The 211945-nt window shown below is 40.4% G+C and overlaps 8 protein-coding genes across 21 annotated transcripts; 3 read left to right on the top strand and 5 right to left on the bottom strand.

The window, feature by feature from the left end:
- Window positions 1–3709: 3709 nt before the first annotated feature.
- Window positions 3710–13118, bottom strand: si:dkey-74k8.3 (transmembrane protein 109). Of its 2 annotated transcripts, XM_017692133.2 has the most exons (4): window positions 12220–13118; window positions 10879–10938; window positions 6955–7057; window positions 3710–4172 (listed from the first exon to the last, which is right to left on the bottom strand). In XM_017692133.2, exons 1-4 carry the CDS (start codon window positions 12436–12438, stop codon window positions 3811–3813), a joined length of 744 nt encoding a protein of 247 aa, XP_017547622.1. In that variant the 5' UTR covers window positions 12439–13118; the 3' UTR covers window positions 3710–3810. The 2 variants fall into 2 exon arrangements, with proteins under 2 accessions (XP_017547622.1, XP_017547624.1); XM_017692135.2 differs by lacking the exon at window positions 10879–10938.
- Window positions 13119–13249: 131 nt separating this feature from the next.
- Window positions 13250–26078, bottom strand: rnf20 (ring finger protein 20, E3 ubiquitin protein ligase). Of its 5 annotated transcripts, none has more exons than XM_017692132.2 (22): window positions 25951–26078; window positions 25064–25226; window positions 23257–23325; window positions 23033–23131; window positions 22725–22872; window positions 22234–22419; window positions 22020–22141; window positions 21783–21929; window positions 21242–21316; window positions 21023–21142; window positions 20457–20636; window positions 18885–19020; window positions 18658–18779; window positions 18448–18547; window positions 17924–18206; window positions 17679–17796; window positions 16758–16907; window positions 15464–15676; window positions 15218–15343; window positions 14856–14996; window positions 14539–14643; window positions 13250–13991 (listed from the first exon to the last, which is right to left on the bottom strand). In XM_017692132.2, the coding sequence occupies exons 2-22, from the start codon at window positions 25220–25222 to the stop codon at window positions 13815–13817; spliced, it is 2976 nt and encodes a 991-aa protein (XP_017547621.1). In that variant the 5' UTR covers window positions 25223–25226; window positions 25951–26078; the 3' UTR covers window positions 13250–13814. The 5 variants fall into 5 exon arrangements, with proteins under 5 accessions (XP_017547621.1, XP_037396622.1, XP_017547618.1 ...); XM_017692129.2 differs by having other exon boundaries at window positions 13815–13991; window positions 18391–18547; XM_017692130.2 differs by having other exon boundaries at window positions 13815–13991; window positions 18391–18547; window positions 25909–26065.
- Window positions 26079–28987: 2909 nt separating this feature from the next.
- On the top strand, window positions 28988–33911 carry aldob (aldolase b, fructose-bisphosphate). The gene is made up of 9 exons (XM_017692128.2): window positions 28988–29127; window positions 29723–29835; window positions 30220–30431; window positions 31213–31267; window positions 31847–32007; window positions 32592–32675; window positions 32793–32967; window positions 33061–33260; window positions 33588–33911. The coding sequence occupies exons 2-9, from the start codon at window positions 29724–29726 to the stop codon at window positions 33681–33683; spliced, it is 1095 nt and encodes a 364-aa protein (XP_017547617.1). The 5' UTR covers window positions 28988–29127; window position 29723; the 3' UTR covers window positions 33684–33911.
- Window positions 33912–40342: 6431 nt separating this feature from the next.
- maea (macrophage erythroblast attacher, E3 ubiquitin ligase) lies at window positions 40343–50684 on the bottom strand. 3 transcript variants are annotated; one of them, XM_017692124.2, is made up of 9 exons: window positions 50538–50684; window positions 46320–46505; window positions 45926–46129; window positions 45635–45757; window positions 45000–45076; window positions 44685–44793; window positions 44421–44554; window positions 42085–42280; window positions 40343–41973 (listed from the first exon to the last, which is right to left on the bottom strand). In XM_017692124.2, the coding sequence occupies exons 1-9, from the start codon at window positions 50604–50606 to the stop codon at window positions 41878–41880; spliced, it is 1194 nt and encodes a 397-aa protein (XP_017547613.1). In that variant the 5' UTR covers window positions 50607–50684; the 3' UTR covers window positions 40343–41877. The 3 variants fall into 3 exon arrangements, with proteins under 3 accessions (XP_017547613.1, XP_017547616.1, XP_017547615.1); XM_017692127.2 differs by lacking the exon at window positions 50538–50684 and adding an exon at window positions 50213–50490; XM_017692126.2 differs by lacking the exon at window positions 50538–50684 and adding an exon at window positions 49184–49675.
- A 4398-nt stretch (window positions 50685–55082) lies between these two features.
- On the top strand, window positions 55083–93113 carry LOC108424227 (C-terminal binding protein 1). Of its 2 annotated transcripts, none has more exons than XM_017692123.2 (9): window positions 55083–55217; window positions 79261–79415; window positions 84627–84771; window positions 85819–86025; window positions 87166–87380; window positions 88916–89046; window positions 89234–89361; window positions 90496–90607; window positions 92467–93113. In XM_017692123.2, exons 1-9 carry the CDS (start codon window positions 55211–55213, stop codon window positions 92651–92653), a joined length of 1287 nt encoding a protein of 428 aa, XP_017547612.1. In that variant the 5' UTR covers window positions 55083–55210; the 3' UTR covers window positions 92654–93113. The 2 variants fall into 2 exon arrangements, with proteins under 2 accessions (XP_017547612.1, XP_017547611.1); XM_017692122.2 differs by lacking the exon at window positions 55083–55217 and adding an exon at window positions 65725–65983.
- A 6062-nt stretch (window positions 93114–99175) lies between these two features.
- Window positions 99176–120828, bottom strand: ppp2r2cb (protein phosphatase 2, regulatory subunit B, gamma b). The gene is made up of 11 exons (XM_017692120.2): window positions 120674–120828; window positions 120420–120584; window positions 119129–119226; window positions 113041–113138; window positions 112727–112868; window positions 109212–109324; window positions 108208–108385; window positions 103101–103265; window positions 101032–101201; window positions 100812–100903; window positions 99176–100069 (listed from the first exon to the last, which is right to left on the bottom strand). Exons 3-11 carry the CDS (start codon window positions 119184–119186, stop codon window positions 99718–99720), a joined length of 1368 nt encoding a protein of 455 aa, XP_017547609.1. The 5' UTR covers window positions 119187–119226; window positions 120420–120584; window positions 120674–120828; the 3' UTR covers window positions 99176–99717.
- A 2282-nt stretch (window positions 120829–123110) lies between these two features.
- Window positions 123111–131547, bottom strand: si:ch211-175m2.5 (uncharacterized protein LOC568697 homolog). Of its 2 annotated transcripts, XM_017692119.2 has the most exons (6): window positions 131424–131501; window positions 130114–130209; window positions 129369–129533; window positions 128323–128422; window positions 128003–128133; window positions 123111–125812 (listed from the first exon to the last, which is right to left on the bottom strand). In XM_017692119.2, the coding sequence occupies exons 2-6, from the start codon at window positions 130117–130119 to the stop codon at window positions 125519–125521; spliced, it is 696 nt and encodes a 231-aa protein (XP_017547608.1). In that variant the 5' UTR covers window positions 130120–130209; window positions 131424–131501; the 3' UTR covers window positions 123111–125518. The 2 variants fall into 2 exon arrangements, with proteins under 2 accessions (XP_017547608.1, XP_017547607.1); XM_017692118.2 differs by lacking the exon at window positions 130114–130209 and having other exon boundaries at window positions 131424–131547.
- Window positions 131548–132271: 724 nt separating this feature from the next.
- On the top strand, window positions 132272–153617 carry smim19 (small integral membrane protein 19). 5 transcript variants are annotated; one of them, XM_017692115.2, is made up of 5 exons: window positions 132272–132554; window positions 134615–134739; window positions 134862–134925; window positions 153096–153176; window positions 153378–153610. In XM_017692115.2, the coding sequence occupies exons 1-4, from the start codon at window positions 132424–132426 to the stop codon at window positions 153127–153129; spliced, it is 354 nt and encodes a 117-aa protein (XP_017547604.1). In that variant the 5' UTR covers window positions 132272–132423; the 3' UTR covers window positions 153130–153176; window positions 153378–153610. The 5 variants fall into 5 exon arrangements, with proteins under 5 accessions (XP_017547604.1, XP_037396193.1, XP_017547603.1 ...); XM_037540296.1 differs by having other exon boundaries at window positions 153096–153617; XM_017692114.2 differs by lacking the exons at window positions 153096–153176; window positions 153378–153610 and adding an exon at window positions 152368–152468.
- The last annotated feature ends 58328 nt before the right edge of the window (window positions 153618–211945 follow it).

The raw sequence follows: 211945 nt of genomic DNA, 5'->3' as shown, positions 1-211945 counted from the left end.
CACTATGTAAACGAAAGTATTGGGACACACCTCCTAATTATTGTAGTCTAGATTAACAAACACTGGCAGTGGAATGGGCCATACTAATGAGCTCAGTGACTTTAAACATGGCACTGTCATATGATGCCACCTCTACCACAGATCACTTTGTGAAATTTCTGTCCTGCTAGATCTGCCCCAGACAACTGTAAGTGCTATTATTGTGGACTGGACACAACAACAGCTGAGCCATGACGCAGAGTGGGGCCGGTGAGTGTTGAGGTGCACATTACTGACCCTCTGTTGAATCACTCACCAAAGAGTTCCAAATTGCCTGTGGAAGCAACATCAGCAAAAGAACTGTGCATTAGTAGCTTCACAGAAAGGGTCTCCATGGCCAAGCAGCTGCACACAAGCCTAAGATCAAAATGCACAATGCCAAGTGTCAGATGGAGGGGTGTAAAGCGCCACCATAGGACTCTGGAGCAGTGGAATCATATTCTGTGATGAATCGCATTTCTCCATTTGGCAGTCTGATAGCCAAGTCTGGGTTTGGTGAATGCCAGGAGAACATTACCTGTCTGACTGTATTGTGTCAACTGTAAAGTTTGGTGGAGGAGGGATGATGATATGAGGTTTTTCAGGGGTTGTCTGGAACCCTTAGTTACAGTGAAGGGAAATCAATACTTCAGCATAACAAGATATCTGGGACAATTGTATCCTCCTAACTTGGGAACAGTTTGGGGAAGAACCTTTACTGTTCCAGCATGACTGAGCCCCAGTGCACAAAGCATAATCCATAAAGGCTTGGCTCGGTGAGTTCGGTGTGGAAGAACTTGACTGGACCTCACAGAGTCCTGACCTCAACCCCGTCAAACACCTCCTGTGTCTGACAAACTCCATACTAATGCCTATGGATTTAGAATAGGATGTCCTGGGCGTGTAATGTGTAGTTGTCCCAATTCTCTCATTTTTGTTTTTCTCATTTTTATTTGGATGATAGAGCCTCACAAGCTGCACTTCAGGGACATTAAAGTTAATACCAACCTAATTAAGGTAAACAAATCTACAGTAAAATCACTATTTTTATTGTGCATAATGTTACACTAAACTGAAATTCTTCTTGACTGCATTTTTAAATTAGCGTTTTATAGTGTGTTTAATACACTGCCCAGCTACTTTATTAAAACCATGTCTTTGTATCTACTCTTTTGGTCCATTTTGCACTTTGTAGTTCTACAGTTACAGACTGTAGTCCATCTGTTTCTCTCATACTTTGTTAGTCCCCTTTCATCCTGTTCTTCAGTGATCAGGACCCCCACAGGACCCTCACAGAGCAGGTATTATTTGGGCGGTGGGTCATTCTCAGCACTGCAGTAACAATGATGTGGTGTGCTAGTGTGTGGTACTGGTACGAGTGGATCAGATACGGCAGTGCTGCTGGAGTTTTTTAACACTGTGCCCACTTATCGCCCACTCTATTAGACACTCCTACCTTGTTGGTCCACCTTGTAGCTGTAAAGTCAGAGATGACAGCTCATCTGTTATAGATTGTGTTGGTCAGTCTCTAGTCCTTCATCAGTGAGCACATGACATGAATGGCTATTTTTGATTGGTGGACTATTCTCAGTCCAGCAGTGACACTGAGGTGTTGAAACACTTCTGATCCACCAACGGTTTTAAGAGACTGATGGTAGTGGTGATACAGTTTACTGTAATGCTCAGGCTCCTGCGCCCCCTAGTGGCAAGGCTTTTGAAAGCTTTTCACTTTTTCCCCACGTATAAGCCGCCATGACCACTAAACCATTACACACTTGCAACTGCAATGTATAATTGTGCAATTACAATGACTAGACTTCATTAATGTATATATTTTAGTGTCAAATTCATCCATCCATCAATTTTCTAAGCCGCTTCTCCATCAGGGTCGCGGGGGGGTGCTGGAGCCTATCCCAGCAGTCTTCGGGCGAAAGGCAGGATACGCCCTGGACAGGTCGCCAGTCCATCGCAGGGCAGACAGACAGACACAGACAGTCACTCACACACTCACACCTAGGGGCAATTTAGCATGTCCAATTGGCCTGACTGCATGTCTTTGGACTGTGGGAGGAAACCGGAGAACCCGGAGGAAACCCACGCAGATACGGGGAGAACATGCAAACTCCACACAGAGGGGACCCCAGTCACCCGGCAGGGGAATCGAACCCAGGCCCTCCTTGCTGTGAGGTGACAGCGCTACCCACCGCGTCACCATGCCACTGTGCCGCCCGTGTCATAATTTCATCATTTATAAATAATTTTTAGGATCAAAGCTGCATGTTTGAATGTTTAATAAAAGAGGCTCCAGGTGTGTTAGGTCAGGAAAATAACAGGAAATGTGCAGGGCAGTGATTTCCAATAGCTCCGTTCACCACTGCTTATAGAAACTGACCCCTGATGATGCCTTGTTTTTAAAGTCATGAAATAATCTTTACAGATGATCAAATATGCACAATTTTCCCCTTTTCCCAAAAATAGCTGATCAGCCAAGATGTCCGAAACCACATAAGCAAATATGTTTGACATTACTCAACAACTGCATGATTACTTAGTCATGCATTTGCCACAGGTGGCCAAATCAAACTTTCTGAAGTAGTGAAGTTTTCTACGGAGTACAAATAAAAATAAGGTGTGGGCGACTTAATAAGGTGTGTGAATGAGATGATTAAGTTGTGGCCATGAGTTAGGCGTGGGAACAAGATCACAGCTTACTAAGTCATGGCCACTCATTATTATTATTTATACAGGTTATCACCAGCGGGGCTCCATAGTTTTCCTTTACACTGTATCAGAAAACGGTTTATTAGTTAAAGCAGCACTATGTCATATTTTTGTTAAAACCTGAAAGTAGCATTACTGAGTATGAACACCTTAAAATATGATGTGTGCACCACTGTGAGTCACCCAGTAAAGCCTGAAACCATCTTTTAGAACTCACAGGACTCGGGACGAATTAGGCTCAAGTTTTTAGGATTGCGACAAACATATTTACATATTTACGCCACATGCACAAACTCAAAAAGAAGGTTTGGTTTGATGTTTAGATCCTTCACCAAGTTTTGACTTTTTTGAGTTTTCTTCGAATTCTCTTTCAACACGCTCGCAAAAGTCTGATTCACATACTTGTCGGGGGCAAAAGCACAAGCAACATTACAAAAAGTTTGCATGCAATTGCATATCGCCACCATAGAGGGCTCCAAATCCCCAAATCCTACATAGTGTTACTTTAAAGCTGTTTAACTCTTTTGTCCACCTGGTGGACAAAAGTACAAACTGCAGCTATAAGCGTACCCTGATGCTGCAGCAGGGTTTTAGGATAAACTTTCCTAATCGGTCACTTCCAGTGATTTGAAAACATGTTTCTAAAGTAGTAAAGGTGATTAGTAATATATTATATATTATAATATATTATGAATTATGAGCTTGTTAGCTGCATGATCCTCAAAGCTCCAGCACAAAACTAAACAAGAACTTCAGACACCAAACATGCTCAAAATTGACAGGCTAATCGTCAATCGGTGCAAATTCACAAAACTATTTCTTTAATAACAGTAAATTTTTTTTTTTTTACTAAAGTGAGGCTTTCTCTGTTTCTCTGCTAACTTAAAGAGCTAAACTGAACATAAAATATTTATGTGGACGCTAAAGTAAACAAGTTCAGGGATCCACAATAAATAGTTTTCCACTCAGCAACACACCAAAATACTGTTTTATTCCAGTACATGAAGTCCCATTGTTTACATGGCCACCCTCTGCTCTTTTCCTCTATCTCTTGTTTTATTTAGTCGCACATCACTCCGTTTTCCTCTTCTCCATCACTTTGACTTTTCCTTCCAAGGTGCTCAGCCGATTCTCCAGACAGGCCGAGTTTGTCCCACTAACGCTCCCAGAGGCCACACTCACCACAGCACAGAAAATGACCAGTAACGACACCCGCACTGCTGTGATGTCGGGCGCTGCAGTCGGGTCACTGATGATCCGGATGAAGAGCCAGACGACGACGATGCTTTTCACGAGCCAGAAGACTCGCCTTAGCAACGATACTCCAACACGCAGCACAGCACACAGCAGCCAGTAAGCAATCACTCCCAGCAATGCGCACTTGACCACCGAGGACACGCCCTCAGCAGTGAAGTGTGGGATGGACACTGGATCTGGAACATCAGAACAGAGAAAGATAAGAAAAAGAAAACGTTGAGGAGTCCAGGATGTCACGCTGCTCTATAAGCTCTAGATATCAGTTGTTTGTGATTCATAGACTTTACTATTCAAAAAGTCAGTCTGCGATAAATGTAAAGCAGACGAAGGATCTCTGGTCACTTGCTCTGGTCTTGCTGGCCTTATTGCAGAACTTCTGGTTAAGTATTTTTCAGAGGCTCTCTGAAATGCTTAGCACACACATCCTGTCCCTCTCATTGCGATCTGTAGATTCTCCAATTCAACGTCTACCTTCCCATATGTTCAACAAGCTTTAATGGATGGCATGTTTGCGGCTAAAAGGGTTGAAAGGTCTTTTAAATTGGAAATCAGCTTCTCCACCATGTTTTAAACACTGCTCATCAGTGAAGCTTGATATTTTTACAATGGAGAGGTCGCACAGCCGTGACTCGGGAACTCTAAAATGACCCTAAATGCACTTTTTGTTTCCTTCTTTATTCTCTCTCCCCTCCTTTTTTTGGAAACAATTAATGGGTTTTTGGGCTGCATCAGGTTTGTGTGTTCTTAGTTTGATGTTTTTATTTAAGTGATTTCAAATTTGAAAATAAAACATTAACAAAAGAATAAAAAACGTTTAAAGAGCGCTCCCTCCTACAGTGGAGCTGCAGTAGTCTTCAGTTTAAAGACTAGGAAAACCTCCTTCTGGTGGTGTATTTTGAAGGTGGCAAGCCCTTTAAAAAAACTACAGCTAGTTTTGGGTGGATTTCTGAGAGTAATTTAAAATGACAAAACGGTTATTTCAGTTTTTTTTTTTCATTAGCTGGTGAATGCAGGAAGAAGCTATTAACGTTGAAGCTGTAAAACCTGGCTATCTAAACATCATAACTCAGTTTGACTCCTTTTCTTTGGCTGAAAAGGTAAAAACCTGTCTTTACATTAAATAAAGATAGCATTTCTGTTTTCCTTTATGATTTTGAGTAGCTAGGCTAGCAGTCAGGGTTGCTTGACACCACAGTGATTCCCAGTGCTTGTATGACGTATTTGCATAATGCATGCTGGGTAATGTAGTGTGAGAATATTAATGCATTAAAACAAACAACAGATACGTGTGAATTCTAACAAGTGAGGCTGAGGCATGCGATGACGCGCTACTGTAAAACAACACATTAAAATGAACTAAACATGTATTTGGCTTCTTGCATACAACTTTCTATAATTATTTTGGATTATTTATTTTTTAATTCATTTAATTAATTCATTTTTTGAAATAATAGAGGCTGATCTCGTCAAAAAGATTCATCTGATTTCAAAGCTCCATGCTTTTATAACCATGAGGTGTCTAGGAACCACTCACAATCCAGTTGAAACAGGGGGTCATAGAGTTTCTGACTGTCAGTGGAAGATTCCTCCCTTCAGTCTGAGAGGAGATGAGACCCCTGAGCAGAAAGCGTTCTGCGTTCTCCACTTCAATAAGAGTGAATCCGTCAGAACTGTACAGCCTGATTTTCATGGGCAGTGAATCTCCAGCAGCTCAGAGCGTTCGCCGTTTGCTCCACAGCACTGGATGATCTCCGAAATCACACTGAAAGAGCCATGAGTGCAGCGACGCCTGACACGCTCAATCCAGTACGGGATGAGTTTGACTGGTGCTGATGATGTCCGTACAGGAGGAGGAGGAGGAGGAGGTTCAGACTGAGCACTTGTAAAGTTACATAATAAACGTGTTAACATGCTCCTTATATATTCTACAACTTACTGCATTGTTCTAATGCATCATTTACAAGTGAAATAAATCATTTTGAAAGCAGATGAATCTTTTTGAATCACCTGTAATACAATTTCTGGGACAGTTTGATGGTTATATTTCAAGGTAAAGTGTACAGGGTGAGTCAAAAGTCACAGGACAAGGTTTTATTTTATTTTTTATTTTATTATCAGCTTTTATCTCTGGGGTCATCTCAAACAAATTGTGTTTGCTGAGAAAATCTGCAACAAACACCACCTTCAGCACTGCATCGTGGAGGCTTGTGACAGCATAAAAAAATTAAATAAAACAGTGTCCTGTTACTTTTGACTCACCCTGTAGTTATTGTGGGCTGGGCCATGCAGAAATACGAGGTGCTGTAGATTTGCAGGTTTGATTTATCTGAAACATGCATACATGTTGTTGTGAAGGACATTTTACCTCTGTCTAAAAATATCTTTTACCTTTAATTTACATGCATGTTGCATATTGTATAATGGAATACTAGTGGGAAACAAATGGCTCACCCAATCACCAAAAATAGGCTAGAAACATCATTATTATAAGTAGTAGTAGTAATAGCAATAGTGGTAAATATAATAAACGTTTGTGATATGAAGAGTACTTTTGTTTGATATCTAACACCAAATAAACACTTACAAAAATAGACCAAACTAATACCGGGCGACTGAAAAAGGGTGTTCCTTTCTTTGTCTCTGAGAGTGCGTGCCTGAAGGACAGGAATTTGTTTTTCAGTGCAGTTTCTAATTATGAGGCTGAGCTGGTGACAAAGTCAGTGGTTTGTGTGGTTTGGACAGTCCCCTGAGGCGCTAGCAAAATAAGTTCACTCCTTTCTTGCGCAACCCTGGACCCTGAACCTGTATGGGCTTGAGAACAACTTGTTCAACAGATCACTGTCAAACCATCCCACTGTTGTATCGTTTGTGTTAACTGACTTGTTTCTCACAAAAATGAAGCCTCAGATCCAGCGTGCTAAACCACCTTGTTAAAGAAGAAAAGTTAGGGCTACTCACCTCCCAGTCCGGTTGCACGAAGAATCTCGGACACATAAACAGCGATGACATTCAGTCCGCTGGCAGCTCCTTCTGCCACAAACCGGAGCACCATCTCCACAAACTACACACGGAAGGACAGAAACAGAAAGAGGGGTCCAATCAGTGACGTGTCCACTTTAAGAGCATGGCAGAGTGGATGGTTGTGAATGGGGTGGGCTTTAACTACAACGAGATAACAGTAGTGCTTCAGCGATCATTAACCAGACGCTGCTGGAGTCACTTAGACACACAATGAGATTCAATAAGCACCGACATGATAAAACCATCAGTTCAACTAGATTTGGGTTTGTGAAGAATAAATAATTGTTACTAGTTTATTAAGTACATCTATTTCATACCTACATTCACTGGCCATTTTATCAGAAACACGTACCACACTGGTGCACTTTATAGGTTTACAATCACAGACTGTAGCACAATTTCTCAGCCTCACTTTACACCATCCACCAATACAAAGGAACTACCATGGGACTACCAGTGATTATTTGGGTGGTGGACCATCCTTAAGAGAGCAGTGACACCAACCAATGGTAGTGGGTATTGCAGTAGCACAATTGGAGATGGTTTTAAAACATCAGAGTCACTGATGTTTGAGGACAGTCAATCAACCAAAAATATCCAGCCAACAGAATCCTGTAGTCAGAAAACACTGACGACTGATGAACTATGGGATCACTGACACAGACTACAAATCACTGCCAACTTTATTAGGTACACCTTGCTAGTAAAAGGTCGGACCCCTTTTTGCCTTCAGAACTGCCTTAATTCTTCGTGGCACACTTTCAACAAGGTGTTGGAAACGTTCCTCAGAAATTTTGGTTGGTTATTTGAGTTCCTGTTGTCTTTCTATCATCTGGAACCAGTCTGCCCATTCTCCTCTGACCTCTCACATCAACAAGGCATTTTCGTCCACACACCTGCCGCTCACTGGACATTTTTTCTTTCTCTGACCGTTCTCTGTAAACCCTAGAGATGGTTGTGCATGAAAATCCCAGTAGATCAGCAGTTTCTGAAATACTCAGACCAGCACATCTGACACCAACAACCACGCCACGTTCAAAGTCCCTTAAATCACCTTTCTTCCCCATTCTGATGCTCGGTCTGCACTTCAGCAAGTTGTCTTGACCACCTCTACATGCCTAAATGCATTGAGTTGCGGCCATGTGATCGGCTGATTAGCTGTTTGTATTAAAAAGTAACTGAACCGTACCTAATGAAGTGGCCGGTGAGTGTACATAGGAACAGGTGTCTGTAACTACACCTGTGTAACCAAGTAATCTGTCACAGTGGATAGTTAATGCACATGGCTGCACTTGATACCCTAATACCAGCGTAACATACACACAACACCGTCAGAGTCAGAAGGTCCCGTCAGAGCACCTGCTGTCAACACACACATATTAGTATCCCAAAGTACAAAACCGTTCTTAGAGACAATTTGTGTTCCTTTAATGAGTTTAAGGAAAGGTTTAGTACTCTTTTTCTACAGTGGTGGGTCTTATAAGCAACACCGGTGAGTGAGCATAAAGGGCGGAGGTGCAGAGACAATTTATCTTATAATGTTGATAAAAGAAAAGAGATGGTAGTTGAATTCCGGACTCGCGGTAATCACTCTCCACCGCACATCAATGGTTCAACTACGAAGAGAGACAAAAGCAAGAACTTCCTTGGTGTGCACATCAGCAACAACCTCACCTGGACCCTCAACACCACCAGCCACTTCACTTCCTCCAAAAGATGAACAGAGCAAACCTGCCCCTTCCATCCTCACTGCATTCGTCATGGGGACAGTGAAGAGTGTCCTGTCCAGCTGTCTCACTGCCTGATATGGGAACTGCACTGAGAATATTGCTGGGGTGTCTTCCCCAAAACACTTTCAACACCTCCTTCCACATGCATACATATATATGAAGCCCATATGTATGTAGTTTTGTCCTGTGTAGTTTTTAATGGCTTGTGTATTTGTGTATGTCCTGTGTGATGTGCTGCTGTTGTGTGTTTGGGTCCCTGAAGAATGGCATTTCATTCCAAAGCATGCAAGTTATATTGAGGAATGACAATAAAGACCACTTGACTTAACTTCACTCCTACCATGCTGCAGTAGTCAAGATGGCAAAATATATTACATGATATATATTTTATAATATATAAAAAAGACATACTGCATTTTACATACTGCGCCCAGGGTTATTACAGTTTATTAAAGTTTCGGTTTGGAGATACAAAGTTTCATTCCAACAATAGCTATATATATATATATAGTTTAACTTAACGCATCCCTGACCCACTGACTAAATAAAATAGAAGTGCTTTATTTTTTTCAGTGTATGAAAATAGTGTTTACGTGGATCCTTTCTGTTTGTCCATCTTTAAGGAAAGTTGGAGCCAAGCTCAGTCTGTTGTGCTGTTAATTTATTCTACCCTTATCAAATGTCTACTGTTAACTAAAAACTAAAACTAACATTAAAATTAAATAAAAACTAAACATAAAATAAAAATTTCTACTACACCTTTAATAAACTGTAATAACCCTGAGCGCATGTAAAACTCAGGTTTTTTATATATTATAATATATATATCATGTAATATATTTTGCCATCTTGCCTACTGCAGCATGGTAGGAGGGAAGTTAAGTCAAGTGGTCTTTATTGTCAAGGAAAAAACATACTTTATTTTTAATGTAAGTCAGTGGAACCAGGCGTCTTTCCAAATCTTTTTGGGATGTTTCGTTTGGTCCAGTCATCATGAAATTTACACACAAAGTAAAGGCCCACATGCATTTTCAAATTATGTCAAAAACTGAAAAATGACAAAAATGGAGATACGTGTTCAAATTTGATGATGGATGAAACAACACACACGAAATTTCATCCAAAGTGACTTGGGGTGGGGGTGGGGGGGCATTTCTCCATTTAATTCTATTTAAAGTTAAGAATGATTTTCCTTGTCCTGTAAAGTTACCTCTTTGGACATACAAGGTTTTGTTCAATATATATGCTCAATATAAAACTGAAATTTGCAGAAAAATTCTGTATTTAAGTGTGTTCTCCGTAAAGGATTGCTTAACTCATTTTCAGGTTATAAATCTACAAACCACCTCATTGGACTGGAGGTATACAAATTTTTGCATACAACTCTAACCGTGCTCTCTTTATAACGAAACATGCAGCTGGTCGACGCTCTTTAAGGATGCGTCCACGACCTTCTCAAAGCACAATGTGATGCAATTTATTATGGATAAATGAAATATCATCATATTGTGCACCGTTACTACCATTTCAATGTGGTCAGGGTTGGTCCAACATAGTCCCTTTCAACAGACAGACAGGGCAGAGGCAAACCAGTGCAACAGAGGAGCTACAGTCAGTAACGGTAAACTTACAAAGTGCAGGTGTTTCCGATACAATGGCCAAATAATGCATGTACAAGCTGGGTGTACCAGAATGTGCAAATGTATATTTCTCTCGTGTTGTGCATGTGTTTTGTGTAGCGTGAGCACAATGAGGAGTCTGTAAAGGACATTTGTTCAAGATTGTCAGAGTGACAGCTGAACACCCGCCGCCCTCCCTTTACACACAAAACACGTACAGATGACCACCATGCACTTGACACTGCACACACTTACAAATATACTACCCTCTCTGATACAAGGTCAGCTGCTCGTTTGCTGAACACTATGGTATTTAACACCTGCTACATGCGCACACACATTCGTCTGTGTTTCAATATGACAGATGGCCAGCTGGACTAAATAAAATCACAGTGCACAGGAGGTTCTGCACAATACACTTCCACACCTGTTGCTTTCATTTCACACATGCTGAAACGGAGCATGTACACAAGCTAAGCAGTCAATCCACATGATCGCTCTGCAGCTCTTACCATGGCAATAGCACTGACGTTGTCTGGCCCAAACACTGATTCAAGGTACCCTACTGCTTTCTGGGTCAAAAAGAGAAGCAGGGAGTTGGGTGAGGAGATGGAGGGGGTGGGGAAGCACAAGAGAGGATGAAATTAGGGCAAAGGAGAGGAGGGGCGTGAAAGGGGGTTAAATGAGGATTAGTGGGTATGCAGGGCGAGATGAGAGGGGCATAGAGAGGGAAGGAGAGAGCAATGAACAAATTTATACAACCCAGATGGATTCAGCAGAATAAAATAAGAATAAGACGTTAATCTGAATCAGTACTTGTTAAGAAATGGGAAGGATTTAACTGAGGAAACAGGCCACCTTACACAAACTCCACCTTACACAAAAATTCACTTGTTGAGACGTAAACAAAATAGTTCAAAATGGTCTGCAGTCAGAAGTTGTGTGGAAACTTGCATTGTAGGGAAACTTACTTGTCTTTACAGTGGTGGTGACAGGATCCAGGGGTGCAATGTCTACAACACTAAATTTAGCCATTTTATCTATTATACAAAATGACCACTGAACTTGGACGTCTTCAGAGTTTTTGTATGTATCGCTGATTAAGGCAAATCAGCAATAAATTCAGAAAAAAATATGTTTTCTGTGGGTAAGATTTTGCCTTAGAACACCCTTCACATTATCCTGTAATATCAGCATAAAGCTGTCTTGAGATAACAAGATAACTATCTTGCGATATCAAGATAAAGTTGTCTTGAGATAATGAGTTAACTATCTTGTGATCTCAAGATTACCCAGTTGTTATCTTGAGATCACAAGATAGTTAACTCATCACATCATATCATAACTACCTCATTGCCTCTCCTGACCTCCTTACACACTTCTTCGCAAGGAATTGATTTATTAATAAATATTGTTTTTTAAATTTTTTAATTATATCTCAAAACTATTGTTTTCAGACAGGCTGTTTATCTGTAAATATTTCACTGAAAAAACTTTCTGTGGAGTAGCTTACAGATATTAAACGCTTCAGACGTCTGGTTCCCATCATCACCACTGTGAACAACTCTACATCTCTCTAGAAACATTTCCCATGAAAACCACTCTGGATTACTGCACGAGTTAATTTAATTCTGCAGAAAATCGTCTTAAAACGTCCTAAACATACACCTCCGCCATGAATACATTAGAATGCATTTTAAGCCAAAACTTAAGAATATATATATATAATTTTTTTTACATACACACATATATATATATATATACACACACACACATGGATTTGTTTACAACACAACAATTTAATTATGTCCCATTTAAGCGATTAAACCAAGGTTCGTTTGGTTAAAGCTCACCTCACTACACGCCTTCATGACCTGCGTCCCAACCACGGACTCCACGTAGCCGAGAACCGGGACCATGTATTCAGTGAAGGAGGAGGCGAAGCTGGGCGAAGCCGCGCTGGGGGGCTCCTGAGGCTGTGAGGCGTCCTCACGGCACCCCGCGGTCACAGCCAGGAGGAGCAGGCCCAGCCAGGTCTTCCAACACGTTAAGGCACCGGTGTGGTAAGACATGCCGTTTTTTTACCACACCAAAACTGACTTTTGTGAATCGGTTAACGTATAAATGTGAAATAGTTCAAATTATCCTGCACACGAATATCAGCCAGCACAAACAGCTTTCTAAATACGGCAATTACATAAATAAGTGCTGCAATTATAGCCACAAAAGACAGGTGACGGTCTAGATCAGTGCTACAATCAGTAAACACGCAGTAACCGCCAGAAATATAGTCCAATTATGAATTATTGAGCTTCACAAATCATGCAGTCCAGTGAGGCGCTGGGTTTCCTCACTCTGTATTGGGCAGAGCTTAATAAAGCGCATCGGATTCACGCCAAGACCACTCCAAAATAATCCCCCGTTGACTATATTTGGTATTGAAGGAGTTAAAATTAGCTCGAAGTAAAAATAATAATCCTTACATTTGGACTTTGTCAGTTTAAAGAAGAAAATCTTGTTCTTATCTGGTTATAAAATGTCAAATAAACGCTCCACGTTGCAGAAAAGCGTCTAAACCTGCCCGGATTGTTGCAAACGCAGGAGATAAAAGCTGCTCATATAAAGTCTACTAGTTCTGTTCTCAGAAAGTGTTTAAAAAAAGGGAAAAAACTCCTGGTCCTCCTTACTGGCCGCTTCTGTCCTCTTTTGACAAGTGTGCAGGTGCTGAACTCGAAGCCTTCCTACTGCAGAGTGTGGCTGTATGGAGAACAGCGGGAGGGAGGGAGGCATATGGAGGATTAAACCCCAAACAAGGAGGAGTGTTCACTCGGGGAAGGAGACCATACAGGGAGCTCACCAAGTTTTAGAAGAAGACAAACGAAGCACAGTTTGACAGCACTTTTAATGAATTGCGATACAGCAATTACTTAACCATCATAACTAGGCAGGTTTGAAAATAAAAAAAAGTAAAAGTACAAAAAAAACAAGTTTAAGACACTTCAAATGATTCACTCAGCAGTCTATCAGGCAGTACTTCAGGACTATCACTAATAACGTTAATGCCAAGCCCCTGGTCCACTGAGGGCTATGAAGCAAAACCAGTTACGAATGGGTTGGAATGGAGAGCAAAAGCAAGTCGGAGCAGTTCCTGCACGAAGGAATCCAACTGATACGCTCCCTCTAACACAAGCAGCAGTTTCTGGCAGACGGACAGCTGAGACAGGCCTGAGCGGCCAGGCCAAATCCCCTCCCTGAACCCTAAATGGCTAACTTGCTTCACAACCTGGAAACGTGATGGAATGTAGAGTTTCAGCTGATGGTGTTTGTGGCTGGTCAAGAACCACGCTGCACTGCAAATCCATCTACATCTAAGTAACACCACTCCAGTCAGGCAGAAACGAGGGTGGCGCAGCGGACCAGTAAGCTGTGGATGTGGTGGATCGTCGGCTTATCCGATGTAGATCCGGTGGAAGTCGTTGGCGCCGAAGGCCGCATTGCACTTGGGACATTTCCTCTGGCGAGTGTCATACCGCGTCTTCACACATTCAAAGCAGAAGACGTGGAAGCACTTCGTTAATACGGCATCCTTCATGCGCGAGTTGCAGCAAGGACACGTCAAACGAGCCTGCAAAGAACAAGAGGCATTCCGTTTCCGCAGCAATTAACAATGCTGATGCAAGTGAACAGCGTGAAGAATACAAGTTGTATGCAAACACACTTGGGCCCAAATTACATATTTTATGGATTTTTTTTTAATCGAAAGATCAAACAACCTCGGCTGCAATTCCTCAGCCAGCTGCTTATGGCTGCTGAGTGTTAGCGCAAGGCTTGACAAGTCAGAGAAGTGACTATTCTTGGCTTGCCTCACTAGTCCAACCAAGCCATTCAAAGCCTTTAGGTTTAGTAAGTTTTGAGACCTTAAAACCAGAAGTTTGTCCAAACTTGCAAATGCTACAATAACATTTTTTCCTATTCAAGGTAATTAAATGTGAAGTAACTGTGCAATAACATTTGCGGAAAATGTTATTGTTTAAATATAGTTGGTTACAAAGACTGTGTTTACTTCTTTTCACTCTACAAATGAACAAAACATGTAATTTGTCAAGTGGTGCCCAAACAGTTGAAAACATCTGTGACTTCGGGAGCAAGACAAAACAAGCTGCTTTTTGTACCTTGTATTCAATTATTTCCTGATTAAGTATCTCATCTCCATTGCGAATGTTCTCAGCAGGTTTCTTGGCCTTCTCAATTTTCCGGCGCAGTTTGGAGATGTCCTCCTAATTAACAAAAAAAAAAAAAATAATAATAATATAAACATAGGCTTATATTATTAATTTCAACCAAAAAAAAATGTTGTACTTGAATGTACTGTTGTAGTAGTTCAGTAACTGTAATTTTAAATATTCTAGTCCTTTATACCCAAGGTAGGAACTACTATAGTTCTTAAAAAAGCTGCCACCACCGTCTACGTCTGCATTCTTGTGTGTACCTGTGCACGACGGGCATTGAAGGACTCTTTTTCTCTGGAGATGCTGTTTTCAATGACCTCCTCTCTGACTGCAGTGAGCCTCTGTTGCACGGACTCCAGCTGAGATCGTACATCTTCCGACAGCAAAGCAGACTCCTGAGCCTGGCAAAGAGAGAACCAGATACTTTTCAGGGTAGTACATGGGGTGCTTTCTTAAGCTACCCTTAAATGATGAGAGTTGTATGCCATTATTTTTTTATACCATGGTTTGAAACAAGCCAAAGAAAATAAACTTTTTTTTTTAAACATTTGCAGGCTTGAAAATGTAAATCTAACTGAACACGTGCCTACATATTTTCAGTATGATTGTGGAGGGTGTGTACCTTGCGTTTGTTCATGTCAAGCGCCTGCGTGCGCAGAGCCAGCTCTCTCTCTGCAGCACTTATCGTGCCCTGCAGGAGGCGCTCTTTCTCCTCCAGCTTCCTCACAACCTGAAGCTGAGCATCCACCTGAAATACAAAGAGCAAAACTTGCTATCTTTATTCAAATATTTACTAGTCACACACTGCTAATGACATGCCATCAGGTAATCAATCTTGGGGACCCCTGTTGTTTCCAGGCACACCCACCTGGGTTTTGAGCGTGAGAAGTTGGTCCGCCAGTTCCTCTTTCTCTTCTTTCAGTAGCTTGTGAATCTGGTTGGATTTGATGCGTTCGCTCATCAGCTTGAAGTTGGCATCATCCTTCTCTCTGAGCTGCTGCATCAGGCGAATGTTCTGCTCCTGCATGTCCTCAAAGGCCTGCCCGGTGACATCCATCTCACTCAGCAGGGCGTCCTCCTCCTGAAGAACATACATCACACCAGCCATAACTATCAGCACTGCTGTACCATTATTAGGAATGTTGCTGGAAAGGAGAAAAAGAAAACAGTCTCTTTTTCTCCTTTCCTCTCAGTTTTAACAAAAAGCATGTTAACTGATGAATCGCAGCTCTTGCCTTCTGAATATTCAGATGTTATTAGTCAACAATTAAGTGAATCATCCCTTCACTTCACAACAAATGTAAATTAAGTAAATCTAAAATGTTTTGGGAGAGAATGAGGAGAATGAACATGTAGACAGATATTGCTCAATATTTTTTTCTAAACCTAACAAGATGAGGGAATGAGCGTATGTACAGTCCACAGAGGCCTCTCAAAGTCAGCCAAAATGGTGTTAAATTATATCTTATGTATGAAAGTAATTTGTCTCATATGCGCTTCTCTTGCACTCGAACTGCAATATAAATATTATAAGCCATTCATACTGTCTGTTTTGGCCAAGACACCTCGGCTTGTAGGCTAAGACTGTGGCATCACCTGAAGCAGTTGGCCGAGTGAGGAGCGCCGAAAGCCGGCTAGTCTCCATTCTAGGTTAACAGCTAACCCTAACAGACTGGCTTTTCCTTCCACTCCATTTTCTTCCATTAACTCATTACAATCTGATGTCTGTTCCTTTGACAATACACTGAACTAAGATACCTCAGCAAGCCACTACACAAGATGTGAGGGAATCAGCGTGTTTTTAAGTATTTGTACATCATGTTAGTTGCACTTATTTGCAGACCAGTATAATGATAATGACAAAATAACTTAAAAATAATTCCAAATGGTAAATTGAATTAACCAGTATAATCGACCTCTACTAATTCACCAAGATATTAAAAAAAATTCCTCGTATGGACTGTGGAACATGGTACTGACAGGTTCTGACTAAATACAGTGCTGGAAGCATGTTATTTGGCTTCTATTGTGTCGTTAATACCAGTGTTACCCAAATTAAAAAAAAAAAGTTAAAAATCTGCCTATGACGAAACAACACTGACATACACATACAGCCTCACTGCTATGCCACTAGCCTCACTTGGTCCTTCATGCACACACACCTGCTTGGCGAGGGAAAGCTTCTTGTTGAGGATGTCAATCTGTTCCTCTACTGAGCGGATCTTCCTCAAAGCCTCCTCATCTGCCATCTTCTTCCCTTCTCTCCTTTCTCTCTCCTCCAAATCACGTAATCGCTGGCGCAGCTCCTCTGCCTAACAAACAAAAAAAAAAAAAAAACACGTATTTAATACAAACACACATCAATTTTATGCATCCCCAAAGTAACTCTTGACAACATTAAACTAGCAAGTTTTGCTTCTATACGTTTCTGTGTTTATCAGGATATGTTCACATTACCAGGCTGAAGTGGCACAAACCTTTTTTTTTTTTTTGCTTTAGCATGGACAGAGGTCTGATTTTTTCAAAAGTGAGACATGTAGAGAGGTAGACCTGATTTTTATTTCCACAAATCAAGAGGGTATGAAAACCCTCTTTACCCATGATCAGGTGTTTTTGATTAGGTTTGGAGCTAAACTGTGTAGGTAGTAAAAACCCAGGAACAGGTCCAGCAAACCCTGCCTTATACCATTCCCTAAAAGCGTTTAAGTGTACTAGTGCAGCCCATCGCAAAGCCTTCAAAAAGGTCTACACTGGAAACATCAAGTAAATATCAAGTCATAATGTAAAGAAACAGACCTATCAGAAAACAGCTGCTTTACTGACAGAACTTGCCAGCTGTGCTTTGGGACATTTGTTTTATAGCATGTATGACAGATTATAGTTTATTTCAACATTAACTTTCAGCAGTCTAAATACCATAAGTAAAATAGAATTATCCCTGCCTAAACACACTACAGCTGGTGTAGACAGCTTTGTTGACTATAAGAGCGGTTTGGCTCAGCCTTTGTTGCTCACTTGTTTCGCTTGTTGTTTAGGACCAAGTGTTTGATTGGAAGAGTGGCATTTTGTTTGTGCGTTTGTACCTCAGCCTTGGCCTTTTTCTCCGCAGCCATGAGTTGCACTTTGTCCCTCTGCTCTTTTGGCGCAGAGCGATACATGTCCAACAAGAGCTTCATCTCTCTCTGTGACTCCTGGGCTTTCCTGCATAGTCATCACCATTAACAATGTCAGAAAATTGATTATTATCCTCCTCGTTTTAGTACCTCATCAATTCTTATACTGATCCCTCTAAGTATCAAGCATCATTAAAATCATCTGCAAAACTTACTTCAGCTCCGCCCTGACAATCTTCAGTTGCTCCACTTCCTTCCGCTTGGGTCCTCCAATGACTGTGCAGCGTTCGGCTGGAGAGTCTTCTGACTGACTACTGCTAGTGCCTGGCTTCTCCTTCTCCTCTTTGACTGCTCCACTCGCACTACTCCCACGAGGTGCCCTCTCTCTTTCTTTCTGTTCTTTTTCTTTCTTCTCCTCCTTTTCCTTCTCCTTCTCTTTCTCCTCCTCTTTTACTGTTGCTTCTAGTTCAGTTCCGGGTTCCGTCTTCACCGACACTGCTGAAGAAAGGCAAACAATGGACAACCAATCAATAATGGTCTATAATCTGCTAGTCTATTCACTACACTCCTCATTCTTCACCAGTACATTAAGCACACAGATGTTTTGGTTTTTTAATCAGATGAAAACATAAGATTTATTAGTTCAAGGCAACAAAAAACTAGATTTTTACTCAGGTCTTACCAGTACCTGTGGGCGTGGCCGAACCATTATCTGGCTCTGCTTTCACTATGACATTACCAGAGACAGCAGGTGGTAAAGGGGAGGCGGTCTCTTCTTTTATATCCATCTCCGTGCTCGACTGTGACTGGACAGCAGGATTGCCCTTAGCAGCACGGAGCTATGTCAGACAAAAAATCTATTAATATTAAAAATTTTACCTGCTTTATTCTAGTAACTTATAGCCAGTGTCCTCTTACAAACACATCTCTCCTCTTTATTCTTTCTCACCTGGTTGAGTTCTTGCTGGGCCTCTCTTAATCTGAGTTTGTATTTGACCACCTCTCCTTTCATCTGCTGGTTGTGGGTCTGCAGTGTGCTGATAAGGTGACGCATCTCCCGATTTATTGGACCTTATACACAGAACAATAGAAATGTTCAGAGAGAAAGTAGTCTCTTTGTTTTGGAGAGATAAGAGAAGGACAGCATATCAGACTAAAACACAAAGTGCAAAATACCTGCTTGCTCATTGGCGGCGAGTGTTTGCTCAAACTCGATCCTCAGCATCTCATACTCTTTCCGCACCTGAGCCAGTGTGTCTTCCAGTTGAATGACCTCAGTACGAACCTTACGCTGCAGCGACACCTCGTCATTCTGACATAGAGCACATAGAGCAAATGTGATTTTACTCTTTACTATTCGCAATACTGTTCACTCAATACCAAGTTATTCACATATCTACTTCCATGGCAATGTTTTACATATAATTACAGTACATTAGGGGTGGGAATCTTTAGGCACCTCACGATTCGATTATGATTGAAAGGGCTATGATGCGATTATAAACCAATTATCGATGCATTTTTTTTTCACCTTCTTGGTAGTTTTAAAGCAAAGTATTTGTAATGATCCATAATGCATTTGCTTCCAATATCTTATATTAATATATCAAATGGGAGTGATGTGGCAAGTGAACTGAAAGACTCTCATTCACTGCTGTTGTTTGGAGCACATCAAACACTGCTACCACTCATCTGCAATAAAATACGCTGTTACAGTGAAAGAAGATCCTGTGGTAATGGATGTTCACGCAACACATGTTAGAACCGTCCTGCCTGTTTTCTTTAGTGATTTTATAACCTCGGTTTTGGTCTCATTGTAGAAAGTGGGGGATGGGGGGGGTGGCTGTGTAAGTAAAATATCTTCGAGACTGGACGTTGAATCTCTCCTCCAAGGTGTGCAGCATAGCGCGAAAGCCCTGGTTCTCAACGACTGAGATGCAGATCACATAACAATGAAGCCTCGCCTGGTTAGTAGCGAATGGAATAACAGAGATGCAACACGAACGTTTAGAGATGAATGGACTTATTCACATTTATAAGCACCGCAGTTGGTTTTCTGGTACGTTAAATCTGTAACGAGAGACTGCCTCTCTCTAAAAAAAAGTTACGAAGATGAAATCGCTTCTCTTTCGAATTTCCCCATTCCACCTTAAATGGTGCAGCACTTCATTCCGCGCCTTATGCAGCCTATAAGGTGGAACTGGAAAATTCGAACAAGAAGGAAGCTGGAAAGAAAGAAGTGACTTCAGCCTCGTAAAACAGCCGAATGAAAGAAACTGCTCTAGTTTTGAGGAAAAGTTTTCTGGCAGAGATGGGAGGAAAACGGCTACAGCTAAAGCTTAAAGCAGAACAAAGTAAATCTGCATTTTCGTTTATATTTTTAGGCTATACTAACCTAGGACATTAACACACACCGAGACATGCTGGGCATTAAATGTTGTGGCTCCCAAGGAGGTCTGATTTTGTTGAAAGGACAAAATGTCTCTTGTGAACATTTGGGTTGTGACTCCTGACCTAACCTGGATTTTAATGCACAATGTGCTGGTTGGATTTCTCCCTCATCCATGTGTGTTGAAGTTCCACCTTTTACGTTCCATTAACGTTACATTATAAATTAAAAATTTAGAAAATCGACTGACATTTATGAATCAATTCAGAATCGTTCCTGTCCACATCGTAATGCATCTAAGAATCGAGTTTTTCCGCACCCCTACAACACAATCAGACACAGACATAAACAGCATGTACCTCCATGTGGTCAAGCTGGCGGAGGCGGGCTGCTCTGGTGGTGTTGAGGCGAGCTCTGGTCTCGTCTAGCTGGGCCTTCAGCACCAAAGATTCATTATAAAGTACAGAGAACTGTGACTGCAAACATCGATATTCTGCAGTTTCCCTCACAAGTCCCTCAGCCCTGCACAGGAGCTCCATCTGAGTGGTAAACAAATACAGAGGGGGGGATACTATGTTAAAGTCTCCATAGACAAAAAGAGAGCAGTAATGTCAACAAATTGGTAATATTTAGAAATTACTGTTGTTCACCTCAATATTAAAAACAACAAATGTATCTTTTTTATTTTAATTTTTCTACATCATTTGAGCAAAGCTGCCATTTAGATTGTGAAAAGTTCAGCCCTAACAAACCAATAGAAATGTTCTAAAATTATTTGAAATAATTACATTACTACACACAAATTATTTGGAACTCATTACATTAAAAACTAATTACATTAACATTTAAAGATACTTGGCTGTCGCTGCAGGAACTAAACTGAAAAGCTAGACTGGATTATGTCAAGGTAGACAGATGTGTGTACCTTCATATTATTGTTCTCCTGGACAACTGTCTGGAGGTCCTGCTGCAGTTTCTGCAGCTCACTGAGTCGGTTCTCCGCTAGCTCCCTGTTCTCCTCCAACTCGCTGTTCATCTCCTCAAACTGAAAAATGTGAGTGACAGAAATTTTTTATAAGGCAGTTCAAATCAAGTTATAAACACATAGAAATTGGATGCTCAACACTCATTGCATTTCTATTACCTTTCTCTTGTTAATAGTGATGGTCCCACACACACTGCTAGCTTCACCACACACCTTATAGCCTTTACTGTTTACCTGGAAAAAGAGGATACACACATCTCAGGGAAACTTACGAACTATTATTGCACGGAAACAAAAGTTTTCAATTCAGTCAAGATAAGACTTAAGGTATGGCTGTTTGATAAAGCCTATTTAGAGAAATATGGATTCAAGCTCATAGTAAGCAAACCAAGCGCAACAGAGGAGAAACCAAGACTCAAAACGAGAACCCATCCTACACTGGTTGACACCACATAGCAAAACACAATGGCAACAGTTGTTAAGAATAAAGAACAGAGACACAAAGTGAACCTAATCATTAGACAGACTTCAGATTAACCAAAAGAGCCCAAAAGCCCAGAAGCCTATCAGAGACTGCTAATGAAAATTAAATCCATGATTGGATTCAATTCAGTTCACTAAAGTCTCCATGATATATAGCCAAGGCTTTTACGCACATTTGGAGAAACTGCCAGGTGAAAGCTGATACAAACACACTTACCCTCTCCAGCACTTCTCCCAGGTGTGTGTTGAGACGGTTTTCCCGACGGCGGACCTTTTCTGTGTCCCACTGAAGCTCCTCTATTAGCACTTGTAGCTCACTGATTCTATTATCGGCACGAGTAGCGGCACGGCCCAGGGAACGGGACTGAAACGTTAAATGAACAGAATCACACACTGAGCACTATACCTCATACACACAGACACACAGCAATGTAACTAATCCTTGCTTACTGACCTCGTTGGTCATGTGAGTATATTTTTGCATGAGGTCATCAGTCAGCTGACGAAGATGTTCATTTTCATTAGCCAGCAGAGTGTTGAGGTGGGCAGCAGCTTCCCAGAGAGCTGTGTTTCCATCTATGTGTTACATAAAGAGTTGTTTTCAGTCAACACTGAGATGAATTTCATCCACCAGACTAGTCTGTATTGTCCCATGCTGCACATCTCACCTGTTCCAGACTCCAAGTCCTTTTTCAGTTGATCTACAGTGCTCTTCAAGCTCTCGTAAATTTCCACCACACGACTGGCTTGCTTACGACTGGACTCCACCCTTTCCTGCAGCTCCGCCTCCATTTCTTCACTGCTGCTACTGGCCAAAATGGCAAGGAATGAGCTTGCCGCTTCCCCCTGTTGACCTGAAAGAAAACATACACATTCACAAGACAGTTCTAGTCATAATTGTTCTGCATTAATCTGCTTAAATTTTGCACCAACATTTTCTCATCTGGTGGTTTGTGGTTTCAAAATGTTGCCCGTGCACATGCTAAGTCTATTGCTAACCTCAAAATACCGAGAGATGCAGTACGTTTCTACTAACTTGGTGCACTTCAATATGCCCAATTACGAATAAAGCACACCTCAGAATCTTGATACCACTTTTTTCACAACTTTCAAGGCAACTGTCCTCATAACTGGTCATCCCCTCATTGTGCTCCCTCACCTCGGTCCTTCGCTCTCTCCTGATTGGAATCTCCATCTGGCTCTGGTGTTCCAGGCTTCAGGCTGCGCCCCTCCGCAGGCTGGCTGTCGACAGGCTCACTCCCCGATTGGTCATAGCGGCGAGCCATCAACTGCATATTCTCATCAAACTGTACACAGCATGGAGAAGAACTGGTGTTAGAAAATAAACTGCAACTACATCAAGCTACATATGCTTAGGGTTACAACAAAGAAAAAGTTGATCTGTTCTATACAGTTATATGTAATACAAACACATGAATTATATTAGCCATCTCCTCAGTTGTTTACCTGGTTCCAGTATCTGTTAAGGATAAGCAGACTAGCATCATCTGTAGCCTGGCGAGTCTCAAGCCTCTCCACTCTTTCTCTCAACTCGTCCTCAATAACCTTAAAACAGGAGGAGTATACATGAGTATGTGAGAGTACATGCATGATTCCACTGTTTGGTCATTTTAGTATTCATGTATGTACATTCATGCATGTGTGTGTGTACACAGCTAATTCATATGTACCTGTCTTTGGTCCAGGGCCTCTCCCAGCTTTCTGTTTTTAACCTGTAGTGCTTTAATATCCTGCTCTTCCTGTAAGAAACACAGTCACAGACATGATTGTCAAGGCATCGCTGAAGTGATTTGATAATAAAAAAGATCTGAGGCTCTAAACGAGAATACAGAGCAAACAATTTTAAGAACATGGCAAATATCGCGCAAATTTGACACACTCTGCCTTAAAATGTGTATGCTCTTTTAAAGTGGGTCATTTTTTTTGTAAGATTAAGATTAATTAACTAACCATTATTAGTCCCACAATGGGGAAATTTCACCTCTGCAGGCTAACCCATCCAATGCACATACACACTAGTGAAGGTGGAGCGGTGGGCAGCCCTTTCCACAGCGTCCAGGAAGCAGTTAGGGGGTTAGGCTTTTCCAAATAATAAACATGCAATGCAATTTCCCTCTGGGATCAATAAAGTATTCTGATTCCGATATCATGATACTAGATGGAAAATGGACATAAGATACCTCTGGCCAACATTTCCTGAGCTTCTGCCAGTACATTTAGTCCATGTGCTCTTATGATGTAAAACATAGCCAGAAAACAAAAACAAGGAGCAAGAATCTGCAGAACAGCAAAGCTTTGTCCGCAAACTCACTGCATACTTCAGATGTGTTCTGTTGTACAGAGCTAATGGACGTTCAGTCTCATTCACAATTCTGTTGTGACACCTTATACACACTTATTCACTGTATTTAATCTGACAGCTACATGGGAACCTGTCTGCAAATGTGTGTACCACACACTACCATGTCATTACCAAGTTAGGGTCACTGCTACAAAAGTAATATATGCTCAACAGCCTTGCTGTCATAATAAACTGACCAATAGACCCCTTAAAGTTGTGTTGTGTCGTTCTGTAGTCAGCGTTATGCCCATATTTGGAACCAGAAGTTTCCTCTATGAGGAAAATGGAAGGCGTTTTGTGGTCATGCCGTATGGTTACTAAATGTTCCAAAGCCAATAGGCTTTTCCTTTGACAGTAACACGTACATAGGACAAAATGTATCTCCTCTTGGGCACTTTAGTTTACCACAGGACACCACAGCTGCAGTTTTCCAAAACACCATTCATTTTTGTCATATTAGAAAACAGCTTACACTTAATACGAGCATGACACGACTACAGGACGACGCCCAACTCCAGTGGTCAATGAATTTTGAATTTCTGTCACATGTATGACAACAGATGGGATACAATCTGTAATTGGAATTTATAATTGACCATAAAGTAGCTGAAAAATTATAAACCAGACAGTGACCAGAGCTCAAGGGTTTCTAAAAAAAAAGCAAATCTTGAAAATAGGCGACAAGAATTTCACAAACATGAACGATGTCTGTCTTTTCATCTCTCTCAACCCCATGTCCAAAAGGTCTGTAGACACCTGCTCTTCAAATATTTCTTTAGAGGCCGTGCTAAAAGGGAGTTTGTCCCCCCTTTGCTGCAGTGACAGCATCTACTCTTCTGGGCTTCACACTACACATGACTTTATTTAGGCACAAGAGCATAAGTTGGGTCAGGTGCTGATGCTGGCTGATTTGTTGTGGATCACAAATGTCACTCCAGCTCATCCCAAAGACACTAGATTGAGTTCCACGGCCCTGCTGAGGGGCTTTTTACCCCACTGGCTGACAACATTGGACATTAGGCATGGTGACACGTATGGCTGCTCCAAAATGGACGCACCTTAAATAAGCTGAATTCCCAAACTAAAAGGAAAACTATGTGTGGCACAGCTGTCACATACAGGAAACCAGGTCTTACCGAGTTAGCGATGCCTCCCAGTTTGATGACAGTCTCCACAGCAGTGCTGGCTGCTGCCCCGGTGCTCTGCCCCTCTCCCTCCTCTCCTCCATCCCTCTCACGGCGCTTCTCCGCTGGCCCTGAACCGCCGGACTCACTGGGGCGCTTCTGAGCCGACATGACTCTGAAATATAAGAACATGAAAATGGTAAGAAAGACGTGGAAATGGTTCGTGGCTCGCAGTGCTGCAGTGTACAGTGCCTGAAACTGATGCTGGGCATAAACAAACACAAGAGAGGCGACTGAAATCTCTACGCGATTTCCTTATCTAAAAACAGCCTAAATCGTGCTTTAGTACAAAATGATTGAATTAACGTGAACTAGATGCCCATCAGCGATTCATTCGTGTCTGTTTTATCCCCTTTAATAGGTTATATGTTATTCGGATTATCCCGCTCCACCTTAAATGCTGCAGCGGTTACCTTCTGGCGCCTGTGGCTTTAATACACAGGCTAAACTAGAAGCGATCTCTGAAACATGAGGCGTGAGAATGGAACTGCTGCACCATTTAAGGTGGAACGGGAAGATCAGAACAAGTAGCTGGCGAACACGAAAGCAGAGTCCTGTCTTTAATACGCAGTCACAGTTAGAAGTGAGTTTTGAAAGCGTAACCACATCTTTAGCACACGTTGTACTGCACATTACTGACAAAATGCCACAATTATTCCATATTATAGCGAATTTAAACCTCTTCCCAATCGGCTAGCCATCGTGCTAACACTGGCTAGTATGATAGTTAACAGCGAACGAAACGAGTCGCACCGCTATAAAACCAGCTCCAGCCCAAACCGCCCTCTAGCACACACCTAACGGAGGAGTGTAGGAGGTCTTCTGCTATGTGTACCAACCTCGCCTGCGTGTGTTTAACGGGTGAATTTCTAAATGTTGATGTTGAGAATCATTTATGCGGAGCCAGGCTAAAGCTACCGCTCGGAAATGGAACCGACCCGCAGCGGCGAGCTCGAGCTCATCAGCGCCACCCAGTGCTGGTAGGACCACCTTTCAACGAGAATAAGAGAACAGGGCTGCGTCCCAAACCACGCACTACAACACTACACGCACTGCACCGATGAACGGACTTCTAATGGTGCTCCACTATGTCTGACACACTATTTAGTGGTGTAGTATGTGGTTTTAGACGGAGCAGAAACGTTTCAGAGATGTGATTCAGACTCAACTCTCCCAGGGGCGTCTTTAAAATGACTTAAAATTACTTAAATGAAATAAATAAACGTTTTTACGTTTGTGTATTTATATTTGGTTGTATTTAGGTTAGCAAATAAGCACGGACTTTAATTAGCTTAAAGTCTGTAGAATTACAACTATTTAAAGTGGAGCAAAGTCTTCAAAACTACTTAAAATGTATACAAAATGATTATCATTTTAAGTCATTCAAATATTGTGTATTTAGAATGACTTACATTGCAATAAAAAGGTCACAGCTTACATGTATATATTTTAAGTGGTAGTTAAAAATAATAAAAAGTGGCTTATATTCCTATACAGTTAAAAGTAGTTACAGTAGCTCTTCTAAGCCGCTTCTTGTTATGAGTCACGGGGGGGGGCGGGGGGTGGGTTGGTGGTTGCTGGAGCCTATCCCAGTGGTCATCAGGCAGAAGGCAGGATATAGCCTGGACAGGTCGCCAGTCTTTCGCTGGGCAGACATACAGACAGACAAATAAACATTGTAATAGCTTCAGGGTCTTTAAAACTACTTAAAACCAATACAAGAATAAAGCATTGAGTAATTTAATTTATGTATAGTTAAAACTACTCAGAATGCATTAAAAATAGTTATGACCAGTTCAAGTATTTTAAACCTAAAATGTAAAATAATTATAATAATAGTAAATGTAAGTAGCTAAAATTCTCAATACTATGACTACTGCTACTACTACTACTACTAATAATAATAATTATTATAATAATGATAATAATAATAATAATAATTCCTTAAAACTGCATTTAAAAAACTAGCTTAAGTTATGCTGAGTCAAAGTACTTACAATAAAACTTAATACAATGTAATATATATATATATATATATATATATATATATATATATATATATATATATGTGTGTGTGTGTGTGTGTGTGTGTGTGTGTGTGTGTGTGTGTGTGTGTCTTACAAAACTGCTTCAAACTTACTACCAATTGTTTTTGGCGTGACATTAAAGCATTCCCAATGCTTTCCGTATAGGATACATGCTGAAGTTCAAAACTGCACTGCATATGTACGAGTGCTGTGTCGGTGCTGCACTGTCCTGTCTGTTTACTGTGTCTAATGTCTGTTGAATTTATCGTATTTATTATTTGTTTTTAGCTTAATTTTTTGTTTGCACATTGCACATTCCCACTTTTTGTTCTCTTGAATTGACTTGATCACTGCCCAGAGTTTAGTGGTCAGCCTGTCTGCAGCATTACACTATGTGCTCTAGGCATGAACAAGCGTGTTTTGAACTCTGTCCCTGAGTGTTTTTCAGACCATTGGCCCCAGGTCCACAATCCACATTGTGAAAGATCTCATCTTCCTTTTACCTTTGGGGTAACTGCCTGCACGTAAGCAGTCTGCTCTTTTTACATCACTGTCGAGCATTTCTTTGTTTGCTCATCGCCCAGCCCCCCAGGCCCATTCAGTTCCACTGATCTCTTTTCTGCTGATATGATCACATAGGCTACTATGCAATCCTCCTCCACCCACCACTCCAACCTAATCTATACATACTTGACTCCTTTCATGGACTGACACTCTGCTAAACTGCTGAGCTGAACGGCAGGCGGCCTGAACCTTAAGTTAACCCTTAGAGCTCATCCAGATGACTTGTAGCACACAGGGCACGAATCAAAAATTATAACAATCAGCCTTTTATCACACCATATCCTTATGAGACGGATCTGTTTACGGCAAGCTTGACCTTGTCAAGAGAATAGCTCTCGTGCTGCTTGGTCATTATTAAAACATTAATTTATCACGTCTATTGCATAACATGGTTGTATATGACACCACAGCTCACTGCAGAGAGCACAGCAATGCAGAAACCAAGAAAACTTGATCAGCAAGTCTATCGTACTTCTCACTTCCTGCTGTTAAATGCTTTACAGAAAACAAATGTAGTTTCCCTTTCACCCCAAAAGTAACTGATAAGCCAAGACATGTTCAGTGGCTTTTTTTTAGCACTGAAGCTACAAGACTATAATAATATAATCTATGTCAGTGAAAAGATTTTGGGTGACACAGACTTCGTTTACACTTTAAACCTTCATAGGCCACACTGCAAACTACAGAAGAAACCTCTGAGTAGCAGACATGACTGCATTTAGGGCGAGGAGAAAGTCGTGCAAACGATTTTTCAGTCAACCATTTCTTAGAAATGAATTTTCTACGTGTCTTCTGCTGCATCACATTCAATACAAGAGCCCTCTGGTTGTTTTGGACATAGGCCTACATTTGGGCTCCTGTACCATGACTGGAAACAGCAAAAAGGGCCAAGTTGAAGCTGCTTTCTTATATACTAGCTTCGAATTTTCCGTTCCACCTTAAATGGCGCGGCAATTACATACGCCTGTACACGTGTCAGGATGTTAGCGATGCACTGTTTAAGGTGGAACAGATAATATGAACAAGAAGCTGGCAAAATATGGAAATTAGGGGAAATGTAGCAGTAGCATGCTTAGCCACACATTTAACTCACACTTTTCAGCTCTGGCAGTAAGGCGGCCAAAAAGGCCTTTGCAAAGTTGCAAACATGGAAAAATGCTTTAAACCTTTTACAGGAGCGTGCTTAGCCACACGTTTAGAGTTTTGCAGCTTTGGCCTAGCTTAGTCAAACGCCCCTGTGCCACTCAGCTAGCCAATGGTCATAGTGCTCACAGCCCACGCCCGTTTCGGCCAGCCTCCACCTCTGGGACGGATAAATAGCAGTTTGTTCCAGCAGCTCGGTGCAGCCTGAACTGGGGCTTTAGCAAGAAAGTAACTACCTGCTTCACTCCTCCTCGCCTGCGGTGCAGACCTACCAACGAGCAAGTAAGAGTGCTTAACGACTTCCATAAGGCTTGAATAGGGCGCTATTGCAGAAGGAGTGCGAGTAACTGGTATGCATGGACGAATGTCTGGATCAACGGTTATACACGCCTGTTCTGGAATACTTTACCTTTTTATTTGATGATTTTTAGAGTAAAATAAGTAATCGGCTACTGTTTTGCACCATACATTCATGCTAAATGGTCGTGGGCCTCTCTTGGATAAGAAAAGGTGGTCGGCTGACTTCTGCACTCTTCGCACAGTGGCGTGTTCAAACTCTCATGAGGAAACGCGTTGTTAGGGCACAGCCAACGTAGCACACGTAGCCTGCTGAAATCTGTCTCCACCTCTGGTTTAGAGGCGAATTGAAACTGATCACTGATCAGCCCGCCTTCCTCTTAAAGAGAGGGTCTCTGGAAGAGGGAGGAGCAAGTTTATCTGCCTCCTTGACTGAAGTTCAACTGCCTGGTCAGGCCAAATATTTGCTAGACCCGCAAGAGCGCACAGCTTTAACTAATAGCACTGCTGATAAACAGGAGACCATAAATTGGTTCTTATTTCAGTTCATCTGACGAGTCTCTTTTCTCTGTCTTCTCAGGATGACCCACCAGTACCCATCACTTTCTCCAGACCAGAAGAAGGAGCTGGCCACTATCGCCCAGCGGATTGTGGCCCCTGGAAAGGGTATCCTGGCTGCAGATGAGTCCACAGGTGTGTACGTGTGGTATCTGCGTTGAACCTTGGTTAATCATTCTTTCTCATTGGTTTGATGTGCTGCTCTAAGTGCTAAAAGTCACAGGGGCAGATGGGTATAGCACAGTCTGGATTTCAGTTTGGAAAAATGCCACTTTGGGGGAATAGATGGCTTTATACACAACGTCCCTTTCCAATCAGATTTGCTCCTCATTTAGACTGGAATTACAGTGTATCTAGGCAGTATGGCAAACCTCATGAATGCTGGTATTGTGACTGCATGTTTAAGGGGGTATGGATGACCACAGCTCATGAAAGAATAGCTTTTAGTTGTTAGGAGTGTATGACTGCTCACTTCATCAGTTTTATTTGTAATAATCAAGCACACAATTCATACTCTAGGCACCATGGCAAAGCGTCTGCAGAAGATCAATGTGGAGAACACGGAGGAGAACCGCCGCTACTTCCGTGACCTCTTGTTCTCCGTCGATCCCTCCATTTCTGAGAATGTGGGAGGAGTCATTTTCTTCCATGAGACACTGTATCAGAAATCGGACAAGGGTGTCCCCTTCCCCCAGGTCATCAAGGAGAAGGGCATTGTTGTGGGCATAAAGGTAATGTTGCACACATGTGTGCAAGATCAGTTGCTGTTCAGTCATTTATGCAGTTATTAAGGGGCAGTCGTGGGCTGGAGGTTGGGGAACCAGCCTCGTGAACGAAAGGTTGCTGGTTCGATCCCCAGAGCCGACAGCACATGACGTGAGGTGTCCTTGAGCAAGACACCTGACCCCCAACTGCTCCCCGGGCACTGCGGATTGGGCTGCCCACCGCTCTGGGCAAGTGTGCTCACTGCCCCCTAGTGTGTGTGTGCTCACTAGAGTGTATGTGGTGTTTCATTTCACAGATGGGTTAAAAGCAGAGGTGAAATTTCCTTGTTGTGGGACTAATAAGGGTCTCTTAATCTTAATTCCCCCTGAAGGCAGTCATTTGCAACATACACTGTCATAGAACTGCTTGTGAAAGACTGTGACCATTCTGTTAATAAGCAGCTGCTTTTTTCATTATTCATACTTGCATGATCACCCTTGCAAGTATGCTTGGTCAGTGGGCCAAAGTGCGCATGGAGTAATTGCACAATAGCGTTGTTATTCACTCTCTTTCTGCCTTCACTTCACTATAAGGCTGTTTATGTACATATGGAACAGGTTGGTCCTGTTTTCAAGACACAGAACAGTGCTAAATTTACAAGGCCAGTGTTCCACACAAAGGTTTAGCATGTTCTTGGCAGTGTTACTAGAGACAGTGAATTGAAACTCGTCCCAATGTGTAGTATTTGTTGTGAAATGTCCTGCTGTCTATCATGTATCATATGGCTGTGTGCTCTTGTGTTACTAGGTGGACAAAGGCACAGCAGGACTGAATGGAACAGATGGAGAGACAACAACACAGGGTAAATCTAAAATGATGTGATGCATAGATGCATGCTGAACACTATCACAACTTTCTGTACCTTAGGACTTTGTGCCATAACGTGTACTCCTGTAAAGAAACTTGACTGAGAGACGATAAGTAAAACAAATCAATCCTTTATTCAGGGTTTTGGAAAAGTGTGGTTCTTATTTAAGGGCTTATTTAAGTATGCAAACAGCAAAGTGCTGAATCTGGGACTAGATCCCTTACAATTGTTTTTTTTTTTTTTGGCTCAAAACCATTGTAAAACATGTTTTTAAACTAAATAATATATTATATGATCAAATAGTGGACATCACTCCACAGGGAAGTGAAAGGACTTAAAAGAACTATGGATGGGTTTTTGAAAAATATCAGCAGTATTGTTTGACCAAGATGTGCAAACTTCCTACATTCCAGTCCTTGAGATAAGCGAACCTCTCATATTCCTATCCTTGAGTTCTGTCTTTCTCTACTTTCATATGCATGATGCACACTGGTGTCTGTGGTCCAATGTAAACTTTTTACTAGATTGAAGCAATCTGTTTTTAGTCAACATCTTAATATCTGTGTCCCTCAGGACTGGATGGTCTGTCTGAACGTTGTGCTCAGTACAAGAAGGACGGCTGTGACTTTGCTAAGTGGCGTTGCGTGTTGAAGATCTCTGACAGCTGCCCCTCTGCACTTGCCATTGCTGAAAACGCCAATGTACTCGCCAGATATGCCAGTATCTGCCAACAGGTACTTCCCACAGCACAAAGTGGGCTTGTTCTTCTGGCATAATTTCTTTTGACTCTACCCCAAGTTGTTAAAAGCGCTGCTTGTCTGGCATCTACTCACCTTATTTACACAACAGCCATTTGCTTATAACATTTGAACACTAAATGGGGTAATTAGTCAGCAGCCATGGGAAAGTGCAGCGAAAATGTGACGCATATCCTCCATCTACCAAGGACAAATGGGTCTGCAAAGATACTTTCTCAAAGCTGCTGACTAATGACACAGATCCAACCATGTGTATCATAATAAGCACAATGTCCACTGTCTGAAAGGGGATTAAGGGGACATGATGGACTTGAGCAATGTGTGTAATCAGGTGTTCATCAATATTGCTACAAGAATGTGAGATGGGAGATGAAAGGGGAAAAATTATATTGAGAGAAACTTTCTAAAGTGGTTTCACTTCATAGACCGGAGCTCCTCTCAGCTGAGTCTGAAACTGGAACATCTATTTCAGAGTGCATTTTGGTGCGCTCTGCCCTATAAAATGCTTCCTTTCAATGTTCAATATCTTCCTTTCCGTATCTTTCTCTTCTTTCTCTTAGAATGGCTTGGTGCCTATTGTTGAGCCTGAGATTCTTCCAGATGGAGATCACGACCTGCAGCGCTGCCAGTACGCTACAGAGAAGGTGAGCTTGCTCCAAGTTGACTCTCTAAAAGGTTTACCAAAAAGATGATGGGATTATATAATGCACTTTACAGGCCTGGAACCTGACACTGTCTTGACTTCCCTTTTGTTTCTTCAGGTTCTTGCTGCTGTGTACAAGGCGTTGTCTGACCACCACGTGTATTTGGAGGGCACTCTGCTCAAGCCAAACATGGTCACAGCTGGACACTCCTGCCCTAAGAAGTATACCCCACAAGAGGTTGCCATGGCAACAGTCAGTGCCCTCAGACGTACCGTACCTGCTGCCGTACCAGGTAAAAGAAGGCTTTAGCCTTTTGGAAGATTTCTTGGCAAACAGCTGATTTGTTTTCATCGTTACTTATTGAACACCTTTTTGTCTGGCTTAGGCATCTGCTTCCTGTCGGGAGGTCAGAGTGAGGAGGAAGCTTCACTCAACCTGAACGCCATCAATCAAACTCCACTGCACAGACCTTGGAAGCTGTCCTTTTCCTATGGCCGTGCTCTCCAGGCTTCAGCCCTTGCAGCATGGAAGGGAAAGCCGGAAAACAGGAAAGCTGCGCAGGAGGCCTTCGTCACTCGTGCTAAGGTGAGCGATGACTCTAGACCATCTAGTTTATAGTCCGATCAGGGCCCAGAGGGGACTAGAAGGGTTGTACACAACGCCATGCTGATAGTTATATTGCTTTTGAAGCAGTTCCTGCTGTGGCCTGTCCTTTTTTTCAATTTTTTTTATTTTTTTAAATTCAGTATATTCTCAATAAAACAGCTACATTATAAGGTACTATATCAGTCTTCAGTCACATTTAGGACCGCACAGTCTGGGTGGGAGGGAACAATGAGAAACTAATGCTGCATGAAGCAGCAGATGCAGACCTGGCATGTTGATAACACTTTTGTTTCTCCCCCCCTACAGATTAACAGTCTGGCATCTAAAGGCGAGTACAAGCCCACAGGCCAGGCTGACAAGGCTGCCACACAGTCCCTCTACACTGCCAGCTATGTCTACTAGACCAGACATTGTACCAAATAATGCCATCTTTTACTGGAACACACTCAATTAAAACTGTGAAAGCAAAGTGACCAAAATCTGTTCAAGGTAGCATGAACATGTTAACTTGATGATGTATGAACCTAAAAATTCTGCATGGACAGAATTCTAGTCTACATTGTCTTGGACTAATGACCAAATCACTAAATGTATAAAATGCATTTCCAGATTAAACTGGACTTTACCGACTTCAGACTGGTCCTGGTCTTTGTCCACGTTTACTAGCCTTTGGGTGTTTAGAAGTTTGGAACAAATGAGAGGAAAATGCACTTACTAATTTATTTATTTATTTTTCATCTTTTAATGATGTTGTTCCAGCATGTGTAAATCTGAAACATCATTCATGGATTTTTATCTAAAGTTGACAACACTTGAGTCCAGACCTGTCAGGTTAAACACCTGAATGACAGAAGTGTGGATAAATTGGTGCCGGTGTGTCTGAATGTGTAACTGTCTTCTGTCACAACCAGGCGGAGGTACCAATCTTTCTGGGTGTTGAATATCAGTGAAATCTGGATTAATCAGTGTTAAGATGCTGGACAGGTTGTTCATTATAGCCTCATCCATGGCTGCCTGTCTCCGTTTATCCTTTGCCTAAAAGAGAGATGACAAAGAAGACCAAAGGTTGGCAATTATGACCAGATAAACAGATTTCAGAAAACAGTTAAAATTTTGATTTCAGTACCAAACATGTCACTGATACATAGCAAACTCACATCTATGATCTGTATTTGTGTCCTGTATACCATAGAGATAGTATCATGCTGCAGCAGTTTGGCCACCATTTGCGGTTCTTTGTTCCTCACTGCGGTGTGCAAAGCAGTCCTGCCATTATAATCCACCTGGTCCATATACGCACCAGCCAAATACCAGGCATGCAAAAGCTGACAGTCTGCTGTACTGACTGCCCTGAAAAAAGACAACAAACCACTAGTTTTACAGAAGCACTTCAATAAGTATGTGAACAAAAAAAGAGGTAGAAACTGACTTGATAAGGTCCATGGCAGTTAGCTGTGGCCACAGGGTAGTAGATGCTCCCTTTGACTTTTCTTCTTAGGCCCCTTATTAGTCCCATAATGGTGAAATTTCACCTCTGCAGTCTAACCCATCTGTGATAAACCACATACACACTAGTGAAGAGCAGTGGGCAGCCCTATCCGCAGCGCCCAGGGAGCAGTTGGGGGTTAGGCGCCTTGCTCAAAGGCACCTCAGTCACGTACTGTCAGCTCAGGGGATTGAACTGGCAACCTTATGCCAGGTTGGGTCCGTAACCTCCATCCAACGACTACCCGCAGACCAAAATCAATGGTATTTGGGCAAACCCACATACACAAAGCCCTTATTTACAGACTTTACATTTTAGTATGGTAAAGCTAGTGTCTGATTGAAACACCCTAGTGTAGCTAAAAGAATATGGCTTACATATAGTACAGAAAAGTGGCAAGGTGCAGCGGGGTGCACCAATGTCGGCTTGCAAGCTCGATTGTTCCTTTTGTAGACATCAGATACTTAACCATGGCAAATTTCCCTTTCTGATAGGCTTGGTGTGCATGGGCTTAAAACCATCATAATCTGCAGCATTTTTAACCATCTGGGCATAAATATTCTAAAATGAGTTACACATTCAAATATTCTCACTTTTCTTTCATTTGTATGTTAATGACAGTGATGTGTGATATTGATAAAATTCATTACCATAATCTCCTGGTATCAGGAGATATTTAAATTCGCAGCAGCAATCAGCCCCAAACTCAGGCCTTACAAACATGTTAAACCGGACCTTACACAGTACTTGTTAACTAGACAGAACCCATATTTTAAGAAAAGGAAATGTACTCTTTTAGTTTTCATGTATGTTGAACTGTTCTTTCAAAAGAATATGAAGCTAACAATACTGCAGTTAACTGGCAGGTCTTGGATATGTATGATAATGAACACCATTTCCAAAAAAGTTGGGCGCCGTGCAAAATGTAAATTAAAACAAAATGCAATGATATACAAATCATTTAAACCCTTGAAAATAGTATAGACAACATATTAAAGTGAGAAATTGTATTGTTTTGAAAAATACTTGCCAATTTTGAATTTGATGCCAACAACACATTCCAAAAAAGTTGGCACAGGGCAACAAAAGGCTGGTAAACTTGTGTAATGCTAAAAAAAAAAAAACACCTGGTGGTTAATTGGCAACAGGTCAGTAAAGTGATTGAGTACAGAAAGAGCATTTCGGAGAGGCTGAGTCTTTCAGAAGTTCATTAGCTAGCTAATGTTTTTGTACACAATGGTGTACAGAGCAGCAATGTGGCTTCACTCCAACAACAGAAGTGGTCAAACCACCAAAATCAAATAAAATCCGTCTGGACACGCCACAGACCCTATTAGAGCTCAAGTTGCTGTACCGTGCTTTGCCTCAGTGGCACTGTGTCCTTGTTTTTCTACTTTGTATTTTTAGTACTTAGTACAGTATTTTAAATTCCTCATAACTGATTATCCTCATGTAAGTAGTCACAATGTATTATTCTGTCACTCCCTAATTACGTTGTTAATGCAGGCCGCCTTCTGTCCAGCTCCTGAAGTCCTAAGTAAACGAGTGAGCTACAATGTATCGACTGGATGTACATGTGAGCTAAACTTAATGAGATTAATAAATGAATCTTTGTTTCCTTTTTATTTTGTCTATTAGCAGCCATTTATACAATATGCAGTTCTTATTAGGATCAAATTTTAAGCTTGATAAAATATTGCTCTACACATCATGCATTGTATCCACTGGTTATAAACAAATGAGAACAAGTAAAGTCAACATAAACTGATTTATTATTATTATTATTATTATTATTATTATTATCAGGTGCTTTGCTGCTTTTGGGTCTTCCGGCTACACATCTTTCCTCTCTGGCTCCTATCTGTATTTTGATAGCTGTGTCTCTGAATCTCCTGCTGGAAACAGCATCTTTTCTGGAAAGCCTTTCTGGTACTTCCCAAGCTCCTGATGACTGTAGAAAGACGGTTGGCCAGAATCTTCCTCTGGATGAATGTCCACCTCCATTGGCATCACTGAGTACTCTCCTTCCTCTTGGTCCTCCATAGGCTCAACCTCATAGTCTCCTTGATCTTCAACCTCCTTGGGTTGTACATCATTTCCAGATATTGTGAACTGTCCATGCTTCAGTCCATCAAGATAGATGGTGATGTTGATCTGGTTCACTATGATGTTGGTGAAAATTTTGAAAAGGAGTTTCTCCGCTTATCAAACACCATGTCCTGGGCTAAAGACTGGCAGTTTCAAGAAATTAACCTTATACTCCTAAAGCCGTTGTGATGGAATATTGTTTTCCTGTGATGTCGTTAGGGACACACCACTTTACCTCTGCATAGTGTAGACTAACTCTACATAAATTATTAGTTACATGACTCAGTAGGTAAAATTGAACTTCATGAGGAGCACAAAGCAAAAAAAAGCAAAAAATATTTGTATCACCATTTTTTCAAAAATAAATTTTAAAGTGTAAACAAAGTCATTCAGAGTGGTAAAAATCTCTGTATGCAAGGGACAAGGCAAAAAACTAGTATTTGCTGGCAATGATTTCTGGGTCCACAGGCAGCACTGCATTAAAAACAAACACGATTCTGTAGAGGAAATCTCTGCATGGGCTCAGACAAAACCTCTGAAAACCACTGTCTGTGAAACAATTAGTCACTGCATCCACAAATGCAAGTTACAACTCTAAAATGCAAAAAATATCGTTTTATAGCACCGAAATCCCTCCTCCACCAAACTTTACACTTGGCACAATGCAGTCAGACAAGTACTGTTCTCCTGGCAACTACCAAACCCAGACTCATCCATCGGATTGCTAGACAGATTGATACATCACTCCAGAGAACACGTCTCCACTGCTCTAGAGTCCAGTGGCGGTTCTTTACACCACTGCATTCCACGCTTTGCATTGCGCTTGGTGATGTAATGCTTGGATGCAGCTGCTTGGCCATGGAAACCCATTCCATGAAGCTCTCTACGGTGTTCCTGAGCTAAGGCCACATGAAATGTGGTCGTTGACTTTGCAGAAAGTGTGTGTGTGTGTATATATATATATATATATATATATATATATATATATATATATATATATATATATATATTTACAGGGTGGGCTATTTATATGGATAAATGGCCCACGACGACCAATCCACTTTGGAAGCTGGCACATTCTCTGAGTAGTGATGGTGCATCACTACATTATGGGTGTCAGGTCTGAGCATTCCTAGATGAACAATTTCCTGGAAAGTGGATTGGTCGTCGTGGGCCAGTTGAATGGCCCCCAAGGTCTCCCGATCTGACCCCCTTAGACTTTTACCTTAGGGTTCATCTGAAGGCAATTGTCTATGCAGTGAAGATATGAGACGTGCAGCACCTGAAACAACGGATACTGGAAGCCTGTGCTAGCATTTCTTCTGCTGTGTTGCTATCAGTGTGTGAAGAGTGGGAGAAGAGGGTTGCATTGACAATCCAACACAATGGGCAGCACTTTGAACACATTTTATAAGTGGTCAGAAACTTAAAATCAAGCACACCATTGTTTCTCGTGAAATTCTCAATAAGTTTGATGTGTCACACGACCCTCTTCCCATTGAAAAAACTAAAGTTGGATCCAAAATGGCCAACTTCAAAATGGCCACCATGGTCACCACCCATCTTGAAAAGTTTTCCCCCTTCCATAAACTAATGTGCCACAAACGGGAAGTTAATATCACCAACCATTCCCATTTTATTTGGGTGTATCCATATAAATGGCCCACCCTGTGTGTGTGTGTGTGTAAGGTTGTATGAATGCATCACATCTCAAACTTTAATTTATATCATCGAGAATCTAGTTTACCAATTCTAAATAGGAGCTTTATAACTTGCCTGTGCCACGTTGGGCCTCTTATTCGCTGCACCTCAGTTTTGATGGCTAACTCTTAAGCTAGCAAACTAGCTAGCTAAGCAAGATTGGGTAAAATTTCAGTCGTTAGTGAGAACTACTAAAAGTGAAAGTTAAAACTACTTTTCAAATCTAGACAAAAATGAACAGAAACTGCCTTGTGTTATCACTTACTTGCCATATATTAAGATGAAACTCAAGTGTGTTAGCTGCAACATCAGCTAAGCTAGCTAGTTAACTAGCTAATGGTCAAACCTGTGTTCTCAGCCAGGGGCTGGAAGCGATACGGTCATATTTTTCATAAATGCAGGGGGTTGATGAATGGTGTAAAACACGCCAGCACTGGACTTTGGAGCAGTGAAAATGAAATCTGTGGAGTGATGAATCACGCTTATTTGTCAGAGTCTGAGGGACGAGTCTGTTTGGCGAATGTCAATAGAACGGTACTTGTCTGACTGCATTACGGTGGCTGTAAAGTTTGGTGGAGGGGGGATTATGGCATTGGGTTGTTTTTCAGGGGTTGTCTAGAACCCTTAGTTTCAGTAAAAGGAACTCAATGCTTCAGCAGACCAAGACATTTTAGACAATTGTAGCCTCCAACTTTGTGGGAACAGTTTGGGGAAGAACCTTTTCTGTTCCAGCATGACTGAGCCCCAGTGCACAAAGCAAGGTCCATTAAGTCATGGCTGGGTGAATTTGGTGTGGAAGAACTTGAATGGCCAGCACAGAGCCTGGACCTCAACCCTATCGAACACCTTTGGAATGAACTAGGACAGAGACTGTGAGCCAGGCCGTCTCGTCCAACATCAGTGTCTCACCTCACAACTGCTCTTCTGATCGAATGGGCTACAATTCCCACAGACACATTCCAAAATCTTGTAGAAAACCTTTCCAGAAGAGTAGAAGCTGTTATAGCTGCAAAGGGGAACCAACTCAATATTAATGCCAGGGGATTTTGAATGGGATGTCATAAAAGCTCTTGTACGTGTAATTTGTAGTTATCCCAGTAGTTCTTTCCATACAGTGTATTACATTTAAGGACGAGCGGATTGATACTGGAGTATCGATAATTCTAATCCTGATGTTTCTTTTTGAGAACAGATACTCACACCAACATTTTAGAGTGTTTTCTTTAAGCAGTAAACTAAATATATATTTATAAATGAAAATGAACATGTAATTAAGGCTAAAAAGGTGACTATGTTTGGAAAATTACTAGAAAAAACACATAATAGGAACTACTTTTCCTTCCGTTCTCTCTCTGCGGTAATGTGATAAAAAAAAAAAAAAAAACACCAAATGGAACAGGAAGGTTAGTTTCAGTTTCCCAAAAGAAATTAGTTTTTTTACATTGTAAGTAGGCAAAATTGAAAAGAAATTCATTTGGCAACATGCCGTGCAAAGGGTTAATATTGAAGGCAGATACCCAAACATAATCTTTCCTTTTTTTTTGTCTGCAACCACTGGTTGTATCGCCCATCCCTAGCACTACTCACTTTCACCCATTCTAATTCAGGACATATCAAAAGTGAGACCCGTCCTTCAACTCAAATGAAACCATATACCAGAATGATATCGTAGAGTTGATCAGTCAGTGCAACTTACAGCCATCATCATGATTCAGTTAAGTTTTCCAAATGTTTGTAACTTTTATGAAATGGACTGTATTTCTACAGGCATGACCAGACACATGGCCAGTGTTTACTCAAATAAATTTTTATTAGTGACTAAACATTAACAACCCAACTACCCTAAGAATATACACATGCAGGAGCAGTATCTAAGTAGCCTTTCCACACTTACAATAAAATAGCACATTTGGAAGCAACTTGCTAATACAAAGGAAAAAAAATGGCGGTGTGCTTTAAAAAAATAGGGTCTGGGTGCTCATAGAATACCCATCAGTTACCTGCAGTTGCTCCTGTGAAATCTGAGAAACTGTGAGCTTTGAAATAGAAAATGTGTGCTTGAAGAGCAATACAAAAAAATAATTATTTTGCTGGAAATGATCACGAAATGATTATCTGAAGCACACTTTTAAAAAGGTAATCGAATGAATTAAGACTATGTAAGAGAACTATATCAATATCAAACCCATGTACGGCTTATCGTTAAGACCTAACACAAAATAGGAAGACAGCCTATGTAGGGAAATGGGAAGTAACCTAGAATGGTCTCCTGCCAAGTATGAAGACATACTGAGTCAGACCATATTAATGCACTGTGTATGATGTGATCTAACCTGAGATCCAGACAACACAGACTGCTTTGGTAAATGAATGCATTCATTTTAATCTCAAAAAACACCACTAAATTTGGCATGAAGTCACGAATAGTGCCACAAAAGACGATGACCATGTTTTGTATGGTAACATACAGAATCCCTTACAAAGCAACCTTAAGACTTATCGGTCACGATGCAATCCTGCTACACTTGACCTAACAAGTTTGACTTTGGTCATGATCGTGAGATGCTGCTTTCCTAGATACATGTACGGCATATGATGATGATGATAATGATGGTACCAGTCACTGATAGAGCTAACACAGCATGTAATGTAAAACGTAGGCTAATATCAAACCCTTCACTACAGCTACCTACAGATTGTGATGTCTTTCTACACCTAGTTACATCAACCAAGAATTAGTGAGAAGTATTGCAAATTATGCTACTGTACTTTCTAACAGGTAACTGCATTGACAATGAACTCATTTGTCAAAATGTGCCAGTATCAAGTAATTTTAAGTGGTAACAGATTTCACAGGTGCTTACGCAAGGCATTGGAAATGTATCCCTATTAATGACCCCATCAGAATCTGCCTAAAAAGAGGGGTGCCCTTGATCAAACCAACGAGTAGTCAGGTTTTTAAATACACTAAAAAGGCAGAAGCTCTCAGATGTAATATGATATTGAGCCATGTCCTTCTGTCCTTGTCACACCATTGTAAAGAACCAAGTAAAGGAAATGCCAAAATATCGACCTTTTCAAATGACATTGTCTTCCCTATTCTTCACCATTCAGTTGCGCTGTAAAACCTCCAAATTGATTCTAAACCTTTCGCTCGGTGAAGGTTTGGCAGGCCAGTAGAGGGCATGTCGACAACTGAATTCAGTCTTGTGGAGTACGGGCTGGGGAACTGAGGCCCTTGGACTAGAGGAGTCACGCTGGGATTTGGTCCAGCCCAGGGCAGTGTCATAAAGAACCAAGAACTACCCCCTAGAGGTCTCATCACATGATGTAGACCTTCTCAGCCTGGGAGAAGTTGAAGACTTCTTTGGTTCTGGGGCACACCACCTTGTCATCTTGGCGAATAGACAAGAGAGACTACAGAGAGAAGGAAAACAAAACAGGTCAATGGGCTGCGCTTTTTAAGAGCACTCATAAAACAAGAGAAGAAAAGAGAAACAGATGCTCATCCAACAGTTCTCTACTCACATTGTAGCCATAAACGTAGCCATTAGGCAGCATCATGGGTGGGTTGTTCTCGTTCATGACCTCACCGGAGATTTTACACACCAGACGAGAGTTCGCACAGTGTGCCATGGGGAGTGGCTGAGCCAGCTTGTTCAGGGACTTGCTGCATACAGGGCAATCTGGGTTTTTGGAGGTTCCATCCTCTTTGTAACACTGCCTGTGAACTGGGAGTTAAGAGCAACAACTAACACTGATTTTAATGTACAAAAGGAACCATGCGCAGCAGCAGCACTAACGAGAGCTCCACCGCAATCACATTGTTGCTCTGAATGACTCATTTCAAGACAATTGTTACTGTATAGAGAATAATAGGTGCAAAAACTTTCATTCCGCAATGCATCTTTTGCAATACAGCCCCAAGCGACTGCATTGACTGTGAAAAGAATTTATAAACTTACTCATGTACTGAATCCTTTGCATCACTCAAAAATACATTTTAACTACTACAAACTGTAATTTATCAACAAAAACCTGTTTCAACAAATGTGTTATTCAAAACAATAAAAAGAATATTCTACCCTGGGTAGTGTGTGGCTTTAGGAATGTCCAAAGGCAAACATTTAAACCAAACCAATACTACATATTTTTGTCAGAAGTTGACAAGCCAATGTTGCATATGTGACTGCTCTGTAGTGTAGTCAGTTAGTAATAACATAATGCCGATACACATACGATTAGCTGCTTAGCTGAAAGCGGCTCAACTGCACAACATGGACAGTTGTTTCATACAACTCACTGTACTTCCACATTATCTGCCTGTCACTCTGTTTTTGCTTATAAGGTATGACAGAGAGGCAATGTGAAGAATTAAGGAGGAGATGCTGCAGTGAGCTCTTTACTGGGGAATACACACAGTACACTAGCTGTTCTGAATGCAAAGTCACAAAGCAACTTCACTGTCACAATGTCCTCTCCTTATACTGAGAGCAGCAAAAAAGGTGTTGCTGCAATATAACTTCAGTGATGCACTGGGAAAATTTGATGGGAAGAAAAAAAAGAAAAGAAAAAAAAAAAAAAAGATATTCACCCACTGGCCACTTTATTAAGTACACCTGTTCAGTAGCTAATCAGCCAACCGCATGGCAGCAACTCAATGCATTTAGGCATGTAGAGGTGGTCAAGACAACTTGCTGAAGTGCAGACCGAGCATCAGAACGGGGAAGAAAGGGGATTTAAGTGACTTTGAGCGTGGCGTGGTTGTTGGTGCCAGACGGGCTGGTCTGAGTATTTCAGAAACTGCTGATCTACTGGGATTTTCACACACAACCATCTCTAGGGTTCACAGAGAACGGTCTGAAAAAGAGGACATATCCAGTGAGCAGCAGTTGTGTGGACAAAATTGATGTGAGAGATCAGAGGAGAATGGGCAGACTGGTTTGAGATGATAGAAAGGCAACAGTAACTCAAATAAACAACCAAAATCTCTGAGGAATGATTCCAACACCTTGTTGAAAGTCTGCCATGAAGAATTAAGGCAGTTGTGAAGGCAAAAGGGGTTCCAACCTTTTACTAGCAATGTACCTAATAAAGTGGCCAGCGAGTGTAGCTTCTACTTTTTATTTTATTTTTTTTTTAAATAAACAACCACCCTATGAACCCCTAGAATTATTTTGCAGCTCCTACATTCAATCCCCAGAGCTGACAGTATGTGACCGAGACGTTCTTGAGCAAGGCACTTAACCCCAACTGCTCCTCGGGGACAACGGATAGGGCTGCCCACCCCTCCAGGCAAGTGTGCTCACTGCCCCCTAGTGTCTGTGTGCTCACTAGTGTGTATGTTTTACTTCACGGATGGGTTAAATGCGGAGGTGAAACTTCCCCGTTGACTAATAAGGGTCACTTAATCTTAAAAGGACCACTGGCTTTGTCTCATTGTGCAGACATAGCAGATGTTACCTTTAAAAATAATCTGGCTACATCACTTTAATCAGCCAATATTAAAGCCAATTTTGTCCATGCTATCTCTGGCTTGTGTGCACATCAGTTAATTAGCACTGTTTCTGCCTAAGAAACATGAGAGGAATTTTTTTTAGTCCATTAACTTATCAATATTTACTGAACAGAATTTTTAAAGGTGCTTTAACTGCTGAATGAAATCACCAAACGCTGTTCAACTTACTGAATCTAATAGAATCATTCTTCATTTACAAAAATCACTTTGAATCAAGTCGAGAACCTGTGAATCAAAAATGATTTGCTATCAGCTCAAGATTCACACCCCTAATATTTACTCATGACAAATAATGTCCTGTACACACATGAAACAGTAATGAAGGTTATTAAGACTGGAAGGATACGGTGTTTTGATGGCAGACAGTCCTGCTTGTAGAGTGATGGTGAACACAGAGTTGTTCCCCAGCTGGTGTAATCTGTAGTTGTCGTATCTGAACTGCTGGATTAGCATTTTCCAGCGACCTGGATCCAGAAGGTCCTACGAGACACAACAAGCTTAATCAAAATGGATCACTTTTTCCTCCATACCTAAAACCATTTATATCTTTTGACAGCTAAACCATAGCTCAATACATCAGCCTGTTAAGAGAAAAGGACAGAAACCTTACCTTGTATGGGGAAATGTGAGTGTCAGAAGGGAAGGCCAGCATGCCCATCACCTGTCGTACCTCATCAAGCTGCCCACCTTCCGCTTGGCTAAAGTGCTTCCGCGCATGTCTAGGGCAAACAGAGGTTATTTTATCTCAGATCGCCTCTTTTCAGTCATTTGACAACAAACAGTATCTGGATACAATTAGAACATAGATATTAATGCTCCAGTGGACGATTACTTCTTGCAAAAGGACATGGGTTCATTTGTGATAAAAACGCAGTTTTTAGACCACATGATTACAGAGCCATTTGTATTCTCATTGTTGCTGTACCGTACTGCATCCATGCGTTTGTTCTGTCGAATGAGCTCAATAAATTCCTGGATCCTCAAACTGAATTCCAAACAGCTCTGAAAAGAGAAAATTGACACATTTTAGAACAATATGTTTCTTAAACTTCCTTTCAGTTTCAGACAGGCATAATATGGATTAAAATGAAGCCCAATAAATGTTTATTACACTAAAATGTAAATAACCACAATAGAACCAGGCAGTAAAAAAAGTGGGTATATAAATCATGAAGGAAACACATATTCCCTTAAAGGGCCCATATTGGACACATTTTATTTTTCCTTCCTTAAATCATGTTCATATGTTAATATTTCCACCTCTCTTTACCCTTGAATATTAAACAAGCAGTTGTTGTCACTGTGCCTTTAACTGTGCTATATGTAAAGGAGTGCTGTCCTGAAAATGTGCTCCGCTCAGAAAGCAGTCTGGGCTGAAACACTCATAACTTCGGCATTAAATGTTCTGGGCTAAACTGTATGCTGATTAAATGAACCTGTAAATATGTTGGTCACAAAAATAGGAGAGAGGACCATTTCGATTTTCACTTCCATTTTTAAAAAGTTTTCCATGATAGGGGCCTTTTAATTCTAAATTAAGGCTCACTAAGCCAGCCTTACCTTCATTTTCCGCAGACGAGACTTGTTGTCATGGCACCAGGCCAAACAGGTAGCTGTTTCTTGTCTCTCTAGCGATTCTTCCACTTCTTTTGCAGTGAGGAACATCTCAATGTTCACCAAATCCTGGTAGAATAATGCATAAACAATGTTAAGATAAATGCAGTAGCAATGTTAAGATAAAAATAATGGCAACTTTTTATTACCCTTAAAGGCACCAATTATTCATTCTCTGCCCTTATTCTTCATCCATTCCCCTTTTACAGATACCAGCAGAGCATAGAGCAGACCCACCTCAATCCCACTTTGCCTGGCGAGCTTGACTGCGGTGTTGTAGTAGCCGCAGCGCAGCAAATGTTCCACCATCATACGGTCCATGCGTTTCCTCTTCCACACACTGACATTGGCTGGCTGGTCACTGCTGTGCTCCTTCAGATGTTCAATGCGCCGCTTACAGAGCTTAGCGCTCTCATCCTCTGCCTGGATGGACTCTGCCGCCTTCAAAAGATCAAAATCTTTTAGAACTCCTCCCTAGTCAACAGTGCATGAGATGGAAAAGATGACAAGTCTTCTTGGTTACGAAGATAAAAGTGTGTGACTGCTTTTAAAAGCTTTGTTGGCTGCTAACAATTTGTTTAACCTGTCAGGGAATATTCCATAGTAATGAATTGCTCCCATAGCATCCTACCTTCCGTTTAAGTGCGCTTAGCTTTTCAACCACACCATCCAGAAGGGAGACCACAGAATCCACCACAGGGAAGGAGCTGCTGAGGGTTTTCTCCAACTCGGCAACCACCATGGTCACGTGACTGGTCTCACGGTCGATGTTCTTCTGAGCCGCTCGGAAGCGCTTATTTAAGGTCTCATAAGGAACCTAAATTGTGCATAAACAATATTATCAAGGTACATGAGCAGCCATATCAGTCGACAATAAATTATTTTATGGTTAAAAAAAAGCAATGGAAGGTCACAGCACAATCATGTGTGCTGTTTAGTTGTTCTCAGAGAGGAATTTAATCTATCTCTGTAAATGTCTACATATTCTAAAGTGTAAACAGTGTCATTCAGAGCAGTTTGATGTGAAAGGATCTGTTCTAGAGAAACTTGCTAAGGCAGAACTGTTCACAGTAGTGGTGGTATAGTTTACTCCCTCTAAAAGTTCCCTCACAGAAAGCTATTACATTAAATAGTTACAAATACACTGCCTAATGCTCAAATTACTGATTTATGACAGTTCTGAGAGAGGTCTTTGGCTTAAAATGTACATGCAGATGTTCTGAGGCAAAATAATCCCCAAAGCTTTCTTTCCTCCCTGATTTAACACTCAGAAGACATGTGTAAGTTCACTGGTCATTGTGGAAACTAAATAAAACAACTATATTCCTATCTATCCATCTATCTATAAAAATCCTTATTCACTTATATTCACATATATACATATTTGTATTATGCTATGGTTACATGAAAAGAGGCTCTAGGACCATGTATTGACAGAATATTATGAATCAGAGGCTTTGGATTCTGACACACTAAGGCCTTGTTCATATCACTAGCCTAAATAGGATTTCTGGCACATCCAGACAGTATCCAGATTGGTTTTTGATAGCCTGGACAGCAAAACACCACATAAAATCCCATTTCTGATTCACATTTGCAGGTGGTTTGACATGTGAATCCATTCAGAATTGTTTAAACTCGTCTCAGTCTGGACGCTCTGGCTGCTCAAATCAGATTTTAAAGTATCCTTGCATCGCTCGCAACGCGACAAACAGGGACAATGTCAAATCCAGAGTGATGGTAGTGCTGGAATTCAAAAAGAGTGCCCAACATTAACGCTCATGGCATAGAATTTTTCAAGAGTCTGAAGGGCAAAATAATACACATGCATCTCACCTGCATCCACATTTAAAATCTGCATCACAAGTGTAGCCATGTAGTTACTGATGGCCATGTCGTTAACACAGCAACCCATGCAGATAGACTAGTGATGTCTGGAAACACAAATCCCACCTGATCACTTGCAAATGACCGTGTGGAGAGATCTGATTTGAGGCACAAATCCTATTTGCCAGGAATGTAAACATGGCCTATGTTCTGAGGCTTTTATGGCACAAATAAGCTTTTTTTAAATTATTTTTTAAAACACAGGAAAAACCCTACTGTAGCTAATGTTAACAGTTTGCTATACAGAAACCTAGAATAGAAGGTAAGACTATAGAAATCAAATTTGATATTACTGTTATACACAATAAGATCTATGACACTGTAGTACACACGGTGACACACTGCAGGTTTTACAACGTCTCTGCTACAAAAAACAGCTAGCCTAACCTTTAACAATAATGCATAAAAATTGGTCAGCCTACATTTTTGCTCGATCCCTATGTATTGTGAGTTTGGCTGGAGCAAAAACGAACGTCTGGGTGGCCCTGAGAGCTGGTTTGAGAACCACTGAGCTAGAGAGGATTATTTACAGCTTTAAACAGCTTATATGTGAATATAATTGTCAGGCAATCTACATTAAGCACTCTTCTCTCTTTAAAGTGTTATATGCATTAAAACCACTGCATCAAGACACAATTACAGCAAGTCATTCAAGTATGTTAGCTAACCTTAAACATTAGTTAACTAACAGACGATTTTAACAACCTAAATATACAGCTCATTCCTATGGAGCTGTTTTACGCAACTATACACTGTTACCTGAAGCCTAATGGAACTGCTTTATCTAACATTTTCAAGTTTGGCCAAACAAAGTAATACAGATCAGGACTTAGCGTAATATACTAAGGCTTCTATTTCTTGATACAGACATTTTCAGCTCAGCCCAACATGCACATTGAAAATAAAGGCTTTGCCCTCCATATAAACGTAATTATTGGTTCTAAGGCTGTAGTTTAAATTTAGGCCTGCACTTTATGCACTGCTACAGTAAATTTAACCAAGAAAGCTGATTTTCTGTCATTCAGAGTAGCAATGAGTCAAAATACTGTCCAGTAAACCTGGACAATAAGTCCACATCCACCACACCTACACAGTTGTGATGCAAAGGCTAGGCTAACCCTATCAGTCAGTTGGTTAGGTAATGCTGTCAGCAGCATCAGTATTATCATCAATATAGCCAACGAGGCTACAAGAAACCGCACATCTTTAACAAGGCACACAAAAAATCTTTGGCTTCTTGCTCTTGAACCCACATCATTTATATTCTGTACGCGCGCTCTGTGCCGGTACTAGAAAAGGACAGCGAAACAAATGTTCCCTAATTTAGCCCAGATAACACACAAAACCCAGCAGCTCATCAGATACGGCGGAGAAGCATCCCGATCGGTGTTATCCTCAAGACTACACGCTTGATTCTTCCAGTATGAAAGAAAAATATCTGTGACGCAGAGAACAAAGGTGGCATGCCAGCCATCAAACGTTAGGCTCCCATCACGCCCAGACACGGAGAGGTTTACATGTGTGCCTTCATCCCGTCCGATCTGAGCACTTTCTGCTATTCGGAGAAAGACTGCTAACTATTCAACCCGATGTCCTTAACACACATACCCCCGTCCGTCTGAGCTGTGGCTCCCTGGCATGTGCATTCCTCCAGCATGGGTGACCAGGAGCTGCCAGCTCCTCTGGCTACAACACAGCCTGGCTGGCTGGCTGACTTGGTGACTAACGCCAGCCAGAGGTCACTTACTACCCTGTTGTGTAGACGATGACAGTTACGAACACCTGGGGACTTTCTTTAAATAAAATCGCCCGTGTACTTAACCACTACGCGGCTTTCGTTAAGTCTACATGACAACCTGGCGTTTGTTTGAACAGGGACAATCTGCTAAGCTAACTGCTCGCATCTCAGGTTACGTCATGTTAGCCAAGTAGCCAGCTACGTTAACGCTAGCCAAATGGCTACTTACTTGACAGCAGGAGCGACCACAAAGCGAGCGAGACGTTGGTTTATTCCAGCAGCTAGATAATTACCAACGAATTCAGCTTGTTGTTCGAATTTTCCCGTTCCACCTTAAATGGGGCACCACTTAACGTACACATTCTGGCCCCAGGCACCAGAATGCAACGTTAACTGCTGCGCTAGTTAAGGTGGAACGGGGAAATTCGAACGAGAGGCTGGCGAATAGGCAGCCAAGTTCAGCCTCGTGATTTTATTATGCATTTCAGCAGCTGAACTAGCGACTCGTTTGCGTATTTCGGTTGACAAACTATCCGCGTTGTGTATTCCAGCACATGTCCTTGCTAACTAGCTAGCTATATCGGCATCTAGCTATAATGCGGACAATTAATATCCATCCGCTTCGCCACGCCGAACGTCGTGTTGTTATTTAGCCAGATTGACATGAATTCATCCGAATATACTGGAATTTACTCCACTTGGACGTTCACTAATTTGAGTTAACGTTAGCTAGGATAGCCGCTTACTTCAGTTTATTTCAGTGGGCGCTGAGGCCCGTTCGCCCGCAGCAGGGTCGTGTCTAATGGCAGTCAGTAACGTTATTTGTGGCTCAGCCTCTGAAGACCCGCTTACTGAACAAAACCAGCCGCAGTACAGCAGCGCTACTGTTAAAGCCGTACCAGCACAACCGCTAGCGTGATGACTCCTTGCGGCTACTTCTCGAGAGACAGACAGACCCGTCTAGCTTTTCGCCTTACAGTGTCAAAAGCCTTCGACATCCATTCGCCTAGGTTTCTCTCCGTCTCTCTTCCCTTTCTCCCCCTCTCTGACTTGTTTTGCTAACTTGTTTTAGCATCCGCTAGCTCGCAGACTTCTCGACTGGCTCTCGCTGCGCTGACATCTCCGTTCCCTCGACAGATCACCGCGACGCTGGCCTGGATCAGCCAGGCCGACCCCCGCGCTCCAGCCCGTGGGCTCTAAAGAGGCGAAAAAGCGTCCACAGACCTTGAGAGTCGGATATTCCTGCACCTTCAGAGCCATGGAGAGTTGAGCAGCTGTTTCTTGCACCGCCATCTTCGTTTGGGGAGAGCAGTCTGCGCTCTTGCTCAGCGGCTGCCCTCACGGTAGTCTTAACCGCGGCCCGTTTCGTTACTGACCCCTATTGACTCACAGCGCGGCCGTGGCTTCAGACTGACGTGTGATGAAGTGGCCCCTCTATTTAAGAAGTAGGTGAGAAGCCTAAACGCCATACTTCTGTGAATTAATGACTCAAGTGGAAGTAAAAATCCTCCCCACCCCTAAAAAAGTTTTGAGTGGAAGGGCAAGAGCAGCAGGTAAACCTAGCAGTAACTTATGGAACGGCAGCAGGGCATCCAGCTTCTGTCAGCAGGTCATCTTTTTGGTCTAAAATGTGAAGGAAATACAAAGAAAAATAAAAAATGTGACTGAAAATAAAGCCTCCACGAGTGTGTTTTAGCATCATGTTTACTTCTCATCATGTTTACTTCGTTTTGTTTGTACACAACAACATAAGCGTGGTAGGTGTGGGCCCCTCCAAGTCCCTCAAGTGTTCCAAAATTCGGAATAATTCAGTCCTGGAGATGTTAACAAAGTCATTCAGAGTGGTTTGACGCAAAGTGTTCGATTGCAGAGAACTTTACAGGCTTACAGTGTTTACAACACAAATACAGCCATTTGATTTATTATCCAAAAGCACCAGCGAGTGTTTTCTGAGTTTTATATGATGCTAAAATAGTCATAAAAATGAAAATAATAAGTTTTCTTTGGGAATTATGCATTAAAACACCCTGTATATACCTGTACACCATGGCTGGATTAAAATAAACAGATTCAAATACATGTTAAGACGAAAAATGATCACAAACTATCATAAAACAATGTTTCAGACATCTGGACAATAGCTTTCAGAGGCATTGAAGTCTGTTTACTATCACCACCATTGTGAACAATTCTGACCCAGCAAGTTTCCCCAGAATGAAGCATTTCACACACATTGTTTACATCTCAGTCATTTCATTCTGAAGACTCTTTGTAAAATCTGTGAAGTTTCCCTTTAAGAAACAACGGTAACTGAGTAAATATCAATATTTCGTTGCTGATTCCTTTTTTGTGTTTAGGTTCATTACGTCACACATTTGACTTTTGAGGTTTATCACTTATTTGAGATGAATGGCACATTAAGAGGAGAAAAGCGCACAAAAGGCCTAGGTACTCATGCTAATGCTGAATATTGCCTATTGCTGAATATTGCTTAACAGGTGTTAGACCTGAAAGCTTTTTAACACATACCTCAGTGGGTGGTCCACCTTGGGCCAGTACAGTTATAACATTCTATGTCTTGGTACGTTAGTACTGTAGCAGTACTTGCTATATTACAGCTAAATTCATTCTGTATTCTATTAAATTAACTAGTACACTCTGGTGAGGATACCAGAGTAGGTTTAGTACAGTTCTACATACTTGGAGTAGGTAGTACATTGTAATAATAAGAACCCTGGGTGGTATAAATCCATCAGTGTGCATTATGGAAAGGAGCAAAAGGGTGCACAACTGTGTTCACTGACGGAATTTATATGTAACTGATGATCACTGACACTCCCTCCACAGTTGCTTTCACGACTGTTATGACTGAGAGGGGTGTATGTCTGCATTGGGGTGGGGCATTTCTGGTCCTGGAGGGTCAGAGACAGGCACAGTTGTGTGATTTTCCAGCTCTTAATACACCAACTAGACTAACTGATGACTTCACTTTGAACTGAAAATCACCAAACTGTGCAGAACTGTGTAGAAACATGGAAAAAAGCTGAAAAGGGGAGCACATATACATCTGAAAGGCTCATATCAGGCTATAGCTTATCAGTTTGCTTAGCAGGGAAATCCACATCGCTGCCCTGAATATAATTTAAAAGGCTACCCAGCAGGGCAAAACAGGATCTCAGAACTGAGGGGGGCACAGCATTCCAACTGAGGGGGCATCTGGGAATATGGGTCCTGCCAGGTGTACTGTCTGTACTCCAAGGACAGACAGTACACTGTCCTCCAAGGGTGCGATTTGAATTCTGGTGTACTTGGCTGGAAAGCAGGTTCGGAGCACTCTAGCAACAGTGGCCAGTGTTATACACACTAAGCTTAGACCACAAGTAGCCCACGCATATTGGCACGCAGCCTGCACATAAAGGGCTTCACTGTAAAACACTGAGTTTGTAAAATGGGTGTGTCCTCATATTTCTGCCAGATCAGGAACATTTCAGGTCTTCAAATGAGGATTTGTCTCTCTTTGGCTGATTTGCTCAAAGGCTTCCAGATCCCTGGAACACGGATCATAACTAAAGTCATAGTGTTTTATTAAATTATTGAAACATATTTGCATTACGGCCATTTTTACAGATGGCTTTACGTCAGTCTCGCTCTTTTTCAGGAAGGACGAAGGAAAAATCTTTCTAAACAACCTAAGCCAATGATCTTAGAGGAGAAACTCACTATCAAAATTTCTGCATAATTAAATCATTAACATGTAAGCCATTCAGAGTGGTTGTGATTTGAAATGCTCCATCATAGAGAAACGTACTGAGTCAGAATTGTTCGCAGTGGTGGTGATAGGAACCAGACGTCTGAAGAGTTGAATGCCTCTGAAAGCTATAGTACAGAAAAATATTACACAAAGTGATACAGAGTTTTGTGATTTAATTTTAGCCTAAAATGTATTCAAATCATTTAGTTTTAATCTGTTCATGATAAAGGGCATTCTAAAGCTAAATAATCACTAAAGTAAACATTTTTGTTTTCAGATTTATACATAAAATTTAGACATAAAAACTCAGAAGACATGTTAAGCTTCACTGCTGATTTTGGATGGTAAATAAAATGGCCATATTTGTGTTGTACACATCTGGATCCCTGGTTCCTATCACCACCACTGTGAAGAAATCAGAGTCTGTATGCTTCTTTACTGCAAACCATTTCACATCAAACCACTGTGAATGACTCTGTTTACATCTCAAATTATTCTGAAATTTTGAAAATTTGGTGAAATTCACCAACATCTGGGGGCTCAAGGCAACATCCTACTCTGAGGCACCCAGATCCACCACACTCATATTATTGCGTACACAAAAATAGGTTGATAAACAAATGAATACTAAATTCATTTTGAGCAGGAAAGAAGTAAATCATGCTAAACACATACCTGTGGAGACTGCATTCAGTTACATTTGATTTATTTTCATCAGAGGTGAACAAAGTACACAAATCATGTACTTGAGTTAAAGTAGATACCCAAGGTAAAATATTACTCCAGTAAAAGTAGAAGTTCCTCCCTTTAGACCTCCACTTTAGTAAAAGTACAAAAGTATTTGCCTTCAAATGTACTTAAGTATCAAAAGTAAAAGTACTAAAAGAGTAATTATGGCTCTGATGTCCTGTTATCATTTTTATAACAAGACTGGCTTCATTCACTCATTTCAGGTGAAAGTCCTCCAGCGGCTCTCTTGGTAAACCAGTCTTTTAATAGAACGTCATTAATTAGTGACGCTGACGTCTATTAAAATGATCATAAGCACAAAACACTGAAGGTAAACAGTTTCCATCAGGGAGAACCGAGTGGCTCTGAAATCACTTTTTACACACAAGCAAAGTTTCAGTTTAAGATTACTTTGTAACTTAGATACAAGTTGAATATAAACTTGCTTTAAACTCAGGATCACAAATAAATTTTCCTTTACTGAATTGATCCGTAGGTCCTGTTCATAAAAATAAACTAACCGAAACTAATTTACTGTAAAATGAAATGGTGTTTATATAAATTCAGAAAAAAGCCGCGTCAGTCTCGACTGCATATGTGGACATGTTTCTATATTGTGCTCTATTTACACAAAGTTAGGTTAGTTCATCATTTATGTTGAACAGACTCTCCCAAAATTTTACGCTGCTGCACTGACGTTGAACCGCGTGCTGCACTGGGTCGGTATGACCAACAGGTCAAAACCAGCTCTAAACAAAGTGACCGCTGGGCCCTGATTTGTGTTCTTGCCTTTTACTTCTTTCATTTTGACATGTTACGTGTTTATACACACAGAAACCAAAAGGAATGACAGATTTCTCAAAATGTAGTGGAGGAAAAAGTAAAATATTAGACTCTGAAATGTAGTGGAGTGAAAGTAAAAAGTGGGCCAATAATGGAAAAACATCAGTACAGATACACAAAAAACTACGTACGTACAGAAACGAATGACATTTACTGAGTTACTGTCCACCACTTTTCATTTAGTTACTAAAAGCATTTGTAAATATAAAATAATACATATACATAAACTCATATTATCTCTGCTGACAGAAGCTAGACTTCTACTGAAGCTGAAGACATTAAATTATGGAGATATTTTGAAAAACTGGTGGCGTTCCCCTTTAAACCCCCCCCTCCCCACTCCCCCCCCGTTCGCCCCTACCACCTCGTTCCCCACAGCGTGCTCAGATTTCGGTTTCCTGCTCTAAACCCTCCCCCAGTCCGTTCGAGCAATGAGCCACGATGCGATTGGCTCTTTTCCAAAGGCAACCCACGGTTGAGCTCTCTGATTGGGCCCTTTTTGTTTTTTCCCTCTGGCCCTCATGTTTTACCCAAATCCCAGGCACGCTGAGGGACTGCGCCTCCAAAGCGGGAGATGCAAGGTTTGTCATTGTTTTTCCCCCCTTTCCCCCTTTTCCCCCCTCCTGCTTCCATCCTGAGCTGCATGTGCTTGTCAGTGCCGGGCCTTCATGTGCACTGACCCACTGACACGCGGGGCTGAAGGCAACTTCTTCTTCGAAGTTTCCCGTTCCACCTTAAATGGTGCAGCAGTTCCGTTCTGGCACTTCAGGCTACAACAGAACCGAGCCGCTAGAATGGAGCCGCTGCGCCATTTAAGGTGGAACGGGAAAATTCAAATAAGAAGCTGCCTTAAGCTTTGTTTACGGACTGATACAGACTCTCTTTTTCTTTTTTCCCCCCAGAGGCAGGGAGAGGCAGTTAGGGACTGGTTTGGTGGGGCCGGCTTTCTAGCTGACACGCTGCGTTTGAGGGAAGTGGTAGTTGTAGGAAAAAAGAAACAGAGTGGCGGAATTGGAGGTGGGTGTGATGGACCAGACTTGTTTTTAGGGGTTACTTTACCAGCCCACTTCGCTCTGGCACCGTTGCTTACCATGGAACCTGAATGAGACACCCACCGTGTTACAACTGTAGTTTTGTGCCACTTTATTGGCACAAAATCCATCAGTGCCAGTCGTTATAAATCCATTCAGCCAAGTCAGATAAGTAAAGAGCATGGAATCGTTTATTTAATCAGCCTTTTGGTGTTTCATCTCCTCAGAAATCACAAGTCAGGAGATGCCACATCCTGGAGAGTGTGAAGATACAATCTCTAAAAAGTAATATTCATTGTTAAAACTACACCTCTACAGAAATATCAGTTGTGTCTCTAGCGTTTACAGATATATCACACTTAAAAACATGTTAGGGTCAAATAAGTTATTTGAACAGTTACACCTTCTTGAGCCTCAATTTCGTAATACTGCTTTTCAGTTTTTCAGTAAATGAATTATATAGAATTCCAAGTACCGCAGAAGAGCTCGTCCTCACAGTCGTGTGTAAAGGCTGAGGCTTTTTAAAGAAAAAACATTTTTTTGCCATTTTAACCACATTAATCTATGCACTATGACTATGAAACATGATATAAGTGGTATAAAAAAGCCTAATAAATATAAAATATATAAGTTGTGGTCCCCAGGAGTCATGTCATTTGTTACTGTGTAATAACAAATCTCTTATTTTGAGATAAGTCATACTGATGACATCACTTGGGTTCCTTTTAACTATTTTCTGAGGATCTATGAAAAAAGCACATGGTCCACAGTGCCTTTCAGAAATTCTCATTTAGCTCATGATTTCATATGAAGCTTTTAGTTGATGTCAGTCGTGTGACCGACTTTATTCTTGGGTAATTGTGAAAAAATAGAGTACAAATGGATTAAACTACATATTTTAGTGGATGTTCCATGATTCAGAGCATGTGGTTTGATGTTCTGTAGCAGCTGTTTTGTAAAATGCATTTTTCATTAAAAAATGTCTCTGGTGTTACTTTTCTAATGTGTAACACCAGTGACGGCTTTGGAGAGAGAGAAAGTGGACGTTTCTGTAGAATGACCCATCTGTGCTCGAGAGTTGAACCTTAAAGAGGAATTTCACTGACTTTACAACGTATCGATTGCGCTTACATGCACTCGATAATCCCATCAATGCGTTTACATGCTCCTGAGTAATCGGATAATGGGGACACTGCAGGTCGACATGAGTCAGACAGTAGTCAGATTTCTACTTTGCAGCCAGCCAATAAACTCACAGAAGAAGACGTGATGTAAAACGTCATGCTGGGTTTGTTTTTTAAACATCGCACAACTTTACCTGAAAATATGAACATGCATCCTCTGGAAGATGAAAAATATTTAAATCTTTTATTTCATGTTTGGTTTCAACGCCAACCCAAAAATATTATGCGTCTCAACCGCCTGTTCTCGCACATGCGCCGACTGAGGAATCCGAAAGAAATCAGAGTAAGAGTTCACATGCAGTGATTACTGAGCTATAATCCAAATCTCTTTATTGGATTTCTTAATCGGATTTCTAGATCGGAGAATGGTGTTTACATGACCGTTAGAATAATCGGATAACTGCAGGAATCTGATTATGATTGGATTATTGACTGCGTGTATACGCCCTCATTCAGAGTTGGAGATTAAATTCTAGATAGAACTGTTCACAGCGGCGGTGATGGGAACCAGGGGCCGAATTCACGAAAGCAGTCTTAGGAAACACTAGCGAAGGTTCTTGATACAAACATCAAGGAGTTCATAAGAATGTTTTTAAATGCAGTTCTCTCTATTTTCTTGAGGTATTCTTAATTATTTCTCAAAGTCTTCATTGTTTTCTACTTCTGCTATTTAGTTTAATCCACACAGAAAACAGGAAAATATACCAACCAAGCATGAAAATATGCTAAAATTTAAGAACTAGAAGTAAGGGTGTAGGAAATAGCCAACAGGAAAAAATATATGATATATATATATGATAATTGTTCACCTTGTTAACTCTTACAGTCAAAGACGAGTGTAAGGCGATCATAAGGTTAAGACGACATTCAAGGAAATAATATTTTAAAGAATGGTGGATGAGAACTTACTTTATTTTATTTTTTTAAGCAATAGTTTTAAAATAAGACTTTGGCTTAAACGTTTATGTATTCATGCCAGAGATGTATGGTGCAAGGCAAAATGATACCCACAATTTCACCATCAACAAAAAGAAAGCACCTGTAGGCTCGCTGGTTATTTTGGAACATGTCACTATTCTGGCACGGACAAAATGTGCTAGTAGTGTCAATTAAAAACATACCAAGTGGCTCCTGAGTGGCCGTGTAAGCGTTGGCCGTGTCATCAGGAGATCGCGAGTTCGATCCCTGGTGATGCTGCAGCCGTTCGTAGCTGGGAGTCCAAGACAGCACGATTGGCCTCGCTCTCTCTGGGTGGTTAGGATGGCCCCCCTTTTCCCCCCATAACTCAACGCAAAGCTAGTCAGCGCAGGTGTGTGTTAGCTGACGTAACTTGTTTGGGGGAGTACTTACTATCGGGTGGAATTGGAAATGATTAAATTGGGGAGAAAAATTGGTTACCACCCCCCCCCCCCAAAAAAACTACGAATATGGTTATTATTCATTTTGCATATTGTGCTGCAATAAATCCAATTCAGCAGGACTAATTATACTTTCTTTGTAATGCAACATGTAGTTGGGCTCTGAAAGCTGTAGTACAGAAAAATATTGTGGTGCATAGTTTTGTGATAAAATTGTGGCCTAAATGTACTTTAATAATGAAGTAAACATATTTTTTTCAGATTTATGGTTAGAAGACATGTGAAGGTTCACTGCTGATTTTGGATCGTAAATAAAATGCCCATATTTGTGTTACAGACATCAGGACCCCTGGTTCCTATTCTTTATTTTTTTTTTAAATTTCGTGAAAAACATTTGGGGATTCTAGGCGACATCCTACTTGGAGGGTCCCCCCATCCAGAACACTCATTATTGTGTATCAAGAAATAGGTAGACAAATGAATACTAAATTCATTTTGAACAGGAAAGACGTAAATCACAGTGCTTATTTAAATGCCACAACATGCTCATAAATGCATATTGTGTATTATGATAAGAAAAAAATGGTCATATAGTCCAACCTTACATAAAGCCATAGAGAATTTCCACATTTGATCATAAACTACTGGTGTTTTTGAAACTCGGCTTTCCTCTGTGAAAGCTCCTCTCTCATTTCATCTCACATCTTTGTCTGATCGAAAGCTGTAACCTTTCAGAAGCCGATATATTAAACTTGTAAATCAGGCCATCTTTGGAGACACAACGGAAAGGATGGCGCGCCTCCCCCGGAGAAATTCCACCGCAGGTCATGAAGATTTCCACACACAGCTCGGTTGCTGGATGTGTTAAGTCTAATCGCAGCTGTGCCGTTGCAGTATGATAAATGGAGCATTTCTCAGCTTGCACAAGGCAAAAAGGCACACGAGCCTAAACCTGAGTGATTTAGTATGATGGATAAATATTTCTTTCGAGAGCTGGTGAAGACCTCCTGCCCTGTTTTCTTCAATGCTTCTTTTTGTGGTTTCACATTCAGTCATCATTTTTGCTTATGTCTCTTGTTTACTTGGGGGACCCTGTCCAAAAGTCACGCTGAATCATAACGAAGATGAAATTTTAACCGATAATAAATAGCCATGTAAAATATGATTAATAATAAAATTGTCTTATTTTATTTATCATGATCTGCTAAACGGCCAAATTAGCTGTCGATACTTGGGAGCTGCCACCTCAAGCTCAGATAAACAAACATTATTCACAGCTGCCCTCTAAACATGTTATAGCACCAGGCACAAATTATAGTTGTGCTGTTTTTGTAAGACATGCAGTCAGGCCAATTGGACATGCTAAATTGCCCCTAGGTGTGAGTGCGTGAGTGACTGTCTGTGTCTGTCTGTTTGCCCTGCGATGGACTGGCGACCTGTCCAGGGTGTATCCTGCCTTCCGCCCGAAGACTGCTAGGATAGGCTCCAGCACCCCCCCGCCCCCCCCCCCCCCCCCCCCCCCGCGACCCTGACGGAGAAGCGGCTTAGAAAAAGGATGTTTTTGTAAGACCCCTGATGTGTCACAGTTAGGATTAGCCAGTTGTTTGTGTTTGTTTTTGTTTGTTAGTCAATTCACACTATCTATCTAACAACAGCTAAATGTTAAACACTGCAGCTAACTGAAAGAGAAGGGGGTTAGCTTTAGCCTAGTATTAGCTTAGCTAGCAAAATAACAGCTCTGTGTATTTCGATTCAGGCGACCTAACGTACCGATACGATTTAAGATGATAATGATTCAAACCTGAAGGAATGAAGACAGCAAGGTGAAATTAAACCTTTTCGGTGATGATGGATCTGTAGCCTGGTCGGCTATCTTAACATTAGCAGGCAGGCCACAGACACATCACTGTCGCACACAACACAGCCCAGGATTGGTTCCAGCCAAGTGCTGTTAAAACGGCACGCTTTGGAGGGTTTTTTAGAGCAAGAAGTCGAGTCACCATTGTGAAAGCTTATGTTCTGGTTTATGTTCTGTGGTGTTTGTAGCCACCGCTGAGCAGCTGTCTTGCTTAGTTTTTCTGAGGTTTTTCCTGGCTTTGATGTTTCTCCTCTATTGGTGAGCTCACACAACATGAGCCAGTGAGCTCCTGTAAAATTCCACACTTAGTTGTGGAAAAGAAATTGGATGTCATAATTCTGAAATTGTGTGTATGTATATATATATATATATATATATATATATATATATATATATGTGTGTGTGTGTGTGTGTGTGTGTGTGTGTGTGTGTGTGTGTGTGTGTGTCTGTATATATGTATCTATATATGTGTGTGTGTATGTATGTATGTGTGTATATATATATATATATATATATATATAAATCTACACACACACACTTGCAAAATTATGACATCCAATTTCTTTATAATATATACAATTTTTATATATATATATATATTTAATATAATATATAAAATATGGTTTTGAAAACAGGTGTGAAGTGTGAAAATAGTGTCATTAGCTTAATTGATTGCTGTTGAGGAATTATGTAATAATTGTGACAGATCTACATGTATATTATTATGTAACAGTAGGGGTTAAAATCATGACACATGCATCCCTGATATAACATGGGGGCTAATTTGGGTGGTAAATGCAACTGTTTTTAGAATACGCTCCAGTGTCTCTTTCTGCTGGGTTAATTTAAATGAAAATTGGCTTTACAATAGTAAAATAATGTAAAGGGAGGTAATATGGTATTTTATAGTTATCATATGCTTTTGTGAGCATATTATGGATATTGTCTGTGCTCAAAAAGCACTTATGAACTGCATCATTACAAAGGGAGCACAATCTGAAAAACAATGAAAATAATTTTAATGCTTGTTTTTAAATGTTGCACTACTACTGCACTTTATCTGTCGATAGACAGACAGACAGAAAGACAAATAGATGAAAAGAACTTTGATCCTGAAAGGAAATTGCAGGTTTACAATAGCAAGACATGTAATTCCACATAAACAGAAATAAAAATATGAGTAAGAAACACATAAATTAGGCAGAAATAGAAAAATAGAAGTAAATTAGAGTGAACTATGAGGGAGACGGAATAAAGTATATCTATTGCATATTTACATGGCAAATAATGTCGGTTATTGTGACATTTTTGTTTTTACACTAATTTTTGCTACACATTTTACACTATTAACATGGTATTGTGACATAATTGCATGCCTCTAGTATAATGACCACTATGTAATTTTAGTATTGTTTGATAACAGCACTCATTTTCACTGGGGCCCAAGTTTAGTAAGATGCTTTCAGTCAGAAATAAATTTCAGGATGTATTTATGGAAATATTATCCCTGTGCTCGTCTGCCTATGACGAGAGGCAGTGTGAGTTTAACCATTTGCCACGCTGCAGTGTGTGCGCGTATGTGTGTGTGCGTGTCATCGAGGCAGTAGCAGAGTGTGCCTCAGACAGCATAATCTTTCTCAGGGGCATCTTTCTTCTCCTCTCCTCCTTTCTCTGCTTTTCCCTTTCTCTTGTTCCACTTAACAATGGCATATTGTTTTCACTGGTGTTGGCTGTTAAAACCCCGTCCAGCCGTTGGATCGCCTCCGACAGCTCCCTTCCTCTGCCGTCTTCCCTTGGTGTCATGTCTCTGGATTGATCTGACCGGTGTGGGTGTGCGCTTCATTGCCAAACCATTTTCACCTTGTCGTGTCCTTGTGCCATTTTCTATGGTTCCTCAAGGATAGTACTGCTTTTAAGCAAAAGCACCAGTGTTTCTATTAAATGAACAGCTCTTTGCTATGTTAGGATTTGGGTGATTTAAAGACTTAAGCTTGGCATGAATTCAATGACTGTGCCATTTTTTTGGAAAAATAGTTACTAAGACTGACACAGTTGTATAAACATTTAGAAAAAAGTGAATCACAATTCTTTTTTAAATCCTAATATTTGAGCTAATAGAGCAAATGTTGGAAAGCTGTTTTTAAGTTGGTTTTCTGCACAATTATTCTATCGCGTCTTGGGCTAAATTGCACTGCCAGTGGTGGATTGTCACTGAAAGATTATTTTAGTCTAAACGTGGACTTATTATCTGGGTCTGGTAAAATGGTCCCTATGCTTCTTACCCCACACCTTGCAGTGATGGCACAGATGACTAACTTTTAGTTCCCTAAAGAAACATTTTTGTAAATGAGATGTAGAAACAGGAAGGGCCTTTTTAAAGGCACTTAACCAGTGCTACACCCACTTATTTAAGTTGGCTTGAAAAAGCCAGCTAATTATGTTAAAACTTATGTGAAAAAATGTTAAGTTGGTGGAAGAGTCTGCCGAAGGTTGTTAGTGTTGTTTAGATGTGCTACATTGTCCAAAGTGGAAGGTAAGGTGCTGCTATGCGCTATCTTAAATGCAGTTTCACCTAAAATTCAGTGCTACCTTAAATGCAATTTCACCTTAAATGCAGTTCCACTTAAATTTACTGATCTGTAAAATTCACTGCCACTTCAAATTCAGTGCTGCATTAAATGCATTTCCACCTTAATTTCAGTGCCACCTTAAATTTAGTTCCACCTTCAATGCAGTCCACATTAAATTCATTGCCGCTTTAAATGAAGTGCAAACTCAAATGCAGTTCCGCCTTAAACTCATACAAAAACATTGTAGGTGTGATGTGCATTGTGACATCATTTGTGGCAGTCCTGAACATTCTGCCATTCATTTCCTATGGGGAAAATATAACATCTTTGAATGATAATTTTACAAAAACCGTACATCGGCATATAGAACCAAATCAGGTATAGGTACTGGTAAAGTTTTGTGGCTCCAGCTCAAACTATGGAATGAGAAATATTTTTTAAGCGTAGAATAATAAGATGACTACGAAGAACAGTACATTTTTTTTTCCCAAGCCAGCTTAATTCTACTTTTGAGCAAGAAGGCCCCTTTAAAGAACCTCCTCATCGCGTAACGGCTTCACACAGAACCACACATCCAAGTCAAGCCTGGTCACCATCATGGAGTCAGGTTGGCATGGAACCAAATTTGACACGTCTAAGGACTTTTTTGGAAAAAGCTATACTTTAAAAAAAATCTTTTGAATCGTGATAATAACTCGTTAAGTAGAATTAACCTGCTTACCCACTATGCTAAGCCCCACTCACAGACACGTGATCAACGCTGGCGTTCTTGCTGGCTAAACCATCAGCCCCTGAGGCCTCAAGTGGCCCTAATGAAGTCACAGAAAAAGGCATCTTCTGCTTCAGTACAAATCGGCCTGACTTCTGCACTGGGGCACGCGTGCCTCGTCTGTTTGTGCTCACACGCTGGCTTGTTAGCCAGACAGTATAGCAGCTAGCCGTCTTCCTCAGTATAAATAGCTCTCTGTTCACAGCCATACAAAAGACCTCAGCTTTTAGAACTGAGAGTAATGTGGAGATGAGGAGTCACTTTGGAAAGGACTAGAAATTATTTGAGGGGAAAAAAATGCTCTAGGACATGGAGGGGGGGTTGGTGTTAAAGGGGAAATGCAGTCAATCCTGAGGATACAGGGCAGTTATTATTAAAATGACTAATATTACTGGGGAAAAACACATTTTCCTCACTTTTTTTGAAATAACACTTTAATATATTATGAAACATTGTTTATCTTTTAAAAGATACCATTTACTGCACAGTTCATACAGTCCATAATTGGAAGCTGCAAAATAAAATAAAGTTTGAAACTCATTATTTTTGTGATGTCACAAAATCCACCACACTCAAAACAATATATCCACCTATTCAGCCTACAGCACCACCCATTCACACTGAAGTTAGGCCTAACCCTAAAGCATAAAGAGAGACTGACAAGAATTGGGGCCTTTAAAACACAGTCATCACCATCATCATCACTGTAATTCAGAAGTACAGCAAATTCATTTTCTTGTGTGATTTATTTGATAAACTGCACTGCTTGACTATCCATCCTGTGATTAATGCCTTATTGCCACTTTTTCTTCGTCAGTTTTTATGAGGTATGCGCTGACAGAAGCTCAGCACGATCATAACTCATTTACCGGATCATCACTGGAATAAATGTTGCGCCAGTATGACACCATTACGGCCAGGTTGTCGTCGCCATACACCTAAAGGAAGCATTTAGCTTGTAGATGGTCCAGAAGCATGACTCACAAGTAAGAATGCCAAAGTGTCTGATTTCCTTTCCGGATACTTTTCCTAAATGAGGATATTGGGACCTTTTTAAAATGAATGGTTGAGGGAGGAAAAAATACATCTTGCACTAATTTCCACCGACCCCAGTTGTCCGTTAGACGTGTTTGCCGTTTGCTTCTTTAGTGTAGGACTGGAGCCGCACTGCTAAGATTGCTAACAAAGACTAGAAGCTGAATCTTCCCCCCCCCCCAACAGTCTTTATTTTTCACAGTAAGTCTCACCATCTCCTAAACCACGTTGACCAGCCTACACAACCTGGATGCAGTTTCAGCGGGTTGAAAAGTTTTTGGGATGTGTTCACAGAAACGATTTGTGCTTTGATGTCTTTGTTAGCAATGTTAAACTAAAACCTGGACACCAGACATGTCTAGGCTGACCTGGGGAGAGTGGGAACTGATGTAAATATGATGTTTTTTGCCAAACTGTTAATTTAAGTGTCAAATGCGTGTAGGTCTGATCCTGACTCTGAACGCTCACGATCAGTTGCCCAGTTTATCTGCAGCTTTCTGTAATTGGTTTGGCTTGTGTTGGCTGTCAGAGCCAGCTGTGTAATTAACTTCTAGACAGCGTCGTTCTTAATCTGCTACGCAGAAAGAGAAGGACTAGCCATATTTTTACAGCATTTACAAGTGTATTTCAGGATCCTAGATAGCAAGCGTATATTAGCCCGCTGGCTTGCTAAGGTCAGCGCCATGCGGACTGTTTGCCACAGCTGGTCCACCCACAGACCACCTTTACTCTCTTCTGCATAGGAGATTTTTGATAAATGCTGTAGCTAGATTGGCTGCAGCTGTAGAGCCAGCTTTATGGCATTGCTGTTTATTAAACTATTTACCCATTTATAAAGGTTAAACAGAGAAAGAAGGGGGGGGGGGTAGATTGGGCTCTGAGTGGATAAAAGTGGCTTTTTGTCTACGACTGCTTGACCACCAGTGGGCTGAGCAAGAAGCCATCAGATCCTCTTGCTCTCATACTTTTTGAATTAAATTATTAATACTGTTTACATTTTCAGTTCTTGTTCAGCAAGTTCTCTTTTCCGTGTCCCAGGGTTCTTCCACAGCATTTCCATATAATTTTTTTTTTCCCCCTCTCAGGAAACAAAAGATCAATTTTGCGCGAGCTAAAGCTCCACCCCATTCCTCTTCTCTTTTTCTTGCAGCCACCTCTCTCTCTCTCTCTCTCTCTCTCTCTCTCCCACTCCCACTCCCACAAATGCAGTGACACTTGCATTCTGTGTGCATGCGTGTTTGTCAGACGAGAGTGTCGAAATAGAAAGTGAGGGAGAGAGAAAGAGGGAGGGAGGGAACGTTGGAGAGAAAAGGAGACGGGGGAGCGCGTGAGAGAGAGCGAGTGCGCGCGCGCGTGGGTAAGCTCGCTCTGCTGTAGAGCAGGGAAGGGGAGCGAGGGGGAAAAAGGAATAAGAAAATTGAAGGTGGGCGCCATATGCTGAGGATTTGGTGAATGTCTCGTTGAGGGGAGCCGCTCGTGCTTCTGTCGGTGGACCGTGAAAGATGGGGAGCTCGCACTTGCTGAACAAAGGCTTGCCTTTAGGTAAAACCATTAATCTCTCATTTCTGCATGCGGGACGCACGTGAGGCGGCTGTGGCGGCGATATTTGTGCGTCGAGGCCAACGGAACCCTACAGCACACTGCCGTGCCTTCCCCTCCCCCTCTTCCTTCCCTCCCTCCCTCCTCTTCTCTCTCCTCTCCTCTCCTCTCTCCCTTTCCTATTATCTTTCATCTCAGCCATTCATCGGCGTACAATGCCGCATTCGCTCGCCTTTTTTTCTGCTTCCTCTCGCGAGGCTGAGGTTGGAGGCTCCTGATTTGCCAGCTTATCGTTCGAATTTTCCCGTGCCACCTTAAATGGTGCAGCGCCAGAGTGTGACTGCTGCACCATTTAAGGTGGGACGGGAAAATTAGGATAGGAAGCCTAACTTCAGCCTCGCCTCTCTTCTCCCTCTCTCTCTTACACTCTCTCTCTCTCACACACACACACTCACTCTCTCTCTCACTCTCTCTCTCTCTCTCTCTCTCAGCCTGAGAGAAGAAGTGCTAGAGACCATTTTGTGCAGCAGGCTGGGAGCAGCTGCTTTATTATCAGGGCAAGGCAGGCTGGAGTGAAGGAGGACGGGAGAGGCAACGTGCTGTCTGTCTGTCTTTCTGTTCCCCTGGTGGAAAATCCGAGGGGGCTGGCAAGGACATGGACATGGCTGGCTCTCTTATGGCCCACCATTGTACAGTGGAAATGTGGCTTCCAGTTCCGGCCCTCACTCGCTTCCTAATTTCTCTTTCTCTCTCTCTCTCTCTCTCTCTCTCTCTCTCTCTCTCTCTCTCTCTGCCTTCGAAGGAGGAAATTTTCATTCTAGAACAGTCGAACAGAGCAACAGGAAGAGCATAACAAAGATTTTATTTATGGAGCCTAGAGCTGCAGCCTCGGCTCTGTGGTAGCCCAACATCGTGTGTAAAAGCCTGCATATCTTGGTTGGGTGACCCTGTTTGGAATAGTGATATCACAAGGGGTGAATGGTAGTGCACATTGGAAGGCCATGGTGAATAGAGTACTTAAGAGTTTGATCACAGTTCCTCATGTTTTATACATCACTTACAAAACCGCTGTATTAATAAGATCACCAAGAGGGGTATAACACGTCTATAATAGTCTATATTTTTTCCTAGAATATCCCAATAGTATTGTCTTATGGTAATCTGTGATGCTTGTACTTTCTGTACTATAGTAATTGTCCCAGTTTATATGATAACATTTTTATGGAAATGTGGCAGAAGTGCACTATTAAAATAGTAATGAATAACCCTTGTGTAGGATTCTGTAGTATGCTGTAATAGTTCTCCCAGCTTGCTATGCGATTCTTATAGGAATATGGCAGAAATACAGTATTTACATTGTAATATATAATTCTTGTATTGGATTCTGTCATAAGCTTTAGTAATTGTCACAGTTTACCATAAAATTATTTCATCAATATGGTAAGAATACACTATAAATATAGTAATCAATAATCCCCCTGTAGGATTCTGTAATAATAGTAATTGTCCCAGTTTATGATAAAATTTTTATGGAAATGTGGCAGAAGTGCACTATTAACAAAGTAATCAATAATCCTCCTGTAGGATTCTGTAATATACTGTAATAATTCTCACAGCTTGATATAAGATTCTTATAGGAAACCTGGGGAAATACACTAATAACATAGGAGTCTTTAAGGCTTGTGTAGTATTCTTTATGAATTATCCTGATTCATTATAAGATGCTTATAGATTCTTAAATGCAAAGTTAGTTGGCTGTTTAAATAACATGAATCGTAAATATTTCTTGTCCAATGTAATGGTGCATCCCTAGTATCCTGTAGCATAAAGTAAATTACTGTAAGGTTCTTACAGCAGTACTGTAGAAATTCCTGTCCAATTCCTGGAGATTTTTTTTGTTGTTTGGTGTTACACAGTCAGTGCCATCCACTGGGTTTCCATGTATCGTATCCATCCGGAGTGAACCCTAAACGTCAACCATAGCAGAAGATCCTAGCGTCTTTAAACAAGACTTGCGCTTTGACAGCAGCTCTTACTTTGCGCCTTGTGCAATACAGAGCAACGTCAGTTTGAATTATTGCCTGTGGGTAGTGGAGGTAGACGCGGCGTGAGGTTGACCCTGTTGTTTCTTGTTGCTATGAACTAGCTAATTCAAACAGATACCACTCGACCCCCCCAGGGCAGAGCAGTGTGAACACTGCAGCATTCTGGTAGAACCATGTAGTGAGAGCGAGATACCAGCTTTTTTTTTTTTTTTTCTTTCTTTCTTATTTCAGGGCAGGGTTTGTTTTGAATTCAGAAAACGTGAGCATTTATGCATAGAGAGTGCCGATTTTACTCATCCTTGGTTCTGCTTAGCTCATATTTGCTACGATTTCATGTACAACATGGATTAGTGAGGCTTATGTTATGTTGACATTTTGTTTTCTTGTCAGACAAATGAACATCAGAAAGGGGAAAAAAGGCTGTTTGTCTGGAAAACTAGACACTGTTAGTCTTCACACGGTGTGAGCGTCTAGGGGTTTGTGGATGAATATATTCACCTGAGGTGGAAAAAGAAAGGCCTGTGTATGTGTGTGACTAAGAAAGAGAAAGAGAGACAGAGAGAGATGAAGCAAGTGAGGGGGGTAAACCATTCCCCTAATCACCAAAATGAACTGTTTTTGCATAAATGAAACTGCTTTACATCTTTGTGTGTGCGTGTGCATGGAGGCGCAGAGGGAGGTGGCTGGTGTCGGGGCTTGTGTGGAAGAGATCTCGAGGAAAACGGTCGCGCCGTGTCTGTACATGCCAGATTGAATATGATAGATATGCATCAGTCCCATCTAATTCACAGATGCACATATTTCACCTCGTAGCATAATACATGTGACAACACAACACTGCATCAGCCTGGGAATATTTCCCCCCCCCCACAGAGGATTTCATGTACTTCCTGCTTTTGAACAGAATTTTGGGTTGCAGTGAGAAAATGTATGCGAATAGTCAATTTCACTGTTGTCGGAATCGCCAAAATGGTAATTTCACAGGAGAAGTAAAAAAAAACCTACTTTATTTTTAATGTAAGTCAATGGAACCAGACGTTTTTCCAAGTCATATTAGGTCACTTCTGGTCCATTTATCATGAAATTTACACACATGTAAAGGAAAACGACAGTTTCAGATTGTGTCAAAAACTGAACAACGACACAAATGGAGATACAAGGTTTTCTTCTGACAGCAGCGATTTGCTTTACTTTTTTTGAGCATCCAGTATCCCTCTTCAGTGTAGAGAGAAGCCTTGCAAACCTGGCAGATGTGATATTTGTTTTTATTGTCTGAAGAATATTAATTCCATATCATCCAGCTTGTAAACAGCCAGTTTAGGAAGTTATTTACGTGAAATCAAATATAAGCTGATTACATGATGAGTTTTGTTTAATTAAATCTGTATGAGCAGAGTGTCAAATGAGCTTGAACTTGCTGCACATCACTGCTTTTTGGTGCTAATTGTGTCTGCTACGTGATCCCAGAGACCATCTGCTGGCATGGCACTTCTTGTCCAGCGTGCGGTAGCCTTTGGCCGGCTTTAGTAGTCTTTGTCTGCTTCCTTCTTTGCATAAGGCGCTCTGACCAACAGATAAGACGCAGGCTCTTCACTTCCCTCTGGTGGAATAAAGAGTTCAGACAGCTTATGGCTCTTAGGAGACTGTTTAAGACCAGCTCTTTGCATACCAAAAAACATATTGTACTGTTCGATTTTTAGTCATTTGTATTTGAAAATACTGTTTCGTTCTTACTTCATTTGTTATGGAATATTATGTCTGTCTCTGCATCACATGATGAAAGAACAAGGCTGGATATCAGAGTAGAGCAATCACAGCACTGGTTGGTGATCACTTAAGACTCTGTCATTTTTTAGCTGTGTGTTTGCTAGTGCTGCGTGATGCTGATAACATTCTGTTACATGGAAAAATGATTGTGTTCTGCGTTCAAACAACAGTACAAAGACAAGATTGTTGTTGTTTTTTTAATAAATTTACCCTAATTCTGGAAATGGTGCCAGTATCATGTTCCAAAAAAGTTGGGACAAGAGCAATTTAAGACTTAAGACTTTAAGCAGAGGGCAGCACGGTGGCATGGTGGGTAGCGCTGTCGCCTCACAGCAAGGAGGGCCTGGGTTCGATTCCCCGGCCGGGTGACCGGGGTCCTCTCTGTGTGGAGTTTGCATGTTCTCCCCGTGTCTGCGTGGGTTTCCTCCGGGTTCTCCGGTTTCCTCCCACAGTCCAAAGACATGCAGTCAGGCCAATTGGTTGTGCTAAATTGTCCCTAGGTGTGAGTGTGTGAGTGACTGTCTGTGTCTGTGTGTCTGCCCTGCGATGGACTGGCGACCTGTCCAGGGTGTATCCTGCCTTCCGCCTGAAGACTGCTGGGATAGGCTCCAGCTCCCCCCCGCAACCCTGACGGAGAAGCGGCTTAGAAAATGGATGGATGGATGGATGGACTTTAAGCAGGTGAAGCAACCATGCTTGGATATAAAAGGAGCATCCAGGAAAGGCCAAGTCTGTAATGAGCGAGGATGGGTTGAGGCTCACCACTTTGCCAAAAACACATCAGCAAAAAATCCATCAGTTTTAAGATAACGTTCATGTGAGGGATTGAAAGGATGTCCCCTCTGCAGTCCATAGCATCATCAAAAGATTCAGGGACTCTGGAGGATTCTTTGTGCTTAAAGGGCAAGGCCGAAAACCATAATTGAATGTCCTTGACCTTTAAACCCTCAGATGGCACTGCAATAAAAACTGGCCTGCCACTCTGATGGATATCACCGCAGGGGCTCAGGCAACTTTGACAAACTGATGTCAATAAACACTGCTGCATCTACAAGTGTAAGTTAACGCTGTATTATGCACAGTGACTTTCCTGGACTTGAACTCATCTGAAATGGACTGATGTACACTGATCTGACAAGTGAGCCTTTCAGATAGTTTATGGAAATAATGGATGGACCAAAGAAGGATCATCCAGATTGTTACCAATGTAAAGTTCAAAATCTAGAGTCTCTCATGCTATGGGGGGTATTTGTGGGTAACCTAGACATTTGTGAAGGCGCTGTTAATGCTGAACACATTTGTTGCATTTTAGGTGCCCTTCTTTAAAGGGTCACCCATGCTTATTTCAACATAACTGCAAGCCACACTGCGTATTACAACAGCACGGCAGCGTAATCGGAGAATGTGGGTGCTAAACTGGCCTGTCTGCAGACCAGAACTGTCTCCTATTGAAAACATGTGACTTATTAAGCTCAAAATCCAACAATGAAGCCCTTGCACAGTTAAAGATTTATATAACAGAAGAATAGCAGGAAATGCCCCCTTCAAAACTGGATCAGTTTGTCTTCATTTGTTACATGTTTATAGGGGTTGTTAAAGGAAAAGTGCTGTAATCTGCTGGTGAACATGCTCCTGTCCCAGCTTTTTTGGACTGTATTGTGGGCATCAAATTTGGAATGAGCATGCATTTACAGAAATAAAGTGAAGTCAAATAGTTTATTAGTGACTGCTTTTTACTCTTAGCATATCACTTACAATCCCAGTGAGATTTCATTTTGTGTTCATCATTTGAAGTTGGAGGTGTTAAAATTTTAAGCCACATATCGCTGCTGTTGGAAGAAAACGTTGTCTCCTTTTTTTCGTTTTTTCTTTTTTTTTTTTTTTTAACATAAAGTGAAAATGCCTGTTGCCCTTTACCTTGTGTGTAAATTTAATAAAAAATGGACTAAAAGAAATGACCCAAAATGGTTTGGAAAAAACATCTGGTTCCATTGACTTACACCGAAAGTAAAGTAGGTTTTTACCTTCTCCTGTAAAGTTACCATTTTGGAGATACAAAGTTTTCTTCCGACAACAGTGATGAATATATTGTGAAAAACTTGTATGCCATTTTTTAGGTAATTCAGATCAATCAGAACGTTTCATAAAATTATACAATGATCTGAGCGACGACAGTGTTCATGTGTAACTGGAGCCATTGATGCACAACCTGCGCCACGCTCTCTGCTTTTGGGTAGACTTTATGCAAATGAGCTGACCATCAGCCAATCAGATTGTTGATGTGTGCTGTAACAGATTGTGTCACACCTGTAGTCAAGCCACAAGTTGAGATTCAACACACAGCACAGATGGTTGTTGAACATACCTCTAAAACACACAGGCACAGGTCTTTAATCAGTTCAGTTCTTTTATACATTTGTTTTAAATATTTCTAGCATTTGCATCTAAACAACCTTGTAATCTTCCTGTGTCTGTGCTTCGTGAGCACTGCTGCTCTGTGCTTATGAACCTGAAATAGCTTTGATTTGACTGTTAGCCAGACAGCACATTTACAGAAAAAAACCTGTGTATGTAGTTTTTATAAATGTTAAACTGTTAGTTCAAAACAGTCTTAAGCACCCAGACGATGACAGTTTACAGTTAGTTTGGCATGACATTGAGCATTATAATGAGGATGATAGTCAATATCTATCGAATATATCACTAAAATATCATTAAACCCAAAAGCCACATTCAGTATCATGTTATGTTGGTACATTGCCCAGCCCTAGTTTATAGAGTCTTTAAAAATCATTGTGAATCAGAAATCACAATGCATTTTTCTTCCATACAGTGATGTATTTCCAAGTGAAACAGTATCAGGGAGGGTGACCAGGCTTAGTGTTTCCTCTGGTGATGTGTGGGAGCGGTGGGAGAGATGAAACATATAATTTCAGTATGTATAATTTTCAGTATATAATTGTGACTAAATGGCTGTAATTCATCTTTCTAATTACGGTCTAAAACATCATTGCATTACGTTTATGTGCACGGCCTACTTCTTTATACACTTGCAGTCTAATTAAGCCAGGTACTGTAACCATTTTAAGCTGACTTAATGTGATTTGCCATTAAGTGATCAATTCCGCAATAATGCCAGTCGGGCTAAGGATCGTCTAATGAGATGATAATCTTAATAATGAACAGTAGATGCAAATTATGTATCTGATTTTTATGAAGGTGACATCTCTCCTCATTATTCTGTGGTTACCATGAATTATGTATTATTGAAGTAAAATAATGTTCTGTTTACACCAAAGTAATTTGTTTCAAAGTGTGAAGCAGGGCGCCTGAGGGCCCATCTGCATGGCAGGAATTCGGATTTTGATTGCTGTCATATCAAAACCTCAAAAAAAAAAAAAAAAAAAAAGGATCTATATATTTATTTATTTCACCTTATTTAAAAAGGCCAGCAATTCTTTATACTTTATATATTTAATGGCAAGAAGAATAATAGCTATGATTAGTAAAAATATAAAATATAAGTTAGTAATACAGTTAGTAAAATTAGTAAAATATTCAATTAATGCATGTAAGTGAGCCAAAATAAAGTGCTTCATCGTTCATCAGTTGTGGACATTCTTTCTCGCTCTTGTTTCTTTCACTTCTTTATGTCTTTCTTTGTTTCACTATATTAAATATAATTATTTTATATAAATATTTTATATACTATAAAAATATAGGGGGGGGGGTGCACACACATATATTCTCACACACATGTATTAGTATGTGTGTTATGGGGGGTGTGGTGTGTGTGTGTGTATATATACAAAAAACCCAAGCATACAAAAACATGAATTCTAGGGATGAGGGATGGAAGTGCTGTGGTACAGAATATTATAACATAACAAATAACATTTAAATGCCTTTTTAGAATTTGAACTTTTTCTTCCTGTGACACTTTCATTTAGGAGATGCAAGATTTGTTTACGACAGCAGTGGAGTACTGTTATGTGCTTTGAGGTCGTTAGGAATGTGTTTGTGCTGTAAACATTAAAGACAAATGCGCCTCAGCTTCGTCCCTGGCGTAGCATATGGGACTCTCTGAGTGGTGCTGAAATACAGAGCCTGTTCTTCAGGGCAAGCTTTTTTTTTTTTTTTTTTTGGGAAACTTCCCTGTGTGACTAACCTTGAATTTGAATGTTTGTGGCTGCTCTTGAAGCTGGGATGCTTTAGGTTCTTGTTGTGTGTAGGTAGGGGAGCTGCCGCAGCCAGGGTGTTTTAAAGGCCCTTTTTCAAATGACTCATTCGTTCTTGCATTTATTACCTTCTCCTTTCATAATGGCCAGATAGCTGTGACTATGGAGGCTCAGCAGGTGCTTAATTCTCAGCCAACTCTTCAGTGTAGAATTCGGGAACGGGCAGCAGATGATGGAAGTTGGTCATTTCCTTTGAGAGATTGAAGTGATTGTGGAAGTGTGATAAAGTGTGCTCTGTCAACCTTCTTCTTTCACATGTGGAATTGAGTAGAGGAATCCTGAATTGTGTCTTAAGGGCCTAGTGAGCATCACCAATTCAGACTTGCTCCAGTGAATTCCTTTGTAAAACTGTGAGTCCAGATGTTGTAGAAAGAATACAGTGGAGTTCATGGAGTTCACAGAGTTCATTGTGGAGATTTAGGTCATTTCAAAGCTCATTTGGACTCTGGTATTTATTTAAATGAAGACATTGATCAGTCTTGCTGTTTTTAATGCTGTACTGTTAGTCTTTGGTTTAAGTGGGCAGTAGCCTCGGTTTCCTGGAAACAGCTGGTATTGCAGTAATTCATGTGAGAAAATAGGTTTGAGGTCTTTAGCAGTCCCGGGACTTTAACTGAAGTAGTGAAATGCGGATTCATCTCCGCTGTGAATTTTGACTCTTGTCTTGTCTTCTGCTAGTTAGTCAGAGATGAATGTTTGAAGGAGGCATCTGTCTGAGCGGTGCTGCACATGAGACAGCAAGCTTTTAGCACTGGCAGACAGTCGCAAATTGTTGGACTGAATGACGGTTGCAGTCAGGAACAATCCAGCTCTCACACTCCACCTCATGCATCACTTTTAGAAAACATGATATCTGGAATAAGGATACAGTATCCCTTCAGCAGTTCGTGCTGAGGTGTCTTACTCAAAGAGACTCTACGGTGGGTGTAGAAGTCAGCATCTCTTGTGACCTGCCTGGAATTCAAACCGGTGACTGAGGATGGTGTACTTACTGGTTTTAATGATATACTATGGTAAACAAACTAGTGCTGCAATAATCGATAATCAATAATAGGGCTCATAATCGATTAGTTGACTTTAATAAGTTGAGAACCTGCAGATATTAGTGTGACAAGATTTCAGCAGATGAAAAATGAGTTGTATTTTTGGCTGCACTTTACAGAAAATCATGGTAACAATTATTTACCAAAACATGCTAATTTTCAAGTTGTTACTGAATAATAAGTTAGTAATTGTAACAGGAATAAATCGGTAACAATGTGTCTTAATAAAATATTAATAAAAAGTTGTACTAACCTAAAAATTGTTTTAATTTTCGGTCACATTTTATTTGGATGGTTCCCTATAGATGCTCTACAGACACTAAAATCGTTAAACTTTTTGGGGATTTTCAGTTGATTATCAACAATATTACGGTCAAGTTTAGGGTTAGGAGTAGCTGTAGGTTTTGCCTTGAGGCTAAGTTTAGGATTAGGAGTAGATTTAATCAAATCTTTTGCACTGAACTTGAAGTTCAATCGAATCTAATGGCTATTTAGTTGAATGTTATTTGAAGATATACTGAGCATTACAAAGCATCTACAGTGGACCATCCAAATAGTGTTTTTTAGATATTTTTTTTTAGATGCTTAGATGCTGTGCTTTATAATAGAGTAGCAATCTTTTGTTTACAGGTAACGGAACATGCCACTGTTGGAAGAAAATTTTTGTTGCTTTTCAGTTTTTGACATAATTTGAAAATACCTGTTACCCTTAATATTGGGTCAAATTTTTATGAAGAATGGACCAAAGGAAACGGCCCAAAATGAGTTGGTATGAATGTCTGGTTCCATTGACTTACATTGAAAGTAAAGTAGGTTTTTGTCTTCTCCTGTAAAATGATCATTTTGGAGATATTTGGAGATCCGATAACAGTGATATGATGGTGTGTTTTCCAGCCCTGATTCTGTGTAATCTCAGTATGTTGCCCTTATCTATTCCAAGTATCTACACTACGTGTATAAAGGCCTGCATGTAAAAGTAATGGACCAACCATGAGTGTTTACAACAAAATCATTCTCATAGTCTAACTGCAGTCATAATTTCAGTCCAGCTATTCATGTTATTTTGAAGAACTGATGTTTTCACTTGATGTGAGATGCAGTAACTGAGAAACAGACTGGAAAGACTTTTCATTTTACAGCTCTGTTGCCATTTAATTTCACAGTCTGACAATCATTTGTAGACATAATAGGTTAGAAACAAAGTAGAAACAGGTGATTTTATTGTTTCACAGCTCTAATACAAGAAATACTGCATTGTTTTTGAGGTAATAACCCAGTATTATGAAACGCTACAGTGAATAAAAAAGAAAGGTGGTGATAATTTGATTAAGCAGATATTGTGTTGACCACCTTATTCCTGTAAATGTGGAATAAAATCAGTTTTGCATCAACTAGAAAAATGTTTGTTAGAGATCAACCGAATTTCTTACTGTTATTTTCAAGTTTAAAACAAACTAGTTATTGTTACAATTAGTATTACTAAAATTCAATTCTTATAAAAAGGTGCAGAAGCAATAAAGGAGCAGCACAAACAGATCTTGCATGTGGCAAAAACCAGGATGTGTATGGTGAAATGGTTCTTCAGATTGATTGAGAATGTGTTGTTTGGTTCTACATAGAAATGGTTCTGGGGTTCTTCTGTTATCACAAGTTTGACCTCATAACAACAGCCCCATTTCACTGCTTTGTAGAACCATATACAAAACATTCTCTATCAGTCTGAAGAACCGTTTCACCTGCCAGTGATCCAGCATTAATGGTTCTGTTATAAAACTCATGGTACTAAATAGAGCCATTCCCTTTCCTAAAGAACTCTAGAAGAACCATCTTTAAGTGTAGGTAACCTTAATAGCAGTTAGAGTTGCTGTTAGAGACACTGGTCTGTGCTGCTGCTGTGCTCTGCTGTTAGCTGTTTCGTAACGTGAACATACCTTTATAGTCTGGAGATTCTGAAATAAAATTAAATTACCAGAGAAAGTGCAGAGTTTGGATATTTGCTGTTTTGCCAGTTAGTTAAATATGTGCTGCTTTTTTTCTGCTTCAGCTGTTTGTTTTTTTTCTGGTATAAATGATGGAAGTTGCTGTCAGCAAAGCTGATTTGTCATGAACCAAGCCCTCTTTGGCAAGCCAAGTTAAATCTTTAAGATCTATTAGTTAAGTTGTTTATGATGGGCTAATGTCTGAGAAATTACACTACATACCATTTTTAGTTATTTGACCTTTTAAAAAGAACAGTATACGTGCATGTAGCAGTCTTTTCCACAGTATTTTGTTTTGGTCATGGAAGTAGTAGTAGTAGTAAGAAAACAGAATTTTCCAAGACACTGGCACAGTGCAGTAAATCAACCCTGCCAGTCACACAATCATCTGCTTTAACCTGTTTCGAGAAACGTTATTTTTTGCATTAGACACATACCTTTGTTTAAAAAATATAATATTATAATTAAAGTGGAAGACAACTTACTATATTACAGTCTGTCAACAAAACAGCAGTTGGTTCATGGTACTCAGGTATTTCCTCTAGTCACTCCAATTCATCCATATAGAGCCTCTGGTCTCACTGCTTATTAGGCTCTTTAGACCAGGGATTGCCTTCTATCCCTGGGGGAGGGTCTGTGGTAAGAATATAGCAGCAACAACAATAATAACCATAATGGTGAAATGACTTGTGTTTTTATGCCTTTTAAAGTCAACTTGAATTGGTTTCCATGTGAAACACTGGTTTCTGAGCTAGCTGAGCGCTTTGCTCTGTCATAGGTGGGGGTAAAAATCGATATTATTGATTAATATGAGAAATGCAACAAAATAAGCAAAATATCACTTTCAGCTTTCTTACATAACAATGTTTTGCACATTTTTAAAGAAATGTTAAAATAATTGTGTAATACTCTGTGTGTAATAGTTAGGTCTACTCTGACCTGCAGAGCTACAGGTAATCATACATCTCTTTAGCTCTTTACTGTACCTTGTTATACGTGTGTGCACTCGCCAAAGACAAATTCTTTAGGTGTGTAATAAACTTGGCAACATGAAGTGATTCTGATTGTGAAAGAGAAAAATGTGTAACTGAGAATAACAAAGGTTAAATAGGCCAACAACAAAGTGTCAAAATCCAAGACTTTATTAATAATTTACAGTTGCGTCTTTTTTTTTTGTGAGGCAAAAGGTCTTCAAAGTGAAACTAACACAATAATTCTGTTCCAAAGGTTCATGTTGTTGAGAACACTGGATTTCATGTCACATACTGTAGCCTAAATACTGTAATATATTTAGTATGTTTATGTAAACAGTTTTTTAAGCTGGTTTTTTAAAACCAGCCTTTATTGGTTTTTCGGTTTGTCAGCTTAATGTGTCCTGAGTTTCAGCCAAAGATTTGTGCTTCAATGCATCATAGTTGCCCCCCCCCCAACTCTGCTGCATGGTGATGTAATCTTAGAAGATGGTTTTGAGGCAGGCAGAAGTCATTACATTTTGATTTGATTGTTTGATTACCACTTATTCCCCAGACCATATATCACAACAAACCTGCAGTAACATTATTTTGAATGAATTGTTTCTGTGATGTCATGAGAGCAAACTCATTTATACATTTTAATTTATTCAGCCAATTAATATTTATCCTCGCCCTACACAATAATAATAAAATTATAAGGAGTGTTTCAGCTCTGACTGCTTTTTTGGTGAGGTGCAATGCAGACCAGCCAATCAGAACAGTGCTCATTTACATAAATCAGTCTTAAAAGGCAGAGTAGACATTACATGACATTCTGGTCATGTAAAAAGAGTTGACAGTTTTTGGTACGTAAAAGCACTCAAATGTTAAATGTGGACAGAGAAAAGACAACAAAAAATAAGATTGTCTTTTAAATGGTATCACATGATGATGAGTCATGCTTAATGTGACAACCTGAAATCAGAATTTTTGATTTTGCAACTAAGAGTTTTTCAGGGTATTTTAAGAATACCACAATAATACAGAAGACCATGATAATTTTGGGCACAGATGTGATATGAACATTTCACACCATCCTGTCATTATAAACTGTATATACTGAGGCAACACCTCTAGTGAAATGCCTGGAATTCAGAACAGCCACCCTATGATGTCTCTACCTGCTGGGTTAGTGTTATACCAGAGTGATCAATGACCAAATCAAATAACACGCCTGCCATTTCTTGCTGTGCAGGCATCAGGCCTCCCATAATGAATGGGCCCATGCACCCTCGTCCTCTGGTGGCACTGCTGGACGGCCGGGACTGCACAGTGGAGATGCCCATCCTGAAGGACGTGGCCACTGTGGCCTTCTGCGATGCCCAGTCCACCCAGGAGATCCACGAGAAGGTAGAGGAGCTTTTTGTTGTGTTAACAGCTGAGCTGGTTAGACCAATTTGACAGCTTTAACTGATGAATTGCATGTTTGTGGTTGCAGAGCATAAAATGTAGTCCATATGCATGTAATTTAATATGACATTTTCTTCCATAGCTTTATGGAACACTGCTTTCTGAACATGTCCTAGTCATCATTTGCCCTTTCAAATGGGGGAGGGAAAAAGACTTTTCACAAAAACTACTACAGGTTGATTGCACAATCAAAAACAATCACTTTTGTTAAGGGGTTGGGCAATATGACAATATAAGTATTATGATTGTGATAAAAGACGTTACAGTGCACTATTCTGGGTATATTATGGATTTCATCAGTACTTCAAGAACTTTAAAGATCTAAATATGAGTGGTCTTCAGTTGCATGCATTTAATTAAATAATTACTGAATAGAATTACTGAATTTAACATATTGGGGGATCATAAAAAAATCATAAAATGAGGCCTGTGCAAAACTTGTGGTGCACTTTGTTTTATAATTGAATTTTCAGTAAATTAAACTCTGAAATTTGTATTGCAATTTGCAGAATGTTTTTCAGTCTAGGATAAACATCACAACCATAACTAACAGGGCATTTGGCACACTATGTTCAGCGTTAAAGGCTCATAGCAAATTTATATGCTGGTCTTCTTGGCCAAAATAACAGGCCTGGACCTTAATTTGTAGAAAATAATCACATCTTAATTTAGAATCACAGTATTGTTCAGAAAAAAGCAGTTGTTGGATGTTTTGCCCAAATTATTAATCCCAAAGACTAATTAGTTGTTGTTGGAAGAAAACCATCAAAAAAGTTACTTTATGTTTAATGTAAGTCAATGGAATGAGAATTTTTTACCAAGTAATTTTGAGCCGTTTCTTTTGGTCCGTTATTTATGAAATTTACACACAACGTGAAGGCCAGCAGGCATTTTCAAATCATGTCAAAAACTGAAAAACGACGAAAATGGAGACACAAGGTTTTCTTCTGACTTCAGAGATCTGTAACTGTCATTAGAAAAGTCTAATAATTTGAAGCAAACATGATTAACACAATATAAGTTTGATGTTGTTTTAACCAACTAAATATACAAAAATATGTACATCAAAGATGGCAAAATTTTTATTCGAAGTAGAACAGCAAAAATCTGTATGATAAAATTTAAATATATTTTATTTCTTGACATCTGATGTGTGGTAATTTTTTGATGGTCTGTGAGTAAAGAATTCCCAAAAAATGAAATGTTTTGAATTTGTATAGGGAAACACTTGTTGCCTGCACTTATTGTTGGTTTGCGGAGGCTTAGTTGTAACACTGCATTTAAAATGATCCCTGTGTTGTACTTCAACCTGGCTAGCTCACGCAGTAATCGTTAATTGTTTTGTGTCCTTTAAATTGGTTTTAGGCTTATACACCGGGTTCAGTAATGAAAAAAACATCCGATTGCTGCCAGAATTCATGGATCACGTTGTTATGGAACTACTAGAAAATGACCAAAAGCATGTTTGACTTGATTCTATTGAACTACAAGAAAAAACCATTGAATGTTAATTTATATGAGGGTCTAATGTATCCTCTGTTGTGTTTTTGTAACCAGAAACGTGAATGTTCAAATATGCTACATGCATTATGCAGAACAAATTAGTTTATTGTAAATGCTTAATTAAAAAAAAAAAGTATTAATTAATTAACTAAATAACTAACTAACTGGACTGGGGCTACCTGGTTTCTCTACTTGTTGCAACTCCCCGAGGACAAAGTAGCAACTGGTTCTTTGATAGAAGTTATAGTTTACTGCCATAATTATGTCAGTACAACAGTATCAAGAACTCTTAAATCAAATTATCTGTTCTGTTCTTCTTTTATTCATTTTATTATGCAGGAAGAGAAGGAAGGCATCCAGCATGTTCAGAGACTCATAAATCATTCTTTCAAGTTTTATATTCTCCCACATGTGAATATTTATGCTTCCTAAGTGAAAAAAAAAAAAAACCGTCAGACCTTAAATAAGGCTGTGGCTTTCCGTTTTTGTGCTGACTTGCAGATTGCTTTTGGCACGTGTTTGTGTAGTTCTGGAGGACCGCCAGGTCGAGTCTCAAAACTGCCCTCCCAGGGCTTGCGGAGACAGATGGCTCTCCGGTTTTCCTCTCCATCCTCTTTCACAAGCCTGCAAGAACACGACTGTTTTACCAGTTTTAACTTCCCTCGCTGAACCAACAGGGATATTACATGGTTCCCTCAAGCATGAAAAGAAGCTTTATAGACTGAAGGGTTATTTTTCTGCCTGGGATCAAAATCATTGGTACATGACGAAATGACAAGTACACATTGTCTACTCCATTTCAGCTGTCAGTTAAACATAAACAGCAGTGGAAAAGCATAGAACATCAATCTATATTAACTTAGAATTTCAGTGATGTTACTTCGCATTGAGTGGTTCAAAGTCTTTTAATATGCGATGACTGAGTTGAATTTTCTCGACCGTCTCTGCAGCAGTTTTGAATGTCTGTTGAATAGACAGCAGTTTCCTGGACTTCTTTTTATTCAGTTGCTATAAATTACCCATATTTATTCATTCATTCATTCATTCATTGTTGTAGTGTCTTTAGTCCCCTTCTTCTATCAGCAGTGACAAGAACCGCAATGCTGAGCAAAAGCCCAGAAACCAAGCTTTTGTTTGTTCTGTCTCCAATCAAATAGCCCTTAAGTACAAGTCATTCATTTTTCAGCATCAGGTATAAAGCAGGAAACATATATTTAACTGAAAATTACACGGAAGCCTCCAACACCAATAATATCAAATCTGTCAATATTTAATTTGTCCACTCTTTAACATTGTGTTACCCTTCTTGGTCGTAAAACCAACCAGTTACAGCTGCATCTCCTCCAATAAAAGCTGTACCCACTGATGTTTTTACCCTTTAAATAGAGACTAACATCCTCACGAGCAACTACTCAAACACACCCAAACTGCAAGAACAACAAAGCTATCCCTATCAGATAAACAGTGCTTACAGCTTTCATCTTTAAAAGAAAATCAAGCTGCACTGTTTCTTCAGATCTGAAAAAAAATCCACTGGTATTTGTGTCCATCCTTCCACTGCGAGAAGACAACGCAACACTATGGGTCTGAAAGGATGTGTAGTTGCCAAGGGGCTGTTACTGAGGAAAGGAAACGGATAACAAAAGAAGAACATGTAAAATGAAACCAAAATTTCAACAAAATGCTGGTGTTCTCAGAGTAACAGGCTGGCCATCCCAGAGTCCAGACCTCAACATGACAATGTGTTTGGCATGTTTTGGATCATGAGCAAAATATCCCTGCATTTCTTTGAGAAAGTGAAAGCGAATCTCCTGAAAAGAATGGAAGCTGTAATAAAGGGAGTGAGTGATCACACTAAAATACTGAAAAAAGTGATATTGTATTTAGTTGTTAAAGCTTCTGTGTAATTCTCTCTGAAAAACTTGTTTACTGCTTGCTGAAAAATGAATAACGTGTATTTAATAGCTGGTTTGCCTGGAAATTAAATAAACAAAAGGTGGTCTCTGATTTTTGCTCAGTACTGTAAAAAAAGCTCACAATAAAACACAATTGCCAAAATGTAACTTTGCATGGAGTCATTGGGATCTATATTAAAAGCTAAATCCATATTAAGTCATTGTTTTCTAAGTGTTGATAGTTTAACTGCAACCTCTGAGTAAAACTTGTTAATAAATACTGAAATTGCAGCTGATGTGCCCAGGGAGGAAGATGCACACCCATAGTAATCTTAAACGCAACAGAGTGAGTGCTGTTGTTGAGCTGGCTCAGAGTACACACGGAAACATTTGTGTAAGTTCGTAAAAGGTAAACCAATAGGTGTGATGTCCAAATATTTTTTGTGATAAATTGAAGGGATTCTCATTTTACAGTATAGGTGGACCAGGAGCTAAAGTCATTGTGGTGTGACTGTGGGAAGCATGAAAGACGAGCTGAAGGCTTCCTCCAAGTAATTCACAGCTCATTGAGATAGTTGACATACCAGCACTGTGACTCAATAACTTGTTCATCAGAAGTGAATCGAGTACATTTTCTGAGGTCAGCAATCAAAGTAGCAGCAGACCTCATAAATCGGATGACTAAGTGCTTGTGCCCAGACGGATGCTAAAAATGTCCTGTTAAGTGGCCTCATTTGAAACTGTTGGTATTCAAGCATAGAGAAGCACAAAAATAAAACTGGGGTGGAGTGGTCATACTTTGGGTTCAGAGAGTAGATCATTAAAAATGTCAGCATGCTGCCCAGCTGGGGTGGAAAAATTACAGATAAACTTAAGTGACCGTATGGGTGCTGGGTCAAAGTCTTAATTCAATGTAGGAGAATGGACACAAAAGTATATTCAAGTACATAAAAGGCGAAAAATGTAAGAGATAATTTTAAGAGTCAGGAAGGTGGTGTGTGATAGTGATGATTCTGGAGCTGTAATGAAAGACTAGTCTTATGTTTACATTGATATGAATTTAATTGGATGTTTTAATAAAATGAAATGTGGCAGATGGCAAAAATCAGAGAAAGAGAAATCTCAGGTCATTTGAGATTTGTAACAAGTACTTGACACTCAACTAATGTAGAATTTTCATTTTTTTTTTTTGCTTTTCCTGTAAAGTTACTTTTTGTTCCCACAGCAACAAAATGCACTGTTAGAGTTAAACAATTGTCTGAAGGTCCAATTGTGTACCTTTTAATTTAAAAGCTGCACTGCATTTAATTTCCTACAGCAGACGTGTATATTTGAACATTTCTATAACCCTTTAAACCTTTTATATTAGGAAAAAAGGCCTGGAGTCAAGACAAAGTTTATGGGGCCAGTGTAATTTAACAAATATTATTGTATACAAATATAATACAGTTCTGTTCTTTAACTTAAGGCGCTGAAGACGGACCCTTAAGGGTACCACTCTAGTGACATGAGGGTTACCTCCCCAGTGACGGTTTGGTACCTTTTTTTTCCTGGAGACTGTTAGTGCAAGTGTTCAGTTTCAACAGCACTAGAGTGAAGTACAAATCTTCCAAAATGTTACTGTACTGTACAATGTTACTGTAATAAGGTGTGATTTATGGGGATTTTTTCCATCCTTGCTTCCTGAAGTGTAAAAGCAGCGGAATGTATTGATTTCCTCATGTGACCTCGCTGTGTGCTGTGTTAAATGCAGGTACTGAATGAAGCTGTGGGGGCCCTCATGTACCACACTATCACACTCATGCGAGAGGACCTGGAGAAATTCAAAGCACTTCGAATCATTGTCCGCATCGGGAGCGGCTTTGACAATATCGACATTAAATCTGCCGGAGAATTAGGTAATCCTCTGTTCTCAGATATAGTGTTTTGCATTAGGGCTGCACAATATAGGCAAAGTGCTAACATTGTTGCATATTGCGAATATAGTCCACTTTGAGATATATTAAAAATGCATCAGTGAATCACTGATGTTTTTGGCCTGGTTAATTATTATTATTATTGTTTTTATAGTATTTTTATTTAGGTATTTATTTCCACCCAGTTTAGGGAATACCAATTCAAGCTGCAGTTAGGTCTCCCTCTGTCAAACAGTGCAGGGAGGGTGAAGTATTGTGCATGCTTTCTTCATCAAGTAGAGTGCCACCATGTATTTTCAAACTGCTGCAGTGTCATTGGACAGCTCAACATGCTTAGAGGAGAGCACTAACTACCTATTCTGTAAAGGCAGTTAATAGACGTCCACGTGGGCTAGCATTGCACTGAGTGATGGGGAAATGGAGGGACGTCCTATCCACCCAGACAGATTGATGCCTGTTAGGTCCAACGTTTCCAGAGGTTGTCATCCATATTTTTAATCTAGTTTCCAGTCCTGGAATTTGTAGTTACTGGAAGATGACAGAACTGTTGCTGTAACTAAATGGACACCTACTGTCATACCTACCAGTGGAAACACAATCCAGGACCAGAATCTGGATTACAGGTCTGTATTTGAAGACCTCTGGAAGTGTCTGCCCCATCATTGGGAGGTTGTGAGTTTGACAGTTGCGCCACTGTGGAGCCTTTGGCCCTCGTTATCTTTGACCAAAATATTTTACTGGAACTGTGATTGGAGAACATTAAAAAAAAAAAAAAGTATTTTCTCATTTGCATATTGCAGCTGCAAAGGCCAGTGACACAATACCAGTTAACAAAAGATATATTGTGCAGCCGTGTTGTTCTGTGACCTGAATAGCCCAAAGTAATGTCTACTCATCTTACGCTAAAGAAAGATCATTTTTTGCTGGAATTTATTTGGGTTTACAAGTAAAATTCTGAAATGGGGTTGAAAGAAGCGAATCAGAAGCCATACATCGGTGATGGTGTTGATTTTCTCTTCTGAACTGTAGGAATAGCGGTGTGTAACATGCCTTCAGCCTCGGTGGAGGAAACGGCAGACTCCACACTATGTCACATCCTCAACCTGTACAGACGCACTACCTGGCTGCACCAGGCTCTCCGTGAGGGCACGAGGGTCCAGAGTGTGGAGCAGATTCGGGAGGTGGCGTCAGGAGCTGCCCGCATCAGAGGGGAGACCCTGGGCATCATCGGCCTTGGTGAGCAATAACACGTTAAAACAAGAACAAATACTTTATCATTAAGTCTGCGTAGAGCTGCCTGTTTATAATAATATTATTTTTTTAGTTCACTATAATTGTTATAGTCTCTTGGTTTATTGCATTTATATTTGATGTTTATATTGCCAGTGTAAATGTAATGTCGGTATAGTTTTATTATATATTTATATGTTGAAAAAAAAAAATATATATATATATATATATATATATATATATTACACCCACACACCTTTTTTCTTATGAAATTTATTTTTATTTTCAAAATGCTGTATTTACATACAGGTATACAAATGTATTTCATATTAACCTATAAATACATTCTTAATCTGTTATTTTAACTGAGTTACATACTATTTTAACTATATTTGGGTATTTTAACTTTCAGACTAGTTTGGTTAGTTGTAATGATTAACTAATTATTATGATGTTTTTTGTGCTTTTTCTTTTGGTTTTTAGTAAATAATAGAACATCACTTCATGTTTAGTACAGTAACTCTATAGGTACCTTAACCGTTAAGTAAAATACATAAACACAGCTAATGTTAATGTTAGTCATTGGACATATAAATACATTTCAAAGGATTAATCTCACTATGTGCTCTTAGTTTTTGCATATGGAGCGGTCATGTTGAATTAGAATAGTCAAACAGGAGATTCACTAATTTGCTGATTGTCACAGGTCACCCTTGGTGGAAATTTAGTTCTAAAGTTTGGGTGCTCTTGGTCTCCTGTTTTGTTGCTTTTCTAAGTGAAAATAAGTTAACACATCCTCTAGAGAGAGAACACACGTGCACATTTAATGCACAATTGCTATGTATTTGTTGAATGTAACAATTTTGTGGGGCAGGGGTGGTCTTTAGAGGATGTCTTACCTTATTTTCGCTTAGAAAAACAACAAAACATGTAATTTGACCAGGGTATGTTCAAGGTTTTGCATTCGACTTTGTGCTGAAGGTAGCATTCTTAGTATAACCAACATGCTCTGGCCACTTATTTTATTTGTCAGAAGATGAGTGAATTAATAGCAAATGGAAAGAGTTTAGAAGAGGAGGTAAGAGCACTTAGTAATGGAGTCAGAAAAGTCTTTAGTGTTTTGACCTGTGTTGTCTATGGTTTTAGGGCGAGTGGGCCAGGCTGTGGCTCTGAGGGCCAAAGCGTTTGGCTTTAACGTGATTTTCTATGACCCATATCTGTCTGACGGGATGGAGCGTGCGTTGGGTCTGCAGCGGGTCAATACCCTGCAGGACCTGCTCTTCCACTCCGACTGCGTCACGCTCCACTGCAGTCTGAACGAACACAACCACCACCTCATCAACGACTTCACCATCAAACAGGTAACATAGTTGTGTTCTCTGTAGTCAAAGGGCTTTAAATCCATCCAAACGCAAAACTGTGACTGATGTTAGAAAGAAACCCACCTTTTCACCAGTCTGGTCAACAGATTCTATAATTCACTTGTTACATTCGCCCTGCGCTAGAATGCCTGCCAGCATAGTATGGAAATTTGACACAGGCTCTGTTGAACCAGATCAAGAGTCTTCAGTGTTTGTGTGGTTTTATAGTGTTTGCTATTATGCTGTATTATTCAAAAGTCTTCATTGATTATTTACTTTACAGGCAACACACTAGCATTACATATAGTTTATATTTTTTTATTCAGAAGATATTTTTAGAACAGCACTTAAAGCTTTCATCTTTAAGAGATAAGAGAAAGTCGAGCTTCAGATCTGAAAACATCCACAGGTGTTTCTGTCCATCCTTCCACTGTGAGAAGACAACTCCGCGCTATGGGTCTGAAAGGATGTGTAGCTGTCAGAAAACAGACATAAAAGAAGAAAATTTTCAAATCAAGCAAAGAAGGTGCTGTTGTGCTCTGAATAATGGACCACACCGGAGTCCAGATCTCTGCATCATTAAATGTGTTTAGTCTTGAGAAGAAGAATGGGTAGGAGGTGGATGACTTCAAATATCTTGGGTCAACCATCCAGAGCAATGGACAGTGTAGAAAAGGGGTGAAGAAGAGGGTGCAGGCAGGATGGAGTAGGTGGAGACGGGTGTCAGGGCTGATGTGTTACAGAAGGATAGCAGCAAGAGTGAAAGGGAAGGTTTACAAGACAGTAGTGCGTCCTGCTATGATGTATGGTTTGGAGACTGTGGCTCTGTCTAAAAGACAGGAGGCTGAGCTGGAGGTGGCAGAGATGAAGATGCTGAGATTTTCGTTGGGAGTGACAAGGATGGACAAGATTAGAAATGAGCAGATCAGAGGGACAGTGAAGGTGGAGCAGTTTGGAGATAAAGCCAGAGAGGCCAGGTTGAGATGGTTTGGACATGTGTTGAGGAGGAATAGTGGATATATTGGGCAAAGAATGTTGGAGATGGAGCTGCCAGGTAGAAGGAGAAGAGGTAGACCTCAGAGAAGGTTTATGGATGTAGTTAGGGTGGACATGGAGATGGTTGGTGTGAAAGTAGAGGAGGCAATGGATAGGGCAAGATGGAGGCAGATGATCCGCTGTGGTGACCCCTAAAGGGAGCAGCCGAAAGAAGAAGAAGAAGTCATGAGAAGAAGAAAATGCAGCCAACTTCTAAGACTGAACTTTGGAAATATGGAAAAATATCCTTGCAGATTCTTTTGGAACTAAAAGCAAGACTACTGAAAAGCATCAAAGCTTTACTAAAGGCAAAAACACCTCACCATATGTTTGTGCAGAGACTTGCACGAAAAACAGCTAATCAAACAGGAAGCACACTTACACATGCTTCAACACGCTTCAGTATCACAATGATGGGTGCATGTAGGTACATGCTGTCAGCAACTTCATGATTTGTCCTGCATTTGTGTTTAGTGTGAACCGTTTGACCTGTGTTGTAGATGCGTCAGGGTGCATTCCTGGTCAACACTGCGCGAGGAGGGCTGGTAGATGAGAAAGCTCTGGCTCAGGCACTGAAAGAGGGAAGAATACGTGGAGCAGCTCTCGACGTCCATGAGACAGAGCCCTTTAGGTGAGTGTGTTTTGTCTGAGACAGGGACAGACGCTTTAGGTGAGCTCTGCAGAATTACATACCTTTTGTGAAGCTTCTGTTTTTTACAGTCTAATCTTTGAGTATTTGGGGTAGTTGTGTAAATTTTGATTCACAAATATTCCATTTTCAGACAGTGAAGTATTAAACATACGGCTGCCTGTTTTAGTTTCAGCCAGGGTCCACTTAAAGATGCCCCCAATCTGATCTGCACCCCCCACGCTGCCTGGTACAGTGAGCAAGCTTCCATCGAGATGAGAGAGGAAGCGGCTCGGGAGATCCGCAGAGCCATTACCGGTAAAGTAGAGACCTGCTGCCTGCCAGTAGGGGTGCACCATTGTGGGATAGGAGTGGGCGATATGGGGGTGGATATCACGTTGCTTTCACGATACATGAAACCCATCACAATATTCTGACACAAAGACAAAATGTGCTAGTAGTGTCACATTTCAAAACTATCAAAAACACTAAATACAATGATAATTATTATTTCACATACTCAGCTGCACTAAATATAGTTAAACAAGGCTAATTATGCTCTCTTTATAATAATACATGCACCTTGTCAGTGTTCTTTAATTACTGACCATATCTGTGATATGCTCAAACAAGCATTTTGTGCATCACAGTAAAAAAAAATTAGTGCCCACCACTAAATATTTTAATGTACATATCTGCCAAGGCTGATACAGACATTTATAAAATGTATGTATGTAGAAAACTGGGACTACCTGGATTACTTTTTATTTAAATAATTATTTGTACTGGGTTGTAAATGCAGTAATGGCAGTGAAATATGAAATGAAATGTAAATATTTTAGCTTAATAATTTAGCCTCAACCAAATATTCAGTTTTTTCATAGTACAGTCAATATGACTTCAGTGCTATTGTGCATTCCAGAGTCTGGAATTCTTTTCATCTGAATAATAGTGTTGTAATTGATTACAGTGTCATTGATAATAATGTAATATGATTTCTTTAGGAAACTCTTCACCACAATTTGACTATTTTGATTCTGTTATTTAAAAAAAAATACATTGAATACACAAATGTAACTGGAATAACTGTTTACACAATATTGGACAATACCCCGTTGTTTGAAAATAACCTGAGAATTTTAGTCCAGATACTTTATATGATTGTGTAAATAAAGAATATACTACTACTAATGATAATATAATAATACCACTAATACTACTACTATTACTACTACTACTACTACTACTACTAATAATAATAATAGATTTTTGAACCTTAGAAAGTCATGAATATACAGTAGATTCATTACAAATTATCAAGTCATTTTATTACAGAATAATGAATGATAATTTTATCACTTTCAAGCTATCAATTTCTGCAGAAAATACTGGGCTTGGATAAATCATGGTGTGCTGGACAGTTAAAGTAACAGGGCCATTTTCTGCCTGCAGGTCGTATTCCTGACAGCCTAAAGAATTGTGTGAATAAAGAATACCTCACACAGACCACCCACTGGGCCGGTATGGACCCTGCTATTCACCCCGAGCTCAACGGAGCATACAGGTGCGCACAATTTAACATTAACTCAAAAAACAGTCCTGTCCTTTTTTTCTTGAGGCAGTTCAATTGGTAATGAGTGATTTGGTGATATTTTTTTTTTTATATATATAAATCTAAAGAGCCCATAAAACAGAAAAACTTATTTTTTCTTTATTAGAGTGCTCTCTCATACTTCTTCTTATTCTTCTTCCACAATATTCTGTGATTAATACAGCCAGAATCGCTTAACGTACAGACTCCGCTCAAACTGCGTTTCGAAGGTCTCAGCGCTGTGACTTGTGCTATGTATTTTTGGAGTCGATCGGATTGGTAGTTATTCATAAAATTAAGTTTAAAAATTAAAAACCTCCCATAAGAATGAACGGCAGAATGTTCAGAACTTCAGATTCTGATATCGATGATGTCACAGCAGGCCACTCAGTCTCACAGACACAGCTGATCACGCAGGGAATCTGCTTTAAAATCCTTAAACTTTCACCTAGAAACTCCATTGCAGTTTTAAATGGTAGAGAAACTTTCTGAAACCTCAAAATATCTCATCGTTTTATCAATTTATCAATCAAGCTTTAGAGTTATGAGCATTTGTTTGGCACTAGGCACAGAAAACGCCCATATAAATTTCTCAAAATCAGAATCTGCTTATTTCAAGATTTTCTCTGTGTTTAACTCGTCATAACTCAGACATTTTCTTCTCAATACACACAACATTACACCAACATTATCCTCAAGGGGTCTTATCTCATACCATCTTTCCGATAAGCGATAGAGTAAACATTTCCCAAGTTGTGATTGTTTGTTCATAGGGTGCAAATCAGACTCAAACAAGGCTTCTCCACTAAGAGCTGCATAATAACAGAGTGACAGTTCATTTGAATGACTCTCTCCCAACACATACATCTCTCCCTCTCACACACACAGACACACACACACAGACACACAAACACAGACACACACCTAAGGAGGTGTTGTTCACCTACACAGAAACACACACACACACACTTGCAGCTCTTTTCAAGCACCCTTGCAGTTCCATCAGGAAATGCACATCTATTTATTTGTTATAACAGATTTTTTTTTTGACATTTCACACTCATTTTGAAATGATCATGGCTGTGAAATCACATCAAAGAATACGTTTGCATATGACCAGTTTTATTCCACAGGAAATTATTAGAGTGAAAGATTTGAGGGGAAAATGAGTAAATGTGCTGTTTCTTCTGTATCAGAAGCAACTTCATTTACATACAGTTGAATGCACAAGGTTGGGCACCCCGGCCAGATTGCACGTTTTTTGTTAAAAATCAGGTTGTCGTCTAGAGAACACACTGCTGCACAATTACTGCTTATTTGCTAAATTTTACTTATTGGACAATAAATAAAATTCTGAAAAAAGTCTGGGTTGTGCAAAAGTTATGGAACATTCTTGTTTTATGTTTTTCTCAATATCTTAAACACATCAAATAAATGGAAAATGTGCACTAAAATTAGCAGAAAATGCTGTATTTAGCTTTACATCCTGTAGAGGATGTGACTTATTTTTACTTGGAACATCAAGAGCAAGTAATTTGACCAGGGTGTGGAAACATCCTTTACAGGGAATGCATCTCTGCACATTCAATGCACCATTAACTTTTTTTGTTAATATTAACATACTGCAGGGGGCGTATAATATGGCCTGTGGGGTATTTTATGTGTTAATTTGATGTTTAAGCTTTAGCTTATTTTTACTTAAGTAAGTCTTAGGTTGATGTGCTACATTTGTAATGAAAACAGCCTGTTTAAAAAACGGAAGTTGGAAAATAGAAAATTGAATGTAAAAGTAAGTGTGCTCCCATCCCCACCCCTGCTGTCTTTGTTTGCAGGTACCCCCCAGGTGTAGTGAGCCTGCCCTCTGGGGGTCTTCCACCTCCAGTGGAGGGAATCGTGCCAAGCGCCGTGCCCATAACTCACAGCCTGCCCCCCGTAGCACACCCGCCCCACGCCCCGTCCCCGGGCCAGACGGGCAAAGCTGAGCCCGACAGGGAGCAGCACCCCAACGAGCAGTTGTAGCCGCGCTGTGTCGGCGCTCTCTGCACCACTAGAGAACTCTCCTGGTCCTTCTTTACCCCAAAGAAGAGGAGCGGAACAGGCTCCCCGGCTCAGAACCAGCCACGAAAAAACACAACCACGACTTTCTGTCTGAAGTAGCCGACCGCTTGAACTGAAGGTGGTGGATTGTGCTCGCTCACTCTCTCTTTCACTCCTCTCTCTGATTTTTCCTTTTGCTCTTTTTCTTTTTGGGAAATATCTTACGTGGAAACAACAAAAAGGAGAGAATCTTGTGAATTTGAAACAAAGCAACCTTTAACCTTCTCCCTGCTGGTTTAGATCGTAGTCTGTCCAAGTGCAGTGGGCGATTTTATCTGTTTTTCTGTGTCCAATGGGTTTCATTGTTTAAAAAAAAAAACAACAAAAAATACAACTGTAGTTATGAATGTAACCTGTTTGTGTACAGTTTTTAGAATATGATCAATGGTTTGTAGAAAAGAAAAAAAGAAAAACAGCATAAAGGGAGGTACCCAGCCAACTAATAGATATTACAAAATTATATTAGTTTTTATTTCCTGTTTTAGTTTGTTGTTTTTGATTTTAAAAGCCCCGAAAGAGGCCAATTTTGCACACCCTCTCAGGAAAATTATTTTCCCCCCTCCTTCCCTTTTGAATTAAACCACATAGTGCATTGTTTTTTGTACCCATGTGTCTTTTTGTAGTCTAATTTAGTACAGTACTTTCAAAAAGTATATTCAATGTTTTTATTTTGTATTATTTTCTGTTCTTGTTTGTTAACTTAGCATGTACTACCTTATGTGTTTGAAGGAAAAAAAAAAGTTCCGTTTGTTATTGAACGGAAACAAAAAAAAGTTGTCTTGTGAAAAGCTGGCGTCATGCTTGCCTGTTTCTGTGTGACTTGATTGTACCGTGTTTTATGAGGCAGCTCTAAGCTGCTGGGATAGTTGCAGCGCTCCATCGCCTACATAGTTTCCTTCCTGGTAAAGTGGTAGGCTAGCAATATACATACTATATATACTATGAGATCATTATTTTTTGTTAAACAGAATCCAAAAAGAAATGTTTGTGACTGTATGCATTTGTATGAATTATTTTAAATGAAATAAAAAGTCCAAATTAAATGATGGAATCTTTTCTTGGATGTCTTTGGAGGAGTGTGCAATAACACGTACAGTGTATGAAACAAAAGTGCTTTATATCTCACAATATCACAATCCAATTGACAGAGGGGGCATGGAGTTTCTGGCTGTCAGTGGAAGATTCCTCCCTTCAGTCTGAGAGGAGATGAGACCCCTGAGCAGAAAGCGTTCTGCGTTCTCCACTTCAATAGCAGTGAATCCGTCATAATTGTGCAGCCTGATTTTCATGGGCAGTGAACCTCCAACAGCTCAGTGTTCAATGTTTGTTCCACAGCACTGGATGATCTCTGAAATCGCACTGAAAGAGCCATTAGTACAGTGACACGCTCAATCGAGTACGGGATGAGTTTGACTGGTGCTGATGATGTCCGTACAGCTGGAGGACGTTCACACTGAGCACTTGTAAATTTACATAATAAGATTAATGCTCATTTAAACCACTTACAGTTTACTGCATTGATCTGTAATGATTTACAAGTGAAATAAATCATTTTGATGTGGGATGAATGTTTTTGAATCACCTTGTTTTAGCCCTAAGCTAACATGCAAATAACAATACAAATATACATGTGCGTTTTTTTATTTGTTACCATTCCGATCATAATTAAAAAAAACGCTTCCAAGTTACTTGCATAAAACTGATTCCTGTAGGCCTCGTGTCAAACACAAGGCATGCAGACCAAGTCAGGCCCATGGCACAATCCTATTCCCCTGCAAAAACATTTAACTTTCTTTTAAAGTTAGCCCGTTTCATCATGTGCTGCACTACAGTTCCCAGTATGCACTATAACGTAATGTGTACTCCCACCTCTCCCCAACAAAGATCTATGAGACAGCACCACAAAAAAAGAGGTGTCTAGTTCCAGCGGATAGACCGTACATTGGGGACATTTAAAGAGGTCTTAATAGAGGTTTTAATATATATATATATATATATATATATATATATATATATATATATATATATATATATATATATATATATATATATATATATATATATATATACACAGTGGGTTGCAAAAGTATTCATACCCCTTGAACTTTTCCATATTTTGTCACATTACAACCACAAACATAAATATATTTCACTGGAATTTAATGTGAAAGACCAACACAAAGTGGTATACAATTGTGAAGTGGAAAGAAAATTATACATGAATCAAAACATTTTTTACAAATAAAAAACTAATAAGTGCGACGTGCAAAAGTATTCAGCCCCCCTGAGTCAATACTTTGTGGAGCCACCTTTTGCTGCAATTACAGCTGCAAGTCTTTTAGGGTATGTCTCCACCAGCTTTGCACATCTAGTGACTGAAATTCTTGCCCATTCCTCCTTGCAAAACAGCTCAAGCTCAGTCAGATTGGATGGAGAGCGTTTGTGAACAGCAGTTTTGAGATCTTGCCACAAATTCTCAATTGGGTTTAGGTCTGGACTCTGACTGGGCCATTCTAACACATGAATATTCTTTTTTTTAAACCACTCCATTGTAGCTCTGGCTTTATGTTTAGGGTCGTTGTCCTGCTGGAAGGTGAACCTCCGCCCCAGTCTCAAATCTTTTGCTGACTCCAACAGGTTTTCTTCCAAGATTGCCCTGTATTTGGCTCCATCCATCTTCCCATCAACTTTGACCAACTTCCCGGTCCCTGCTGAAGAGAAGCACCCCCAGAGCATGATGCTGCCACCACCATATTTGACAGTGGGGATGGTGTTTTCAGAGTGATGTGCAGTGTTATTTCTCCGCCACGCATAGCGTTTTGCATTGTGGCCAAAAAGTTCTATTTTGGTCTCGTCTGACCAAAGCACCTTCTTCCACATGTTTGCTGTGTCCTCAACATGGCTTCTGGCAAACTGCAAACGGGACTTCTTATGGTTTTCTTTTAACAATGGCTTTCTCCTTGCCACTCTTCCATAAAGACCACATTTGTGTAGTGCACGACTAATTGTTGTCCTGTGGACAGTTTCCCCCACCTGAGCTGTGGCTCTCTGCATTTCATCCAGAGTCACCATGGGCCTCTTGGCTGCCTCTCTGATCAGTGATCTCCTTGTTCGGCCTGTAAGTTTAGGTGGACGGCCTTGTCTTGGCAGGTTTACTGTGGTGCCATACTCTTTCCATTTCCGGATGATGGATTGAACAGTGCTCCATGAGATGTTCAAAGCTTGGGAAATCTTTTTATAACCTAAGCCTGCTTTAAACTTCTCCAAAACCATATTCCTAACCTGTCTGGTGTGTTCTTTGGACTTCATGATGCTGTTTGCTCCCCAATATTCTCTTAACCAACATCTGAGGCCGTCACGGAGCAGCTGTATTTGTACTGAGATTAGATTACACACAGGTGGACCCTTTTGAGTCATTAGCAGTCATCAGGCAACTTCTGAATGCAATTGGTTGCACTCAGGGAAAAGGGGGCTGAATACTTTTGCACGTCGCACTTATTAGTTTTTTATTTGTAAAAAATGTTTTGATTCATGTATAATTTTCTTTCCACTTCACAATTGTATACCACTTTGTGTTGGTCTTTCACATTAAATTCCAGTGAAATATATTTATGTTTGTGGTTGTAATGTGACAAAATATGGAAAAGTTCAAGGGGTATGAATACTTTTGCAACCCACTGTATATATATATATATATATATATATATATATATATATATATATATATATATGTTTAATTTTATTACAAGTTTTTATTTAAACCTGTCAGCTCCTTGAGACCACTGGTGATTCCAAAACGTCATGTTCTTCAGAACTTTCATATTTCATCAGCTCCATTCAGAAGCTGGGCGTCGTGTGAGGCTGTAGCTCTTCTCTCCAGTCTAATAGACGGTGATGTCATTTTAAACCCTTATAATAAAAGAAGCTGAACTCTAAACTATAAACAGACGGCGTCTCTTCAGTGATCTGCTCTGGAAACATTACTTTTATAGAATAACACAAAGAGCGTCGGAGATTTTTGGCTTTCAGCAGAAATTGTAAGCATATAGTGATATGTGTGATGATAAAACACATTTTCTGTTCAGCTTAGTTGAGCTTCTAAAAAATTAAATAATGTACATTTATTTCATGCAGTCACTGAATAATTTGCCTTACAATTTGGAATTAGAAATTAGTAATTGTTGTAATTTTGGTGTATTGTTAATGAACAACGGCCATTTAGGGTCATGGCAAAGTGTTAAGCAGCAATAACACTTTTAGTAGCTGAGCTTGACACACCTGAAGTAGGTGGTACATAACACGATTTCTTGAAGATGTTCAGCCTCATGTTTAATATGATCTAATATAACACCTCTGGTTAATTTGTTATGTGTAAATAAGTTAGCAACTCCTCTACTGAGAACACACATAAATATGGCATTTGTATGGAGCCCTGATGATGACATCCTGTATAAATAAAACAAGAAAACATCAAACAGAACATTTTATGTTTGATTGTTGTCCCAAAACAGTCAGTTCAGTAAACAGTTACTGTGCATCAAAATGTTCAGACGTGTTCCCTGTAGGACGTGTTAGCCTGTCACATAGAAAACCAACACAACATATCAATTGACCTGGAGCACCCAAACTTATGACCTGCCTCTCACATCTAAGTCTTTGCCAGCATGAAAATAGACATTTGTTTACTTTTCTCAAGAAATATGACGAAACATCGTTAAGCCTGCAGCTTAATGAGTAGCTGTGATGTTTAGTAAATTACTGTCTTTATTGACATTTCCATCAGTTTACAGTACATACCAGAGTTAACACTTAAAGAAATCACCACAGAGACCCTCTTGTGGACACTTTCATATAACATCAAATCAGCAGGCCGAAGCACTGTCATGCTGAAAAAGCGTCCTTGAAAATAGAGATTCAGGATCTCCCTTTAAAACAGCGATCCTCGTTCAGCTTTCTGTCCAGATGATTGTATTACTTGAGTTTTTGATATCATATCTGATATCAGGAAGATGTCTCCTGAGCGCACCTGCCCAGGCCCATCGAGACGCAAAACCTGAGTAGAGCCAACAGACAGTGGAAACTGTTCCGACGAAATAAAGGGTCCGACTCATTTACATTCATCTTCGCCAGTATGAATCAATTACCACTATCAGTTAATGAGCCCCTTTGATGAAGAATAGTAGTGTAAACATGCAATAGTGATTTAGACACTGACAGGCAGCCAGTGAGTTTTCTTCTTTCCTGGGTAACTAGAGTCTCCTTGTATTACATCACATGCGAGAGAGCTGAAGCAAGGAGATACATTCCCAATCATAATCATAGTTATTATATCCAGCATTACATTATTAGGGCATTAGGCTCATGTGTATTTATAATGAAGTAATTGTATTTGAACATTCACTGGCCACTTTATTAGAAACCCCAACCTTGTAGGTTCACCTGTTGCATCTGTTGAGGCACAGTTTGTGTTAGCCATCCTACATCAATGGCCAGTTTCTGACCACAGAGTCCCTCTGGATTGGATATTTTAGGATGGTGGACTGCTGTGCCCATCACCAGTGCCACACACTGCCACTACCATGTCACTGCTGTACTGAGAGTGGTCCAACACCCAATAATATCTGGTCAACAGGAGTCCTGTGGAGCAGGAACTGCCCTGTGATGAACAGGGTGGCTGATAAACTGTGCAGGACAACACTGCAAAAGTGCCAAAAGACCACCCTTTTGATCAGTATTTAAGTATTTAAGTCTTCTCAACTAAAGGTTTCCAAAGCAGACCCCCTTCAGTTTTCTTTTTCATTTGCATCTAAAATGGCTAAAAGGGTAAATTTCATAAGAGATTAGATAAGATAATCCACTTGAATAAGGAAGGTCAAGAGCAAATGGAGGTTAAAAAGTGATTAAAAGACAGAAAATGGGGCTGCTAATCATCACCTCAACACCTGACGGACTACCAAAACTGCTTTCATCTTTAAGAGAAATTTGTGATCGCTTGGATGGTGAGAAGCACACACACACACACACACATTATCTAAGCTGCTTATCCTTCTGGGTCACAGGAGGTGCTGGAGCCTGTCTCAGCGGTCATTGAGCAGAAGGCAGAAAACACCCTGGACCGGTTGCCAGTCCATCGCGGGACTGGTGAGAAGCAGAAAATGCAAAAACAACTTCTAAGACTGAATTTTGGAGGTGTGGGAAAATGTCCCTGCAGATTTCTTTGATAAACTGAAAGCAAACCTCCCAAAAAGAACATAATCATTTTCTGTTAAATATTTCTCTGCTCTCAGAAGAAAACCTCACATCTCTGTTTTTGTTGTTTTTCAGTTTTTGGCATAATTTGAAAATGCCTGTTGCACTTTATATTGTATATAAATTTAATGAGGAATGGACCAAAAAAACAGCCCAAAATGTCTTGGAAAAAACTCTATTGACTTACATTAAAAGTAAAGTAGGTTTTTTTCTTCTCATGTGAAGTTACCATTGTGGAGATACAAGGTTTTCTTCAGACAACAGCAACAACATGTTTTCTGTCTTTTTCCTGACACTAAAAAAATAAATACCTTGTACTTAATAGTCATCTTGACTGTAAGTTAAACAAACGAAGGGTTGGTCTCTAATTTTTGCACAGTACAGTATATAATGGACCTACAAAGTAAGAGCATCTCATAAAGTGGCCAGTGAGTGAAAGTCAAAGTATTTCCTAAGTGGATGACGTGTGTACTAATAATGTATTTATACTCAACACTTGCACAAAATATTACAAAGTAAAAGCACAAATCATAGTAACTTGATAACGTACATGGGGTCTAACAAAATAAACAGAAAAGAAAAAAAAAAGACAAAACAAAAACCCCTCTCACATTGGTTGGCATGCCCCATCTCAAATGAAGAGCCCCATGTCATAAAGACAAAGTCGGCATGTTTGTTCATGGATAAGGCGTGTCCTGTAGGTACAGGGGCGTCTTCTCATTAAGTGGCAGGTCGTTTCACTGAGGAGGAACGTCCTGTAATTGCGGAGGCCTGTCTTGTTCTAGCCGGTGTCCTGCATGGTGTCCATGGTGGCTGTGCCTGTCCTGAAAAATGTAGAGGTTGTTGCTGGCCGCGATGGCGATGATGTTGTCCGTAGGGTGCCAGGCTGTGTGAAGGATTTTCTTTCGGAAGTCCAGACTGTCCACGCTGACATCACTCTCCCTCTTCTTCCTCCCCACACACACACGACGAGGCCGGAGTACAGCCCGGCGCTTGCATACCTCCCGACTGGCCTCCAGAGTCACATCCCGCCTGCTGGCCCGGTCAAACATCCGGAAGAAATTATTGTACGCACCTGTCATGATTACGCTGAGAGAGACGGAGAGAGAGAGAGAGAGAGAGAGAGAGAGAGATGAGTAGAAGGAAACATCTGGACCAATGCTGTCCTTGGGAGTTATCGTACATGTGTGCAAGTTCTGACCTAAAAGTTGCACATGAGCTCTGAGTTATGATACATAAATTAATATTCAGTGTGAATGAAGTAAAAAAAAATGCAATATTAAATCAAATACATGTTCTGTTGATTTTGAAAAAATATTTGAAAAATACATCACAGCACACATCTTCTAGAGCGCACTTTTTACTGCACCATTACTGGTTACTTGCTGAATTCAGCATATTGGAAAAAAATAAAACATAAAATATAAAATGTAGCCTGTGCAAAAGTTATGGCACATTTTATACTCATCACTGTCTGAACAACACACACACATACACATACATATATATATATATATATATATATATATATATATATATATATATATATATATATATATATATATATCAATTAGATTTAAAGAATCTGAACCAATGCAGTTCAATCTCCATTGTCGAATTGATGCATCACAAGTGCATCAACACAGGTAAATAATAGTGTTAATAGTGTTAAATATATGAGGTTATAATATAAAATTAATAACGCATATTAAATAGATTAGAAAATATAGGATTTATAGGGTTAGGATTAGGTTTTGGGTAGGGATTAAGGTTGGGGTTTGGATTAAGGCCAGGCTGAGGGTTTTTTAGGAATTAATCATCAAGTTCTCACCTGTCTGTTCCATTCCAGGCACATTCAAACTTATCAAAGATGCAGTCGCTTTCGTAAAGGGTGCACAGTTTGGAGCGCAAGTAATCATGGACCTGTAAACACACACACACACACACACACACACACACACACACACACACACACACACACACACAATTACTTTACTTCAAGTCACTTCAAAACACAAACGTATAAGTGTTAGTGTGTGAGTAAGTGAGACCTGGTATGTCTCGATTGGTTTGTTCTCCATGTTGAGGTCCCACACTTTAGCACTGAGGTAGTCTCTGGTCAGCAGGTAGCGTCCACTGTGACTGAACTTCACATCCGACACAGATGAAATTATCTCAGAGAAGAACGATCGATTGGCAGGATCCACAGCCTCCTCAAACACTGAGATACACACACACACACACACACACACACACACACACACACAAATAGCAGTCCCCCCCACAAACAGATAGATTTAAAGTCACACAAAATTATTTAAAACAAACCAGCCTGAAGAAAGATTAGCGCTGAGGCAGCTGAACTGAAGATGGACTGTGTCTTGGAAAACCATATTTTCCTTGCTTTGTTGAAATAAAAGTGTTTGATGCCGCATGTAAACACATGCACAACTTATCGTTAAGAAAAAAAAAACAGCCTTTGAAATTCATCTATTCAGTCTACAGCCCCTCTTATTCATGCTGTTATAAGGAGAATTTCACCCTGAGTGACTTTTGAACAAAACACAATATAATAAAGTGAAGAGCAGTATGCCTCTCCAGGCTGTGTGTATATTATTTTTCCAGTCTAACTGAGCACCTCGCCAAGGATCCTTTCCAAGAAGAGGACAAGATGTCCCCTTAAACTCATTTAAATCTCTTTAACTTAAACTTTATTAGTCCCACAAACTGGGAAATTCCACCTCCGCATTTAACCCATCCATGAAGTGAAACACAACATACACACTAGTGAATAGACACACACACACTAGGGGGCAGTGAACACACTTGCCCGGAGCGGTGGGCAGCCCTATCCACGGCACCCGGGGAGTGATTGGGGATTAGGTGTCTTGCTCAAGGACACCTCAGTCATGTGCTGTTGGCCCTGGGGATTGAACCAGCAACCTTCCAGTCACAGGGCCAGTTCTCTAACCTCCAGCCCACGACTGCCCAAACAAATACAACAGCTTTGAGATACCACACAAATAACAGAGATGGTGATAGAAACCAGACATCCAAAATATTTAATGCCTCTAAGCTCCCACACAGAAAGCTATTACATGAAATGGTTATGAATATACTGCCTGGTGCCTGAGACACTGTTTTATAATAGACCTAAAACATATTTACTAAAAGCCAATGATGGTGGGCGTTGTAAGAGAAAAAGGAGAAAACCCTATTTTTTCAGATCAGCATTACCTATAAAACTCAGAAGACTCACGTAGGGTAACTGGTGTTTTTGGACAGTAAATAAAATGTCTATGGTTGTTTTTAAGACCACTGGTTCCTATCACCTTCACTGTAAACAAATCCAATCAGGCAAGTTTTTATGAATTTCACCACTCTGAATGACTTTGATGCCTTCGTTTACATCTGAACAATTAAATTATACAGAAAATTTGAAAAATCAGTGGAATTTAGCTTTTAATCTCAGCAAACCTCTAGCAAGCTTAATATAAAACCCAATTAAAGCTGAGATACAGTGACATCAAGTGGCGGATTTCAAAATAACACAGCAGGTTTGGTTTGAAACACAAGCATGCTTTAAACCTGCAGCTTCCAAGGACAAAGTAACTGAGTTTAAGAAACCATGTGACTTATTTAGGTTTGGACTTGGCTTAAACTCCAAAAGATAATATGAGTGCAAGTGCCCTGTCTGATTACTGGTGTTTACTAGGCCTTGCAGAACCCACTGCATCTTTTGGCAAACCCAGTGTTGTTGCTTCTATAGTTGTTGTTTTAAACCTCACATGATGCTTACAGGATTTGCTGACTGGGCAGTTTGCAGTTCTGAAAGTACTCATCACTAAATCTAAGGTCAACATATTCACCTGTACTAGACCACATGACTGTCAAATGCTCCCTCTGCTTGGTTCTCAAACAATTTCCAGTAAACTGTTAAATAATTTGCACCTACTCTCACTGGCCATTTTATTAGAAACACCCACCATAGTTTACAATTTCTGACTGTAGCTTATCTGCTGATCAGTGACTCTCTATCTCCACTCTATCGATGGGCCACTGGACCGGATATTTTCATCCCTGCAGTGATGGAAGTTGGATGTCAGTGTGTGACACTCACATTTGGCATGCTGGTCACACAGTGCACGGGACCTCATGTCACAGAGGCGTGTGGTGCCTGTGCTGCTGCTGAAGGCCATCAGGTGGCAGTGGTGAGGGTGGAATTCTGCCACAGTGATCACCTCACTGAGCTCCTCCATGTTCTCCGGCTTCAGATCCACTATATCTGAGAGATGTGTTAAAGGAAACCCAGAGACACACACATACGCACCACACAATACTGCGCAAAAGTCAGAGACCACCCACCCATTTCATTTCCAGTGAAAACGACCACTGAGTACAAGTATTTAGTACATATATTTAACAGAACAAGGCGGCACGGTGGCGTGGTGGGTAGCGCTGTCGCCTCACAGCAAGGAGGGCCTGGGTTCGATTCCCCTGCCAGGTGACTGGGGTCTTCTCTGTGTGGAGTTTGCATGTTCTCCCTGTGTCTGTGTGGGTTTCCTCTGGGTTCTCCGGTTTCCTCCCACGGTCCAAAGACATGCAGTCAGGCCAATTGGACATGCTACATTGCCCCTAGGTGTGAGTGAGTCTGTCTGCCCTGTGATGGGCTGGCGACCTGTCCAGGGTGTATCCTGCCTTCCGCCCGATGACTGCTGGGATAGGCTCCAGCAACCCCCTGAGACCCCATGCGGAGGGCCTCGAGAAAGGTCTGACTGCACAGCGGCAAAGCCACAAATTTACACCCGACAGTGTGAGCGTTACAAGCGCTCCCATTCATATTTCAATGAGGCCAGCTGAACATCTCAGCGGCGACTGTTTGTGCTGGTTGTCTGTGTTTCTATGCATTACCGTTCAGAAAGGGATACCGTTACTAATATACGAATCAACCACTGGTAACTGGTTAAACCAAAAGCTAAAACACTTTATGGTTTTTATGTTTTTCGGCAGATAAGTTCAAAAACTAAAGATTGTTTTAGCCTAAAGCTTAACATTATACTCAGTTTAAGTCTGCTTAAGGTAAATTTTTATTCCTTCACATGTGTATACAGCCCCCGTATTATCTTACCCAGGCTACATAGGCTGTATTTGGTGTAATATATGCCCTGTGAATCTCTATATGCGTTCAAACCACAGTTTGTCTTAAAATATGATGTTAGCCTAATGGAAATTTATCACAAAGTTATTGGATACCCACATAAAACGACTGAACTGTTGATTAGACTAAGAAAAACCAAGTGTCGGCGCATGCGCTGAACGCCACTGGCTTGATGCTACTGGCGTGAAACTGTGGCTCTGAAGACAGATATCATTAAGGGGCCTCTGACCAGCAGAATCCTGACTGGTGTAACTGGGGGACGAGCCTAAGGCTTAAAATCTGCATTCAAGCTGGCTGGAGAGAGAACTACTACTACTACACATGTGCTGTGTTTCAGTTTGTGGTTTTAATCTCTTCCGTTAGCCGTATGCTTTTGTTTTAGCTATTTTACCAGTATGCTCTTCAACGTAGTTGACATAAGCTTTGAAAGGAGTTTGGTATTTTACCTGAAAGCTTTTAACTCTGTTTCACAAGAGATTGGGCTTCTTGTGTTGAGGGTTGGGTGTACAGGGGCTGCTTGACTATGTGCACCACCTGGGGTTTCAAACAGGTTTCAAACAAGAGTGGCCTGCCTGTACATCTGCGCCAAATAGATTTCTACTCTGTCTAGCTCCCTGGGTCAGAGGGCGGTCACCGTCCCACATACTTTTGCTTACTGGCCAGGGAAGTTTAGTGCAGTGAGCTTTTGTTTCATTTGGTAGTGTAGATAAGTACTTTTGTTTCAGAGGAGGGAAGTGTGGTTATGTTTTGTTATTTTCTTCAGGGCTGTCCACTGTATAATTCATCCAGTGTGGTAGTGAGTATCATAGCACAGTGTTTTTATTGTGGCTGGTTTTAAGAAAGTGGCTTTAAAAACATTTATCTGTTCCTTATGGCTTTTAGCATCAGTTCAGTGTCACAATGCCGCATGTTGCTAATCCCACAGTGCCCTAGACAGCATGTGGTGTAACATTTAAAATTCTTTTACATTTTATACTTTGCACATTTTTTTGTAGATTAAATAGAACAAATGTCAAGGACACGTCTGGAACAAAACTGTTCTTCGGATGAAATCTACTACTAATTACTTTCCTGAAAACTGTTACTTTGTTGTATTTATTTATTTGTATTTATTCTAATATATGGTGTTTTACAAGCATAAACACATTTATTTTCAAGATAAATTCTTTTAAATAATGTGCTTAGGTGTCCAAGACTTGTGCACGGTACTGAGTTCTGCAAGATGGTCTGAAGGGAAATTTTACCTTTTTAAATTGAGTTGGCTGGTATCTGATTGGGTCTGATGGCTTACTTTAAGATTCTCATCAAAACATTCTGCTTATACCACCAATCAAAGACCCTCATACAAGCCCCCCACACTAAGCATTGTTACATTTAGCTGCGAGATATATTTTAATGCATATGATAGTGTTATATGTGTTACATTATTTATAATAATATGATTATAGAGTTATATATTATATGACAGAGCAGCACGGTAGTGCAGTGGGTAGCTGTGGCCTCACGGAAAGAAGGGCCTGGGTTCGATTCTATGTGGAGTTTGCATGTTCTCCCCATGTCTGCGTGGGTACCCTCCGGGTACTCTGGTTTCCTCCCACAGTCCAAAGACATGCAGTCAGGCCAATTGGACATGCTACATTGCCCCTAGGTGTGAGTGAGTCTGTCTGCCCTGTGATGGGCTGGCGACCTGTCCAGGGTGTATCCTGCCTTCCGCCCGATGACTGCTGGGATAGGCTCCAGCAACCCCCTGAGACCCCATGCGGAGGGCCTCGAGAAAGGTCTGACTGCACAGCGGCAAAGCCACAAATTTACACCCGACAGTGTGAGCGTTACAAGCGCTCCCATTCATATTTCAATGAGGCCAGCTGAACATCTCAGCGGCGACTGTTTGTGCTGGTTGTCTGTGTTTCTATGCATTACCGTTCAGAAAGGGATACCGTTACTAATATACGAATCAACCACTGGTAACTGGTTAAACCAAAAGCTAAAACACTTTATGGTTTTTATGTTTTTCGGCAGATAAGTTCAAAAACTAAAGATTGTTTTAGCCTAAAGCTTAACATTATACTCAGTTTAAGTCTGCTTAAGGTAAATTTTTATTCCTTCACATGTGTATACAGCCCCCGTATTATCTTACCCAGGCTACATAGGCTGTATTTGGTGTAATATATGCCCTGTGAATCTCTATATGCGTTCAAACCACAGTTTGTCTTAAAATATGATGTTAGCCTAATGGAAATTTATCACAAAGTTATTGGATACCCACATAAAACGACTGAACTGTTGATTAGACTAAGAAAAACCAAGTGTCGGCGCATGCGCTGAACGCCACTGGCTTGATGCTACTGGCGTGAAACTGTGGCTCTGAAGACAGATATCATTAAGGGGCCTCTGACCAGCAGAATCCTGACTGGTGTAACTGGGGGACGAGCCTAAGGCTTAAAATCTGCATTCAAGCTGGCTGGAGAGAGAACTACTACTACTACACATGTGCTGTGTTTCAGTTTGTGGTTTTAATCTCTTCCGTTAGCCGTATGCTATTGTTTTAGCTATTTTACCAGTATGCTCTTCAACGTAGTTGACATAAGCTTTGAAAGGAGTTTGGTATTTTACCTGAAAGCTTTTAACTCTGTTTCACAAGAGATTGGGCTTCTTGTGTTGAGGGTTGGGTGTACAGGGGCTGCTTGACTATGTGCACCACCTGGGGTTTCAAACAGGTTTCAAACAAGAGTGGCCTGCCTGTACATCTGCGCCAAATAGATTTCTACTCTGTCTAGCTCCCTGGGTCAGAGGGCGGTCACCGTCCCACATACTTTTGCTTACTGGCCAGGGAAGTTTAGTGCAGTGAGCTTTTGTTTCATTTGGTAGTGTAGATAAGTACTTTTGTTTCAGAGGAGGGAAGTGTGGTTATGTTTTGTTATTTTCTTCAGGGCTGTCCACAGTATAATTCATCCAGTGTGGTAGTGAGTATCATAGCACAGTGTTTTTATTGTGGCTGGTTTTAAGAAAGTGGCTTTAAAAACATTTGTCTGTTCCTTATGGCTTTTAGCATCAGTTCAGTGTCACAATGCCGCATGTTGCTAATCCCACAGTGCCCTAGACAGCATGTGGTGTAACATTTAAAATTCTTTTACATTTTATACTTTGCACATTTTTTTGTAGATTAAATAGAACAAATGTCAAGGACACGTCTGGAACAAAACTGTTCTTCGGATGAAATCTACTACTAATTACTTTCCTGAAAACTGTTACTTTGTTGTATTTATTTATTTGTATTTATTCTAATATATGGTGTTTTACAAGCATAAACACATTTATTTTCAAGATAAATTCTTTTAAATAATGTGCTTAGGTGTCCAAGACTTGTGCACGGTACTGAGTTCTGCAAGATGGTCTGAAGGGAAATTTTACCTTTTTAAATTGAGTTGGCTGGTATCTGATTGGGTCTGATGGCTTACTTTAAGATTCTCATCAAAACATTCTGCTTATACCACCAATCAAAGACCCTCATACAAGCCCCCCACACTAAGCATTGTTACATTTAGCTGCGAGATATATTTTAATGCATATGATAGTGTTATATGTGTTACATTATTTATAATAATATGATTATAGAGTTATATATTATATGACAGAGCAGCACGGTAGTGCAGTGGGTAGCTGTGGCCTCACGGAAAGAAGGGCCTGGGTTCGATTCTATGTGGAGTTTGCATGTTCTCCCCATGTCTGCGTGGGTACCCTCCGGGTACTCTGGTTTCCTCCCACAGTCCAAAGACATGCAGTCAGGCTGATTGGACATACTACATTGCCCCTAGGTGTGAGTGAATGTGTGTGTCTGTCTGTCTGCCCTGCGATGGACTGGCGACCTGCCCAGGGTGTATCCTGCCTTCCACCCGATGACTGCTGTGATAGGCTCCAGCGGCCCCAAAACCCAGAAGGAGAAGCAGCTTAGAAGATGTGTGTGTGTGTGTGTCTGTGTGGGTTCCTGTAGGTTAGCTTTTATAAAGTCAGGACAGTTTGGTCCTGAAAAACCAACACACACTCACTCACACTGGACTGTGTAGGATACTGAAGCTGCGGTCTGTGATGTCGAGATTCCACAGGTTGATCCTCAGGTCATCAGCTGACAGGTACGTCTCACAGTCACTGTTTATGCTGATGGAGTTGATGTGATAGGCATGAGCGTTCGCAAACACGCGCCGCAGAGACGCCTCCACCAGCAGATCCATCGGCCGCAGCACTGGGACCTACAGCAGCACACAGAAACATACACTTAACAACTACTATTCAAACTACTGTTCAAGTGTTTGCAATAATAGAAAACCTGTTGTGTTGTAGATGCATGTATAAAATGAATCTCTATATGAATATGAAGCTAATATTAAAAAAAATAAATAAATAAACAAACGATCAAATATCCACTCACAGTAATTGTATGACAAATACAAAAAATGAACAATTACAGTTTATTTTGTAATATGTACTCTGTTTTTGATGCCACATCTTTTTATAATTCCCCAAATACTTTAAATTGTCAATAAACCCCATTTTCATTTTGGTGTCTAGCTCACATTTCGACACAAACTTAATGAGCTATTATTGAATAGTTGAAGCGCTCATATCCTACAGGTCAACCTATGTTACTTGTGTGGTTTTATGTACCAAAACCAGATGTAATTTATTTTTTCATGAGCATTTTCCAACCTCTCTTTATCCCATAGAATCAGAGTGTTTTTGTTACTGTGCCTTTAAGACTGATATATGTAAATGACCTCGCTTGATTGGCTGCCCTGCATTGTGCTCTATTCAACAAGCAGTCTGGGCTGAAAAACTCCTTATAGCTTCAATATGAATGGGCGTGGCTAAACTGCTGTAGGCAGATATGTATATATGCATTAGTCTTTGCTAAAAAATAGTCATTTAACAGTTGAGTTTCCCATGTATGGACTGGGGAGTGAACGACACACTTTAACAATATTAATAATATGACAAGTGATTCCAAACGTCTGAACGGCAATGTACAGTGTAGAGCAGTGTGATTATCTGTATACCTGTTACTGTGATCACACACACCTGAAGAGAAGTGATTTTAGAAATGTCCTTCATTCGGCCCTCTTCATCTTTCAGGTTGTAGCCTTCAGGCCGCTTGTCTCTCTCGCTCACTTTCCACAGCTTGATGGTCTTGTCTAAAAGCACACACATACACTTACACATTAGGTAGAACTTAACTGTGAAGACACAGTTCTGTCAAGAGTTTGGACATGAGGCATGGACTTCACTACTTCATAGTATCTTAGAAACGATTTCAATCATTTAAAGGGGCTATGTCAGGTGTCAGCAACATGTGGATCCAGAGCCGCTTCTTTTACTGCCCTGTTGTGGCTCCAGAGCAGAATTAGATTTGTAGGTAATAATAAAATAATCCTCCTTTGCAGTAAAATAAAGCTCTGTTGATCATTCAACACAGTTTAACAATACACGGTCTTAAACGCTGGAGTTAATGTAGAACTGCTTATTCACCCTTTAACCCTGAAGACTGATACACAGACTGCTGGTAGCCATAGCAACAACAACAGTCTCACCCAGCTAGTAGCTAATGAAAAGGCAAACAGAAGGATTTAAGGCGAGCATTGATAATCTAGAGAGGAATGAATCGCATTTGTTATCACTCCAGCTGGTTTCCTGAAACGTTTAATCTGCAGCAAGAAACTGTCAAACACTAAAAAGTCATAGAGTTAAAGTCAGCTTCTAGCTCGCCAGCTACCTGTTTGAATTTTCTTATTCCACCTTAAATGGTGCAACCGTTAGCTACATTCTGGTGCCTCAGGCACCATTTAAGGTGGAACAGGATAATTAGAATGAGAAGCAACTTCAGCCTCGTAAAAGTCAAATGTTGAGAGACATTTTACAAGAAACTAATTCTACTTACAGAAAGTAAATAGAATAACTATTCTACATACAACAAGTTGGACCTTCTGAGACTGAGGATGTATGTTTCCAGAGAGATGAAGAACTGTTCTGTACTTTGTCTTACAGAAACATGGTTAAACAACAGCATGCCGGGCTCAGCCTTTCAGATTGCCGGCTGGCTGCTCTTCCATGCGGACCGCAACCAGCTATTGGGGAAAGCCTGTGGGGGTGGCTTATGCATGCATATAAACAGGATGGTGCACAAACTGTGTCATGATTAACAGCTACTGCTCCAAGGCAATAGAATACATGACTGTAAAGTGTTGGCCGCATTATTTAATTCGTCAGTTCATGGCGGTGTTTGTCATTACGGTTTACATCCTGCCTGGTCCTAGAGCTAATGACGCGCTGAAGGAGCTACATGATCACATTAGTTCGCTTCAGAACAAGCACCCGGAGTCATTTTATGTGGTGGCTGGGGATTTTAACCATGTAGCCCTGACAAACTGCTGAAGTTTTATCAGCATGTCACCATACCAACACGGGGAAATAACACACTGGACCGTGTGTATACAAACATACGAAACGCATACAGAGCCGTGTCCCGCCCCCACCTTGGCTTCTCTGATCACATCTCCATCATGCTGGTCCCTGCCTACCATCCACCACTGAGACACTCCAGACCCACACCGAAGACCATTACTGTGTGGCCCAGTGATGGTGCCTCTGCTGCAGGACTGCTTCGAGTGCACAGACTGGAAGGTGTTCAGGGATGCTGCTGTGCATGATGCGGAGCTGCTGGATCTAGAGGATTATGCATCTGCTGTCCTCGGGTACATCAACAAATGTGTTGAGGATGTCACCACCACCAGGACTGTGACGTGCTACCCGAACCAGAAACCCTGGCTGAACGCAGAGGTCCGATCTCTGCTGAAAGCCAGGGATGCTGCCTTCAGGGCTGGCAATTCACAGAAACTCAGGAGAGCTAGACGTGAGCTCACAGCAGGCGTAAAGAGGGCCAAAGCTGCATACACTTGGAAGATCCAGGGTCATTTTTCTTCCCAGGATCCACGGAGCATGTGGAAGGGCATCAAGTGCATCACAGACTACAACCCCAGAGATGCACAAGGCACTAGGGACGCCTCACTGCCCAATGCGCTCAATAAGTTCTATGTCTGCTTTGAGGACCCAAACACGCCCCCCAGCACCAGACTCACTCCACCACCTGGAGAAGAGCCCCTCAGTGTGACCCAAATTGAGGTGAGGAGGATCCTTAAGAAGATTAATCCCTGCAAAGCTGCTGGCCCAGATAACATTCCGGGGCGTGTGCTGAAGTGCTGTGCAGACCAACTTTCCAAGGTGCTCCCCTCTTGTAGGAAGTTGCGGAGCATTACGAGTAAAACAACCAGACTGAGAAACAGCTTCTTCCCTGAAGCCGTAAGACTCTTAAATTCTAGTTAGACAATCAATGCAATGACACTTCATGTCCACTAATTTATCTCTGCTGCTGTACTGAATCAGTGCCTCTACTATATCACCCTTATACATTCACTTTATACATGTCACTTTACACATTATCAGTATTAAGATGTACACTTTCTACCTTGTACTCATGCTGCTGTTATTTGCACCTTACTATTTATTGTTCTGTTACTTTTGGGAGTTAACTGGGACCTGGAGTACACTATTTTGTTCCACCTCATGTACCACATGTGATGCGAATGACAATAAAGCCTTATCTTATCTTATCTTATCTATTTTTGTGGAAAGGTTTCCTGCCAGAGAGGCGAGAAAAGCGGCTATAGCTGGGCTAAAGCTTAAAGCAGAGCAGAGCAAACCTGCATTTTCCTTACATATTTTTAGGCTATACTAGGACCTTAATACATAAAGAGACACATTAAAAGCCAATATGGAGATACGTGGCTTCAAAAAAATAGACATTAAATGTTGTGGCTCCCAAGTTGGTTAGATTTTTGTTGAAACTTGACAAAATGGCTCTTGTCTTAATATGTGGGTTAACTCCTGGCCTATATGGCCTATATCCTATACCTGTGGTCCTCTTATAGCAATTGTGTTGTTTTATGTATGTAAACTACTCATAATTTATTAATTTATTTTTACATTTGTATCATTTTTACCTCATACAGTTAAACAGGCTGATTTTGTTACTGTGCCTTTAAGATTGATATACGTAAATAACCTCTCTTCTGATTGCCCTGCACTGTATCTCATTCAAAAAGCAGTCCAGGCTGAAAAACTCCTTATAACTTGAGCATAAACAGATGGGGCTAAATTGTTGCAGGCTGAATCAGCAGATATATGTAAATACATTGGCTTTTGTGATGTCACAAAAACACTGGATTCAAAATGGGTTGTTACAGTTGAGTTTCCATATATGCACTGGGGACTGAACAGTACACTTTGATACTTTAACAGTGTTTACATTCTACATCAATGTCTTATGCAAAAAAGCCATTAAAGTGGGATCTCGATGATTATAGCCCCTATAATGATGGGTTTTTAGATCAAAATGTCTTTGACGCAGTGACAAACACATTCAATCAGGTGTGTCCAAACTTTTGACTGGCACTGCACATCCAGTTAAATGTGTAATAATTCATATGTATTTGCAGTTTGCGAAGCATAGGTGGCTCTAATATGTCAAAACAAAGCATCACCATTGGTGGTGAGGAGGAAGTGGGCGGAATTAAGCTGAGGTAACCAACGGATCTTATTGATCTTCTCCTCAATCTCCAAACTCTTCAGATAGTCAAACTCTGGTTCATGGCTCTGAAATGTACTGTACACATTATACTCCCCCTGAAAAAGAGAGAGAGAGAGAGAGAGAGAGAGAGAGAGAGAGAGAGAGAGAGAGAGAGAGAGACTGAAAACATATGTAACTTCATCACAGGTTTCCGAGAAGGATGTGCTGTTTAGTACAGTAACAAACTGACAATGTACAGCGACCCACTTTGCACCACTGTTGTCATACCTGAGGTTCTCTCTGGAAGATGACCACTCTCCCGCCCTTGTCACCTGTGGCCAGGAACTCTCCTGATTGGCTGAACTCCACCGCAGAGATGACATCAGCTGAATCAGGGATAAGATGAACATCCAAAAACAATTTACAGTGCAACGGTAGCTCCATAGCAGTGTTTACAGCATGACATGCCTATGAATGTAGCTTGGCTCCCACTAAACACATCCCACCTCTTCCTTCCACAGACTGTTCTACATTAGTCCTTAGTAATGCTTTTCTCCCTAAAACCAATTCATTTTAAGTAATAAAATCATGCTTGCTGTATGTAACTCTACAAGTATTATGTTAAGTGCATTAAGTTTTGGCTGGAAAAAAGAATAAATTCTTAAAAGGGCCCAATGGAAAACTGCCCAATCAGGAGTTTTTCTCTGTGGTATCTAGGTAGAAGTAAGCTCTCCTATTGGTTAGGATTTCAGGAGCTGCACAGAAGGCCTTATGTTACATTAACTAGCAACATAATTATGGATTGACAATGGTTGATTTCTGCAGGCTAGGAACAATTTTGTGAGGAAGAGGGCTTTAAATATCTGGGTTAACTCGAAAGAGGCCTTGAATATTCTGTAATAACTCTAGCTAGGACGAATCAATCTGAACAAAACAACGTGCAAAGTGCTCCTCAGTATCTGGAGTATCTGAAGCCGGAATGCCCCTGCGTCTGAGCGATGAGGTAGGCGCCGGACAGCCGTCTCGCTGTTTAACCTCCGTTTGCAACTTCTGGGTGCAGACCCCCGTACCCCTTCACGTATCAGAAGCAGAAAACAGAGATCACTTCCAGCATCACTTGTAATGCAATTGATTACAACATAATGCAACAGTTACAAGAGGAAATTCAGGGCCTCTTTCGAGGGAATCTCCCTGGGTTAGAACACTGTATTGCTGCTGGAAGAATGTATCATTACTGTAGAAAGGTTTTTTATTTGTTTTGGACCTTGTTTTGACATTTATGGCCCAAAGTGAAGGCCTAGCTCTAATAGAGACCATTGATTTTTCAAGGTGCTGCAACAAGCACCAACTGTACCAAAGTATACAGAATGCAGGTTTACCAACCTCTCATTACTAGCAGAAACAAAACTAAGCCCGTCAGCAGCAACGCAACTAGGCAGACAACTCCAGATTGGAAATTTAAACACCAGCCCAAAACAAGAAATCTTCATATCTTGTCAGTGCAATAGCTAGTGTGGGTCATGAAACATATCAATGCAAATCAAACAGCTTCACTGGATTCAAAATGCAGCTGCCAGAGTCTCACTAGGAGTAAAAGAACACATCACCCCCAATTCTTAAATCCCTGCACTACCAGTCTGTTCCAGAACAGACTTTGATGCTCTACTACCGATCTATAAATGGCTTAATGGTGTAGGACCAGCATATTTATCTGCTATTGATGTGAGCTAAGCAGAACTCTCAGATCATTAGGAACTAGTCAGTAAGTCCTGCTTAAGCTGAGGACTAAACATGAGTAGCAGCGTTTAACTACTACGCTGCTTTAAATGGAACCAGTTGACAGAGAGCATTAAAAGAGCCCTGACTCTGGACACCATTAAATCTGGGTTGAACACGTTCCTATCAGAGCAGCTTTCAGCTCAGTTTAAAACACTGTTAGCTGTACTGCATTTCTCTCCTGTAACGGCACTTTACCATTTTAAGATTTTCGATTTAATGCTTTATTTTTTCTTTTTTTAAATCTGTTTTAATTATGTATTGATCATGTGTTTAATTTAGATTCTCCTGTATAAATTGTCCTCCTTCATCTGTTTTAATTTGAATTGTCTTTGCATTTTCTCATTTGCAAAGCACATTGAATGACTGCAAAAAACACTTCATCACTCAAAAAAACTCTGAAGTAATTTTGAACCACCTCTTTTCGTCCATTCATCATGAAATGCTGATCACTGTGAGAGAAAGTGCAGCTGGTGCATTTTAACATAAGGTTTTCATTATTTTTACTGTTTTACACATTTTAGAATAATAATGGTCGTTCTCTAAGTCCTCTGGACACTGCTGTGTCTAATCCACTCGTACAAGCACAACACACACTAACACACAACCATGTCAGTGTCACTGCAGTGCTGAGATGACCATCACCAAATAATACCTGCTCTGTGGTGGTCCTGACCACTGAAGAACAGTGTAAGAGTGCTCCTATATGTTATATGGATAAGGTCCTTTATAGTATTTGATAATTTGATAACTATGTAAGTATACACTATACTTCCAAAAATATTTGCTTGTCTGGCTTCACACGCACACAAACTTCAGTGACATCCCATTCTTGATCCATAGGGTTTAATATGATGTCGGCTCATCCTTTGCAGCTATAACAGCTTCAACTCCAGGAAGGCTTTTAACAACGGTTATGAGTGTGTTTATGGGAATTTTTGACCATTCTTCAAGAAGCGCAGTTGTGAGGTCAGAAAGTGATGTTGGACGAGAAGGTCTGGCTCACAGTCTAATTTTTCCCAAAGATGTTCTATCGGGTTGAGGTCATGACTCTTCTACACCAAACTCGCTCATCCATGTCTTTAAGGACCTTGCTTTGTGCACTGGTGCACAGTCATATTGGAACAGGAAGGGGCCGTCCCCAAACTGTTCCCACAAAGTTGGGAACATGAAATTGTCCAAAATCTCTTGGTGCTGAAGCATTAAGAGCTCCTTCCACTGACACTAAGGGGCCGAGTCCACCTCCAGAAAAACAACCCCGCACCATAATCCCCCCTGCACCAATCTTTACACTTGGCACAATGCAGTCAGACAAGTTCAGTTCTCCTGGCAACCGTCAAACCCAGACTCGTCCATCAAATTGCCAGATGGAGAAGCATGATTCACTCCAGAGAACACGTCTCCACTGCTCTAGAGTCCAGTGGATTACACCTGTAATCTGTAGGTCTGTAGCGATTGACTCTGCAGAAAGTTGGTGACCCTCTGCGCACTATGCCCCTCAGCATCCGCTGACCCCGTCTGTCATTTTACGTGGACGCTCACTTTGTGGCTGAGTTATTCTCAATCACTTCCACTTTGTTATAATCCCACTGACAGTTGACTGTGGAATATTTAGTAGTGAGGACATTTCACGACTGGACTTGCACAGGTGGCTTCCTATCATGGTACCACTCTGGAATTCACTGAGCTCCTGAAAGCCACCCATCGTTTCACTAATGTCTGTAGAAGCAGTCTGCAGGCCTAGGGGCTTGGTTTTATACACCTGTGGCCATGGAAGTGAATGTAACACCTGAATTCAATGATTTAGATATTTGGATGAGCGAGTGAATATTTTTGGAAATATAGTGTATATATATATATATATATACATAATTAATAACATGACAGCAACAATATACTTCAGATGGCATGTACAGTAACCTCACATATGCAGTATAACAACCACATACAGAAACCTGCTGTAAGTCACATACAATATTACTCACTCCTTCTTGCACATCATTTTGGTGCAAACAAAAAAATGTCCTGTCAACATCATTCAGATCCTGCTGAAACCTGCAGAGACGACTGAGGGTGTGCATGCGTGTGTGCGTGTGCTCTTTGGACAGTGTCATGGTTACTGTAATTAAGAGAAAACCAGAACAAGCATCCAGATGTGCTTTCTGCTAAACTCGAGCTAATCAAATCTAGGCAGTCACGTTGGCTTAGTGGGATGATTATTCATCTTCTGAGTAACTACTAATGTGTCACCACAAATACGAGACAATATATGCAAGGCAACTTGATGAATGGTCTTCTGCCACTGTGAAACAGACCTCAGTAGTGACCATGAGATCAGACACACCTGAGTGGGTCTGGGTGAGACTGTAGAATGTGGGTAGCTGAAGTAAATGTAACCCACTGACTGTATGGCTGCAGTAAATGTAAAAAAGGATATTGAGCACAGGAAAAAACAATGTCTTTTTTGCTTGTTTTAAGCTGGAATCAAGCACTGCTGTAGTTGTATGTTCCATTTTTATTATAGCAACACAAACTGCTTCCCTTAGCAACCACTAGACAATCTGGGCATGGTGGGTGTCACTGAATATGCAAGCAGTTCAGCTGTCCAGAGTAAAAGTGAATGCAGAGTTGTGATTTAGTTCTGTATCCAGGTAATATTTAAATGCTGATTCACCCTTGATTGCCTTGCAGACTGCTGGTCACACAGCAACACAGACAACAATCTCGTAAAGGTAGTGGCTAACAACATGGCAAAGAAGAGAAAGATTTAAGACAAACATTGATAATTAGAGACGAATGGACAGACCGATTTGCCTTTATAATCACTTCAGCTGGTTTCTTGATACATTTAGGCCCAATCCCATTTCTTCTTTTTACCCCTACCCCATGTTCGAATTTTCCCATTCCACCTTAAATGGTGCAGCAGTTATATTCTGGAGCTTCAGGCATCAACACTTCTGGACTATTTAAGGTGGAACGCGAAAGGTATCTAGCTAACTACCGAGAGCATGCTATTAGACATTTTTATCCATGTTATGAAGAAAAAAACATAATACATTGAAATAACATCAAACTGAGATGATATAATGGTTGTTTTCATTTTTAACTGAGAAAATTCTCACATTCGTGGGTTTCTTTGGTCGCTTGCGGAGCCATCTTGGCGATGTTTCTTTTTTTCTCATACCACTTCTTTTGGAGTGTGTTTCTGAAAAACCTCCGGTTGGAGGGCTATTTAGCCCTAACACTTCACCCTACCCCTCTATCTCAACAAGAATTGGGACAGCCTACCCCTAGACATGAAAGCGCAAAATGGAGGGCTAAGGGCTAAGTGGTAGGGACAAAGGTTGAAATGGGATTGGGGCTTAATCTTCAATGAGAAACTATCAAACACTAAAAAGTAGGCGATGCTGAAGTCAGTGTTTTATTCTAATTTTCCTGTTCCACCTTAAATTGTGCAGCAGTTAAATTCTGGCACCGCAGGCACCATTCAAGGTGGAACAGGAAAATCTGAACAAGAAACTGGCCAATGAGAAGCGACTTCAGCCTCGTAAAAACTTGAATGTTAAAATACATTTAACAAGCAACTATTCTACTTTTGAGAAAAGTTTCCTGCCGGAGATGCGAGACAAGCAGCTATAGCTGATCTAAAGCTTAAAGTACAGAAAATTAAGTCTGTTTTTTATTTATATTTTTTGGTCTATGCCTGGATATCAGCACATACTGAGACATATTTACAGCCAAGATGGAACAGCGTTACTTCAATAGTGGCTTCCAAGGTGGACTAATTATTGTTGAAAGGACAAAAAAGTCTCTTCTTAACTATGTAAACATGATAAGGAATGACTGAGCCAGTTTATTCGTTATTCCTTTTGGAACAGGAAGGGGCCGTCCCCAAACTGTTCCCACAAAGTTGGGAACATGAAATTGTCCAAAATCTCTTGGTGCTGAAGCATTAAGAGCTCCTTCCACTGACACTAAGGGGCCGAGCCCACCTCCAGAAAAACAACCCCGCACCATAATCCCCCCTCCACCAATCTTTACACTTGGCACAATGCAGTCAGACAAGTTCGGTTCTCCTGGCAACCGTCAAACCCAGACTCGTCCATCAAATTGCCAGATGGAGAAGCGTGATTCACTCCAGAGAACAGGTCTCCACTGCTCTAGAGTCCAGTGGCGGCGCTTTACACCACTGCATTCCACACTTTGCATTGCGCTTGAAGTTTGGAGGTCTGTAGCGATTGACTCTGCAGAACGTTGGTGACCTCTGCGCACTATGCCCCTCAGCATCCGCTGACCCTGCTCTGCCAACCCATGGCCTTGAGTGATGTTTTTCCCACAATACTGGTCTCACCTTTCATAAATTAAACATGATTGGTTAGATCCTGTGTCGTTTGCTAATTACGCTGGTAGATAACCTAACATTGAAAAGCCTTCAGTCTGGCTCCTGAAAGCCTAACCAATGGGAGCACTCGCTTGCATACAGCAGAAAAAATCCTAACTGGACAATTTTCCTTTGGAAGTTTTAAGATTTTAACCCTGTTGAGTGCAATATTTAAACACAACAAGCACGATGATACTATAAAACAAACATGAACGTTACCCTCTGTATACTCCGGCTCCAGTGCCGAGAGCTCGGAACAGAGAACAGGGCTCAACATTCTGGAGTGGGATGGGGGCGGGTCTACAGCTTAACCAATCCTGTGAAAGTGAAGGTGCGTCAGTGAAAAAACTATGGTTTAATTGACAGCAACAGAGATTAGATATGCGTGCGGATCTACTAACAGCATATAGCAAGTTATTTAAACATGTGGGTCAGTGTCACAGCATGATCACAGATCAACCCTCCCTACACACACACTCACATATACACACACAGTGGGAGGGTCACAGGATTGAGATTAGCTAATCTAATCCTTATCAGACATCCAACATAAACAGAAGATTATGAGCCAAAATCCCAGATCAGACTCGCACATGCACGATTGTCGTCTGGTCCAGTGGCCATCAACTATCCCGGAGAGTGTGTCGGGAGTGTTAAAAGGGGATTACACTGCTTTGCTGAAGCCAACAGACACACTCACAGAAAAGAGAGAGTTACAGCCATAGACTCCAAACCACTGGACCCTTTTGGAAAACACCGACAATTATACAGCAGGAATTTCTACAGAATTGAAAATACATTACCAGTCAAAAGTTTGGAGACGCCACAAGGATTTCCTCATTTTTACTAATTTACACTTTTTAAAATAGTGATATAACCATCTTGTAGACATAAAGTCAGAGACAACCGCGCATATGTCACTGCCGTGTCTGATCCACTCGTAACAGCAACACACAACCATGTCGGTGTTACTGCAGTGCTGGGAATGACCCACCACCAAATAATTCCTGCTCTGTGGTGGTCCTGTGGGGCTCCTGACCATTGAAGAACAGGGTGAAAGGGGGCTAACAAAGCACACAAACAGATGGACTACAGTCTGTAATTGTAGAACTAAAACTGCTGCTATGTGGTGTATGGATAATGTACTTCACGCATATTCAAATTTTGATGGGTAGAGTATGTATTACAGAGTATTGCTGTACAATATAAGGCTATAGATATCTTACAGTTTTGTGTAGTATCACTACAGAACATTTTCTAAGAGGGAAAAGTAAAGTAAAACCATATTATTATGGCAGCCTATGAAGGACAGTAGCAATACTGTGCAATAACAAAGCAAAAGTGGTTAAACCATGACCTCAATACAGCTAGTAGTGTCAAGAGACCCCACAATACCCACGTTTAGCCCCCCACATGGTCACCATACTATGACAACCCATGATGAAATCAGGCGAATCAGACAAATGCCCATCTGCACATGCGTTCATACATACACATGTTCCTTCCTCACCTCCTTCAGTCAGTCACATCGTTGCTGTGGCAGCAATGCTCAGATCTCTGGCTGCTGGCTTCATTCAGTCCCATCGCCGAGCTCTGACGCTGTGATGGTGTGAGTGAACAGATAGCAACGAAGCATCCATTCTTCCTCCATCAGCATCTCCGTCCACCGCAAAGCCTTATGGGGCAGAAGGAATTCCAAGCTAAGAACAGCGTGTCATGTACACACTGACGTATACAGGAATATGTTCTCCTGAACATACACACCCTCTGCGGACGACCACACACACAGAAGCTGCGTGACACGAGGATCCCTCTGATCAGACCATCCGTCGGCCTGCGCGCTGGATTATCGCAGGTGATGGTAGATTAGCTGATGGGAGTGAGGGAAGAGTGAAGCTCAGCCTGTCCGTTCTGCTGCATAGACTCCTCCCCCACCGTACAGCGAGAGAGAAACAAAGGCTCTGACTGACTCAGGATCATCCAATCCCGTAGCAGCTCAGGGAACCGCAGCCAATCAGAGAGCAGCACTAAAGTCTACGGCAACACGGCTCGGTCGCTTAGCAACCGCATCATTCTGTACGGCTGAGCGACCGTTACATAAACACGGGGAAAGCCTTCGGAGCGCTGGAGCGGTGGCTGGACGTTTCAGTGGATTTCGCCGTCAAAAACTGGTTATATTTCATCGTCTATCAGAAAATAGTCCTCGTCTCCGCGCTACAGGTCCAAACGTGTCCAGACAGCCCTTTCCAGCGAGTGAACTCCTTTAAAGCTACTTTAAAGGGGAACTCCATCGAATTTTCTGAATTTCAAAAAGAATCTTAGGTATTCAGACCCTTTGGCTATGTGGTCCCAGTCACCACTGCTGAAACAGTTCTGTTTTAAACCAGAGCACTTCACACCAAACCACTCTAAATGACTATGTTTACGTCTATATTTCACTATGCAGAAATATCTTTAAGGAAAATGCTGTATGATGTAATCCTGTTTGAGAAATACAATTTCATAAAAGGTGCTATTAGCTTTTCTAGTAAAATAAAAAAAAATTATTATTATTATTATTTGTAACACACACACACCTTTTCCGCTTCTCCTTCTGGGTCACGGCGGTGCTGGAGCCTATCCCAGCGATCATTAGACAGAAGACAGGATACACCCTGGACAGGTCACGAGTCCATCACAGGGCAGACAGACACATTCACTCACCCACTCATACCTTGGGGCAATTTACCATGAACAGCCTGACTGCATGTCTTTGGACTGTGGGGGGGAACCAGAGTACCAGGAGGAAACCCACACAGACACGAGGAGAACATGCAAACTCCACACAGAGAGGACTCTGGTCGCCCGGCCAGGGAATCAAACCCAGGTCCTACTTGCTGTGAGGCGACAGCGCTACCCACCATGCAATCATGCCACCTATTCCTAATTCCCTAGCAGGAAGTACATCTTCTGCTGGGCTCTCTTAATGAAGGAGCTGATGTTTCTGTCCCACTTCAGGTCCCTGGTAATTGTTGTGCCCAGGAACTTGCAGGACTCCACTGCCATCACAGTTCTGTCCAGGATGGTGAGTGCTGGCAGGGCTGGAGGGCTCTTCCTGAAGTCCACAGTCATCTCCACCAGGTTATTGTGGCTGCTCCGAAGGACCACCTGATCAACCACCAAGTCTGTAAGCAGACTTATCACCATCTCGGATGAGACCGATGACTATAGTGTCGTCTGCATACTTCAAGATTTTGACTGAGGGGTCCGTGGAGGTACAGTCGTTCGTGTACAGAGAGAAGAGCAATGGTGAGAGGACACAGCCCTGTGGAGCACCTGTACTGATGGTCTGCGTGTTTGAGGTGAACTTTCCCAACCTCACCTGCTGCTCTCTGCCAGTGAGGAAGTTGATGATGCACTGGCAGGTGGGGCTTGGCATGCTGAGTTGGAGTAGTTTGTTGTGTAGCTGTCCTGGGGTGATTGTATTAAAGGCTGAGCTAAAGTCTAAGAAGTCTAAGATTCTTGCATATGTTCCTGAGTGTTCAAGCTGTTGAACAATAAACTGGAGTCCCATGTTCACTGCGTCATCCACTGACCTGTTTGCCCTGTATGCAAATTGCAGGGGGTCTAGCAGAGACCCCTGATGTTCTTCAGGTGGGAGAGCACCAGTCTCTCAAAGGATTTCATGACTACAGTGGTCAATACAACTGGTCTATAGTCATTCAGTCCTGTGATGGTTGCTTTCTTGGGAACTGGTACTATGGTGGAACATTTGAAGGTATGACACACAGCTCCAGTGATTTATTAAAGAGTGCTGTGAACACTGGCATGAGCTGGTCAGTGCAGACCCCAAACCCTGCAGAAAAGCCTTTTATTTCACAGCTTGTGAGTAGATTGCATGCACACACACACAGAGGGTAACCTGGGGGCTCGGCAGCTCAGAGTTATGCAGATAAAGCGTCTCAGAGTAGTTGCTGTCCTGCAGCCCAGGCAGTTACACCTTTAACTTATTGTAATTTTAAAACAGGCTGGGCTGAACTGTTCTAAGCTGAATAATCCCATATATGTGAACAAAAATACTTTTTGGTAGTGGACAGATTTTAGACTCCTACTGTGTACAATACAGAATGAGGGGACACGTTAATGTATGCAATTAAGTAAAAGTGACTTATAATCAAAAATACATTTATTAAATTATCATATCAAATCCACAAAATTTTCACAAGTTTTAATTGTATTTTTATTTATATTTCTTACATATGCCACCACAATCACACACACACACACCGCACTGTTATTTTGCTCTGTCACAACTTTATTTTCTACAGACAGTGAAAAGCTCTTCATTACAGTATGTCTCCCTCTCCTGACATTGTTCCCAAACTACTCCTTACATTTATTGGTAAAACTTTAGGAAATCTTAGCTTATGGCTTTGTTTTAATGAGCTCTGTCTGGCTGAATAAATCCAGATTAAGATTCTTTCCATGTCAACAATCACATCAAGTGAGATCATTTCCACTTTGGAAAACATATTTATACACAGCCATTTTGACACACCACTTAGCTTTAAGTGGCCATTTGCTGTTTAGACAAGGTTTCAATACATGCTGCCGGAAAAATGGAACGCTCCGTCAAACGAAGCATCACCATCTCTGAACCCACAATTCTGCTCAAGCAGAAAAACAAATCTGGTTTGAGAATTTTACTCGAAGAAAAATAAGGCAGCAAAAGTGAAACCACTAAATCCTTTAAAACCAACCAGGATTATAAAGACTGCAACAATATATTGCACATATATTGCAATACTGCAGGCTGAAAATGCAGATTTTGTGGATCTGTGATTACTCAGCAGGACCCTGAGAATCCCACATGTGGCATTTTATATTTTCCCTGCTCAAACTGTCTAATTATTTTTAACAAACTTTGAATATGACAACAGTTAAGTGTCACATTAAGTGACAATGTCATTATGAAGTATGGACCAACAGAAAAGGTCAGTAGTTACTTCTAATTTCAGCAGAACAAGGTTTTCGTATGACAGTGATCTTAAACTCAAATCATTTTTAAGCAAAAAACCCCAAAAACTGTTTGAAACATTGCCTTCCGCCCGAAGACTGCTGGGATAGGCCCCAGCACCCCCCGCGACCCTGAGGGAGAAGCGGCTTAGAAGATGGATGGATGGAGGGATGGATGTTTGAAACATGGTCCTCAGATTGGAGCCATAAAATATTACATTATATCTAGGATTTGAATAAAGACAGCTGGTCCTAGATCAGCGTAAAAAAGCTTAGTGCATCTTTATTTGAACCATGATTTTAGGCCCTCCTTCCCCCACAACCACTACTGATGCTCATTTCACAGTCCAATTCACCCAGTAAGGGGCTGCAGATTCACAGCTCTTCCTTTATCAAGTAAGAGGAGAGATAAAAGGAAAAAAAACTTATTTAACATGCTTTTTTCTTAGCTTCAGAAATTTAAGAGCTAGAAGTTATTAGCTCTCTTCCACGTTTTTGTCATGTTTCTGCTTGTGAATCTATGGTTTTGTTTGTCTTCATGTCTCAATCGTTTTGTGTTTTGGAAATTTGTAAGTGTCTTTGGTTACACTTACACAGAAGGTAAAAGTGATCGATTTTTTCCTCATATGTGACACAGATGTGTGTCTGTGTCAGTGTGAACAGCAAAAACACACTGAATGTGACACCTTCAATTTAAGGTGCTTTCATAAGTGGTACTGAAATCCAATCCGTATCTGATAATGTGGCAATGCGATTCAGCCAGATCGGAATTCATGTGAGTTTTACGTCAATCCAGCTCCACATTCATCATTATTTTGGGTGGCTGAGACCTCAAACATTTAGGCTGATGTTTCTGTACTAAAAAAATTGAAAAGACTTATCCAAACACCTCCTCATTTTAAAAGACATGGCCGAACAGTTAACGTCTGAAAGCAAAGTTTAAAGAATCTGAAGACTCAAACCAAAGAAGGGACTTTTTACAGCAAACTCAAACACATTCTGGGTGATGAGCCCTGCTGTCAGTCAATAAAGCTTCATGAATGCTCCTGTGATGCTGGCGAAGATGAAGCTAAACCCTGTGGGAGCGACTGGCGTTCGTTGGCAGTTATGATTGTTTACCTCTGGATAAGCCATATTAAGCAACCTGATGCGCTGCTTTTGCACATGTGGAGCTGATCTACTCGGACTGATGTCACATACAGATTTCACATTTAAAAGATAATGTGAATAGCCAAACAAAAAAAAAAAAAAAAAAAAAAAAAAATCGGATTTGGTGAGAAAATCAGATTTCATAGCCGATACCTCTACCTGGGGCGCCCCCCCTGGCAGAGTAAGAGATAGCAGGTAGGTCAACAAGCTAGTGTTTTCCTCCTTTTCAGTGTCACCTTCAGGTGCTGAGACGATTAAACTGAAAAGCCTGAAAGTTAAAGCCTATTTAAAACATATCTGGCAACTACTGTAATCAACGTACTGCATGATAAGTATCTTTTTTGTTGATAATTACAATTAAGCCCATTTTATTTGCTTCTCAGTTTATTTTTCTTTGAAAACTCTAAAAAAACTGTTGACACTGTGGAAAATCACTTTCACCAACTGTTCAAAGGCATGTGGTACCTATGGCCCACTGTCCTGCTCGTCTGGTTTTGGCCGTTTCTCTCGGGGCACTCTGCCCATGTTATAGAACTCTGTGTTTGGTCGCATGTCTGTGAGGTTGGCCAGGCGGTTGGACATGGCGAAGAATGCAGCGATAGCACCGATGTCCCATATATCCTCTCGGTCAAAGCCGTGAGCCCCCAGCGAGCTGAAGAGTTCGTCTGTCACTGTTTCACTGCGACACACGGTCAGAGCAAAGTCCAGCATGGCTCGCTCTCGCGCAGAAAGATCCGCAACCTGGTAGTTTACAGCCACCTGCAAGACAAGAATAAACCAGATTCAGATAAATCATCTACAAGACAATCAACACCACCACACCAGGAATCTCTCACAGTTACTGTTTGTCAGAAAACCTGATTTACAGAACTTCCCCCTCTTCCCAAATGTAGAAACATATTTACTGTCTGGAATGCTTCTGTAGTTTTCCACCGGAACTGCAAGGCTAGGGGTCAGCAACATGTGGGTCTTTTACTGCCCTGTTTTTGGCGCCACAGCAGAACTATATTTACAGGTAAAAAATAAATAATCATCCTCTGGAGTACAACTGCTGATCATTCAACAGTTTTAACAATAAATGCTGGAGTTAATGTAGACCTGCAAAATCATCCTTTAACCCTGAAGATCAGCGCAGCCTGACATAGCTCCTAGTTAGTAGGTAAAAGGCAAAGAGAAGGATTTGCATTTATAAATCACTCCAGCTGGTGTCCTGATATGTTTAATCTGTAACTAGAAACTGTCAAACACTAAAAAGAAACAAAGCTGAAATCAGTTTCACCAGCTTCTCATTTTTCTCCCCGTTCCACTTTAAATGGTGGAGCAGTTACATTCCTGCACCTCAGAAATTTAAGGTTTTTAAAGGTAGAAAGGTAGAAATGAAAAACAAGAAGCTGGAGAATGACAGGCTGATTCAGCCTTGTAAAAAGTCAAATGTTGTGTGACATTTTACAAGAAACTATTCTACTTTTGAGGAGAAGTTTCCTGCTGGAGATGTGAGAAAAGTGGCTATAGCTGAGCTAAAGCTGAAAGAGCAAAGTGAGCCTGCATTTGACTTTATATTATATTCTATTTGAGGACATTAACACATACTGAGGCATATTTACAGCCAAGATGGTAAAACATTACTTTAATAAACTGGACATAAGACGTTGTGGCTCCCAAGATGGTTTGAGGACAAAATGCCTCTTCTTAATATTTGGGTTACTGACCCATGTACAAGTCTAATGTAGATAACAAATTGTGGAAGAGCGCAGAGACCACCATTCACTTATTTAATTTCCACTCAAAATGGTGATTATGTACAAGTTAGACATTTTTATTGTCAGGAAAAAAGCTGAAAACATTCAACAGAAAACGACAAACAGGTAAATAAAACATCAACCGTTTCATTATTTAGTGTGCGCACACTTTTATTACAGTTTTTGTTCTTTTTGGGACACCTGCTTTCTTTTCAAAGAAATCTGCAGGGATATTATGCTGCACCGCTAAAGTTCAGTCTCAGAATACAACCAACTTTTTTGCTTCTTACCATTCAAGTAATCCCAAACACATTCAGTGATGTTAAGGTCTGGACACTGGGGTGAGTCCATTGTTCTAAGAACACCAGCAGCTTCTTTGTTTGATTTGCAAATGTTCTTCTGTCTATTTCCTTTTTTCAGTAATGGCTTATTGACAGCTACACATCCTTTCAGACCCAGTTCCTCTTCTGGACTGAGAATAGTCCACCAAACAAAAACAGCCAAAGGCATCATTTGGGCAGCATCCTGTAACGACTGATGAAGGACTAAAGGATGACCAAAACAAACTGTGCAGCAACGCGCGAACTAATGTCTCTGACTTTACATCTACAAGGTGGACCAACAAGGTAGGAGTATCTAATAAAGTGGACAGTGAGTGGACACAGTGTTTAAAAACTCCAGCAATGCTTATGGACACTGCTGTGTCTGAACCATTTGTACCAGCGCAACACACACTAACACACTACCACCACGTCAGTGTCACTGCAGTGCTGAGAATGATGGACCACCCATATAATACCTCCTCTGTGGTGGTCCTGTGGGGGTCTGGACTATAGTCTGTAATTGAAGAACTACAAAGTGCACCTATATGGTAAGAGCTGAGAAAATTGACAGTGAGTGTAGATACAAGGTAGGTGTATCTAATGAAGTATTCAAAGAGTGTATATTTGAGATTACTTAACAACTTGACTGGGTTAACGCAAGTGTGTAAAGACACACTGTGTTAGTAAGGAGGGTATAAGCTTCCATGCCTTGTTAGTTTTGTAGCTCCAGTTCTAAGCTAATGAGCAAACTTCAGACACCAAATGTTTCTTTGTGGACTGACTACATTTGGGGTTCAGAGGAAATACTTTAATACGGTAAAGCAGATTCTTAATCGAGTAAGAGCCCTCACTAATGTAATACACCAAATACTAAAGTAAGAACTCACCTGATCAGCTAGTGTGGGTTTCTTAGAGTAGATACGGTGCAGTGCACTGTGGGATACCACACAGTACAGACAGTGATTATGGGCGCTGGTTGCAACGACAATTAACTCTCGATCTGCCTTTGACAAACCACCTGCGAGAAACACTTGAAATGAGATGTGTTCTTCAACAAATCACTATCTAATGACAGAATTATACTCCATAATTTCTTAATATTAAAAACAAACTCCTTAAGCTCTACAAAGACTTATGGTTCAACACTCAGGCGAGTGAAAAAAAGGCATTTCGTGTTCTCAGTTTTCAATAATACAGTGTCTCTTACCCGTCTCCTTGTTCATGAGGGCGTCATAATAAGCGAAGAAGGCTCGGAACTCTGCAGGCCGATGGGCAAGGACCTTGAAGACGTTAGGCAAGAAGCCACCCTGTAAAAGCCACAGTATATTGTCTGCTAGATGATACTGGAGCACTGGCATTTGCAATACTGATACACTGATAATACATACAAAATGCTATTTAAAATGGAACACATACAGAAATGCATACATAGATAAACAAACATATGATTAGATGCAAAGGCAAATTTGATGCCATACAGTTATGTGCAATTGTTTGGTCACCTTAAACACAAATGACATTTTGTTCATTTCTGACATGAAAGGAATAAAACAAAAAAATTTTCTATAAATTTTGAAGCAAAACTACTTAATATTAAATGCAATTTTTAAAAAAATGAAGTAAAATTAGTAATTGTGGCATGTGCAAAAGTTTGGATGTACCTAACCAGTCCAAGCAAGTCCTCGAGGTTCGCTTATAACATTTTTGTGTTTATATGAACCAAAAACTGAAACCAAAAACCCAGTGTTTAAACTCTTATCTTTCATCATCTTAAACTGAAACACTTCTTAGACCTTCAACATTAATGCGCAGAGCTAAACTGCTATAGGCCGAAAAGGTGGATGTATGTAAATGAGTTGGTCCTCGTGACTTCAAGCAAACAGTGAGTTCAATATGGGCTGTTTTTGCAGCACAGTTGCCATATATGGACTGTATGGACTGGGGAGTCATATGTTTGGGAATTCTAACAATATTTACATGCTCAAACTCCTTCATTTAAAAAAATAAAGTTCTAAAACAACTAGAAGGGTCTCCACACTTTGTACATGATACAATTACTGTTATCTGCAAGTACTGACTTGCACTGCCACAATTACAATTTCATTAGTTTTTTTAAATTAATCAAATGCATAATTATGCATTAATGTTAGCAGAAATAAAAAAATTGAATAGTCTGTTGTGTTTACTTCTTTTTACTTAAAAGAATCATCAAAAATATCTCATTTGATCTACAAGTTTTGCATAAAAGTGTACCTTTGCTTCGACCTCCTCCATCAGCTCCACAATATCATACGGCAGGTTTTTCCTGTAAGGCACTGGATATCGGCTGATTCTCTCCTCTTCACTGCTGTAGAGTCGGACGCTGGTTGGCATCCCGTGACACACTCTACCTTTCGTTAACAGAACAGAGGACTGCACCTGCTCAAACATACATGGACTGTTAGCCATCAGCATCAGTGAATCCTTCATGATCCAACATACAGGCCATAAATAGTAGTAATCATGTGCCATTAGTGTTTACATCACAATAAGAAGACACATTCATTCAACAATGCCTTGATTTCTCAGATTAACTGAAAGTAAAGCTGAGGGCCCTGCCGACTGCTAAAATAGCTGAGTAGTGTTGGGGGGTTTTGAAGGAATGTGTCTTTGAACCATAATTAATAGAAGTTTTGTAACAATCAGAATCTTCAAGAAGAGTGAAGTGGGCTGGTGAGAAAAGCCAGGTCTGAAGATAAATTAATAAAGCAAGTTTCAAAATTATGGTCTTGGCCTGGTACCTAGAAAAAATAGATCCCAGGGACGGTTGGAGATTTAATTCAAATTAAATCAATTAAGTAATGAGAACCAAAAAGGTGACTCAGGAACATCCACATCGTCTGGGACTTGATGCTCTGAGTCCCGATAGTAGCTTTGTATCTTCACAGAATTCAGAATTTGCTGCAGCATACAGCTCATTACAATAACTGCGCAGTAGACACACTTAAAAATTACTCACGATCATATAGAAACATGAGGCACAAGGTGGGCCAACACTGAGTGGGGGCAGTGGCCTGCAGGGGGCTGGTGATGGTACTTCGCCATGAAAAATTCACTTAACAACGAAAAAGAAATATTTTTTCCAAACGGAAATAAACATTAAAGAACGACTGTGTTAGATTTAGTGGCATCTAGCAGTGCGATTGCAAACTGCAACCAACTGAATACGCCTCCCTTTCCAAGTGTGTCAGAGAACCTGTGGCTGTGAGGATTTCGATTTTTTTTTGCTTCACCCTTCCTTGCTTTTTCTTGTGCCAAATACTACCCATGATCCTCCATTTGTCAAAATCTAGGTTCTCAAATGTCTCAACAGAAAATGGTTGGCCAGCACATGCAGCAACCACTGATTCTTCTTCTTTCTACATCTTCCAACTGGTGCTACAGCACCATCAAATGCAAGCTGCCGGTTAACGTTAAAACACAACAGGCACTCTAGAGCCAGAGTTTGGTTAGTCCGTTCTGGACTATTGTAGAAACGTGGCAGTGCAACATGGTGACCTTACGTAAATAAGAAGGGCTAATTCTAAAGTAACACAAACACAAAAATTCATAGATACAAGTGATCATACAATAATATATATATATTCCATTTCCTATATTCCATTTCTCCTAATAAAGCCGCCTAAATCTTACACACTGCACCTTTAATTCAAGTTCACTGACACACGTCACGTATTGTGGGGGTAGGCACCCAAACACCCCTGCAAGGTGTAGGAATGAGATGAAGTAAGGCTTTACTAAGTCATGGCCACTACTTAATCATCTCATTCCCATGCCTTATTTTTATTTACACAGGATGTCACGAGCAGGGCTCCGTACAACAGCTAGCGCTACTTTGGGCTCTTCATATCTACACCCAGAAGCTATATGTGCATTAGTGAAGTAATAAGTGAGGGAATACGACTGAAAAAACGATTGAGAGGGTTACACGTGGGCATCATGAAATGCACTGACTTTTCTGACCATTCGTGAAACTTAAATTGCGATTATGTGCTATCATGTCTACAGTGCAAAGTAATCTAAGGCTTAGGTTAATAAACTCAAGTCCAAGTCAACTACGTAGCTTAATACACTGCAGAACAAGATGGTACAAAATCACAACAGTGAAGCTTATTCGGCTTATTCGAAGTTTTCCGTTCCACCTTAAACTACCACCTCATAACAAACAAGACGCAGGTGAACAGGGAGCCAAAATTAGCCTCGTACAAAACTCGTACAAACACTGACAGCTAGTCGTGCTCGAAATAAAAAACCTGACACATTCCTTACCAAAAGGCCCACGACAGGAGGACGAAGGGCCCTCACGACAACTTGAACGGACATTTTGGACTTAAAACTAACAAACTACAACTGTGTTTACTAAACCGTATCCACTGTCTTTAGCACCATTACGCGCCTGCGGTGACAACACAGCCAATCAGCAACTAGAATTCTGCCACGCCCTCCTCAGTTTAACCAATGAACTTCTTCATTTTTCTCTTCTGTTTTTAACAAAATGTACCAGCGTATTAATAATCCATATATTTTAATTAAATTAAATTAGGTTGTCATCCACTGAGAGAACCACATGTTTATAATACTGGATAATTTTCTTAATTTATTCTTCATGTCTGAATTATTTTAATTATATAATTGTATATAATTATATAATTTGCGCTTTCCTTTTGACCACATTAATAAAAATTCAATTAGATTAAAAAAGAGAACATATTCTGTTTTTTTGCTAATCAAAACATACAATGTTGTAAATAAATGACCACGTTCAAATATCATCTTTAAAAAAATAAGCTAGAAGTATACAATCACTGACAACAAAACACGTCACATTTAGAAAGAAGAAAGATAGACTAAGCACGTTCGTTTAAGGAGGACCTCAATTTTAATAAAAATAAAATAAACACATGACAGTAAGGAAAAAAGACAGGGTCGTTGTGGAAAAACATTTTTCAAAATAGCTCGTATGTTCTGAATGCCCGAAAGAAGCTTACATATATTTTTTTACAATGTCATAATAAAAAGCTCTCTTTTGAAAAGCGAAAATAGACAAGGGGTTTTAAACGTTCGTACAGTAAGTGCGAACAAACGTTAGACTTTTATTTTGACAGAAATCGACGCGGTGCGTCAGCAGGACGCAAGCTCTGTGTTGTTGAGCTGACTGTGGGAGAGGGCTGCGGGGTCTGTTGGGTTTGGAGCTGGTGGTCGTTGAACTTTCGCCCCAGTCCTTTATTTTAGTTTTCAGTTCGTATAAAGGAGCCCGTGTTCCGTTGTGATGGGCGGCTACGGGGTGATGGCGAATGAAGAATCCGTAGATTATTCCGTGCATGAGGCGTGGAACGAAGCGACCAACGTGTATCTCCTCGTTATCTTGGTCAGTTTCGCGCTGCTGATGTACGCTAGAAAGTAAGAACCCACATTTTATCATTTTAACGCTTATACAAACCCTCATGAGCGCTCTAACTGATAATGACATGCACTTCTATGCTATACACACCCTTCAGCCATAACATCAAACCCACCTCCCTGTTTCTACACTCATTGTTCATATAAGTACATAAGTAGTCCATCTGTTTCTCTGCATTCTTCCCCCCCAACACACACTCCTTTTACCATGTTCTTCAGTTGTCAGGACCACCACATCACAGAACAGGGTTTATTTGGGTGGTGGATCATTCTTGGTGGTTGTGTTAGTGTGTGTCTTGTGCTGGTATGAGTGGATCAGACACAGCAGTGCTGCTGGGAGTTTTTCAAAAACCTCGTTGTTCCTGCTGGACTGAGAATAGTCCACCAACCAGAAATATCTTGCCAAAGGCGCCCTATGATTGCTGAGGAAGGACCAACACCACGTCAGTGTTACTGCAGTGCTGTGAATTATCCACCACCCAAATAATACCTCATATGAGGGGGGAGGGGGAGGGGGAGGGGGGATCCATACCATTGAAGAGCAGTATGCAGCTACAGTCTGCTGTAATTGTAGACCTACAGAGTGCTCCTAAAATGTATGATGAATGAAGAAAGGAGGTGGTTTTAATGAAGTCAAGAATGATGTCAACATAAAGCATATAAATACTTTACAAAAAAAAAAGGTGTGGATATGTGTTAACTTTGCATCGAAAATCTGTGAGTAGGCCTACAATCATTAGAGAGCTTGAAAAAGTCTGTTGTCTGTTGTTTTCTCTCATACTTCTTCTTCTTCTTCTTCCACAATATTCTGTGATTAATACAGCCTGAACCGCTTAACGTACAGACTCCGCTCAAACTGCGTTTCGAAGGTCTCAGCGCTGTGACTTGTGCTATGTATTTTTGGAGTCGATCGGTTTGGTAGTTTTTCATAAAATTAAGTTTAAAAATTAAAAACCTGCCATAAGAACGAACAGCAGAATGTTCAGAACTTCAGATTCTGATATGGATGATGTCACAGCAGGTCTCTCAGTCTCACAGACCCAGCCGTCACGCAGCGAATCTGCTTTAAAATCCTTAAACTTTCACCTAGAAACTCCATTGCAGTTTTAAATGGTAGAGAAACTTGTCCTTCCTGAAACCTCAAAATATCTCATCATTTTATCAATTGGCTTTAGAATTATGAGCATTTGTTTGCTGCTAGGTACAGAAAACTGCCCCATTCACTCCCATGTAAATATCTCAAAATCAGAATCGGCTTATTTCAAGATTTTCTCTGTGTTTAACTCGTCATAACTCAGACATTTTCTTCTCAATACACACAACATTACACCAAAATTATCCTCAAGGGGTCTTATCTCACACCGTCTATCCGATAAGCGATAGAGTAAATATTTTCCGAGTTATCCATTTTGGGGGTGCTGCAGCCTTTCCTAGCAGTCTTCGGGCGGAAGGCAGGATACACCCTGGACAGGTCGCCAGTCCATCGCAGGGCAGATAGACTCACACACTCACACCCAGGGGCAATTTAGCATGTCCAGTTGGCCTGCTTGCATGTCTTTGGACTGTGGGAGGAAACCGGAGAACCCAGAGGAAACCCACGCAGACACGGGGAGAACATGCAAACTCCACACTGAGAGGACCGATGCACAGAATCCACATAAACAAATTATGCTTCCTTTGTAATGCAATATGCAGTTGGTTTGCATCCTTTAAGTACTGACAGTACTAATGTGCTCAGAACAAAACGTGTCATAATTTAAAATACCTTATTATAATAATAAATAAATAATGCCCAGCCCTACTGTAATGACAGTTATAATTAAAAATGGCATGTAATTTGTAATCTGTAATGTCAAATAAATAATATATATTTAGAATGTAATGTCAGTTGTAATCTATAATGGCTTGAAACCCTTAGGGGTATATAACCTGTATAATCTGTCATGCTGTGTAGTGGCTGCCATCCAAGCAGGAGGTATTACTTGGCGTTCGTGATGTGGCGCTGGCCAGCACATACATGATAGTAAAACATATAACTCATTTCTTTCATTTCTGTGCAGGAATAAGAGGAAGATCATGCGCATCTTCACAATGCCGCCCACGGTTGCAGCCACACCAGAGCCAAACTTCTACGACAGTTTGCAGAAAGTTCGGCTAAGGCAACAGCTGGAAATGTATTCTCTTGGTGAGTCACTGCACCACCCTAATGCACGGAGGGAAAAATCAATGTACGGATGTGCTGAAACCTTTCGCTTTCTTAAAGGTTTTATTCAGTGTACTAAAACTTTCTGCTCCTTCCTTTTTTAGCGAGAAAGTTTGATCAGCAACACCAACAGGCTCAGGCCCAGGAGAGCGTGCAGCTTTCGATGGAGTGAGTGAGACCCCAGATGTGAAAAAGCTACATGCTTGATATTGTGTTATTTCTGCCTCAAACACACTTCAGCTTGGATCTGTAAGTTAGTTTAAGCTGCAACGCTCGTTTTTTTTTCTTCTACCTACACTGAAACCCAAGTACGGTAACAGCACAGTGAAGAGCAGCTACACTGTGGTAAAATAACTGGGACATATTAATGTTTTTCTTTTTACTTGAAGGACGTTTGTACCTCTTTAATCATTCCCACATTTCCAAAATTCCAGTCCATTATTGTACTTTCAGATTGTGAAACTGAATTATGGTGTACTGCTGCCATCTAGTGGTTGTTTTGGATAGTGCTGGAACTGGTTAATGGAATGGAAAATATATATTTTTTCTCTTTCTAATTGGTTAAATGACACAATTTAATACGTCAAATGATTATAAACACAGTCAACAAGTATATTTTAAAGAGAGAAGTTTCGCCTGCCTTTAAAAGTGCTAAAAAAATACATTTATATTATTATATTGTATTATTACAGCACAATATATACTTTTGGTAACATATCGCCCTCTGGTGGTGCTTTTGGTTTACTTCATTGTATGTAATGCAAATGGTCAGTTTTGTCATTTGTATCTCTGCTCAATCTAAATGGGCATTTCAAAGCGTTTTTGTACTAGCAAATCAAATCAAGTCATTTCTACTTCTATTTTTCGCCAGGATGAAGCAGAGCGTTCTGTAAACGTTTCCCCTCTGTGTTTTTAAGGAACCGCCTTTTGGGAGAGTGCGTGTTTGGGCTGCTTAAGTCCTGGTCGTTTTTATGGTTCTGTTGCTTGTTGTAGCAGCTTTGATTTAACTTGTAACATCTCAAACCTTTGATCACTTCTGTTTTCCAGTAAACACAATCAGTTTACATAGTTACACCCAGTAGAATTGTGCAAATCATTGTCTTACACATAAATCTACAGAAAAGTACAATGTAAATCTAAATGTAAATAAAGTAATGCAAAATAAGAAAATGTAATGTCATTTTTCTTTCAAATAGTTGGGGTTAATACACTTACACTAAGAGCATCTGTTGTCTTAGTATGTCATGATAGTGTCATTAAACTTGAGCAAGCTGTGTTGAGCTGGGAAACCAGCACGGACACTAAATTTGTGGTCATGCCATAGATTTTCATTGGGATTGAGTCTGGATTGACTGAACCACTCAAGGAAGTCTGTTTTCCTCAGTTGAAGCCAGTTGAAGTACTTTGGCTCAACCTAAATAGGCCTTATTGTGCAGTGCCTGGAGGATTGTTGGCCCGCAAACACCATCATCATTGCAACCTTTGCACTTTTTTGTGCTCGTTGCTTCTTCTTTGGAAGCATATGTAATACACTGGGCCCGTTTAGAGGCCAACGATCCACAAATGTTCTACACAAGTGGGCTCCATGATCAAATAGACCTCTTGCGGTGTTATAATGTGTCTGAACCAATTTAAGCTCAGTTGGGAAGGACGAATTAGGGCTGCGCGATTGCTGATGGATATCGCGACTGCCATATGCCTTGCAATACGTTAAAAGTGCCATTCAAGTCACAAACTAGACTTTAATATGTTACTTGTTGTGTTGTGCAGTATTTTGTAGTGAAGCATTTTCTCCCTCTGCCTTATTGGCTTGACAGAATCTGTTTTATACTGTTTTCAGGTTTTCTTTTGTCAGTGTTCTCTCACTACAATACCCAGCGTGCATCAAATGAAATCAAATTTATTTTGTCACAAAGCAGCTTCACCGAATTCCAGTAAAGACAAAGTTTTAATATGAATGTAAAACCCCCCAGGTGAGCAAGCCAGGGGCAACAGCGGCAAGGAATAACTCTCATAGCCGAGGAAGAAACTTGGGAGGAACCAAGGCTCACATGGGGGGACCCATCCTCCTCTGGTCAAACAACCTACAAATTACTGACAAAAAAAAGAGGACCCTATACATCACATAGGACTGCTGTTATGCTCATGTGTACTGATATAATTATAACATATACAGTATAATATAAGCAATGATGATATTATTGGCAGTAGTATAAGTAGTAGTAATAGCTAGGAGTCCATGAAAATTTCAGTGTAGGGTGGGCAGCTAGTCCAAGGCAGGTGGTGGTAGCTGGGGCATGGGCAGTTGGTCTGAAGTGGGTAGCAGAAGAGATCAACAGTCAGCCATCCATCAGTGTCCAGCCAAACAGGTGGGCAGTTGTTTACTTGAAAAAAGGTAGGGAGATTGAATTAGTTTTGTTCTGTTTGGGTGTGTGTGAAACAGAGAACATGGACGTTTCCAGAGTGTGGCTAACGACTCCGGCAGATCTGACTATGACAGCTTAACTAAAAGCAGAGAACCAGAAGGACACACAGACACGAGAGCACTCTGAAACTGTTTGGCATCCCTCCGCTCCACCGTCCACAAACCTGAGTGACCGCGTGTGAGCAGCAGGACGACAGCACCAGCGTCTCAGTTTACTATAATTCCCTGTGTCCATGGACCCCTGGATCTGCTGCCTTTATCTAAGGGGGAACATTACCTACCAAACGCTAAACTGAACAAGTGAGTTTTCAGCCTAGATTTGAAGATTGAGACTGAGTCTAAGTCTTGAACATTTTCTGGAAGATCATTCCAGAGTTTAGGGGCTTTATAAGAAAAAGCTCTTCCCCCAGCTGCAGCCTTATGAATTCTATGAACTATTAATAAGGCAGCACTCTGGGATCTGAGTAGTCGTGATGGCTCGTAATAGGAAATAAGGTCTTGCAGGTACTCAGGAGTGAGGCCATGTAGGGCTTTATACGTCAATAAAAGAATTTCATAATCAATACAAAATTTAACAGGCAGCCAATGAAGAGATGATAGCACTGGACTGATATGATCAAATTTTCTAGTTTTAGTGAGGACCCTGGCTGCAGCGTTTTGGACTAGTTGAAGTTGGCATAGTCTAGCCTTGAAGTAATAAAGGCATGTACTAATGTTTCTACGTCACGCAGGGATAGGGCATTTCTGCATTCTTTATCTTGGCAATGTTGCGAAGATGTAAGAAAGCTGTCCTACTGATGCTGCCTATGTGTTGTTCGAATGATAAATCTCAGTCAGTTATGATGCCACTGTTACTGCTGAGCCAGGTGTAACTGGAAAGTCAGCAAGATTTAAAATTAAATCTGATCATTTATTTCTTGCCACTTTTGGACCCACCTGTTTTGTTACTGTTTAGAAGGAGGAAGTTACGCCACATCCAGCATTTCACATCTTTTACACAGTCCTCTATTTTCTTTAATCTGTATTTGTCATCAGGTTTGGCTGATATGTTCAGTTGCGTATCATCTGCGTAACAGTGAAAGTTAATGCCATGGTCACTTATAACTGTGCCTAACAGTAACATGTATAGAGTAAATAATAATGGTCCTAAAATAGAGCCTTGCAGAACTCCAAATCTTACTTTTGAATAATTGGAGGATACATTGTTTACACTGATGAACTGATAACGTTCTGTTAAGTAAGATTTGAACCACAATAGGGCCGTCCCTGTGATTCCTAGCATGCTTCCTAACCTTTCTAGGAGAGTATTGTGGTCTATCGTATCGAAAGCTGCGCTGAGGTCAAGTAGCACTAACAGGGATATGTTGCCTTGGTCAGTGGCAAGAAGAAGATCATTAGTTATCTTAACTAGAGCTGTCTCAGTGCTGTGATGTGGCCTGAATCAAGATTGGAATTTTTCATATATATGGTTCTTATGTAGATATGAACCAAGTTGTTGGGCCACAGCTTTTTCTAAGATCTTAGATATAAATGCTAAGTTAGAAATAGGCCTATAATTAGACAATACGCTAAAATCAAGATTTGGTTTCTTGATCAGAGGTTTGATCACTGCTAGTTTAAAAGCTTTGGGTACATGGCCCAGGCTAAGGGACGAGTTTAGTTAAAAGAGGGTTTATAATAACTAGCAGTACTTCTTTTAGTAATTTTGATGGGATTGCATCAAGTGTGCAGGTTGTGCAATTTGCAGAGGAGATAATCTAGATGTGGGAGTGGGTAAAAAGTTCCAGCCTTTCTTCTGCAACTACGTTATATTTAATATCAGCCACGTCAGACGACAGCCAAGGTGGATTTAATACTGTGGGTTGAATTTGTTGTCTAATGTTTTCAATTAATTATTTAATTTATTTAAAATAATAATTATTTAAAAAGTCGGTAAAAACTTCACTGGTGAGAGTCCCTGGAATTCAGTACCTGCCTGATTTTTTTGTACTTCTGGAAATCACACTAAACAGAAATCTAGGATTGTATTTATTATTCTCAATCAATGAGGCCAGATATGCTGAGTGAGCTTCAGTGAGGGCATTTCTATACTCTATAAGGCTGTCCTTCCAGGTAGAGTGGAACACTTCCAGCTTGGTTTGTCGCCATTTCCCCGCTAGTTTCCAAACTGTTTGTTTTAAGGCACGGATTTTATCGTTGTACCATGGGGCGAGCTTTTTCTGCCTTATCCTCTTTAATTTAAGTGGCGCCACATTTTCTAAAGTAGATCGAAAGGTATTTTCTAAATAGTCGGTTAGTACATCTAACTCCATTGGGTCTGATGGAGTGGAGACTGGGGTTGATACTTCTGGGAGGTTTTCTATAAATTGTAGGGCAGTAAAAGGTTTTATTGAGCGCTTTGTCTTTGTTTAGTACAAAAAGATCTTCTCCCCCTTTAGCGAGAGAAAAGGAACCACACTGAGTTAAGGTATCTAGATAGCCGGGTAGTTACACAGCTTTAGCTTTTCACTTGTTCTCCTCATCTGACCAGACATTTCTGTCATTTGCATAACCTTTTCTCTCCATTCTAGTCAGGATTTGAAGACAGTCCACAGCTGCAATAAGATGTCAATGTTAGTCATTTGGCTTTCTTCTGCAATCGCCAAACCGGCCTTTAAAAGTACACCTCGAAGTGTTTCAAAAGCTCCTCCCACCTTCAAAGTACATCATCAGAAGGGTGATTTTCTAGTCTTTAAACCAGAAAAATCACGCTGATGTAGGATGTGAGTAAGCATGTTATAACAGATTTAGAGATTTGTGGAATTACGTGAATGTATTGATTCAGTAGAACAACCACAGAAACTGCATCTCCTAAGATCCAGTTAGGTTGCTGTCAGTATAACACAAAACATTAGATTTTAGTCATACAGTGCATCATGCAGTGATATGAGCATTGCAAAGACAGCACTTGATCTCATATTTGATGTGACCATTTATATGATAATCTGAAAAACTTTGAATTTAGTCTGACAAGAAGGCTTCCTCCAACTCAATAAAGAAAAGACAGAGTGAAGCTATTTGGTATTTAGGAGCAAAGACTTGAGGTCAGTGCTTATCTTGACACCAGAGCTCTTAGGACTACACATCTACAACTATTGATTCTGATCTGAATGTCAACATCCATGTAAAAGCAGTAAGGAAAGCAGCCTTTTACCAGCTCAAGATTATATAAAGGTTCGAAATTGAATGTCACAGCAAGACTCATTCATGCAATTATGTCCAGGAGACTGGAATGCTGCAGTGGTCTCTTTACTGGCCTTCCCAAGACCACTCTGAGACAGCTACAGCTTATTCAAAACACAGCTGCTAGAATTCTTATGGGACCTAAGAGATTCGAGCACATCACTCCAATCCTCTGGCTACCAGTTAACTGCAGAATTGACTAACCCTAACCCTAAAGTGATTTCATTGTATAAAAATCACTGATCGGCCTTGGACCAATATTCACTGTTGATCTGCTTGAAGTATACAAACTCAGTAGACCTCTCTGATCACTAGGGATCGGTCAGTTAATAGTGCCCAGAATCAGAACCAAACAGGGTGAGCCAACATTCAGTCATGCTGCCAGCTGCTGAATTGAACTCCCAGGTGAGGTCAGATGTTCCATATATAGCCATCTTTAAGTACACTTTGAAGGCATTTATGTTTCTTATTTAGATACAGTTCAATACAGTAGTTCTTTGAAATTCTTCATATTATTTATTTATTGTTTTGGCCTTTAAGGAGTGGTACAGTGGTGTGGTGGGTAGCGCTGTCACTTCACAGCAAGGAAGGCCTAGGTTCGAGTCCCCGTCCGGGTGACCAGGGTCCTTTCTGTGTGAAGTTTGCATGTTCTCTGCGTGGGTTTCCTCTGGGTTCTCTGGTTTCCTCCCACAGTCCAAAGACGTGCAGTCAGGCCAACTGGACATGCTAAATTGCCTCTGGGTGTGAGTGATTGTGTATGTCTGTCTGTCTGCCCTGCGATGGACTGGCGACCTGTCCAGGGTGTATCTTGCCTTTCGCCCAATGACAGCTGGGATAGGCTCCAGCACCCGCTGCCCAGAGGGAGAAGTGGCTTAGAAGATGTGTGTGTGTGTGTTTTGGCCTTTACCTCTGCAATACACTTAATTAATTATTTAATTAATTAATTTTAATTTTTTAAAATTATTTAGTTAATTCTTATTGATTTCATCTTTTCCTTTTATTTAACGAATTATTTTATTTCTTTTTTTATTTGATATCTTTATTATTTAATGGTTTTATTGTTCTGTGTGTGCGAAGCATTTTAAATTGATGCTGTGCATTAAAAGTTGTGCCATTTAAATAAACTTACCATGCTTTAACCCTCACCAAATACAGCATCCAAGACAATAAAAAAAAACGGAAAAAGCATTTACTGTGTGGGTAACTTTGCTCATTACAGCCTGATGACCCTGTTGCTCACTCGCTTGGTCACTTGATAGACTACCAGTTGATGAGAGTGCCAGTGAGGAAGGGAGAGAGGGCTTCTGAGGGGGAGGGAGAGAGTGAAAGTGTGTCAAAGGGGAGGCAAAAGGAGTCAAACAGAATGGCAGAGTGGCATCACAGCGAGTTCTACACGCTGCGCTGGTGGGAATGAGGAAAGGTAGCAGAGCTGCGGAGCGTGATTAAGAGAGTTTGAGTGTGTTTTTTGTCGTGCTTCTTGTTCTGGCCCTCTGCTTCACTCGTCTGTTTCTTCTCCCTGCTTTTGATGTGCCATGGTGTCATCCCAAGACGACTCACTACAGCTGGAGAAAGGAAATTTAGTGAGCCCATGCCTCATTTCCCCCAAGCTCAGGCCTCAGTGGAGATAAGAACAGCAGCTTTTCTTCTTTTTCTTTTGTCTTTCTTTTTTCTTGCGTGCTGCTCTCTTTAATCCAAAGCTGTTCTTCCAGTGTGTCAGAGATGTAATTCCATTGTAGAACATGGAGTACAAACATTTTGTTCTGTCTCTCTGTCTCTCTCTATATGTGTATCAGTCTAGCTATCATTCATTAAAAGAAAGATGACTCGCTGTACATACTCCACCTGTCAAAAGTTTTGGGACAGTTCCTTTTAGCCTTCTCCAACTAGTAGTTTAAGTCTTTCTGTTCCTTTTCATAGAAGTAAGAACAGGTGGATTTGGGCAGGAAGGAAGCATGAATGCTGTAGTGGAATCACCCAGTTGCCTGACTTTAATGTGATAGTTTGACCTAAAATCAAATTTGTCTGCCCTACGATGGACTGGCGACCTGCCAAGGGTGGCGACCTTCCGCCCAGTGACTGCTCCAGAAGGATAAGCAGCTTATAAAATTGGGTGTGTGTGAATATTTGCTTATTTTCCTCAATTTGTCATCAAATAAGCATCCAAAATGAATAAATCTGCATTTTCTAATTACATTTTCAATCCTCACATTTATCTACAGTGACACACACCTACGTTTTCTCACTACATCTTCTCAAAATGCGTGTTACTGATGTTTTAGTCATTAAAGAACCGTCTAAATAGTGCATATTTCCCACATACTTAGCTAAAAGAAGACATCAACATCACATCTTGTAGTAAAGAGTGTAGTTTCCTTTTAGCTGAGTACAAATCCCAGTTAACGGAAGCCACTCGCTTTGCTACAAATGATTTGAAGTGGTTTTGTCCTTTTTTAGCTACACTCATGGGAAAATAAACTTAGAAAAACACCATGTTTGTAGACAGTCCCTTAATGAATGAAGTTTCAGTGATGCGAACCATTTTGTTCTGCAAAACTTAACAACGGACATGTATTTGCAGTTTGTTTCTTGTCTTCTCAGGAGTGGACAAATGTATGTTTGATCATGTTGGATGTTTATTTCGTGAGAAATCACGAAGAGAAAGTAGAATATCCTGCAATTGTGCAATATAAAACCAGCTTTTCTTCACCACAAATATGACGCAATCTCAGATTCAGCTCAGCTTTTCCAGCTCCTCAGTACGTGCCAGATTAACCTGAATGTGTTTCTGTTCCAGTCCTTCTGTAAAGCATCTCATGGTCCCTCTTCTTTGCTGCATTTCTGTTGATTTATGGTAAATTCCAGTTCTGGAAAGCTTGTTTAGGAGCAATGACAGGTTCAGGATCAGGTGTAGGCTGGATATCCCTCTCTGCTTCAGAGTCTGACCAAATGTGCTGCTGGTTGAATATTATCTTATAGAAGATATCTTAATGAATTCGTTTTTCTATTTTTGTACGTGCTAAAGTAGAAACCTAGTAACGATAACTGGTGCAGGTTGTTACTTAGCAACTGGTGCTCGGCGGAATGATCCTTTGTGGAGTGATTGTGGAGAAGAAAAAAAGTGGTGGTTCTGTTGTCACAAATAACAGCTCTGGTAGAACATTTCTCAGACTGTGTTATCAGAACTTTTGTAAAATGGCAAATAGACCAAATTAGGATGTTGGTAGACATAAAAGTTGGCTATACTACCACATCCAGTGAGTGTGTGAGCAGAACAGTTTAAGTAACAGTACAAACAGACCTGACACCAGATTGTTTTGTTTCTATCTTGTTTTGATTGAAACTGTAGTTTGAGACTATATATCGCTGTTATTGGAACAAATCCTCGTATCTCCAAAATGGTAACTTCACAGGAGAAGGAAAAAACCTACTTTGCTTTTAATGTAAGTCAATGGAACCAGACGTATTTCCAAGTAATTTTGGGCTATTTCTTTTAGTCCATTCATCATGAAATCTACACACCATGTAAAGGGCAACAAGCATTTTCAAATTACACCAAAAACTGAAAAACGACAAAAATGGAGATATGAGATTTTGTTCTGAAAACAATGATATGTATGTCATTTTTTCCCATTTTCCAGCTTTCAAAAACAGGCAGTGCTCCTACAGGTTGTATTATCCCCAGTGAGGGATCCTCTGTCTTTGGTGACACTTTGAAGCTGAAGCTAATGACAATTTAGCGAATGTTTTATTCTTCCACCTGTGAATAAAGTCACCAGGCACTACTACATCACTAGAAAGTGAACTGGAACAGTATTTTCATGTATTGACTGCTATTTTTAAATAATCATACTGTAATAAGGAGTTTAATGTAATATAACATAAGCTAGTCAGGAAGCTAACTAGCATTTACTAGTATTTATGCTAACTTCCACAAAATGAGTGTTTTGGCCATATTTTCACTCTGGACAGGGATAATATGAGCTGTGTTTGATTCTACAGATTTAGACGTTTGTCGGCGCATGTGTGTACGTGTGGGACAGTGCGGTATATCTTTAATATCAGCCAGTAAGTTAAGCTAACAAGCTAGGTAGCTAATTAGCCAAAGTAGATGCTTTAGAATAGCATAAAATGGGCTTAAATTTTTAATCACACTTATTAGAATAGTATTGACACGTTTCCAACGAGTGGAAAAGGAACTAGAACTGGAAGCATTAGCTCTGTTAGTTCCAGTTTGGGGTTTTTTGTTCTGTTACTTCCAGTTTTTGTTCTTGTTTTTGAATGTGCTGTGGAAAAGCGAATACTTCTATTAAACACTGCAAAGAAACGTGTAGTGCATGTTCATGATTCTGTGACAGAAAATTAAACCATGCAAAGTTGTTAAGTTACCAACTTGGGAAGACCACATTAAAAATGACATATTTACCCCCCCCCCCCCCCCCCCCCCCCCACTACATTCATTCATTATCCACCTGGAAGTGTGATCTTTGCTATTGACATGTTTATGTGGAATTTGAAATTTAATAATTTACTCTTATGGACAAATTCGAATCAAAGTGCTACTGTTTGTAACTGCTCAGTGTACTTTTGTGCAGCTTAATAGATGTCAGTATACCATACAATACAAGTCTGTCCGAAGTCCTATTTGAGCTTGATTAGTTTCACCAGAGGAGGTCCGTTGCTGTAATTATGTTCATGATTTTGGACTGGCCGATTCATACAGAATAAAGGAGCTGTATGGTTTTCTCCAATTCCCCCAAATAGTCCAGATCGAAACATAATCTTGTGGACATTTACGCCTTCTTTATGTAATAGCCGTCACCTTTTGTGGCTAAATGGCAAATATAGTACCAAAACATGTGACACTGGACAAAGGAGGAGACTTTATATCTCATTTCAGTCTGGGGTGAAACCTGTTATTGATGCGTAATAAGCATAATCATAGCGTACAGGAGGGAATATACAAAAAAAAACAAAAAAAAAACAAGCTGCACCCAAAATATAGTGGTTTTTACTGATTATTTTGGTCTCGTCAGAGTCTAAATTTAAATGCTATAGAGAATATTTGGTCTCACATTAAGCACAAAATAGGTTGGCAATGTTTTTCAGTTGTTTGAAGCCATTAATGCTGAGTGGAAAAATACTGACTCATCTTTCTGTAAAAGGTTGTCTAATTTACACACAAAACTTCACCATTTAAAGAAATCAAGAAAGGGAGAAATGGAAAAGCTAGGCCTTATTCAGTTATTAAAAGCTTAATGTATTGCCATTTTGAGCTTGGCACATTTTTTGCATGGGAGTGTATACCAAATTGTTGTGGATTTCAGTAGTCTTGTCATGAAGACTAAGCTCCATTTAGCTGTCATCATATACTATATTTTAGGTTGTGGTGCCTCTAGTGTATATATAAACTAGAAGCACTGTAACATTGGAACAGGACTACAATTACTGAAAGAGGTGCATGAAGGTCTTTAACTTTGACCTTATTAATAAGAGGACTTGTAAAACTACAGGCATTGAAGATTTGTACGGGATTAAAATCACAGACCTCAGGTAAAATGTGTGGTTGGTTAGTGTAGTGTGTGGTTGGTTAGTGTAGTGGTTAACACCTCTGTCTTCTACACTGTAGACTGGGGTCCAATCCCCACCTGGGCAAACACCCTACACTATACCAATAAGAGTCCTTGGGCAAGACTCCTAACACCGCCTTGGCCTACCTGTGTAAAATGATCAAATTGTAAGTCGCTCTGGATAAGAGCGTCAGCCAAATGCCATAAATGTAAATGTAAAATAATCCAACTTGATTAGGGCTTAAGATAGCTTAATGACGTCTGACAGAAGTGACTATTGGTATGAGGAAAGTGTGCCATATTTTGGGGAGAGTTTCACTCTTTTTGTCACAAATAATTGTGCAATCCTGTTTTCCACAAAATAAACCTGGCTAGTCTACCAAAAAACATTTTTAAAAAGTGTCCGCAAACTTTTGACAGGTAGTGTATTTGAGGGCTTATTGATATGGCGCATGTGGCAGACATCAACAAACATCTGAACGGTTCGTCCTGTACAGATTCTCAAACTAAAACAAACCGGAGGGGCCCAGAGTCGGCTGATTTCAACATGTCTGTCAACAGGTGGTTTCGTGTTTATGGTCCGGGGTGTTGCCAGGGTGATGCCCCGCCCGCTCCGGGCCGTCCTGGGAGCCGTGGCGGCCCTGTCCTGAAGCTGCTGGCCCAGACAGATGTAAACACGGTCTAACCGCACAGCCTGGCCACCAGCCAGAAGCCTGAAAAAACAGAAGCGGAGGGGCAGTGGCACTGCCCCAAACGGAACGGCGAATGCAAAAACACTGCTGCTTTATTGGAAGAGTGAACACAACTTTATGGCATGTTTATAAGGTCTGCTAAGGGCCTTTGTAACTGCTGCACATACATGATAAATCTTTGTAGTGGAGCACTGGTTTACATATTGTGGTGGCAGCATTGCACAGTTTATGCCCATCTGTGCCTGAACTGGGGGGAAAAAGTGATGCACTGAATTTACTTGATTTGTGCATCATTTTTGCATGAATTAAATATAATACATTAAACATAATACACAGCGTTAGATGTTTCAAAATATTTATTTATTTATACCTGCCTCATTTGAAAATGCCAACCAATCTTTGTATTGGGTGAAGATTTTAGTGAACCAACAGAAATTTTGATGTTAATAATGTTTTTATGTTTTTTTGTGAGGTTTGCTTAAGGCAGTGTCACTAAAACCCTGTAAAGCTTTTCTCCAAACATTCAGTCTTATCCATAGGCCTTTAATAAAAAGACTTATGGCTCTAGAAAAAAAACCTTTAAATGGTATAGAGGGTTATATAAACTTTAAAAAGGTTCTTCTCACTTGCACACAGGGCCGTTTCTGAATGTTTTTGGGGCCTTAAGTCATGCCCTACTTGGGGGGGCCCACACCCTACCCACCCCAATTATGTCCTTTTGTATGCGAAAATAAAACACAAATAAGTACTTAAAGTATGTTTTGAGGAAATGTGTAATTGTATGCAACATGCAGAAGAACAGTTTGTAATGTCAGTTGAGTTTTGGATCCTTTCCCTGAGAGGATTCCCTGAGCGAATCTAACAATTGCAAGTGTGTTGAAAGAGTAGTCAAAGAAGACTCAGTCAAAACTTGGTGCAGCATGTTTCTTCTCAGAATGTAAGGGATTTATCTACTATTTTCATGTATCTTCATCAGTATAATGTTGATGTTGCATTTGAGACCTAAACATCGAGCCTGACCTTCTTTTTGAGCCTGTACATGAGACGTGAATATGCAAAGACTGAAAAACTCCCATAAAATCTGACCTGACTGACTTTTCCAATACTTCAGGTTGTTCAGGTTAACTCGCTGAAGAACAGATCATATTTTAACATGTTTTTTTCTCCTGACTCAGTAATGCTGCTAATGCTACTTTAAATTCTAATGCATAAAACATAGTACAGCTTTAATTCAATTCTAATATGTGGACTATAATATCATAATAGTAGTAATAATAATACACACCCAGACACATTGTCTAGGCCACTTATCGTCCTGGGTTGCAGGAGTTCTGAAGCCTGTCCTAGCAGTCATTAGGCGGAAGGCAGGAAACATCTTGGATAGGACGCCAGTCCATCAAAGGGCAGATAGACAGACATATACATTCACATACACAATCACACCTAGGGGCAATGTAATATCTCCAGTTTGCCTGACTGTATATCATTGGGCTGTTGAAGGCAATCCACACAGACACGGGGACAACATGCAAACTCCACACAGAACCCTGGCTGCCTGGCCGGGGAATCGAACCCAGGCCCTTCTTGCTGCAAAGTGATAATATTACTACTACCAATAATAATAATAATTATTATTATTATTATTATTATATTTTAAAAAACATATGAAGGGCATAGTGAATCCGTTGTGGTTCTTCTGTCCCTTACTGCAAATATGGCAGCTTTATTTTTTAATTCCACGTGAATTGTAGCCCAGTTTCCTTCTGGTGACACACTTCTGAGTGAAACCCTTCATCAGGGAGGGTCTTTCAGCTCAGCTAGCTGAGTGTTTTTTCTCGTTAATAGGTGGGGCTGGTGGGAACATGATATTTCAGGTTCATTTTATTTTGCCCTGCCCGCTGGCGTGCGATGATGTCATCAAAACTCTGAAGACGTTTTAGGGGTGAGGAAAGGTCAATAAATTTTAATCCAAAATTAGGGAAAAGCAAATGAACTAGCAAGGTAAACTGTCCATTTTAATTATTACTATGTATGCCTTTTGATGGCTTAGTTTACTGCCATATTGTGTAAGTATCTGCTATTTTTTACAGATTTACTGCCAGCACCTGTAGATGTTGCATACAGCTTTTTAAGCGCTGCAAGGTAGTGGCCTTAAACAATGGGGACAAATGTGTGCCACATGGAAAGACCCAACAGAGACGACAGATCTTCTTTCGAAAGAATGTGCTTCTGCGCTCTCTCTTTCTGTCTCTCTCTCTCTGAGTTTTCCATAGCACTTTCTTCTTTCAAAGTCATGCACACGGAGCCTGAGCGGGCGGCCTGTGTGTGTGTGTGTTTCTGCGTGCTACGAAAAGTCTCTGGATCTTGCGCGCAGATGAGACGTGACAATTGCCTTCATCCTCCCTGTGCTGTGCTTCTCATCTCCATCCCTCCATTCTCTCTCTCTATCTCTCCTCTACCCACTCCCCCCCACCATGGTTCTCTTTTTGTCGCAGGTGGAACGAGGGCCTCAGCATGGGAATAAAAGAGAACAGGCGCTAATTAGAGGAGGGGGTGCGAGACAAAAGATCTGCGAATAATAAGACATTTAAAAAAGATGAAACTCTAATCTTGGAGGATTGGAAAGCAGGGCTGCCTGGTGCTCCCGCGCTCCTTTGCCTCACACTGGAGAGACGGATCAAACGGAAGAAAGTGAAAGAGCAGCGCGGTGCTGCTTTCATATTGCCTTGTGCCTCGTTTCTCCTCCTTCATCCCTGACAGCCTTAAACCAATAAGAGAAGGAACAGCAAGCTCATTTGTGTTCCCTAAGCACGACCAACTTATGTTTCTTAAGTCGAACATGCAAAGCTTCTGCAGATAATAAGTGGGCATCGGAGTAATTTTTCGTGGGAGGGCTGTTATGGGGATTGTTGTATTTTTGTTCCTTTGCCAAATTCAGTGCTTTCACTCTTTGTATGATGTGAAGAAAAAATGGTCTTCAATTAACACTCCCTCTCCTGAAAAGACTTTCAGTCCAAGTCCTCGGAGGCTGAACATTCTCACCCAGTTGTTCGTTGTATGTGAGAATGTAAAATAATTAAGCCTTTGTTTATTTGTACCAGGAAAGGAAAATAGGTGAAGAGTAAAAACAATAAAACATAAACAACCCACAAAAACAACAGACAATAGTATCACAGATAGTATCGTCAATTACCATAGCTTCCATCCATGGCAATGGCCAATCAAGTTGGACGATTTAAATGTTTGAAAACATCAGAGCTCCAAAATAACTATGCTTGTCCCATAATCTGTGACCCTGTTTACACCTGGTCACTCCACATGACTAGTATTTGGATTGTATCCTGATAAGATTTTAGCAACAGGCATTTAAACTTGGTGGTCAAATGTGTCTCCGGTTAGTCAGACTGAAATCTGAATGCTGTGAGGGAGGGAATATGCAAATGTGCTTGTTATGCAGCAGCCAATCACCAATTGTATATTTGTTCAACCCATTTCATCTGCAGTTCTGCACAGTAGTGTCTGTCCATATTCTTATCAAGCATTACGTTGTGTCCGGCCCTTAATCTCGTGCGTCTGCCATGATCATCTTCCTCGCAGACACGGATCACATGCCCAGTGAAGCACTGCCTGGGGAGGAGCTTTGCCTGTACTAGGAGGGGTTTTGGTTGTCGAATCAGCCCTGACAATGTACTAAATCTGCCTAACAATTTACTCAATTGTATATATTAAATTAATAAATAGTCTAACAAGTAAACTAAACCAATATTAATATTGCCCACTGGGGCCCTCTGGTGGCTCGAGTCTGTAAGCAACTGCTTGTACTGTGAAAAGCTACAAACAGCCCTGTTTCTATTATCAGTTAACATATCAACTATTATGCAACCAAGCAACTAATCCCATGGTTTACAAACTAATCCTAAGGACCCCTAGACCAGTGGTTGGCAACCCAAACGTTAATAAGAGACATTTTATCACGTTTCAACAAAAACCTAACCAACTTGGAAGCCACACCATTTCATGTCTATTTTATTGAAGTCTATTTTATTCTTCAGGTTCTTGTTTAAATTTTCCTGTTCCACCTTAAATGGTGCCTGAGGTGCCAGAATGTAGCTAACTATGTAGCTAATTGTTGAAACATTTAAGGTGGAATGTGAAAATTCTAACAAGAAGCTGGTGGGTGAGAAGCTTTTAATGACTTTTTAGTGTTTGGGAGCTTCTCGTTGCAGATTAAACATATCAGGAAAGCAGTTGAGTGCTTATAAATGCAAATAAGTCCATTCGTCTCCAGATGATTGATGCATCTTTCGTTAGACAGTAGCTAGACAAGATTGTTTTCTGTGCTGCTGTGGAGATCAGCAGACTTTGTCCCAACCTCCAGGGTTAAAGGGTGAATAAACAGTGCTACATTAACTTCAGTGTTTAAGACCATTAATTGTTAATACTGTGTTAAACTGATGGGCAGATGAGGATTAATTTTTTGACCTAAAATCTAAACTTGCTGTGGAGCTGCAACAGGATAGTAAAAGAGCTTTGCATTACCAACCCCTTTTCTATGTGTTACCAGTTGGGTTAGAACAAAAATGTGGACTGTTTCGAGGACCCTGAGGTTGGGAACCACTGAACTGATCTATTATGCCCCTTTGGCCCTGTCCCAAATGGCACCCGAAACCCTGTGGTTTTCCTCTAAGTCAACATTTTCACAACATCAACAATATGCAGTCCTATAGGGCGAGAGCATTTAAGGGTGCAAGATTAAAAACAGTGAATTTGGTGCAGACAAGTTTCATGTCCTTTTGCCATTTCAACTATACAACAAGTGATTCTGCTGTTAGGGTAAATTTGTCTGAATGACCAAGTGTATCGAAACATGACAAAGCATTATATGTTATGGGTCATTTCCTCAACAGGGATTAAGCATAGTCCTAGACTATCTTTTCCTTTCTATAAAAAAATCTCCATTCAGAATGTGTAGTGTAGGACTAGGTTTAATCCTTGTCTGAGAAAGCAACCCTATATGTCAGAAAATATCCAGACACCTCTTCTAATAATTGAATTCAGCTGCTTTAAGGTGCATCCATTGCTGATACCAGTGTTCAGTTCCATAACAGCTATATAATGTCCGAAGTGGTTGAAAATAGGATCCTCTGGAGCAGTTGCACACAGGCCAAATATCCATATGCCCAATGCCAAGAGAGGCATAAAGCCCCCCATTGTTGGACTGTAGATTGGTGGAATTGCATTCTCTGAAGTGGAGCTCCATCAAGTATCTTTGGGATGAGCTTTAGTGGCATTTGTGATCCAGAACTGATCATCCAACATCAGTACCTGACCTCACTAATGCTCTTTTAGCTGAAATCTATCAGATCCTCTCAGAAATATTCCAGCATCTAGTGTAAAGCCTTCCCAGAAGAGTAGAGACTGGTATTGCAGCAAGAAGGGGACAAATGTCCTATTAATATCCTTGATTTCAGATTAATTAGCAAATGTTTGGACATAGAGTGTAGCATTATTTTCAAGTAAATGAAAATAAAATACCAGTATCCTGTTGGTGGAGTATGTTGCTAATGATTCCAAGGTCATAGATTTGATTCTCTGGAGCACACATTTGAATAAATCAATAAAACTGCCTGCTAAATAAAGTTGGTTTGGTCTAGTAATTACATAAATGCAATTGTAATACACTGTGGTCAACTAATGTCTACAGTGCTACTCTGAGGAGCTGTAAGGAGCGTTTGCCCCAGACTCACCGCCTCCTGTAAGGTCACCGCCTCTTCACACCTGAGCTCCACACTGCCTCTCTGAGCCCAGAGCCATCCGTCATGGGCACTGTGTGTGATTCCTGCCCTGGGAAGAGCCCCTCGGGGACTTCTGGATTGCACAGCCTGCTCTGGTCACTGGCAAAGAACAGGCCAGGCATGGCCCAAGCAGCAGCCACTGTGGAGCCCAGGTCTAAACAACAAACACAGGCAGTGCGGGACAGGAGACCCAGGCTGACCCTCATCTCTGGCCAAGATTCAGGACCTCCCCTCTGAGGCCCGCTCTCCATCCCATGCTTAGTGGAGCCAGACCGCAGGCTCCAAATCTGCTCATCTTTTATCAAACAAATGACTCGTGGAGAAATGAAAGGCAGCGGTTGCTTGAGGCTGGCCAGGAGAACAACTCCGTCAATATTTACCCCCATCATAAAAACAGACACAAGAGGAACAAACCCAGCACAGGTTGGTTCAGGTGAAGCACCAGCCACTTTTGCTATGTTAGAAAACAAGATAAAATCCAGTATACTTACACTCTTAAATATAAGGGACTCAAAATGGACAAAGTTCTGGGAAAGCACTGAATTGGTGTAGAAACGTCATATAATGTGGAGATTCCATAAATTGTAAGAGGTTTTTTTTGTACTTGGTTCATTCAGGAACTATTCACTCTCTTTAGGACACCAAAATTGGTTCTTCTATGGCGTTGGTAACCAACACTTCACCTGGAGACCTATTTCCACATATAGAGTCACCAGAGGTAAGATATACATGAAAATCTAATTTCCTTGACTGCTGTCAAGGTCCTCACAGAAAAATGTGTTCACTTAATGGTCATCTTTGCAACACCGCTGGGCAGTTATTTACAGACTTCTGTTTGTTTGAATATGGAGAGACCTATAAACTTACATAAATATGAAGGGCTGTGCTGATTGGATCTTTTTATTTTCCATGTAAACAGATGCCATGTTGAGTGTTACAAGCTTGAGGCCAGTGACCTGTCTCCTTTTTTATAACATCTCTGCTGCAATAGCAGTATGCTTTAGCTTAGGATGCCTGACAGTTTTGGTTTGTAAGTTTGCTGTTTTATTCATCTTCATTATGTACATTTCAGCTGTCCTTTTAGAATTTAGCAAGGTAAGGGCCCTCCATGTATATGTGCCCACGAGGCTTTAACATGATAATCTGGGCTTGTTTTTAACATACTGCTTTATATTGTAATTTATATATATATAGTAATATATATATATATATATATATATATATATATACTATATATATATAGTATATTGTTTATATTACTCTGTAAATGTTTACATTCCCTGTTTATGTACAAATGGATAGAACAAAACTAATTCCATTTACCTACTTTCTTTCCGAGTACACAATCACCCATATGACCGGCTGGACACTGAAGGACGACCGACTGCCAAGCCCTCCTGCTACCTACTTCAGACCAGCTGCCCATGCCCCAACCACCTACCTCGGATGAGCTGCCCACCCTACGCTGATGTTTTCATAGACTCCTAGTTATTCATAATACCAATATTACTGCTGTTAATATTAGTAATAAAATCACTTGTAGGTAGTTTGACCAGAGGAGGATGGGTCCCCCCTGGTGAGCCTGGTTCCTCCCAAGGTTTCCTCCTCAGTTCTGAGGGAGTTTTTCCTTGCCACTGTTGCCTCTGGCTTGCCCACCGGGGGGTTTCTGTACATTCTTAGAGTTCTCTTGAAACTTTTTCTTTTTTGAAACTCTGTAAAGCTGCTTTGTGACAACATCCGTTGTAAAAAAGCGCTATACAAATAAATTTGATTTGATTTGATTTGATATTGTTATTGTATAAATAAAAGTTCTGTTGACCATATTTATACTGAAATAAAGTCTAAAGAAAATTAAATTCATTATTCATTTGTTTGTTTCTTTCATGTACATTTTGCCTGTTCATTATTGCACAACAGAAAATTGAGGTTTTTTTGTGTAGAGCCCTGTATTGTTTCTTGACCAGTCTAGAATATTTCACCCTTCACCACACCTGTGTGCCAACCTTTGCCTGACACCTTTCTCCAGGCTGTCCACCTGACAGACTGCTGTAAACTGGCCAGCCAGCGCTAGCTCTGTTCCCTGGGCTGTTCTCACGGCCCATTCTCCCACTGTGCTCTTTTTCGTAAATGCCTGTCTGCTATTGACACAGACAGGCTGCCTCTTGCCTGTTTGTTGCTAGTGGTTCTTTTGCTTACCTTCTTCACCTCAAGTGTTTCTGAGAACAGCGTGATGAACTGGGCTCTGCCGCAGAACCTACAAGAGCCCTGTTTCCTTCCTCAAGACCCCTGGATGCCATATGAAGAGTAATCTATTAAACCTTAAAGTGGTAGCCCTCCTGCTAATAAAGCTGTCTGGTGTTCCTCGGGGGCTTCATCAGGCGAAACAGATGTGGCTAACAGCTGGTATAACAGCTCTGCTCCCGCAAAGGCTGCCATTTTTTCAGTGCCAAACTCTTTGTTTCCTCCACAGCCACTGGTTTCATCATCATAGCTTGACTTTCTTTCCATGAGAAACGGATACAGCTGCATTGTTCTCTTCAAAGTGTACAGTACATCTAATGCTGATAAGCCGTATTAAAACCCATTAAATGGCCAGGTCCCTCTGGCAGGTCCTAACTTTTATTACACACTTCTATAACTTAAGAACAGCTCAGCCAGTGTGCCTTGTAGTCCATGACGTTACTGAAAAAAAGGCCTTAGGATGTAATAAAACTTGGATTTTTAGGGGGTAAAAACCCTTAGAAGTTACAGGTAACATCACTGATAAAGGAAGCATATTGTCATTTTATACTAATTATGTTCATCACATGTGTGGTCATAAACAGTAGCAGTGATAATTTGTCAGGATTTGAATTTCATGAAAAGTTATTATAATGTATAATCTTGCTTTAAGAAAAAAAAAACCCAAAGAATTTAAGACTCTTGCTATCAATGCAACTAGAAAAAGTGCACATGAACATTTTTGGATATTTAAGATTGAACACTTACATTTAGCACTTGTGAAATACATGTTTGGTTTGTTACAGAGGTTAACATATTGCTGTTGTTGGAACAAAACCTCGTATCTCCATTTTTGCTGTTTTTCCGTTGTTGACATGATTTAAAAATACCTGTTAGTCTTTACATTGTGTGTAATTTCATGATTGATGGACCAAAATAAACACCTCAAAATTGACTTACATTAAAAGTAAAGTATGTTTTTTCCTTCTCCTGTAAAGTTGTCACTTTGGAGATACAAGGTTTTGTTCCGACAGCAGCGATATACACCTTTTATGTTGCAGTTTGGCTGTGACTCCTTCAGTAAACAGTCCTGACATAAAGCTGCTGTCATTTTTCTATTTCTAACTCACTGAAACTTGGCTACTCACAGTCAGTGACATATCTATGACTTCCAAAAGAGTTTTCTTTGTTCTCTTGAAATTAATTTCACGCATGGTAACTCAAAACATGACTGATCATCTGTCACTTCCTAATTATGTTGGTAGTTAATTTAACACGGAATGTCTTCTGTTCAGGTCCTGAAGACCTAACCTTACTAATGGGTGAGTTAGCTTTAATTTTATCCAACTAGACACTAATGATAAACCAGTTAAATATTAAATGACAAATACATAAATGTTTGACCAATGCATTTGGTTAAAAAAGTTAATTTAGGTAAACAAATGATTTTGGAATAATCAGCTTGCTCCAGTAGTTTTACTTAGTTATCCACCACATTTAGGTCTCCAGGAGTCGACTTCCGACTCTTAACTTCACGACTCCACTTAGTTATAACCAGTAGTGCCAGAACAGTTAATCAAGAGATACAGCAGAGACAATCATATCCTAAATATTGTTTACACAATTTATAGTAGCTACAGATCACAGTATTGAAAATAATCCATGCTTTTCGAATCTAAAAGTCATCGGCCACACAGAATTCCCACTGAAGACATAATGTATGAATAACATTAATGAGTGGCCACGTGTATAAATGTGTAGGAATGCAAGCAAGCAAGCAAAATTTATTTATATAGCGCTTTTTACAACAGGTGTTGTCACAAAGCAGCTTTATAAAACAATCAGTATTACAGACAGAAGAGAAAAGAAAAGAAAAGAAAATCCGGGTCCGAGCCCCCATGAGCAAGCCAGCGGCGACGGTGGCAAGGAAAAACTCCCTAAAAGAGGAAGAAACCTTGAGAATGAGATGCTAATGCATGGCCATGACTTAGTAAGGCATGGGAGCGTGATAATTTAGTCATGGCCACGACTTAGTGAGGCATGGGAATGAGATCCTAATGTGTGGCCGTGACTGAGTAAGACATACAAACGAGAAAATACAAAGTCATTACCACACCTTACTACATCATGGCCAGGACTTGATTATCTCCTTCCCACATCTCACCAAGCCATGGCCACACATTGAGATCTCATTCCCACATGTTAATGTGGTGTGGCCATGCATTAGTTTTATATATACAGGATGTTGGGCTACGTTACGTTCAATAAGGTCTAAAGGTTAATACATATAACATGCAGTGCTATGTTTGATGTTTTCATGAGTTGTGTCTGCGATTTTAGGTCAGTTAATTGTGAATCACCGACTCATACTGGCTGGTTATTGGTAAAAAAGAATTCACCAAAATTTGCATCTCAACTAAAACCATGGAAAAAGCCAAGACTTTAACTCTTTTGTGTGCAGTAAGAGTGTTACTATACTATGTGCAGAGATCAAATACAGTTGAACTCAATTCACTAAAAATTGCAGACATGTCTTTTTTTATTTCCCAGAAATTATGTCTTCTCTGAAGGCCTAGAAGGGCCTGAGGGTTCCCACTGCTAAGGGTTAATACAAAGGGAAAATGTGTATTAATCATACGAGGCCTGCTGAATTGACATTGGCACTGGTTACAAATAAATGACCCCTAACTTGTACCACATGTGATCACAACCTGCTGCTTGCAGTCATGTGTGGCTGCTGCCCTTGGACGTGTGCTTGCTGTAGGACCACATCTAAGGCAGCAGGCGCCCTTTCCAGCCCTTGTGACTGCATTTAGCCGGATATCCTTTACATTTTACACCTCCTTCATTTGTGTTGCACATGTGCTAACTTCTGACATGCGGGAACCTGACGTGGAAGAGATGTCGTTAAATGAATAAAGAAAGGTCCATTTCTTCCGTTCGCCACTTCTTCCCCCCAGCATGGTGGTGGAAAGAGCAGCTTTCTGTCTGTATTATTTTTTATTTGCTGTGCTGCATTTTGAAGGAGACAGAAGCAAGGTCTATGCACTTTTTGAGGCCGACCTGTTCATTGATTTAGAGCCACTCTGACGGACATGTTTCTTTGATGAGGAATGTCAACGCAAGTTAGCTCCAGCCAGCTGTACCTGACAGTTGATCCTGGCCTTAGAGGACACGTCTTGCTTTCTTTGCAACACTATCATTCCTTTAAATGGTAAAAAGTGTCCCAGGCTTGGGGACTAACTTTTGCCTCTGAACATCTGGACTGGAAACAGAGGGAGAGAGAGAGAGAGAGTGAGAGAGATGTGTCTCAGCTCACTCGTGTGCTGGTGTTTAGAGGCTGGGTTGTTTAAACAGCCCCTTAATCCAACCATTACATTATTGTGGTAGAGAAACTGTGAGAATAAATCCTAGAGTTCTGACCATACTATACGATGGGTTAATAGGCCCTTGTCACATTTGTGCTGGAGGTACTCAACGCAAGCTTCCACTGCTTCTGCTAAAACAACAACAACAATAAAGTTGACTGAATAGAGCTTGTACAGCTTATCCAAGTGTTTGTGCACAAAGCAAAAACAGCCTTACCTCAGTTTCAATGGCTTCTCAGCTAACAATAGAGGAAACATAGGCTTGTGCAATCGAGAGATGAAGGAATAACCTTCATCATAGGAGAAGCATCTTCATGTCAACATTTCACGGCTGCTGACTAATGTTACATAGGAGGCAGTTTGTGCTTTAAAGTTGGCGCTGCAGCCACTTTCAGTGGAACAATTTTAATGTTCCCTCTGAAAAACTGTTAGCATTTGAGAGAGCAAGTGCTCGGTGGGGAGTAGATGGTTGTGCTTGGTCTCTCACAATGTTGTGTCCTAATGTTCTCTAACAATTGTGGACACATCCTCGAATTTCAATCTTGGGAATTATCACTAAGATAAAGTTACACACCTTTCCATGGTGAGCTGAAGTGATACGGCTGTCTGTATTTCTGAGGTTAATAATTATCCCTAAAGCAACAGCGGAATTTGTGTTATCTGCCTTTTACTTCTGTGTCTTGTAAAAAAGGTCTATTTGGTTTGCACAACAGTTAGTTCAGTTGACATAATCTGGTTGGTTGGCCGTTTACCATCATTCCAGTTACTTTACTTTATGCTGCAGCTCATCTTTACTTATTTACTTATTAAACACATAGAAATAGAGAAAGTAGATGTATTAGATGACTTATATACAATAATATTTGACCTGCAGCCTGTTTGGTCAGATTCCTAAGCAGGAGGCCAATGTCAAATTCTGAACCTGCTGTTGCTCCTAAGCAAACTTTCCAGTCAGCATCTGCAACATCAGAAAAACTGAACAAACTGTAATTAACACTGCATGAGTAACAAACCACTGGTGTCAAAATAGCTAGAATTGCATATTTCAGGGGATTCTCTTTGTTTAGTGTAGTTGAGTCCATTTTATCAGAAGTTGGTCAGAAGCTGGCCACTAGCGATATGTTATATTATGAGCTGAATCTTTTTGGTGAAAGACTGGGGCTGAATCATATTGAAGATGTGACTTGCATTGAAAATATTTGTGTGAATTAAGACAAGACAATGAGGCTGCAGCTGAACATCACAGGACTCCCCACCTGGATTTTTTGGAATATTCATGATCCGCCCCCTCATTATCCTCAAACCTGCTTTTTGTTGTTTTAGATTGTCTTGGTGGTGTTTCCAAAGGTGACTCATTAGTTCATGTGCTCTTTGAATTTTATATGTCTTGACCAGTTGATGGATTTGCCTGCAGTTTGCCTCTCTGCCCTCTAGTACCTCTAAAAATACACCCACTGAAATCACTTAGGAACATTTGACAAACATAATGCAGTAATTTTTTATTAGTTCAGTGGTTCCCAACCTTTCAATTGTGCTTGGAAGTGGAGTCAGCTCTTATTAGGCTATGTTCACAATACAAGCCTCATTGCTTAAATCTGATTTTTTGCTCTAATCCGATCTGTCTGACACGATGGTTCTCATTTAGGTAAGTGATTCAAATTTGTCATAAATGATGAGCAGCCTGATATGATCCTGTAAGTAACATCACCTGAATGAATCCCATTCGTCTTCAGCAAACAACCTAATGGTCAGAACGAGTGTTGGTGTGAAGATAATTAGCTCTGGTCAGCTCTCAGCTTCATTATTAGAATGAGACAAATTCAAAAAAGGTGAGATGTGTTTTCCCCCGTTTATAAGCTTTGTTCTGTTTGGTGCTGCTGCCATGGTAATGCTGAATGATGGGGCATGTGCAGTGGGGAAAAAAAAAAACACATGAATTCCGATCTGAGCGTCTCATTAAGGTCGCATGGCCACAAATCGGATTTGTATGAGATCTAGGACCACATTTGGAAGTGGGTCAGGCCAGATTTGAAAAGATAAGATTTTACGTGTCCACACAGCCCTGAAAACATCAGATCTGAGTCACATTAGCTACTTACTTACCTCTTTTGTGCAGAGGTGGACGAAGTACACAAATCATGTGCTTGAGTTAAAGTAGAAATACCCAAGGTAAAATATTGCTCCAGTAAAAGTAGAAGTCCTTACTCTAGACCTCAACTTGAGTAAAAGTACAAAAAGTATTTGCCTTCAAATGTACTTAAGTATTGAAAGTAAAAGTACTAAAAGAGTAATTCTGATGTCCTGTTATCATTTTTGTAACAAGACTGGCTTCAGGAACTCATTTTAGGTGAAAATCCTCCAGCGTCTCTCTTGGTAAACCAGTCTTTTAATAGAACGTCATTAATTAGTGACGCTGACATCTATTAAAATGATCATAAGCACAAAACGCAGAAGGTAAACAGTTTCCATCAGGGAGAACCGAGTGGCTCTGAAATCACTTTTACACACAAGCAAAGTTTCAGTTTAAGATTACTTTGTAAATTAGTTACAAGTTGAATATAAACTTGCTTTAAACTCAGGATCACAAATACGTTTTCCTTTACTATATAGATCTGTAGATCTCTGTTCATAAACATAAACTAACTGAAACTAATTTACTGTAAAATGAAAGTGTTTGTATTAATTGATAAAACAAGAAACACGCCAGTCACGACTGCATATGTGCACATATTTCTATATTGTGGTCTATTTACACAAAGTTAGGTTAGTTCATCATTTAGGTGACGCATGTGCTCCCAATTTTTATGCTGCTGCGCTGACGTTGAACCGTGTGCTTGCACTGGGTTGGTATGACCAACAGGTCAAAACAAGCTCAGAACAAACTGACCACTGTGCCCTGATTGGTGTTCTTGCTTTTCACTTCTTTTGTTTTGACATGTTATGTTTTTATACACACAGAAACCAAAAGGAACGACAGATTTCTCAAAATGTAGCGGAGGAAAAGTAAAAAGTCACCAAAAATGGAAAAACTTAAGTAAAGTACAGATACATGAAAAAACTACTTAAGTATAGAATGAATTACATTTACTTAGTTACTGTCCACCACTGCAGTGCTGAACACATCATCAATAGCAATATTACTCACATATTAACAAAAACACAGGATAACAAGACGAGAGGAAACATTTTTTCCCCCACTGGTATCTTACCTCTGATGACTTTATACTTGTAGAGTATAAAGAGAGGTCACAGATCACTACGGACAAGGATGATAAACAATTTATATTAAGCTTTGGAAATGGCCATCCTCTATCCTGTTAGAGTGTCAGGTCTCCCTTTTCCAGATATCCCAGACACATCTTTTGAATACCTTAAGCTTCAAGTTCAAAGGAACTACATCTACTAAAGAACTGACAGCTTCACTGAGGTAATGGTGGATAGGTGAACAACTGCTAAGCAGGGATTAGAGGAGAAAATGAGGTAGACATTAAAGAAAGTTGTGGAGAGCATCAGGATTACGAGTGGCTAAAGCACAATAACAAGGCTGAACTTAGTTCATTTTTCTCACTGTGCCGTTAGAAAAGTTCCCACTGTTAGTCAAAACAGCTGTAAAGATTTTCCTTATCATTGCACATTTGGCCCCTAGTGGTTTGGCCCCATGGGCATACCATCCATAAAACTCATGGGATGATCCAGGCCTGAAACCTGACCTTTAGACTTTAGCAGGAGAATAACATGTTGTAAACTTGATTTAACATTATTTGAAGATAAGTTTAGATACAAGTAAGAAAATGAGGACTACATAACAAAAGAACGGCTAAGAGTGACATTCTGTCTGCTAATGTAAGACAGTTTAACCCCCTGAAATTCCAGGCTAAATACATACTAAGGCTTATTATTCAGTAACTACATGGACTTCAATGCAAACTGTTTAAGCTATTGTTAGGTTACCGTAGTGTAATAAACTCACTATGTTTACTATAACAAAAGTAAAATATAACCGCAAGCAGTAATTAGTGCGGTCCAAGCTGTCCTAGACAGTTGACCCAACATTGGTAATCTGTTTGGCCGATGGTGGCCGTGTTTTTTCAAATATGACATCAGTCTCATAGATCCTGATCCAGGACAGCCCATTGTAGCAACAAGCCAATTTTTATGTCAATCAGACAAACTTTGGTTGCATAACACTTTTTTGCATGTTATAACGCCACCTAGTGATGCAGTTGCACCAAACTCTGAAGATTGTTTATGACTGCCATAGTGTACATGCCTATGAAGGTTCCTAACAATCTGTGAGTGCATTTCTGAGTTAGATCTGTATATGCACGGTGTTTGAAATTTGAGCTCCACCCACATTTTCAGGATAGGCCTGGCTGATAAATAGTGATGAAATTACATTATTTGATCATTATTAAAGTTCAGCTTCTTAGGATTCCATTGATAACAGATTTGTGCAGATTGTGTGAAAACTCAGGGACTAGGTCGCTCTCAAAAATGTGTGCAATTTTGCTTAATATGCAAATTAGCTCAAAATCTATAGATGTTTGATATGAGCAAAATAGCTATTTTGTGCAACATGACATAACTAATCAGGAGAAGAAAGAATTTTGTTTCTATGACATACAGAATCGCCAGCCTTAAACATACAGACCTTTGCTTTAGCGCCACCATCAGGCCGATTGGGCTGAGCTCAAGCGCCTGAGTAGCGGATAGCACTACCACCTATTGACCAAGTTTCATGTCTATAAAACTTACAATCTGGTCTGTGCAGTTCATTGTATATATATTTTTATTCATATAAGAATAAAAATCCTAACAATTACAGGGTGCCAGCACTTTGTCCTTGGACCCCTAATTGTCTCCTTCATTCAGTCCAATTAAATTGAAATTCAACTTGGTGGTTTACAGTGCACATGCTCTTATTTCCATATGCTTTTTTGGATCTTGTTGGGGTTCAACAATGTGTAAACTTTGAGTTTGGGGAGAAAAGCAATGGAATTCAGTGAAAATTCCCCCAGTTGTGTAAAACAGGGCTGAACTGATGGAGCTCTAGAAATAAGCGCGTGAGGAGCGAGTGTGGTTGACCATAATTACCACGCTCTTAAACCCTGGCTCAGATGCACTGTCTGACTGCTGATCCACACACACAAGTACATATACACGCCTCTGTCTGGTGGACCCAAACTGTGTTTTTCACTCAATTTTCACAACACATGTCTGGGACAATAAAAGGCATGTTACAAGATGTATGAGGCTTCTCACTTGAAAACATGTTTTGCCGTTATAGGCTAGGTGGCAACAGTCTTGCTGGCTTTCGAAAGAGTACAGAGGGCTGCGTTTGGAAACTATAACTTAACTACAGTACTGTGCAAAAGTCAGAGCCCTTTCGTTTATTTAATTTACAGTCAAAACAGCTACAAAGTACAAGTTATTGATTTTTCAATAACTAGTAGTACTGTTTTATTAAACACCAAGCAGAAAGGCATATAACACAGCATAAGGAGGTAATTACCAGCCATACATCTCTGCTTTATGGTAGTCATTCAACCCACCTACATCACCACAATGCTTGACACACAGAAAACACATAACATAACCAACAGACAACAACATAAACAACAATAAGTCCTTTTTCCAGAGAAGGCATGGAAATGAGCTTCTACAGCAGCTTGAACCAGTAGCAGGATGCTACAATTTGTTTGGCAGGAATTGAAACAGAAGCCTCCACACCTCCAAAGTTCAGTCTTAGAAGTTGGTTGTATTTTCTGCTCCTCCTCCAAGTAATTCCAAACACATTCCGTAGTGTTGAGATCTGGACCCTGAGGTGGTCAGTCCATTGGTCAGAGCAGACAAGCAGCTTCTTTGTTTGATTTGCAAATTTCCTTCTGTTTTTGTCTGTTTCCTTTTCTCAAAGAGGTTCTTCTGGGCAGCAACACATACTTTCAGACCCATAGCACTGAGTCGTCTTCTCACAGTGGAAGGATGGACAGAAATACCTGTGGATGTTTTCAGATCTGAAGCAGCTGGATTTTCTCCTCTCTCTCTCTCAAAGATGAAAGCGTTAAGTGCTGTTTATCTGAATGGGGACAGTTTTGGTGTCTACCATGGCTTGCATGGTTGTTAGAAGGATATTTGAATCATTTTTATTTTCCATTGACTTAATGAGAGTTACATTCCAATAATCAATATGTATTTAATATACGGTCAAAACAGCATCGTATTAAATAAATTAAGGGTGGTCTCTGACTTTGGAATGGTACCCAAGAGCTGGTGTCCTTTTAGCATCTAATAAGTGTTAATGATGCAACATTTGATATCAGACATGGCGTCTTTTTAATAGAGGCTGCAATGGAATGTGCATTTCAGAACATCATGCTTTAAATATGCTCAAGGGTGTGTGTGTGGGTGGGTGAGAGAGAGAGAGAGAAATAGAGAGAGAGCGAGCCAAGCCTGATTGACATATCATATAATCAGAATGGTGACAGCAGGTCTCAGCTGTGAGCGGACGGGTTTGCAGGTGTTTTTCTGTTAAAAAAAGCGGCCTGATTATGGCTGTCATTGGGAAATTATTATGAGAACTTTCAGAACAATTCTACAATTCATAGGGACCTTACTGCCAGACTGCATACCGAATACAGAAATTAATGCTTGGTTTGAGGTTTTCTCTGAACACGGTTTACCCAAAGGGAACTGCAGACATATTATACTTGTATAATTCATATTATACAGTAGATTATACTGCAGTGTTAAGCTTTATAGTTCAGCCAGGCTATCAGACACTAGCCTGTAGACTAGCCTGGATCAGACTGGAGTTGGTCCTTGTCATGGTTTTCCAGGGCCCCATTATGATGTGTTTTTTATCAGATACTCATATTTCAGAAAGCGTATATTTCACTGATGTTACTGAATGTCCATCCAAGGTATTTGTATTTTTGAAAACATAGTTTCTTCTCAGCGTTTTGCATCCCGTCCACTTGAAAATGGATTTTTGGTCACTGAAAATGCTGCCAAAATGCAGTTCACTATGACGATTTCTTTCATTAAGTATGCACAACTCTGTCAGAATTGTGACTGACGACTGGGCTGTTTCTCTGTGCCTGGCAATTTGAGAGTGATTTAGGAGTTGATAACACTGAATTTAGCTTCACTTTTTAATGAAACTGTAGTGCAGACAGAAAAAAGATGAGTAACTTGATTATCATTAACCTAAACCAGATCTGACAAAAATCCTACATCCTCAATTCAAATGCAGGGGGAGTCTGTGCACTGGGCAAAGGCAGGCAGCAGTCTATGCCCCCCATGAGCCAAGGGCCCTATGAAAAGACAATGTGTTGATGTTTAATACTCTATTCTAAAATTTAAATATATCTTATAAAAATAGCTGTTATTTCCGATTGTAGCAATTTTTTCAGTAATGTCAGTGCAGCCCCACCTTTATTAGTTATAATGTGAAGGTTTTGGCTTTGCTGTTGTTGCACGGTCACGTCACTTACAGCTGTGCTGCACAGTCTCAGCAGACCGTACATAATGTCAGTGAAAAGGTTGGTGTAGATAGCTCCAGTGTTGGGGTAGTACACCTCAAAAAAGTAATCCACTACAAGTTACTAATTACTTCTCTCATATTTTACTTTTGTCTTACATTTATCTAACTAAATTGGCAGGTAATTTATCTTATTCCAAGCATATTTCTTAAAGCAAGCAAAATTATCTGCTAATTTCACTTAATAAAATAAAAATGGCTGTTTTTTGCAGTGTAGACGGTAGCACCACACTCCAGGGAAGCCTCATGCCTGTCTTTGGCATAGCATCACTAAATCTGCCTGTCTTTTGCATTTTTTTTTACTTTTATGTTCTGACAAAAATTGGACTTTTAATCTTTGTGTGACATTGGATTATGACAATTTGAGCCTACAATTGTTGTAGCAAGCATTTATTTTAGGCATAATTGCATGAAACAAACTAAATTAATAAATTATGTAAGCACATTTAAACAATAAAGCACAATGGCAGTAACAACTATAAACTTTTTGGGGTTAATGTCAAAAAGCCCCTCTTCTATTGAGTAGTAGCCTGTCAGTCCTGGGATAAGGCTAGCGGACAGAATTCCCCTCTTTCCGTAAATATTATTCCACCAGCGGCAGCAGCGGCAGCACAAATGTCAGCCAGGCCCTTTTTAAAAAGCTTGTTTCCCCTGCTGTAACAGAAAAAAGAGACGTTTATAAAAGATGACAAAAGGTTATATGAAAAAAAAGTCAGGCACAGAAAATAGTGGCAGTGAGAGGGGTCTTTATGAGGGCCTCTGGTGGGTTTATGAGGCCCTGCTATATTTCCTCCCCCCTTGGAGGCTGCTGGTTTAGGCTGGGCTCGCTCTGTGGTCAGCACTGGGTCTGGGACGGGGACCGGAGCCAGACGCCTACGTCTGCTCCACTGCACCCTCCATTAGCGCTGTTCTCACAGGCCTGTGGCTACGGCTGGCCGCCTCCCTGCTTATGCAATGCCCCTCTCACTGACAGCTTTATAATAGCACTCCATGCACCTAGGCTGGACACAGCAGCCTCCTCTGTGACACTTTACAGCAGTGGGACTGAGAGTACATTTGCTATGGTACCAATGCCAATATGATCAAAACTATGATAACATTGGAAGAGAGTGTGATTTTTATTAACATTGGAGTTTTATTAACCATTTAAGTAGTACTAAACTAGTACTAGTGCTGTGGCAAGTCACTCAGGCCCTGAAGAAGCAAAGCATCCCCACACCATCATACTACCACCACTGTGTTTCACGGTTGGTATGATGTTCTTATAGTGTACTCCTGCCCTCCAAAAAGTTCCACTTTTGATTCATCAGATTGCAGAACATTGGGGACTTGTGGGACGTTAGTGTGTTTTTTGGCAAATGTAAGACGAGCGTTTATGTTCCTCTTGGTAATCAGAAGTATTTGCCTTGCAACTGCCTTGCCTCGCAATGGATATCTTTTACCCGTCTCTTTCTATTGGTGGAATCATCAGTGCTGACCTTATCTGAGGCAAGTGAGGCCTGAAGTTCCTTAAATGTTGAATTATCTTAATAATTAACTTAAATTGTTTAATGGGTTGTAAGGGATCAGTTACTTTTTCACACCAATGTATTTTATGTTTATTTGTCTTTGTCTTACATTAAGTTTTCTTTAAGATCTGAAACAATTACAAATATTGGTATAACAAATATGCAAAAATAAAAAGAATCAAGATCTATCTATCTATCTATCTATCTATCTATCTATCTATCTATCTATCTATCTATCTGTCTGTCTGTCTGTCTGTCTGTCTGTCTGTCTGTCTGTCTGTCTGTCTGTCTAATTCATCCATCCATCCCACCCACCCACCCATCCATCCTTCCATCCATCCATCCATCCATCAAAGGCCAATGCGAATTAACAAATGTAGGCATAACCTATACAAATATTCACCCTATGCCCCTTTCTCATCCAGGATTGATGTAAGGATCTGCTTTTATTCAGCCACAAGACAGGACTTGAAGGTTAAATTAGCTCTACATATCTTTCTTTTTTTAACGTTAAAACTGAAATAATTAGCAGCAAAAAGTTTGGCTGTAAAGCCTGAAGTAATAATTTAAAAGGTAGAAGTATCCAGCTGGATTTCACTGGAGTTTTTCATCATGTGCTCTTTAAATTTATGCTTTAGTCTCAAAAGCAAAATCAACATTATACTGATGAAGCTATGATGACAATAGTAGTTCATTTCTTTACATCCTCAGAAGACACATCCTTCACCATGTTTTGGATTGAGTTCTCTTTGAATACTTTTTCAACTCACTTGCAATGGTCAGATTCATCCACTCACTTAAGTGCTGAATGTAGTGTGCCAGACTTTCAGCTTACAAACTCTGCATTATTAGATTAATATTTCCCATTTAAAACTTGCTAACACAAGACTGAAAAATCCATCCCATCCATCCATCCATTTTCTAAGCCGCTTCTCCGTCAGGGTCGCGGGGGGATGCTGGAGCCTATCCCAGCAGTCTTCGGGCGGAAGGCAGGATACACCCTGGACAGGTCGCCAGTCCATCGCAGGGCAGACAGACAGACACAGACAGTGACTCACACACTCACACCCAGGGGCAGACTGAAAAATGTCAGATATAATTAAAGTTGTAGCTTCAAAAATCTTGTGCTTCAAAAATTGCATACGTTCAATATAGAAACAATTGTTCAGCCCTACCACAAATGCATTAGTGACGTCCAGTACTGATTATAGGTGATTCATTCTGGAACACAAAAGGTAATGAGTGTATTGATATGGTACTGGGGCTTCATCAGTCCAGAGAGTGACGTAGTTCTACTGCTCCACAGCCCAATGCTGGGGCGGCTTTATACCCCTCTAGCCAACACTTGGCATTGGACATGGTGATCTCAGGCTTATGTGCAGCTACTCCAGAGCATCCCATTCTATTGGCAGTACATTTTTTTGTATGCAATTCAATTCAATTTGTATTCAATCACTTACAAAAATAAATGAATTCACCAAGTAGAAGTCTAAATACTTTTGGACATATACAGTAGGAATGTAAGCTAAGCAGGCTCCATTTATAGTGAACATCTACATCAAGCTACTCTGACATTCTAGGTAGGCATCCGTCTTCTTCGGTTTGATCTATGATCATCTCCTCCTTCCCAACCTGAAGACTTGACCATTTCACCAACACATCAGCCACATCACAGTCCACTGGAGCTGAGGAGTGAAGAATGTAGCTCAGCATCTACTGTAGGTGTCAGCAGAGTCGTTTAGAGCTGCTCGACTGCTGAGCTTCTGCCATGATGCTTCCGTTCTTGCCTGCGTCTCTCATCAGTGGTCAGTCATTAGGCCGAGTTCATGTGTCTATGTGTATGGATGCGTGGTGTGTTTGTTTGGTGTCGGGTGGCGGGTCAGGGCGGATGTGTTGTGTAACTGAATGAATAGAGGACGGGAGCTATTCAGCTCAGCTGCGGTGTGTGTTATGGCTCACTTCACTGGAAGGCTCAGTTGCTGTGGAGACCTGTCTTTCACTCGTTCTGGTGTAGTGTGAAGCTAAATATGCGATTTGCACCTCATGTAAAGACGCCACATAAATCCACACCTCATTTTAATAAAGACTGCAGTGTGTCATGAGATTTATGGCAGCTGACTGTGTTCTAACCCTTTAAGACTGACATGAAATGACAACTATTTCTGCCATTTAATCTGCACTTCTCTGTTATAGACGCAATTTCTCAGAGCTGTTGTTTTCATTTCTTTCAGATTTTGAGATACAGTTTGTGTCGCAAATACAAGCCGTGGTGTGTGTTGAAGTTAAATAATGAAAATATGCTCAAAGTACAGACTTTAACCTCATAAAATCCCAGACTTATTATGCACCAAAGCTTATTATTCAGTAACTACAGGGGCTCCAGTTCAAACTGGCTGAGCTGTTCTTTGGTTCCTGAAATGTGTAAAACAATTTTAGGCTCGGTGATGGGTCTTGGCCATTTAAGGGGCTAATTTGAAGGTATTTACATCCAATTGGGTGAACAGTGTAGGTATTACAACCAATTTTAGGGGCTCAAAAGTGATTTTGTACATAATCATATTCTGCAGCCAATGATTGCCTGAAATCTAGAACCCACAGACATCACTTGATGCTTAGTTGCTTCCCTGAAGATGCTCTGCCAGACCTTTAATGCAGCTCTTTAGGTCCTGCATGTTCTTGGGGCATTTTACCTTCAGTTTTGCCTTCAGTAAATAAAATGCATACTCAATTGGACCGAGGTCAGACTATTGACCTGACCATTGCAGAAGATTCCTATCACTTGTAGGTAGTTTGACCAGAGGAGGATGGGTCCCCCCTGGTGAGCCTGGTTCCTCCCAAGGTTTCTTCCTCAGTTCTGAGGGAGTTTTTCCTTGCCACTGTTGCCCCTGGCTTGCCCACTGGGGGGTTTCTGTACATTCTTACAGTTCTCTTGAAACTTTTTCTTTTCTGAAATTCTGTGAAGCTGCTTTGTGACAACATCCGTTGTAAAAAGCGCTATACAAATAAATTTGATTTGATTTGATTTGATTCCACTTTTTTGCATTAAAAAAGTATTGGCTAACTTTCACAGCATACTTTAGGTCATAGTCCGTCTGCACTATGAAGCACTGTCCAATGAGCTTTGAAGCCTTTGGCTGAATCAAAGTAGAAACTTTAATCCTATACATTTCAGGATTCATCCTGCTGTTTTTGTCAGCGGTTATATTATCAATACGTACAAGGGAACCAGTTCCATTGGCAGCCATACATGCCCACACCATAACACTACCTCCACTGTGCTTCACAGATGAGGTGGTATGCTGTCGATCATTAGCAGTTCCTTCACTTCTCTGTACTCTCCTCTTCCCGTCATTCTGCTACAAGGTGATCTTTGTCTCATGTGTAGGATGTTGTTCAGTACAGGCTTTTTTAGATGTTTTTTGGCAAACTCTAATCTGGTCTTCCTGTTTTCAAGGCCAACAATGGTTTACATCTTGTGGTAAACCCTCTGCATTTACTCTGGTGAAATCTTTTCCTAACTGTTGACTGTGACACACGCCTACCACCTGGAGGGTGTTCTTGATCTGTCCAGCCATTGTGAAGTAGTTTTTCTTCACCAGGGAAGGAATTCTTATGTCATCCACCGCAGTTGTTGTCTGTGGTCTTCAGTTTTTTTTGGTGTGAGTATATGTGTGTGTGTGTGTGTGTGTGTGTGTGTGTGTGTGTGTGGGGGGGAGGGGGTGTGCGAAAATGGTCAAAACTCGTACATCGTCCATTCAACTTGGATGGAAATACTATCAAATTAAAGCTGAACATCTGCAGTTCGAGCTTGTAATATGTGTACTTTTATATTATTTCATTTCAACTCCAACATGCTGCTGAACAGGTAAAACAACAACTCTGACATAAAGCTGAAAACACAGCAGCACAGAGAAAGCTCTGATTCTGCATGTGAATACCTTTCACTGTGGTTAACATGAACAGTTGAAGGGGAAATTGTCAAATTTCTTAGAACAGTGGTTAGATGCTCATTTGGACAGGATTAAAAAGACCCTATTATTGTTTGTCTGTGCATGTTGAGAATATAGTAACCTGCTGTATTTCTTTACTCAGTTTTATGTATGAGATCTGCATCTTTTACGTGGTGTTATCAGTGTACAGTTTGATGCAAAATTTTGGGCACCCAAGCAAATAACATTCTGTTGATTTTCTGACTGAAAATAAGTTCCTACATCCTCTACAGAGAACACACTTCTGCACATTTTAATACACAATAACTCTTTAGCTCAAGTTTCCTCTCGCAGTCCAAAGATGTGCAGCCAGGCCAGTTGGATGTGCTAAATTGCCCCTAGGTGTGAGTGTATATGTCTGCCCTGTGATAGACTGGGGACCTGTCCAGGGTGTATCGTGCCTTAAGTCTAATGACAGCTGGGATATGCTCCGGCTCCACCCGTGACCCAGAAGGATAAACGGTTTACATTTACGGCATTTGGTAGACACTCTTATCCAGAGCGACTTACAACTTGATTATTTTACACAGGGAGGCCAAGGTGGTATGAGGAGTCTTGCCCAAGGACTCTTATTGGTATAGTGTAGGGTGCCTGCCCAGGTGGGGGATTGAACCCCAACCTACAGCATAGAAGGCAGAAGAAGAACCACTACATTAACCAACCACCATGGATGGATGGATGTATATGTATATATGTGTGTGTGTTTGTGTGTGTGTGTGTGTGTGTGTGTGTGTTCATCTGCTGAGTTTAACAACTAGGAAAAGATAAAACATAAAATGTGGCTTGTGAAAAAGCTATTGGAACATTTTATATGTATGTTTTATTTTTTCCTGTATTTTAAATTCAGGAAATAAATAGAAATTCTGCAGTAAAATATGAAGACAGTTCTCTGTGGAGGATGTGTACTAATTTTCACTTAGAAAACAAAAAGTGTTCAAACTTTTGCATATGATTCATGTGAGATGTAGCTTCTTGATATTGATCCCCCCCACCTGTCAGATCGTATTCACACCCCTGTATCTTAAGTATGTGCAACAGATGAACAGAGCTGGTAGACTGGTCATGCTTCTGGCTTTGGAGCTTTTATTATTTTAAACACCAAAAAAAAATAATAAAATCCCCAAAAAAGTAGAACAGAGTGCATTAAACTTCATTTGCTATGCTTTTAGACGCTGGATTTACTGAGCAGTTTCACTGCAGCTCTATAAGTTACCAGCGTCTATAAGTTCTATAAATTACCAGCCACTTCTTTATGGTTATGTCCTTGTTTCTTCACTCATTGTCCAGTTTATCAGCTCTACTTACTATATACGTGCACTTTGTAGTTCTACAGTTACAGACTGTAGTCCATCTGTTTCCACATAAATCTCATTTTCCACCCCACCCCCCTCCCATTTTACACAGTTCTTCAAAGGTCAGGACCACTACAGAGCATTTGGGTGGTGGATCATTCTCAGCACTGCAGTAATCACTGACGTAGTGTTGGTGTGTTAATGTGTGTTGTCCTGGTCTGAGTGGATTCGACACAGCAATGCTGCTGTAGTTTTTTAACACTGTGTCCACTCACTGTCCACTGCTAGACACTGCTAGACACTGCTACCTTGTCAGTCCACCTTGTAGATGTAAAGTCAGAGAGGATAACTCATCTGCTGCACAGTTTGTGTTGGTCATCCTCTAGTCCTTCATCAGTGGTCACATGATGCTGCCCACAGGATGCTGTTGGCTGGATATTTTTGATTGGTGGACTATTCACAGTCCAGCAGTGACACTGAGGTGTTTAAAAACTCCAGCAGCACTGCTGTGTCTGATCCAGGACTTTCATGCAATTTCTGGTCCAGATCAGGGGAACTGAACCACACCATAAGTGGAAGATTTTTTAAGTCTATTTTTAAATCTTTTACATCTTTCAGCTTATTTATTTTATAATGACATTGACTGACACTGTAAGAGCTGATGTTCTGTTTGCATTTTTGTCAAGATAGACAGGAGAATTATTAAGTACTAGATGCTCATTTACATGTGAAAAACACAAAATTTCCCAAAACGGGCGGTCAGCAGTCTAGGACTGCGTAAAGCATCACACATGCACACACTCACCCAAGCACATGTCTGTCTGGATGGCCCAAAAACATGATTTCACTAGATTTCCACAGAACCTGTCTAAAACAATAAAAGCTATGCAACAAGACGCAGAAGACTTCTCTTAATTTTTTTTTTTCTGTGTATAGTTCTGAGTGCAGCTGGCAGCAGCGTCAACGTTCACTCACTATTTCTCAACCGTGTTACCCACATTTACTTTCAGTGACCTCATGCCTTAATTGTGTTTATTTTATTCAAATAAATGATTGAACATTCCATTTTGTCACTACCAAAACAATCACAACACTGCCAAAACCTTACCAAATGTTTCCATGTGACTGTTTCAGTAGTGACAGCTAATTTGGCACAGAAAAATAAATGGGATCTTACTGCTCACCCTGTGGCAATGAGGAACAGGGATGCAGTCTGAGGCCCAGTCCCGTTTCACATCGCCTCTGCCACTTAGCCCTACTCCTTTGTGTTGCATGTTCACGTCACGCCTAGGGGTAAGGCGTCCCGATTTTGTTGAGATAGAGGGGTAGGGTGAAGTGTTAAGGCTATATGTCCCTCCAAATGGAGGTTTTTCAGACTCACATTCCAAACGGTGTGAAAAAACAGCGAGATGGCCAAAGAAACACACCAATGTGAGAATTTTCTCTGTTAAAGACTTATGATAACCATTGTACTATCTTAGTTTAATGTTGTTTCAATGTATTATGGTCCTTTCCTTCATAACAAGCATAAAAAAGTTGTACCAGTGTGCTGATATCTTGGTAGCCAGCTAGTTGAATCCATTCATGGCGCACCATTTAAAGTGGAACGAGAGAATTCAACCAAGGAGCGGCGAATATCGTACCTCAGCTTCATATCACTGAAGAATTAGGGTTGGGATATAATAAATAGCCAGCAGTGAGGAGCTGAACTTTCCCCTCCTCTGCTGTCACTGCAGACGGGCGGGGTGGCCTACAGAGCAGCGCTAGAAGCTGATAATGAAGTGATGCTCTTTTTATTTAAGGGTTGTTCCATTTCAGGAGAATGGCCCATATAGCCTATATGATCGATTCAGTCACGTGTGCAGCGCCTTTCGGGTAATTATGGATGATTGTGTGAAGCCTGAAGGTGAAACTTCAGGTGATGCCCAGGCTTCCACACGTCCTCACACCTGTTGGTGCGTGGTGTACAGGTGCCCCACCCCCTCTCTAAACTCGCCCCCCCAGGCCCCCCCGTGTCGTACAAGCGCGTGACGAGGAGAACAATGCGCGCGCTGCAGCGACGGCGGTCCTTGCGCTTCTCTCCGTGCCGCGGAGCTGCGCGCTAATTGCGGCCCTGGGTGCGCTCCGCTTCGCTTTGAAGTGTGTCTGAAGAGGGACGCATGAAAGACCGGCAATTAGCGCGCATCATGGAAGCGCTGTGAGACAGGCAGCTGGGAGAGAGAGAGAGAGAGAGAGAGAGAGAGAGAGAGCGAGAGAGCGAGCTCCACTTTCTCGAATTAATGGAGTAATAACACACGATGGCTGCGTGAGACAACATCTCATCAAAGCGAGAGAGGAGAGCAGCGTCAGAGCCGTTTGAGCTCTTTTGATGCAGTTTTGTAAATAGTTTCGTGCAGCTCATCTTCGCAGAGGAGCTCGGCGCACCTCCGCTTTACGCTGCGCAAAGATGCTGATCAGCGCTGATTGATGGCGTTAATTAAAGCCGATCGGTTCTGCCTGATACGTTCACTCTCCCGCGCTTTCATGAGTAATTATGTGTTGGTGTGTGATGAAATGAAGGGCTTTGTTATTTTAGCCCAGTGGTTTTCCAGCCTGATCCTCACTAAATGCCTTCTTAAAAGTTCGCAGCGTTTGCGCACGAAGCGTTTCCAAAAAACGTGCGGCTAAAAACACTTTAGATGTGAGGCTGGCTTGTTTATAAATCACAAATTAGTGTATAATTGAGCACAGCTCGTCGACCCCGCCCTTCGTTGAACTAATTTGCATGTAAATGTCTGCAGCAATGAATGCTCAACAGAAGATAAAAGGGTTTAGACTCAGTGCTAACTGGCTGAATGCGCTTACTGAAAGGGTTTGTTAAGTTGTCATTATCGTCTTCTTTGCAGGATCATTCAGCCCATACAGTAATGCGGTTATGCTTTTGGGACTGATTGCACAACCACCTGGAACACTATAGCAACCACCCAGCAACCAAATGCATTATAATAGCCAACACAAAGCACTGCACCCTAGCAACCACCTGGAATAACATAGGAACCACTTAACAACACTGTCAATACCACCTAGAGTAACCTAGCAACACTTTAACAACCACCTGGGGTAACAACCACCTTAACAACCACTTAGCAACACCTTAGCAACCATCTATTAAAACCGCATTTCCTTCTGGAAAATATATAGTGTATGGAATATATATACACTATATTTCCAGAAGGAAATACGGTTTTGATAGATGGTTGCTAAGGTGTTGCTAAGTGGTTGTTAAGGTTGTTAAGAAGTATTCACTCACCCATCCAAATCATTGAATTCAGGTGTTCCCATCACTTCCATGGCCACAGGTGTATAAAACCAAGCACCTAGGCCTGCAGACTGCTTCTACAGACATTAGTGAAAGAATGGGTCGCTCTCAGGAGCTCAGTGAATTCCAGCGTGGTATCATTATAGGACGCCACCTGTACACATAGGCACTTATATGTGTACACATATTGGACAATGTATATATCGCTGCTGTCAGAAGAAAACTTCATATCTCCAAAATAGTAACTTTACAGGAGAAGGAAAAACATACATCACTTTTAATTTAAGTCAATGGAACCAGATATTTTTTCCAAGTCATTTTGGGTCATTTCTTTTAGTCCATTCATCACAAAATTTACACACAATATGAAGGGTAATATTTATTTTCAAATTATTTCAAAAACAGAAAAACAAAAAAATGGAGATACAAGGTTTTCTTCTGACAACAGCGATATATATCACTGTGAACATACTAGAGTGCAATATTATTATAGTATTAAATCACTGTTTAGAATTCATTCACATTATGTATGTGTAGCAAGCTGTTCTTGTCTTTAGGATTATGACATTTGATGAAAAGTGAATCTATTTCCATATAAAAATAACATTTAACTGAAACTATTTATGTATTGAATGTGTTTTTTTACTTGAAAATTTTACTCATTTTATTTTAACTTGTATTTTATTTTAGCAAGACATTGGTTAAATCATTAAAAAGATACTGATTGAGATTTTTCAAAGAACGAGCTAATAAAAAACCCCAATGTATTAATTATATTTAATGTAGCTGTCATGCTTAGAAGTTAGCATAGTGTATTCTAAACATCCTTGATGCTCAAGAATGGCAAATGAAGCAATTTTTTAACAGTGAGTGTACTGCAAGCTAGATATATATATAGAGATAGATAGATAGATAAAAGTATAAGAGTATATCTATTTACATATTTACATGGCATATGAGACAGATTTGCTGTATTTACGAGACAGCAGGCACTGAGTGGTATGAGGTCGTCTAACACCACATATTATAGACATGACTAACTCTGAGTTGCATCAATATTGTAGTGTAAAGTGCACAGTGAAAAGTATCATTACAGTAACAGTTGTGATATTGCACAGTGTGTATTAATCGAAGAGGAGATACAGGGATGTGGTTCAGCACAGTTCAGACAGCAGGAGATCAGTACCGTCTCTGCAGTAAGGAGACTCGTTGTAGAGCCTTGTAGCAGCGGGTAAAAAGAAATTCACATGGTACAGCTGTAACAGACGGCCACTGAATGTGCTTCTCTGTTCATCCGGTGTAGCATGCAGGGGGGTGAGGTGTTGTTCAAGATGGCTAACAGCTTTTTGAGTGTCCTCTGTTCTGCCACAACCTCCAAACAGTCCAGCTTGACTCTCACAACAGAGCCAGCCTTCCTAATAAGTTTGTTAATTTTGTTCAGAGCACTTTTGTTAATGCTGCTGCCCCAGAACAACAGCAGCATGGAATATAGCACTCGCTACATCAGGCTGGTAGAGTCCATAGGAGCTTAGTGCACACACCAAAAGACCTCAGCCTCCTCAGGAAGTAAAGACAGCTTTGGCCTCTCTTGTACACCACGAAAGTGTTACAGCTCCAATCCAGCTTGTTGTCCAAGTGCACACCCAGATGTTTGTATGTCCCAACCTCCTCCACAAATAGGTAAGTGAATAATTTGTTGTGTGGGCTATTTGCTGCACAGCCTGGATGTCTGTCTGTACAGTTTTTAAAAGAAGGACAACGGAAATGAAGCTTTAGTTAAATTATTTGAATTTAGCAAGGTCTGTAAATATATACATTTTTGTTATGGCAGTGGAATGAAAAGACTAATGGCTCATATAAGAGGTCAGTATATTTATAAATTCACACACTCGAATGCCTGCAGCGCACTGGGGAAAATTTACACATCAAGTCTGAGCCTCGCATTGATCTGCGTACATTTTCACATCAAATTCGCATTTTATAATCAATACTTAAGCATTGATTTTCATGCACAAGCATTTTAAAATCAAATTCACAGTGTGTATGAATGTTATATAAGTGAGTGACTCAGTGGTTTCCCTGCTCTAACACACCCACCTGAGGAGGAGGGATGTGCTAATTAGCTGATTAGCTGGATCAGGCGGTATTATAGAAGAATCTGGCTTACTGCAGCATTTTTTCACCCCATCCCAGCAGAATACAGTTCATTATTACAGACAATATGTTACCTGTACATACAGAAACACACTACCCGAAAACACGCTTACAGTAGAAGCCTATGAGCTTGCGCAGCATCTGCCCATTGGCTTCTGTTATAAATGTTTTAAGTCGGTGTTTTTTTCTGTTCTTTTAAAATGTACAGAGACTCACTTCGAAACTATTGCCTGTGGTAATTAACTGTATGCTAGAGATGCAACAAACAGAGATGATGCTGAAAAAGGCTGGAGAATTCCTTTAGAGCACTGATAGTGATCGGTGCTGATTGATGACGATAATTAAAGCTGATCAGTCCGCCGCTCTGCGTTCACTATCATACGCATTCATCATGAGTAATTATGTGTTTGTGGTGATATGAGAGAATGGATTTGGTCTTTCAGGGCCTATATCTGCATGAGTACAGCTGTGTGCAAAAGTTCCCATACCCCAGTCAAATTACAGTTTGTTGATTTTCTGAGTGAAAATAGGTTAACACTTCCTCTACAGAGAAGAAGATATTTTTATGCTTATTTTATTGCACAATTTATTTTATTTGCTAAGTTTAAAATTGGAAAACATTAAAACAATGCCAAAACTTCTGTACAGGGAATGCTTTATGTTTTATTATTTTACCCCTGTCCAGATTGGCCCCTCCCAGTCCTGTCCATGTGTTCGTGTTGTGTTTTGGTTAAACCTGCCGGTTCTTTGTTTTGGTTTTTAAGTCCAGCCCCCTTGTTTCATGACCCCAGCCCTAATTGTTTCCACTTGTGTTCCCGCCTGTTCCTCATGTATTTAATGCCTGTGTTTTCCCCTGTCTGGTCACTGGTCTTTGTGCTGGTCTATGTACTGTTATTTGAACTGTGCATAAAAATGCACAGAAGTGTTTTCTCTGTGGAGGACACGTTAACTTACTTCCACTTAGAAAATCAACATAATGAATAATTGTATGTATGTGTTTCTGTTTGTGTGTGGCTATGTATTAATTCATTTCCGCATTATGAAATTATTCAAATGTAAATAAAGTAATTCAGAGTGGTTTGTCAAATGCTTGACTCTACAGAAAATTAATTAAGAGTCAGATTTGTTCACAGTGGTGGTGATAAGAGCTAGGCGTCTAAAGTATTTTTACCTCTCAAACTTTTAAAAGCTCCCTGACAGATAATATTGCATTAAATAGTTGCAAACATGCTGCCTGAGATGGTGTTTACAGTAGTTTTGTTACAAGGTTTTGGCCTAAAATTTATTTTTCAAAATCCATATGTGACACTATATAGACAAAGGTTTTGGGACAATTACCCACTACCCACAACCCACAGGAGCTTTTATGACATCCCATGCTAAACCCATATGCAATAATATGGAGTTGGTCCCACTTTACAGCTATAACAGCTTCCACTCCTCTGGGAAGCTTTCTACAAGATTTTGGAGTTTGTCTGTGGGAACTTGGGCCCATTCAGTTAAAAGAGCATTTGTGAGCTCTGCCACTGATGTTAGACGAGAAAGCCTGACTCACAGTCGCTGTTCTAGTTTATCTGAAAGGTGATTGATGGTGTTGAGGTCAGGACTCTGTGTGGGCCAGTCAAGTTCTTCCACACCAGACTCACCCTCTCATGCCTTCATGGTCCTTGGTTTGTGCACTGGGGCTCAATCATGCTGGAACAGAAAAGGTTCCTCCCCAAACCTTTCCCACAAAATTGGAAGGTACAGTTGTCCAAAATGTCTTGTTATGCTAAAGCATTAAGATTTCCCTTCACTGGAACTAAGGGTTCTAGCCCAACCACTGAAAAACAACCTCATAGCACTATCCCACCAAACTTTACAGCTGGCACAGTGCAGTCAGGCAGGTAATGTTCTCCTGGCATTCGGCAAACCCAGACTTGTCCATTAGACTGACAGATAGAGAAGCGTGATTTGTCACTCCACAGAATACGTTACCACTGCTCCAGAGTGCAGTGGTGGAGTGTTTTACACTACTACATTCAACACTTGGCATTGTGCATTTTGATCTTAGGCTTGTGTGTAGCTGCTTGGCCAGGTAAACCCATTTTGTGAAGCTCTTGATGTGCAGTTCTTTTTCTGATATTGCTTCCAGAGCCAATTTGGAAGTTTTTAGTGAGTGATTTAACAGAGCATAGACACTGTGCACTTCATGGTGGTCTTCCGCTTTGTGGCTAAGCTGTACCCGCTCCTAGCTGCTTCCTTTTCACAGTAATAGCCCTTACAGTTGTCTGAGGCAGATGTTGCAGGACAGAAATGTCATAATCTGGCCTGTGACAGAGGTGGCATCCTATGACAGTGCCATGTTTATAGTCACTGAGCTCATAAGCACAACTCCTACTGCTTTTGTCTATTGAGACTGCAAGGCTATGTGCTTGATTTTATCCACCTGTTAGCAATGGGTGTGGCTGAAACACCTGAACTCAATAACTACGAGGTGTGTCCTAATACTTTTGTGTATATAGTGTATGTTCACATAGAAGACAAATGTAGGTTTATGTATAATATATATAAAATGCCTCCAATTGTGTTGGCCTCTGGACCTCTTGTCATTTCCACTGAAAAGAAACTTGTCAATGGTTACGTTTACATCTCAAAGATTGAATTGGTGGAATTTCCCTTTAAGCTTTTTGCGGAGACCAAACATATATAGGATGTCTTTCTATGGACACTTATCTGGTTTTACAGGAAATGTAACCTTTATTTGAAAAATAAGAGCAGAAATATTGGAATTTCTGTTGTACAACAGCTTTTAACTACAGTAGGCAATGGGAAAAGCCCACTGCAATAGAAAAATTATATGTGTGATGTTTGCACGCATGCTTGCCTGCATATGTGAGTGAGAGAACAACATGGATGGGTGCCAGGTGCCCAAGGAAGTGTTGGCTTAGTACACAGTTTGGTGAACCTGAAGGTCACATCAAGCAGCAACTCCCTCTTAAATACATCTTGCTGAATTCAAACGCTTCTACAAAGCACATCCAGCTGTGACAAGACTGTAAATTGAGAGAGTCCTGTTCAACTCGAGCGTTTTATTGCTCATTACTTTTGCACTTTATCATGCCTTTTGTTTTGTAATGTACTCGACTTTTCTCTAGGGGGTTGTGCTCAGAGTTGCATAACAGAAGAGCTGCTTTAGTATTCCATGCCATTCATATCTGTTTTTTTTATTGTGCCTATGCTTGCACTGTATAACTCGACTCATTTGAGGAAGAGACTTAATATGAAATAAAGAAAAAGTGTGTTGACACAGAGAAATGAGAGCCATTCCAAGCATACAGCTCTGACAGACCACACTGTCTTTTTATGGAAGAGGTTCAACCCTTAGTTGTTGAGTGTCAGGACTGGCAGCAGGATGAGACGGCATAACTATGTTTACTGAATAAACAGCTGGTTATATAGATGATATCAATTTAACAGACTAACCTGCGTACCACTTGGTTCCTTACAGGGCAAAATACAGACACAATATTCAAACTGAGGTGGCATTGTCTCCTTGTGCCACCATATGATGCTGGGTCTGTTGAGTTACTACTCGCTAAGTATTCTCGCTGAGTCTGTGACACCTTTAATTAGCTACACAGTTATACAATTAATTACAGTGGTGCACCATGACTGTTAAAGCTAGGCCTTCAAACTGGGCTGTAAATGTCAAAGCTTGCCAAAAATCCACCTGAACAACAATGCTAACTTTTGTTAGCGTCCTAAAGGGTTCTAGTAGTTTGTTAGCGCTAAGCTAATGGCGATTCATATGTCTACTTTCCGACGAGGCTGAAGAAGTTAGCTTCTTATTCGTATTTTCTGTTCCATCCTAAACTCTGCAACAGTTACACTCTGGCTCAACCTGCCGAAGTATTGAATGGAATCATGGAATGTTTAAGGTGGAATGGAAAATTTGTTGCCACCAGAACTGCTTCACTGTTTAAGGAGGGATGGAAAATTTGTAAAAGGCATTTCTAAATAAAATACTGACATTTTATGCTTCTAAAAGATTGCAGCCAGTTGCAACAGCTAAATATAAGTTTGATCATAGCCGAATATGAACGTAAACTGCCCCTGTGTTCAAATTTATGTCCTACTAGAATGTAAACGGTCGCACCAAGTAACATAGTTTCATAGTTCAAGTTAGAGCTTAAAATTAGAAATTTACACGTACCCTATAGTAGGGGAAAGTTCTGCTGTAAAAAAAACTTAAAATGGCTGGTCGATTTGACTGATTGGAAAACTTGCCAGAAAACGAAACACAGGATATTTTTGGCAGGATAGAGTTTTCTGTTTTCATCGATTGGTGATAGAAAAGATCACAGACCTCCTAGGCAAAGATTTTCAGGGTCATTCTAAAACCTGGTGGGTGACACTAAGTACACAAGTCAACTGCATGAAGAGCAATAAGAGAATACATAACAGATTAGTTTTAAAGTATAACCAACATAGCTGACATTACCTTTGTGCCATTGTGTAAATTCTAATCATGATTACGTTAGCCACAGCTTGAAAACTTTCATTGATAAAGTGCCATTAAAATATTGTGCACGAGAGTTTAAACCTTGAAAAAATTAATCAGCAGAACAGAACAAACACAAACACAAGAGACGGACACTATGAGGACTCCACAGTAGTGTAAAACAGTCTCTTTTTGAATGTGGCTTGAAAAGAATGAAATCCAAGCGATTTCACTGCGTGTGCAGATCATGTGTATGTTTCCTGTTTATGTTAAACTTAAATTACTCTTAAGTACTGAATGTACTGCTATACCGTAAGTGTCTGTGGTGCAACCAAAATTCTGTGTGTCGCTAGTATAAACTAACTACTCTCAACACAAGGTTTAGGATAAACTTTACACCCCAATTAATGATCAAAATAAAGTTCAACTGGTGCAGGCCTGTTTATATGTTATCTCAATGTGATCTTCACTTTTGAAACATAGTGAATTCTGTATATTGATTTTATTCTAAATTGATTTTATGTTATACGGCTTTCTTAGCCATTTCACGCAGTTTTCACATGTTGTTTTCTGTTCAAAGCAGAGCTTGGCTTTCTCTTTCATTTGGTTCCATAGGTTTCACACGGCAACAGCTAAAGTGCACTAAATCATACATGTGGGTGTTCACATGTGCTCAGATGTTACACAATGAAAACTGAAAAATAAAAAACAGAGAGGCTTAATGTCATCTCACAATCAAAGCAATCATGCAAAACCTTACTTGATATCTGCTTTTTTATGGCTGGTTTGTCCATTTGAATTTAACCCTGTCAGGTTGCTGATTTGTGTGTCGACACATGTGCCAAAGTCAAAGGCGTAATATCACTATTATTTTATCGCTTGTTGGAATAAAGGGCCCATATGCTGCCTTTGTCTTTTAAATTAAGAACATTTGATATAGAATATAAACATTTTCACAATTTCACTCCTCAGTTTATATCCAATATATTCCATATATGGAAACCAAACCTGTTATAAGTGAGCTTATGTTGTGATGTCGTGGCATCTTGCATATATCCACCTTTTCCCCCTCTAGCAGGTTAGCTCCATGCACTCACACTGAAGTTATAAGCAGTGTTTCAGCTTTTTGACTAAGGCACAACACAGGGTAGCCAATCAAAACCACCCTCATTTACTTACAGTGTGAAAGGCACAGTAATAAAGACAGCCTATTGAATTAAAAGGAATAAAGAGAGGTTGGAAAAACACCATGTAAACATCAATCATTGCTGTTTTTGGTACATGAACCCATACAAAAATCATAAGTGGACCTCACGGAAGGAAAAGGTATAAGAGAAGTGTAGGATATGGGCCCCCTTTGTTTGGAGAAATTGAATGAAAACCAGTCATCCAGTTGACCTTTGTTGACCCTGTCTTTGATAACAGAAAATCTCGGGTCTGGCCAAGTCTAGTAGAGTCCAGCTCTCGCCCCCATCATTCCATATCAAATTCACGTCATGCTTGGATTGTAGCGGGTGAAAATGATTAGCCAGCATCGCGGAACAATACTCAGTATGGCATAATGACAATCTGCAAATAAACGGCTAAAGAATCAGATTGCCACACTGGAGGGCTGCAGTCATTCATACGAAGCGAAGCAAATCACTGTCATCACATTTTCTGCATGCTGTCACACACCACTTGCACACCCCATTGGTCCAGGGCTCACTGAGTGATGATGTCATCAGTCCAGATGGGGCTTTCCGTAGTAACGGATTAGAAAGGCTATCGGTGAGGGTGGGAGAGAGAGCAGGGATACATGATGTAATCATAGGTTGCTCTGTGGGCCTCTGTGCATGTGTGGAAAGTCCTCTTGGGTTATATGGCCGAGGCTTGTGTACAAACAGATGTTTTTCTGTTAATGTCAGTGAGTCAAACCACAAGTAAAACATTCCCACGAGTACAGACCTGATTTGATGTGTGAGAGATGAATACATTCTTTTGCTTCACCCAAATTACTGTTTAGCTGACTTAGATATACAATAGAAACAAGTGTGACGTTACTGATTGGAGCCGAGGCAAAATTTTAAGACAGGAAAAACCCCCTTGTATCCTTTCCAGCTTTGAAGCTGCTCATCTGGACCTTTTTAAACCCAAAGTTCCCAAAGATATGTTAAATTATGCAGTCAACTTTAAACGAGTTTCTAAATCAGCTGGAATAGCTGTGATTAAATTGTCACAGTTGTGGTTAAAAAAGGTCAGAAGTTTCTTATAACTCTCCATTGAAACTTAGTGAGTCAGAATTGTTCACAGTGGTGGTGATAGGAACCAGACGTCTGAAGAGTTTAATGCCACTGAAAGCTCCATCACATAATGTTATTACGTGAATTGGTTATGAATAAGCTGCCTGATGACTGACACGTTGTTTTCTGATAGTTTCGTGATAAGGTTTTGCTTTAAAATGCATTTAAATCCATTTGCTTTAATCTATCCATGGTGGACGGATACATGCAGGGCTCTGTGGAAAGCGAAATAGCCATACGAAATTTTCTTTTTCTGATTTTCCACCATTTTATCATCCTCAATATTACATATTAAAACTAGGGATGTGTAGGTTCACTGATGGTTTTGGATAGTAAATAAAATGGCTATATTTGTGTTGTAGATATGGTGATCTCTGGTTCCCATCACCACCACTGTAAAGAAGTCGGTAAGTGTCCCTGCAAGTGAATCACTTCACCTGAGACCTCACTGAACGACTCTGTTTACATCTCAAGGACTGAAGTGTTCAGAAATTTTAAAAAATTGGTGTAATTCCCCTTTGAGTACAAGCTATTCATTGTTTGGCACAGGAAAAAAGCAGAAAACTTATATTTAACAGAAAACACTCAATAACTATAAATAGCCTGTTTTTTCAGTGTTTAGTGTGCCCACCCTTTGCCTTTATTACATGTTTCTGTCTTAGACGTTGGTTCCATTTTCTGCTTTTCACGGCTGAGGTCTGGACTCTGGGGTGGTCTGGTTGTCAGGAGTCCCGATCTTTCTATATTTTTAAATACTTTCTTGAACTCCAGTTATTCAAACTCTGTTTTTGAACTTTTCATTTGACGTTCTTCTTTGTTTTTCAAGTGGATGATTAACTGATAAACAAATAACTTGTACTGTAATGGCCGTTTTGCTTGACTAATGCTCAGTGCTGTATTAGTATATATATGTATATGTATTTGTTTAGACTGGGTTTCGCTTTTAAGATAAATACAAAACATCTCATTTCTCATACTTGTTGTAATAAACTACGAAATTCATGACACATACACACAATACAGATTATGTTTACCGCAGATTCTCAACTCAGTCCTTCAGGCCTCCACCCTGCCCACATTTTTGTTCTGCTTCAGATCACCAGTGCCAGGTAATCATGTACTGTAGAACAACTATTACATATTTATGAGCAGAGCAAAATATGCAAACATAAGCATGTGAGTGTGAGGCCCTGATGATTGAGCCTTACAGAACTTGCTCAATTACACAATTAATTACATTAAGTAGTTAAATTATACTATGGTCTGTTTTGAGAGATTAGTATGGAAACTTTTGACTTTTCTTTACTCATTTTGATGTCAGATAATGAGAAATACATGGCAAAAATATACAGTGGTCAATATAGATATATGTGTGCTTGTGTGTGTAAGTTGGAATAAAGTCATGTTCCATTAAAAGGTAAGAACGTTTTGCCTTCTCTGACATTTAAAAGTTTGTTTTGGACAGCAACAATATGTAAGCACCTATGTGCAATAATAACATGTTCCATATGTATTGTATCAGTGGATAAAAGAAGATTATAGTGAAGCCTTGATGCTAATCTGAGAACAGCTATTTATTCAACAATAGGCAAAAACAGGCACATGCATAACACTGAACCCAGGGGAGGTCACCACCAACCACGCACTTGGCAACCCCCCTATGCATGCAAACACCCACAGCCCCAACACAAAACAACACATATAACACATCACACATCTTTAAACTAACAAAAAACACACAAGCCACTTCCCTGCATGCCAGCTCCTGGTTGGTTGTGCCCCGTAGCTGTCGCCACAGTATTATATATCGCTGTTGTCAGAACAAAACTGTGCATCTGCAACATTGCAACTTTGTAGAAGAAGGAAAAAAACTTGCTTTACTTTTAGTGTAAGACGTTTTACCAAGTCATTTTGGGATGTTTCTATTGGTCCATTCATCATCAAATTTATACACAATGTAAAGGGCTACAGGCATTTTCAAATTATGTCAAAAACTAAAAAACCCCAAATGACAGCAGTGATAAGTAAGTAGCTACAGTTGTATGTAGGTTTGGGCACCCCTGGTCTGATTACATGTTACATTAATTTCTAAGTGTAAATAAGTTCCTCTACAGAGAACACATGTCTGTACATTTAACATATTGGGAGAAAAAAGAACATAAAATGTTATGGGACACTTATGCTTTATTTTAATCCCCTATGTTAAACTTAGCAGAAAAGTAGAATGTTGCACAAAAAAAATTGCATAACAATGCCATATCACTGCTGTCTGAACAAAACTTGTATCTCCAACATGGTATCTTTGCAGGAGAGAGAAAAACATATTTTACTTTTAATGTAAGTCAATGGAACCAGGCTAATTATAAAAAAGTAATAAATAAATTTTGGGCTGCGTTTGGTCCATTCAACATGAAATTTACACATAATGTAAAGCATAACAGGCATTTTCAGATTAAAACCTGAAAAATGAACAAAAACGACAAAAATGGAGATACAAGATTTTGTTCCGACTCCAGCGATTTGAACTTTATTCTCATTAGAGAATTTGTTAAAATCTTTTCAGTTAAGCAACAAAAAGCAACAAATGTAATTTGTCTAGGGGTGTCTTGCATGCAACTGTATATATATATATATATATATATATATATATATATATATATATATATATATATATATATATACATACATACATATAGGACATAGTATCATTATATATATATATATATATATATATATATATATATATATATATATATATATATATATATATATATATATAATGATACTATGTCCTATATGTAATTTATATATAACATATATACATTATGTATATTGATGTTTTCCAGTTTTATACATATATAAGTGCCTATGTCTAAAACCCCAACATTAACCTCAGTAACCAAATTAAAACGGTTTTGCCTTTTCCAGTTTAACCACTGAAACACAGCTTTTCTTTAAAAGCACCTAAAAAGTCCGGAGCATTTTCTTGGTCCTTATATTGTGTTAAGATAACCACACACACACACACACACACACACACACACACACACACACACACACACACACTGCCATTGCCACTGCCATTCCTTCACACAGCAGCGATCTGTAATCAGAAACCTCTGGCCTGCTTTACACACACACACACACACACACACACACACACACACACACACACACAGAAGGAAAAAAAGCAACAGTCAAGAAAGGATTTTACCCAACCAGTTTGCCAGGGCAGGCAGCCAACACGAAGAGCAGGAGCGGGAGAGAGAGGGAGAGAGAGGGAGAGAGAGGGAGAGAGGGAGGGAGAGAAAGTGGGCAGGAAAGTCCATACATAGCTGGCAGGAAGGAGTTTGCCGGGGCAGGAAATGCCTTGTATGGTCCGAGAGGTTTCCTGGCAGGCCGAGAGAGAAGACATTTCCTCCCCAAGCCCAGATCACATGACACGCAGCGGGACTGCCGAGACACTGCAGGACGTGTGTGTGTGTGTGTGTGTGTATGTGGGTTTGAATCCAAAGCCACTCCCTGCTCCCCTGCACTCTAGCCCTACTGCTCTGCTATGAGGCTTGCAGTGACTCGGCTAAACCAAGCTAATCCCTTTACATCAGCCAGAGTCAGATTTTTCCCCCCAGCTTTTTTTTAAACCACTGCCCTCACACTGTGTGAACTGACAGTAGAAATACTGGTGCAAGTTGAAGACATAGTTTGATAAAAAAAAAATCTCTTTTCTTTTTATCCCAAATGTAGCTGATCAGCCAGGCCATGTTTGGTATCTTTAGTTTCACTAAAGCTATTAATGTAGCTAATAAGTACTGGAAGCCTATACGTCACTAATTAGCATCAAGCAAACCGCATACATGCACATTACACACATTAGGAACCAGGGGTTGTTATGTCTACAACACAAATATAGCCATTTTTAATCAGTTCAAATAGCCAGTGAACCTACATGTGTTTTCTGGGTTTTCATGTATAATGTTAAAATATAAAATGGTAATAAATCTGAAATAAAAAATTCATAGGAGACTATTTTGTCTTCCAACGTCCTCTCTGTTATGAACAGTTTTAAATAATACATTTTAGGCCAAAACCTTCCCTTAAAACTTTCATGAAACAATGTTTGAGGCATTATTCCTAAATATTACCTGTCAAAACGTTCTGCTAGGAAGCTTTTAGAGGCTTCAGACATCTGGTTCCTCTCACCACCACTGTGAACAAGTCAGCAAGCTTGTCTAGAATGGAGCATTTCACATCAATCCATTCTGAATGACTTAGTTTGAATCTTAATTAGGTAATTATGCAGAGATTTGGAAGAATAGCTGGGATTGCCCTTTAAGTAATCTTAAATAGGCATATGTCAGGGTTTGACACACTTGTATCTATAAAATGAATGACTTACAGATAAAATTCAAGCTTTACACTAGCTTTGTGACAAACTTTTGTCCGTTTGATTTACGAGTAAATTATAATTTCAGAGGAAATGAAGGTGTCCTCAAAGTTTTAAGTCAAATCTCTACAATCTCAGAGAGTAAAAGCATGTGAATACATGAGATCGGCCCTTCTCTTCTCACTTTACAGGATTTCTACACAAACCTCTGCTACCTTATCAGCTCCTGGGTGACCTTTTGGACCGCACTGTGTACAGCACATTCGATGTCCTGGCCTTTTGTGTGTGTGAGAGAAATAAAGAGTGAGAGTGTGAGAAAGAGTGAGAGCGAGGGAGGAAGAAAGAATGTGAGTCAAAAAAGAAAAAAAAAAGAGAGAATTAGAGCTCCTACTTGTTTGAAAATGTTGTGCGTTTTGAAGGGAATCAGACTGCAGAGCTGAAGCCAAACAGCTGGATGAATGGGCCTGCGCTCTATCAACAATTAATGCACATTCATTTAATATTTATCCTTTTTCACTGGATTCTATTCAGAGGGATTGAAGGTAGTTTTTCATTTCAATGAGGAGCGAGTTGTTGGCAGAGTTTCAGAAAATAAATTGCACTGTGTTGGTATTAATAGCATGGCTATATTTATGGCATATTTATGGCACTGGAGTTCTCATCAAACCACAGGAAACTGGGGCGAGTAGCATTTAGCATAACTACCTCAGTATGGTTCCAACCAAAGCCCAGCAGCAATGCTCTTCCTCTGGGGGTTCAATAGGGTGTGCGTAAATGACTGGAGCAGATGTGGCTCGAACTATTGCTTTGTTTTATTGTTGTATTTGATACTTAATGAAATGTGATGGACATTTGAGCAGCACTGTAATAGAAGCCTTCAAGCCTTCAGCCAGAGGTGAAGACACACACGTATATATATTAAATATATATATATATATATATATATATATATATATATATAGATAGATAGATAGATAGATAGATAGATAGATAGATAGAGAGAGAGAGATTGACAGAGAGAGAATGTGAGTATATTTGTGTTATTCATAAATCATAAATCTGTGCTGTGACGTGAGTAAATCCATGCACCTGTCTATGCATAGCAAAGGGGAAAGAACCAAGTGTGTGTGTGTTTGCAGACACACAGACAGTGTCTCTCCACACACACACACACACACACACACACACACACACACACACACACACACACACATACACGCACACACACACACACACATTCTGCAAATAACTGACACCAAAAGTCTTACCTCAAATATTGCAAAAACAAATGTCCACTGGGCGGGCAATATGGCAAAAATGTAATATCACTATAAGGGCCTGTTCACAATACACAATGACTATATTTCCTGAAGCTGGTGCTGATATCAAAAGTGAATTGTCCTCATTAAAAAAGTTGGGGCTAGTATGTAAACATTGGTAAAGTTTTAACACAAAATTACCAGTTTCTGTGATGTTGTGGAAACCAGCTAATTTATTTACATTTGCCCTTTAATCCCTCAGCAGTTTAGCTCTGCCCATTCACACTAAAACTATAAGAAGTGTTTCAGGCCAGAAGAATTTTTTGAATGTGGCACATTTAAACATAGCACATAAATGGTAATTGTGCATATGCATTTGCAGAAAAATGTCATATTTAAGTTGGTTCTCTGTAGAGGATAAGTGACTTATTTTCACTTGTGATTTCGTGTTTCAGATTCAAACTTTGACTGCAGCTGACTTGAATACGTATTTTTTTTCCTGAAGAATGTAATGGGTCCAGAAGCACTAATCATATCGACATGCTCAGAAAACTACATTATGGTGTAATTTATCACAATAGCAGTACCAATCATCATATTGGCCACCCTGAAGACACTACGTTGCAAGTATCCTGTTGGATTTTGTTTAATTTTCCATCAGGGTTGTGTTGGTGAGCAGAGAAATCTGCTGTGGAACATGTGTGCACCTCAAACACTTGCAGCACATAGTTGGAGTTCCTCACGGCTGAAGAGGGGTGACTGTGCAGGACAGGATTTCCCCAGTGGAAGTGAACAGGCAGGTCAGCTCCAGGACAGGACAGGAGGAGCTGTGGAGCAGGGGAAAAGACATGCTCCAAAAAGTTGGATATGTGTGTGTTTGTGTTTATTAGAGAGAGAAAAAGAGAGAATCAATTCATAAACATCCTATTCAAGTTGCTTACATTGTGGCATTTGGTAGACATAAATGGCATTTGGTAGACACTTATCTACAGAGAATTGCAATTGAATCAGTGCACTGTAGAGTACTGGGGAAAAGTCAGAGAGCACCCTTCATTTGTTTCATGATAAGTCAAAACAGCCACTGATTATGGAGATTAAATAGAAAATGATCCACTTGCACAAGGAAGGGTAAAGTAAAAGGAGTATACAAGAAAAAATGAGGGTTTCCACAACTGGACCAAAACTTTACAGAGAAAATGGGACCCCTAACAACCACCTGCAACACCGGGTAAATACCTAAGCTGTCCCCATCAGATAAACAGCAATTTAAGCTTTCTTCTTTGCCAGAGACAAGAGAAAATCAAGCTGCAATCAATCTGATCTGAAAACATCCACAGGTGTTTCTGTCCATCCTTCCACTGTGAGAAGACCACACTCAGGGGGTTATGAGGTGCAACTGCTCATTGACTTCCATTATAAATGTGCTTTAAAGGGGAATTGCACACATTTTAAAAAAAATTTCTGTATAATTTAATCTTCAAGATGTAAACAGAGTCATTCAGACACTGTTTATGATTTTTTGATGTGAAACTGTTCATTGTAGAAACATTTACTGGCTCTCTTTCTTTAAAATAGTGATAATAGGAACCAGGGGTCACGGTGTCTATAATGCAAGTATTACCATTTTATTTACCATCCTGTTTTGCCTCAGAGCACCCTGCTTGCACCTCCCCACACTCAGTAGATTAAAAAAATATTTTTTGGCCAATTGGCTAATGTCTAAGGCATCAGTCAGCATATTTGCAATTATTTCATGTAAAACGTCCTGTTATTTAGCTTTTAGGGGCATTAAATGTTTTGGACGTCTGGTTCCTATCACCACCATTGTGAACAATTCTGACTTTGTTCTTTAGAACAAAGCATTTCATATTCGATCACTCTGATTGACTTTGTTCACACCACAAGAATTCTCCTTTAAGTCAACTGCTATTTCTGTTTTTTTCTAAGTACAGGGAAATGTGTCAAAATGATTGTGGTAGCTGAACATAAGACACAAATTAGGCAGACAGTGATAAAATTGCAGAAAGCCAGAGTAGTCAATTAAATATGTGTACAAATTCCTTGTATGTGCAACAAACCTAGTGAAAACAATCTGATTCTGAATGTTTTGGTAATTATCGTTGACATCCCACAGCTGTTATCATGCAGAGAGGAAGATGAGATGATTTTTTTACATGGTGTGATGTTCAAATGTTATCTGTTACTCACAGCAGAACATTTCCAGTGGATCATGGAAACACACATTATAGTGGTTGCAAACAAGGCCTGACCCAGTGGTCTCCTACTGTGGCCCTGGCGAGGTGGTCCTTTATGCAGAATTCTGTTCCAATCTGTATCCAATAAGCTGCACCGAGCCTTATTTAACTCTAATACATCAGATGCAGCCAATCAGTGACATAAGAAGAGGTTGACTGGCTGGAGCAGGTGTTGCAAATTATGGAACTAGCCCTCTGGGGTCTCAGGGCATTGTCTCTATATTTGGATATGTTCTTAAATTCACCTTTAAAGGCATTTGCATATTATATGTTACCCATACACTTCATACACTTATATCAAAATGCTACTTTTCAAAGCCACTGCAGCAACTTTAACAGCTGTAAATTCTTAGCAAGCCATTTCACATGTGTCTGTGATGTGGACTGAATGAAAAGTGAAGGGTTTCTCATCTGCTTAGTGATTTCCTGAGTGTCCATCAATCAGTTTCACAGAAAACATAGACGGACACACGAATGGAAAGATGATGTGCATCTCAGCCCCTCTTCATAGGCTCATAACCGTGGATGTGTGTGACGTACGATCTTGTGATAAGATATAATTGAAAGTGCAGACTGTACAGATTTAGGAAGAGTTTGAACCCTATTCCTGCGCTGTACCATCACAAGGACAGCGAAACATACATATAAACATCAAATTTGACACGTATGCATGTTTGTGGGTCTCAGAGGGCCTAGCTGTGCAGGAAGGTAACCCTTCAGAACCAGGGCTTGTGACCACTGGCCTAACTAGTGCTTCTCTAGTAATGCATCAGTAAACAAATAAACATTTCTGAGAGGTCCTGATTCACACATATAACTTTGGTTTCTGTTAGACTTACGAGCAGACAGAACTTCTGATCTTTGCTATGTGAAAAAACTGCAAACCCATTCATCTACATACAGCCTACCAATCCTCAGATACACATTAGCACTGGAATAAAGTCTGTAATAGGCCTAATGGCCTTCAGCCTTTTCCGTCGCCACTTGTAGACATTTCCTGCAAACTTCCGAACGCATTATGCGCTCGCGTGAAGTTACATCCCAGAATGGTAGATAGATGCAAAAGCACGCCTTTCATTTCCATCCTTATGGGTGCTTTTTAGCCTGTTGAAGCTGATGGAATGGGGCGAAGAGTCATCACTCTCAATGGAGTTCTATTAGAGCGCATCAGAGAGTCAGCAGCGGCCGAGCCGGTGTGGATAACACTTAACTGAGCACATAGTTCCAACCAGGCAGCGGAGGGGTGGAGGGGAGGGTGCATGGGGGGAGGAGGAGGGGGAATAAGGGGAGCGAGGAAAAAAAAATACCTGCGAGGTGCTCTTTTGTAATCCGACGCAATTATCTGAGGCTTCACGTACATTAGAGCGAGAGAATAGCGCGGGCTGGGTAAAGGATGGGGGGATTGAGGGGGTTATTGTGTATTTATAGCGCTGCTGCTTGACACGCCGGGTCTGCAATCTAATCACAGCTTAGCGCCATAATGAGGATGGGTGTCGGAGCGGCGAGGGGTGTTTTTAGAGGAAATGTGTTTTTTTTTCCACTCTCTCTCTCTTGCTCGCTCTCCCCCTTTCTATGTCTCTCTCTCCCTCTCTTTCCCCTATCTCGCTAGTGATTTAGTGTTTAACCTTGAATCCTACAGGGTTCCAGTTCTAAATGCACGAGGGCGCATGCGGTAATGGACGAGGCCACGTTAAGAGCAAATGAAGCGTTTTACATGGACATGCTTTTAACTTAGTAGTGCATTTGTGGGATAATTTCACATGGATGGCAGAACAGGATCATCATCATCGGGAGGCCTGAAAGGTGGCCTTATCGGGGCGTTGGGCCATTTGTTACTTTTTCTCCAGAGCAGTGGAGGTATTCCTACTCCTGAAGCCCTCATGAACTACAGTATAGTGATTTCCTTGCACTAGCTAGGCCTGAAAAGATGTGTTGGTGTTTTCATTTATTTCATTTCTACAATCTCAGAAATAAAGGTACTAAACTGTCACTGGGGTGGGACCCTCAAGGGTACATCTCAGTACCTTTAGTCACGGAACATAATTGTACCAAAATCTGTTGAAATGATATTTTCTAAGTTATATTGACTCCACACACCCCGTCTCATCTCCAGGCTTTTTATTTTACTGTTCTGTTTTAAAACATTAGGTTATGCAGAGGTACAAATACGTACTTTTAACCTGGAAAAACTTCAAGGTTTAAGTTACACAACTGGACTTACAACCACTGTTGTACCTTTGAGGGTGCTTTTGCATTGTTTCTAGCCTGATGTACAAACAATATACCTGCACAGAACCTTTATTTGTAACAGTGTAGCCAAAATAGCTATAAGTCAGAGGTTGTTCATTTTTTATGAACAACATATATTTAATAGTAAATATAAAAGTATACTAAAGAAAAAAATGTAATGCAGTTTCAATCTTTTGTTTCTTTGGGAATCTAGAAGGATATTTTTCCACAATTTCAAAATTCAGTCCTGGAAGCTGGTTGCATTTTCTGCTTATCCAAGTAATCCACATTCAGTGATCCTGAGGTCTGGATGCTGGGGTGGTCAGTCCATTGTTCTGAGAACACCAGCAGCTTCCTTGTTTGGTTTGCAAATTGTTCCCTGAGGGCTTCTCAACAGATACACGTCCTTTCAGACCCATGGTGTTGTTATCTCACACTGGAAGGATGGACAGAAACACCTGTGGATGTTTTCAGATCTGAAGCAGCTTGATTTTCTCCTCTCTCTCAAAGATGAAAGCTTTAAGTGCTGTTTATCTGAGGGGGACAGTTTTGATGTCTACCAGGTCTTCCAGGTGGTTGATAGGAGTCTCATTTTCTCTGTATCTTAATATTTCCAAAAATCCAGTTTTGGAAACTCCTGTTTTTACACTTATTTTCCTTTGCCTTATTCCTTCCATAAGCAGACTGATTATTCTATGTCTAATCTCATCTAAAAATTTTGCCTATTTTGCTTGTGCCTATTTTATAGATTATATGTTGTTTTGACTGGAACTTAAATAAATAAAGAGCGGCCTATGATTTTGCACTGTACTGTGCATGCAGTAATTCAGACTGATTCCACTTCCCTACAGAAAGCATTGGGGGCGATATGACTTCTGCTGGTTTGTTGCACAATGAAGAAACCACATCTTACACAGGATAAACTTGTGCCACTTCTGAAGTGCAGCGTCAGAGTGAAAAGAAATTTGTTGATAGATTACAAGTTCGACCTCAATGATATCACAAGCTTTCCATCCACAGCTGGTGGTCCAAGAGAACATAATCTGCCTCACCCTCTCTGGGTAGGCAGGATGGACCTCCATGTCCCTGATTAGTCATGTGAGCCAACGCAGGTATCTGTTTGCTGATGTCCAGTAAATGCTCTAAAGTGGAGAGAAGGCATAATGGAAAATAAAGGAGAGCATAGTGGGTAACACTCCTGCTCTCCAGTGTTTTATTCTACCAGTACACTATACCAATAAGTGTCCTTGGACAAGACTCCTAATGCTACATATATGTAGCTCTATAACATTTCTCTGGATAAGAGCAAATGTATCAAAATGTGGCATCCTTAGAATAAGAGATTGCACCAGTAGGGTGTAACAAGCAACTTGACTGCTAATGTTACTTATATTTGTGACATTATTCACATGGCCAGTATCTTATGTGTAAAGAAGCCTCTGGACAAAGGGACCAATCAAGGGCTGTTTTTTAATCCTTGTCCATCTCTACCCTGTGCAGTTTACTTTTTCCTCAGCTCTAATACACAAGTTAAACTTAGAAATTGCTTGTTAATTATCTCATTTGCAAAGATTTTAATCAGAGCAGGGAAAACACCAAAATATGCAGGACAGAGATATTCCAGGCCAGGGATAGGACCAGTGACCTACAGCCTGCAGGTTTCAGACACTCAGCAGACTGAAATCTCTACCATTATGCAGTGTGCTATTGTTGGCATTTAGAGATTGCAATCTTGACTTGATTGCAATCTTTGTAAAACCTCCTAGCACTGGCAACAGTGTGGTGTCCACTATGTATTCTTTGCATTTACCAGGTTACTCCATATAGCTAAAGGTAACTGTTCATGGACTCACAGCAGGTATCCCAGCTCTTGTGTGACAAGCTCATGCCCCTGGTGATATCGGCCTTTGTGGAGAAGCAGTGATTGGTTCCACCTCATCACTACAGGCCTAAAAATAGCTTCCACACATTCAGTGGACAGTTCTACAGACAAGACCACACAACAAAGAATGCTAGACATTAAGATTCTCCACATATGGAAATCTGATATATGGCAATATGTGGGTTTCAAATATATGACATATATTAGCATATGTGGATTTCCCTTATATCCAATGTATTGTCACATATGTCACATATGGACATATTTATGCTAAATTATTTGAAATTTTCAAAATTTGGACATATATATCAGCCATTTCGCGACATAAATATGTCACATATATTTAGAAAATATATGATAGAAAATAATAATCATATATGGATGAAATATTGTTCACTGAAACATTTAAATAATTTAATACATGTAATACAGTGACAATAAGCTGTGGATCCTGATATTATGCATATATATCCAACATTTGATAATTTTACTATATATACACTATATTGCCAAAAGTATTCACTCACAAATCTGAAATGTTGAATTCAGGTATTCCATTCACTTCCATGGCCACAGGTGTATAAAACCAAGCACTTAGGCGTGCAGACTGCTCATACAAACATTTGTAAAAGAAAGGTCGCTCTCAGGAAATCAGTGAATTCCAGTATGGTACCGTGAAAGGATGCCACCTGAGGCGTCATAGTGAGGCGCATCGCCAAATTTCTGCAAAATCAATCACTACAGACCTCCAAACTTCATGTGGCCTTCAGATTAGCTCACTAACAGTGTAGAGAGCTTCATGGAATGGGTTTCCATGGCTGAGTAGCTGCATCCAAGCCTTACATCACCAAGCACAATGCAAAGTGTCGAAAGAGTCTAATGGACTCTAGAGCAGTGGAAACATGTACTCTGGAGTGATGAATCATGCTTCCCCATCTAGAAATCCGATGGATGACTCTGTGTTTGGCAGTTGCCAGGAGAACGGTGCTTGTCTGACTGCATTGTGCCAAGTGTAAAGTTTGGTGGAGGGGGGATTATGGTGAGGGGTTGTTTTTCAGGAGTTGGGCTTGACCCCTTAGTTCCAGTGAAAGAAACTCTTAATGCTTCAGCACCAAGAGATTTTGGACAATTTCATGCTCCCAACTTTGTGGGAACAGTTTGGGGACGGCTCCTTCCTGTTCTAGCATGACTGCGCACCAGTGCACAAAGCAAGGTCCATAAAAACATGGATGAGTGAGTTTGGTGTGAAAGAAATTGACTGGCCTGACTTCAACCCGATAGAACACTTTTGGGATGAATTAGATTGGAGACTGCAAGCCAGGCCAACATTCTTGCCTTCCATCACTTACACTCTTAACGTTTATTCTCACACTGTTTTTCACACTAAGTCTGAAAGTTTTCTCGGAAATAACTTAACTTTCTGCACTGTATGGATGTATTAGGGTCAGCCTGACCACTCAAAGCTCCATTATCATGACTGCGGTCCACACAAATGTGCATCACAATGGTGACAAAAGCAAAAATGCAAAAATGCAGAGATTATAGAAAATATGTAGCAGACAAGTGCTGAAAGGTTGGAGATGATGGGGAATATCCAGGCGCACCATAGAAACTGTTTCACGATGTATTTACGTTTATTTGGGTGTATCCTTGTCTGTTCATGTCCAGGAAGAACTGCAAACTATTAGCTGCCTAGAAAAGGCCTTTATGCTGTGTTTACATGTTGTTGTTAAAACATTGCTCCATGCATAATAGCAGAACTGGTGCAGTGATGATAAGTTACATGAGCTCGCAGCCATGTAACTGTTGCCATGGTGATACCATTAGCATCCCTTCTTTGTTATCAACTATATATATTTTATAGTCTCGTAAACACAGGCATGTCGGGAAAATGGAAATCTGGTCAGAACATCCTGCTGACCTGAAGAATATGGAACATCTGGTTTGCAGTTGTCCAGCTACCATCATAATGTAAACACAGCACGAAAGATAAAGGCACCAAAATGCTTCCTTAAAGAACCTTTCATAAACCATACTGAAACTACTCATATGAAAAATAATTTAAGGAACCAAAAGTTCTTCCTCTATGGCAGGGGTCAGCAACATGTGACTCTTTTACTGTCCTGTTGCAGCTCCACAGCAGAACTAGATATATAAGTAAAAGTAAAATAATCCTCTTTTGCAGTAAAATAAAGCTCTGCTGATTGCTGTAACACAAATTTAACAAATGGTATTAAAAGCTGGAGTTGATGTAGAACTGTTAATTCACCCATCAACCCTGAAGGTTGACTCGTAGACTGCTGGTCATGACAGCAACGCAGACAACAATCTCGCCCAGCTAGTAGCTAAAAGTTAAAGAGAAGGATTTAAGACGGACATTGGTAATCTGGAGACAAATGGACTTAATTGCATTTATAATCATTCCAGCTGGTTTCCTAATATGTCAAACACCAAACACCAAAACGTCACAAAGCTGAAGTAATGTTCTTGTTCAAATTTAGAATATAAACGGCTGCAGTGTTTAAGGTGGAATGGGAAAATATGAACACAAAGCTGGCGAATGAGAAGAGGATTCAGCCTCGTAAAAAATCAAACGTCAAGAGACGTTTTACAAGAAACTGTTCTGCCTGTGTGGAAAAGTTTCCCACTGGAGATGTGAGAAAAGTGGCTATAGCTGAGCTAAAGCTTAAGAGCAGAGTGAGTCTGCATTTTCATTTATGTAATATTTTAACCTATACTTGTACATTAGCACATGCTGAGACATATTTACAGCCAAGATGGTGAAACGGACATAAAATGTGGCTCCCAAGGTGGTGTGTTTTTTGAAAGGACAAAATGTTGTATTCTCCTTGGCCTCAGTCTCTCTCCAGTCATGTGTGTTCATCAACCTGCCCTCCTCCAGAGTAATGTTTGTGTGGAGGAAGTGTGATTCTGGAATCACTTGCAGCTCTACCTCCTCGCAAAAATCAAAAGTCACAAAGCAGCTTATGGATTCCCAGGGCCACATACCTTTGAGAAAGCCTGTGGCAACAATGGCAAAGGCAACACTCACGCTGGAAAAAAACCCCCATCAACTCCTTTTTACCAACTTTTATGCAATGTGTTTCGAATATAGTCCTAAGGTTTTTTTGTTTCGTTTTGTTTTGCTTTTTACAGAACCCTTGTCCACCATTTCATATTGATTTATTTAGCATATAAAGACATCGCTAAGTCAGGCAAATGTACAGAGAACAGCTTTAAGGGCAGCATTTTACAGTATTTATGGTGTGTATTGTCACATTAAGGCCATGTAGTGTTGCTGTTTTATGGGTGCAGCCACTGGTAGCTGATTTTTATTTATGAACAAGAGTGGCTGTTTTCCTTTGAACAGAGTGCAGTTCACTTCAAGGATTTGAGGTCATTTTTAATTCACATAATTAAGACCACAATTTGACGATCAAAGCCCAGGAAAGCTGGTGAATTGATGCAGCAGTGTGCGCGGGCTTGAGAAATTTCATGTTTTATACAAAGCGTAGTGTTCTTCATGTTCTTTCAAGTTCACTGCCCTTGCCACATCTCCACATTTGTTGATTTTTACAGATTTCTATGTCTGTCCAAAATAAAGCCTAATAGAGGCGTCTATTGCATCACAAAGCCTCCATGCAGCAGTAAGTTGTCTCTGTTCTGACAAAGCGGCCTTCTAACATAGTGGCAAGTGCTATTAGTCATGAGCTTTGGCTTCAGAGAGCTGCCAGCGACTTCTATTCAAACTACATGTTGCGTCATTTTTCGCGGCTTGAGTTCACACACATGCGGAATTACCTAACTCCGGGTGGATGAATCGCTAACTGTGGTCGGTTTCATTGTCGTGGCCAGACGTGGGTACCTTCTGTCATCTTAGTGTTGTCTGTGCTGTACCATAGAGCCGAATGATGTTGTTTTATGAGCAGACTGATCTAGTTGCATCACGTCCTGAAGACTTTCTTGCCTTGATGTAGGAACACAGTGTCCCTGTCACGTCAAAACCACATATTTCTTTTTGCATCATTTGAAACTAACAGCTGCCCCTTATATTATCTGATCATTTCGCAATGAATGGACCAATAGAAGTCCAAAATGATATGATAATCTGTCACATTAACATCAATAAAGGCTTATGCGGAATGCCACTAATTTTCTAAAGTTTATACAAAATTAAATGGTTAAGATGTAAGGAGAAGGTGAAAAATGTGCTATTCTATTGCTATGCTTGTGTTGTTGACATTGGAACCCCAGGTTTATATCACCACCCTCACAACACAATCCGAGTCAGTTCCACCTTAAATGGTGCAGCAGTTCTATTTTGGTGACACCACAATGTAGCTGCTGCAGTGTTTAAGGTGAGCTTGAAAATTTGAAAAAGGCATTTCTAGATTAAACACTGACATTTGAAACATCACAAAAATATTTGATGTTTTACTCTAAGCTTTTGACAGACATATTAGCATATGGTTTACCTTGCAGTGTCTAAGCGACTCTTTCAGTAGAGAAGGTCGTACAGAGCTGCTGCTGCTGTTTTCCATTTCTGACAACCCACTGATTAGGCTGCCGGTCAATGTCAGTCAGTGTACCTTGGCAGTCAGATGTACCTCGGTCATCCAGAAGGCTTAAAGTGACATATTTCAACATTAGTTCCACCCACTGGAAATCAAAATGTGATTGGCTGGTTCCTCTGTAACTTTGTAATGATGCTGATAAGTAATCTGTGTTAGGACTTCTCTTCAGCTCTTGAAGTCCTAACCAATAGGAAAGTTCTTTTAACTATGTCTGTTTAGATACAACAGAAAAACTATTCCTGATTGGCCAATTTCCTGATATGCATTTCAAGGATTGTGAATCCTTTTGTTTCTATCCAAAATGTAACAATGAAGCAAGAGCAGTATTAATATCTTAATACTTGGAGAGAATAAGCATGATTCTATGAAATAAAAATGAACTAAAAAATACAGATGTGAATTTCTTAATTTCTAGAAATCAAGGCTCTAAGGGTTCCCCACTATTATATACTATATCACTGCTATGTAATTTCTCCAAAAAACCTGACACTGAGGTTGACAATTGCAATTTTATTTAATATAACAAATCCAAGTCTACTGGAATAAGCCTTCTCCAAATTGGTAACTTTACAGGGGAGGCAAAAAACATACTTTACTTTCAATGCAAGTAATTTTTTTAAGTGTTTTTGGGCCATTTCTTTTGGTTGGTTCATCATGAAATTTACACACAACATAATGAACAACAGGTATTTTCCAAAAAAAACCCCAAAAAATGTCAAAAACTGAGATTCAAGGTTTTGTTTCCGAGTTTACCAAGACTTTTAAGGATCCAAGGTTTCTTCTGACAGCAGTTATAGCCATGCCTCTCTCAACTGTCACACATTCTCATTATTTGGCCATTTGAACTAGTGCTAAAACCATTATTGATTAATGATTAATGTTACACTGAATGCATTTTGTGCTTTAAAGTTGCTGAAACAGCCTGTGCTTCCACCTTAAATGGTTCCTGAGCCCCCAGAATGTACTGTAACTACTGCACCATTTAAGGTGGAATGGGAAAATTTGAAGAAGAAGCTTCAACATTTAAAATGTAAGAGCCAAATCATCAGCATTAATTATGCCACTGTGATATAAACTAAGCTACAAAGTCAGCTGTAATAACGTGCTATTTCATGTCACTCAATAAAGTGTCACGATAACCAACGGTCCGAAAAAACGCAACCTGACATCAACCTGATGTCAAGTTGACAAAAACAGCCTTTTTGACATACGACACCTACTGAAATAAGCCTTTCAAAATGTTTAGATAAATTTAAATGAATTGTCATGACAAGCTTATGTAGGTGTCATGTTGCCTTGTGAACACTGGCCTACAGTGAATACACTCAAACACCAAATCAAAGCTTCAGTGAACAGCAGAGGAAACAATCTGCATCAGTCATGAGAGTTTACACACAGTGTGTGTGTATGCTGTGTGTGTATGTGTCAGGGCAGGTGTCAGGATGATGCCCAGAGCTTCTCCCCACTGTAATTGTCAGGAGGTGTGAGCTGCGGTTAAAGCAGTGTGGCATAAAAGCTTGAGTGGAAATGGCAGAAGACGTGCGTAAAAGTGCCGGAACGTTCCGCCCAGAGAGAGAGAGAGGCCAGACCAACCACTGAGACAGCCTAGCAGGTGGAGTGTGAAAGCGTACACAGTTTGCAACAGATTGCTCAAGTTCCATACATAACTGTGTTAATTATGCTGCCGTGGGAACGCTGAATCATTTTGCTGGTAGGCCTTAAAGGGCCCATATTCTGCTTATTTTTTATAATCTGTTTTTGATGATGTTTATGTGGGTTTATGTAACAAAATCATTTCCATGTCTACTTTTAACCTCTTTTTTCCCCTTTAGAAATGAAAAAAAATTTTAAGATGGATATATCATCACAGTTTGATCAAAACCTTGTACCTCCATTTTTGACGTTTGTTTTATTTATTTTTTTAATATCATTTGAAAAGAGCAGCTGTCCTTTACGCTGCATCAAAAATCGTGATGAATGGAGCAACAAAAAAGGTCCATTCCATTATAAATTAACACTGTTTCTTGCCGCTGCTGTTTCTCTTGCAACTGAAATGCACTGACTGGTCATTGTATGATGTATCTAGGACTTCCAAAAAGTCTAGGGTGAAGTTTGCTCTCACAGCTGGTGCCAACCACTATAAATCAAAACACAGGTGTTTCCTATGTCCTGTGGTTATTTATTGGTTAATCTAATGTGTAAAGCCTTCTGTTCAGCTCCTGAAGTCCTGACCAACAAAAGAGCTTGCTGGGCTTTATGTACCTGAATGCTATGGAGAAAAAAATCTGATTGGTTGATTTTCCGCTGGGCGTTTCAAGACTTCATTTCTTTTGTTTCCAACCAAAATGTTACAATGAAATAAGATTATCACAGAGTTTAGATACAACAAGGATGATGATTATATTAAATGACCTAAAGTTACAACCATATATTTCACAGAAAACATTAGGCCTACTCTAAAGGCTCCCAAAAGAGGCACGAAAGCAGGAAGCGAGTCCTGCTGCCCAGGCCCTGACCACTGTTCCGCAGTGAGGCCGCTCCACTCCACCTCAAGATTGGTCCAGGCGGACGAGGTGCAGTGCGGGGGCGGTAACAAGGAGGCGGAACAATGAGCTCTCGTTCTCTCTCTGTTTTTTTTAAAAGGCGCTCACCTGATCTCCTGAGCCACTTGAGTCACTTGAGTCTGCTCAGTGTCTGGGCCCCACTTCCCTGCAGGCTCTCGTGGCCGTCTTCAGGGCCCATTCCATTATAAGTTAACACTGTTTCTTGCTACTATTGTAAAGTTAACATCTTGGATTTTTTCCCCCCAATAGGCCCTTAAAGCAATTACAGTAGCAACAATGCAGAGTAAAGCATGTACAGCTCACTCAAGTATTAGAGCTTGAAGCAAAAACAGCCTGAAGCAAAAACACTTCAGTTTCAGTGGTTGGTCAGATGATTATAAGCAGAGGAAAATGTGTTTGTGTAATTAATAAAGGAATTAACTTTATCATATGGAGTAAAAGAACTGCTGTTCATGCTCGCTTCAGCCACTTTCAGTGGAACAGTTTTCATTTTCTCCCTCAAAAATGACCAGAAACTGAGAGAGTGAGTGCTTGGCAGGGAGTAGATGTTCCTTCACTGGTGCCGGTGGTTCCTTAAATGGCTCCTGAGCCACCAGAATGTAACAGCGGCACCATTTAAGGTGGAATGGGAAAATTTGGAAGAGAAGCTGACTTTAGCCTTATGACTTTTTAGGACAGTTTCTCGTTGCAGATTAAACAAATCAGGAAACCAGCTCAGTGCTTATAAAAGCAAATAAAACGTCTACAGTGGTGCTATAGACGATGAAGACCTGGCACGCTCCCTCCTGGGATGTGTGCATGTTTACCTTTTGTCACTTTAACTAGTTTACTGTTAGCAAGCTGTTTTAACATTTCCAGCAAACATGGCTAATCTAACATTTTGGTTATAGTTATTTTCACCTCCATCGATTTATTACTCTATAGACATTTCCTGACGTTATAGCTGTAAAGGAGTTTTTCCACAAATCATTTATATCTTTATTTAGTTTGGACTCCCACATTGTCGTGTGTTTGGTTCTCCAATTATTCTAAACACATCCTTGAATTTCAATCTTGCCAACTATGACAAAGTGACTCACCTTTCTGTGATATGAATGCCTGTATTTCTGAGGTTATTAACTGTCTAAAAGGCAATGGCAGAACTTGTTTTACCCAGTGTTTACACACTTCTGTTTCTTGTGAAAAGGGCCTTTAATGACGATTGGCTGCTCTGTTGTCCCTCATTTAAACAAAGGAGTCTGAAGCATTCTTTATAGCCTCGACTTTAATAGGCAGGCCTAATATATATGTATATATGTAAAAGCATTGGTTTTTGTGACATCACAAAAACTCCAATTCAATGCAGACTTCTTTTGCAGCTTTCTATATACTTCTTTTTTGAAACTTCTTGAATAATTACATGTTACATCAAATTCTTTTATTTGAAACAAAATTACGGAATGTTTTCCAACATACAGGCCCTTTAAATACCTGTAACGCTGCCTCCTGAGTTGCCACAGCCTCTTTCATGAAGTTAGGAGAAGGAGCCTGACATTACAAAACACAACATCTTTCCTAAGCACGCCACCTCTCTTTCCCTCTGCTGCAGATGTGCAGTGTGTCTGCGCCGATGCTCCTTCAGTGGAACAGATTGAATGATGTCACTGTTGGCTGGGCAGCTTTCTTAGAGCTGTGCTGATCTGTTATGAGAGTTCCAGAGCTTTCGTTGTAGCTGGCCAGAGTAAAAAAATGCTGATTCAAGATCAGTGCTCTTCCAACCCACTCCGACAATAATCGCTGCATGTGTGAAAATCAAACCTGATCCAGAAACAGTAGAGCTTTATTAACACTGTGATTGCTGTTGAACAGCAGAGAACCATGAGTGTCAGAGTAAGGTCTTCAATTAAGGAGAAACCTATCAAAACTTGGTCATAAATGAAAAAAAAAAACAACTCTATGATAATATTAATTTCTGCTAGCACCCTTATGGGATTTTAGTAGAATTTTAGCGCTAAACTAATGGTGATTCACTTGAACCATTTGAAGCTGTCCTAGCTTGTAAAAGACCATGTTATCTGAAACTTTACTTAATATATTCACATATATTTTACCTTGTAGGAGGTTCGCTGAGTCTTTCAGAGCTGCTGTTTCTCTAGTTGTTGTGTGATGTATCTAAGACTTAGAAAGTCTATAGTGAAGTTTGGTCTCATAAAGTCAGTCCTAACCACTGTAAATCAAAACATGAGTGGTTCCTAACTATGTCCTGTGGTTAATTATGTGGTTAATCTAATGTGTAAAGCCTTCTGTTCAGCTCCTGAGGTCCTAACCTATGAGAGAGCTTGCAGAGCTACATGTACCTGGATACTGTGGAGAAAAAGATCTGATTGGATGATTTTCTGCTGGGTGTTTCAAGACTTTACAATAAAATAAGAGTATTACAGAGTTTAAAAGCATGATGATTATATTAAATGACCTAAAAATTACAGCCGTATATTTCACAGAAAACATTAGGCCTTCTCTAAAGGCTGTGAGGATTCTCTACTGCTACTACAAAACTCTAATTTAAACAACTTACTGCTTGATGCTGAGGAATACTGGTTTCATGCTGGTCTAGTGCTGGTCTGGTGCAGGTTTAACTGGTCAACCAGCAAGGTCATGCTGGTTGATTAGCTTAACAGCATTCAAAACACACCATATGCTTTTGTGTCATGTGCATGTTCCCCAGGCCCTGATGAAGGCTGTGAGAGCCTACAGGTAGGCAGGGCCTGAACACCCAGTGGTGACAAACCTCGGCGAGAATAACGGAGAGAGCTGCGAGTGAGTGGGGAACAACAGGAAGGGAAATGGATGTCAGCTGCGAGAGAGGGGATGACGACGATGGCCACACGCAGGAAGCCTTATCCAAGCTCCACTGCCCGGGCCCTGCCCCGTGTTTTGCTCCACACCTACCTCTTGTTTGATCCAGGTGGGCGAGCTGTGGCTCAGGGCTGGTGACAAGAAGATGGAACAATGAGCTCCCGTTCCCTCTTGGCTCTTTTTAAAAGGCACTCATGCTGCCAGCACTTGAGCCACATGGTTCACTGCTCGGTGTTCGGGCCCCATCTTCCTGCAGGCCGTCATCAGGGCCCGGGGAACGGGGACATGCCACAGCTGTTTTTTCTGGTGCCCAGCCACGCTCATCTATGCTGTTTTTTCTATCAGAGATGTAACTGGATGACATGCAGAAACACTGCTTATATCTTTAACATGGATGGGTGGAGCCAAACTGCTGTAAGATAAATATGTGACATTACATGACATACGTTTTGTCTATTTTTGTATCAGAAACCACATAAACAAGTCTATTAGAGATTACTTAGCAACTTGACGTGATTTGATGATTTAGGCATGCAGTTTGAACAATGCTGATTGCTGTAAGTTTCCCATACATATTAGCTACATTAGCCTCTTAGCTCCAGTAGCAAACTTTGGGCACCAAACATGTCTTGGCTCTCTCGGCTGATGGACTACATTTGGGCTGAGGGAAAAATTGTGTAAATTGGATTTTTTTGCTGGATTGTTCTTTTAAGGCATGGTAATAATGACACAGATGTTTAATAGTGTGATATAAACACTGATGGAGAAAAATTTGATATCAGCTGCTACAGTTCTGGACTGCTTATATGAAAGCAGCTGTGCGCCACTGCGTGCGGGGGGGAAGGGGGAAAGCCCACTGGCGGAAGCAGAGTGCATTATTGATGAAGCAGGGAGCAGGTGTGTGTGTGTGTGTGTGTGTGTGTGTGTGTGTGTGTGTGTGTGTCATTTGTGTGTCACTGCTGAGCTGCTAACAGCCGCACTGGTGTGTTTCAACAGCTTCAGTGGGACTAGCAGACACTCTTAGATGCTAGTGCAGAGGTGGGTGTGCGTTATCCACCTGAACAGCTGTCTGTGCTCTTAGAACAGCAGGAGAGACGTGGAGAAAAGAAACGAAATGCTTGGATTAAGAATTTATGAAGGAATTCAATGAGGCAAAGCACGATAGCAACATGTGCCTGTGGAACCACATACATGCAGCCCTGAGAAGGACAGAGGACCAGCTGGACAGGATTATTATACATTAATAAAATTCAGTTCAGCCCACAGTAAGGCTGTTGCTATCAATTATATTAGTAATTGAATTATGTGATGAGCTTTTTGACAGTTAATCAAGATTTTTTTTAAGTCAAACAACAAAAATAGGCTTACCTGATAAATCACAACTCGTAAATAGCCTTTCAAAGATCCCAAAATGCATAATTAGAAAAGATATTATTATAAAACCAATGTGCATGTAATTATGTTTCCCCAGTAAGAGAATTTCAAGGGACCATATTCTGGGAAACAAAATCCCCCTTGTTTTTATGAGTTTGATGAAGTATGGAAATGTTTAAAAAAGTTTAAAAATGTAACATTCACTCATCAGTCCATATGGTCCAAAGCAGTCCATATTCAGTTGCCATTTGTATGTGTAAATATGTAGCAGAGTAACATCTGTGGATGACTTGACCTGTATATTATGTACCTCACTAGACCATCACTAGCTCTCTCGCTCTCTCTCTCTCTCTCTGTCTCTCTTCATCTCTCCCTCTCTCTCTCTCCCTGTCTTTGTGTGTGTCTCTCTCTGTCTCTCTGTCTCTCTCTCGCTCTCTCCCCTCCTGTCGCTGCTACATTAAAGGCAGGGCCCTAATCACTGTGGGGACTTAGCCAATGATGTGCTTATCAAACGGCATATTTCAAAAAGGGATCTTAAAAGGCCCGAGGGCGAAGCTGCAATAAGGAGGCATTTGTAGCGGGGATGAAAGAGCGGAGTGGAGGAGCTGCAGATGGACCTTGCATCAGAATAGGGGGGTGAGCTCATTAGCATATGCAGTTTAACGGGCACGCCGGGCTGGGAAAAGAACGAGAAGGCGAAAGAGTGTATGCTCCCTTCTCGCCTTTTTTCCCTGAGACATCCCCCCTCAACAATCTCCCGGCACACCAGGCCCAAAAAGAATAGGAGAACAAACACATAATTTAACAAAGGCTCGGGCCTTGAAGTGGGGCTTCGTTTGGGGAATAGCGGAGAGGTGGCTTCATTGCGAGTTTGGTTATGATGGGGAAAATGAAGGGTGCATCTTCTTCTTCTTCTTCTTCTCTCTCTCTCTCTCTCTCTTTCTCTCTCTCTCTCTCTCTCTCTCTTTCTCTCTTCACTAACAGAACAGGCCCAGTGTGTCAGGCAGCCAACTTTGATAAGAGCAAGAGCCACTCAGCCTCTATGAGAGGCAGCAAAGGGAAAATGTTATCAACACATCCAGCGCACTTGAAAGCGCTCGCTGCTGCTCTAAAGTTGGACGTGAGGAGCACATTGTCACAAAGTTGCCTTTAAACTCTGAAATCCTCCTCCCCTGTGGCTCCGTTTAATCCTGCCTGCGAATGCACTCTGAAAGCGCTCTGTTCTGCTGCAGCTTCCCAGGCTGCCATCGAGTCTGAAGTGACCACACATGTGGGATTTGTAGTCGCAGGCGTGAAACAGTGACCCGCATGTGAAAGTTTGCTAAGAGAGGATTGCTTCCTTTTGCATCTAGGAATCGCATGATGAATGAGTGAGCGTGCAAAATAGTTTCTTCAGTTTGCGTCACTTTCCATGTTTTCAAATTTTATGTTCAAGTTCCTTTTCTTTCTGTAAAATTGTACATTTTCTGTATTGGCTTGCCTTTAGCTTGAGGATAGGGGGCTCACATAATGTGGCCTAGATGTCCAGAGTCAGGTTGTGATTGGTTATCCTAAAGAATCTTCTAATGGACGGTTCTTTAAAGTGGAATTCCACTAATCTTTCAAAAATTCTGGATAATTAGATGCAGAGATGTAGACAAAAGCATTCAGAGTTGTTTACTGTGAGATGCTCCGTTTTAGAGAAACTTGCCAACTCAGGATTGTTCACAGTAGTGTTGATAGGAACCAGACATCTGAAGTGCTTAGTGCCTCAAAAACAGTGATGAGCATTGCTGTTCTTTTCAGTGAGTCAGATCAATCGGCTCAGCTCACCAATGAGAGTCGTCTCTTTTGGCTCCCAAACGGCTCTTCATTCAACAGCATTGTTCTTTTTTTTTTGATTAGCCAAGAAAACAAAATGATCTATCATTTGTTTTTCAATAAAACCTTAATTTACTTTGTAATTAAGAAATATTTCATTACATTTGTTCTAAAACAAAAAAACTAATGTTAAGCATCATTTTTCAACCAAGTCACTATACAAAGCAGGTCATTGTCAAAAGTCAGAAAAACTAGCGAGACATGCTTGAAAACACAGCCATGAACTAATTAACACAAGAGCAAGTTTTGGGAATAACGAGGATGCAGAACTTTTTTTGTCTTAATTACAATAAAAAACGCTCCTTATTGTGAATTGGTTCCTATGTTTACCTCAAAGAACCGACTCGTTTACGAATGACACATCAGTACTCTAAAAGCTCCCACACAGAAAGTTATTACATGAAATTGTGTTGCATATGCTGCCTAATGCCTGAGACATTGAGAGTGTTTATATGTACTTAATAATCCCATAACTGCAGAAAATCAGATATTGTCATTAATCCAGAAACTCCAGGACTACATGAGTCAGACAGAAGTCCGATTTCTGCTTTGCAACCAGCCAATAAGCTCACAGAAGAATACATGACATAAGTGTAACGACTCACCTTATGTGAAAATATAAACATACAGAATCTGTAAGATGAAGAATATTTAAATCCTTCATTTCATCAAGCATGTAGATGGTTTCAGTGTTTTGCTTCGTCTCATGGCAACGCTGCTCACTTTTTTCTGGTACCGCCGTCTGTTTTCGCACATGTAGAGACTAAGAAATACGAAAGAAATCTGAGTAAGAGTTTACAGTACTGAGAAATCTGATTACTGAGCTAAATCCAGCCTCTTGATTTCCAGAATTCTTAATCAGATCTGTAGACCTTACTCCGATCTTAGAAATCAGGGGTGCTGTGTACACAACCATTTAAATAATTCGATAGCTGCAGAAATCCTGATCGGATTATTGAGCGCATGTACTCGTTGTTTTACACTGGTATTGAGATTCAGGTTTGGCCTGAAATGCATTTGTAAAAGCTATACATGCACAGATTTGTAAGGGAATCATAGTTTTTTATCATGCAAGGGGTTTCTTTGAGTGTATATGGTTCTATACAGAATCATTTCTTTACTAAAGAACCCTTGAAGAACCATCTGTTACCAATAGTGTACCATTATTGACATTACATATAAAACTCAGGGGGCAAATATATTCACTGGTCATTTTGGACATTAAGTAAAACATTTAATCTAAAGAACCCTCTATGGAAAGGTTCTTTAGCGAATCAAATGTGATTCTTCTATGCCAAGGAATCTTTTTGGCACTTTTATTTTAAGAGTGTAGGTGGATTTTATTTTAAGAGGGAGGTGAAATATGATTATATCAGTTAATGTTGTTTTTCCCGCATGGCTGGTACACGGCTTTGTTAGAGAAACAGCAGAAGAGACTGTAGAGGTGGAATTAAGGATTATCTCCATTTTAGTCATTTTTCGAGTTTTGGCATAATTTGAAAATACCTTTTGCCCTTCACATTGTGTGTAATTTCATGATGAATGGACCAAAAGAAATGACCCAAAATCACCTTTAAAAAACTCTGGTTCCATTGACTGACATTAAAAGTAAAACATATTTTTTCCTGCACAGTTACCATTTTTGAGATACAAGGTTTTGTTCCAGCAACAGCGTAAATGTGTGTATGGATATCACATCTACATCTACACTCACAAATGTAGTGTGTAGGAGCGAGCCTGCCGTCATTCTAGCTCGCAGCATAGAGTAGATACCCATCCAGCTTCACTGGAGCCGCTTATAGAAAGTCAATTTGGGATTCGGAGACCAATTACCTTAATGACTTCACTTTTCTTTATTTTCCCTCCAACCCTGAGTCTCTCTCGTGCTCTCTTGCTTGCTTGTTATTCCAATTTTAGCCGTGTTTGAGTTTGCTCTTATTTTGTGGCTGGATCGCTTGTACCAATATTGCTTCATACTTTGGGAAAATCCCCTCCAAATCTCAGCAAGCTCTTTCTCCATCCCTGTCACACCCTAAAACTTTGCAACTTCGGCCTGATCTTAATCTGATTTTCCACATTTGTCGAGGCTGACTTTAATTTTCCATTTGAATTCTGAAACATCTGATGAGAGATCTTT

The sequence above is a fragment of the Pygocentrus nattereri genome, chromosome 8 (assembly GCF_015220715.1).
Source record: "Pygocentrus nattereri isolate fPygNat1 chromosome 8, fPygNat1.pri, whole genome shotgun sequence".
In the NCBI taxonomy this organism is placed as follows: Eukaryota; Metazoa; Chordata; class Actinopteri; order Characiformes; family Serrasalmidae; genus Pygocentrus; species Pygocentrus nattereri.
This window is presented reverse-complemented; position numbering and strand designations above follow the sequence as displayed.

What these genes read in the sequence shown, in the direction of transcription:
- si:dkey-74k8.3 (XM_017692133.2), bottom strand. Translation starts at nt 12,438, where the DNA reads ATGTCTTACCACACCGGTGCCTTAACGTGTTGGAAGACCTGGCTGGGC. An exon ending in ACGTCAGTGCTATTGCCATG is followed by an intron (nt 7,058 to 10,878) that starts GTAAGAGCTGCA and finishes TTCCGTGTGTAG; the next exon opens with TTTGTGGAGATGGTGCTCCG. An exon ending in TCGTGCAACCGGACTGGGAG is followed by an intron (nt 4,173 to 6,954) that starts GTGAGTAGCCCT and finishes CTGATGTTCCAG; the next exon opens with ATCCAGTGTCCATCCCACAC.
- rnf20 (XM_017692129.2), bottom strand. Translation starts at nt 25,222, where the DNA reads ATGTCGGCTCAGAAGCGCCCCAGTGAGTCCGGCGGTTCAGGGCCAGCG. An exon ending in GGCCACGCCCACAGGTACTG is followed by an intron (nt 18,207 to 18,390) that starts GTAAGACCTGAG and finishes GCCTTTCTTCAG; the next exon opens with CAGTGTCGGTGAAGACGGAA. An exon ending in ATTGTCAGGGCGGAGCTGAA is followed by an intron (nt 17,797 to 17,923) that starts GTAAGTTTTGCA and finishes ATGACTATGCAG; the next exon opens with GAAAGCCCAGGAGTCACAGA.
- aldob (XM_017692128.2), top strand. Translation starts at nt 29,724, where the DNA reads ATGACCCACCAGTACCCATCACTTTCTCCAGACCAGAAGAAGGAGCTG. An exon ending in GCCAGTACGCTACAGAGAAG is followed by an intron (nt 32,676 to 32,792) that starts GTGAGCTTGCTC and finishes TTGTTTCTTCAG; the next exon opens with GTTCTTGCTGCTGTGTACAA. An exon ending in CCTTCGTCACTCGTGCTAAG is followed by an intron (nt 33,261 to 33,587) that starts GTGAGCGATGAC and finishes CCCCCCCTACAG; the next exon opens with ATTAACAGTCTGGCATCTAA.
- maea (XM_017692124.2), bottom strand. Translation starts at nt 50,606, where the DNA reads ATGGCGGTGCAAGAAACAGCTGCTCAACTCTCCATGGCTCTGAAGGTG. An exon ending in CCAGGCAAAGTGGGATTGAG is followed by an intron (nt 45,758 to 45,925) that starts GTGGGTCTGCTC and finishes TTATTCTACCAG; the next exon opens with GATTTGGTGAACATTGAGAT. An exon ending in CTGTCTGCCATCAAAACACC is followed by an intron (nt 42,281 to 44,420) that starts GTATCCTTCCAG and finishes CCCAGTTCACAG; the next exon opens with GCAGTGTTACAAAGAGGATG.
- LOC108424227 (XM_017692122.2), top strand. Translation starts at nt 65,944, where the DNA reads ATGGGGAGCTCGCACTTGCTGAACAAAGGCTTGCCTTTAG. An exon ending in TAAATCTGCCGGAGAATTAG is followed by an intron (nt 84,772 to 85,818) that starts GTAATCCTCTGT and finishes TCTGAACTGTAG; the next exon opens with GAATAGCGGTGTGTAACATG. An exon ending in ACGACTTCACCATCAAACAG is followed by an intron (nt 87,381 to 88,915) that starts GTAACATAGTTG and finishes CCTGTGTTGTAG; the next exon opens with ATGCGTCAGGGTGCATTCCT.
- ppp2r2cb (XM_017692120.2), bottom strand. Translation starts at nt 119,186, where the DNA reads ATGTTGAGCCCTGTTCTCTGTTCCGAGCTCTCGGCACTGGAGCCGGAG. An exon ending in TCTTCCAGAGAGAACCTCAG is followed by an intron (nt 112,869 to 113,040) that starts GTATGACAACAG and finishes TCTCTTTTTCAG; the next exon opens with GGGGAGTATAATGTGTACAG. An exon ending in GCCTGGAATGGAACAGACAG is followed by an intron (nt 100,070 to 100,811) that starts GTGAGAACTTGA and finishes CGTCTCTCTCAG; the next exon opens with CGTAATCATGACAGGTGCGT.
- si:ch211-175m2.5 (XM_017692118.2), bottom strand. Translation starts at nt 131,477, where the DNA reads ATGTCCGTTCAAGTTGTCGTGAGGGCCCTTCGTCCTCCTGTCGTGGGC. An exon ending in CTCCTGTCGTGGGCCTTTTG is followed by an intron (nt 129,534 to 131,423) that starts GTAAGGAATGTG and finishes ATGTTTGAGCAG; the next exon opens with GTGCAGTCCTCTGTTCTGTT. An exon ending in AACCCACACTAGCTGATCAG is followed by an intron (nt 125,813 to 128,002) that starts GTGAGTTCTTAC and finishes CTTGTCTTGCAG; the next exon opens with GTGGCTGTAAACTACCAGGT.
- smim19 (XM_017692114.2), top strand. Translation starts at nt 132,424, where the DNA reads ATGGGCGGCTACGGGGTGATGGCGAATGAAGAATCCGTAGATTATTCC. An exon ending in GCTGGAAATGTATTCTCTTG is followed by an intron (nt 134,740 to 134,861) that starts GTGAGTCACTGC and finishes TTCCTTTTTTAG; the next exon opens with CGAGAAAGTTTGATCAGCAA. An exon ending in AGCGTGCAGCTTTCGATGGA is followed by an intron (nt 134,926 to 152,367) that starts GTGAGTGAGACC and finishes TAATGTCTACAG; the next exon opens with TGCTACTCTGAGGAGCTGTA.